The 218084-nt window shown below is 40.6% G+C and overlaps 1 protein-coding gene and 1 long non-coding RNA gene across 17 annotated transcripts; both read right to left on the bottom strand.

Annotated features, from left to right (window-relative positions):
- Positions 1 to 7230: 7230 nt before the first annotated feature.
- Positions 7231 to 9636, bottom strand: LOC138988974 (uncharacterized). Its single transcript, XR_011465235.1, has 3 exons — positions 9473 to 9636; positions 8336 to 8392; positions 7231 to 7538 (listed from the first exon to the last, which is right to left on the bottom strand). It is a non-coding gene; the product is annotated as an uncharacterized lncRNA (long non-coding RNA).
- A 29374-nt stretch (positions 9637 to 39010) lies between these two features.
- RNF38 (ring finger protein 38) lies at positions 39011 to 157774 on the bottom strand. 16 transcript variants are annotated; one of them, XM_070375640.1, is made up of 13 exons: positions 157429 to 157774; positions 104748 to 104818; positions 82591 to 82740; positions 70699 to 70892; positions 59679 to 59892; positions 54953 to 55120; positions 53561 to 53731; positions 51183 to 51344; positions 50754 to 50860; positions 49366 to 49450; positions 44268 to 44389; positions 40710 to 40809; positions 39011 to 39426 (listed from the first exon to the last, which is right to left on the bottom strand). In XM_070375640.1, exons 1-13 carry the CDS (start codon positions 157673 to 157675, stop codon positions 39364 to 39366), a joined length of 1854 nt encoding a protein of 617 aa, XP_070231741.1. In that variant the 5' UTR covers positions 157676 to 157774; the 3' UTR covers positions 39011 to 39363. The 16 variants fall into 16 exon arrangements, with proteins under 16 accessions (XP_070231741.1, XP_070231742.1, XP_070231743.1 ...); XM_070375641.1 differs by having other exon boundaries at positions 82678 to 82740; XM_070375642.1 differs by having other exon boundaries at positions 82693 to 82740.
- Between the last annotated feature and the right edge of the window lie 60310 nt (positions 157775 to 218084).

Below are 218084 nucleotides of genomic sequence, written 5' to 3'. Positions count from 1 at the left end.
GAGCTGACCTGGGAAATAGTTTCATGGCTAGTTTTCAGGCTGTGGCTCTGGGGGCCCCATGGCTCAGCTGTGAGCAGTGTCTCTGGGCAGGCAATTCATGCAACAGCTGCCCTTCGGTTGCTCATATTTGTTAAGCACGCATCAGGCCAAAGATGGGCCTGGCTGGTTGAAGAGTAAATATACAACAAGTTACTTTTAGGGTGCCAACTCCCTTGGTCCCTGTACAGACACCAAAAATGACAACACAGAGACAAAAAGGGCCCAGAGACTGCAATGTGGGATGTGGGACATCTTACTGCTGAAGCCTGCTCTAGGCTGCAGCAAGGAGTTTCACACTCTGAAGACCTATTTTGAGGGGACTGGGGCAGAAGCCCCTTCCTCCTCAGAACCTGGAAGGCCTGAGAAATCATACCATGATAATCTCCCAGGGAAGGTAGGGAAGTAGATGGGAGATGTCCTCAAAGTTTCCCATTCTCTCGCAGTAAGTTGTCTTTTAAACAGAAACACACACCAAACAAGGTTATATATCAATCAGTTGACAAAAATGTTGTGACCAGAGGCTTGCAGGAACCTAATCTTTTGCTTCTCTTAGATGCAATAAACAGTTTGTTATTCACTACCTTGGCCTTCACAGCAACCGTATAGACCCTAAGTACTGCAAAAAAAAAATGAGAATAATCTGTATTATGATGAACACAGAAATACATTTGGGCTTCACACACAGCTGTTTTCAGGGACTCCTCCTCCCTTACCAAGGGTCCTGAGACCACTTTGAGAACTGCTGCCCCAGTACCCAGCAGTTCAACAGGCTGACACTGGGAGTAGACTCCATTAGGAGCACCACAGCTATTTTGTTCATCTTTGTATTTCCAGAATCTGCACAGTGCCAAGCACATGAAAGTGAAAGTGAAAATGAAGTCGCTCAGTCATGTCCGACTCTTTGCGACCCCATGGACTATATAGTCCATGGAATTCTCCAGGCCAGAATACTGGAGTGGGTAGCCTTTCCCTTCAGGGGATCTTCCCAGCCCAAGGATCAAACCCAGGTCTCTTGCATTGCAGGTGGATTCTTTATCAGCTGAGCCGCAAGGGGAGCCCCAAGTACATAGCAGCACTCAATAAATATAGTAGCATTCAATGAATTGTGAATTAAATTAAAATGGGCTAGGATAAAGTATTCATGAGATGGCGAAAGAAAGCTGAGACAGACAGAATGGCCTTTTTGGAGCTGAAGTTCAGTTCAGTCTTTTTATTTGTTTTTGTGTTTTTGGCTGCACTGGGTGGCTTAGCTCTCTTAGATCAGGGATCTTAATTTAATTCCCTGATCAGGGGTTGAACCCAGGCACTTCGCAGTGAAAACACCGTGTCCTAACTACTGGCCGCCAGGGAATTTCCCAGTTCAGTCTTAATCTTCATGATTTATGTCTAGGGTAGATTATTTGAACTATTAAAAGTGATTCAACATGTTTTAGATTACTGAAAGTGAGAACAACTATACCAAAGATATGAAAGAGGATTTTTTAAAAGAAATTCAGATGTAGAGAAAGCATACTCGTACTCAAAGAATATGATACATTGACAAATAAATACAAATCTATACTGATGAAATATCTTGATTATTAAAGTGGCTTTTGCAATGTGATTTGTTTTTTAAGATGTAAGATTTAAAATCAGGCCTCTCCTCCTGTTTTTCTGGTGACCCTGTTAACACTTATGTAAATTTTAACTACTCTAGGTTGGGAAACATTACATCATTGTTTCTTATCTTTTCTTATACAAACATAGCTAAGCATTGTATTGATGAAATAACACACAGCTTTGATGAAATAACAATTTGTAACTCCAAATTTGTGTTAAATTTAGCCCCTGCCTTACTTCCGTTTGGCCTATGGCTTCTTCCATAGGAAAGATCAACAAATAACACTTCAAAGAGGGCCCACGATTAGATGCTGGTCCTAATATTCTGCACAGTGGGACCCTTGCCCCCAAAAAGTCAGAGGAGGAGCAGGTACAAAGCAGATTGCTAGAAAGGGTGGCCAGAGGCCATGTGTTCCAGGAGAGGAGGAGATGGGAAATTACTGAGCAGAGGGTAAATTACAGACGGCAGAGACTTTTAGGTGCCTCTAGAAATTTGAAGGAGGTCTGATTCCTAGATTACACACGACAAATGCTGCTGACCTGAGTGACGGTACCAGCAGGTGGGGCCAAGGCTGAGTAGAAGGATAAAGTACTCCAGTGAGACAATCAGAACCATGTCCTTGGGGACAGGCAGTCTGGGAGGAAGCAGGCACAGGGGATTGGGGTGCTGAGCAGGCAAGAGATGCCAGCTAGCAGTGGGGAAGCAGAACTGAGCTGTTTTGGCATAGTGCGGCCTGGGCAGGAGATGGAGAAGAGAGGCTAAGGGTCCTGTTACGGGACTGGGGGCCTGGAGTTGAAGTACCCAAAAAGAACAAGGAGTAGGGGAAGACTGCCTCTCGCCTTCCTTCTGTGTGTGCAAGTTTGAGGCTGAGGAACCACAGCACGCAAGCAAGGGAGAGGGGCACTCGCCGCTGCCCTGCTGAATTTGTTTTCCGAGGCAGTTGTAAGGAATCACTGCAGACTGGGTGTTTTCCAACTATATAAGTGTACCCCTCTGTCTAGAGGCTGTAAGTCCAAAATCTGGGGGCTGGCAGGGTTGCACCCCCTCCGCAGGCTCCAGGGGAGTAAACATTTTTAGTCTCTTCTTACTTCTAGGGGCTGACTGGACTGTAGTTTTGTCACTCCCGTCTCCTGTCTCCGTGTGGCCTCTTTCCCTCCTGTGCATTTCTCCTCTGTGTGTCTCCTGTAAGGACCCTTGTCATTGGATTAAAGGCTTGCCTGGATGGTCCAGGATCAAATACCTAGTTCCCAAAACTTTTTTCAGATAGGGTAATACCCACTGGTTCCAAGGGTTTGACGTGGATATACCTTTTTGGGGATGTGATGGGGGTGAATTTTATGTGTCAGTTTCTCTGGTCCATGGTGCCTAGATATGTGCTCAAACATCATTCAGGGATTGTCCTCCATGCTCCATGATTGGGCCTCACGCAATCAGTTGAACGCCTGAATAAAACAAAGGCTGACCTCCCCAGAGCAGGAGGGACACTTCTGCCAGCAGACAGCCTTTGGACTTCATCTGCAGTATTTGCTCTTCCTGAGTCTCCAGCCTAACTGCCTTTGGACTCAACTGCAATTCTTCCCTGAGTCTCTGCCTGGCACTTCCCCCATCAGATTCTAGACTTGCCAAGCCCCCACAATCACATTTTCCAATTCCTTAGAATAAACCTCTTTCTCTCTTTGTAAATCAATACATCCTATTGGCTCTCTTTCTCTGGAGAACCCTGACCAACACAGGGGACCACCATTCAACCTGCTACACGAGTACCTACTCCAGGAAAGGAGGGGACTTGTGAAAACTTGAGACTTCCCCCTGAATGTGGGGATAAGTGTAAAGGTATCTTGCAGAGAACAAATCCACAAGTATTAGTTCCTGACACGGGATGCCATGGGTGTTCCGCCCTTTCTAAGGTTCTTCCTTTCCCAGTTCTTTTATTTCTTTTCATTTTCTAGCAGTTAGGGTGTTTTCTTTTCAAATCCCCCACATGGCTCAGCAGATGGACCCATCACTGACTTCATGGAGAGAGAGAACCTTCCAAGGAAACTCCCTCCTTCTTCCTACCCTAGGCTGAACATTTGCTGTAGACTGACTCACTCTTCTTCGTGCCTGGAAGATAGTGACAGGAGTGGGGCTGTGAAGTCAGCTGGAGCCAAGCTTGAATTCTGCCTCTGTCATTTACAGTTGACTGATCTTGGACAAGTTATTTAACTTTTCTAAGGCTGACAGTACCTCTGAAGAGGTAACATTCAGAAGGCTGGTACCAAGTGGAAGGAGACACCAACGCAAAATGTACACGCAGCCCCTGACGCTCAGTGAGTTTCCTTGCTCTCTCCAGACCCAGACAGAATGATGACAAGGCCCTCATGAGTGGTGACCACAGTGGTGGAGACAGTGTATGTTGTCTGATGACTGCCTGTCCGATCTGCTTGTAATTATGCTGCTTTGTTTCTCCTGAAATCCACTTTAAATCAATTCTTTTTCTAAATGTAGCCTTGTCCTAGATAATATTTGTGAAACCATAGGTTTAACTTGCTAATTATATACATTTTCCAGTGCACAGTAAATACACTTTGTCACTCATTCAATGGTGCCTTTTATGATCTTAATAGGATTAACATGCTAATTATAGATCTTTTTTCTAATATGCATCAAAATGAATACATTCAGGCAGTCATTCATTCAGCAGGTATTAGAGTGTCTTTTTATTGGGTTGACCCAAAATTTCGTTCAGTTTTTCCATAACATCTAATGGAAAAACCTGAACAAACTTTTGGGCCAATCCAATATGTACAAACAGGCTGGCAGAGCTCTAAGCTCTGAGCACCAGGCAAGGCCGTGGATCCCAGACCCTACTCATTCCCAGGGCTGAGAGGATCAGTGGATGACCTGCTGCACTGGTTAGGAAGCTCTGTCGTGTGTTTACCAAGACACCTAGTCAGGGTGCACTAAAGTCCAGACTGGAGGCTTTCTTCTGCTCTGCCTTTGCCCCTGTGCAATGGGAGGCAGGTTAGAAAGGACAAGGGTCTATTTTAACCCTGGGTGTTTTCTTGCTTTCCATCTAATTCTTCCTTATAGGTGACTGAAAGAAAAATTCATGACTCATGCCTGCTCTGTGGGTTTGGCTGTCGTGTGTGTGTGTGTGTGTGTGTGTGTGTGTGACTCACCCTCTTCCTTCCCCTGAAGGGCCCACATTCTTCTCACAAGGCTGCCCTGCGGTTCAGGAGAGGCCCTGTTAAAATGGCGAGACTCAACTTTGGGGGACACTCAGCTTTGGGGAGAGCATAGGAGGTGCCACCTTGAGACTCTAAGCCAAGGGCCTTAGCGGGCCTTACCTGAGCCCGTCAGTCACACCTGTGCTTCCACAGGCTGCCTCCCTCCCACCTGCAGTGTGATCTGGGGACTGGGCTTTGTCAATATGTCCTTTGTAACACCTTTTCAGCCTGTCCCTTTCTCCAAGGGCTTCCTCTCTGAGTATCTGCATGTGTCTCTAGGGCAAAAACAAACACAACCAGTGCAAACCAGTTCTCCCTGTTAATGTCCCCTGCATGTCAGCGCCCCGCCTCTCCCTCCTCGTGAAAGCATATTGGGAGAATGGGGTACACTTAGGGTCTCCGCCTGCCAACCGCCCACTTGTTCCTGACTTTCCCCTTCTGTCTTCAGGCCCTGCCACACTCCTGAAACGGCTCTCCTAAGAGCCATCAGTGATCTTCCCAGGCCCCTCGTTGACCCCGGTAGCCTAGGACGTGTGGATCCTCCCCAGCCACCAGCACCAAACGGCCGCAAGCTACCCCATCTCAAGGTTTCCCGACCCATCTACCCCTGCCCGCAGGTCCAGGGCACCCAGAGTCCAGGGCCGTCTGGCCCTCCCGTTGCCCGCACTCATATTCTCCTGCAGCAGCCCCTCTGTGTCCCCCTTTCTGCCTGGCATTGGCCCTCGGCCTCAGTGAGAGAGAAAGGCTGCCCTCTCCTCCTTTCTCAGAGCCCAGAACTAAAAACAGAAATGCCCAAAGCCTCATGACCAGGCCTCTGGGAAGGCTGGCGGGAACAGCTCAGGGTTTCAGAAAATAAATGTGAGCCTGGGAGCAGGTGGCCCGAAGAATGAGGAGATTCATAAAGAACAGGGTGCGGCAGACCGGCCGCACTGCCTCTGTTGACAGGGAGCCAGCTGGGGAGCTGCCAGGGCCAAGTGCAGACTTGGGTGCCTAGGTCGGGGCTGGGGGAGGTGACAGTCCCAGCTTATCATCATAGACTATGGACGGGAAGGCAACCTGGGTGCCAGGTGAGAGTGAAGTCAAGCCTTCAGCTTAAGCACCCATGGAGGGAACACAGGGAGAAGACAGGGCTCCTGAGGCACCAGACTGTGTCAGGACGACCTGAGTGAGGCTCCCCCAGTAACAGTGACAGGGAGACAGAGGCCCCGGAAAGTGTCCCAGGAACAGCCCGTGGGCAGGGCCTTCTCCCCGCCGCTGCTTCAGGCTCCCCCAACCACCCACACTGTACCAGCTTGGAGGCCTTTACACACATGCTCCTTTTATCAAACAGTGGCAATACCTGCTTTAAACAGCAGCGGGTTCTGAATGCAACCAGTAGAAGTTTCTCCACTCTTCAGGAAACAGGCATCTTGGGGAGGAACAAAGGGTGCTTTCCCAGAGCTGTGTCCCAGTGCCACTGGAACAGGAGGCCCAAATTCCTCAAACACCTGAGCAGACGCCCTAGAATGTAATGAGGGAGTAGGAACAGGTGGCTCCCATCTACCTGATTACGGTGGCAGCTTCCAGAGGCAGAGGAGATGTGTCAGCGTCAGGCAAAATTCCCGCCCCAGGCTCTGTTTCTATCAAGAAATATATGTCAGTAAGTTGCAGAACCCCTAACACACTAGTCTGGGCTGTATGTATGTGTACGTGTCTTTGATGGGGGAACGTTCATGAGAATATAAAATAAAGCACGCAGGCACAGAGAGGAGGCATAGAAGACACGGACGGTAGGGTGGGTGACACCTGTAGGCAGGACTCGAGAGTCAGAGGAGGACATGAGGCCTGAAGAGACTCCTGGGGCCATCCCAGATCTTATGCTTGAAAGGTCTCCCGAAAGTTGTCCTGCGTTTTGAGGAGATGGTGTCCAAAAACAGGAGTGTTGATAAAGTAGAAGTAAAAAGCACTGTTGATCAGGAAGCCACACGGATGAGAAGAGCCTGGGGTCTGGCAGCAGCAGGGCAGTGATATGGTTCAGCTAATTAGGCACACCTGGACCCGTCCCTGCTTTCCCTCTGCCTCTGTCTCTGCTCTTAAGGGGTGGCTCAAAATCAAAACTGGACTTTCCTGGTGGCTCAGCTGGTAAAGAATCCACCTGCAATGTGGGAGACCTGGGTTCGATCCTTTGGTTGGGAAGATCTCCTGGAGAAGGGAAAGGCTACCGACTCCAGTATTCTGGCCTGGAGAATTCCATGGACTGTATAGTCCATGGGGTCAAAAAGAGTCAGACACAACTGAGCAACTTTCACTTCAAAATCAAAACTAATAAATTAAACCTTTTTCCGTCCAGATTTTCCTTTTTTACTTAATGATAAACTTATTTTGTATGAGATATGAGGCAAGTATAGAAGAATGCAACAACCCAGGTTTACAATTTTAGCATTATGCCATTTTGCATCAGATCTTGCAGTTGAGAGAGGAAATATCGCAGATGCAGTGGATCTGTGGATCCAGTCTTTCTAAGAAGCTGCTTCATCTCCATCAGCCACATGGTCAGTGGGGCTGCCTTGCGGGAGTGGACCACACAATCCCTTTGAGAGTGATGTAGGAAGGCAGGCATTGACGTGGTCCTAAGTTCCCTCTCTCTTGCTCAGGAAGGCCAGCAGACAGCAGAGGGTGGATGTGTGGGCAGGTCTGTCGTGAGGTGAGGTCTAAAGAAACAGGATATCTAAAGAAGCTTTCAAGCCGTACCCATGTATTTAAGAGCTCCCGCCCAAGCACTGCCACCAGTTTTTCTTGTTCAGGACTTTAGTCTTGCTGGTTGTCCTTTCACTCACATCTTTTATTGAATTTTATACCCTTATTTACCATGTACCCTTTTAACCACCGTGGTTTATGAACCATCACTGTAATTTTCCACTTATGTGATTTGATCTGCAGATAGGCGCTACAATACTTAATCAAATATTTCCTGTTTATTCACCTACAAAATTAGGACAATAATACCTAGTTCAAAGATTTCCCAAGGGTTACGATAATATATGTAAATCACCTAGTGCAGTAATTGGCAATATAATAGTAAATGTTTTTTCCTTTTTCTTTCTAAATTCTCATAAAGCATTTGTTTTAAAACTCCATTTAGAATTCTCAAAAAATTGCCAACAAGCATCTCAGAATTTCTGGAAACAACTTTTGGCTCACTAATGGAAACTGTGGCATTTCCTTTCTTCTGATTATCTTAGATGCTGGAAAACCTGCAGGAATTAGCAGTGTTAAAGCATGATTTTTAATCATTTTTTTAATGTAAAAATACAATGGTCCCACAGTAAAGATTAATTAGGGGGCATCTTACTGGTACCCAGAAATGAATGAAGGCACCAGAAAGATGTTAAGACTGTTTCAAAGGAGAATTTGAGGATGAGGCAATGAGGAAAGATAAAATGGTTCTATTAATACATGTAAAACTGGTTAATATCTTCATGCAATAAAATGTAATGTGTGGGGTTACCTTTTCTACAGAAGAGAAATCAGTTGTATCTTCACCAGACAAAATTCACTTGCATTGCTATAAACGAGAAACGTTTGCATTATTATAATTTTTTCTACAAATTTACTTCAACTCCTCCAGAGACAGAAAAATAGCCTGGCCAATAAGAAATCAAATTGCATAAACCTATAGAATCAGAAAATCACAGCGATTACAGCAGGCAGTAATAAGTGTTCCACTGAAAGGAAACCTAGTAATCTCCCCTGTCCATTTCCAAATCTTGGACAGTTTTCCCCAGTGATATGTGGATCATTAGACTGCAGTCTGGAAGAGAGGCTTTGGAATTTTCTCACTCTGAATCAAGGGAATCAATAGGCTCCTATTTCCAGCCAGTGCTTTCCTCCTAGCCTCTGATTACAGGGAGCTCTCCTCTCCCTAGGCCATGATGTGGATTAGGAATAAGGTGCTAGGGAGCCAGATCCAACATTAACCATTTTGTTCCTGTTTGGTAGCTCAAGGGCTAGCCGCTTATGTGGCACCATGAACTTCTCCAACTGGCTCCCCAGACTGCTCCCCTACTTTGCCCTTGCAAACCCTCAACCCAAGCCAGAGAGAGAACTAACAGACCCTGAAATTTGCCAAATTTCACAAAATGGTTTGTTGACCAATTCCTCATGTACTGCCTTGGAACACCTCCTGTCATATTTTTTAATGTGGTACAGTTTTTTGAAGTATTATTTCCTGCGCCTTCAATTAAGGTGTACTTCTTTGATAGCAGAAACAATTCCCCTCTACCAGCACTCAATATTAGGTGTTAAATTAACTGTTCAAACAGGTGTTTAATTAGATGTTAGTAAGTATTGATTGAAGGGATACATAGAAAGTGTTAGAATGGAGCCCTTCCCTGCTCAGAAAAACTCTGACTTCCTAACACCTTCAGAATAATATGAAACTTAGATCTCACCCTCCCCACCCACTCTGTCCGCCTAATCCTGCTAGCAACTGCTTACCCCCATTACAGTTTTTTTTTTGCATCTCTGTATCTCCCCTCTCAACCTGGAATGCTCTTTCCCTTCACCTTCAGGGCTTAACCCAAATACCACCTCTTCCACAAAGCCGTCCCCAATTCCTCTGGTTAGAAGCGACCTCAACACTTGCCTCATCTTCCCAACAGCTGGAGTGAGATGATGAAAGATCTCATCCAGCTCCATAGCCCTGGAGCCAGACGGTCTAAACCCATTTATTAGTTCTGTGATCTTCGGTGAGTGATGAAACCATTCTGCGCCTGAATTTTCTAAGGTAAACGTAGGGAGAAGGCTACTGCTCTCCTCAAAGGTTTTGTGAAGATTAAATAAATGAATACGTGTAAAGCACTTAGAAAATGCCTGGAACGTAATGAGTGCCCAGGAAGATTATTTGTTATTATTCATTTTGGATACTCTCCTAATTCTTTACTGGGGCCTCTTCCAATTCATTCCATCTCAAATAGCTTTTATTTACTGGTTACTCCCCTGTCTCTATGGCTGACGTAAGCTCCTTAAGGGATGTTTATGGAACTCTGCTGAATGAATGAACAAATTAAAGAATAAATGAATGGGTAGAGGCTGTCCTGACTTTGAGTAAATAACTCTTACTCAAAAAGCAGACTTTCTGGTTATGGTATGTGGAACTATTTTTTTTAACCACCAGACCTTTTGAGCGTCTTTTGTAATTCCGGGCCTCTGTTTGCTCAGTTCGCTCAAGTGCGATGTTTGCATGGCCCTGACACCTTCTAGGCCACCAGGATCTTTCCGGCATAGACTATCTTGGGCATATTTGTTTTCTGGGTGTAATTGAGAGTAGTAACTTGATAGTTAATTTGTCTTGCCTTCTGAAGTTCACATATATAGTTAATTTTTTCCTAATGCAAGTCAGGTTGGAAGGAAGGAATATTACTGCTGGCAAGTTATGTGACCTTGAGCGATTCGCTTCCACAAGCTGACGTTCTAGTTCTTCAGTTTTAAAAGGGGGGTGATTTCACTGTTTTTGAGGAGTGAATTATTTGAACCACACATCTAGGCCCCCCTCTACAACTTTTTTTTACATGGAAATTGTATTTTCACCTTATTTGGAAAATTGAAGAATCTGATGATTCTGTCCCTCTATTCCCTCTAAGAAATACTGGCTGAGGCTGAACAGAAGCTGTGAGCCAGATGGGCCCTCTCCAGACTGCCATGGTGCCCCCTCCAAACTGTTTCCATGATGCCCCTTCACTTCTTTGTATCATTCTCCAATTGCTGCTGCAAGGAATTACCACCAATTTAGTAGCTTAAAATAACACAAACTTATCATCTCAGGGTTCTGGAGGCTGGAAGTCCAAAATGGGTCCCACTGGGTTAGAAACAAGGTATCCAGTCCCACAACTTTTAAGACTCCCACCTGAGGGACAGGCCCCCAGAACACCCAGATCTGAAAGCCAATGGGGCGAGTGTCCACAAGACTCCCAAGACTATGGCAAAAGAAAAAACTTATGGGTCCCTTGGCACTCAGTTTATTTAGGCACTTGATGCTAAATAAATGGTTATACTCAGGGAGGAAGAGAGAAGGTGTGAGCTAACTGAAAAACAGGTTCAGATGTAAGAAATATTACAAAGAAGCACCTTCAGAACTTGGAGAGAAGACCTAGGCATGGCTGAATTAAATAACTTAGCAATGTTAAATGCATGCAAGGCAAAAATATCATAAAACTCATGTGACCATCTTCAAATAAAACGCATAGGCGGTTGGTGAGCCATCCAGAAAAAGGTCTAATGAACAGGTTTTTAAATTCCAGGCAAAGAGAACAGAAGCAGACGTGTGCCTTTGTGGTTCTGCCTTTGTTCAGCCTCAGAGTTCTGTGTGGGAGACAGAGACCTTTATTTCCTCTGTGTCCAGCCAAAGAGGCTTTCTGATGAATGCTTACAGGACACAGAGACGATAAACACAAGCAAGTCTGGCTTTGGGAGTGGGAGGTTTGGGGTTGGATCCTTTTTTTCAGTTTTGGTAGTGACCTTGAAGGGGAAGGCACTTTTAAATCTTTGCTAAGTGACATTTGGAAGCCCCCACTTGCTGGGGTGTGCCAGGCCAGAGCCCTTGAAAAGACAGGCAAGGCCAAGGGAGGGTCCTGCTGCCCGAAGGGCACTGGCAGCCTTGAAAATCCCACGATCGTAGGCCCAGCTCTTGGTTTAGATAAACACTTTCTAGAGCCAGAGGGAGGCAGGGACATCATTGCTCTCCTGGAGGAAAGAGCCCAGGCCTAGTGGGAAGAACATTATTTTGGACACTGACAAAATACTGTCCGACACTCACTACCTGTCCATGTTACAGGGGTCATCAGGTGAGTTATTATATATACAACTCCTGCCTCTTGCCAAGTAAATCTTAATCTGAAAATGTTAACCCTCAGCCCTGTGTGAATAGCACCCATGAGAGGCCAAAGGAGGGGAGAGAGAGAGTGGGAAATAAGAACAAAGTGGGGGTCAGGCTGTGAGACCCAGGCCAGCACAGCCAGGCAAGGAACCGCTACAGGCAAAAGCCTTGACCTGGCTACTCACAGAGACCCACAGAGAGAACTGAGAGGGTCTGTTTTTCCTTGTTGTTCAGTCACTAAGTCATGTCTGACTCTTTGTGACCCCATGGACTGTGGCACACCAGGCCTCCCTGTCCCTCACTATCTCCCAGAGTTTGTCCAAGTTCTTGTTAATTGAGTCATTGATGCTATCCAACCATCTCATCCTCTGCCGTCCTCTTCTCCTTCTGCCTTCAATCTTTCCCAGCATCAGTGTCTTTTCCAATGAGTTGTCTCTTCGCATCCGGTGGCCAAAATATTGGAGTTTCAGCTTCAGCATCAGTTCTTCCAATGAGTATTGATTTTCCTTTAGGATTGACTGGTTTGATCTCCTTGCTGTTCAAGGGACTCTCAAGAGTCTTCTCCAACACCACAGTTCAAAATCATCAATTCTTCTGCACTCAACCTTCTTTATTGTCTAACACTCACATCTATACATGACTACTAGAAAGACCATCAGTTCAGTTCAGTCACTTTTTCGACCCCATGGACTGCAGCATGCCAGGATTCCCTGTCCATCACCAACTCCCAGAGCTTTCTCAAACTCATGTCCATCGAGTCAGTGATGCCATCCAACCGTCTCATCCTCTATCATCCCCTTCTCCTCTTGCCCTCAATCTTTCCCAGCATCAGGGTCTTTTCTAATGAGGCAGTTCTTCACATCAGGTGGCCAAAGTAATGGAGTTTTAGCTTGAGCATCAGTCCTTCCAATGAATATTCAGGACTGATTACCTTTAGAATGGACTCTTTGGATCACCTTGCAGTCCAAGAGACTCTCAAGAGTCTTCTCCAACACCACAGTTCAAAAGCATCAATTCTTGGGTGCTCAGCTTTTTTTATAGTCCAACTCTCACATCCATACATGATTACTGGAAAAACCATAGCTTTGACTATACAGACCTTTGTCAGCAAAGTGATGTCTTTGCTTTTTAACATGCTGTCTAGGTTGGTCATAAATAGCATTCCTTCCAAGAAGCAAACGTCTTCTAATTTCATGGCTGCAGTCACCATCTGCAGTGATTTTGAAGCCCAAGAAGAGAAAATCTGTCACTGTTTCCACTTTTCCCTCTTCTATTTCCCATGAAATGATGGAACCGGATGCCATGATTTTAGTTTTTTGAATGTTGAGTTTTAAGCTAGATTTTTCATTCTCCTCTTTCACCCTTATTAAGAGGCTCTTTAGTCTTTAGTTCCTCTTCATTTTCTGCCATTAGAGTGGTATCATCTGCATATCTGAAGTTGTTGATATTTCTCCTGGCAATCTTGATATCAGCTTGTAACTCATCCAGCCTGGCATTTCGTATGATGTACTCTGCATATAAGTTAAATAAGCAGGGTGACAATATATAGCTTTGATGTACTCCTTTCCCGATTTGGAACCAGTATGTTGTTCCATGTCTGGTTCCAACTGTTGCTACTTGACTCATGTATGGGTTTCTCAGGAGACAGGTAAGATGGTCTGGTATTCCCATCTCTTTAAGAATTTTCCACACTTTGTTGTGATCCACATAGTCAAAGGCTTTGGCATAGTCAATAAAGCAGAAGTAGATGTTTTTCTAGAATTCCCTTGCTTTCTCTATAATCCAACAAATATTGGCAATTCGATTTCTGGTTCCTCTGCATTTTCTAAACTCAGCTTGTACATCTGGAAATTCTCGATTCAAGTACAGCTAAAAGTCTATCTCAAAGGATTTTGAGCATAACCTTACTAGCATGGGAAATGAATGCAATTGTCTAGTAGTCTGAACATTCTTTAGCACTGCCCTTTCTTTGGGATTGGGATGAAAGCTGACCTTTTCCAGTCCTGTGGCCACTGCTGAGTTTTCCAAATTTGCTGGCATATTGAGTGCAGCACTTTAATAGCAGCATCTTTTAGGGTTTGAATTGGCTAACTGGAATTCCATCACCTCCACTAGCTTTGTTTGTAGTAATGCTTCCTAAGGTCCACTTGACTTCATACTCCAGGACGTCTGGCTCTAGGTGAGTGATCACACCTTTGTAGTTATCCGCATCATTAAGACCTTTTTTGTACAGTTCTGTATATTCTTGCCACCTCTTCTTAATATCTTCTGCTTCTGTTAGGTCCATACTGTTTCTGTCCTTTATCATGCCCATCCTTTCATGAAATATTCCCTTGATATCTCCAATTTTCTTGAAGAAATCTCTACTCTTTCCTATTCTATTATTTTCCTCTATTTATTTGGACTGTTTATTAAGAATCTTGTTTTCTCTACTTGCTATTCTCTGGAACTCTGCATTCATATCTTTCCCTTTTCTCCCTTGCTTTTTGCTTCTCTTCTTTTCTCAGCTACTTGTAAAGCCTCCCCAGACAACCGGTTTGCCTTCTTGCATTTCTTTGCTTTGGGATGGTTTTGGTCACTGCCTCCTGTACCATTTTATGAACCTCTGTCCATTATTCTTCAGGTACTCTGTCTACCAGATCTAATCTCTTGAATCTATGCGTTACCTCCACTGTATAAGCAGTCATAAGGGACTTGATTTAGGTCATACTTGAATAGCCTAGTGGTTTTCCCTACTTTCTTCAATTTAAGCCTGAATTTTGCAACAAGGAGCTGATGATGTGAGCCACAGTCAGCTCCAGGTCTTTTTTTGCTCACTGTATACAGCTTCTCCATCTTTGGCTGGGAAGAATATAATCAATCTGATTTCGGTATTGACCATTAAGGGAAAAAATTACACTCTGACTTTCATTAACCTCTAATTGCAGTTTACATTTCCCTTCAGTTGAGCATGTAGGCAACAAACCAAATGCTTCAGAGAACCTATGACCTTGTCACAACTAACCATCACACTCTGGTCATCACAGAGACCCTCAAATATCATTTACATCCATCACTTCTTCAAAACCTCAGCCATAATTAGACTTATTGCTAGATCTTGTCATTTAATGCATTAGTAAACTAGCATTTTTTCCATATCACACATTTGTTTATATTTTAATAACTATATTCTAATATGCTTCGTTCCCTGTATTGTGCTTATTCTGCACTAGAATCAGCATTGTGAGACTCAGTCCATAGACTCACTGCTGCCAGAGGGGGTGAGTCAGGGCACACAGAAAGATTTAGAGCCGAGAACAGCAGCCAGAAAAGGGGAGGTTGTGAAAACACATGATATTTGGTTTGTTGAGTTCCGTATCAACATCCTTTTCAGAAAACACAAAGCCCTTTGTTGCTCATGTCTTTTGCCTCCAAAGTTGATCAAGGGCCAAATGAGAACAGGATGGAGATGGTGGGAGCGGAGTGGGTGGTAGGCCCAGGAGACACACAGAAAGCGAAGGTCACGGCTGACACTCCCCACCGCCACCCCCCAGCACACCGCACGGCCAAATCCAAGCTTGTAAGTCAGGGCTGAGGCAGCAGAGGCTCTGAGCCTACAGCCTTGGGCACGTCTCACCACACAGCAGCTGTGTGCTCAAAACTCCTGGGCTGCTCCTAACACCTGCCCTGCCTCCTGAAAACCCCCAGATCGCAACCATCTTTTCCTCAAGAAGGCTGAGATGTATTTAGAGTCTTTGTTTGATGAGACTACTGCTGTTTGATCACTGAGTGTATGAGCCAGAGCTCAGTAGTAAACACCCACTTGAACTTTACAGTTTCCCCATTTCGTTAAGAAGGCTGTTGTCTGGCCATGTGTCAGGGACACATTGACTCTGGGGCCACTGTATTTTTCTGAGTTGGTCCTCGAATGGGGGATGGAAGAGTGTGGCCACGAGGCAACAGGGAGGGATGTGGAGCAGAGGGGAGAGGCTCTGCTGGCAGTTAGTAGTCCTGGAGCTGGTGTGTACGGCTCTGGGGGTCAGGGGGCGACTCTTGGGGGATGCCAAGCTCTGGGTTGCAGAGCTCTTTCCTTGGGTTTACTGCACCAGGAATATTTCCCCAGTCACCCCAGCTAATGTGTGGATAAAGGAGGAGCAGGGGTGTAGGAAGATAATTGCTGTGTGACAGAGCTCTGGGCTTCTCGTCTGATGAAGCTGAGGTTTACACAGGGCAGATTAAGTAAAGAGTGTTCTCTTCATTTCCCCCAGGAATCCAGTGTTTAAAATAAAACCAAAACCCCAAACCCTGCCGAACCCATTTACTTGTTGAAGAAAAAATAAGTGTACTACTGGTTGAAGGAGAGGGAAGGAAGAAAAAGTTCTCTTGCTCCCACCACCTATGTGACAGCCACTCATGGAATGAACATGCTAGCAGCCACAAGGAGACCTGGATGCTAGCCCCACCCTGCCTATCACCCCTTGCTTGACCCTGGGTGACTCCCTTGTCCCAGGGTTCCTCGGTTTCTCTGTCAGAAAGTTAACCAAAGTTGAAGATAAGTGCACAAGAAAGAGGGAAGATGGGCAAGCGGGCAGGTGGGTGGGGGTCTGGGGGGCCAGGCTCACACAAGGAGAACCGAGGGAGCATTGAGGTCTGGGCAGGTGGTAGAGTCCCAGCCAGAGACAGATGGGACTCTCAAGGTACTTGTGTCCCTACGGTGACTGGTCCTGAACACCTGTTCCCAGGGCTGGCTGGAAGTGCCCTCCTCGGTGTGGGCAGCCAGAGAAAAGAGGAGTTCTCTGCGGCTAGCAGCTCTCCCAAGGCAGAGACTGGACTGACCAGCGGCTGTCCTACCAAGTAGTCAGAGTCCTGCATTCAACGAGAGAGAAGAGGGATGCCAAGCTGTTCTTTCTGGTCCAAGCTTTCATTCATCCAATCATTCAATGCTGTCTCTGGATATGTTTTCTGCTTCTAAAAATAAAATGCACTTATTATAAAATGACTCAATATAATGAAAATCTGAAATCACTAGAAATAATGTTTCCCAGTACTACCCCCAAGAGCAAGCAATTTATTATTATGTGTTCATTGCATGTCCTTTTTTAAAAATTTCTTTATTTTCTCCTTTTAAAAAAATTTATTGTATTTTTATATTTTATTTTGGCAGCACCTCTTGGCATGCAGGATCTTAGTTCCTTGACCAGGGATCAAACCTGTGCCCCTCTGCAGTGGAAGTGTGGAGCACTAACCACTGGACTGTCAAGTAAGCCCTAATCGTCTCCTTTTTTTGGTAATATACTAACATGTGTATTTGGAACATTATAGAAGAATTTGAATTGAAACATCAGTTTCTTTCCATTCCTTTATCCTTAATTCCAGTCTTGACTACAGAGAAAGTCACTGCTGAAGTTCTGGTGTCTGTCCTTCTAGACCTTCAAATGTAGGGAGTCTGCTCCCAGGCTTGCTGTTCAGCACCATCAGTGGGAAGGCAGCTTTTCAGGTCTGCAGCCCTGCCCAGCCTCTTCAGTTCAGTTCAGTTCAGTTGCTCAGTCATGTCCCACTCTTTGCGAATGCGTGAACCACAACACGCCAGGCCTCCCTGTCCATCGCCAACTCCTGGAGTCCACTCAAACCCATATCCATTGTGTCAGTGATGCCATCCAACCATCTCACCCTCTGTCATCCCCTTCTCCTCCTGCCCTCAATCCTTCCCAGCATCAGGGTCTTTTCAAATGAGTCAGCTCTCAGCCTCTTCACGCAACCCCTACACTTCCTCACATACCTTTAGGTGAGAAGGAAGCAGAAGGTGTGAGGGGGGTGCAGAGAGGAGAGGCCTCAGCACTCCAGTAACTCTCCAGCCCTTTGTCCCTTTGTGGGATGGATGGGGAGAGCATTAATGCCAGCAAGGATGGTTTTACGCTACCTTGGCATATCCTGTATGTGTGGTCTGGCTCCTCTCTTGGGATACAAGGAAATTAAGCCTCTATCATGTATTCTCAGCCTTTGGGGTCTCAGCTGAAACAAAGAAAGAATCTCCTGTTAATGTCCAGCCATATATACCATCATTTATTTAACCAGTTTTCACTGGTGGGCATTGGGTTGTTGCCAGGGTACGTGTGTGTATGTGTATATATGCTTACGAGCTACTGCAGACAGGCTTTTAATTTAGCTGCTGACTCATCTAAATGATTGTCATTTTAGCCTCCCCAGGCCATCTTGCCAGTCCTGAAACAGGTCCCCCTGCCCTGCTTCTCACCCTGGGAGAAGCTTAGCACTGGACATTCCCCATGTATGCCATGGGGTTTTTGAGAGCACCTCATATACGTAAAAGTTTTGGTGGAAGAGGTGATATAACATAATTATTCAGGATTTAATACAAAAGGGATAAATCAGGAGACATTAAAAACATTCCTACTTTGCAGTGAGCTGCTTAGGACTTTGATGCCAGACCTGAGGGGATGCAGTTATCCTCCTGTGCCCCTAGAGGTGTTCTCCTGTGCCTCAAGGGACGTCTTGAAATGTGCCGCCTCCAAGCAGGCCCCCTCTAATCCCTGCCTCCCAGTATGCACACCTTTAAGTAGTCCTCTCCCACACCGTGCCAGGGCTGCTCTGTGTAACCAATAGCATATGGCAAAAGAGATGGCATGCTATTTCTATGATTAGGTTATGAGGTTACCAGGTCATGAACTGTTTGAACTCTCTTTCTTGCATCACTTGCTTTAGGGGAAGCAAGCTACCATGTTAAGTGGCCCTGTGGAGAGGCTGTAAGTGAGGAACTGAGGGCTTCCATCAACCACAAAAATGAGCTTGGAGGCAGACCCTCCTGTCTCAGTCAAGTCTCCAGAGACTGCAGACCTAGCCAACAGCTCGATCATGTCTTCATTAGAGACCTGGTTCCAGTCAGAGCAGAACCAGTTAAGCCACTCCAGGATTCCTGACCCTCAGAAACCCTGTGATATAATATTGGGTTCGCCCAAAAACTCGTTCGGGTTTTTCCGTAAGGAGGAGGTCTCCGTATGGAAAGAACTGAACAAACTTTTTGGTCAACCCAATACATGTACACTATTTTACGCTTCTAAGTTTTGGAATAATTTGTTATGCAGGGGGAAAATAATGGCCTGCCATATAACACAGTTTTTTTTTTATATATATATATAAAAGAGCTTGACTATAGGTTGTCTCTCTTGATCTCTCCTACTTTATACTTAAGTAAATGTGGCAGCTGTGGGCCTCCATAATATCCAAATATTTCTATGTGGTTTCAACATAATGTCAGAAATTCAGGATTCCTGTTGCTGACAACTACAACCTGAAAGGGTTAACTTCTGGAAGGATGACCTGATCAATAGCCCAGGCCTTTCAAAGGTATCAACTCTCCAGCCTATTAACACGTGAGCACCTCTCTTTTTTCTCAGAGTTGCCTGAGGGATATCCAGTCTGAGATTTAGGAGCGATGCAGATCTATTCATTATTGACATATGTTGTTGTTTTTTAGTCGCTAAGTCCTGTTTGTCTTTTGTGACTCGATGGACTGTAGCCTTCCAGACTCTTCTATCTATAGGATTTCCCAGGCAAGAATACTGGAGTAGGTTGCCATTTACTTCTCCAGGGGATCTTCCTGACTCAGGGATCAAACCTGGGTCTCCTGCATTGCAGGCAGATTCTTTTACTGTTGAGCCACCAGCGATATTTGACACATGAGCAACAGCCAAATCTGTGTGATTAGAGGAATTGTCTTGGTGGAGAATTCCAGTGTTTGGGGAGAAATTTGAATAAATCATCTTTCATCTCAAATACCATTGCTGCTTCTGTTTAAACACTGACTCTGTTCATAGCATCTTTTTGAAATCATGAACCCCAGATGTCTGCGTGGTTCTTTCAGTTAGTATCCTATTTTGCCAGTTACAGAAAAGCCAAATTGAACAGGCACTTTGCTGGCTCATATGGCCAGAAGTCAGACCAACGTGAACTTTGGGCCCATTTCTTTCCAAATCTCCTTTGCCTTCACGGGGTCAGCTTCATCCTGCGGCTAATTCCTATAGGATGACTCTGGCTAGCTAGGAGGGACACATACATCCGTGTTTACATCCAGGGGACAGAGGGCATTTCTGAACCAACATTTCAAATAAGCTGGAAGTTCATCATAACTTGCCCCTCAAAGCCCTAACTGCCCAGGGAAATATATGTTCTCACTGGCTTTAACAACCCAGTGGTCACCCAGAGCCAGGATTCAAGTCCATTTCCTCCTGAGAATGTGTGGTGAGTGGGGAGGGTGGTGGGGACTTTAGGGAAGAAGAGGGAATGGTAGGAAATGACAAATATCTGTTAGACAAGCATCTAGATCTGCCACTGTAAGAACACAGCCAGAGAAGATGCTGCCTTTTCAGTTCAGAAGACACTCAGTGCTCTGGTCCTACTTTAGGGGGAGAAAGGATTAATCTTTTTATCCAATTCTGTGTTCCAACCAACCATCACCAGTATGTGCATGATCTGGAATCTTTTCTCCAGAACTTTACAGGGCCTGTGGTCTCTTAGAGAAGGAGTCAATGGGAAATCATCAGTCACGAACGAGCCTGCCATGTGGGTGGTACTGTCGTGAGCACTTTCCCTTGAGCTACATTTTTAAATTTAGCTCCTTTCACTCTGTGAAGAATCTTATTATCCTCAGTTGAAAGATGAGAAAATGATGCCCAAAGAGGTTAAGCTAATTACCCATGGGCACAGAGCTCATTTGGCACATTCCCAGGACTATTTAGGATTCTCAGTGAGTTGGAGTGGACTTAGCAGAGTCAAATCCCTGAAAGTTTGTTGTAAAGATCCACAGGCATCTCAAGGAGAGGGCTGAGACACAGCTGGGACAATAACCAGGGGCTGAAGAGCCATCAGGAATCTCTTCTCCCATCTCTGCTCATTTCTGTGTTTCTGCTTCATTCTCCTCTCCTCTGGAAGACACGTCCTCTGCTTCTCCAGGCCTTGAGGTAGGAGAGGTGGCCATTAAGTTACTGTCCTTTCCTTCCTCTGTAAATCCTGGAGAAGGCACACCCCTGACACAGGGAGTGAGTGACATTATAAGAAAGGGCCGCTCCCCTGGCCTCCTTCTGGATGGATGTCCGCTAAGCAAGGTCATGGTGAGGCCAGTGGATAACCTGGAAGCAGAATTTTCTCTGCAGACCAGCGACTAGGAGCATAACTTTTGGCTAGTGAGTTGCTGAGAAAGGGGCTTGGAGCTCACAGCTTCTGCTGGTTCCCTCCTTTCTCTCTGAGGGCATTTGGTCCAAGCAGCCCTGCGGCTGTTCATTGTGCAGTTCACAAAGTGGACCGAGAGACTGTGAACAGTCACTTGGGACCTCAGAGTTTCCTGCCACATTGCCTTGTGAAGAAATTCTGAGACCTTTCCTCCAGCATGGCCTCTGGTTCCAGGTTGTATGTAGGCGGGCTCCTGGGAAGGATCATAACACTCCAGCCCCAGGGCACAAGCCAGGCCCTCTCTGGAGAGTCAGCCTTGTTGGACCCTGCATGGTCAAAGAGCTGATGGCCTCTGTGTCTGGTGCCCAGGGCAGGGCGCGCTCCTGATCACAGTCTTCAAGCGAGTGAGGCAAGTACGAAGGTGTGGCTCCCCCTGCTGAGTTAATGGTGACCTGAGCCACTTCACTCCACACACAGATGCAGGAAGGGTAGCTCACTCTGAACTAGGAGAGTCTTGGGCAGCTGGAGCAGCCTTTCCCTGACACATTTCAGTAAAGGAGTGTTAGTGTGGGGGCCCCCCAGCCAGCCCCGAACAGACTCCCTCCTGAAGTCAGCCCCGTCTTCTTAGGGGACACAATTAAACACTTCCAACACCCAATGTCCCAGGCTTCTCCCGGGAGCTCCAGACCTGGTCATTGCATTGCCCACTGGACATTTCCCCCTGTGTGTGCACTTCACCAGGAATCTAAAGGCCAGGACCTTATCCTTCACACACACACTCTGCTCTCCATCCTCACTTGGCCAAAATCTGCTCCTCCTGCTGGTTCTTCCCTTGGGTGACTGTTCCCACCAGCCGCCCAGCTGTTCAAGCCAGGAGCCAGTCTCCATTCTTTCACCCAGGAAACATTCCTTGAACCTCTACTCTGCGCCATGTTCTGAGCAAGGTTCCAGAGGTAAAGACACACCTCAGTGCAGACTCCAGATACGACAGGCCAGTGGAAACCCCACATGAACAAGTGCTGACACACCCCGGGGGAGGGAAATGGTTCATCACAGGCTATTACAGAAGCAATTAGAGCATCTGATCTGACTCACAGGATAAGGAAAGATCTCCTGATGATACCTGATCTGAGTCATGAGAGAAGAGAGCAGGGGAGGAAGTGCCTTCCAGGCAGAGGAGTCTGCCTGAGAAAATGTAGAGAAAGGAAGCACACCATGTGTCTGGGAAACCTTTGGCAGACTGATGCTGTTAGAGGGTAAAATACAAGGGAAAGAGATCTGGAGCATTGAGGCTGGAATCGCAGTCGGCAGCAGACCAAATAGGGCTTTTCTTGGAGAGGGACTCATGCTGTAAGCTTGGACTTTGACCTGTAGTCAATGATAGCTGTTTAAGGGTCTGAGGCCATGGGTGGGGATGGGGGTGAAGGGTGTTAGACTGATATTTTGAATGAGTCATTTTGGAGGCTGTGGAGAGGTCTGAATATGAGTGGCGTGGGGTGCAAAGTTGGAAATGAGATCTTAAACAGGCTGGTGATGGAACCTGAACTAGGGGCTATGGAGGAAGGGGAGGAGACAAAGGGAAATTGATGAGATGTCATGGAGGCGGAAGACAGATGAGTCAGGGACAATGTCCCTGTTTCTGGCTGTGCCGTTTGGGTTGGTGGTGAGGTCAGCAGTGGAAATAAAGAGGATGCAGGAGGAGACACAAGTTTGAGGGAAATTGGATGAGATCATATTTGGATGTACTGAACTGGAGTGCCAACGGACTGTTTGGGGCAGGGGAGTTCAGGAGGAAGTGTCCAGCAGGCAGCTGGGAAAATGGTGTGTCTGGAAAACCGTAAGCAATTTTATTGCTGTTAGGGGTAAGCTACAAGGCAAGGGGGTCAAGCACTGAGGCCGGAACCAAGCGTAGGGGCAGAAGCTCTGGGGCGAAGTTGGGATCTGAAATGTGAGCCTCTGGATCAGGAGGACTGAGCAAACAGTTGGATCAGTAGGAGGATATGGTCACTCCAGAGAAAGGATGCAGAATGAGAAAACCAGAGGGTGAGGAACGCATTCTAGGGAGCCCCAATATTAAAGCAGCAGGCCAAAAAAAAAACAGAGAGACAGGGGAGAGAGGAAACTCAGAGAGAAACAGGAGGATGGAGCCAGAAGAGGACAGTAATAGACAACAGCACTTTAAGAAGCGAGGATACACAAGTGGTGTCAGGAACCACAGGGAAGCCCAGTGAGACTGGAAAGTATTCATTCGACTGGAGGTTTAGGAAACACTGGTAAGCTTGTGACTGGTAAGGGCAGCTCTGGCAGATAGTATAGCCCCTATCTCACTGTACCTGCATGGTTGTGGAAGCAGGACAGGAGTCAAGTTCACAGAAATCACACACAGAAATCAGTCTTGATCAACATCAAGAGCACTTAACTTGAAAGCTAAACAAAGCTACATTTTAGAATACAGCTTAAAAAAAAAGAAACAAAAACTAAAACAGCTTTAAGTTTAATATTAAAAAACCATTTAAACTTTCAGCTCTGTTTTTGCATGGAATAAACACAACACTGCTTAGGAAGAGAGGAGTATCTGGGATGTACTGATCCTGTATTATTCTGGGAAACAGGCTTTTTTTTTTTTAAATTATGCTCTCTGTAAATAGAAGCAACATTAAAGTACATTTGGATGCTTGTACGCACAGCAATGTTGACATGGCTTTTGTTTGGAACCTGGTTTTGTACAACAGTGCCCCCTGGTGTGGATGTTATGCTTCAACACTTTCCCATTATTAGCATGGAGGCAATATTCTGGAAATATCGTTGCTGCTGTCACACTTTAACTTGAAAACAAGTTTAAAACACAGAAGTTTTACATGGGGAAAGTGTTCAATCTGGAGAGCTTAAGTTTTATGTGATGCAACATTGGGAGTATTGATGTAGCTAGTATGGCTCATTTAAGATGATAAAAATTGGGAGTTCCCTGGCAGTCCAGGTGTTAGCTAGGCCCAGATTCAATCTCTGGATGGGGAACTAAAATCTTACAAGCTGCGTGGCCAAAAAAAAAAAAAAAAAAAACCCAATGATAAAAATTCATAGTGGGAAGCTGCTGTATAGCACAGGGAGCTCAGCTCTGTGCTCTGAAGACAAAGATGGGTGGATGGCGGGTAGGAGCAGTGGGAGGGAGGCTCCAGAGGGAGGGGATTTATGTATATACGTATATATATGTATATACAGCTGATTCACTTTGTTGTACAGCAGAAGCACAACATTGTAAAGCAATTATACTCCCAATAAAGAATTCATTTGCCCATGTGCACTGGATAGCTGTGCTGCTCTCAAAGGGTGAGAATGGGACTTACATTTATTTTAAAAATAAAGTTCATAAAATTATATATACAGAAAATTGAGTTAAATGTTGAAAATTGAAAATATGTTGATGTTTGGCAGAAACCAACACTATACTGTAAAGCAACTGTCCTTCAATTAAAAATAAATTAAAAAAAACTATTTCAAAAGGCAAAAGTCTAGAACAAAACATAAAAAAAAAAAAATCCTAAGTATAGATTACAATGAATTTATCAGATTGAACCACTGTGTAATGAAGCACATAGATTAACAAATAGAAAATTGCTCACAGCCCAGATGTCCCTCATACTCTCTGCTCCTTCTGGTTTCTACCAAGGCTGCCAAGAATAACCATGAAAATGACAGCTCACATTTTATTTTTGAACTTTCAATCATTGGAACAATCAGAAATATTCTCTTCTGTCTTATTCACTGTATTTGTTGAGATTCAGGCATGTTGCTCTGTGTATTTTCAGTTTATTCTCTCTGCTGTTTAAAATACCATTGTAAAAATCAACCATAATTTATCAATTCAGTAGCTGGTAAAAATTTGGGTTCTTTAGGTTTTGAGCTATTAAGACTCTGCTATGAACACCCCTTGTACATATATATTCTGTTGCGTATATACTTGGGAGAGAAATTCCTGGGTTACAGGGTATGCTTAGCTTTAGTAGATAGCTATCAGTTTCTAACTTGGTTGTCCCAATTATATTCTCATCAACAGTGTATGAGATTGTTTATTACAGTTTCGATTTCCATGCTTGTGATGGGTCTCTTAAGATTTTCTATTTCTTCCTGGTTCAGTTTTGAAAGGTTATACTTTTCTAAGAATTCATCCATTTCTTCCAAGTTGTCCGTTTTATTGGCATATAGTTGCTGATAGTAGTATCTTATGATCCTTTGTATTTCTGTATTGTCTGTTGTGATTTCTCCATATTCATTTCTAATTTTGTTGATTTGATTCTTCTCCCTTTTTTTTTTTGATGAGTCTGGCTAATGGTTTCTCTATTTTACTTATCTTCTCAAAGAACCAGCTTTTAGTCTTGTTGATTTTTGCTATAGTCGCCTTTGTTTCTTTTTCATTTATTGATGCTCTAATTTTAATGATTTCTTTCCTTCTACTCACCCTGGGGTTCTTCTTCTTTTTCTAGTTGCTTCTGGTGTAAAGTTAGGTTATTTATTTGATTTTTCTCTTGTTTCTTGAGGTAAGCTTGTACTGCTATGAACCTTCCCCTTGGCACTGCTTTTACTGAATCCCATAGGTTTGGGGTTGTCGTATTTTCATTTTTTTTCTTTGTATATTTTGATTTCTTCTGGGATTTGGTTATTCAAAACTGTGTTGTTTAGCCTCCATATATTTGTATTTTTAATAGTTTTTTTTTTTTCCTGTAGTTGACATCTAATCTTACCACTTTGTGATCAGAAAAGATGCTTGAAATTATTATTATTTTTTAATTTACCAAGGCTAGATTTATGGCCCATGATGTGAACCATCCTGGAGAATTTTCGGTGTGCACTTGAGAAAAAGGTGAAATTAATTATTTTTGGGTGAAATGTCCTATAGATATCAATTAGGTCTAATTGGTCCATTGTATCATTTAAAGTTTGTGTTTCCTTGCTAATTTTCTGTTTGATTGATCTATCCATAGATGTGAGTGGGGTATATTAAAGTATCCCACTATTATTGTGTTACCATTAATTTCCCCTTTCATACTTGTTAGCATTTGCCTTATGTATTGAGGTGCTCCTATGTTGGGTGCATATATATTTATAATTGTTATATCCTCGAATAGCCAAAGCAATCTTGAGAAAGAAGAACGGAAATGGAGGAATCAATCTGCCTGACTTCAGGCTATACTACAAAGCTACAGTCATCAAGACAGTATGGTACGGGCACAAAGGCAGAAATATAAATCAATGGAACAAAATAGAAAGCCTAGAGATAAATCCACGCACCTATGGACACCTTACCTTTGACAAAGGAGGCAAAAATATACAATGGTGAAAAGACAATCTCTTTAACAAGTGGTGCTGGGAAAACTGGTCAACCACTTGTAAAAGAATGAAACTAGAACACTTTCTAACACCATACACAAAAATAAACTCAAAATGAGTTAAAGATCTAAATGTAAGGCCAGAAACTATAAAACTCCTAGAGGAAAACATAGGCAAAACACTCTCTGATATAAATCATAGCAAGATCTTCTATGACCCACCTCCCAGAGTAATGGAAATAAAAGCAAAAATAAACAAATGGGACCTAATTAAACTTAGAAGCTTTTTCATAATGAAGGAAACTATAAACAAGGTGAAAAGACAGCCTTCAGAATGGGAGAAAATAATAGGAAATTAAACAACTGACAAAAATTAATCTCAAAAATATACAAGCAGCTCCTGCAGCTCAATACCAGAAAAATAAATGACCCAATCAAAAAATGGGCCAAAGAACTAAACAGATATTTCTCTAAAGAAGACATACAAATGGCTAACAAACATATGAAAAGATGCTCAACATCACTCATTATCAGAGAAATGCAAATCAAAACCACAATGAGGTACTGTCTCATGCTGGTCAGAATGGCTGCAATCAAAAGTCTACAAATAATAAATGCTGGAGAGGGTGTGGAGAAAAGGGAACCCTCTTACACTGTTGGTGGGAATGCAAACTAGTACAGCCACTATGGAGAACAGTGTGGAGATTACTTTAAAAACTGGAAATAGAACTGCCATACAACCCAGCAATCCCACTGCTGGGCATAGACACTGAGGAAACCAGAATTGAAAGAGACACGTGTACCCCAGTGTTCATCATAGCACTGTTTACAGTAGCTAGGACATGGAAGCAACCTAGATGTCCATTGGCAGACAAATGGATAAGAAAGCTGTGGTACATATACACAATGGAGTATTACTCAGCTATTAAAAAGAATGCATTTGAATCCGTTTTAATGAGGTGGATGAAACTGCAGCCTATTATACACAGTGAAGTAAGTAAAAAAGAAAAACACCAATACAGTATATTAACATATATTTATGAAATTTAGAAAGATGATAACAACAACCCTATACACGAGACAGCAAAAGAGACACAGATATAAAGAACAGACTTTTGGACTCTGTGGGAGAAGGTGAGGGTGGGACGATTTGAAAGAATAGCACTGAAACATGTGTATTACCATATGTGAAACAGATGATCAGTCCAAGTTCGATGTATGAAATAGCGCACTCAAAGTCGGTGCACTGGGACAACCCAGAGGGATGGGATGGGGAGGGGGGTTCGGGATGGGGGACACATGTACACCCATGACTGATTCATGTCAATGTATGGCAAAAACTACCATAATATTGTGAAGTAATTAGCCTCCAATTAAAATCAATAAATTAAAAAAACCAAACAAGTATATGAGAATTGTTTGTTTCATGTCCTCACTAACACATGGTATTGTTAATCTTTTTAATGATAGACATTCTGACAGGTATTATGTTGTGTTTTTAAAAAAACAGCTTTATTGAGATGTAATTCACATACCATAGAAGTCACCCATGGAAACTGTACAATTCAATGGCTTCCAATACATACACAGCATCCATCACAATTTCAGAATACTTTTATTACCCCTAAAAGAAACCCACACTCCTTGGTGGTCACTCCCAACCCTAAGTCAGCTGTAGTCAACCACTAATCTGCTTCTCTTATCTACAGATTTGCCTTTCACATTTCACATAGATGGAATCATACGATCAATTCAGTTCAGTTCAGTTGCTCAGTCGTGTCCGACTCTTTGCAGCCCCATGGACCACAGCACGCCAAGCCTGCCTGTCTATCACAAACTCCCGTAGTTTACCCGAACTCATGTCCATCGAGTGGATGATGCCATCCAACTATCTCATCCTCCTGCCTTCAATCTTTCCCAGCATCAGGTGGCCAAAGTACTGGAGTTTCAGCTTCAACATCAGTCTTTCCAATGAACACTCAGGACTGATCTCCTTTAGGATGCACTGGTTGGACTTCCTTGCCATCCAAGGGACTCTCAAGAGTCTTCTCCAACACCACAGTTCAAAAGCATCAATTCTTCAGCACTCAGCTTCTTTATAGTCCAACTCTCACATCCATACGACTCCTGGAAAAACCACAGCCTTGACTAGACAGACCTTTGTTGGCAAAGTAATGTCTCTGCTTTTGAATATGCTGTCTAGGTTGGTCATAACTTTGCTTCCAAGGAGTATGCATCTTTTAATTTCATGGCTGCAGTCACCATCTTCAGTGATTATGGAGCCAAAAAATAAAAAATAAAGTTAGCCACTGTTTCCCCATCTATTTGCCAGGAAGTGATGGGACTGGATGCCATGATCTTCGTTTTCTGAATGTTGAGCTTTAAGCCAACTTTTTCACTCTCCTCTCTCACTTTCATCAAGAGGCTCTTTAGTTCTTCACTTTCTGCCATAAGAGTGGTGTCATCTGCATATCTGAGGTTATTGATATTTCTCCTGGCAATCTTGTTTCCAGCTTGTGCTTCATCCAGCCCAGCGTTTCTCATGATGTACACTGCATAGAAGTTAAATAAGCAGGGTGACAATATACAGCCTCGACATACTCCTTTCCGATTTGGAATCAGTCTGTTGTTTTACATCCAGTTCTCACTGTTGCTTCCAGACCTGCATACTGATTTCTCAAGAGGCAGGTCAGGTGGTCTGGTATTCCCATCTCTTTCAGAATTTTCCACAGTTTGTGGTGATCCACACAGTCAAAGGCTTTGACATAGTCAATAAGGCAGAAATAGATGTCTTTCTGGAACTCTCTTGCTTTTTTGATGATCCAGCGGATGTTGGCAATTTGATCTCTGGTTCCTCTGCCTTTTCTAAGACCAACTTGAACATCTGGAAGTTCATGTATTGCTGAAGTCTGGCTTGGAGAATTTTGAGCATTACTTTGCTAACGTGTGAGATGAGTGCAATTGTGTGGTAGTTTGAGCATTCTTTGGCATTGCCTTTCTTTGGGATTGGAATGAAAACTGACCTTTTCCAGTCCTGTGGCCACTGCTGAGTTTTCCAAATTTGCTGGCGTATTGAATGCAGCACTTTCACAGCATCATCTTTTAGGATGTGAAATAGCTCAACTGGAATTCCATCACCTCCACTAGCTTTGTAGTGCTGCTTCCTAAGGCCCACTTGCACATTCCAGGATGTCTGGCTCTAGGTGAGTGATCACACCATCGTGATTATCTGGGTCATGAAGATCTTTTTTGTATAGTTCTGTGTATTCTTGCCACCTCTTCTTAATATCTTCTGCTTCTGTTAGGTCCATACCATTTCTGTCCTTTACTGAGTCCATCTTTGCATGAAATGTTCCCTTGGTATCTCTAATTATCTTGAAGAGATGTCTAGTCTTTCCCATTCTATTATTTTCCTCTATTTCTTTGCACTGATGACTCAAAGTGGCTTTCTTCTCCTTCTTATTCTTTGGAACCCTGCATTCAAGTGGATGTATCTTTCCTTCTCTCCTTTGCTTTTTGCTTCTCTTCTTTTCACAGCTATTTGTAAGGCCTCCCCAGACAGCCATTTTGCTTTTTTGCATTTCTTTTCCATGGGATGGTCTTGATCCCTGTCTCCTGTACAATGTCACAAACCTCCATCCATAGTTCATCAGGCACTCTATCAGATCTAGTCCTTTAAATCTATTTGTCACTTCCACTGTATAATCATAAGGGATTTGATTTAGGTCATACCTGAATAGTCTAGTGGTCTTCCCCACTTTCTTCAATTTAAGTCTGAATCTGGCAATAAGGAGTTCATGATCTGAGCCACAGTCAACTCCCGGTCCTGTTTTTGCAGACTGTATAGAGTTTCTCCATCTTTGGCTACAAAGAATATAATCAATCTGATTTCAGTGTTAGCCATCTGGTGTAGGGTTTTCTCTTGTGTTGTTGGAAGAGGGTGTTTGCTATGACCAGTGTGTTCTCTTGGCAAAACTTTATTAGCCTTTTTGCCCTGCTTCATTCCGTATTCCAAGGCCAAATTTGCCTGTTACTCCAGGTGTCTCTTGACTTCCTACTTTTGCATTCTAGTCCCCTATAATGAAAAGGACATCTTTTTTGGGTGTAAGTTCTAAAAGGTCTTGTAGGTCTTCATACAGCCATTCAACTTCAACTTCTTCAGCGTTACTGGTCAGGGCATAGACTTGGATTACCGTGATATTGAATGTTTGCCTTGGAAACAAACAGAGATCATTCTGTCGTTTTTGAGATTGCATCCAAGTACTGCATTTCGGACTCTTTTGTTGACTATGATGGCTACTCCATTTCTTCTAAGGGATTCTTGCCCACAGTAGTAGATATAATGGTCATCTGAGTTAAAGTCACCCACTCCAGTCCATTTTAGCTCACTGATTCCTAGAATGTTGACGTTAACTCTTGCCATCTCCTCTTCGACCACTTCCAATTTGCCTTGATTCATGGACCTAACATTCCAGATTCTTGTGCAATATTGCTTTTTACAGCATTGGACCTTGCTTTTATCACCAGTCCCATCAACAACTGGGTTTTGTTTTCACTTTGGCTCCATCCCTTCATTCTTTCTGGAGTTATTTCTCCACTGATCTCCAGTAGCATATTGGGCACGTACCGAGCCGGGGAGTTCATCTTTGTGTCCTTTTTGCCTTTTCATACTGTTCATGGGATTCTCAAGGCAAGAATATTGAAGTGGTTTCCCATTCCCTTCTCCAGTGGACCACATTGTGTCAGACCTCTCTACCATGACCTGACCATCTTGCTGCTGCTGCTGCTAAGTTGCTTCAGTCGTGGACTCTGTGCGACCCCATGGACTGCAGCCCACCAGGCTTCTCTGTCCATGGGATTCTCCAGGCAAGAACAATGGAGTGGGTTGCCATTTCCTTCTCCAATGCATGAAAGTGGAAAGTGAAAGTGAAGTTGCTCAGTCGTGTCCAACTCTTTGCGACCCCATGAATCGCAGCACGCCAGGCCTCCCTGTCCATCACCAACTCCCAGAGTTCACTCAGACTCACGTCAGGTCATTACAGAGCACCAAATAGAGTTCTCTGTGCTATACAGTAGGTTCTTATTAGTTATTCTTATATAAAAGTAGTGTGTGTGCATATGTCTGGCAATTCATATATACCACTGAAAAGCAGTAAAGTGCTTCCTTTAAGAGAAATGTGGTTGAAAGTTCTTGATTTTTAAAAGGCAGGAGGGATGGTTAAGAGTTTGGGATGGGCATATACACACTTCTGTATTTAAAATGGATAACCAACAAGGACCTACTGTACAGCACATGGAGCTCTGCTCAATGTTCTGTGACAGCCTGGATGGAAGGGGAGTTTGGAGGAGAATGGATGCTTGTATATGTATGGCTGAGTCCCTTCACTGTTTTATCACCTGCAACTATCACAACAGTGTTAATTGGCTATATTCTAATACAAAAGAAAAAGTTTTTTAAAAAGTAAATTTAAAATAAGGAAAGAAAAAATGATACACTGAGGTGGCTAAGATCTATAGTTAGGATGAATCTTCTAACCATGAAATTGGTAAGAAGGAAAAAGAAATTCACGCTAGTTTTGCTGTCACACCTCAAACTGCAAAAGTTGTGGTCATAGTGTGTGATAAATGCTTAGTAAAATTAGAAAAAGCACTAGGTTTTTACAGTTTTAGAGAGAGCAAGAGAGACCACATTCACATAAATTTTATTACAGTATACAGTTGACCTTTGAACAATACAGATTTGAACTGCATGGGTCGATTTATATGTGGGTTTTTAAAAATAAACACTATGCTGCTGCTGCTGCTAAGTCAGTTCAGTCGTGTCTGACTCTGTGCAACCCCATAGACGGCAGCCCACCAGGCTCCCTTGTCCCTGGTATTCTCCAGACAAGAACACGAGTGGGTTGCCATTTCCTTCTCCAATGCATGAAAGTGAAAAGTGAAAGTGAAGTTGCTCAGTCGTGTCCTACTCTTTGTGACCCCATGGACTGCAGCCTACCAGGCTCCTCCGTCCATGGAATTTTCCAGGCAAGAGTACGGGAATGGGGTGACGGTATGGCTCAGTTTCATTGAGTCTGTCAAGGCTGTGGTCCAGGTGATTAGATTGGCTAGTTTTCTGTGATTGTGGCTTCAGTGTCTGCCCTCTGATGCCTTCTCAGTGCCTACTGTCTTACTTGGGTTTCTCTTACCTTGGATGTGGGGTATCTCTTCACGGCTGCTCCAGCAAAGCACAGCCGCTGCTCCTTACCTCGGACGTGGGGTATCTCCTCACTGCCGCCGCTCCTGACCTTGGACATGGGTTATCTCCTCACGGCCATCACTCCTGACCTTGGACATGGAGTATCTTGATATGTGGCCTTTTATCCAGCTTCTTTCATTTACCAGGTTTTCAAGATTCATCAGATTTTGATTCAACAAAGGAGCCATCTTGGATCAAACCACACACCTGGGACGCAGGTTGCCAGGCTTGTTCCTATTACCCTTAAAAAAACAATTGCTAATTTGCTCACTTACCTGATGGTACATTTCACAGTTTACTTGTTTTTGTCATTTTGATAAGAAATTCTGGAATCTTGAGTTCATTCATTTAAACATTCAAACAATTTACTGAGACCGGACAAACCTGGCTTTCCTTAAAGCACCTCCATAGCTGGCTTCTATGCAGAGGAATGGGGACTTCCGTTCAGTTGAAGACACATAAGAGATGCAAGGGAGATGTGAAGACTCATGTGTAGACAGGCAGAGACTTAAGTTCTGTGTCTGCTGCTGCTGCTAAGTCGCTTCAGTCGTGTCCAGCTCTGTGCGACCCCATAGATGGCAGCCCACCAGGCTCCGCCGTCCCTGGGATTCTCCAGGCAAGAACACTGAAGTGGGTTGCCATTTCCTTCTCCAATGTAGGAAAGTGAAAAGTGAAAGTGAAGTTGATCAGTCGTGTCCCGACTCTTCGTGACCCCATGGACTGCAGCCTACCAGGCTCCTCTGTCCATGGGATTTTCCAGGCAAGAGTACTGGAGTGGGGTGCCATTGCCTTCTCCGAGCCAAAGAACTCCAAAGAGACAGAGGCATGGACGGTTCTCACCCAGAGTCTCCAACGAAAAGCAACAATGATTCTGAAATTCTGTTTCAGAAGTTGAGAGATTAAAATTGCTCTCAATCACTGAATTTGTGGTAATCTGTTGAGGCACTCAGAGGAAACAAATACATATAGTACTTGAACTCCTGATTCTGAAGGCTTCCTGGCCTACACATTTGTGCTGTGAACATTCCTTAGGAAGGACTTAGATCTCTCCTTATTTCATGGGAAACAAATTTACTGAACTTGAATTCAATTTTCCATTCTGATTTGCTTCCCTGACTAAAATTTAGCAACTTGGATTAGACAGAGGATCCAAGTTTCCTTTATATATTCTGGAATTAGAGTAAACGCAATCTATGCTCTTCCTTACTGAAATTAAAACATTCTAAGCCTGAATAGCCATAGACAGTGATCCATTTTCTCTTGGCAAGACTGGCCTTGTTTTGGTAATGGAGTTAAGGTTATAGTCTTCTAATTTAGCTGAAGTTCAGTATGAACATATACAAGAGTAAAAGGGGAGAAAAAGAACCAACTAAAACATGTGGATACCACATTGCTTACACTGACTACAGAAATGTCTATTATTACTACCAAAAAGGATGGATAACTTTTCTTCTCGAGGGGATCATCCCAACCCAGGGATCAAACCCAGGTCTCCCGCACGACAGACGCTTTACCGTCTGAGCCACCAGGGAAGTCCAATATAAAACTTACTCTCATCTAAACCTGAAGGTGCTAGGGTAGTGGGAAGAGGGAGCCTGCCTTAGGATCTCTTTACTATTACAGAAGAGTTGTGGGAAGGGGATTCTAACACTGAAAGGGAGGCAGCTGGTGACATTGTCGACTGTATACAATGCAGGGTGCTGGGTGTAGGCTGTAGGTCCTTTTGTTGACCAGCCACTAAACTTTGTTTCCACGTGTAGACCAAGAAATAGAGGTTTGAAGGGAACGTGGGTTCCTTCATCCCGAGTTAATTCTCCTCATCTTTGTAGTGAGGAAACATCTATACTGACCCTACAGCCCATTTCCAAACTGCAAGGTGACATTCAGTATCCCTGGCTGTCACTATGTTCTTTTTTCCCCCTTCAATCTTTCTCATTCCTATAGTTCCTGCCAGTTTGGGAGGCAGAAGAACCACATGAAAAAGGTTAAGAGCATGTGCACTTTAGAGCAATCTTTGTAGGAGTCTACCACACACACTCTGTATGGGTTCAAAGTTTGTTGCTCTTTTAGAATGCCCAATTCTCTGACTGGAAAGTTAATCTTTTAAATAGGTACAAATCTGGAAGGTGCTATAAACAAATGTTTAATTTGGGAATTTACTGACAAACAGGAAATTCTGTTCTTAAATGTTAGCCAGGGAAGCTATATATGATGTTCACAGAAACTAAGTCTGCTTTTTACATATTTATGTATTGATATAGAAATAAATTACATTCAACTATACAAACAGTAAAATATTTCTAATCATACTGTAGTATATTAAGGCATGCAATGAAAACATTGAGAAGTCTAGGGATATCAAAGGTAATGTTTCATTATCATTAACCTGAAGCACACAGAGACCTGAGATACTTGGTAATGACCTGAACAATTTTATCATGTGGTGCAAATCTGACCTTGCAAGTTAACTGTAGTCAGTGGTGTTTAACTGGTACACTTGAGGATTAGTATTAGCAAAGTGTAGTAAGAATAAGACTAAACAGACTTAAGTCTTTTGAAAGGGGGGAATAAATGGGCAAAGACAAAGTCCTGACAAAGAGTAGTCTAAGGACCTCAGTTTACTGTTAACACAAAACCCGTGGAATCCAGTGGCTCTTCAGGCAGTGACTCAGGATCCAGGGCTGCCATCACCACGGCAGAAGAGAGCGCTGCATGGCCTACCCTTATGGCCCCTTGGTCAGAACCAGCCGCATGGGACTCGCTGCCTACAGTAGTAAGTAGGGAGGTGGGAGAGAATGCACAGGTACTGACTGAGCAGCAAATGCCTCGGTAATATAAGACAACAAGTTTTGAGACATTCACAGTTCAAATGCAAACATTCTTTCAAGTATGTTGGAAAACTGAGGGACACAATCAGTGACCCTGATTGGTCACTTTTCTGAATGCTTCTGTCAAGAAGTACTGGAGCCAAAGGACTGCTTCCTGAAAGAGGGAGAATTGGGTTCTATTACTTAGCCTCATTTTTTTCATCCTATTTCCACTTTCAGCATGTAATAATATATAAGTAGATGGCTTTACTCTCTTCCTTTTTTAGTCAAAAGAAAGCAATTCAACAAACATGTATGGAAAATGAGCTCCTCTTTCCGTATTATGTGGACAAGTTAGACATAACATACTATATCTAACGTGAACCAATCTGCCCAACTATCTTTTGTATCTTATGGTTGACACAAATAGAAAGAACTCCAGGCACCCACTTAATGTAACTTTACTGTTCAATGAGCTCATACCATGTACATGTGCCTACACTCGAGCTATCTTCTTGGCCTTTTTGAAGATATAAGTATCTGCCACACGAGTTATAAAGCAAGTTGGTTTTATGTTTCTAAGTTGTTTACACAAACACAGAAACAAAATCTGAATTACTGCCTCAAAGTTAAGTTTGGCTGCTCGGAGCTCAAGAGCTCTATTTTCCTGCTGGAAGTCCCCTACATCCCTCCCTCCAAACACACATGACCCCTACCCTTCCCTACCTAACACAGTAACACCAAACACAACCCAATGTTTTAAGTGTACATCATACATTTATTACCAACAACCCTCTCAACTCCAAAATTGGGCACAGGGATTAAAAATAAAAATTCATTGCACTACTTAGTAAAGCATTACTAGTAACTTTCATAAAAAATGTACAAACTTTGTTAAAAATTTATCAAGCCTTCAAATGATTTGGTTACAGATATTTATAATACGTACATTTAAAACTATATGTTAACTGATACAATGGAGTATGATTTGAGGAAATGACTCAGCAAATGATTCCAAAATACACCCCTGTGAGCTTTCCATAATCTGAAACAAACAGCAAAATGAGGTAACCAAATGTACCAACAGGGGGAAAATAGCTTTCTAATAAAGGCCTAAAGATATCTGTGAAAAATATTCTCGTAAGTGAGTTGGTAGATCTCATTTAAAATATTATAAGAGGCCCAAATATAAGAATCTTAACAAATCACATTTCAGAGAGTGTATAAAATCTAAATAGGCTTTCACATTTTCTAGATTTTGCTTGAAAAAATTCAGGACAGAAAATCCTAATGAGATCTTGATACCTGGAGGCCTTGTTTTTTGTTTTTGTTTTTCTTTTTGGGGAAGAGGGGGTGCTAAAAACCAACAAAGGTGGTATTTCATGCAAAGGAAAACAAAAAAACACAGCAGAGTTAAGGTGGTAAAGCCAATATTGTTTTAGGAGGAAAGGGGAAGAAGGCAAGAAACCAACATCTGCCTGCTATCTGGTGCATCACCTAAGGAGTCAACAGCTGGGTACAAATCAACTGTTCTTTCTCTTCTGCTAGCCACACGGTTGCTAAATGTGGCTAGGTTGAGCTGGTTTGGAACACATGCATGTACGCTCCTAACATACACTAACTACTTAATAAGCAAATCTGCACACATCTCTAAGAGCCCCATGCGAAGAAAAGACATTCCCAAAGAGAGATCAGCCACAAGAGTGCAACAATTCTGGATTTTACCAAAATAGACCCTGCTGCCTCCTAAATTGCCAACGGCCTCTCAAAAATTTAATGGAAAAGGGGTAGTATGACAAGAATTCATCATCCCAGAGAGGGAAGAAAGAGCTACTTTTCCTAGTCATTAGTACAGTGTGCCTTGTTAATTAAGTATCTATATAAATTAGAAAAAGTGCTTTACTTGCATGCTTCAATAAAATGAATACTGAGTGTAGTAATGTTATGTTAGATCTGTACAGATATAAATTTTTTGCAGCTATATAAAAGAGTCTATGTATAAGATGGGCTTTTGCCATTTTAAACATGATTTTTTTAATTAAAAAAAATAAAGATTAAACTATACGTGATTTGTAATGTAGTTGATTATTACGCCAGTAATTTTGGTCTTTAACACACTTTATTCATTAGGAACAGGTAGGGAATACTCTAATGATTTAAAAGTAACATGTGCATTTCACCAGTTTAGATGTATTTCTGATGCACTGACAAATACAGGGGCAAACAAAGTATGCAAAATCCTACTTGTAGGACTAGATAGAGGCAACAGTGTCTGGAAAAGGGCAAAATTGTGCTTCTGTGTGAATTGACTTTACTGAACTCTAAGCTGTGATAAGCTTATAGTCTTCAAGGGAAGGCAAGTAGCATGGCAGTAACAAGTAGTTAACACTGTCTGAGTAGAAAACGGACACAGCCAAACGAAAGCTGAGGTTGGCAGCAAGTCATCACAGTCCTGACTGGAGAACTGCAGCTTGTGCCACTGCAACCAGAAGAAGGACAGCAACTGCACGAAGAGGCAGACAATGGTGAAGACACTAGAAGAATGAGAGGGGAATTCAAACACTGCTAGAAAAATGACTTGAAACGATCTGAATTATGCTCAAGGAACCTATTAAAAAAACAAAGAAATCCACACAGCTATGTATTCTTTTCAGAGCAACTAAATGCAGGTCAATTCCTGTTTTACAGCATTATTTTTTATACAAAAATCAAATCTTCATTTATACTGCAAGTATTCTGGACACCTGTTATATTAATTTTTTTCTCATTCAACAAAAAAGAAAAGTGATAAAACATCAAAGCACACCAGGTCTAAGGAACTCGAGCCGTCACAGCACTTGATCCTGGAAATGAGGATTTCAATGAGAAGCACGTTTACTGAGGGGAGAAGAACTAGACAACTTTCAAAATTGGAGCTTGGCAGAACAGAAACATAGTCTTCTTAAAACAATTTTGCTGCCTGTGGGAGCTTGAACAAATAACATATCAGAAGTCAAGCTGAGTTAACAGATTTTTTTCTGGTGGAATTAGAAGAGGTGAGACTTCATGGGACCAGTGGTATTCTTAGAAATATATTACTCAAATATCTTCAGAATAGACTACAAACCTAAACATTAAAAGAAAAAAAAAAAAAATCACAAGCACGTCTGGCTAAGAAGCTTACTGAAAATGTAAAGGAAAACCAAGAGAGTATCAACATTCAAATCACTGATTGAAATGCTAATATTGCTAACTGATGATGTATGATATTGCACCTTCTTTTTGGAAACAGCAAGTTGGAGATTTAAAAATTTCTTTTTCACGACAAAAATCAAAATTTCAGGTTCATGGAGTGAGAATCTATTACACTTTTTCCTTAAGTGACCCAGTTGGGACCACCAACGAAGAGAAGGTGACAGCTGCCTGAAGCAAAGGAAGAAGGCTTTTCTCATTCCATTCACTGGGAGGGAAGGGGATGGAGTATTCAATGCTTATCGTTGATGCACCCTTAGCAATCAGTGTGCAACAGCAAACACAAGGGGGAAACCAGTGTACAGTACTAGTGCTGTTTAAATAACACACCAGATTATACATTGCAGCATAATTAAAACTACACACACATTCTTGGTACATGCTGGTATATAGGATCTCATACACACGTTAGCTACCATGCCCTCACACGAGTAGTTTCACACATTCTCTCTCTCACACACACAGATACATTTACCATCAACAGTCATACGCTGCACTCATTGCCACTCACAGTTTCTGAAGGCTCTATATAAGGTAGATTGCTATATCATCTGGAGCTACCACTTTTAATGAAAGCACATGCTAAAAGATCACGTCCACTGTAATCTTGCAGCAACACTCGGAATGATCACACAAAAACCAGGGAATGTTAGTGCACACACAAAATTAAGCTAAAGAAAAAGTCTTTGGAGTTCCAATCACACGGTTAGTATAACAATCCCATAATTGTGAAGACTAATTGTAAGCTTTTATAGTTGATTAAGTCACACAGTGCAAAGAAAGGTCCATTGACCCTTTTGGTAAAGGGAGGGCTGGAAGCCACACAGATTAAGTTCAATGGATAGTCCGTATATACATGTGATGAGGAACACCCAAACTAAATTTGTGCTCTTAGGTTGGTCATTCTGAATCCCGATGCACTTCTGAAGCATCAGCTCGGCAGATTGGGCAAGTACGATTTGCCTAAAAACAAAAGAGAGAGCACTTGTCTGAATTTTGACTTACACTGTGAAACATATTAAAAGAAACAGAACTATTTTTACTTTCTACATAGTTTTTACATTCTCTGTTCCTTTAAGAAAGTATAATCATTTAATCTCTTAAAAATACTCCACAAACTTCTAAAACAATAGCCTATGAATAATTCTTTATTTGGTTTGTTTTAACATAGACAAGACTATCCATCACCACTTCAGCCAAATGTAATAACTGGCTTAAAATTAAAACTCCATCTCAACAAATGGCATTACCATTAGTTGTGCTGCTAAAATCAGAAACATAAGCAACACCTGCTCTCTTATGTTCTACAAAGCATTTTTTATCAAATGCTCTCATTTCTATATTATGATAGCTCTCGAGTCAAGTACTCTTTTCATCCAGCTTCTACTATTTGTTCTTCATCTTGCCCAGTACATCCTTATTTCATCAACCTCCTCTATTACCTTCTTCAAGGAGTGGCCGTGATCTTTCTAAAACATGCTTTCAGGATCCAGTCCAAACTCTCGCACACTTCACAGTGACTTCACAAAAAGCTGACTCCTGGTTTTACCTCTGAATCCCCTTCTTGCTACTCTCCCTCACACTCTAGCCATCAGCCACACAGAACACATGCTTTTCTGGTCATCCTGTTCTCACATGTCAGGGCTATGCATATATAATAAGTTCCGTTTTCTAAAAAGCTTAGATTCTTTACCTTTAGGATTCAGTTTGGACAAAACTGGGTACCCTTAATCTGTGCTCATATGGAAGACTGATTCTATTTTAACTTATCTGTCTTCCTCTCCAATTTTCAAGTTATCTAAGCCAGTATTATCATCCCCTACTCAGAATAATCTAAAACAAACCAACCCTAAAGTTAACTTAAATTATTTTACTGTATCACATTTTCATCCTACTATTAAAAAAAATTTGGGGGGCTACACCCCACAGCATGTGTTTAGCTCTCCAACCAGGGATTGATCCTGTGACCCCTGCACTGGAAGGCAGTCCTTAACCCTGGACTGCCAGTGAAGTCCCTTTATCCTACTATTAAAAAAGAAGAAGAAAATAAGAAGTCCCTGAAATAATTTCACCCTGGCATACTATCAGAATTTGTGTCTTTGGAATTTTCCCTCCCATATACACAAAGGAGAAAATGGTCAGAATTATGAAAGCTGTGTTTCAATTTAATCAACCTCCACCAAACCATGGACTATGGTCAGTAATAGAAAATTCAATGTCATTCTCTTCAGATGCCATCACTTTACCTTAAGCCATTTGTCGACACACTTGGCATGGAACTCATGGTTACAGGGTAAAACTCTAAGTAGCTGCCTTGACTCAAAATCACACATGCATACTACACACCTGAAATAAACCAGAAAGATTGTTTAACCATAAAACCAAGTAGTTTCTATTTTGTTACAACTATCGAAACCATAAAGCCATTTACTATCTCACTTATCAAAGTACCATGTAAATTTTAAAACTAAAATAATCTATCAAATACCCTTAAAAAAGCATGATGTTAAGACATTTAGTAAGAGTGCTTTGTTTTGCTTAGTGAGAGATCAACAAGAAAATTTCTGGTTTAACATCCAAGCCAGCCTTAATACTGAAGATGCTATTATATTCAACAGTGTTGAAACAGCTGGACATTCATATGCAAAAGAATGTAGTTGGACTCCTACCTCACACAATATATGAAATTAACTAAAAAATGAAAAACCTAAATATAAGAGCAAAAAACTATTAAACTCTTAAAGAAAATACAAGTGTAGATCTTCATGACCTTGGAATAGGCAGTTCAGTTCAGTTCAGTCAGTCGTGTCCAACTCTTTGTGACCTCATGGACTGCAGCATACCAGGTCTCCCTGTCCATCACCAACTCCCAGAGTTTACTCAAACTCATGCCCATTGAGTCGGTGATGCCATCCAACCATCTTATCTTCTGTGGACCCCTTCTCCTCCTGCCTTCAATCTTTCGCAGATCAGGGTCTTTTCAAATGAGTCAGTTCTTCACATCAGCTGGCTATAGTATTAGAGTTTCAGCTTCAGCATCAGTTCTTCCAATGAATATTCAGGACTGATTTCCTTTAGGATGGACTAGCTGGATCTCCTTGCTGTCCAAGGGACTCTAAAGAGTCTTCTCCAACACCACAGTTCAAAAGCATCACTTCTTCGGTGCTCAGCCTTCTTTATGGTCAACTTTGACACCCATACATGACTCCTGGAAAAACCATAGCCTTGACTAGACGGACCTTTGTTGGCAAAGTAATGTCTCTGCTTTTTAATAAGCTTTCTAGGTTGGTCATAACTTTTCTTCCAAGGAGCGAGCGTCTTTTAATTTCATGGCTGCAGTCACCATCTGCAGTGATTTTGGAGGCCCCCAAATAAAGTCCCTTACTGTTTCCACTGTTTACCCATCTATTTGCCATGAAATGATGGGACCAGATACCATGGTCTTCATTTTCTGAATGTTGAGCTTTAAGCCAACTTTTTCACTCTCCTCTTTCACTTTCATCAAGAGGCTTTTTAAGTTCTTCTTCACTTTCTGCCGTAAGGGTGGTGTCATCAGCATATCTGGGGTTATTGATATTTCTCCTGGCAATCTTGATTCCAGCTTGTGCTTCATCCAGCCCAGCGTTTCTCAAGATGTACTCTGCAGAGAAGTTAAATAAGCAGGGTGACAATATACAGCTTTGACATACTCCTTTCCTGATTTGGAATCAGTCTGTTGTTCCATGTCCAGTTCTAACTGCTGCTTCCTGACCTGCATACAGACTTATCAAGAGACAGGTCAGGTGGTCTGGTAGTCTCATCTCTTGAAGAATTTTCCACAGTTTGTTGTGATCCACACAGTCAAAGGCTTTCGTGTAGTCAATAAAGCAGAAGTAAATGGTTTTCTGGAACTCTCTTGCTTTTTTCAATGATCCAACGGATGTTGGCGATTTGATCTCTCGTTCCTCTGCCTTTTTTAAATCCAGCTTGAACATCTGGAAGTTCACGGTTCATGTACTGTTGAAGCCTGGCTTGGAGAATTTTGAGCATTACTTTACTAGCACGTGAGATGAATGCAATTGTGCGGTAGTTTGAGCATTCTTTGGCATTGCCTTTCTTTGGCATTGGAATGAAAACTGACCTTTTCCAGTCCTGTGGCCACTACTGAGTTTTCCAAATTTGTTGGCATATTGAGTGCAGCACTTTCACACCATCTTCTTTTAAGATTTGAAATAGCTCAATTGGAATTCCATCACCTCCACTAGCTTTGTTCGTAGCGATGCTTCCTAAGGCCCACTTGACTTCACATTCCAGGATGTCTGGCTCTAGGTCAGGGATCACACCACTGTGATTATCTGGGTCGTGAAGATCGTTTTTGTACAGCTCTTCTGTGTATTCTTGCCACCTCTTCTTAATATCTTCTGCTTCTGTTAGGTCCCTACCATTTCTGTCCTTTATTGAGCCCATCTTTGCATGAAATTTTCCCTTGGTATCTCTAATTTTCTTGACACGATCTCTAGTCTTCCCCATTCTATTGTTTTCCTCTATTTCTTTGCATTGGTCACTGAGGAAGGCTTTCTTATCTCTCCTTGCTATTCTTTGGAACTCTGCATTCAAATAGGCAATGGTTTCTTAAGCATGATATCAAAAGCGTAAGAAACAACAACCAAAAAAGGCAGATAAATTGAACTTTATCCTTTAAAATAAAGGGGGGTACTAAAGATGCTTTATAAATCTAAAGTGAAAAGACAACTAACTCATAGAATTAAAGATATTTTTGAAAATCATGTGTCTTACAAGGACCTATATATATAAAATATAAATAACTCCTACAACTCAATAAAAGCAACCCAATTAAAAAACAAAGAATGCGAATACACATTTCTCCAAAGAAGATACATAAATGGCCAGTAAGCATAGTAAGAGCTCAACATCACTAGCCCAGCTGGAAAATGAAATCCAAAACCTCAAGAGATAACACTTCATTCCCACTAGGGCTGCTAGAATCAAAAGACAGACAATAACAAGCACTGGTGAGGATGGGGAGAAAAGGAAACTTCTGTACACTGCTGGTGAGAATGTAAAATGGTGTGGCCCATTAGGAATGAAATGATACAAGCTACAATATGGTGGTCCTTGAGAACATTATGCTAAATCAAGGAAGCCAGACCCAAAAGACCCCATGTTATATTGGTTCCATTTACATGAAATGTCCAGAACAGGCCAATCTATGGAGATAAAAGTAAATTAGTGGGGGCCTGAGTCAGGGCTTTGGAGGGTTGGGGAGCAATGGGGAGTGGCTATTAATTGATAAGGTATTTCTACTGGGGGTGATGAAAATGATATTAATTTGACTGTGATGATGGTTGCAAAACTCTTATTAATATACTTAAAAACCACTGGATTGTACACTTTAAATGTGAACTATATCTCAGTAGAGTTGCTATTAAGAAAGATGCTATAATAAGCAGAATCTTTAGGTAAACCCCTCAAATTTTACAGGTATGAGACTTTTCGATTTAATATAAAACATTCTAGAGTTAAAAACCGTAAGATTTCTAGGCTCATAAAAATCCAGAACAGCACTGTCTAGAACCTTCTTAGGTGACAGAAATGCCATATACCTCTATCTTTTGATACAGCATCACTGGCTAGTGCAACTAAGAATTTTAACTTTAACAGCTATCTTATTGGACAGCACAAGCCTAGACTATGAAAACGGTCATTACTTACCTTCATCAAGTTATCTTTGACTTTCAAACTTTTATTTCATGAAGGTGGAAAAGTAAATTTAATACAGAAAGATGTCAGAAAAATGTACTTACAAAGTCTGTTCTGACTGGTGGTTGTTAGGATTGAACCGGTAAGAAGGAAGTTGTTCAATATCTGCTTTAGTCAGTCCTCGAGGCTTGGCCTCTCCCAGTCGCTCTGCTAGGTTTAACAGGGCCTATAGAGGGAAAGAAAGATGTATCTGCATATCCTTCTCTGAATTTTATATTCCAACATATATATTTTTTAAAATTAGCTTTATTATGGAAAAATTTTAAATATATACTAAAGTAGAAAAATAGTATAAAGAAATTACTTCCATATGCCCATTACCCATGCTGAACAGTTCATGGCTAATTTTATTTCATTTTTTCACTGTCCACTCCTACATCCACATTATTTTGAAAGAAACCTAAAACATGGTATTTCACTGGTAAGATAGTTCTGCTTTTCTGTTTAAGGCAGTCCGTCAGCCTCAGCATTTTGGACACTTGAGGCTTGGGTAAAGTTTTGTTGTAGGGGGTTGTCCTATGCACTGCACAATGTTTAGCAGTAACCCTGGTCTCTACAACATCTGCAATGGCTCAGCACTGAAGAATCTGCCTGCAATGCAGGAGCCGCAGATTCAAATCCCTGGATGTGGAAGATCCCCTGGAGAAGGGAATGGCAATCCACTCCAGTATTCTTGCCTGGAGAATCCCACGGACTGAGGAGCCTGGCAAGGAGGATCGAAAAGAGTCAGATATGACTGAAGCAACTTAGCCCATGTGCGTTGGTCTATACAAAAGTTATCTCCAGACTTTGCTAAATACCTTTTAAGGGATAAAACTATCCCCAGGTTGAGAACCACCAGCACTTTAAAAACTAAAAGATTATTTAAAATGTAACAACAGAACATTACACTCTCCAAACTAGTAATTCCTTAATGTTAAATATCTTTGATTGTTTCAATTATTTTCAATACTCTTTGAAATAGTTCGTTCAAATTAGGATCCAAATAAACCATGTTACCACTGCCTGATGTCTCAAGTATGTATTTTTACTCTTCTATTTGTTAAAGAAACCAAGTCAACCGCCTGTAGAAGTTCCCAGTCTGAATTTTGCTGACTGAACCTCCCCACACCGATTCCTGTGGTTTAATACATTCCCTGTCCCCTCTCAGTTCAGTTCAGTTCAGTCGCTCAGTCGTGTCCGACTCTTTGCGACCCCATGAATCACAGCATGCCAGGCCTCCCTGTCCATCACCAACTCCCGGAGTTCACTCAGACTCACGTCCATCGAATCAGTGATGCCATCCAGCCATCTCATCCTCTGTCGTCCCCTTCTTCTCCTGCCCCCAATCCCTCCCAGCATCAGAGTCTTTTCCAATGAGTCAACTCTTCGCATGAGGTGGCCAAAGTACTGGAGTTTCAGCTTTAGCATCATTCCTTCCAAAGAAATCCCAGGGCTGATCTCCCCCTTCAGAATGGACTGGTTGGATCTCCTTGCAGTCCAAGGGACTCTCAAGAGTTTCTCTAGCACCACAGTTCAAAAGCATCAATTCTTCGGCGCTCAGCCTTCTTCACAGTCCAACTCTCACATCCATACATGACCACAGGAAAAACCACAGCTTTGACTAGATGAACCTTTGTTGGCAAAGTAATGTCTCTGCTTTTGAATATGCTATCTAGGTTGGTCATAACCTTCCTTCCAAGGAGTAAGCATCTTTTAATTTCATGGCTGCAGTCATCATCTACAGTGATTTTGGAGTCCAAAAAAATAAAGTCTGACACTTTTCCACTGTTTCCCCATCTATTTCCCATGAAGTGATGGGACCAGACGCCATGATCTTCGTTTTCTGAATGTTGAGCTTTAAGCCAACTTTTTCATTCTCCACTTTCACTTTCATCAAGAGGCTTTTTAGTTCCTCTTCACTTTCTGCCGTAAGGGTGGTGTCATCTGCATATCTGAGGTTATTGATATTTCTCCCTGCAATCTTGATTCTAGCTTGTGTTTCTTCCAGTCCAGTGTTTCTCATGATGTACTCTGCATAGAAGTTAAATAAGCAGGGTGACAATATACAGCCTTGACGAACTCCTTTTCCTATTTGGAACCAGTCTGTTGTTCCATGTCCAGTTCTAACTGTTGCTTCCTGTCCTGCATATAGGTTTCTCAAGAGGCAGATCAAGTAGTCTCTACTTCCTATAATTTGGAAGGTTTTACTATTTCCATCATACTGCTCAGCATGTCTTGTTTTTATGTTAGCACTGATGGAACACTGCCTAGGATCCATTAATTCATTAAAAATTGTAATATTCTATTATTCTTTATTTATTAGATAAAATGCTTTTTATATTGATCAACTGCCTCATATCAAACTATACTTAGTTGCATAATTTATATGAAATTGGAAGGATAAGACCAACAAATTTATTTTCTATTGTTTTTTTTTTGAAGTATCACTCATGAACTCATGGATTTTAACTCAGGTGGTAAGTTTCAACACATTGTAGCTATTATATTTATTGATTTTACCCTGCTGCTGCTGCTGCTAAGTCGCTTCAGTCGTTTCCGACTCTGTGTGACCCCACAGACGGCAGCCCACCAGGCTCCACCATCCCTGGGATTCTCCAGGCAGGAACACTGGAGCAGGTTGCCACCAATGCATGAAGGTGAAAAGTGAAAGTGAAGTCGCTCAGTCCTGTCCGACTCTTCTCGACCCCATGGACTGCAGCCTACCAGGCTCCTCCGTCCATGGGATTTTCCAGGCAAGAGTACTGGAGTGGGGTGCCATTGCCTTCTCCGTGATTTTACCCTAGTCCCTCCATTTTCCTGGTTTTCCATAGTTCTAACTGTTCGTTTGCTTTCTACAATCAGGCAGCCATGTACAGGTCGCTTGCCCCCCACCCCCTTTTTTAAGGCTACCACTGGTTAAGAGAATAGGTAACAAAGAAACATTGATGGACAACGAGAGGAATAAGTTTAACTTTCCACAGACTCAATAATCAATGCTGTGGTAACTGTTGCTACTTCTGGTACAGCCTTACTTGGAGAAATGGGTCACCTAAAAGACTCTTTCCCCATTCCCCATGCATGCCCCCAGTGTCTCTAAATGCTAAATAGATGGTAACTTGTTAAATTTTATCAATGCTGACTATAATTAGCTATAAAATTTATGATACAGGTGATATATCTTTTATACCTCTATTTTATATTCTATAGGATACTTAGGTCAACTAATACAATTTATTGACTACTATATTAAGGCCTTATTGGATGGAGAGTAAAATGATATTGAGCCCTTAACAAATCTACATGATCAGAAGGCAAGACAACTGAAGGCAGGACATAATAATTATGCATAGTTGTATAACACCTATGAGGGCAAAAAGGAGAAAGACTCATACAGACCTGGGAATAGACCAGAACTGCCTTTCACAGAGGCAGCATTAGTTGGGTCTTGAAAGACAGCCATGTGTAAGAAGTGGGCAAAGTTCTTAAGAAGAACCAAGGGAAGTAAAGGCACTGAAGCAAGGATGTACAGGAGAGACTCAAAAAATGATGAGTACTCTGGAATAGGGAGTACTGGAGGCATGCACACTATGATAAAACCACAAATAGCAAATACTTTCTTGACTGGATTAAAGTACAATTTTGCAGAAGATTAAACATGTCAACCCCAAATATAATTTAGAAAGAGACTCTAACGCCAAACACAAAATATTTTTCTTTTACTGGGATGGTATCACTATTTTTACCACTGATATGTATATGATCTGTTTAACAGAGAGCTGTCTTGCTTTCAGCAATATGACTTATGATAATTTTAGTACAAAATGCCTAAAGGATAACCAACTCCTTTTCTTACTACTCTGTTCAAAACTAGCATAAACAGTGTAGAAACATAAAATTATTATAGCCCATTTCTCAAGAGATCTGAGACTGGAATCCAAAGGACACTGCAATATGACTGTACACACAGAAAGTAACATAACAGCATTTTAAAAATGACAAAAGAATACAGCATTTGGCCTGATTTCTTCCACATGCATTAAAAAGGGGGGAGGGATGCTGTAAGACTATGTGTGTCTTTCCTCTCTGTACCCAGATTCCATTTACCTAAAAACAAATAACAAAAAACCTGTTCCAATATTTATGTTGTATAGAGACTAAGTGAGGCTGGGGTAAGCAGCAGCCAGCCAGCAGTACCAAAACAAAGTCAGTCATTCACATTCAACATTTCCAAATCCAAATATGTCTCCCAACCCTTTAACTGTCCATTCTACTCCAAACCTCAAATAATACAGCAATGTCAACATCATCTAAATTAAGTGGTATTATCTATTTGCCCTGACATCTTGGAGGCAGCCCTCCTCACAAGCTATTGCAGTCCTTTTGCAGAGCATCTTCTCTTGGAACCCTCCCCACTCACAACCCTGACACTACCATAAACCATTCAATGATCAAATCCTATTGATTCTAGTTTTAAAATGTCTGTCAAAGTGTATTCTTTTCTACTTCAAGTTTTCATAGTTCAGAACTTGCGTGGTTTTATAATTTACTGTCTGGTAAAAATTGGTTACCCTGCCACCAACTCTGAACCACTTCATCTATTTCTTCATGCTACTAATTCTGACTCTTTAAGATAGCAATCTGATCGATAAACACCAAAATATTTAGTGGTTCGTTCCTCCCACAATATTCAAAATTATGTTCATTCTGTACCAGGGCAAGCACAGGGCACTCAAATACAACCAGTTGAGTTTTTCAATCAAATCTCCAGGTTCTCCTCTCAATTTAGCTAGATATTATGTTCTTCCTCAAGAATATCCAGCATTTCCCTGCCTCAATCTTAGGCATGAAAAAGCTTTCCCATCCCTCAGGAACTGACTCTTCACACTTCTGCGGCCACAAAATGTTTTCAGAATATCCGATCTTAATTCATCATTTTCTCATTTACATTCTCTCACAGGAAGTGTATGTAATTCTAATAGAGAACACCAGTCTATCTTGTTATCATAACTATGTGGCACATGTTGAAATAATTTTTGATATATCTGTATCTTGAAATATACAATGGATTTACCTAGTGTTTAATTAGATGAATGAGTTGAGTAGTACAGTATTTTTATGCATACAAAGTTCCCCAAATCAACTCACAGTTCATCTACTAACCTCGTAATTTTCTACTTCTCCATCTTCCACATCCAATTCAAAGCTGAAAGTTGGGCCCACTGCAGGTGGCACTGGAAGCATTGATCTGCAGTGAAAATAACCAACACAAGGATTGATACATTAATGCATTGTATCAGTGAACAGGATGAGAAGAACATGGCCAGTGCTACAGGGATAAAGAATGAATGTTGATCAGTGACAACCCTTTAAAGAAACTGATTTTACTAGCAATAAACAATTAAAAACTGACATTAAAAGAATATCATTTGCAACAGCATAAAAAAACATGAAATATTACAGATGAATTTAACAAAACATGTGCAAGACCTGTAAAATAAAAACTGTAAAAATACTGCTAGGATAAATTTGAAAAGGTAATAGACAGAGAAATATACCATATAAGTAGGTCAGAAGATTCAATATTGTTAAAGATGTCAATTCTTTTCCAAAACTCATCTATGGATTTCACATAATCCCTACCTCACGTAATCCCTACCAAATTCCAGCTTTTTTAAAGTAGAAACTGATTTGCTGATTTTAAAATTTATATGGACATGCAAAAGACTTTAAATAAAATCAGTTTAAGAACAAAATTAGGAGATTTATAGTATCTGATTTTAAGATAATAAAGCTACAATTTTTAAAATAGTATGATATAGGCACATAGCCGTCTGGTATAAAAACAACATTCCCTAGCCTTTCTAGAAGTACTTACAGACATGGGTCTAGATTCTAACCAACAGGAGTTATACATGTCGGCAGGAATCATACATGCAACTTCTAGTAATTATCCTTGAGAGGAAGCAGGTAGGCAGAGAGATTCAGTTTCATTTTTGCTAGCTAGAATGTGGATGTGACGGCCAGAGCCTGAGAAGTCATCTTATAACATGCAGAGGAAACCATAAAATTTTGAGGATGGTAGACCCATTCTTCAGAGTTATGGAGTTAACAGACCATGTCTGAATCACCTAATTCTAGACTTCACTGCACGAGAAAGATAAAAAGAACTATGATGTTTAACCTATGGGTGTTTCTGTTACAAATCTAATCCTAGCAGAGTATTTCTAAGGCACAGATATAACTTTTCTCTCTCGCTTCCCTTGAGAGAAGTGGCAGCATTAAATGCTAGATAACCATGGAAGGTGGCGAGTGACGCCTGCTGTGAAAGAGGCAACCCATTTAAGCTTCTCTACCTAACTTCTGGTGTACCCCTGCCCCACTTCTCCCCTGTCCTTGCTCTTCTCTTTCAGCCTTAAATGGTCCCCCACCCCAACCTCTTAACATCAAATAAAAACAAGTATCTAAGACATATAAAATTGTTCATAAAGGGAAGAGTATCTCAAGGGTGTCAAAATTCAGAACTCAATAAAGAATAAGACAGAACTTACAACACATATGGTAGTAAGCTGGGATGGTAAGGGGGTGGTGGTATGGGCTGCTGGGATCGGTATCTACTGCGTCCTGTGAGCCTCCGAGGCATAAATGGAGGATAAGGCTGTAGAGAAAAAATGTTAAGACAATTTAACATCATTCCACATCCACAACTTTTTAAGGTGTTAAATAAAGTCTCTTCTTTTTTAAAAACCTAGAAAGTTATTTATTGTTCAAGGGTATTTAGTATTTCTTAAATGTTAACAAAGGTGCAGCAACTAGTTTAAAACAAGAATACTCTTAGGTGTGCTTCTAAACACAATTTTCCAACTGACTGCAAGAATACATTTAAAATTCGAAACATGTAGAATTATACTGAAGCAGAACTCAAAACAAGTTAGTTACCAAAGCGAGCAATAAATTAATAACAACGAATGAAAACTTACTACTCCATACGAAACCTCCTGATGCAAAGGATCATGTGTTAGGAACTGCAAAGGAGCTGATGGAGGTAATGTCGGGGGATGGGCAGATGGAGGGTAAGTAAAACCTCCCACAGGAAGATGTTCTCCTAAGAGTTCCACTTCGTTTTCTATCCTTTGCAGAGGCTGAGGGGGGGAAAAAGCAAACTAATATACTTCCAGTGTTTAGACAGATAGACTGTGCTTTATAACAAAATTCAAAAAACCCAAAGATATCTTTTGGGTCATGCATTTCCTGATGTTCACATCAATCTAAATTCATACATGTGGACATACAGCCTACAGTAATACTGCCTTTAACTGAATTTCAATAAGAAGATCTCTCAAGCATGTTATTACACATTTCCACTATTCACTAAATGATACATATCTTTCACTATTTGAACTTTCCCTTAAAAATGATATAAAGAAAGACAAAAAGTCATGTAGTAAGCCAGTTACACCAAAGTTGAAGTTACTTAAGTCATGGCACACTGAACTACATCAATTTCAGACACAACCTTTTAACAGACGAAATCAAAGATGGTGTATACTGTAAATGAGAACTAGGGCTAAATAGTATAGAACACAGCAGGCAGTTATTTTATAGTAGAAAGCTTACGGGCTTTGGCATTAGACAAACTCTTGGTGCTGTAAATAATGAGCCCTGTGGTTCTTATAGAAATTACTTAATCTGAACCTTAATACTGTCATCTGTAGAACTGACATGTTCACAGCCTACTTCCGAAGTGTGATTTGAACACCAAGACAATGTTCAGAAAGCACACAGTGCTTTGCAAAGCACATAGCCTATGTTGCCCCCTCCCCAATCTTTTATAAAAAAATAGCTTGAGATAAAATTCACATACTATAAAATTCACCCTGCTAAGGGGTACAATTCAGTGGATTTTAGTATATTCACAAGAGTTGTACAATCATCACCACTGTCTAATTTCCCTCAGACATTCCCAAGTTCTAGACAACTGCTAATGTACTTTATATTTCTATACACTTATTTTGGACATCTCATATATATGGAATCACACAGGATGTGGCCCTTGTATCTGGCTTCTTTCACTTAGCATGGTTTCAAGGTTCATCCATCTTGTAGTCTGTATATTAGTACTTTGTTCTTTTTGGAGTTGAATAATCATCTACTGGATACATATACCATGCCTTGTTTATCCACTCATCAGTTAATGGACATCTGGAATGTTTCCACTTATGGCTATTAGGAATAATGTTGCTATGAACATCTGTGTACACATTCTGGGGCTGATGCTTTCAATCTGATCTCTTGGGAACAAATGTTAGTCTAACTTCTTCCCACAGTTAAGAGAACAGCAACACATTATTCAAATACAAGTAACTGCTAACAGTTACTGTGGAAAGTTATGTATGCTTGTATGATGGCTAAATTTAGTTTTAACCTTGAATTCCCAGGTACTGGAAGCTTCCTAAGGAACATCCTGGCATGAATCCTGTTCTGATTCTAATAAAAGATTTTCTTGTGGGAGTAGTTTCAACTTTTCAGATTAGCCAAACTTCTGTCATAATTGGCTTCTAATTTTCAGGAAAGCAGCCAGGTAAGCTCGTATCTCACCTCTTCCTGAGACTAAGCATGGTGTATAAATCCTAAGTAAAGCATGGTCAGGCTCTGTTAGGGTAAACCATCAAGCTCCATTCACAAGACCATTTCCACTCAAAGCATTTCCATATGTTCTTTCCCTTATTCTCCTTTAATCACGGTTCAGATGTTCAACTTGGCCTGTCTAGAAAACAATGGGGCCTTCTTCCTGTGTGTTTTCCCGCACTGATCCCTCCAGCCCCTGGAAATATTATGCCTCTCAGCTATATTCCAGCTCCAGGACAGAGTGAACTATGCTAACAGAGTATCCCATCTACTTTTCATCAGAACACAGCATAAAACCACCCTTTGGAAAAAAACAATTGAGGTTCAAAGGATTACTTACTTGCCTAAATGAATATAAATATTATTCTAACAAGTATAAACATTTTTATAATATTTTCATTTTCCCATTTTAGAAACGTATGAAAGGAAAAACTAGAACTGTGTTTTTTTTTTTCCAGATTCAATTTCCAAAGGATTGCAGATACAAAAGAATAAATTTGATTAGACAAGTTTCATATAAAATAACTAGAAAAACTTAATAAACCAAGTAACTGTAGGTACAATTATTGCTTATATATATTTCTATGTGTGGGGGTTCTTAGTTCTTTTAAGAACCAGGAAAGTGTCATAGTTACAATTTTTAAATGATAACAACTTAAACATCTACTAAATTAATCTGTCTTTTACGTCTAAACATTCTGTAAAAGTTAAAGACAGAAGAGATACCTACCGATCGTGACTGCTGTGTTTGGAAAGGGACAAACTGGCTTGGAGGTGGCAAATGAGGAGGATGATGGGGAGAAAGATGCGGAGGATGTAAAATAAACGGATCACTGGAAATAAGGGGTGGAAATGCAGCATACGGTACTGGTAAGTGCTGAACAGAACATGCTTGAAGCATCTGTAAGAGAAATCATTTTTTGTAGAGAGTATCAGAATATATTAATTAAAAAAAAAACTATACAATCAGATTGAAATGTTACTCCCAGAATCATAAAAATGTCTTAATAACCTATAGTAACAATGAGATACTTATGCATTTTTGCATTTATTAGTACAATAAATTGTAACTAGTAATTATTCTGGATTTTACATAGCTCTTATAAATCAGTCAAAACACCTATCTTTTACTTAAGCTTTTGTAATACCTATGAAAATGAAGGGAAAGTGCCACAGAGAAGGAATCTCTTCCCACTTGGCTTAAAATGTAGCAGACATTACTACTTTCCAAGAAGCTGTCCTTTTCAATCTTGTAATTTTTTTTATTTCTAAGAGCCCAATTCACAACTAAATGCTTTATGATCTCTCAATATTTTAGTTTGCTAATTTAGCACATTGGTTCTATAATCTATTAATGAGAAACCATGCATGGGTAAATTAATCTGTTAAATTGGTGTTAGTACTTGTATGTATGTGTTTGTTTTAATCTCAAATTCAGACAGGATTATTAGGATTTTAATAAGATTTAGCAAAGTGCTTTACTTTGAAGACTTTATTGACCTTAGACAAGTCATTTAAATTCTCTGGTTTTCAGCAACCTATTTTTCAAATAAGGGGGCTGAACTAGGGGCTGGTAAAGGACAAAGTATAAGAGGCAAAGGAGTATGAACTCCTGTTTTCGCATGCTAATTGCTTCTATGATATTAAGCACACCATTTTCAATTTCATCATTTAGAAAATGAGGGTACTATTTTCATCACAGGCTTCCTATAGTATGGAATAAGTGTCTAAGCAACTCAAAGTGCCTATTAAAAACCCAGCAAGTGTTGAGACTATTAATGTTGATCACCAAATTCTCTGAGACTTAATTACTAATCAGTTCAATATCCTAAGTTAAAACCTGAAGGACAATCTTTATTAAGGTTTAATTATAAACAGTGCAGACATGTGAAGGAACATGCTTTGACCTTCAAAGAATGTTAAAATATGTGTAATTTAATTAACGTAAAAACATATGAAGTTTTAAAGCTAATTCTACTTTACTGTTACTGTATAAGTGCAACTGAGATTTCTGTTGCAATAAAACTGCATTTTTTTACTTGAAAGTGAAAAGCTCCAAGTCTCTTGTGTTTTGTTTATATAACATATTTCGCCACTCTATAGAAGTACTGCACAGACTTACTGGAGGAGGCACACTACAGACAGGGAGGTGCTGTCCACTGAAAACCACAGAGCATCCTGGGACCTGTTGTGTACTGCAAGCAGGGATGTGCTGGCCTGTGCAGAGGGGAATCCCATGTGGTGCCACTGTTGTTACTGTGTAAGAAACAGGGACGGTGCCCTGATGGAGCTATTAGAAAAGAAACAGAACAGAAAGATGTGAGTGTGAGTTTGGATAAACTTTTAACAGTTTGGATAAAACATCAATTATTAAAAATTAAAATCTGGGCATTTATTGATTCTATTCTTAGCTGCAAAGATTGTTCACAATGTACTTCTGCAACAGTTTCAACCAAAATATTCTTGTTACTGTAGAGAAAAGCTGTTTCAAGAGCAATATTGATATCCATTGAACTGGGCCTGACTCTTCACTCAAAAAAACTTGTAAAGTCCAGGAGATAATGAACTGCTATATTAACTCTTCAAGCCTGCTCTACAGAGCAGAAAACTTTTCTAAGGAGGAAATCTAAAAAAAAGAAACATGTCTGCTAATAACCTGCTCACATTCAACAGGAGGGAAAAAACCATTTGTTTAATCCAACTAGTGAAACGGAGAAGGCAATGGCACCCCACTCCAGTACTCTTGCCTGGAAAATCTCATGGATGGAGGAGCCCAGTAGGCTGCAGTCCATGGGGTCGCTAAGAATTGGACACGACTGAGCGACTTCACTTTCACTTTTCACTTTCATGCATTGGAGAAGGAAATGGCAACCCACTCCAGTGTTCTTGCCTGGAGCATCCCAAGGACGGGGGAGTTTGTTGGGCTGCCGGTCTATGGGGTCGCAAAGAGTCAGACACAACTGAAGCGACTTAGCAGTAGCAGCAGCAGTGAAACGTTAAGTAGCATTTTTAAAAAAATAAATAATTCCCTTCTCTCCTGGTCAGTTTTATTCCCATCCTATCTATCTGGAAGCAAATGACATTTAAAAATATGTCCTCCTGTATCATTCTCCATGAGCATATAAACATATGCATGAACTATTGTCATGCTTGTTTTTGTTCTTAACAGAAATATTACCCTGCAACTTACTTTTTCCAATTAATATTGTAGATATCTCTTTAAAGAAATTAAAGCCAACTCATTCTTTTTGACACTAACAAGATATTTCAAATACAGTCATCACTTTAACACAATCCTATCATTCATATACTAAAGGACTTTAAGTTGTATCACCTTTTACCAATACAAATAACAGCCATAAAAACATCACTGAACATATATCCTTACACATTAGTTTCATTTATTTCACAGGGATTACTGGGTAAAGGGGTGAATGTATTTTAAACTTTAGCAAAAGTCTGGATGGATTAAATCACAATCCCAATGGTAGTAACAAGACTCTCAGCACCTCCACTCAAGGCAGATGTACAATATTTGCATAATAAGCATGCTTGCTTGTTATATACAAATACTACAATGGGGGAAGGGGGAAAAACCAGTATCTACCGGATTTACTTTAAATTTATATTTCTCAGATTAGAGAGGTTGAACATCTTTTAATATGCTTATTAATCATCTAGATTTCCTTTTATGTAAATAATCTATATCCTGTGTTCACTGCCCACTTTCTGTAAGGCTGTCCATTCATATTAACTTATAGTTTGGCTTTTTACTTAGAGATACATGTAATATTTTCTCAGTCTATGATTTCTCTTTTGATAAATCTTTTATTTAATGGTAAATCAACATTCCCCTTTCCTCTAAACTGAATTACCTCTTTCTATTCAGTAACTTCCCAAACATACCTAGATCTATTTTGTGCCAAATTTGTGTTGTCTCAATTATAGTCTCTTACTAGAAAAGTCAGTATCTAGTAAGACAAGTTCTTCTCATTATCAGACTTTCTTCTCATTTTATTTTTGGGCCATTTTTTATACATTTATTCTTATGTAAATAACCTCAAATAATTTTATTCAGTTTCAGAATCCACTGGAATCCTAATTTATATTAACTGTACTAAATGTTATTTTACAAAGAACAATTTTATATTCAGTCTTTTTGTCATGTCACTACATGATCACTACTATAGTACTATACCTCCAAGAAATTAGGTTTCTTCATAAATACTACTTACTGAATTTATTACTCAAAATTCTTTTGTAAGTTTGGAGGCTTTGTTATATTGCTGATAGGTTATTTTTGTCTATTTCCATACCAAATTTCTTAATTATTCTGGCAAAAATGCCTTCACACAGCTTTATAATTAGTCCTAATAATTAGAAGAGCTACTCTGCCCAACTTGCTCTACTTCAGAATTATACACCAAAAGTTCTCTTAATTGGCTTAAAACACATTGTTGGGTCCCACACCTGATAAATCTAGTGTATAGTTTTGAGAATCTGCATTTTTAATAAATGTCCAGGTGCTGCTGCTGCTGATTAGCTAATTCAAGACATACTTTGAGAACCACCTGGCCTCAGAGACCCGAGACCAAAGTGTCAGTTGGCCAGCTATTTCACTGAGGGCCAGAAAATTAAGTACTTTAAGTTTGTGGGCCATCCTGGTCCCTGCACAAAGCACCCACAAATGACAGATGAGCACACAAGCTTAGCTGTATTCCAACAGAACTCTACGAAAAACAGCCAGCAGTAGTTTGCTTTTCCCTGCTCTAGATAATCCCTGGTCCTTTAAAATGCTGTAGAAATCGCAGAATCAGTTTCTCAAGTTACACCAAAAACTTACGGGAAATTTACTTGGAATACACTAATTCTATGTATGTGAGTTCTGAAAGCAGACAGTTTTTACAGGTTTGGATCTTTCAAGCCAAGTATCTATTTAGACAGTTTTGTAATCAAAAAGGACTTGAACATCTTTTGTTAAGACCCTTAACTTCCTTCATGTTATTCTGATTTCAGTTGTACTTTCTTCTTTGCATATTCAATATGGAGAATTTCAAACATGCTCAATGTATTTTTTTTTTTTTTAATTATGCTGACTAGTATAAAGAAACACAACTGATTTGCTGTATTGTTGCTTTAATAATCTGGGATTTTCTACCTGTATGATTATCTCATCTGCAATTACTTATGACGCTATTTGCTCTTTTCTTATTCTTACCCTCTATCATCAGTCCTGGCCTGTTGTTGTTTAGTCAGGTCTGATTCTTTCACAACCCCATGGACTGTAGCCTGCCAGGCTCCTCTGTCCATGGGATTTCCCAGGCAAGAATACTGGAATGGGTTGCCATTCCCTTTCTCTAGGGCATCTTCCTGACCCAGGGATCGAACCCACGTCTTCTGCATTGCAGGTGGATTCTTTACCACCTGGGAAGCCCCCAGTTCTGGCTTAGATTCCAGGATACTGAATAGATGCAGTGATAGTCATCACCCTGGCTTAGTCCAGCTATCAGCAAGAAAGCACTCTTTAAGTTTTACCATTAATTATGTTGCTTGAAATGTTATGTGAACTCAGTGTGGATCTATTTCTATTGGTTTTCATTTACAGTCTTTCTTTCCTCATGTATTTGGTTAACTTTGTTTCCTGCTTACTGTCCTTGAAAATTTAGTTGAGGAAATTCTCTGAAAACTAGAATGAAGATTTCATCCTCCAAAGAGAATATGCATGTTTTCTAGGCCCCTGCAGTCCCAAATACTTTGAGTAACTTCACAGTTGATGTGAATTTGACTGCAAATTACATTTGGTGCCAGTTACTTTTATTCTGCTGAAGCTGAAGCTCCAACACTTTGGCCACCTGATGTGAAGACCCGACCCACTGGAAAAGACTGAAGGCAGGAGGAGAAGGAGAAGGAGGTAACAGAGGATGAGATGGTTGGATGGCATCATCAATTCAATGGACATGAAACTGAGCAAACTCTGGGAGTGGTTATCCTCAATCGGGGGAATGCTCTCAATAACCCTCACTGACAGCTCCAGAAAATAAAACTCCCCTTTTCCATTTTAAGATATTTTATTGGATATGATGGCAAAATTTTATATCTTTGCATCTATCAACAAAATAAAACATTTTCCCTTTATACTGAAGATTTCCTAGTGTTGAATTTATCCTGCACCATCAGGATAGACTATTTTACTATAACACTATCGTTTATTATTTAAACATCTGCATCTGTACTCAAGAGGGAAAGTAGTTGAAAGGTTTTGTTTGCTGTACTGTCTATGAGGTTTTATTATTAAGGAGCTTCACATAATATACTTGGAAAATTTCTATCTGTGGCTATGATTTTTGGTCTGGCAAACCCTCTTCTCAGCTAGTTCCTCAGTTCCTGGCAGGAACAAAGCGAAAGAAAGCTCGGTACTTGTCGTCTCAGTGGAGACCTAGGAAAACTTGAAAGCAAAGCTGCACCCAACTGTCTTGCCTACTGAATTACTCTAGAAGAAACTGGAAGGAAGCAGAAAACAGGAGTATATCCTCAAACCACCAGCTGACTGACTGGCGTTGTTATTAAATTCTCTATCAGTCATTTGAAATCAACTATTACAATGAAGTCATTCTGAGCTTTTATAACCCTGATCTAAATTTTTTAAAGTTCAACTTTCTTTTAAGGAAGCTGTGTAGAATTTAAATTTTAATCTTCAATGAAGAACGATGAACTTATCTCAAATAGATTCATTTTAGGTAAAACTATTTCCTTTTAGGTAAAAGTAATCTACAACAAAAAACAATCAAACTAAATACACTGCTACCAACTTTAAGCATCTGTATTTCCTGGATATTCTGTTACTATACCTGATCATGTATGTCAACCATTACTGCATTCTGCTGGGGTGGATGAGCAGCAGGGTGTAACAGACGGGGAGATACATTCGGAGGGTGGAAGGCTCGAGGTTCTTCTATTGCTTGCTGCTGTGCATAAGGGAGATGGTGATAATTTTCATCTTGACTAATGGAATTAAGTCGAGACTGACGATCCCTTCTTCCTCTCTGACGCCTGACAGGAGGACTGTAATATAGTAAAAATGTCAGAGGTCGTTATAATGTTTACTGCTGTGATCCATCAGGATTGTGTACTGTCTCTCTTTGTAATCCATTAGCAGTATAAGCTAAATAGGCTTGAGTATTAAAGAACTGCTGTGGTTCATCATCAGCTCTAAACACAAAATAGAATGCATGTTTTTTAAAAAAATAACAGAAGAAAACAAAATCGATAATTGATTCTGAGAGTATTTAGAAATCAATAGCCAATCATTGTCATTTTGGGGGTGGGGGTTTAATTGTATAAAATTGCCCTTTTTATAGACAAATATCTAGAAGTTCTTATGATTTAACCTACTATTTTGTCCCTTTTATTTTATAAACATTAACAACAAATTTTAATCTGCATATATCTTGGCAGTAATCCTATTATGCCTAACGGGCATTTTATATTTGTTTACTGGCTAAGGCATATAGAAAAGACATAGTTCCCACATGCCCAAAATGACAATTTTAAAAAATGAGTAATAACTAAAAAACATTTAATCTATTTACAATTGCAAATAACTGAGTAACAATAAATACTGAGAATGAAAATGACTGTGAGATAGTGTCAGCATAAATACTCTAGCGATACACAGAATTTTTAGGTAGAATTTGGCTACAGTGTCAGACTTTATTTTTTTGGGCTCCAAAATCACTGTAGATAGTGACTGCAGCCATGAAATTAAAAGATGCTTACTCCTTGGAAGGAAAGTTATGACCAACCTAGACAGCATATTCAAAAGCAGAGACATTACTTTGCCAACAAAGGTCAGTCTAGTCAAGGCTATGGTTTTTCCAGTGGTTTTTCTGTGAAGAAAGCTGAGCTCCGAAGAATTGATACTTTTGAACTGTGGTGTTGGAGAAGACTCTTTAGAGTCCTTTGGACTGCAAGGAGATCCAACCAGTCCATCCTAAAGGAGATCAGTCCTGGGTGTTCACTGGAAGGACTGATGCTGAAGCTGAAACTCCAATACTTTGGCCACCTCATGTGAAGAGCTGACTCACTGGAAAAGACCCCGATGCTGGGAGGGATTAGTGGCAGGAGAAGGGGACGACAGAGGATGAGATGGCTGGATGGCATCACAGACTCGATGGACATGAGTTTGTGTGAACTCTGGGAGTTGGTGATGGACAGCGAGGCCTGGCGTGCTGCAATTCATGGGGTCACAGAGAGTCGGACACGGCTGAGCGACAGAACTGGCTACTGAAAGAAACCACTTTTACTCTCTATGCACTTGTCATCTACATAGTTAAACACAAATAACAGTTGTTATCATAAGTAGACTTCTATTTTCCACATCCCTTAATTCCACAATTCAGCTCCACTGCTTTTTACAAGGGCTCAGCATGGGTAACAATTCGAACAGCAGGCCTCAATAAAAATGTACTCCATTTCAGGCACAAGAGGCGAAACAGCCCCTTTCTAGACACAGCTGCACATAGCCATCTCAGCAGTCTTTACTGAGGACAGGTCACCTTTCCCTTAATTGTTGCATTCTGCACCTCTAAATCTGTTTCTTCTTTCTCTCAATTGCCCAATCTTAAAAAGAACAAGGGACTTTCTTTTGTAATATTAATTTCTCCACAGTGCTCTTAATACTAACCCTCAAGGTTAATGCTCCATTCATTGCTTCCTCTATGTTCAGCATAACTTTTTGCATTTCTGCTTCAAAACCGACAAACTATATTTCATTGATTTTCAGGTGCCATCTACCTTAGAACTTACTTTAATGTTTTGAGATACTTTTCATATAGTCTTTGCATAACCCTTACCCAGCTTTCCCTCATGTTAATATCTTCCATTAGAAAAAAAAATTATCAAAATTAAGAAATGAACCTTGGTATCATACTATTAATTAAACAACAGAATGTATTTAGATTTCACCCAGTTTTTCTAACAATGTTCCCTCACTGTTTCAGAATCCAATACAGGATCCCATTATTGCAGAGTGGTCATGCTTCTTTAGTCTTCTCCAATCCATGAAAGCTCAGTCTTCCATGACCTTGATAGCTCTGAAGACATACTCTGCAGAATGTCCTTTTAACCCAGGTTTGTCTGATGTTTTTTCATGACTTGCATGGCATTACGTATTACTGGAAAGGCTATCACAGGGTTGATAGGCCCTTTTCAGTGCACTGTATAAAGGGCCCCACGACACTGATATGCATCACTCATGCTTACGTATGTATTACCAATCACTTGGCTAAACAGGTTTCTGCCAAGACCCTATTTTCTTACTGTCCATGGGGTTCTCCAGGAAAGAATACTGGAGTTGGTTGCCAGAAGAAATATCAACAACCTTAGATATGCAGATGATACCACTCTAATAGCAAAAAGTGAAAAGGAACTGAAAAGCCTCTTGATGAAGGTAAAAGAGGAGAGTGAAATGGCTGGCTTGAAACTCAACAATAAAAAAACTAAGATCATTGCATTCAGTCCCATCACTTCATGGCAAACAAACAGAAGGGGAAAATGGAAGCAGTGATAGATTTTATTTTCTTGGGGAGATACTCTGAATCATGCAAATATTCTGCTTTTGCTAAAAGTTTGCCAATAACTTTAGATTGCATGAATGGATCTTCAGCAATCACTCTATTCTGATATTCTAATGGTGATTTTCTACTCCCTTCATTTCTTCCATATATATCAACTGCAATTCTATAAAGAAGAGTTGCTCCTTCTCTCTCACTTAGTTATATATGAGTAGGGGCTAACGGATATTTATTTTATTCTTTAGGTGATAATCCACAGTCATTTTATTTTGTTGTTCAAATTATTTTAACTCTGTTCAATGGGAGCATTTTGGCTCCTGTGACCTTCTCCTGTTGTCTTTATCATTTTGAGCACTTCCTTAATATATGGACCACAATATGCCCTAGGCTCATCTAGTATTTTCCCTACACCGACTCTGGAATTAACCAGTTCTCCAAAAGAGACTCCAAAGAGTCCTGGTTCCTTAAACTGTAGAATGGTATTTAAAAGCTAAGTGTGCTGACTGCTACACAGTTTCTAGCCTAAGAGAAAAGAACAAGAAAATTTATCTATGTATATGCACATATCTGTATCTGTACAACTATTTTAAAGGACCGTTTAATATATCACTAAAAAGGAGAAAGCTGCCAATTAGACTATGCTACAGGCTTCCCTGGTGGCTCAGCTGGTAAAGAATTTCCCTGCAATGTGGGAGACGGGTTCAGTCCTTGAGTCAAGAAGATCCCCTGGAGAAGGGAATGGCAACCCACTCCAGTATTCTTGCCTGGAGAATTCCACGGACAGAGGAGCCTGGCAGGCCACCATCCATGGGGTTGAAAAGAGTCGGACACGACTGAGCGACTAACACTTCACTTCATACCATCAATATAGATATTATGATGTGAAAAAATGTGCACTTTAAAATCAAAACACACGCCCAGATCATCTCCCGAAAAACTCTCATTCTATTCAAAAACTTTAAGGGCCCCTTTTATTATCCCTTTTATTATTTGATTCCATTGTTGCTTCTTGCTCTTACTTCCCTACTCAAACATAATTTCAGAAACTCAAAACTCACACAAATTAAGACACAAGTCCTCGTGCTGAAATGTAAATTCCTCGACAATTTTGGTCCCTATCTTTCCTGAATTTCCTCTTATTAAACGTTATGTATATGACTTTGTGGTAGAACATTTAGAAACCATAATTATTTGAAAATCTAGAAATAAGAAACAGTGATAAAAGATGGACAAATATTTCTCAGTTGACTTTTATATCAGTGATAGATACTACTTTATCACTTTGTTTTAGACATATCATTTGTAAACAGCACAAGGCTATTCCCTCCTGGCTCACTTACGTACCCTTGCTGGATTGAGTTTTCTAGACTACATGCTGTTTATCTGTTTCATTGTGTGGAAGCTATATACACCAGTTTTATTCTTCCAGTGACTACACTTATATTTTTAAATACATACTTACATTTTTAAAAAAATATCTGGATTGCACATTTTTACTTCTCTCTGCTCTGTCCCTATTTTATGTTCAGATTTTTTTTTTTTTAATTTCAATCTTTTTTTAAAGAGACTTTTATTCAGACTTAGCAAACCAAATCATATTAAATCGTCCTTTCTGCATTTATTCTTCTACTTCCTAGATAGAATAGTTTTAATAATTCTTTCAAAAAGGTTTTCTGTTTTAATCAGAAGTATAGTTGCCCTACAATATTATATGTTAGAAATATACAACATAGTGACTCACAATTTTAAAAGGCTACATTCCCTTCACAATCATTATAAAATATTGGCTATGTTGCCCATGTTGTACAATATATTCTTGTAGCTTATTTTATACTGAATAGTTTGTACCTCTTAATCCCCTACTCCTGCACTGGAATTCCTGCATTCTTCACTTTTTTTCCCCTCTCCCTATTGGTTAACCATTAGCTTGTTTTATCTGTGAGTCTGTATTTTTGCTATACTCACTAGTTTGTTGTACTTTTTAGATTTCACATATAAGTGATACCATACAGTATTTGTCTTTCTCTTGACTTATTTCACTTAGCATAATGCCAAGTCCATCCATTCTGCTGCAAATGGTAGAACTTCAGTCTTTTTATGGCTGAGTAGTATTCTACTACGTATTCTTTATCCATCATCTGTTGTTAGACACTTAGGCTGTTTCCATACCTCGGCAATTGTAAACAGTGCTACTATGAACATCAAGGTGCATATCTTTCTGAATTATTTTTCTTTTTTAAAAATATGTACCCAGGAGTGGAACTAGTGGATCATATGGTAGTTCTATTTTTAGTTTCGTTGAGAAACATCTATACTATTTTCCACAGTGGGTGCACAAATTTACATTCCCAACAACAGTGTGCAAGTGTTCTCTTTCTTCCACAGCCTTGCTCACATTTACTTTTCATGTTCTTTTTGATAATAGCTGTTCTAACAGGGGTGAGGTGATATCTCACTGTGGTTTTAATTTGCATTAACCTGATGATTAGTGACACTGAGTATCTTTCCAGGTGCCTGTTGGCCATCACATTTCCTCTCTGGAAAAATGTCTATTCAGGTCTTCTGCCTATTTTTAAAATCAAATTGTTTTTCTGTTATGAGCTGTTTACATATATATGTATGACAGTTAACTCCTTATCAGTTCTATTATTTGCATATACCTTTTCCCATTCAGTATGTTGTCTTTTCATTTTGTTGATGATTTCCTCTGCTGTGCAAAAACTTTTAAAGTTCGATTAAGTCTCAATTCAGAGAAGGCAATGGCACCCAACTCCAGTACTCTTGCCTGGAAAATCCCATGGATGGAGGAGCCTGGTAGGCTCCAATCCATGGGGTTGCGAAGAGTCGGACACGACTGAGCGACTTCCCTTTCACTTTTCACTTTCCTGCATTGGAGAAGGAAATGGCAACCCACTCCAGTACTCTTGCCTGGAAAATCCCATAGACGGAGGAGCCTGGTGGGCTGCAGTCCATGGGGTTGCGAAGAGTCGGACATGACTGAGCGACTTCACTTTCACTTTTCACTTTCATGCATTGGAGAAGGAAATGGCAACCCACTCCAGTGTTCTTGCCTGGAGAATCCCAGGGACAGGGGAGCCTGGTGGGCTGCTGTCTATGGCGTCGCACAGAGTCGGACATGACTGAAGCGACTTAGCAGCAGCAGCAGCAAGTCTCGATTGCTTATTTTTGCTTTTATTTTCTTTGCTTTAGCAACCAGGTCCAAAAAATTACTGTTGCAATTTATGTCAAAGAGTTTGCCATGTTTTCCTCTAGGAGTTTTATAGTTATCTGGTCTTACTTTTAAGTCTTTAATCCATATTGAGTTTATTTCTTTATATGGTGTTTGGGAATGTTCTAATTTCATTTTTTCCCATGTACCTGTCCAATTTTTTCAATATCACTGAAGAGGCTCTCCACTGTATATTCTTGTCTTTGTCATAGATTGAACATTGTAGGTGGGTTTATTTCTGGGTTTTCTATCCTGCTCCAGTTATCTGTGTTTCTCTTTTTATGCCAGTACCATGCTTTTTTGATGCTTATAGCTTTGCAATATAGTCTGAAAGTTAGGGAGCAATTGATTCTTCCAGCTCTGTTGTTTCTTCTCAAGATTTTTTTTGGCTATTTAGGTATTTTGTGTTTGCATAGAAATTTTAAAATTATTTGTTCTAGTTCTATGAAAAATGTCATTGGTATTTCGATAGAGATTGCACTGAATCTGTGGAGAAGGCAATGGCAACCCACTCCAGTACTCTTGCCTGGAAAATCCCATGGACGGAGGGGCCTAGTGGCCTGCCGTCACACAGAGTCAGACACAACTGAAGCGACTTAGCAGCAGCAGCAGCATAGTGTTTATTTTTAAAAATCCACGTATAAATGGATCCATGCAGTTCAAATCCGTATTGTTCAAAGGTCAACTGTATACTGTAATAAAATTTATGTGAATGTGGTCTCTCTTGCTACCTTTCTATAAGGTTTTCTACCTCCTTAGGTAGGTTCATTCTTAAGATATTTTATTGTTTTTGATGCAATGGTAAGTTAGATTATTTCCTTAATTTCTCTTTCTGATAGTTTGTTGCTCATGTGTAGAAATGCAACAGATTTCAGTATATTAATTCTGTATCCTGCAAGTTTACTGAATTCATTGATGAGCTGTAGCAGTTTTCTGGTGGCATCTTTAGGATTTTCTATGTATAGTATTATATCACCTGCAAACAGTGATAAGTTTTATTTCTTCCTTTCCAATTTAGATTTTCATTTCTTTTTTCCATCTAACTGCTTTGGGTAGGATGTCCAAAATCATACTAAATAAAAGTGGCAAGAGTGGACATTTTTGTCTTATGCCTGATCTTGGAGGGAAGGTTTTCGGCTTTTCATTGTTGAGTATGACATTAGCTGTGGATTTGTCACATATGACCTTTATTATGTTGAGGTATGTTCCCTCTATGCCTACCTTCTGAAAAGTTTTAAAATCATAAATGGTGTCAAATTTTATCAAAAGCTGTCTCTATATCTACTGAGGTGATTATATGGTTTTTATTCTTCCATTTGCTAATGTAGTATATCAGACTAAATTGCAAATATTGAAAAATCCTTGCAACCCTGGGATAAATCCCTCTTGATCAAAGTGTAAGATTCAGGGAAGATCTCTTATTGCTCAACTTTCTTTCTCTCTGAATGTTTATGCACATTCTTGAATTTCACCAAGATCTTGCTCAACACCCATTCTTTAATTCTTGAAAATGATTTTTATACTATTTCTATAAAAACTGTTCCCTTCTATTATTTCCGTCTGGAAATATGATTAGATGTATTTAGAACTGATGACTGTCGATATATTTAAATTTCTTTCCCACACTTTCCATTTTTCCCTTTTCACATTACATTCTGGGAAAGCTCTTTACTTGATCTTCCAGGGACCAAGATGCTTTTTCTGCCTGTTCATTAATTTTACCAACCAAGATTTCCAGTTGATTTTTAGGGATACAATCTCTTGTACTTCTCTCATGTTACACTTTTTCGAAAATTATTCTTGTTTCTTAACTGTTTTATTAGTTATTTTATTAAGTGTTACTTCAAGTTCTTTCTTTGAGTTTCAGAGACTTTCTTTCACTTTGTTGGCTTTCTTCAAATGTTTGGTAACTTCCCAGTGTGCTCATCTTTGTATCTGAAATTGTATCAGATTGTTGCTGAATACTGCATCTGCTTATAAACCCTACTTCTGGCAGAAAAACTGGCAGTTAAACTTATAGCTAGCCTGTAAGTACTAAGGAGACGGAAAGGGCAACCCACTCCAATATTCTTGCCTGGAGAATCCTATGGACGGAGGAGCCTGGTGGCCTGCTGTCCATAGGGTTGCACAGAGTCGGACACGACTGAAGCGACTTAGCATGCATGCATATATTGGAGAAGGAAATGGTAACCCACTCCAGTGTTCTTGCCTGGAGAACCCCAGGGACGGAGGAGCCTGGTGGGCTGCCAGCTATGGGGTCATACAGAGTCAGACACGACTGATGCAACTTAGCAGCAGCAGCGTAAGTATAGTACTAAAGTGAGAAGGAAGTAACAAATAACACACAATGCTGGGGATAACAAATTTGTAGCTTGTTTTCTAGGTAAGTGCTCCCTATCTCTCCTTTGTGTTTGACAAACAGGGAGATTGATGCTTCTTTTCAACCTGAAAACTAGTTTCTGCCATCCAGCAACAGACACTGTCATGCCCTTTCTGGTCCAGAACACATTTTATGACCTACAGTTGTACTCCTAGGCTTTTATCTTAATGAAATGCTTGCACATGCACACTAGGAGTTGTCTACACAAAGGGTCCTAATAGAACTCTTTTTATTACCCAAACTGGGCATAACTATTATCCAACAGTAGGTGGGTACATAAATTACAGTACATTAATTCAATGGAAGATTATATCACAATAAATGAACTACTGCTACCCACATTAAAAAAGACTGCTTAATAAACAAAAAATACACTTACGTCAATTTAACAAAATGCAAAATTGTGTTTTTAGAATGTATTTACAGGTATTAAAAACATGTACCAAGGGAGTTAGAACAAATCACAGGAAAGGGTTGAACAAATCACAGGAAAGGATTTTGATGTTATATTTTAACCTAAATGTAGGGCACACTTGTGTGTTATCCTTTTTAAATGTACACTTGTTTTACAAGTTCTCCTGAACGTATGGCATAGTTCACCATAAAACAATAGGAAATATCACAGCAGGTACTCAGACGTTATTTCCTTATGTAGTTATATTTAACAGCTATGAAATATTTTACCTGGTTGGCATAACATTATTTTACTTAAACATTCCCATATAATTGGGTAATAATGCACCAGATAATGTGAAAGTTTAATGGTCTCAACAGAATATACCTCAGGAACAGGTTTATCTTGTCTGATTTGGAACAACGAATGATGGGTTTTAACATCCCTTCAGTATTAAGCTACCTGTCTGTTAGTCACTCAGTTGTGTCCGACTCTTTCAAGCCCATTGACTATAGCCCGTCAGACTCCTCTGTCCATGGAATTCTCCAAGCAAGAATACTGAAACGGGTAGCTATTCTCTACTCTAAGAGATCTTCACAATTCAGGGATCAAACCCCGGTCTCCTACATTACAGGCTTATTCTTCACCATCTGAGCCAAAATTAAGTGCCCTAAGGCTGCCCTAACAACATATCACAGACTGGCTTAAACAATAGAAATTTATTTTCTCAAGTTCGAGAGACTTAATGTCCAAGATCAAGGTGCCAGCATGCTCGATTTCTGGTGAAAGCTCTCTCCCTGGAGTCTTGTAAGGACACTAATCCTCTTGGATCAGGGACCTGTCCTGATGATTTCATTTAGCCTTAATTACTTCCTTAGAGGCCCCATCTCCAAATTCATCCACACTGTGGGTTAAGGCATCAGCCTATAGATACTCAGGAAACATATTCAGTTCGTTAACACCTTACTACTCCGAGATCATCAGTACTTCTTAGATTATCAACATCCTGGAAAGATAAACAGTTGTCTCACTTCAAGGATGTTCTATTTCCTTGGAAGAGGAAAGGTATGACCTCAGGCCACTACTAAACAGGAAGCAGCTCAGGAAACATATTCCCTGGAGAAGAAAAAACAAGAGCCAAGTCCCACATAGAAGAGAAGACTGAAAGCTGAACTAAACTTCAGTCACTCCTCATATCACAGGGTCCTCAATTTGAAAAGAAACTTAATGAAACTACAGCTGCCTTAGAGAATACAGAAGGAATATTTGTGGAGAGAGGTTATTCATTTGTAAGAATGGAATGGATAATAATGGAGTGAAGAAGAGACTGATCATTTCTAAGACTTCCATATTTCCACTGTTGTTGCTGTTCAGTTGCTCAAGTCGTGTCTGACTTTTTGCAACCCCATGGACTGCAGCACACCAGGCTTCCCTATCCTTCAACATCTCCTGGAACTTGCTCAAACTGTTGTCCATTGAGTCTGTGATAGCATCCAACCATCTTATTCTCTGTTGTCCCCTTCTCCTCCTGCTCAATCTTTCCCAGCATCAGCGTCTTTTCCAATGAGTTGGCTCTTTGCATCATGTGGTCAAAGTATCAGAGCTTCAGCTTCAGCATCAGTCCTTCCAATGAATATTCAGGACTCTTCTCCTTTAGGATTGACTGGTTTGATCTCCTTGTTGTCCAAGGGCCTCTCCTTAGTATTCTCCAGCACCACAGTTCAAAAGCATCAATTCTTCGGTGCTCAGCCTTCTTTATGGTCCAACTCTCACATCCATACATGACTACTGGAAAAACCATAGCTTTGACTATACAGACTTGTTGGCAAAATAATAATGTCTCTGCTTTTTAATACACTGTCTAGGTTTGTCATAGCTTTTCTTGCAAGGAGCAAGCATCTTTTAATTTCATGGCTGCAGTCATCATCTACAGGGATTTTGGAGTACCGTTGTAAATTATAAAATGCATTTTTCGGTAATATGGATTGAAGGTCAGCCCACAAAAAGTCTTAAACCTTGAGGTAGCTGAATTCATATATAAAGGTATGGATTGATTTTAAGTAAATCACTTTAGCCTCTTATTATACAATTTCTACATCTGTCAATCCCAAGCTAAATGAATTCTCATGATATTGTTTGGTAGTCCAAACAACTTGTAATGTTGTTTGTGTGTGAGTGTACAGAGACAAAGGTGTTGATATATTTATAAAATGCTTACAGAAAAAATGCTTTTGGATGTTTAAAAATACTCTACCAATGACCAAAAATTTAATAAGCAATAGAACCAACTAACCTTCTTCTGTTGCGTGCAGGTGTGTTGCATCGTTCCCCTGAGAAGTGATGTTGGCTTGGTCGAACTGAAGGGGGCTGCCTATTTGATGTCATCTCCCATGGTCGCATTGGTGGTGAGGGAGCTGGTGATGCTGATGTATAATCGAAGACTGAATGAGAGAGGCGCTGTCTCTTGGGACTTGGACTATCTTCACTCTGCCAATGCAACAAAATCAATCAACAGAATAAGAGTTTTAAAGGATTTTTGCATTACTATTTACACGCATAGATGTTTAAGTAGTTTACCTCCAAGTGTAAAGGGGGGAAAAGATACACTATTAACTTGAATTAAATATCCGTTTAAAAGATGTGAGGGGTGGGGTAGGAAAGAAAGATCAAATGAAAAATTAACTCTTTATTTGAATTCATCATGAAACTAATCAGGTAACAACATACATACATGATAGGGTAATAAACAATTTGGAAGGAAATGGCAACCCACTCCAGTATTCTTGCCTGGAGAATCCCATGGATGGAGGAGCCTGGTGGGCTACAGTCCACGGGGTCGCAAAGAGTCTGACACGACTGAGAGACTTCACTCACTATTGTACTTGACTGAGCATCCCAGGTGGCTCAGTGGTAAAGAAGCCACCTGCCAATGCAGGAGATGCAGGTTCGTTTCCTGGGTTGAGAAGATCCCCTGGGTCTAGAAGATCCTCTGGAGAAGGAGATGGCAACTCACCCCAGTATTCTTGCCTGGGAAATCTCATGGACAGAGGAACCTGGTGAGCTACAGTCCATGGGGTCGCAAAAGAGTTGGACAGAACCTAGTAACTAAACAACAACAAATGGTACCTGACCACCGCTATGAAACTCCAATTTTAACTGAAATTCTACTATGCCTTCCCATCAGTTACTAGTTACTCTTTTAGGCATTAATTTGCAGCTGAGAGATCCATTTAAGAGAGGGTATAATTTAAGTAGGCCTGTGATTTGATTCTAAATCACACTTGTCTACCTCCTTATTCCCATTGTTTAAGGTGATTACATTTACTCTTTAAAGCGATTATGTGGACAAAGTAAGATTTACTTAAAACATTAAAAAACAGTCAATCGATTTATTTCATCAGTTCTTAACTAAAATATCATAAAAGGATATCTTGGGGAAAGACATTTCAGGTAGATCATGGGAGTGATGGATAATTCAAAACTTATACCTGTCAATGTTGAAACAGTCTCAAGCTTTCTTGCTTACTAGCTACAAAATTGGTATGGATAACTTAATTGAATTATTAACTCTCCAGGATTCCTCACACAACTCAATCTTCCAATTGAGTCTCACCAAAACTGTCAAAATTGTAAGTTAACAAAGTCTGATGAGGGCCATGTGTTTTCTAATAAGAGCCTCTTCTGTCTCCAGTCTACTCCTGAAAATTCTATTTGGGTATCAGAGCACTTTGGGGCAGGGAACTGTGTGCCCTGAGGATGTGGGATCTTAGTTCCCTGACCAGGGATCAAAACCACACCCCCTGCATTGGAGGTGAAGGGGTTTAACCACTGGATCACCAGAGAAGTCCCTAGAGCACTTCTGATTGGCACCTGCTGCTAGAACAAAAACCATGTTAATATTAGCTAAAGAATACACGAGGCTACATACTACAACATTAGATTTTAAGATATAAAGCATATAAAACAATTCATTAAACTGACAGGAATGAAGCAAACTACTTTGGATCATTCTAAATTATTTAGCTGAGGTATTCACAAAATCATGCCATGTCCAATCTATATTAAGGAATACTATAATTCAAATTTGTCATTATAACAAAAATAGGAAGTAGTTTTCAGAACCATATACAAGTTTCTTGTAATTTTCCTCACCACACTAACCTTATTTCTTCCTATAGTTAAGTGAAAGTCGCTCAGTCATGTCCGACTCTTTGCGACCCCATGGCCTATATGGAATTCTCCAGGCCAAATACTGGGTCGGTAGCCTTTCCCTTCTCCAGAGGATCTTCCCAACTCAGGGATAGAACCCAGGTCTCCCGCATTGCAGGCAGACTCTTTACCAGCTGAGACACAAGGGAGCCCAAGAATACTGGAGTGGGTAGCCTATACCTTCTCCAGAGGATCTTCCCAACCCAGGAATCGAACCGGGGTCTCCTGCGTTGCAGGTGGATTCTTTACCAACTGAGCTATCAGGGAAACCCTATACTTAATGGTGCTATTAAAAATATACTTGTTTTAACCCCTGATTTTAGTATCAGTTATGTTTTGATAATCCTAAAAAAAAGTGAAAAATAACCGTTGAAATTTAGATATTCTGATTAAAACAAAACGACAGAGCAACTAAGACTTCACAAACTCAAACATGAACTGCACAGGTTAGAAGTGATGGCCAAATTTCGTAAAACAGACTTCATTAACGTTGACTTTTTAAGGTACAAAATACTAGTGATGTATCATCACTGGCTTTCATATGTATAAAAGGTGAAAGTCTCAGTTGTTCAGTTGTATTCAACTCTTTGCAACCCCATGGACCGTAGCCCCTGGGCTCCTCTATCCATGGACTTCTCCAGGCAAGAATACTGGAGTAGGTGGCCATTCCCTTCTCAAGGGGATCTTCCCAACCCAGGGATTGAACCTGGGTCTTCTGCACTGCAGGCAGATTCTTTACTATCTGATCCCTCCTATGTATAGCCTGTACCTCAAAGCTTAGCGTGAACTAAGACATGGAACTCTGAATTCTAAAAATCCACTGCCCAAATGGAGGAGAATGTTGTTGTTTGGTTGTGTTCGACTCTTTGTGACCTATGGACTGTTGCGTGTCAGGCTTCCCTATCCTTCACCATATCCCAGAACTTGCTCAAATTCATGTCCATTGAGTCGGTGATGCCATCTAACATCTCATCTTCTGTTATCCCCTTCTGCTCCTGCCTTCAATCTTTCCCAGCATCAGGGTTTTTCTAACAAGTTGGCTCTTTGCATCAGGTGGCCAAAGTACTGGAGTTTTAGCTTCCGCCAGCAGTCCTTCCAATGAATATTCAGGATTGATTTCCTTTAGGATTGACTGGTTTGATCTCCTTGTTCTCCAAGGGACTCCCAAGAGCCTTCTTCAACACCACAGTTCAGTTCAGTTGTTCAGTCGTGTCCAACTCTTTGCGACCCCATGGACTACAGCACACCAGGCCTCCCTGCCCATCACCAACTCCCAGAGTCCACCCAAACTCATGTCCATTGCATCAGTGATGCCATCCAACCATCTCATCCTCTGTGGTTCCCTCTCCCGCCTTCAATCTTTCCCAGCATCAGGGTCTTTTCAAATGAGTCAGCTCTTCCCATCAGGTGGCCAAAGTATTGGAGTTTCAGCTTCAGCATCAGTCCTTCCAATGAATATTCAGGACTGATATCCTTTAGGATGGACTGGTTGGATCTCCTTGCAGTCCAAGGAACTTCTCCAAAACCACAGTTCAAAAGCATCAATTCTTCAGCGCTCAGCTTTCTTTATAGTCCAACTCTCACATCCATATGTGACTACTGGAAAAACCATAGCTTTGACTAGACGGACCTTTGTTGGCAAAGTAATACCTCTGCTTTTTGATATGCTGTCTAGTTAGCATATCAGCAGTCGAGGTTAGTCATAGCTTTGCTTCCAAGGAGCAAAGTGTCTTTTAATTTCATGGCTGCAGTCACCATCTACGGTGATTTTGGAGCTCATGACAACAAAGTCTCTCACTGTTTTCATTGTTTCCCTATGTATTTACCATGAAGCGATGGGACTGGATGCCATGATCTTAGTTTTTTGAATGTTGAGTTTTAAGCCAGCCTTTTCACTCTCCTCTTTCACCTCCACCAAGAAGCTCTCTAGTTCCTCTTTGCTTTCTGCCCTAAGGGTGGTGTCATCTGCTTATCTGAGGTTATTGATACTGAGGAGAATACTACAGATTCACAAAAATAACCTTAAAAAACTTAGGCTATCATATTTTCAGTGATGTTCAAGTTGTGCGTTAGCATATTCTTATTTTACAACAAAGCTATTACTTTTACGAATGGAAATGACTGAGAAAATTTCCCATCCCTTCTCTTTCTGTTGTAAAAGGTTCTCAGTGTGAAAGAGACAAAGACTAGGAAATAACGTGGAAGTGAGCTCATTCACTATGGCAATAAGCCTTACTTTTTCAGTCAAAGTAACAGGAAACCACAAATTGATATCTAGGGACAGGGATTAAAGAGTTTATTACATGCAATGTTGTTTCATATTCCTTATCAATTTGAGTACTCTTTCAAACTCTAACTCAGTATTTAGCATCTAATAAAATGCGTAAAGGATTACATCTATCTAACCCCAAATCTCCATAACCAAACATTCTTATTAGAAGTGAAAAAACCCCATAAGAAAGTATTGCAGGGTTTTAAAAAAAAGCAAATCAGAAATTGTTAAATGCTGAATGCCATGGGGGAAAAAATACACAAAAACACATGTGCATATGTACATATATAAACACACATAAAATATAAATATATATTTATATATCTCAATCAGGAAGTTTTGGAAGATAATGGAAACCTTCAGCAAAGCAGAACCAGGTTCCAAGTTCCAGATTTAAAATGGTGATTGAAATGTGCCTCTGACTTCAGCAACCACTAGTGAGCCCTGAGGACTTCCTTCTCAAAGGAACAAGGGGGCAACTAGAATCAAGAGGTAAAATCTCCAGAAACCTGGTCCTCTCTCCATCTGGTCCTTAATCGGGACCACCATTCATCTCAGACTCACAAGTAAGTAAGTACAGTGTGATTTATGAGTTTCCAACCCTCTTTTAAACTTCCAGACTTTCTCTATTTGCCTTACATCTTGGACCAAAGACTAAATTTCTCATTCCACATGTGGTGCTAGTGGTAAAGAACCCACCTGCCAATGCTTGAAGACTCAAGAGATGCGGGTTAGATCCCTGGGTAGGGAAGATCCCTGGGAGAAGGGGCATGGCAACCCATTCCAGTATTCTTGCCTAGAGAATCCCATGGACAGATAAGACTGGTGGACTACTGTCCACAGGGTCACAAAAAGTCAGACAAAACTGAAGCGACTTAGCATGCAAGCATGCAGAAAAAACACTCACTGAATTCTATTAATTAAAAATAAAAGACATGACAAGAACCATCATTTAAAAGTCTATAAACAATAAATGCTGAAGAGGTTGTGGAGAAAGGGGAACCCTCTTGCACCATGGGTGGGAATGTAAGTTGATACAGCCACTATGGAGTATATAGTATGGAGGTTCCTTAAAAAACTAAGAGACGTGAAAGCAATTAGAAAACTGAAACACTCACTCTACATAAAGCAACTAATAAAGAATAAACACAAAGACAATTGCCTTTTTGTAAATAATAAGCAGGGGGAAAGCTGGAAATTAATAACTTTATATTTGAACCACACAATATAATTTACAAAATGATCTCTACATATTCTCTCACTTAATTCTCCACAAACCCAAGCCTTGACTTAAACTATATTCAAATTTATGTAAAATATGTTTCTATTAGTGAAGATGTACCACAGACAATTCCGTGAAATACTGCCTTTGAACTACACAAGGTATACAAAGTCCTGTCTGACATAATTCACACAGGACTTTATAATTTTCTAAGTAGTACAGCTTTGATAGTTCTCAGCTCAACATGTTTCAGAACAAAATCCAATTTCATAACCACTCTAAAAGTACATCCTCCTGGAATGTTATTTTACTTAAAGATATGGGGGAGGGGGAGGCTTTCACTGTTCTGTTTTCAAAAGTTACTGCAGCAGACATTAAAAAAAAAAAAAAAAAAATCAGGACTTTGCTTTTGATATGGCCCAGGTTTGTGGGTTTTTTTTAATAAAAGGCCAAAGAACAGAATGACTGTAAGTGCAATGAGTGCTTACAAAGGGACTCTAGTGGTATAACTAATGCAGTCCCACCATAATGAAGAGGATAAAATACTGTGTGAAAATATTAAAGTACTGCATCATTGGCCATAACTACTAGGCCAGCAGTGGCTTCCTGAGTTTAGGGAGGCCTGTGTGGCTAACTTCTGAATAATTATTAACAACCTAAGTCCTAGATTTTTCTTAATTTTTAATTACACAAAACACCACTGGTTCACAAACTGATTTATCTTGATGCTGTACATGTACTGTGTTCAAATGCTGTATTTACTTCCATAGAAGCTAAAAACAAGGATAAATAAAATAATCTGAAGCATAAATATGAAACCAACAAAAACAGAAAAGGTATTAAGAACAACCTGAAATCAAGGGATCTCTCTGAATTATCCACATGGAGTTGTGCAGACAACTGAAGCTCAAATAAAAATGTTAATTCAGGAGTTTCTGGTATACAGATAGCCGATATGTCAAAGAAGTTGCAGGCAGTGACAAAATTGCTCAAAATATCAATGATTTATACAGTGAAAAAGAGGTCCAATGCTAAACCCTAAGAAGCTCCAACATTTGATGTTGAGTAGCTGATGAAAGGAGCTACTTTAAGCCAGTGGAATGGAGTTTCAAGGAGTCAACTATTAGGTTGATGCAAAAGTAATTGCAGTTTTACAATGTTGCACTTTTCTGTTTGATATTGAGACACATTGTTAAATAAATGTGGTTATGTTATACATCTTTTTAATGTATATTTCTAAATATTTTGCTAATAACTTTTAACTTACTGTTTATATTTATTTCAGACTAGGGAAATGATGTTAGACAAAAAGCAAATTGGAGCGATTCTCTTATTCAAGTTCAAAATGGGTCTCAAAGCAGCAGAGACAATGCACAACATCAACACATTTGGCCCAGGAACTGCTAACGAACATACAGTGCAGTGGTGGTTCTTGTTCTGCAAAGGAGATGAGAGCCTTGACGATAATGAGCATAATGGAAGTTGGAAGTTGACAACGACCAATTCAGAGGATCATTGAAGCTGATTCTCTTACGACTACATGAGAAGTTGCCAAAGAACTCGACATCAACCATTCTACAGGTTTTGCAATTTGAAGCAAACTGGAAAGGTGAAAAGGCTTGGTAAGTGGGTGGTGCCTCATGAGCTGATCGAAAAATCAAAAATATCATTCTGAAGAGTCGTCTTCTCTTATTCTACACAACAACAACAAATCATTTCTCATCAGACTGTGATGTGTGACAGAAAGTGGATTTTATACGACCAAGAAGCTCCAAAGCACTTCCCAAAGCCAAACTTGCACCAAAAAAAGATCATGGTCAACGTTTGGTGGTCTGCTGCTGCTCTGATCCACATCTTTCTGAATCCTAGTGAAACTGTTACATTTGAGAAGTATGCTCAGCAAATCAGTGAGATGCACTGAAAACTGCAATGCCCGCAGCCAACACTGGTCAACAGAACGGGCCCAACTCTTCTCCACGACAACATCTGATCGCACATCTTACAAGTGATGCTTCAAAAGTTGAATGAATTGGGACTACGAAGCTTTGCCTCATCCACCATATTCACCTGACTTCTCGTCAACTGACTGCCACGTTCTTCAAGCATCTCAACATCTTTTTGCAGGGAAAATGCTCCCACAACCAGGAGGAAGTAGAAAATGCTTTCCAAGAGTCAGTCGAATCCCAAGGCACATATTTTTATGCTATGGGAATAAACAAACATTTTTTGTTGGCAAAAATCTGTTGATTGTAATGATTTCTATTTTCATCAATAAAGATGTGTTTGAGCCTAGTTACAATGATTTAAACTGACGGTCTGAAACCTCAAATACTTTTTCACCAACCTAATTAAGAGGTCATGTAGAATGAGGGCTGAAAAACAGCCACTGTATTTAAACAACATGGAACTCAATAACATGGAACTATTTTTGTACAATATGATTTAGTATCATTATGGCATATTTCCCTTTATGACAATTTTGGGAAAAGTTCCTGTGTTTCCTTTGTTAATTTTCCTTATGAATTTAAGGGTAACTGTAAAGTTCTAAAATAAAAATTTTCTTTTATTATTTTGGCTGAAATTTTTATTATGTCTATGAACTTGTTAAGAGAATAGACATTTTTACAATAATTAGTCTTCTCTTTCATAAACAATGTATTTATTTGTATAAATCAACAGATTTCAATCACCTAACTTCAGTAAATTTACAGATTAAAGTTGTTATCTAGTTGTATTAAAATGCACACCTGAGGAGAAAAGGGAACCTCTTACAGTATTGGTGGGACTCTAAGTTGGTATAGCCACTATAGAAAACAGTATTGAGTTTCCTCAGAAAACTAAAATTACCATACAATCCAGCAACTCTACTCTGAGGCATATATCCAGACAAAATTCTTAATTCAAAATGATACATTCACCCCTATGTTCATAGGAACACTGCAGACAATAGCTAAGATATGGAAACAACTTAAATGTCCACTGACAGATGAATGAATCAGGAAGATTTTATTTATTTATATATATATATATATATATAAAAATATTTAAATAAAATGGAATACTACTCAGATTAATAATAATAATGCCATATGCAGTAACATGGGTGCTACTAGAGATTACCATAATAAGTAAAGTCAGAGAAAGACAAATACCATATGATACCACTTATACGTGGAATCTAAAGTACGACACAAATGAACCTATCTACAAAACAGAAATAGATCCACGGGCACAGAGAACAGACTTGTGGTTGCCAAGGGGGAGAGGGCTGGAGGATGAAATGGGAGGCTGGGGTGAGCTGGTGTAAGTTTTTATATACAGAATGGATAAACAAGCTCCTACTATATAGCACAAAGGACTATATTCACTATCCTATGATAAACCATAATGGAAAAGGATATTAAAAATAACATATATATGTTAAATACACATACATACACACACACACATTTCTGAAATCAAGGGCTGTGCCACATCTGAAATTCAAGTTCTCCACAATGCACCTGACTTTTTAATAAAAGCATACAATCTTCACTCCCTCACTGAATTGGTTGGTAGTACAGTAACTGCTCATTTTACTTTTGTTGGATTTACTATGTCACTATGTTATTACTGCTTTACTATGTTAATTTCTGCTGTACAACAAAGTGAATCAGCTATATGTATACATATATCCCCTCCTTCTTGAACCTTCCTCCCACCCCGCCTCATCCCACCTCACAGAGCACAGAGTCAAGCTCCCTGTGCTATATGAAACTGCTAATTTTAAAACTGTAGGGGGTTGATGGCAAACAGATGTGATGGAATTTGGGGGGGGGGGTGGTACTGAAACTATCGTACCTTTATTGTATCAGTTCCACATCTGTATGCTTTTGTCAAAACTCACAGAGCTGTACGCAAAAAAGGTGAATTCCACTGTAATTATGCCTTAATTTTAATTTAAAAAATTACAAGAAACACCTTGATGCTAATTTTAAATATAGGCTTATTTTTATAGACATGTAAATGTGCTTCTTAAACCATTTTTGTAAAAAAAAAAAAAAAAAAATCAAAGCAAGAAAAACAAAACCATCATTTTTATAGAAATGTTCCAAAATATTGGTAATAGTTGATTTCTTAAGCTGGATGGTAGATTTTTAAAAATTATACATACATCTTCATACTTTACAACATGCATATGTGAAATATTTCATAATTTTAAAAATTAAAAAGCACGCAAAACTTGAAATATTTTGACTAGAAAAATGAGCAAAAAAAGAGCAGAGTATAAAGTAATAAACAAGGATAGTGATACAAACTCGGTTAAGTAGTGAAGATAAAGGACAAAAAAGATCAAAAATAGGATGAACTTTTTGTTCAAAGACTGATGGTTAAAAGCAAGGATCCAGGAGAGTGTCAACACTTGCCTTCACCTCTGTGACCATCCTACTTACTCGTCACATATCCAATTCCACGCTTGAAGCAAGAAAAGCCAATCATTTCTTTACTCCTAGAGAAGGCTATAGGAGAAATGAGTCCTCACAAAAGAGAATAGTTTCAGCTAAAATATGAAGTAGAGGGGGTGTTTTAGGGAAAAAAATGGAAAAGGTAAGGTGATTGTTTGGAATGGATGGAGTAAAAAGGGAAAGGAAAAGTAGAAAGAGTTGGGAGGGAAACAACTTGGAGCAAAGCTTCGAGCAAACAATGCATTAAGGCAGTGACTTTGAGGACAGGATACGGCTGCACAGGTTCTCCTTTTCATATGGCTACTAGGTTTTATAATGATGAGAACCATAACCGGAACTAGGAAATCACACTCAATTTTGGTGTCAGAATTAGTTGAAAGTACCTGACAGTATCTCAAAGGGGATGTGAGAAGGATTTACTTTACTTCATGTGGAACAGTGGTAGGGGTAATAACTGGACAAAGAAAATCTCTAGTCTCTCGTGGGAGCAAAGTACATTGAAGGCCTGATTTTTAAGTTAGAGCAAAGTAAAGTTTAAGTTAAATTAGGACTATAAATAAAAAAAAAATACCTTTCACTTTTCTGCTAACACTCAAGTGGAACTGGCTAACTTTTTGGTTTTATTTTCAAAACACGGGTTTTAATCTACTGCATTTGGCAGCTATTCTTTGAGTTAATGTTACCTTAATGCTTAAAGACTCAGAGGAAGTACAGAGAACACAGAAAGTGTCAAATAACTGTTTACTGGTGGCAGTAGTGAAGGTATGAAGTCAATTTCCTCATTAGTTACTACTAAAGATCAAGTTCTTGCCGCTAATGCTGTATTCAAAACAGCAGTCAATATGCCACGCAATTCAATAAACGATGTCTTTTAACATACAGTGAACTGTGTTTACAGAAATACCCATAAGGTGGTATGATAGAGATAAGAAATAGCTGAAGTTGGATTTGAGTCTCTATTCTGTCAATAAGTAGGTATGTAAATTGGGCATCTCAATGAGATTCTCTGAGGCTATTTCTTCATCTAGAAAACCATCCAGATGAACTTTATTACGATGGCTAAAAACAAAAGGAGACCACACATGCAAAGCAGAGAACTTGACACACAGTGTCAACAAGGAATAAAAGACTCAAGAGCCCCAGGTCACCTATACACCTTTCCTCACCTATATCAGCTTCTAAATCCTACCTCTCCAGTGTGTCATAAACACCTCTCTTTCGGGAGCAGTCTCCAGTCCCAACCTACCACTCCCACATGAACAGAAAATAAGCTGGCTCTATCCAGAAGTCCTAGCTTTGATTAGCAATTCTCACTACCTCAACATGGACAATTACATGTCTTGGCCCACAACCCTAGTATCCAGAAGCAATTCTGTAACTTAGTTTCCTTTCTGGTAATGATGACTTCTGTTACTGAATCTCGGAGAGTAATGGGTTTTACATACAGTAGTCAATGATTTCTGTGAGTACATCCTAGTAATCTTGTTAATAACTTAATGATAGTTTAAATCCATTTATACCTTAATTTGTTTTCATTTCATATGTAATGAAATTTTAAACACATTTACCCACAAATATCAAAAGTCACAGAAGGCAAGTTACCATATTTTCTCTCTGAAATGTGCATTACTATCGAAGTCTGTAGTGTGCATTACTATCAAAGCAGTGATGGCTTTAAAAAACATCTTACATGCTTCTATTTTTCTTTCTCTATACAATTTCACATATTCTGTAATGTCTTCTACTTTCCTACAGAACTTGACCTATTAGGACACATGATTAAGACCAAAAGATTAAAAAACAAGAATATTAAGTGGTCAAATAGTAACAGCAGCTCAAGAGAAGACAAACATTCTTCAGAAAAGCTGGCTGAGTAAGTTAAAGATGTCCTCTAAGAAGAATACTTATTTCCACAAACAACAGAAAATGAGAAGTAGGAAGATACTAAGAATGTTGGTTCAAGCCTTCCTAGAGACAACCTAGTACGTATCTTGTGACTTTCAGCCCTACGAAGGCAAAGGGTAAATATATAAGAACCTGGAAGAAAGCTTTGAAGTGAGCATCCTCTTGAACGGTAGTGTTCTGATCACTTGGGAGGAGAGGGAACAGGCTCTGAAGTCTCACCCTTTCACAAATCACCTTGTTAGGATGGCCAGGTAGAGGTGCTGAATTGGCCCCGGGAGATATCTGGGAAAAAGAGGGAGAAGAAAAGGATAGTTCATGGCTAGCTGCACCAATGTGGAGAATCATGCCTATGAAGGACAGTCTGGATTTTCTAGGTATTTGATGATTTTGTTAGCAGAGCACAAGAAATAAAAAATTAATCTTAAACATCGAAACAAACATAAGGAAGACAAAGACTGCCTCTGGCAATGGATCTCTCATAAAAACTTTCTTTAAAGGCAAAACAGCACTGCTCAAGAATGCAAAGTCCTTCCAATGTTTCCCATGTAGTACCTATCTATATCTTTCTTGCTGGCATTAATTCTGAAATCTTAAATGACAGATAAGATTTCATGTCAAGAAAACTGGAAGTAAAAATCACTTAAGTACAGAAAGATTAGTCTCCACCTGGCTATGATTAATTTTTCATTCTGTTTTTCAGTTCACCTTCCAAATTATCAGGCAAGGGAAGAGAGATTTTAGAACATCTATGGCCAAATTTCTATAGTGATCACAGGTATAAAAAACAAGATTTATATTTTGGAGACCTCAGCTCTATTCAACACAAACCTAGGAATCTACTTAATAAAGGACAAGATCATAAGACTCAAAGTAAATGCCTGCATGTTTTAAATGCTTGACTAGACTGTGAGTTAATGCCCTAAACTCATATGTAAATATACTTGATCTGTAGCATTTTTGATCAGACATGAGTATCACCATTCCACGGTGCTGTGCAGTGAATTGCCCTTTGGGATTAAGGTCTGTGGACCTGCTTGCCCCTAAAGGACCAGGTGCTTTAAGGCTGTCTTGTTTTTTCGTTTCATTGCTGCAGTCATTCCCTTACACATAAATGTCTATCCTGTAACAGGCACTAAACAAAAACACAGTCATGATTTTCTACCTTCAAGAAGTATATGCAATAAAAAGAAAAGCAAATCACCATACAGTATAAAAAAGTACCTTTCTGTAGTAATGGTCCATACTGGTGCTATGGAGAGGTAATTGGTAAGAAACAATGTTGTCAAGAAACTACAAAATGATCAGCATAACTGGTCAGTAAGGAAGTAGCCAGAGAGAGACAGATCATAAAGTGGCAGGCTAATTATACGAATAATGCTGCTATAATAAACTTTGTTAGCCCCTTTAGAAATTTTTCTTTCTGGCTTGATATGAGCCTGATCAACAGATAACTAGGCCTGTTAAGAAAATAACTACTTCCAAAGACCTTCCTAGAACTGAAGGCAATAATTTTAGAATTTATTAGTACTGCTCCACAAAATGCTCTGGACATGAACTAAAGCTCACCTCTGTACTATAAACATGCATGTGTTAATGTCCTTTACCATTGTGATGAAGCAGGAATGACTGAATCAAGGAATATCTACTGACTGCCTCCTATAAGCAAAGATTTATGTTAGAAAAGAAAACAAGAATTCCACCCTCAAGGAGCTTATTCTTGTTTAAAAAAAAAAAAAATAGAGGTAGGAGCCATGGGTATATCTGAGGGCAGGAGTAAGAAAATATTTCATAGGAACAAGTATTTTTCACATTCCTGACTCCATTTAATCTAAGGAGTGCTTTTACCACTTTAAAGTAATTCTCTCTCAAAATGGCCTGTTCCTTTATGCAGGCTTCATGTTCTTTCTACAAGTTTATAATGTGCACAATAAGTACATCTGAAGAGTGTTTTAATAAGGTGACATAAAATCAACTATCACACTTAAGCAGTCTTACAAACTTAAAAAGTGTGAGCAGCACTCTTACAAACTGCTAGTACAAAAGCTGGCTGGGAAAACAAATTTCAGTAATACATAAAAAGCTGACAAACCCTGGTCCTTGCAGACATAGGGGAGAGGGGTAAGGGGAGAGAAAAGGAGACAGAAGGGAAGAGGGAATTCTAAGATGGCCTCCAAGATTCCCACCTCTGGTGCGTACCTCCAACCCTGCGTGGTATGTGGGGAGGACTGTAAACATAGTGAATTTCATTCCCCTGTATAATATATACAGGGGAACGCGTATAATTGCGTTCAATTATATGACCTAAATTATACAAACCCCTTCACAGAGGTGAAAGGATTTTCGGATGTAATTAAGATTTCTTATGAATTTTAAGTTAATCAAAGGGGAGGTTATCCTGGGTAGGCCTGAGTTAATCCGAGAAAGCTCTCAAAAGAGAAGTTGAGCACTTCCTAAAGAGATTCTCCTGCAAACCCTACAGACGAAGTTGCTATGTTCTGAGAAGGCATGTGAATGGTAGAGACCTGAGGGCAGCTAGAATCTAAAAGTGGTTATCAGTTGATAGCTAAGATCAAGATCCCCTCAAATAAAACGGGGCCCTCAGTCCTATAATCACAAGAACCACATTATAACAACAATGAGCTTGGAAGAGGACATTAAGTCCCTAATAAAATCAGAGCCCAGCCAAAAAAGACCCTGACAGAGGCTCTAGAGCTAACCCATACCAGGACTTTGATCCACAGAAACTGTAAGGTAACAAGATTTGCTTTATGCTACTAAACTTGTGGCAATTTGTTACACACAATAGAAAACTAGCACAACAAACATGTACATAACTGACTGAAAACTCGGTACCATACTCAAGCAAAGTTTCTTCTCCAGAATTCTAGAGAAAAATTCTGTATTAATTTGACTATGAAAGACATAAACTAAAACTTAAAAAAAAAAAAAAAAAAACCTAAGCAATACAGCAGTTTTTAAAACCTCAATTCGGTAATAGTAAACTTCATGCCAGGAATCAAACTTGGCTTTCTCATCTTTACATGGTACAAGTTAGGGTTAACCAACTTGCTTGCTTAAAGTCAAACATAAATACCAAAGCCATAATTTGAAGCCAAGTGTATCCGGTTCTAAGACTCAGACTCAACCCACTAAACCACCCACTAAATAGAATTTTTAAAGTAACATTCTTCTTTGTAATCTATCTAGTTGGATTAATAACTAGCAACTATTCCACAATGCCTATTTACTTAAAGCTATTTTAAGTACTTAAAAATTAATGTTTCCTTGGAAATTGTTTCTGACTTCTACTACTTCCCTAACTCTCCCTCAGTTAAAATTAGTCAGGTTACACAGTATCTGAAAATCAATACAGTTCTATTTTCCCCTAACATACCAACTAACTGCCAAGCATTACAAAGACACGGTAACTTCAGCCTTCTCTCAGGATGCAACTGTATTTTAGAAGTCCTGCCATGAAACATCCCTGAGATGGGACTGAGCCTGTAACTCCACACACTTTGCATTTTTAATGTTACATATAACAATATGACTAGTTCATCCAGCATAACTGTTTCCTGTTTTAAAAGACTGAAATTTCAAAAAACACTTTAACCTTTTAAGCAACAACACATTACTATTTTAAGGTCATCTTCTATTTAATGTGGCCTTTCCCCGGCCTGGTAGCCATACTACCAACAACTTAACCTCAGTGTTAAGAGAGTGTACTATTATTATCATCACTGTGGTAAATTGCAGTAGTTATTGTATTAAAAATAACACAGGACTTAGGTCTACATAATCCCAGAATCAGCTTCCTCCAAAATCACTTACAAAAAAAAAAAGCTACCATGGATGTTTATGTTGGTTGATTACTGTGCTAGAAGCTTACTAAGTATGACTCCTTTAAAACTAACAAAATCCCGTATGGTATTTTTTTTTTTAATTGGAAGATAACTGCTTTACAATATTGTGTTGGCTTCTGCCCATACAACAATGTGAATCAGCCATAGGCAAAAATCACTTCTGGTGACAACTTCCTTCTTCATTTACATCTTTCTCATAAAAGTAGAGAACATACAAGTGTATGATGACCTCTAGGCCAGTATAAAATAATGTGTACTTTCCACAAAATAAATTGCTCAAAAGGCCAAACCTTCTCCAAAATGGTAACAATACGCTCCAGAAAAAAAAAACAAAAACACTGTTCACTGTTACAAATTGCATACCAACTGCTCAAAGGCAGTAAAATCATAGGCTAACAGGAAAAAGGAAAGAACAAAACATGATGAGTTAGGTGCTTGGTTGTTGACTCCAACAAGTCCCTTACTCCTTTTGGTCAAAGTCTGGGTACCTAAAAAATGAAGAGGTCAAATCCAAATTACACAAAAATCCAAATATTCTCACTGCTTCCACGATGGCAAATGTTAATCTCCTGGAAAGTAATCAGGGAGATTTTGTTAACAGTTCAAATCATTGATCTTTCATCTGATAAATTCTCAGGTTATATTCCAAATACGAGAAAAGTCATATGCATAAATATGTTCATCACATCAAAGCAACAATTTCAAAGGGAACTAGAAGTAACCTAAACATTTAACAAGTAAGTATTTGTTAAGTCAGTTTATGGTATGTGTTATTATACAGTTGTCAAACCATTTAAGAATTGGTACTACTTACCTGAGAAGGATCATTACTTTCCAGCACTGGGATACTTTCAAAAAAAAAAATAAATTATTATTTCCATTCTTGAGTTAGGGCAACGACAAATTGGATCCATGTCTTTGGGGGAGCAGAGCAAAATCAGGGTTGGTGAAATAGCTGAAAGGCTCCACCCTTCTTTCTCACCCCTCAGTCACACAAATCAATGGGGAGGGGTGAAGAAGGTGCAGCTAAGGCAGTCTCTAACCACTGCATGTACTGAACCCGTGAACATGAACGCTAGGAAGAGTAAGAGTTATGCATTCTACTAGTAAGTATTTCTTTCGTTCACTTTCACAATCCAGGATTTGCCAGCACAAGGATTATTCTCCCCTTAAGCAAGTGTTTCTAAACCATTTTACTTAAGCTGGTAACCTCAAAGTTGTTGTTGATTTGTAAATTGTTCTAAACCATCTCTTCAAGATTTATTTCTAAGAATTATATGGATTTGGAAAATACCTAAACCAGGAACAGTCCAAATCAGTAAAAACTTACACACATAAACATTTGAAAAGATGAAGTGTGACTGAGCTCTTCATAAATCTTACTAAATAAAAGTAATAATTCAAATATTTATTGCATATCTATCATATGCTAGGTACTATGAAAACAAAAAGATTCTTGCCCTCAAAGAGATTCAGTCTAGTGAGGGGCAAATTCAACAGACATAAACGAGGGTAATAGGGTCCCCTAACTTGGAAGAAGGAAAAGTGTTCAGATACTTTAAAAAGGAACATGAAATGACATTAGAGCTGGGGGAAAGACAAGGCTGTGTATAGGGCCCCTCTTTGTCTACTTGCTCCAATTTCTTACTTGATTATTATTATAGAGTTCAAGCATTTGCCTGATCTCCAGATAGACAATGTGATGGTAAGAATTTCACATTTGTTGAACAAATGAACTAGACTACAACTACAGAGTTCAAATGTGTGTTTACAATCTATATACTCTGTCCAGAGAATAAGCAAGCTATGATTTAACCAAGACAACATGAAAATGGATGTCTGATATATGTGGTTAGTAGAAAAACAACTAGAAACTAGTCAGTAGACCTAGACACTACACAACAATCACAGGCCTAATTAAGAGCTATCTTACCAGCAAAATGAATTACAAAATGGTGGTGGCTTAAACAAAACTGGGGCAGCATAGAGAGAAAGAGATGGAATACACTGGAAGTAGAAGGCAAAGATCAATCATCTTCCCATACAGATCAATTATTTCAGAGACTTTTATCTGAAGATTTCTCACTCATACTTCTCACTCTCAGCCTTGCAAGGAAACATAAAAAAATGAGCACAAATAAAAACAGGCTAGTGATGTAACTAAGCCTCATCCAAAGCAGTTGGCAGAGACACAATAGGCCTACACTTCACATTATGATGCTAACATATTCAAGTATATCTAACTGTGTCACCCTCTGTCCATCCACTCTTCCTCAAAAATCAGGTTACTTCAGTATAGAAAATCCTCAATATTTATTCAAATTAATAACTTCCAACTTAGTTTAACTATAAAAATAGAATGAGTATATGAAATTCAACAAGTACAGGAACACTACCTTTCAGAGTCACAGAAGGTATCAGAAGTGGAAGGACCACAGAGATCATTTAAATCCAACTCATATTTTACAGATAAGAACCTGAGGCCCACACGGCTAATTTGCGGCAAAATTTATTCAACTACAGCTTCTAAAGGCCACCAAGTCTTTTAAAAACAAGCCTTAAAAGAAAATTATAGATATCAACTTAAAACTGAACCCCTATAATTAACAGATTCAAGGCTCAATAGGTCTTCAAAAAGTCAAATATATTACACGAATACTTTTACGAGCGAGCAAGAGCTGGATACAATTTCTACTTAAAAATCCACTTAATCTTTTTATTACAAGTACATGCCTGCTGCAATGCCAATGATCTGATCCCTATATTTGGTCTTGTATTGTTACTTCTGTAGGAAGCCCCAGATTTCTTCCTAATGGAAGACAGAAACAATTTTAATTTGATCCCAACTGTCTCTGCTGCTGCTGCTAAGTCGCTTTGATTTCTTAAAAATTGAGAGAATGGATTAAAAAAAAAATTTAAGCCCAGTTACCAAGGCTGGGAGCTATTTAAAGGAAATCTGAGATAATTGTGTTAACAGTACCTGCAATCAAGGCCAAACAGGATCCAAAAAGTCTTGCAATTTTAAGGTAATAAACCATTGTGAATGAGCTGCATACACTTAAATCTTCGTGTGTTAAGTGCGCCTCGTAAGAAATCAGAAAAGGCAATTAAAGATTACATTTTGTTTCTATTTACGGTGGAAGATTAACACACCCAACTTAATACATCATTTTTGCAGCACAAATAAAAAGCAAGGTCTTACAAGTCCTACACACGCAAATGAAAACTTTATTCTCTTTATCCCTCAACAATTTCAAAAACTCTAGGCTCAAAACCAACCTCTTTCATTCCTCAGCCCTGAAAGGAGAACTTCCATCCCCTAGAACAAAACGCAGCCTGTTCAGAAACCCGCGGCTGCAGAAGGACGCGAGAGAGGACCCTTCAGACCGGGTTCTGCGTTCTCCTAAGTGACATCATTTCACCTGCGCCTGGGCAAACAGGGAGGGAGTAAAAGAGCTAGGCCATCACCAGACAGCGGTGGGCTGGCGCTCCCTCGGGCTGTGCCCGCACCTCCTCGTCGCTGCCCGGGGAACAAAGAGCGCCGGGCGGCCCGGCCGCGCCCCGCTGAACACCAAGCAACCACATCTCTAGCACGGCCCCGCAGGCTTCTAACCGCCCGAGGCTCGGTCAGTCCCGCCCTCGTGCGGGAATCAACGGCTGCGGCAGCCAGTACCTGCGAGGGGAGGCTCCGCCCTGCGGGGCTACTCCCGCGGCTCCTCGCTGGGCCGCCGCCTCCTATTGTGACCGCTCGCCCAGCCAGCGGCCAGCTCGCCAGATCTTCCGTTCCCGGGCCTTCTCAACCCCGGAACCCGAACTCCGACCCAGGCGCTATCACGGCGCTTCCTTCCTCCCGGCACCATCACACGGGCCGCGCCAGAAAACTACGGCTGCACGCCAGAGCTGACAGAGTCGGCTAACGCCTCGGGGGCTCCATCCTCTCCGCCCCCGCGCCCTAACCGCCCGGGCCGCCGCACGGCCCCGCACCGCTGCACGAGGGGCCCCGCCCCACCGCGCCCCGCCCCGGTGCTCGAAGACAGGACTCGCCACGCGCCGGCGCAATACGCTCCGCTGCGCGCGCAGGCGACGCCCCCCGACTCCAGGCCGCAAGATGGGCGAGCACGCGGCCCTCCTACTCTCGGCTCTCGATCGCCCACCTGCCCACTCCGACCCCTCCCAGGAACGAACCTAGCGAGCCCAGGGTGCGAGACCGCCAGACGCTCCGCCCCTCTCCCCCTCGGCTGGTCTCTGCGCGCGGAGACTCTTTTGTTTCCACCCTCGGGGAGGGGGCGGGGCGGGCTGCGCGCGTCCCGGCGCGCGACTCGGACTAGTTCCGGCAACAGAGCCGTCGCGCAGCGCCCCTGCGCAGCCCCGCCCCGTCCCGCCCCCCGCGCACAGAAAGGCCGCCGCTACGCTGGGCAGCCGGCGGGCCGAGCCTCCCAATTCGTGCACATCTCTCCCAGAATGTTGTTGCAAGTGCGTGCCTAGCGCCTCCAAAACTTAGCCATCAAATAGTACCTGACTTCATTCAGATTCCAAATACAGTGTATGTATCCATGTGGCCTAAATGTTAGGAATTTTTATTGATGTAGAGGCAGGTGATCTGTCCGGGTGTCTTTGTCCAATGTATCTCTGGAGAGGCAGTCAACCCTAATTTGTCCTACTGTAAGGCTCAATTAAACCTGACATTGTGCTGAGAACAGGAAATGAGACAGGTACGGAGACAGAAGCTGGCATGGTGCCTGTCCTGATACTCACATTCAAGATCTAAAAGAGGATGTAATATCTTCTATAAAGCGCAGTAAATACAAGGACAAAATAGTTTAAGTGATATCGAAGTAAAGAGGGAGGTCAAGGGGACATCATCAAAGAAGCGGGTTTTAAGTAGATAGGAATTATATGTCTTCAAGGATGGAGACCATATTTCAGGCCAATCATCAAAAAAAAACCCCAAGTTCTAGTTCTTTTGGCATTACTCAAACCAGTCTCCAGCCTGCTCTGGGCCAAAGCTGCTTCCGATAGAAAATTAGGGAACCAGACTAAAATGATGTTCCAGGATCCTCTGAACCTCTATGTATGAATAACACAAAATGGTAATTATTTGAATACATTTGTCTCCCGTGTCAGACTCAGCGATCAGACTGTTCTGACTATAACCCTGAAGTCCAAACCTACAGCATGTAACACAGCAGCAGGTGCTTAGCAACTGCTGAACTCAAAGTTCCAGCAATCACATCACAGGCTTTTACAACTCCTAACAAAGAGAAGCTAGAATGAGATAATAGGCCCCCATGAACGTCCCCTCCCGTAGCCCCACACCCCTATTATGTAGCCCTGTTATCTAGCCACTCTTCCCCCTCAAAGCCCTCTCTGCCAGTCTTCCAAAGCAAGCAACTTTGGAGATGTTTACATCAAAACTTTTAAGGTCCCCGCCTCTCATTTCATAATACAGACGCATAAATTCCAACCACACCTTTAGGTGCATCCAATGTAATCCACTTCTAACCCCTGTCTCCTGCTGTGGATTCACCTGGCATTACAGATCTTCCAATAGAATCTGTCATACAAGCTTCCTTACATAATACAGACCACCCCGAAACAGCTTTTCTTGTTTAACTGTATACAGGTATGCAAGGAGAGGGGGAAGTACAGGAAGAAAAAAAAAAGGAGGGGGGGAACAGGGAGGGAAATTACCATCTGGAAGTTGCCCAATTGTAAGGTAAGAGTCAGGTTCCTCAAGTGTTGAATCTCGGTGGCAAAAACCTATTACAGTCCTCCAGGGTTCCTAATCCTTAAATTTATATGCATTTCCCCTGGCCTTCAGCCAATCCTTTGTCAGGCAAACTCTTGAAAACCCTTCTTAAATGGTTGAGATCTTACTTAACTGGAGTGTGAGGACTTGATCTAAGAAGTCTGTCCACTGGTAAACAATGCTCCCACACCTCAAGGTTGAATAGTTTGAAATTTATACTGCAATTTTTTTTCTAACTGATTTTCTAAACCAGAAAACACCCAATGAGTGGGTTAAGTTTTAAGGTGGGCCACTGACCACCTAGTGTGGTGGGGAGTAAATTATACTGGAGCAGTTGCTCATCCCTAGTCCACCTAAAATTTTTCTTGGAGTCTGCACAAAAAGGTCGGGAACCTTGTTGGAGAGGTGTCCAATGGATTTTTCTGCAATGATAGAAATGTTCAACATCTGCAGCAGCATCCAAAAGGTAGCCATTATCTACATATACATGGCTACTGAATGAAGACTTGAAATGGGGCTAGTGCAACTAATGAATTAATTCTCATTCTAGCTTCCCAGGATTGTATAAACAGCCGCATGTGGCTGGGGAACAGTAGAGCACTTGCAGGAAAAGTAGTTGCTTGTAGTAATTAAGCGCTTTTTGAGAATTCTGACTCCAAGACTGCCCTTTAAAATTGGTTTTTAAAAAAACTGGTTTTCACGACAGAAGTGAAAACCGTAAATAACTACTAAAAACTTCTTCCTGGGTTATCTAGGTCATTTAAATCCCCTCAACTTCTAAAACAAAAAATATACCAATATATGTTGCTTACCAAAGAGGAAAATACTGCAGTTACTTCAAATGTGTGTGGTCATTGGTCTACCCTGGTGTCCTACCATTCTAGTACATGGAAATAACTGCTGAGAATTTTTTATTGGGCTTTCCCTTGTGGCTCAGCTGGTAAAGAATCCACCTGCCATGCAGAGATCGCTCTGGGTTGGGAAGATCCCCTGGAAAAGAGAAAGGCTACCCACTCCAATATTCTGGCCTGGAGAATTCCATGGATTGTATAGTCCATGGGGTCACAAAGAGTAGGACACGACTGAGCAATTTTCACTTTCACATTGATCTCGAGATGAATCAGGTGGTATTGACATCTTTATAATATTAAATCTTCAAACTGTAAGTAAGATGCATCATTTATTTACCTGCTGCCGCTAAGTCACTTCAGTCGTGTCCGACTCTGTGCAACCCCATAGACGGCAGCCCACCAGGCTCCCCCGTCCCTGGGATTCTCCAGGCAAGAACACTGGAGTGGGTTGCCATTTCCTTCTCCAGAGTTGTTAATTTTTTCAATAATGCTTCACAGTTTTCTGGAAAGATCTTGCACATTTGTTCTTGGGTTTATTCTAAGTTTTATACATAATTATTAATTCTAACAGTTTTCTTAATTTTTTTGTGTTTCCTACACATATACTCCCATTGGCACAAAATAACCATTCAATTTCTATCTTTCCAACGCGTTTTCCTCTTATCCTGTCTCACTGCACTGGCTAGGACTCCCAGTACAATGCTAAATAGATACAGTGAGAGCATGCATTGTTGTCTTATTCCAAAACTGGAAAGCTTCCAACATTTCACCTTTAGGTATGATGTTGGCAGTAGGTTTTTGGTAGATCCCTTTAGCAAATCAAGGGAGGTTTATTTTATTTTAAATTTGTTAAAAGTTTACCATAAAATGGATATTTAATTTTATGAAAATTTTCTGTATCTATTAGATAATCACAGAATTTCTGTTGCTGGGTGAATTACATTGCTTTTTGGAGGTTAAACCAATTTTACATTCCTATGAAACCATCATCATATTGTGCTACTCTTTTTCTACACTGTTGGATTTGGTTTGCTAATATTTTGCTTACAATCTTTACATCTGTTTTCTTAAGTGAGATTAGCTGTTACTTTTCGTCTTTGTAACATCTTTATCAAGTCTTGTCACAGATATTATGCTGGCCTCGGAAAATGAATCCTGGAGTATTCTTTTTCTGTTCTCTACAAGAGTTTCTGTAAGATTGGTGATGTGCCTTCTTTAAATGTTTGGTAGAATATGCTTGTTAGCCAATTGAACTTGGAAATTATATTTCTTTAGTAATTATGAATTTCTCATCAGATTTTCTGCCTTTTCCTTAATTCTTTTGTTGTTTGTTTTTTAGCCACCCTGCAGCATTCAGGATCTTAGTTCTTCAACCAGGGATCCAATCCATGATTCCTGGATTGGAAATGTGGAATCTTAACCACTGGACGACCAGAAGTCCCTTTTCCTTATTCCAACAAAAGAAAACCACTATAATCTTAGAATATATATAAGGAAGATCTCATTCTGAAACTCATAGGCAACAAGAGAAAAAAACATAAATTTGGATTACTTCAAAATAAAAACATCAGTGCAACAAGAGTGAAAAGGGAACCTATGGAATAGGAGAAAATATTTTCAAGTCATATCTGATAACAGATTAATATCCAGAATATATAAAGAACTATAGGTAGCGCTAGTGGTAAAGAACCTGCTGCCAGTGCAGGAGACATAACAGAGGTAGGTTTGATCCCTGGGTTGGGAAGATCCCGTGGAGGAGGGCATGGCAACCCACTCCAGAGTTCTCGCCTGGAGAATCCCATGGACAGAGGAGCCTGGCAGGCTACAGTCCATAGGGTTGCAGAGTTGGACAAGACTGAAGCGATTTAACACACAAGCATACACACATAAAGAACTACAACCAAGCAAAAACCAAAACCTGATTATAAAATTGGCAAAGGATTGAAATAGACATTTTTTCAAAGATGTTCAAATGTCCAATAAGCACTAGAAAATATGTTCAACATCACTAGTCAGGAGAAAAATGCAAATCAAAACCACAGTGAGATACTACCTCACACTCATTAGGAGGCTACCATTAAACAAAAAAACAAAAATAGAAAAAAAAAGTGTTGACAAGGATGTCAACAAACAGGAATCCTTGTACACTCTTGGTGGGAACGTAAAATGGTGCACTCCCTTCAGGAAACAGAATAGTGGTTCGCCAAAACATTAAAAATGGGAGAAAAGATCCAACAATTCCACTCTAGGCATATACCTCCAAGAGCTGAAAACAGAGTCTAAAAGAGGTTTCTGAAAACCTAGGGTCCTAGCAGCATTATTCACAATAGCCAAAACGTGGAAGTAACCCAAGAAACCATCCATGGATGAATAAAAAAAATGCTATACACATACAGTGGAATATTATTCAGCCTTTAAAAGGAAGGAAGTTCTGAAGCTACAGCATGGATGAACGTTGGCAACATTATGCTGAGTCAGTCACAAAAAGACTACTACTATATGACTTCACCTGTATTAGGTACATAGAGCACTCAGATTAAGAGACAAAGTAGAAGAGTGATTGCCAGAGCTTGGGAGAAGAGTAAGGTATTGTGTAATGAATAGAGTTTTCATTTTGCAATGTAAAAGAGTTCTAGGGATTGGCTGCACAATGTGAATGTACTTAACACTGCTGAGCTGTACACCTAAATGAATGGTTAAGAAGGTAAATTTTGTGTTGCAGATTTTACAATTTTTAAAAATTCTTATCACAGCAGCAAAAGGGATACTGTAAAAGAATATATAATGTCACTCCTTCGCTTAAAACCTTCCAAAGGCTTCCCATATAGGCAGAATAAAATCTAAACTTCTTTCCCTGGCTTACCAAGATCCACTCAATTTCGTCTATACCTACCCCTTCAACCTCATCTCAACCACTTGTACCCTCATGCACCTTGCTGGAGCACATCAGCTCTCCTTCTGTTTGTTTCTATCAGGGCTTTTACACTAGCTGTTTCCTCTCCTTAGAATGTTCTATGGCCAAGTTTTTCTCGATTTGTTCTTTTCCATCTGTCAGATCTTAGCCTAAGGGTCACCTTCTTAAAGGCCTTCCCTAATTAAAAGACGCTTACTCCTTGGAAGGAAAGTTATGACCAACCTAGATAGCATATTCAAAAGCAGAGAAACATGCCATATGCCATTCAAAAGCTTTTGAATGGCATATGGCATGTCAATGTATGCCAACAAAGGTCCGTCTAGTCAAGGCTATGGTTTTTCCTGTGGTCATGTATGGATGTGAGAGTTGGATTGTGAAGAAGGCTGAGCACCAAAGAATTGATGCTTTTAAACTGTGGTGTTGCAGAAGACTCTTGAGAGTCCCTTGGACTGCAAGGAGATCCAACCAGTCCATTCTGAAGGAGATCAGCCCTGGGATTTCTTTGGAAGGAATGATGCTGAAGCTGAAACTCCAGTATTTTGGCCACCTCATGCGAAGAGTTGACTCATTGGAAAAGACTCTAATGCTGGGAGAGATTGGGGGCAGGAGGAGAAGGGGATGACAGAGGATGACATGGCTGGATGGCATCACTGACTCGATGGATGTGAGTCTGAGTGAACTCCGGGAGTTGGTGATGGACAGGGAGGCCTGGCGTGCTGCGATTCACGGGGTCGCAAAGAGTCGGACACGACTGAGCGACTGAACTGAACTGAATACCTAACTAAGAGTAGCCAACTGCTCAACTAATTGCACAGTACTTTAGAGTATCTGATTATTTACTTGTTTACATATACGGTTCATTTTCTGCTCCTTCCACAAAGAGCACCCTATGAAGAAGGACCTTCTTTGTCAGTCTTTTCACCATGATACTCTGTTGATGCAGGTATGCCTGGCATAGAGTAGGCACTTATAAATGTTTGCTAAATGAATAAACAGAGTTCTCCCAAAAGAACGCACTGGTCATAGCAAACACCTTCTTCCAACAACACAAGGGAAGACTCTACACATGGACATCACCAGATGGTCAACACCGAAATCAGACTGATTATATTCTTTGTAGCCAAAGATGGAGAAGCTCTATACAGTCAGCAAATACAAGACTGGGAGCTGACTGTGGCTCAGATCATCAACTCCTTATTGCCAAATTCAGACTTAAATTGAAGAAAGTGGGGAAAACCACTAGACCATTCAGCTATGACCTAAATCAAATCCCTTATAACTATACAGTGGAAGTGAAAAATAGATTTAAGGGACTAGATCTGATAGAGTGCCTGATGAACTATGGACAGAGGTTCATGACATTGTACAGGAGACAGGGAATAAGACCATCCCCAAGAAAAAGAAATGCAAAAAGGCAAAATGGCTGTCTGAGGAGCCCTTACCAATAGCTGTGAAAAGGAGAGAGGCGAAAGGCAAAGGAGAAAAGGAAAGATAGACCCATTTGAATGCAGAGTTCCAAAGAATAGCAAAGAGAGATAAGAAAGCCTTCTTCAGCAATCAATGCAAAGAAATAGAGGAAAACAATAGAATGGGAAAGACTACAGATCTCTTCAAAAAAACTAGAGATACCAAGGGAACATTTCATGCAAAGATGGGCCCAATAAAGGACAGAAATGGTATGGACCTAACAAGCAGAAGATATTAAGAAGATGTGGCGAGAATACACAGAAAAACTGTACAAAAAAGATCTTCACGACCCAGATAATCACGAACGTGTGATCACTCACACTCACCTAGAGCTGGACATCCTGGAATGTGAAGTCAGGTGGGCCTTAGGAAGCATCACTATAAACAAAACTAGTGGAGGTGATGGAATTCCAATTGAGCTGCTTCAAATCCTGAAAGATGATGCTGTGAAAGTGCTGCACTCAATATGCCAGCAAACTTGGAAAACTCAGCAGTGGCCACAGGACTGGAAAAGGTCAGTTTTCATTCCAATCCCAAAGAAAGGCAATGCCAAAGAATGCTCAAACTACCGCACAATTGCACTCATCTCACATGCTAGTAAAGTAATACTCAAAATTCTCCAAGCCAGGCTTCAGCAATACGTGAACTTCCAGATGTTCAAGCTGGTTTTAGAAAAGGCAGAGGAACCAGAGATCAAATTACCAAAATCTGCTGGATCATCGAAAAAACAAGAGAGTTCCAGAAAAACATCTATTTCTGCTTTATTGACTATGCCAAAGCCTTTGACTGTGTGGATCACAATAAACTGGAAAATTCTGAAAGAGATGGGAATACCAGACCACCTGACCTGCCTCTTGAGAAACCTGTATGCAGGTCAGGAAGCAACAGTTAGAACTGGAAGTGGAACAACACATTGGTTCCAAATAGGAAAAGGAGTACGTCAAGGCTGTATATTGTCACCCTGCTTATTTAACTTATATGCAGAGTACATCATGAGAAATGCTGGGCTGGAGGAAGCACAAGCTGGAATCAAGATTGATGGGAGAAATATCAATAACCTCAGATATGCAGATGATACCACCCTTATGGCAGAAAGTGAAGAAGAACTAAAGAGAGCCTCCTGATGAAAGTCAAAGAGAAGAGTGAAAAAGTTGGCTTAAAACTCAACATTCAGAAAACTAAGATCATGGCATCTAGTCCCATCACTTCATGGGAAATAGATGGGGAAACAGTGGAAACAGTGTCAGACTTTATCTTTCTGGGCTCCAAAATCACTGCGGATGGTGATTTTAGCCATGAAATTAAAAGACACTTGCTCCTTGGAAGGAAAGTTATGACCAACCTAGACAGCACATTACTTTGCCAACAAAGGTCCGTCTAGTCAAGACTATGGTTTTTCCAGCAGTCAGGTATGGATGTGAGAGTTGGACTGTAAAGAAAGCTGAGCACCAAAGAAGTGATGCTTTTGAACTGTGGTGTTGGAGAAGACTCTTGAGAGTCCCTTGGACTGCAAGGAGATCCAACCAGTACATCCTAAAGGAGATCAGTCCTGGATGTTCATTGGAGGGACTGATGTTGAAGCTGAAACTCTGATACTTTGGCCACCTGATGCGGAGAGCTGACTCATTTGAAAAGACCCTGATGCTGGGAAAGATTGAGGGCTGGAGGAGAAGGGGATGACAGAGGATGAGATGGTTGGATGGCATCACCGACACAATGGACATGGGTTTGGGCAGACTCCGGGAGTTGGTGATGGACAGGGAGGCCTGGCGTGCTGTGGTTCATAGGGTCGCAAGGAGTCGGACACAACTCAGCGACTGAACTAAACTGAATAAATGCACAATTTTTAAAAAATGACCTAAAGCTCCACAGTTAAAGACAAGTTAAATAAATTACCATGTATCCTTATAGTGCAACATTATGCAGCTAACTGATGTTTCATGTGTATATAATGTGCAGATTATACTTTTCAAGAGGACCATAAGTTCTCCCATCCTTCATTCTCTCATTATGTAGACATTCTTCCCCAGTGGTGGGATTGATGCTCCCTCCTTTTAAATTTGGGCAGGCCTGTGACTATGGTGGAAGCGAAGCTTTATGACTTCTGAAGTTAGGCATAAGGGGCCATATAGCACCTGCCTGTTTCTATTGGTCACTCCTGGAATCAAGCTGCCATACTGTGAGGAAGCCCATGCTACCTACAGGTGCTCATGCTGAGGACCCCAGCTTAAGTCCCACCTAACAATCAGCATCAACCATCAGACATGTGAGTGAAGACACTGAGATGACTCCAGCCTTAGCCACCATCTGACAGCAAATGCATGAGAAATTCCGAGCAAGAGCCACCTAGCTGAGCACAGAAAACCCAAGAACCATGGAAGAAACTAAGAGATATGCTTTGCACCACTAAGTTTTCGGGTAATTAATTACACAACCATAGATAATCAGTGCAATTTAGTTTTACTGTAACTGTGCAAAGAATGCAAAGAAAAATTTAAAGGAAAAAAAAGCATGTTAAGAGTGTTATCTACTGAAAGATGGTGTATCTACTTATAACAATCTATTTCTATTTCCCTAATAAACACGTGTAACTATATAATACGGGGCACAGGGAGATTTGGTTTTGTTTTTCTCTCTTTTGTTTTAAAGCACAAGGGGCAAGAACAATAAAAAGACTTTTAACTGACGTTTTTTAACTGACCAGAGAAGATTTAAGAATGGCCAATAAACATATAAAAAGATGCTCAGCATACTTAGTCACTAGAGAAATGAAAATTAAAACCACAATGAGATGGTACTTCATACTCACTACAGTGGCTGTAGTTTAAAAGACAATCAGGAAAAAGAAGTATCGGCAAGTATGTGGAGAAACTGGAACCCTCAGGCATTTGTTGGAATGCAAAATGGTACAGCTACTTTGGAAGAGTTTGACAGCTCCTCAAAATGTTAAAATCATGTAAAAACAAAAACATACTTACAGGCAAATGTTCATAAAAGTGGTATTCATAATAACCAAAACATAGAAACAAATATCCACTAACTAGGGAACTGACAGACAAAATGTGCTAGCTCCACACAACGGAATATTACTTACCCATAAAAAGGAATGAAGTACTGATTCATGCTACAACACAGACAAACCATGAAATCACCATGCTAAGTAAAAGAAGCCAGACACAAAAGGCCACATTTTTTTGTAATTCTATTGATATGGAATGTGCAGAACAGGCAAATCCAGAGACAGAAAGATTAGTGGTTGCCAGGAGCTGAGGGGAAGGAATAATGGGGAGTGACTGCTAAAGGGTATGGGTTTCTTGGGGGGTGATGATGATAAGTGTTCTAAAATTAGATGGTGGAGATAGAGGAACAACTCTTTGAATATACTAAAAAACCACTGTTTGCAAAGATGAAAAATACTCTATACAAATATTACTTTAAAAAATCCTGTTAATACTAAAATTCCAATTGCTGTAAACTTCTGGGGAGAGGGATTGAACGTAGTGCTGCGTATATTTTTTTTAATCACTATGTAGTTAAAAAAAAAAACTGAATATTTAAAAGATAAAAGGAAGTGTACAGTCATGGAAGAAAAACCAACAGCACATCTCCCACCTTTCTGAAAGCGGTGTGTGTAGGATGACCATACACAAATCGGATTGGTGCCTTCTTCCGTGACCAAAGGACTGAAGGCCAGCACAAGGAAGCTTTGTCCAGAAAGGACTTCTGCTCTGACCAGCCATTTACATACATGCAGTTTTGAAAGAACTCTCCCATTTCCTTCTCTCAAATGGCCAGCTTTCCCAGACATATTGCCAGGCCACTCAGGAAGAGTATACCATTGAGGCTACAAATTAATTCCTCTCACCTGAAGTCTCCTCTTATCAGACTATTCAATGTTTTACCTCATCCTCAGGACAGACCTATTCCCCCATGCCGGTCTTGTTCTCACTGTGAAGATGACTACTTAATTCCAAGTATCTCAAGTACATTAGCTGAGTTAGGTTAATTTCAATACCTAAGTGAAACATAAATATGCTATCTCAATCACATATTTCCCCTATTCTTTATACTTTTAAAGTACTTTGTCATAACTATCACATTTGACCAGTGCAATACAGCAACACACAATGTGAGGTTTCTTACAAAGAAGCACAGGTTTCTGAGTATGAAGCAGGGCTGTCAGGTTAGAGAGGCCTGGAGTAACAAACAGTCAGGAATCCTTTTGGATGTCAAAAGAGCTGGACAAGAAAAAACCGACAGGCCAAAACTGCCTGCCGACTGACTTAGTGCACTGTGGTTCTCCAGGGCCTTCACTAGAAGATACGTTTTTCTCTGAGCCTGTCAGAGTTGAGTATGTAAAGCAACATTAGGAATAGATTTCTTCAGTTGGTCAAATACAGACTCTGGAATTAAGGAGCTTGGGTTTGAATCCCTGTTTACTACTTACTAACTGGGTAATCTTGGGCAAATTAGTTAATCCGTCTCACATTCCTCACCTACAAATGGGAATAAAACAATCCCTATTTCAAAGAGTGTTTGGAAGGCAATCTTCTCCCAATACACACCTATATCCCTTATCTGATTTATTATTCTTCATAACACAAATGAACTAACAGTACCTTTAATTATGTTTTGCCATCTTCCTAACCATTTACAAAGAAAGTAAGCTCCTTAAAAGTAAGGATTCCTGTCTGTTTTGTTCACTATACTTGTCTCCAATGCCTAAAACAATGCTTAAATTTATAGTAGGTACTCAAATATATAATTGATGTTTGCTACTTGGAAATTATGGGATATGACATTATAAATGAATATAAAAATATTCCTAAAGGGCTTTGTGTGAATTGCTATGCCCAATATAAACTGAACATGAAAGTATGTAACTCACAGTATTCAACAGTAAACCTCAGAGCTGCAATCAGCTCCTGCCAGCACTGCCAAGCTGATGTACAGCAGCAGAGAAACTTAAGCTGGAAAACAAGCTCAATCATGGAATTCAAGGGCTTGCCACTTGCGAGGCTATAGAAGGGATATACAACAAATGGCCCTTTTACTCCTTGGTTTCACCTCCATCACACATCCGTTAGTTAAAATTCAGACAACTTTTAAAAACATCAACTTTTGTTCCCAAATCTGAGAAATGAACCATGCCTGAAAGTTAAGTGAGAATAGTAAGCATCAGTGTGTTTTGAAAATGTGTTCAGAAATAACCAATTATTTTACATGGCTTGTATCAGGGATAGAAGAACTGATCTAGCCCCAACACTCCAGGGTAACTCCCTGGAATGGAGTCTTTTCTCCACTGGGATCACAGCTTCCAAGTTTATTTTAAAAACAGGGTTGAGTTAGCTGTGCTCTATAATCCTGTCAATTTTCAGAGAGAGAGAGAAAAGAACATATAATCCAGGTGGCATGTATCAGGGAGCAGGTTTCACTGCTGCTTTACAAAACCAATACCCATTTATTATAGAAAGAAAGAAGTCAGAAACTGCTACAAACATAGTGATCTGATTCTTATCCTATCTACCACTCTCCTTCCCAGAATGATGTCTAATGATCCTATTCAAAGCTGCAATCCGTACCATCCAATTCTGGGTGGTCCTCATCCCACTTATTCTGCTGTACATTTTCTTCAATCCACTGTGCTTACTGTAACATACTGTACAACATATTACGTTTATTTTGTCTGCCCCTCCCCACTCAGACTGCACATTCACGAAAAAACAGCAATCTTTATTTGTTTTGTATCCTGATGTATTCCCTAAGTGCCTAGAAACATAGCTGCCAATCAACAAATATTATTTGCTGACTGAATCAGTTGAATAAATTATAAATATATTCAAGAGACCCTAATCCATTCTCTCCATTTCCCTCTGGGAGACAACCATAAATATACACGTGGTAGGCAGGAAAGAGAGGAGAGCAAAGCAGTTTCTGACAGTTCTTTGATAGGCTGATCAAGTGACAAAATCCCTCAAATTTCTCTTCCCTTTCCCCATGTATTTCAGGAGAGACCTCTCATCCTAAAAGCACAAAATCAGTCATACAAAGGTTCAGAAATTAGGAAGAAAATCATTTTAAAGTAGATAAAAAATATGTGGCAGAGGTGGACAGAAATCTCATCTCTAGACTCTAAAGCTGGCTTCTCCACTATAAGGGAAAATGGATAGAGGCATATTATACTGAGTAGGCGAAAGAAAATTTAACCCCCACACATCTTTACAATTATGTAACACAACAGCTCGTAGTATTACTGACCTAAAGTGATTTTGCCTTTTGTCTCTATCATTGGTCTTATTTCCAGATGCTTATTTCTAAAATCTGCAGTATACTACATTTTAGGGAGCTAACTATATAGTCTAGAAGTCTCTTTCAGTGGCTTGCTTCTGAAAGAAGTTAAAAGTTAAGCCCATGCCTCTGGATTACTATCATAAGAGAGAATCTGGAATACTAAAAGTGTACCACTCTCTCCATAAACAGACCAAAATCTGACTGAGCAAAGCTCATAGAGAGATCAACACACAGAACAAAGGCCATTTGGAAAATCCCAATGTTCAACCAACTTCTTGATCAAGCTCCAACAGGATGAGGGAGGAGGATCTTGATTAAAACAGCAGAGAAAAACATCACTTGGATTGGTCTGCCTGGGAAACTACCAAGGGAGCGATACATTCCTGTACACAAGACACAGGAAATGGGAGGGAAACCACTGGAAACTGATGATGGAAAAGACTGAATTTAAGCCCTTCCAATATCAGCAGCCAGAGGTTCCAAACACCAAGCCCACGTTAGTATTCACTTCAAGGCCTGGGCCGTCACGGGTGCTCGTGAGTACTGAAAAGCGCCCAAAGATCAGTTTCTTTAGAGATAAAAGAACAGAAGCAAAATACCAAAAGACTGGACCTGATTTAAAAAACAAAACAAGCCTAAAGAAGGTTTTTTTGGCATGAATCAGACAGGTTCCATTCTCAATCCTCAACATTTAAATTGGGCTTTGGAAATGGAGTGAAAAAAAAAAAAGTAAGTATAAGAAGAAGCCATAATATAGTCAACTACAAAACAGACCAAACTGGAATGTCGAAGATATTTCAAAGTGGAAACACACACAAACTGCTGAGATAGTTATCAGTTTTGGAAACACCTGTTCGGATATTAAGATAATCCATCCAGGCTGTTCAGGAAAAGAGGAAGTGCAGTGACAGAGACAGGAATGGGGGTAAGGAAATGGAAGGGTTATCAGGAGTCCAGCCCCACTCCTGGAATTACCTGCAAGTTTTCTGGAGCAGTCTAACAACCCAGCAACAAACCAGAAAGGCCCTCTGTATCTCAACACTGTGCCTCCCAAGTCACACTCTCCTGCCGCTACATCCCGAGTTATGCAAGTGAGTTCAGTGATACAGGGCAGCATGCATTTTCACCATTGTAGACATCAACACGGACCTCACCTTGTCACTGTCATCATGACAAATGTGGTCGTGATGGATGGACTGGCACTGAAAAGAAGCACCAACACTACCTACAAGAGAAAGGGAGGAAAAGTTAAGATGCAATAATTCCTTACATTTAACCTGCTTTACCAATTACATGTGCCTTTATATCCATCATCCCATCTAATTCTCAACAATACTCGGAAATAGGCAGGATAGGGATTGTTATTCGTGCAGTTTGAGCAAAACAAAACACAGACAGGCTGACTTGCACAAAGGAGCAGTCAGTGAAATAGCAGGTCTGAAACCAGAACCCCATTATTCAAACTCTTAATTCACTACTTTCCACTACATTGAGTGGTTAGTTTTCTGAGTAAGGCCACCTAAATAAGCACAACAGCCTTCAATAAAGCAAACTTCTGTTTAGAAAAAAGAATACTGCTTTTTAGACTACATATACTTGCTTTAAGGAAAAAACCGACACTATAAATTCTCAGCATACAAGTAACACAATCTAATACACAATCACGCGATTATAAGTAGGTTTTTATTACTTTAAAATATATATATTTTTAATATACCCAACCATTTGTTAATTTGAAGAACTATCTCCTAGTAACTACTCTATGACAACAGTGACGTTTCTAACCGATAGGAAAACAAATGACCATGCAATAAATGACTGGAACAACTGATAAGCCATCTGAAAAAAGTTTTAGTTTCTACCTCACCATACAGAAAATGATGGCTCAAGATCTATGTAAAATCAATTTTAAAAGAAAATGCCGATTTAAAAAATAATCTTGGAGTAAGAAAAGCCTTCTGAAAGATGATACTGTATAAAATAAGAAGGCATTAAGTGAAAAAATCAGCAAGCATGACTGTGGACCAAAATGAGCAAAACCCCTTCTCCTTATATGTAAGAATTTAACCTTGGGTTAATCCTTGTGAACCTGATTAAGACAGCACGCCACCTATGTTATCTGGCAACACAGAAACTACCAAATTAGTAAACTGCATCTGGAGTGGAAGCAGACAGAGTGTAGGAAGCCATGTTCTTGAATTTCTGAGCGTGGTGATATGTAATTAATCAGGCATGTATGTCCCTGGCAAAAGACCCTAGAAACCATGCCCACGGAGTTCCCTGCACCACCCAACGTGGATCTTATCTCTTGGAGCCTTAGCTGTGAGAAGAGCACTTCAGAAAGAATGAACTGCTGCAAGGACTCCCACTGCCTTACAGTTTATCTAACAGACAAGTTACAGTTTCTGTCCTATATCCTTCTGAATAGTGTTGCCAAGTGAGACCTATGGTGGCTTTTCTGAATGTGCAAGTGTTTAGTTGAACCTAAGAAGATATCCCACCACCATTCCTGTGGACGTTACACTGATAGATACCATATTTTATAAAATTGACAATGTCATCATTTCAGATGTCCTAGTATTCCACATCCTTGAGAAAGAATGCTACCAACTAAACTCTGACACATTTTCTTAATACTAAAAATTTTTATTTTACACTTACTGAAATAACTCTTTAGACTTTAAAGATATCATAAAAGAAAATGAGAATGTAATTGGCAATAACAGAGAAAATTATTAAAACCTACAAAGGATAAAAAGTCTTAAGGGAATTCCCTCATGGCACAGTGGTTAGGACTCAGCACTTTCACTGCCAGGGGCCCAGGCTCAATCCCTTGTTGGGGATCTAAGATCCCACAAGCCCAGTATGGCCAAAAAAGTCCTCACTAGATAAATGGAACATAATTTCTTCAAATGTACAGATTCAATAATCCCAGTAATAGTGACATTCCTAACTTCCTAATATAAACCATTGCCTCCCATTTTATATGATACTGATTATAAAATACAAAGAGGATTAAAATAAGAAAACAAATTAACCTCAAACACAAGAATTAAAATTCTAAACATAGTTAAGCATATATATTAGAGCACACTGACTGCATATGTGATATAGTATGTCACCATGATCTACTCGCTTGTCTTAAGAAAAGCCTGATTCCTTAACTAATTTAACAAAATTTATCAACAAAGTATTAGCATAAGAACCAATCTTTAAAAGTTTGACCATATCAAAAGATGCTGAAAAAGCATTTGCAAATATTTATTATCAATTTCTGTTTTTCAGAAATAAACTTATTGGGGGTACGAGGGAGTCTCAAGAGGGAGGGGATATATATAGAGAGAGTTATGACTGATTTGCAATGTTGTACAGCAGACACCAACACAACATTGTAAAGAAATTATTCTCCAACTTAAAAAAAAGAAAGAAAGAAACATTAATAAGCTTAACAAGTTTTTGCCACTGGATGACAATTCTGGGAAGGATAAGGTGGAGAAGGTGCAGTTGCCAAAAAGGTACAATTATGGATAAGAATAATATAAACCATAGAGTTCCCACGGATACTAATAATAACAGTTAACATATTTAACATAGTCAACAACCATGATTTGGAAGGAAGAATATATATACACACAACAATATCCCCAAATACTAAAATCTCCTGGGAGAATGCTGCTCCTGCTGCTAAGTCACGTCAGTCGTGTCCGACTCTGTGTGACCCCATAGACGGTACCCAACAGGCTCCTCTGTCCCTGGGATCCTCCAGGCAAGAATACTAGAGTGGGTTGCCATTTCCTTCTCCAATGCATGAAAGTGAAGTTGCTCAGTCATGTCCGACTCTTAGCGACCCCATGGACTGCAGCCTACCATGCTCCTCCATCCATGAGATTCTCCAGGCAAGAGTACTGGAGTGGGTTGCCATTGCCTTCTCTGGGGAGAATACAGAATGACAAATTTAGTCACAACAAACTATTCTGTCAAAGATTTGGTAAATGTGTCTCCACAAGTTGGTAACAATTATACTTTCTGTCTCCTATTATTCTAATACCATGTAATACTAAAATTAGACTGGTGAAAAGAATCCTAAGAACTGATGAAATATAAGCATACATTAGATACCTTTCAATGAGGTACCAAAACAGACATTTATCTTATCCTTATGCAAAACCCTTGTATTTAAGGTATAATGTTATGTGTGTTTCTGCTGGACACAATCTAAGAAGAATTAAACTGTGCTGGAAATAGTTCACATAATACCATCTAACAACTGTTGGGGAGACCACCATTTGGGACCATTGTCAAAAAGTTGGACTCCACGAACCTGGAAAAATGAAGGTTGAGATACCTAATTTAGCAACTTAAAAACCTCCTCGAAAAGAGAGCATTAAAAGTAAATGAACAGACATCCACATACCAAAGGGAAAAAAAAAGAACCTAGACACTGACCATATTTTTCACAAAATGGATCACAGACCTAAATGTAAAACACAAAAAGTCTAAGACTTCTAGAAGGTTAACAGCTGACCCTACTCTTTCGTGAAACCCTTTCTTCACTTGGCCTCAGGAAAGCTTCCTACATCACTGACTGTGTTCCCTTTGCTCAATTCTCATCTCCCCAATTTATAAAGGTTGGAATGTCCCAAGGGTAAATCCTCAGACTTCTCTTTTCTATCTATATTCACTCCTTTAGTGATCCCAACTAGTCCCATGGCTGATGACACCAAAATTTTAATTTCCAAGCCCCAGCTCTCCCACCTCCCACCCCAAGGAAATCCAGATTTCTATATCCTGCTACCTACTTGATATCACTTAGATATCTAAGCATCATCTCAAACATAACATGTCCAAAATTGAGCTCTTGATCTTGTCCTCTAAACCTACCTCCAGTTTCAGTACACAGCATAACTATTCACCAGCATCTCTGGTCAAAACCCCGGGCATCTTCCTCAACTCCTCTCTTTAATTCACATCCCACATTTGATGATCTGGCAAATCCTGTTGGTCCCATTTCAAAAATATGCCTGAAATATAACTACTCGGCATCATTCACTGCTGCTACCTAAGCCAATACCTGGACTAATGTGATAGTTTCCTAACTAGTCTCCTTAGTTCTACTTTTCCCCATGAACTTTCCCTACTGCCTCCCAAGTCTGTTCTCCATGTTGTAGCATGAATGATGCTTTTCAAGGTTCAGATGGATTATGTCACTCCTCCTCTGAAACCCTTGGTTACTTCTCCCACTTAAAATAAAATCCAAAGTCCTTACTCCTTGGTCTACAAGGTCTCACATGACCTGGGTACCCTAGACCTTTCTGATCATATCTCCTACTGCTTTTTCTTTCCTAAAAGGGAGCTAAAAACACAATAAACACCTGCAGCAAATTATCATGCTAGTATGCTATATACTTGAAACACTGTCAATCAACACCACTATATACTTAAAACATTGTCAAACAAGACCATTAACAGTTCTTTATATGCAGTAATATTGTCTCCTAATGCCAGGCTCATCTAGAACTCACATCTCCTTTGCTGTCATGTAGCATGGTTTTCCAAATGTCATCTTCTCTCAAGGATAGTTGGAATGTAACTGAAACTCTTCAGCACATTGCTTTGAAGAGAAAAATGTTGTATTAAGTTTGTGAAACAAACATATAATCTTCTTAAATAAACATCAGCAGAAAAAACATTGAGATACATGCAAATTCCTTGAAATCTGAGTATAAAAAAAGAAGAGGCATTAAACCACAAAACTGAACTGCAGAGGCCTGGGCAAAATGTGCACAACTCTTTAAAAATGTTTAGGAATCTTTAAGCTGTCATGAGAATGCTGCATTTTGAACACTGTTAGAATTATTCCTCAATGCACTGTAGTGGTAGTGTGTTAATCTAGCAGTATGAAGTGGGCCTCTCTTAAGCATTTCCTGGACTCAATAGCTAGCAGTTGTCACCTTATAAACAAAGATTTCTGTGTTTTTGTTTGTTTCCCATACTGCACAGCTTGCAGGATCCTGGTTCCCTGACCAGGGATTAAACCTGGGCCGTTGGCGGTAAGAGCGCAGAATCCTAACCACTGGATCGCCAAGGAATTTCCAAAGATTTAGGGGTTTAAAAGTGAAGCTTTTGAGCTACAAAAGTGGACAATGGCAAGGGCAACAGCACCAACCAAAGCACCACCTGGTTTCTGAGTCCTGTCCTACAGGACCAAAAGCAGCAGCTCCCACTGGCCAAAGTTTTATCAGTTTAAGTATTGAAAAAAAACCACAAAAATAGAAAAGACTGTAACTAACCCAAACACTTCATATTCATGAAAATCTAGGAGTTCCTGAATAGTAACTTTTTAAAAAGCATGCATTTATCCCACCTTTTAGAGTAAATGAACAGCCCTAGTTCTATATTATAGAAGAGTACCAGCACATAAAGAAGGAATTTCAGAATTAGAAAACATCATTTTGCACAAAACGGTTGATTCAGGCAAGGGTCACCAAGGGCTAAAATCGTTATGTGAATGGCTGATGGGAGTCTGTAAACTGCCAAAGAAACACTATCTGTCATTGCAGGGAGAACCTAAGGACATCATAAAGAGATAAAACCCTATCATCTTAATCCAACTGCCCATCTTAGCATCATTAACAGTGGGCCAACCAGATGTGACTTCTGATGTGATACACTGTGAAATTCAGACATCACCTCTGCTTGGTAATCAAGCAAAAAATACTTTCCTTGGCTCCATCAAACTATTGGATGTGATTGCCAGTTTACAGGAAACACAGGGGATAGACATCACAGGAAGCAATCAGCTCATCCAAAAGTTGGTTCTGCAGGAGTTCTCAGTAAGTCAGTGTTATTATTATTCTAAAAGGAAAAAGAAAAGATAGGAACTGTGCTAGATTAAAAGAAATGAAAGGAAATAATCAGATACACTATGCATACCAGACTGCACATTAGTTTAAATAAACCAGTTAAAAACGTATTTTGGAGATAATTGGAAAAATCTGAATATAGTAAAATTAGATGAGATGAAAATTTACTGAAATAAAAATGTTTAAAACAAGCAGAGTAAAGAAGAATATGAATAGTATGATTTCATGGTGGTTAAACAAATACATGCATACACAGATATGTGAAGGAAACATTCAGAAGAATATACACTATGATATAACAGTGATAATCCTTGGGTGACAGGAGGAAATTTTTCTTATCTTTGTTCATCCATATATTCTGATTTTCCATGATATGTTAAAAAGGGGGGCCTAGCATCAAGTATCCCTAAGAATATTAGGCCAAATAGAACAAGCAAACTCAAAAAAAAAAAAAAGATGGAATTCTCTGGCGGTCAGTGGTTAGGACTCTGCACTTCCACTTCAGGAGACACAGGTTGGATCCCTGGTTGGGAAGCTAAGCTCCCACAAGCCACACAGTGCAGCCACACGGTATAGGGGGCTCCAACAGCACCCCATGACTATAAGCAGGATTCTTGAGTTGAACTATCCTTTACCTTCTCTCTCCTTTGAGACCCTGTCTACAAAATGATCTTGGTGGCAACTGGTGCATCTCTCCTAAGATGCAACTGTTAGTCTACGTGTAGGCAGGGATATTTTTACTCTACTCATTTTGTTATTAAGCTCTAGTCCAAATCCATAATGACTTCTGACAAAAGTACCTTTGAGAAAGCAGCTGAGACCAACCTACAAGCACCTGCCTGCCTCATTCATAAAACTCCTCAAAGGTGATGTCTCTCTAACATACCAAAAACTAGGAGTACAGACATAGAATCAATGACCTGGCCTGGCTTGAGGCCAACAGTGGGCAGGTAAGGACTGAACCTCATGTTTCAGTGATCTAACCAGGGCTTTTTATACAACATTTAAGTACACAAAGGCTTCCCTGGTGGCTCAGCTGGTAAAGAATCCGCCCGCAATGCGGGAGACCTGGGTTCAACCCCTGGAGAAGGAAAAGGCTACCCACTCCAGTATTCTGACCTGGAGAACTCCATGGACTATACAGTCCATGGGGTCACAAAAAGTCGGACACGACTAACTTTCACTTCATTTAAGTACACAAGGTGATGATCAAGGCTTGGAACAGTTATTTCCTATATATCCCAAGGATGTCAAGTGATTAACTTAGGTCAGAAGTGGGCTATGATGGAAGTCATGTCCTGACACAATCTCCTTGATAATTCTTAGACAGGATAGCAAGGCAGAATTCATTCTTTGATTGTGGCAGATGGATTTGTAAGTTCTCACAAGGAGGCAGTAAAATTTAGATAAAAGATGAAAGGTCTTACATAGCTTCTATATTCTTTAGGACACTGGTACAGGCCCTTCACATAGTTGGTATTCTGTACAAGTTAATTATTCTGAAACTTGGTCCTGTTTTCTGAGGTATTAACAACCCTTCCAAATCAGTCTTTTGAAAACTTAATTAGCCTACCAACCACCACAATCCAAATAATGGGCATAGATTACTAAAAAGCATTTGAACTCAATAAAAACAAAAAACAACACCTTAAGCTACGTCTTGTTCACTCTATATACTGAGAGAGACAGGTAGACTTTATAAAAGCCAGCCCCAGCACCTTGCCTGTACTTACTGTCACTGTAATTACTGTCTAAAAGATACTCTCAGCACTTGAGTCTGATTTTTTGGGTCTGCTCCCATACACTGTTTTTTTAGGGCTCTTTTCCTTTGACTCTGGCAGAAGAGTAAAAGTGACTGATTTTATAGTAGGACAGGAAAACATATTGAGCCGTATCCAGTCCTTGGCCTGGAGACTGCTACACTCTAGAGCATGGTCTTGCTGGGTTTTAGTCATATCACTTGCAGTAGCCTTCACAACTGGTACTGGGAAACCAGAGTCTATAGCACAGCTGCAAAGAAAAGTGTCACAAAGGTTCCAGGTTTTAACAACCAACTAATAACTTTCAAAAGATATCTGCTCCAAAGATTTAGTATCACCCAGTTGTTAAAATCCAACTTTACTTACTCATCTATCCTTAATGTTTCAAGTTTTCTCCAAATGAACTTGGAGAACAGACTGCACTATTTTTAGGAAACTTATTTAAAACTTACTAGACAGGGCTTCTCTGGTGACTCAGTGGTAAAGAATTCACTTGCCAATGCAGGAGATATGGGTTCAATCCCTGACCCAGGAAGATCCCACATGCCACACAGAGCAGTTAAGCCCCGGCACCACAACTATCAAGCCTGTGCTCTAGCACCCAGGAACCGCAACTACTGAAGCCTGCGTGCCCTAGAGCCTGTGCTCTACAGCAAGAGAAGCCACTGCAATGAGAAGCCCATGCACTGAAACCAGAGAACAGCCCTCACTCACTGAACTAGAGAATAAGCCTGAGCAGCAACGAAGACTCAGCACAGTCAAAAAGAAATACAAAAATAAAAAAGAACAAAAGACCACCAAAACAGAAAAAAAAACTGATTAGGCAAACTCTATTAATTAATACACTTTTAAGACATTATTAATGTAAATTGTGTGCTTGCTAAGTGGCTTCAGTCATGTCTGATTCTTTGCAACCCTATGGACTGTAGCCCGCCAGGCTCCTCTGTCCATGGGACTCTCCAGGCAAGAAAACTGGAGTGGGTTGCCATGCCTTCCTCCAGGGAATCTTCCCTACCTAGGGATGGGACCCACATCTCTTACGTCTCCTGCACTGGCAGGCAGGCTCTTTACCACTCGTGTCATCTGGGAAGCCCAGGTAATGTAAGGTAAATTTTGATAAGTAACATGTGAGGAAAAAGCCAGTTTTACTCTTTAAGTGACTCACTCAGTTGCTTAATTACTTTTACAATAAGATCTTAATGATACTTCTAGCTACCAAGAGCAGAAAACTCAATTTCAGAGTTCCAGGATATTTTGTTTTGAACAATTTTGTTGAGATATAATTTACATACCATACAATTAATCTATTTAAAGTGTAAAGTTGGTTGTTTTTTTTTTTTTTTGGCTGTACCACATGACATGCAGGATCTTTTTTATAAAAACACTTATTTGACTGTGTCAGATTTTAGTTGCAGCATGCAGGTCTTTTGTTGTAGTGCCTGGATTCTCTAGTTGTGGCCGGAGGGTTCATTTGCTCCACTGCATGTGGGATCTTAGTTCTTTGACCAGGGTTCGAACCCACTTACCCTGCATTTCAAGGCAACTTCTTAACCACTGAACCCATCTTAGTTTCCAACCAGGGATCGAACCGCAGGCCCCTACAGTGGAAGTCCCAAAGGTTGTGTTTTTTTAAGTATATTCACAAAGTTGTACAACCATCATCACAATCAATTTTAGAACATTTTCATTACTGTAAAAAGAAACCTAAGGCCATTACACCTCATTTTTCCCTTCCATGAGCCCCTGACAATCACCAGTCTAACTTGTGTATGTGCCTATTCTGGATACTTCATATAAATGAAATCATAAAATGTGGCTTTTGTACAATAACTGACTTCTTTCACTTAGCTTACTGTTCCTTTGCAAGGTTCACCCATGTTATAACATGTATCAATTCATTTCCTTTTTATGACAAAATAATACTCCAGTGTGTGGATAACCATTCATCAACTGATGGACATTTGGGTTGTTTGCACTTCAGTACCTTTGTCAATAGTGCTGTTATGACATTCCTTTTTGCATTGGCGTTTGTTTTACTTCTCTTGAGTGGAACTGTTGGGTCACACGGACCTCTTCTCAGCCTTTTAAGGAACTGTTTTCCAAAGTGGCTACATCATTATACGTTTCTATTGAATAGAATGAACTTTGGGGTCAGACCTAGATAGTTTAGTCATCTACTGAATACGTGATCTAAGGCAAGTCATTCAACATTTTACATGCCTTCCTCAGCTCTAAAGTGGGAATAGTTATATCTACTTACATCTACTTCCGAGTTGTTCTGAGGATTATTATTAAGCTTAAATATATGAAAATGCTCACAGCACAGTGCCTGGCACATAGTAATTCAAGAAACGGTGCTATGAATAACACTTCTCTTCAAACCAAGGCTGCTGATGTGCCTGTCAAACACTGCCTAACTCCTTAATTTTTCACTAGAACTCTTCGATTGCACTGATCATACTGTCATTTTTTGGTTACATGTCTCTCCAACCAGACCATAAGATCCTCAATTTATCTTTTCGTATTCTAGCATGGAGCACAATTCCTGGCTCATGGCAAGCACTAAGTAAACCCAGAAACAAAGTTAGGTAGAAATGAAATAAAAGAGTGAAAGACAGGGTGGTAAGAATAGACGGGGAGAGAAAGGAAAGGAAGCCTTCCTGAATCATCATCCTTTCTCCCACACAAGCTGCTCAGGCCTCATAATACATTTTGTATGTAACAGTTAAATGCATATAAATTCAATTTCTCTTCTGGATTATATTTTCTTTGGAGTCAAGAGACTGAGACTTATTCATCTTTATAACCTCTGTAGAACCTAATGCCAAGTTTTGGTCATAGAAAGCCCTACTATAAAAGTTTACTGAATACAAAGACTTTGCACAATTGATTAGCTCTGATTTTATCCCTAACAAAGGATCCATCAAGTGAGGGAAGGAGTATGCTTCAATTGAATAGATGCAACAAGATACAAGCTGAAGGATGTACCCTTACTTCTAGCCCTCAAAGGCTGTAATTCTTGAATAATCCATTTTAAAGCGAGCCCTGAGCATCTGCTGAGTGCCTACTCGGTAGCAGACACCCATGTGTTAAGACACAGCAAAAAACTCCCTTGCTCTATGGAGTTTACAGCTCAGCAGACAGCATTTGCCTTCTATCCTGAAGGTTCTAATCTCATTCATACTCCAGAAGTTTCATTTCTGCAATTGCTTTATTCATTCAATAAATATTTATCAAACCCCACTGTGTCAGGTCTATTCTAGGTACTAGTGACATGTCCCTGGTGGCTCAGACGGTAAAGCGTCTGTCTACAATCTGGGAGACCCGGGTTCGATCCTTGGGTAGAGAAGATCCCCTGGAGAAGGAAATGGCAATCCACTCCAGTAGTACTGTCTGGAAAATCCCATGGACAGAGGAGCCTGGTAGGCTACAGTCCATGGGGTCGCAAAGAGTTGGACACAACTGAGCCACTTCACTTCACTTCACTTTACTTCAGTGACATGGTATATATAAAAAAAGGTCTCTCTCTGCCTTTCATTTATCTTATATTTTAACGAATTCTATAAAGGCACATTTCCCAGTCAATTCTGTGAAATGTCATCTTGTAAATGTAAGCTTAGTCATGTATTTAAGTTTAAAAAATAAAAAAAGAATGAAGTGGTTTATGATGAAAATAGAACTCTACTACCAACCCCACCCAGTCTCTAGTCTCCCTTCCCAGAGGCAAGCGTGATCAAATCTCTTAGGCATTCCTTCCAGTACTGACCTCAATTTTCCTACATAATATGCATATATGACTATTGCTTAGCTATCAAATTTTATGTTATTTATAGGGCTTCCTTGTCGGACACGACTGAGCGATTGAACTGAACTGGTGGCTCAGACAGTAAAGAATATGCCTGCAGTGTAGGAGACCTGGGTTCAATCATAGGGTCAGGAAGAGGCCCTGTGGAAGGAAATGGCAACCCACTCCAGTATACTTGTCTGGACAGTTCCATGGACAGGGGAGCCGAGAGGACTACAGTCCATGGGGTCATAAAGAGCTGGACACAACTGAGCAACGAACACTTTCACTATTCAATTTCGGTCATACTACTATCAGACAACTAAACTCTTCCATTCCTCCTGTTCCACTCCCTATCTCATCCAGTCCTCCAACACAATTATGTCACATTTTGTGTTTGGATCAAAATGATAAGTCATAGAAATTTCAGAAATAAGTAAGCTCTCCTAAGGAGAGTAGAGTTTTCTAGGCAACAAATATAACCTAGTTTCTTGCTAGGTTTCTGTTTTCTCTTACATACTGGGGCTTATAGGTTTTTAGTTCTTAAAAAATACCACGTGTTTCAGAAATAGACTCACAGACACAGAGAACAGACATGCCAAGGTGGAAAGGGGTGGGAAAGGGATGAGCTAGGAGTTTGGGGTTAGTAGATGCGAACTTTAATACAGAGAATGGACAAACAACAAGGGCCTACTGTTAAGCACAGAGAACTATATCCAATCTCCCGGGACAAACCATAATGGAAAAGAATATACAAAAGAATGTATATATGTGTATAAGTGAGTCACTTTGCTATACAGTAGAAATTAGCCCAACATTGTAAATCAACTAAAATTTTAAAAACTTCTCTGAATTGCCTTTAAAAAAAAAAAAAACTGTTTCAAATCACAAACCAACTCATTTAAATATTAAGCTTCCCATATAATGCTGTCAGCTCCTAATGCAAAAGACAGCCTTCTGTGTGTATATTCATAATTGTATAATAACATTTTACAGATGAATCTTTCACTAAAATTAGTCTCCCTTTTATTGCTCCCGAGTGAGTGGTAGCAGGGTGTTCTGTTTTTATGAGGAAGGTACCAAAATGTTAAGAGTGAGTAGAAAAGTAAAAACCTGGGTTAAGTTCATTGTAAAGTATCTGGGGATGCACCAAACGATCTCCATGGGAAGGCTGACATTAAACTGGTAATCCAAATGAAAAGAGTGCTCAATTCAGTTTGGAAAGAGTTAAACCACTCAGCAACTTTTCTAAAAGATGACTGCCCATTATTAAAATAGTAATGATAGATAAAAAATCATCTTAGATTCATTTACATCCATTTTTTTTCTTCTATAATGTGTGGGAAATATTCTAATTTACAGAAGCATAATCAATAGCAGGAAAAGACACAGTAAGATTAGCACTAAAGAATGGGAACATAAGAATAAATATTATAAAAATGAATAGCCATCCATCTTTCAGCCTTGCCATGGCAACCTGGGTCACTAATCTTTGAAGTTTGTTTCCTGACTTGCTAGTTGTGAGAGAAAGCAGTTTCTACCACCAGAGGAGCAAAAAGTCAGGCTCTTCCTCTTCCCTTTTTGCTGCCCCTACACAGATGAACATTGAAGGAGCAAATAGGATAGGAGTGGCTACTTCAAAGGCCACTCAGGCTGCAGTGGCACGTGCGCAGCCCTTCCCTCCCTCTCCTGGCATTTCAGCTGAGTAAGGCAAGAAGAATGAGAGAATTCACCTGTCAATCCTACTATCCAAGATGCCATTTCTCACCCAGTATCAGATGGGTCATATATGTTACTGAGACCAAATATAAATGCCAGTACATAAAACCAACTCAGAGGAAAATCTACCTAAACTTGGGTCAGTTACTGTTGTTATCACTCCTAAAATTATTCACACATCCTTGGTTATAAAATGTTTATCTTCCATCTGGGTAACTAAACTTTTCCACTCGAATTCAAAGCTTTCTAAGGGCAACAACCTAAAAAATAGTGTCCACTTTTTAATTAATGCTGTCAGACTGAGCTTGGTGCTGGAAGGAGGGTAAAAGCAGCAAAAACATGGGTCCTATCTTCAGTCAACTTTCAACCTACGAAGGGAAAACAAAGCCTAAAATAGCTTGACAAGATGGTTAACTTCAGACCTTAAGTGCAAAGGCAATCCAGTGAGTGTTTTTTTTAAAAACAGATGTTCAAAGTAGTCCAGGATTCTCAATTAGATTCACTGCTCTAAACCAAGTATTCAAGATTCCTCTCGCCATACTTCACCCCAACACACTTACAAGCAGGAAGAGTTTCAAGACAGTCAATACAGTACAGTACAGTCCAGAGCTTTCATTCGGCTAGGGCAAAGACCTAGGGAAAGCACGATCATTCCCGGATACATTTACTTCCACAAAGTCAGAGGTAGGGAGGTGGGGAAACTGTCAATGCCATTCCTAACTGGAAGGAAAAAAGTTCTCTCTATTCAACTGGCTAGGTATGAGGCCTGACATCTTCCCCTGCTTGGGGAGAGATGCCCTCTCTTGCTCTCTTAGTATGATAATTATTAGAGCAACAGTAATTAGCAATGTTGAGCATCTCTGGGGAAGGGCAAAGCAATACACAAGGTAAAAGGTTTCATAATGCAGAAATCAGAAGCTTAAGAATTATTATTAGGTGCATGGGTCTTTTAGAATTTTTAAATTATAGTTTTGTCTGGATATATGCTCAGGAGTGGAACTGCTGGATCACATGGTAATTCTATTTTTAGTTTTCTGAGGAACCTCCATACTGTTTTCCTGAGTGGCTGCACCAACTTACATTCCCACTAACAGGAGGGGGAACTGTGGGGTCCCCTTTTCTCCACATCCTCTCCAGCATTTGTTATTTATAGACTTTAATGATGGCCATTCTGACTGGTGTGAGGTGGCACCTCATTCTGACCATATAGTTGTTATTTACTTATTTATTATTGAAGGATAACTGCTTTACAGAGTTTTGCTGTTTCTGTCAAACCTCAACATGAATCAGCCATAGGTATAGTAAGGACCCTGATGCTGGGAGAGATTGACGGCAGGAGGAGAAGGGGGGCGACAGAGGATGAGATGGTTGGATGGCATCATTAACTCATGATGGACATGAGTTTGAGCAAACTCCGGGAGATAGTGAAGGACACGAAAGCAAGGCGTGCTACAATCCATGGGGTCGCAAAGAGTCAGACATGACTGAGCGAATGAACAATAATTAGTGATGCTGAGCATCTTTTCATGTGCCTATCGGCCATGTGTCTTTCCTGTTTGGAGAAATGTCTACTTACGTCTTCTGCTCATCCCTTCATTCACAGCAGCACTATTCACAATAGCCAAGACATAGAAACAACTTAAATGTCCATCAACAGATGAATGGATACAGAAGATACGGTACATCTATACAATGAAATACTACTCAGCCATAATAAAAGAACAAAATAATGCCATTTGCAGCAACATGGATGCAACTACAGTTTATCAGACTAATAAGAAATATCTTATTTCTGAAATAAGTCAGAAAGAGAAAGACAAATACCATATGATATCTTACATGTGGAATCTAAGCTATGACACAAATGAACCTATCTATGAAACAGAAATGGAATCACAGACATGAAGACTCGTAGTTGCCAAGGGGGAGGGACTTGGGGAAGGGATGGAGTGGGAGGTTGAGGTTAGCAGATGTGAGCTTTTATGTCTAGAAAGAATCAACAATAAAGTCCTACTGTATAGCACAGAGAACTATATTCAATATTCTATCATAAACCATAATGGAAGAGAATTTCAAAAACAGAATGTATATATAACTGAATCACTTTGCTGTACAGTAGTAATTAACACAGCATTGTAAATCAACTATACTTGAATTAAAAAAAAATGATTACTACACATTTCTCTCAGTCTTGAATACTGCTACACAGTACACTGTTATTCTCTAACCCACAAAGTGAAAGAAACAGATATAATGAGTCACAAGGGTCACTTCATATTGCCATATTTCAAATCTATGCAGAATAGAGCCATGCATGAAAAGCAACAGAGAGGAAAACTACAAATAAACAAGAAATGAATTTTAAATTAGAACACAAAAATTACATTCAAGCTAATTCTAACATCAGCACTGGTGGAAAAAAACTTTTTTACTTGCTAATACAGTCTTAGAAATGAAAAGTGGAAAAGAAGCAAAGTTTTGTGATAGGACAGGCTTGGGTTTTAACCCCTGTTCTTCCATTCATGGACCATGAGACTTTGGCCAAGTGAGCTTTAATTTTTTTCCTTATCTGGAAATGGGTGTAACACCTGTGATATAGGTTATTGCAAAGTTTATATGATGTATGTAGAAAACTTCACATTGTCTGGCACTAAATAGTTAGTAAGTGGTTATTCTTAAAACATGTCAAAGAAGACCTCCAGAAACTGGCATAGCCTGTAACTGGGAAAATCTTGCCAGCATTCATCAATATGAAAGTGGTTAAATAAATCATTGCTATTCTTTCCTATGATCTACTTATTATACAGACCTCATGAAAGTTACTGACACAGAAAGACCACAAATATACATAAAGTGAAAAAAAGCAAGGTGCAAAATAATAAATATAAAAAGGTCCCATTTATCCAGGAATATATACTAACTGTTAACAGTAATTATTCATGAAAAGGATAATGGGACTGGGGGTATTTACATATTTTATATTGTCTGCATCTTCAAGCACTACTCGCATAACTGAAAACCAATAACAAAAGAGAAAAAAGTATTACCTGTATAATTAAAATAAAAAATTACTCACACAAAGCACCCCAGATACTGATTTAACCTTTCTATCCAAAACACTGTCTTCCTAAAGTAGCTCATGGTCTGACAGTCCTGAAAATCCCACAGACAGACTTATTTTAGGTTTCATCTGCCAGCCAATCTAATACAGCCAAGGCAAAGCTGGGCATGGCCCCTGTAACCACAACAGTGGCTAGGAAGTAGGGGAATGGGGTGCTGGAGTGGGTAGAGGAGAATGAGGTAGAAGAAATAATGAGAAACAAAAAGCTCAGTGGAAAAGGAGCACCCTTCTCTATTTCATACTGTACTGCTGAGGTTACAAAATGGTCTTTGCCCACACTGGTAGGCACCTATTGTGACCTCAGCCATCTATATATGCCATACAGCCAACCTCTCCGTGAATGTCAGCTGCTAAGTAAGGATGTAATTTATGTAATTTCATTTAGCAGGCTTTTTACCTGTTCAGGGTTACTCTGCCAAATCTTTCTTAATATTGAATTATATCACCTTGGACAGATTCCAAAACTATTTTTCTCATCTCATTTTATTTTGCCAGACACTACAAACAGTCCAACACACATTAATAAAAACATCCCTCAGTAAAAAAAAAAAAGTACACCTACTTCAAAAAGGCTTGCTTTGGGAAGTTAATTCTAACACTAAAAGATGACTCCAAATCCATCTAAATCAGCTTGTGAAGCAGCCTTCTGTTCAAAGAAATCACAGCTACTTAAGGAATGACTATCTTCAAGAAAGATTATTTCCCAGTATATTAAATCATTTGTGCTTCCAAAATGATTACAGTGAACATTACGTGTTACCACTGAATGTTAACCAGCTCTTAGATACTAATGATAATATATTCTTTTATGTATTATATTATATTGAAACATCAATTCAAAAAATTCTTTCCTAATGTGTCACTTTAACATTATCATTCCCCTACACAGGATCCATCAACTGCTTTCTGCTACTTATAAGATTAAAAAGTCAAATTTCTCAATCAGGCATTCAAAGTCCTATACAATCTGTCCTGGCCAATCATCATTACCAACATCTTCCAAAGCCTTTTGCTCTAGCCAGCTATCAACTTCCTGTTCTTTGAACTCACCTTTATCTCCCTGCATTTTCTCAAGTCAACACACTTCCAAAATCCTACCTGAGGGCTTCCCTAGTAGCTCAGTAGTAAAGAATGTGCCTGCCAATACAGGAGACATGGGTTTGATCCCTGATACAGGAAGATCCCACATGCTGCGGGACAACTAAGCCCGTGCACCGCAACTATTGAGCCTGTGCTCTAGAGCCCAGGAACCGCAACTACGGAAGGCCCTGTGCTCTAGAGCCCATGCTCCACAAGAGAAGCCACCTACTGAGAAGCCCGCACACCACCACTAGAGAGTAGCCCTCGCTCACTGCAACTCGAGAAGAGCCTGCACAGCCAAAAATAAATAAATAAAATGATAAAACAAAAACAACAAAACCCTACCTGAATTCTGCTATCTCCCAATACTCAACTCAAACCTCAAAAAAGCTAGAATCATGTTCCCTAAGAACATTTTAGCAATTGTTACCACAGTGGTTTAGGGGATCATTAAATAAAATCCCTTCCTCCCAGCTACCTATCCTACCCACTTCTGGAATAATTAAGAAATAAGACAGAAAAGCCAAACAGATGGAGATCAAACTGTCAGTTTTATTACAGGTAAAGCCCATGTTTTAAAATGTAACTTAAAGGCATAGCAACAATGTCTTCCTAAAACTTCACTACAGAATCGAACTAATTTACTGGCTCCATCACAGTCATAGTCAGAAAACCACAGGTTTCCCCACAGGGAGGTCTGTTTATGGAAAAGTTAGAGGAACAGGCTACTGGTGGCTGGCTATTCAGCAAAGGGAAGAAGAGAGAGAATGAGAGGTAGGCCTGACTAGTTCCTTGCCCACATTCTCTAATAAGATCAGCTACTCCTCCCCAGAAAAAGACACACCAAGGGAATTACATGGAGTGGTATACCTCTGCAGAGAAACATGAGTCTAGGCTGAAAGAGACTTCAACCCTTCAAAAAACTGCCTATATAACTTTATCAGCAATTTATCAAACAAAGACCTATGCCACTTCTTCTGTAGATGCCTTAAAATGTTATTTTTATGTAAGACTTTTACTGTGTTTACATACTATGTTTATCATCTCCAAGTAGATTTTAAGCTCCTAGAGGGCAGCATGTTAAATGGATTGTCCACAGGCATAGAGGCAGTAAGATTCAGAGTGAGGAGAGCAACACTGTGAGCCAGATGACAAAATCCCTCGTGAATTGAGGGGAGTGGGATGAGAGGAATGTCGGTGCCAGGAGTTTTAGTGGATTATCACAAAGAGGAGTAAAGGACAGTGTGGTATAAACCTCAAAGATAGGTTTTTACATGAAGGTGGTAGAGCAAAGGTATGAAAGTTACAAGAGTAAGAAAACGACAATGCTACTATATACATACATTAAAAAAGTAAAAGCAAAGCAGCTCAATTTTTGTATCATTTTTATGCATAGTAAAACATCCACCCAGTTGTTGGGACACAGAACTCTTGAATGGCAATTAGGAATCACTACAAGCAGATAAAAGGTTTCAATTAATATATAGAACTGGAAAATTATTTCAAGCTATCAAACCTTATAGACCTGAAAACAACAAAAATAACGTGATTAAAACGCAAAGAAGAAATGAACTCAAACACTGAAAAGCAGGCACAAACTGAATTGAACTGAAAAACCACAGACACGTGTACCCCAATGTTCATCGCAGCACTGTTTATAATAGCCAGGACATGGAAGCAACCTAGATGTGCATCAGCAGATGAATGGATAAGAAAGCTGTGGTACATATACACAATGGAGTATTACTCAGCCATTAAAAAGAATACATTTGAATCAGTTCTAATGAGGTGGATGAAACTGGAGCCTATTATACAGAGTGAAGTAAGCCAGAAGGAAAAACATAAATACAGTATACTAACGCATATATATGGAATTTAGAAAGATGGTAACAATAACCTGGTGTACAAGACAGCAAAAGAGACACTGATGTATAGAACAGTCTTATGGACTCTGTGGGAGAGGGTGGGAAGATTTGGGAGAGTGACATTGAAACATGTAGAATATCATGTAAGAAACGAGTTGCCAGTCCAGGTTCGATGCGCGATACTGGATGCTTGGGGCTGGTGCACTGGGACGACCCAGAGGGATGGTGTGGGGAGGGAGGAGGGTTCAGGATGGGGAACACATGTATGCCTGTGGCGGATTCATTTTGATATTTGGCAAAACTAATACAATTCTGTAAAGTTTAAAAATAAAATAAAATTTAAAAAAAAAAAATGAAAAACCATTTCTTAAGATGGCAAACAGACTCGTCCACCTGGCTTTTGCGGACGATGGAGGCAGAGGTGCCCAGGAGAGCACACGGAGAGAAGACAGGAGATTTCAGATGCCGTGGAAGACGAGTTGCAAATGCAAATGTACAGAGACTAGGCAAGGAGCAAGTGAGTGAAGTGCACTGCATGGAGCCACAGGCCCGGAGCAAACACACGCCCCTCCCAGTGATCTGAGAACACTGCCCCAAGGGAACGGCCACCCAGTGCAGCCAGCTCATTCCCCTGAAAAAAGCTACATTCAGATTCTTAATATAGAATATTACCCTTTTATTATTGGCAAGGACTATAAACATTTTCAAAACACTTTAAGGACTAAATAAAACATGTCAGCAAACCAGATTTGAACCACAGATTGCCAGTTTGCCATTGCTGATTTGAGGAATGAACAAAGAAAAAGCCACCAAAGCACCTAAAAAGAGAGACTGAATGATCAGGACAGAACAGTTCACTGAAGCAAAGGCAGAAGGATTTCAATAGTGATAAACAGGAATTTCAACTAAAAATCAAGGCTGAAAAGTATCCAAAGAATTCAATTCACTAGAAAGTTACTGACGAAATAAAGGCCTGGAAGAGACAATAAATGGCAGCTAGCTACTTTGCAGCAAAATACTTCAGTAAAATGTCATTTTTGAGAACCCACAGAATGGATAGTTCAGAAAATCTTGCTAATCTAACAAAATTTTCCACATATCCCTGATTAAAAATAAAATAGACCTTGGCTTTACAAATACTAAAACTAAATAGTTAAGCTTTTCTGAAGAAAAGAAAAGAATAAAATCTGAATAAACAAAGGAACACTCCCCTTCCTTCTCGCAAAATGCGGTCACTGCCCCTTATTAATCTGAAAACAGCATGATTTCATACTGTAGCATGAAGAACTATCCTCCTTTTTTCTCACAGCCACCTCTGGAGATCACTTACCAATATGTTCTGCTTAATGCAGTATCCCTTAGGCCTCAGCAGACTCTGCAGAGACCACAAAGCTCAAATCTCCTAAAGTGCACTGGTTGACTCAGCACACACGGGGCCTCACCAGGGTTCAGCACCTGACACAAGGGCGGACCATCTCACTCCTCCTTACCATGGGGCAGCACACTCTGATGACGCTCCAACCCTAGAATGACAGAGACCCACAAACGATGTGACTTAGGGACACTCAAAGACAACCTGACAACAAGAATCATTAAATAGAAGCAAAGAACAACAACGATAAATTCCAGGTGGGAAGAAATTAATCGTGAGATGCTCTCTGAGAAAATCTGAAAGTGGCAGAGAAATTGAACATGGTCAGCGAAAAAGACAATGGACATATTAAGACAAAGTTGATTTCATGGCCATGTCTCCAATTTCAAGAGAATATGATTTCATATAATTTTTGCTTTCTAATACCTGGTAACTTGTTAATTGTATAACTAAATGAACTTAATCATCATTTGTTCCATTCTCTTTCATATTAATGGTTTTATAAATTGAGAAATCCTTTGTCAGCCACGTACACAATTTGAGATTGGATAACTGGCTGCCGTATGTATCAAAGCAATGGAGGCTATAACACTGGTATAGAGACACTTACAAATAAATTATGGAGTTGGGATGAGAGAAGGTGTAAGCAAACAGTACATGCTAAGGCAGGAAGTCAAACCATAGACCAGAAACACCTGGGGAGGGTGAGAGAGACAGAACCAGGTGAGTGAAAGAGTCTCCTAAAGCACGGAGGCACGTGGCTGTCTGAAAGCCCAGCTACAACTCCTTAATCCAGGTTTTCAACTCAGTACTTCTGAGCATCAGCTGAACTCGAGGACTGTCACAAAACAACGAACACCAGCAGTGAACATGTTCCTCTACAAAAACAACTCACAGCTCTAACATGTCTCCTGAAGTGACAGCCTAGGAAAGGATGCATTGAAATCTTCCCTTTCAACTCTCATCTGGGCTCGAAACACATCACCTTGAAGCGGCACATGAGAGCCTGTCCTACATAGTGCATGGTTTACGACTTGCTGTGTCTAGTTCTCCTACACTCACTCTGCCTCTAATCTAGGCCTTGTTTTTCTTCTTCCCCTCTCCACAAAGTTTTGGCTCTTGCATAGGAAAGTCTACGATGCACTAAATACTCACACGCTGTACTGTGTGGTCCACATGCACAACTGGACCTCACTCATGTCGGGGAGTTTCTCAGTAAGCCAGCCCTGCAGAGCCCTAATTACACTAACAGCCTCCAGGCAGGACCTCTGGCCCTTCAAGCACAGGCTCTGGCAATGTTATGCTGATTTTTATCACATGAAGTGTTATTTTCTTTTCCTGGAGTTTGAGGGCAAGGAGTTAATATAAAGGGCTCATAAACACAGTGAGATTTTCCCAGCAATTTCTCAAGAGTTGAGAACAATGCGAGTCCAATATAACAGTTTATATGAAATACTTTTTTTTCCTTATGCTTCTTGTTAAGAAAATTTGGAACAAGGACATGGTTTGGAAACAACTGTATTTCTTTGCATTAAAATTAAAATGCAATCTAAAAATGATTAAGTTTAAATACATGGACATTAAACTGATTAAGCTCTCGTGACCATGTGTGGTTAAAAATTTTGACTCTAGAGTCTCATCATGGTGCCTGAACAGCATGATCTAGATACTCTTGTGCTGCACAGACCCCTGCATAACATGTCAAAACACATTACAACGTTTGCTTCTCCTTCTAGACCAAGAACTGCTTAAGAACAGAAGCCAACACTTAATGTTCTGCTACACTAAGCCCAACACAGTGCTGGGCACATATTAAATATTAAAGAAACACTTCTGAATGGAAAGACATGATACTCAATCTGAATTCAGAAGACAAATTCTGCTATCTCTGTGCTCAGTCACTCAGTCATAGGCAACTCTGCGACCCCATGGACTATAGCCCACCAGGCTCCTCTGTCCATGAAATTTTCCAGGCAAGAATACTGGAGTGGGTTGCCATTTCCTTCTCCAGGGGATCCTCCTGACCCAGGGATTAAACCCATGTCTCCTGTGTTTCTTGCATTGGCAGGGGGGTTCTTTACCACTGTGCCACCTGGGACACCAAGGAGAGATGTAAATCTCCCTCCCTTTGGCTACTCTCCAAAGGATTCCAAATTAGTAATAACTACTAAGTAAGTTCTTATTGTGATCAGTTGCTCAGTCATGTCCAACTTTATTACCCCACAGACTGTAGCCCACCAGGCTACTCTGTCCTTGGAATTCTCCAGGCAAGAATACTGAAGTGGGTAGACACTCCCTTCTCCAGTGGATCTTCCCAACCCAGGGATCAAACCCGAGTGTTCTGCACTGGAGGCAGATCCTTTACTATCTGAGCCACAGGCAATCATTATTAAGTAGTAATAACTACTAGTAATTAGCCCTAGATGTATGGGCATTTGGTAATGTGATAGAAGGCTGAGTAACCAATGACCTGTTAAAATAGATAACCGAGGAAAGGAATAAGCCCCTAGAGAAGCAAAGAAAATACAAGTACTTTATAGACTCTGAATTTTTGAGCCCTCTTAACATGCTTGAGACTTAAAACAACTACTGTATAAGGAACAGAAATGTCAACCCAGAAAGGAAATGGTCTTGCCAACTACCTTTTTTACTTTCTTTCAAACCCAATAACCTTAGGACCTCCACCAAGAAGAAGCCCGAGATTTCAACATTCAAAAAATTTAATAACTGTATTGAGCCCTAAACAAAAATTTATTCATGTTAACTTCAAAACTGGGTTTGTTTTCACTATGTGCATAATTACTGTCATGAGCAACCTAAAGTAGCTGCTTCTACCCTGTGAACTCTTTTTAACTAAAAGCGTGGAAGAGAGTGATTCTTCATTGCAATACTGAAGCCCACATTCAGCTTAACAGCTCTGAATGGCACTGCTGAAAGGAGCCTTTAAAGCTCATCAAATCTAGGAAATTCCCTGGTGGTCCAGTGGCTAAGAATCTGCGCTTCCACTGCAAGGATCATGGGTTTAATCCCTGGTTGGGGAACTAAGATCCTCCAAGCTGCATGATGTAACCAAAAAAAAAAAAAAATCCTCCTCTACCAGTTCCACTGAGCATCACTTGGCTTGAGGCATAAAGAGAGCTAACGCCAGAGCGAGGCCAGAACAGGTCTTAAAGCCAACTGAGGTCAATGATTCACTACCCCAAACCTTCTCTCTGCAGCTACCAAATGTGTGTTTATTGTGATAAATTGTATCAAAGTATCATGCAAATGCAAACTGAAATGATCAAATATAGTAAAACCTCCCCAAGCAGACTTCTCAGAAAAACTGCATATTCTAGTTGACTTAATTTTCTGGTTACCAAAAATTGGCTTTGATAACCAAACCTCTCAATTATTAGGAAAAAGAACACAAGAAAAGGGGAAAAGCAGAATGAACACTATCTTGCTCTTGACGTGCTATAAAGTAGTGATGGTAAACCACAAACAGCCCAGCCCTACCACTGACTGACTGGCTGTGAGGCAGTGTTCCAGCCAATCTCTCTGGAATTCATTTGCACATCTTTAAAAAGAGCCTCTAGAACACTAAACATGTTTTCTTATCATCTGCAATGTTCTCCAGAAAGCGCCTACATCCATACCTTCCTCCCATAAAAATTTTTAGTATATGATTATCCCAGGTTGAACTAGACCTAAACAGTAAACCGCTTAAAACATCGAATACCTGATCTCCTCTACAAATACTTTTAACTCTAATGAATAATGGTTTGGGTTCATAAAGGAACTATTCAGAGATCTGCCATGGTTTAAAACATTTTAGGCCATACAATGGGGTGGGAGTGGGGGAAGTTGTTCAACTAGATGGAAGAAGCTTTCCAGACCCCTCACTATATCCAAGGAGTTCGAATTTTGTGTGTTACTTATCATGGTTTTGCTGTTCAAATCTGGAAGCTCACTAGGTCTTTCTCCTCAAAAAGAAGACAGCATAACGAACACATATTAGTTCTTTTCACAAGAACCATACTACTGAATCCCTTTATGTATTTGCTATGTTGCTAAGTCACTTCAGTCGTGTCCGACTCTGTGTGACCCCATAGACGGCAGCCCACCAGGCTCCCCTGTCCCTGGGATTCTCCAGGCAAGAACACTGGAGTGGGCTGCCATTTCCTTCTCCAGCGCATGAAAGTGAAAAGGCAAAGTGAAGTCGCTCAGTCGTGTCCGACTCTTCGCAACCCCTTGGACTGCAGCCTACCAGGCTCCTCCGTCCGTGGGATTTTCCAGGCAAGAGTACTGGAGTGGGGTGCCATCGCCTTCTCCGTTTATGTATTTATATGCTACCAAATACAGTCATGAGGTTATCTCCCCCTTTTTTGTTTTTTCTGTATTATAGTGAAATATACATGATATAAAATTTACCATTTTAACCATTTTTTAGTGTAGAATTCAGTGGGAGAAGTTATATTCATACTGTGCAACCATCACCACTATCTACTTCCAAAACTTTTTCACTACCACAAACAGAAATCCTATAACCATTAAGCAATAGTTCCTCATTCTCCTATCCTTTGTTTTTTATAATTATAACCTCAAAAGCCTTAATAACTTTCAAACTATGGTATGCTGCCACCAGGTGGCAAGAGAGTATCATGGCTGCTCAAGATGGGGAATTGTTTCAAAATAATCCAAGTCAGGTTACAGAGGGAGTAAGCAGAAGTGTAGATGAAATAAAATTGTCAGTCTGGTAACTGTTGAAACCAGGTGTTGGTTATACAGGGATTTGTTATACTAGTCTCCAAATCTATACACATTTTAAATTTACTATAATAAATATAAAAAGTGTGCCTATAATATTACAAATATAAAGATTTCACACCTTTTTTAACCCTTGAAAACAAAATATACCTGTTACGTATATTTTTATACATATATATTTCCAAGGTATTTTTAAAACCTGGGAAAATATTTTATACCTAAGTATTGATTATGCATTAATATTAAATCTTATAGTTAAACAGATTTCCAAGGTTACATCTTTATACTAGTTAACAAAAACTTTGTGTTATACCCAACTAAGCCTCATTGCTACAAATGTGAAAAATCAAATGTATTAATATTCAACTTCTACATATATGCAGAAATAAATTCATGAGAAACTACAAATGCAATACTGGACTTTAATCTCAATTAAGAAGGTTTTGTTTCTTTAATAATAAGCACAAATTAAAAGGAGGCTCTTAATCATCTCCAGAGAAATGAAGCTAGGAGGCAAATAAGTCAATTTAAACTTGTACTCATTTTCCTTAATTCTTGCTTTCTTTCCAAAATTGCCAGTTGACCAGATCACAGAAAAGTCAACCCAGTAAATTTTAATTTTTCTAGCATCAGTATAGAGTAGAAGCTACACCTGGTTAAATTTTTTTGATATTTGGCTGATTTAAAATAATTTTTTACAACCATATTTACTGATATTTCAAAATATAATATGCATTCTTCTGCTTTGCAAAACATTAAAACTAATTTAAAAGTTTTCAGGATACACAAGCATCATTAACATCGATTTTCAACTTCTGACGTCTGCTGCTGTAGAATCAAAGAAGAATTAGACATTTCCTTTCCTGAATGCCAGGCTCTTGGGTTTTCCCTTCAATGACCATCCTAAGCTCTGACTTGCAAGGGAAACTGTCTTCCCTTCTGAGCTGAGAGTTTCTCTTGGCCTCTTCCAGTAATTCAGCTCCCTGCCTACTGAACTCGGTGAATCTAACAAATGCCCATTGCTTCTGCTCCTGGCTAGCTCAAATGCCCCACACCTCCATGGGTCCAGAACAGCTATATCCACATTGTGCCAGGTATGAAGACCAACAGACTGGGCTGTTTTGACCATTGTGTTGATCTATTTAATGATGGATGTATTTGAGTATTCTAAGATAAGGGAATCTTAGCAATAAGAGTTCAATCTTCCTGTTTTACAGATGAGTAAAGCCCAGGAAGATGGAGTGACCTAGCCAAGGTCACAGGATTATTTTGAGGCATAAAGACAGTCCAAGTGCTTTCTGCACTACTTACATGAATATTCACATTCTCCAAGATTATCATATGATAAGGTACAAGCTGACAAAACCATTGAGAGGGACAAATTTTACCCAAATTCTTTAAATTCCTTCTAGGAATAAGATAACAAAATCCTAAAACCTGACTTCTGCTGGGGGAACTTGTATTAAGATAAGACCAGCTTGATTACAGGTATTTGCTTTCTCCCAGAACATGGAGGCAATGTACAAACCAAAGAGGAAACTCCTCAGTGGTCTAGTGCTTTAGGATTTGGCATTTTCACTGTCATGGCCCAAAAATAAAACCTCTTTGTCAAACATCGGGAATGGAATACTGTCCTCATTTGGTATTTTGAATACTTAGTATTATGAGAATAAATCTATTATCATGGTTTTATTAAGTTGTGATCACAAACCCTCTTAAGAGTTTCCCAAGAATAAAGAATTATTTTATATTTAACACCTTGGATGCATATGAGAGAGGGATATGTGTGTGTATTAGAGAGTATGTATACATACTCCATCACATACAGATCACATAAAACATTAACTCTTAAATACTCCATGCTGCTTACACAGAAACCCTTTCCTTCCACTACCACTAAGTAAAAATTGTTCACTTTAGAGGTTTGTGAATTTTCGAAATTTTTATTTTCATATTCATCTTCAACTACCATGTAAAATGCGAAGAATGAGTTTTAACTGATTTCAAAGTTCTTTCAAAAGGAAACAGAGAATTATTCAGTCAGGAAATCTGTAAACACAAGATTCTCCAGTGATTGGTAATGTCAGCACAAGTACTCTTTTACACCTGTGTGTTTTAGGCTACTACTATCCAACACTTTAGAGAAAAAATTTTTATCTTCATGCAAAAAAATTTTTTTAAACTTACAAGGAAGAGAAATTCCATTCATTCACTGAAATTGTGTCTCTTAATACATGAAAACTATATTCAAGGCCAAAACCAACGCTTTCAATTAAAGATCACACATGTAATTAAAAAACCATTTTTCTTGTGGTTTCTTAAGATCATGATCAACTGCCTACAAAATGACATTGAAAATTAAACATTGTAATGATGAATAAATACATTAGAAATATCAATTATCCTACGTAAAGACATAGCATAACTATTTGATATAAGCACACACCATTAATTATCTGTACACCTTCTCCACAACTCCATACAGGTGTCTGACAAGCAGAGAAGGGAGTGGAGAGTATTAAACACAGTTTGTTCTTGGCGATTAGCAGAGGGGAAGGAGTGGGATGAAGGGTGAAATGGACAAAGGGTATCCAACTGTATGATGATGGATGGAAACTAAATTTTGGTGCTGAGTATGCTGTAGTATATACATTAGTAGAAATATAATGCTATACACATGAAACTCACATGACATTACAAACCAAAATAAATAAGAGATGACACCTCTAAATAAATAAATAAGGAGGGAAGAAAGGAAGAACAGGTTGTATTAGTTGTAAACCTCATAGTTTACTTCTCCAGCATAAGTGACCACAAGTAGGAAGAAACTAACTTAACTCAAAGCTTAAGGAACCAAACAGAAAATTCAGAGGCAGGAATAAAAAGAACTTTCTTCCATCTCTACTGGTTTAGTCAAATTATCAAGTATAGACACATACTGGAGTACAATTAAATAGAGTAGCAAAAAAGTATGGGGGTCCAAGTGCCTGTCCCACACTACCCACGACGACAAGAACTGGGTTGATTCAGACAGTGAAGTAAATTAAAATGCAGTGGTGGGTGGGTATGTGTGGGTGTGTGTTAGTTGCTTAGTCGTGTCCGACTCTTTGCAACCCCATAGACTGTAGCCCACCAGGTCCCTCGGTCCATGGGATTCTCCAGGCAAGAACATTGGAGTGGGTTGCCATTTCCTTCTCCAAAATGAACTATAGAAAGAAAGAAAGTGAAGTCGCTCAATTGTGTCCAACTCGTTGCGACCCCACGGACTGTAGCCTACCTACCAGGCTTCTCCATCCATGGAATTTTCCAGGCAAGAGTACTGGAGTGGGTTGCCATTTCCTTCTCCAAAATGCAGTGGTAAGAAATAGGTTTTTCCTAGGCCCAGAACACTTAATGGACTGGGAGAGGAACTAACTTAATCAGTGACACGAGCACATATAAAGAAACAAAAGGCCAGCTGAAAGTGGCAATCAGCAATGAGAAACAGATTCTAAAACCACTCTTGTCATGTCCAGCTCTGCCCAGGAGAGACACAGGGAGGAGAGGACACGGACAAATATTCTGGATACCAGAGGCATTTACTGATAAAAGGAAGATTTTCCATCAAGCCTCCTATTACTTAGATGAAATTCTCACAAAAGGAGCTACCTGTTTTTGCTCTACTTCCATTCTGTGCATATTCTATACAGAGAATATGTGCCAATATGTGCTACTAAGTGCCAAGCACTACCTAAGCGCTGGGTACATCATGATGGTGAAAACAGGAGAGAGTAACTCCTCATGCTGCTTACAGCCTCGTAGGGAAAACAATTTCTAAAGGGGCTGGGGGGCAGGATAAGGGGACCTGATACCCTTCATTCCTTCCATTGTTCCCAATGCCAAACTGGTGATCAGCAGGAAGTACTCTGGGATAATATACCAAAGTTAAATCAGTAGAGATAGCCAAATAAGAGGGAGGTCTTGGTCTGTCCTATAAATGTTCATTTTTGAAGAACATGATGATCAAAACTAACTTATTGGATGGATCCAGGAACAAGACAACCCAGGCTTGAACACCAGCTGTCAAAGCTCTCCCCACTCTTGGGGATAGGGGAGAAGGTTATAGAAAGGAAGATCAGAGAATGGGCTTCTGGGAACTCACCTAAGACAAAGTGAAAAATTATTTGCAGCTTCTTCTGAATGCAACTACAATCAAGACCAAACTCTTCTGCTAAAGGACAAACTCACCTCTCCCACCAGACTTAGAGGGACAAGTATCTGGGCCACATAGGTAAACCCATGAACGAGTAATTGTAAATTGTGGTTAAGTGCTATAAAATAAAAAACAGTGTAATGAGAGAGCAGAGAAGCAGAACCTCCTTTGAACAGGGTAGCCAAGGAAGGCTTCAGAGGAAAGCTGAGTGCTAACAGATGAGGAGGAACCAAGCAAAGGGCAGAATGAGAAGTCTATGCGGAGAAAACAGCTTGTGAGAGGGAAAGGAAAAACTGGGTAAGTTCAAGTGCAACAGGAAGCCAATGAACTGTTTTAAGTAACCGTGCGGCCTATTCTTTTAAAAGCTCTCTGGCTGCTGTGCAGAGAAAACGGGAGGAAAGCCAGAGAAGTGTGAAGACCAAATGAAAGGAAAAAGGCGAGATGGACTCAATGGAGAGAAATAGAAAGGTACAAAAAACATTTTGGAGGTGAGTTGAAAAGGACTCAGTGAAGGATGGGGGTGGGGCGGGGGGAAACAAAGGTGCCTGAAATGACTCCTAGGTGCCCAGGTTAAGCAATTGGGTGTCATTATCTGAGAAGGAAAATGGGGGGTCAGGGGAAGATCAGTTCCTCTTCAGTTTTGGCTGGATAATAAGTTTAGATTTTGACATGTAAAATATGAGTTCCTTGTAAAATATAAATTTGGAAATTCTCAGCATATAAATGATATATAAAATCTTTGGGAACAAATGATATCATCAAGAGAGAACAGAAGAGATGAGGGTACAAAACCAAGCCTTAAGCAACTCAAACCTGCAGCGACTGAGGGGAAGGGGCTAACAAAAAATACACACAAAAGTGAGAGGAAAACCATGGCTATCCAAGAAGTCAAGAGATAATGATTCAAGAAAGAGGGAGAATTCTATGGAGAATTCTGATAAGACACACAGTGAGATATGACCTGAATGTCCACTGGTTTATCAACTCACTATCACTGATCTTGGCAAGAGCAGTTTCAGAAAGTAGGAAAAATAGTTACATAGACAAGGGATGACTTCCTAGCTATAACCAAGAAGCAGGCAAACCACCTCACCTCCTGCTCAACCAAAATAGTCTCTTAACTGCTTTTCCTCCTTCAATACTTACCCTCCCTACACTCCTCAACACAGCAGCCAGAAACACAGCTAAAACGAAGGTCAGATCATTCATCATTCCTCTGCTCAGTGATCTCATCTCAATCAGAACAAAAGTCAAAAAGAAAGTCTTTATAATGGCCTAGAAGATCACCATCCTACTTCCTGTCACCCTCCTTCTCTAGCCCCTCTGAATTCCCTTCTGCCCCTTGACAGCAAGCACTCCTCTGGCCTTCATTTGCCAATGCATTTAAACAGCACTCAATCCTTTCCTTCTTTAATCATCTTTCCTTATCCTACTCTATCTTCTTAGAACTTACCATTTCTATGACATATTATGTGTTTACTAATGTCTGTCTCACATTGTCAGAATGCAAGCTTCATTGTAAGAGCAGAGGTTTTAACTGTTTCTGTTCACTACTGTATACCCAGTAAGCAGGCCTGGTACACAGTAGAAACTCATATTTATCTGCTGCATTGTAGCTCAGTCAGTAAAGAATCTGCCTGCAATGCAGGAAACCTGGGTTCGATTCTTGGGTCGGGAAGATCCCCTGGAGAAGGAAATGACAAGCCACTCGGGTATTCTTGCCTGAGAATCCCATGGACAAAGGAGGCTGACAGGCCATACTCCATGAGGCTGCAAGCAGTCAGACACAATTTAGCGACTAAACCGTCACCACCTAGATGTTAAAAAGGCCCTTTCACTTTACAAAGTAATAAACTTGTGCTTTCAGTTTGGATATAAGCCTTTTGTTACTTGGACAGTGTAAGTCTGATCACCTGGAGACATGCCGGAAAAAGCCTCGTTTTTGAGCCCATAAAATTGAATACTAGTCCCTATGCCTTGGGAAACTCACTGTAATATCATCCTGTGGGCCATCCCGGATAGACTCTTCAAGGAGTATTTCCATTTAGATTTGAATATGAACTGTTCTCAATACGAACTTCTGGATAAGGCAAAATAACTGGATATAAACTATTTGTAATAACTCAGAAAAGGGGCCATAGAGGGAAGAGTGGTACTTATGAATGACACAAATATGGAGATACATACATATTATATTTGAACAAAGCCAAGCAGGTATGACGCTCTGGGATTAACTGATTCTTCCAAATAATGGAACCATGCTCTCCAGTCTGTCCATCTGGTTTCTCTATTCATCTCACTGATAACGAAGAAATAGACTATATCATTTTTCTCTGCAAACCTCCTATCTTAGGCTGTTCTCCTTGGAAGGGTAACTGACTAAAATATTACCTTGAAACTCCTGATGAATTAAGAACAAACAAAAAGCTCTGAGTTACAACAAGGAAATGCAAACCTTAAAGCAGAGACATTTCTTTGCCAACAAAGGTCCGTCTAGTCAAGGCTATGGTTTTTCCAGTAGTCATGTATGGATGTGAGAGTTGGACTATAAAGAAAGCTGAGTGCTGAAGAATTGATGCTTTTGAATTGTGGTGTTGGAGAAGACTCTTGAGAGTCCCTTACACTGCAAGGAGATCCAACCAGTCCATCCTAAAGGAAATCAGTCCTGAATATTCATTGGAAGGACCGATGCTGAAGCTGAAACTCCAATACTCTGGCCATCTGATGGGAAGAGCTGACTCATTTGAAAAGACCCTGATGCTGGGAAAGATTGAAGGCGGGAGGAAAAGGGGATGACAGAGAATAAGATGGTTGGATGGCATCACCGACTCAATGGGCATGAGTTTGGGTACACTCCAGGAGTTGTTGATGGACAAAGAGGCCTGGCATGCTGCAGTCCATGGGGGTCACAAAGAGTAGGACACAACTGAGCGACTGAACTGAACTGAACCATACCTTTAAAATGTTTAAATCAGTCATTAAGATCATCACTGCTTCACAGATCACATTCCTGTCATGGCGAAGGGGCTTGTGTAACTCACTGAAGCTATAAGCCATGCCATGCAGGGCCACCCAAGATGGACAGGTCTCAGTGGGGAGTTCTGACAAAACGTGATCCACCAAAGGAGGGAAAGGCAAACCACTCCAGTCTTCTTGTCATGAGAACCCCATAAAAACCATGATAAGGCAAAAAGATACGACAGTGGAAGATGAGCCACCCCCAGATCAGAAGGTGTCCAATATGTTACTGGGGATGAGCAGAAGGCAATTACTAACAGCTCCAGAAAGAATGAAGCAGCTGGGCCAAAGTGGAAACAATGCTCAGCTGTGGATGTGTCTGGTGGTAAAAGTAAAGTCCGATGCTGTAAAGAACAATATCACATAGGAACCTGGAATGTTAGGTCCATGAATGAAGGTAAATTCGATGTGGTCAAGTAGGAGATGGCTAGAGTGAACATCGACATCTTCGGAATCAGACAAAAATGGACCGGAATGGGGCAAATTTAATTCACATGACCCCTTATAGCTACTACTTTGGCAAGAATCCCTTAGAAGAAATGGAATAGCCCTTATAGTCAACAAAAGAGTTCAAAATGCAGTACTTGGATGCATTCTCAAAAATGACTGAATTATCTGGTTGTTTCCAAGGCAAACCATTCAACATCACAGTAATCGAAGTCTATGCCCCAATCACTGATGCCAAAGAAGCTGAAGTTGAACAGTTCTTTGAAGACCTATAAGACCTTCTAGAACTAACACCAAAAAAAGATGTCCTTTCCATCACAAGGGATTGGAATGCAAAATAGGAATTCAAGAGATACCTTGAACAGGCAAGTAACAGGCAAGTTTGGCCCTGGAGTACAAAATGAAGCAGGGCAAAGGTTAACAAAGTTTTGCCAAGAGAACACACTGGTCATAGCAAACATCCTTTTCCATCAACACAAGAAATAACTCTACACACAGACATCACCAAATGGTCAATACCAAAATCAGACTGATTATATTTTTTGCAGCAGAAGATGGAGAAGCTCTATATAGTCAGCAAAAACAAGACCTGGAGTTGACTGTGGCTCAGATCATCAGCTCCTTATTGCAAAATTCAGGCTTAAATCAAAGAAAGTAGAGAAAACCACTAGGCCATTCAGGTATAACCTAAATCAAATCCCTTATAATTGTACAGTGGAGATAACAAATAAATTCAAGGGATTAGAACTGGTAGACAGAATGCCTGAAGAACTATGGACAGAGGTCTGTAACATTCTACAGGAGGCAGTGACCAAAACCATCACAAAGCAAAAGAAATCCAAGAAGGCAAAGTGGTCGCCTGAGGAGGCTTTACACACAGCTGATGAAAGAAGAGGGCAAAAAGCAAGGGAGAAAGAGAAAGATATATCCAACTGAATGCAGAGTTCCACAGAATAGCAAGGCGAGATAAAGGCCTTCTTCAGTGAACAATGCAAAGAAGTAGAGGAAAACAATAGAATGGAAAGGACTAGCGATATATTCAAGAAAATTGGAGATATCAAGGGAACATTTCATGCCAGGATGGGCACAATAAAGGACAGAAACAGCAAGGATCTAACAGAATCAGAAGAGATTAAAAAGGGGTGGCAAGAATACACAGAAGAACTACACACACAAAAAAATCTTAATGACCCAGATAACCACGATGGTGTGGTCACTCACCTAGAGCTTGACATTCTGGAGTCTGAAGTCAAGTGGGCATTAGGAAGCATTACCACAAACAATACTAGTGGAGGTGATGGAATTCCAGCTGAGCCATTTCAAATACTAAAAGATGATGCAGTTAAAGTGCTGCACTTCGTATGTCAGCAAATTTGGAAAACTTAGCAGTGGCCGCAGGTCTGGAAAAGTTCAGTTTTTATTCTAGTCCCAAAGAAGGGCAGTGCCAAAGTATGTTCAAACCACCACACAACTATACTCATTTCACATGCTAATAAGGTTATGCTCAAAATCCTTCAAGCTAGGCTTCAGCAGTATGTGAATCGAGAACTTCCAGATGTACAAGCTGGGTTTTAGAAAAGGCAGAGGAACCAGAGGTCAAATTGCCCACATTTGTTGGATCTTAGAGAAAGAAAGGGAATTACAGAAAAACATCTTCTTCTGCTTCATTGACTACGCCAAGCCTTTGTCTGTGTGGGTCACAACAAACTATGAAAAATTCTTAAAGAGATGGGTTTACCAGACCATCTTACCTGTCTCCTGAGAAACCTGTATGCAGGTTAAGAAGCAACAGTTACAACCTTACAAGGAACAACAGACTAGCTCAAAATTGGGAAAGGAGTATGACAAGGCTGTATATTGCAACCCTGTTTAATTAACTTATATGTCGAGTACATCATGTGAAATGCCAGGCTGGATGAATCACAAGGTGGAATCAAGACTGCCAGGAGAAATATCAACAAACTCAGATATGCAGATGATACCACTCTAATGGCAGAAAAGTGAAGAAGAACTAAAGAGCCTCTTGATGAAAGTTAAAGAGGAGAGTGAAAAAGCTGGCTTAAAACTCAACATTCAGAAAACTAAGATCATAGCATCTGGTCCCATCACTTCATGACAAACAGATGGGGAAAAAATGGAAGTAGTGACAGATTTTATTTTCTTGGGCTCCAAAATCCCTGTGGACAGTGACTACAGCCACGAAATTACAAGACGCTTGCTTCTTGGAAGGAAAGCTATGACAAACCCAGACAGCATATTAAAAAGCAAAGATTAGTTTGCCAATAAGATAGTATAGTCAAAGCTATGGTTTTTCCAGTAGCCATGTACGGATGTTGAGAGTTGGACTATAAAGAAGACTAAGCGCCAAAGAATTGAATGCCTTTGAATTGTGGTGCTGAAGAAGACTCTTGAGAGAACTTTGAACTGCAAGGAGATCAAACCACTCAATCCTAAAGGAAATCAGTCCTGAATATTCATTGGAAGGACTGATGCTGAAGCTGAAGCTCCAATACTTTGGCCACCTGATGCGAAGAACTGACTCATTGGAAAAGACCCTGATGCTGGGAAAGACTGAAGGCAGGAGAAGGGGATGACACAGGATGAGATGGTTGGATGGCATCACCGACTCGATGGACAGGAGTTTGAGCAAACTCCAGGAGATGGTGAAGGACAGGGAAGCCTGGAGTGCTGTAGTCCATGGGGTCACAAAGAGTCAGACACAACTTAAGAGACTGAACAACAACAAAGGTCATCAATTCATGTAATCCTATACATAATCTATGAAAACATGGATCCTGGAAACTACAGTATTCATCCATCAACTGATTTACAGTTATTGTATAGCTAAGAAAGGAAAGCAACAGGAAAACAATTTAAAATTCTATTCTAAATCTGGCTATAATTACACTGAAACATTTAAAAAATCATTCTCAAAAGAAAATATGCGATATATACAAATAAATAAAACTATAGATTATAAAGAAACAGTAAAAGAGTAGAAAAATAAAGATGTACTGAAATGCTTGTATAAAAATTATGAGGACACTAAAGATACTACTAAGCTCTGCCTCTGACAGTTAGAAAAAGTTTAAAAGCTTTTTCTAAAATCTACATGGATCAACAATGTATGAAAAGATGCTCAATATTATTAACCACTAGGGAAATGCAAATCAAAACCATAATGAACTACCAATGCACCCCCAGTAGGATGATTATAATAAAAAAGACATAACAGATTTTGATGAGAGTATGAAGTAGTCAGGACTCTTATACATTGCTGGTAAATGAAATGGTACAACCACCTTGGAAAATAGTTGGCAATTCCTCAAAATGTTAAACATAGTTACAGTATGACCCAGTAATTTCACTCCTAGGTGTGTGTGTGTGTGTGTGTGTGTGTGTGTGTCTGTGTACCTAAAAGAAATGTAAACCATTACCTAGTAATGTAAACACAAAATCTAGTATGCAAATGTTCACAGCAGCATTACTCATAACAGTCCAAAAATGAATGCAACCCAAATGTCCATTAACTGACAAATGGATAAATAACATGTAGTACATACATACAGTGAATATTATTTGGTCATGAAAAGGAATGAAGCATTGATTTATGTTACAATATGGATGAACCTGGAAACACTATGCTAAGTGAAAGAAGCCAGTCATAAAAGACTATATATTGTACGATTCCACTATAAAAAGTCCAGAATAGGCAAATCTATAGAAAAAGAAGATAGCTGTTTCCTAGGCTTAAGGTGGGAGAAAATAAAGAGCAACTGCCAATGGGTACATGGTTTCTTTTTCAGGGAATGAGAAGATTCTAGAATCAGACAATGGTGATGGCTGCACAATTATGAATATACCAAAATATTAGAAGCCATTGAATTGTACAATTAGTATGGGTGAACTGCATGATATATGAGTTATATTTCAACAAGCCTGTTAAATTTTATGAACAATGAGATAGAGAGCCCAATGGAAGGTGCCTGGGGGGTCCCTGTAATAACATTATTTCATGATCTGACTATTGGTTACACAAGTGTATTCACACTGTGATGACTCACTAAGTGGTAAACTTACAAAATGTGCATGATTTATGCATATTATCACATGTCAAATAAAGCTTTTCACAAAAAATAACTAGACCTATAAATACTGACTTGGAAAGAGATCCAAGATATAAAGCAGAAACAAGTTTCAGAACAATATATATATATAGGATGGCCCCATTTTTAAATACATTTACACACATACACATATATGTATGTGCATAGTAAAAACACACACAACGATTATATACAACAAGCCATTCTCATTAATCCCTGAAGAATTCAAGTAAAGGGACTTTATTTTCTCTAATACATATTTCTGTAACATTTGAATTTTTTGCAATCTGCATCTTTATTATTAGAAGACAATACATGTATGGTGGTGGTTTAGTCTCTAAGTTGTATCCGACTCTGAGACCCCATGGATTATAGCCTGCCAGGTTCCTCTATCCATGGGATTTTCCAGGCTAAAATACTGAAGTGGTTGCTATTTCCTTCTCCAGGGGATCCTCCCCATCCTGGGATTGGACCCAGGTCTCCTGCACTGCAGGCAGATTCTTTATTGATTCAGCCACCAAGGAAGCCCATACATTTAAAAAAATATTTTAAGGTATACAAAAAGAATTTAATAAAGAACAGAAATTCCTCAATCAGTATACAAAAATATAGAATAGATCCAAGACTAAAAGTTAATCATTTTTTAAAAAAATAACAGCAACCATTATTTGATTGCTTAGTATATAGTTGGCACATACATCAGCCCATTTTCATTATACCTATATTACACCTATTTTACAGATGAGGAAATACGTCAGGAAATTTTAATCTAATCAAAATAGAACAAAATACAGCTCACAAAATCATTTACAGAGAAAATTTTAAAAAGTAAAAGAAAACAATGAATTCATTCATTCATACTTTTTTAAAGCTTGAAAAGAATTTTTCTTAAAAAACTTTTTATCAAAATTGACTGCCTTCCCACCACACACAGAATAAAACAAAACCCGAAAACTAAATGGAATAAGCTAAAAAAACAAGATAAAAATGGTTACTGCCTCTCCTCCTAAAAGGCTGGTTGTCCATGCTTCTAAACTCTTGATATCAAGGATGGTACAAGGAAGGAAATTTACAAGCCTTTTCTTCCTTGAATATATACCAAAGCCTTAAATATGAACAAGTCAATTGAGTGCTATGAGATCCATTACAGAAATTTACAGATAATGCCATACTAAAAATGGATTACAGAAAAACGAAAATAAAATAAAAATAAAAACGGATTAATGTAATTCAGTACATAAATAAATAAAAAGAAGACATAACCTCTAAAGGTAGATAACAGGTTTGGCAGGCATTTGACAAACTTATAATAAATAAAAATACTATTTCTTTAACTTGCTAGGTTTCAGACCCACAGTCAACCCCACAATGAACAGTGAAACACATCTGAGGCAGCCTCATTAGATAACAATCAAGTACATGACATTTTCTGGATGTTACAGTCTAGCCAGTTGAAATGACAAAGAAAAATAACAGAGGGAAGTATTGAAGAGGAGTCTAAATTAGCAAATTTGCCAATAACAGAGTTGTCCAACTGGAATGCCCAAGAAAAACCTATGAAAAATTATTAAAATGGCTAAAAGAGCTCAAGAAATTGGCAGGTTTTTAAATAAATACACAAAAGTTAACAGCTTTCCCTAATATCAGCAAATCTCAAAAAACATGATGAAAAACACCCCATTGTCAAAAGCAGGAAGAATGTACTATGGAAATGACGTGAATTAAACTACAAAACTCCACTAAGCAACATACTATGGCATTTGACAAACTTAAAAATACTTTTTTTTTAATTGTTGGAAACTTCCTTTCCAACCCCTCCCACAAAAAAGGGCGGGTCAGCATCACCGAGGTGGTGACCAGATAACACACTATCAACATTTGCAGGCGCATCCCTGGAGTAGGTTTGAAGAAGCATGCCCCTCAGGCACTCAAAAGAAATCCAGCAATTTTCCATGAAGGAGATGGGAACCCCAAATGCGTGCATGGATACTAGGCTCAACAAAGCTGTTTAGGTCAAAGGAAGAAAGAACGTCCCATACCCGATCCACGTGCAGTTGTCCAGAAAACGTAATGAAGATTCACCAAACAAGTCTACATGTCAGTACCTATGTGCCTGTTACCACTTTCAAAAATCTACAGACAATGTGGATGAGAACTAACTGCTGGTAGTTCAGTAAAGCTACAGAAGCATCAGAAAAAAAGCGGGGGTGGAAAATCACATTAATGGATGAAAAGGCACAACAGTGTGACAAGATCAATTATTTCCAACTTAATAAATTTAATGCTTTTCCAATGTGTACACCAGTGGAAATTTTGTAGTAACTCTGACAAAAACTTTTAAAAAATATACCTGGATGAGGGAAAAGCATGTAATGAAAGGCAAAGGTCTTTTTCCAAAATAAGAATACTACAAGGAGTTGCCCTACAAAGCCAATACCCATATAAAACCACAATAAGTAAAACATGCAATACTGGTGCCAGAATACTGACAGATCGATAGAAGAGAGTGAGAAACAGATTTAAGTATTAATGAAAATACAGTATACAATTTAAAATGTCACGTTAAATATATAAGGAACTGATTACATTGTGGTACGTCCATTATCAAGTACAACGGAGTACTGCACAGTTATTAAAAATGAGGTAGATGTAGAAAGATAATCACACTATAGTATGATGTTAAAAAAAAAACCCACCAATGTAAAGAACAGGAAGTATAATATGATCCCTTGTGTTTTATTTACTCATTTGTTTGAGAGCCACGCTGTGTATAGCAAATATCTGGAAAGAAACACACATCAAAATCGCACTGATACTACCTCTGGGATTATAGTAAGGAGAGGAATAACAAGGGAGAGTCCATCAGTAATTACCCCAACAGTGAAGAGATGGCAAACTCAAATTAGAATAATCTGAAGGGGGTTTGTTTATAAAAGGAATCATTATGAAGTTGGAAGGTCAGGCCTATAGAAAGCACAGGGAAGGAACAGGAACCTGAACTAGCAATAGCAGAACAATTATTGCTCCGGCCCCAAAACAGACAGGACACAGAGAGCACCAGAACCCAGGTAATACAAGACCAACTATTCTGAGAGGAGAGAGAATAAACATTCTGACCTCATTCTTCTCCTCCTTTTCAATCTCCTCTTAAGGCTGAACCCAACCAGAAACCAGAAGATCTGGGAACTCTCTCCGTGGCAAAGAGCCAGGTGGAAATGGGTGAAGGACAGGCCTGGAGAAGTAAATGCAAGGTATCTGACCCAGATTTATTTTACCTTTCTGTAAAATTAACTACATAAATAGAAGTACAATATCATCATTAACAAATGAAAACCTTACACAGAAAGTTAAAATCCCACCCTCTATTAATCTTGGATCCTTCTCCGAAAGTAATCATCTTTACTCTCATCATTTTGATGGGGTCTGTCACTGACTTTTTTCTAGACAGAGAGACACACACTCACCACAACAAAACATGTAGAATTGTTTTATGAAGCGTTATTTGCTTAACATGAACAGTATTAATTACTCTATTACTTTCTGCAACCTTTTTTCCTTCACCATTTTCAGTTCAGTATAAAATAATACTCAAGAAACCAAGAGGAACAGTTTGAGTCTCCTCAGGGTTATTTATACTCATCCTCAATGGCTCTCAAAATAACCACAAACCCGCTCCAACAGCTGCATTAGCATCACCTAGAAATTTGTTTAAAAGACCCTCCCTAGTTTCTGATTCCAGTGAATCAGGAAGTGGGGTCCAGTAATCTTCCTTTTAACCAGCCCTCCATATGACTACTATGCAGGCTAAAGTTTGAGTTCCACTACTCCACCACCTGTGCCCTTGCTAGGAACTGCTTTTTAACTAGATCCCAGCATGATGCATGGGAGAAGGCAATGGCACCCCACTCTAGTACTCTTGCCTGGAAAACCCCTTGGATGGAGGAGCCTGGTGGGCTGCAGTCATGGGGTTGCTAGGAGTCGGACACGACTGAGCGACTTCACTTTCCCTTTTCACTTTCATGCACTGGAGAAGGAAATGGCAACCCACTCCAGTGTTCTTGCCTGGAGAATCCCGGGGACGGGGGAGCCTGGTGGGCTGCCGTCTATGGGGTCGCACAGAGTCGGACACGACTGACGCGACTTAGCAGCAGCAGCGTGATGCATAAGTAAATTAAAGTGTCCTGAGCCATAAACCTAACCCTCATCCATATTACCTGCACCTATCCACCCACAAGGTATCTATGAGTGGTTTCTGGGGATGGGAAGCAGGGAGGTGAGCAGAAAGAGCAGTGGTTTTTAACCTCTGTGAATTTAAATCTACCACTCCTGTGGGAAAAACATCAGCACAGCATGCTCTAGTTAGGTAGAGCATGTTAATGTTAGCAGTGTCATCTCTGGTGCGTGATGGATAGCACATAACTACCATTAAACCACCCTGGAAATGTATTGCTCTTAAGAATCAATATTATATTGTTAAGTTCTCGTTTTTCTTTTAAAATAAGTGACTGTTAATGTTAATAACATTGTTAATAACATATTAATAATGTTAATAAGTTAATGTTAACCCATAATAAAATTATACGACTAGCTAACCTTTGTTTGTATCACTAATACTATAGTGGGAATCCATCCTTTTAAAACAAAGCACAGGGTGGGGGGATATACCTTTTCTGCTTTAACAAGGATAACGTCATCAACATTTACAAGTTTATCTACCCTCCATTCCATGCTGCAGCCTCCACCTCCACAGAGCTTGTAGGGAAGGAAAATGTCCCCAGAATTCCACCTTAAATTTCCTGCTGCCACCCTCAAACGTTCAGAAATTTTCTTGCAAAACCTGCACCCTAAAGCCCCTACTTCACTCAGCTTCTTCTTTGCTCTTCTCTCATTTTCCTCCATTGAGTCTCAGGTCTGTCCTGAGTCACAGGCAAACATGTTGACTCTCTCAGGAAATCTGCCAAAGTTACTACATATACATTTGTGCTTGAGAATCATTCTGTCTCACTGTTTATGGCAGCCAAACTCGGGCTAACACAATGATCTGCTTTTTTTAAGGCACTTCCAGTTTCACTTCTAGTTCCTACCAGGCTTACGCCCCGCCCCAACGTAGCTCAGTCCCCACCTCGCCAGACCTAGGAAGTCAATTCTGCGGGCTGCAACCCAATTTGACTGGCCTCTCCCTTCTTAAAGAAATCTCAGAATCAAAATTTCTAAAGCCCCTTTTCAATTTGATAACTCTTCGTCCATAGAAAGGAAGTTTCTTGAATTGAATTTGGGCCTTGGGTTTTTAATTACACAGGATCAGGAAAAATAATATAACTATTCCATCAAACAATTCTATTTTGAAAGGAAACATGCTTACATCTCAAAAGTGGTATAAAAAGGTTTTGGTAGGTAAAACTAGTTTGATTTCTACCCCCACCTCACACAGATGTTTGTTGATACCATTTATGTCAACTGAGAGAGAATTCTTTTTTTTTTAAAGACTTTGTTCTACCAAAAGCTAGACTCAAAGTATATACAATATTCTAGAGTCAAATTCTTACTTTAGTTTTAATTTCACGGACATTAATAACTTCATGAATTCCACACAGATTCACTTTAAGAAGGCATATCTTTTGACTTGTTGTCTTTGCTAGTTTTGGGTTTATTTGTTGGTGTTAGTTGCTGTTAAGCACACAATGGTAGCTTTTATTTAAAGTTAAAACTTAAAAATATCATGGAATAGTAATTTCTGTTTTCAACAATATATGCAGTTTTTAAAAGAAACATGGGATGATCAGATCTCAAGATTTCATGACTCATACTCTTCATATATAACAAAGACAGTCAACAATGTCTTTCATTAGAACCCCAAACATACTGTAGCTATGTTCTGACATGTTCTGATAAGTTCTGATGCTAAGTTTCTTAAAGAAACGCAAACCAGAAACAGGGTGGAAATTCCTCAATTATCTGGATTTAATCAGCTTTTATTCTGCCTTAAAATGGCAACCCACTCCAGTATTCTTGCCTAGAGAATTCCATGGCCAGAGGAGCCTGGTGGGCTACAGTCCATGGGGTCACAAAGAGTCAGTCAGACATGACTAAGTGACTTTCAACAACAGGAACACTATCTTACTCCTATGAATTTTCATACTGCTTAGTAATTTGAAAGGAGAATTCATTTTCCTTTCCAGGTATCCATAAATGAAGTAGAAGAAAAAGACTGAGTTGGCAGGGCTCAACTCAAAAACATGCCATGTTCCAAAACTCTGTAACTATCCTACCTGGTTGTGACCTCAGAATCCCACCTTCCCACAGAACATTTTCTAAATGGATGGCCCACCAGTGCCTATTAAGCCCACAATACAGATGAAATAATATTAAAAACACTGTAACTGCTTGAAAAAATTTAATCTCAGATTCCAAGTGTAGGCCACCTAAAGACAATTTTTAACAAGCATACCAACTAAGTTAAGTAGTTCATTTGGGAACCACTATCCTACATTAGGGCTTCCCTCATAGCTCAGTAGGTAAAATGCAGGAGACCAAGGTTCTATTCCTGGGTCCTGTTCCTGGGTCAGGAAGATCCTGTGGGGAAAAAAAAAAAAAGGAAGATCCTGTGGAGAAGGAAATGGCGACCCACTCCAATATTCTTGCCTGGAGAATCCCATGGACAGAGGAGCCTGGCAGGCTACAGTCCCTGGGGTTTCAAGAATTGGACAGGACTTAATCACACCGCACCATCCTACACTATCTTCCCCAAATAATCTATTATGTCAGACAGCATCAACACAGCACCAGGCTCTCCAGCTGACGCCTGAAATATTCATATTTTATACCACTGAATAAAGGGACATGTTTATGCTTTAGCTTGTGACAAATCAAAGTTTATTATGGAAATTAAGAAGGCTAAAAAGAAGTCTAACATCCATTCTTGTACTAATTTCAGAGAGGGAAAATCCCACAAAAAGGTGGGATTCTGAGTAGGGCCAAATTTCTCCATGAGAAGTTTTGTATCTGCTTAAGGGACCAAACAAGCACCAAGTTAAAACCAGTGTTCAGCATCACAGAACATGGGAGATTTTCTAAGAGCAATTTAAACATGCCTGATCTGAAGTAAACCCACTTCAATGCAGGTACTTCTACTCCATGTTATGTGGGAAAAGAAATTAATTATAATAAATAATCCCAACACAAAAATTTAGAACTTAAAAAGGGGGGAGGGGCACATTTCTCAGGAGGCGCAAAGGTAAAACTGGACGGCAAATTCCCTTTAGTGGCCAAGACAGTAATCACCTTTGCTTATATTCAATCTTGTTTCTTCATCTGCACAATAAGGATAATAAAAGCATCAATCTTAGAGGACTGTAGTGAAAATTAAATGAATTAATCCAGGTAAACCACTTAGAACAGAGCCTTGCACATAATAAGCACACAGTAAATGACCACTAGATATTAAAAAACTAGTATGATTTGGAAAAACTGGAGGAAGACAGGCATTCCAAGCTGAGGCAACAAAGGAATAGAGGTGAAAAAGTGATACACAAATATATGGACAACAGGGTATTATACTTCCCTGTAGAATATCCATGAAGAACAGTAGCAACTGGAATAATGAAGACCCAACTATGCTGGCCTCAAATGCCAAACCAAAAAATATTTCTTTTTCTTATAAGGCAGTCACTTAAGTTTGTGATCTGATTAGATCTGTGCTTTAGCAATATTATCATGATTATATCATATCACTATTATTTATGCAAATTTGATGTTCTCTGCCCTTTTATTAGGAGTTAGCAGATCCAAAAAATTTGTTTGGTCAGCTAACACACAGTCAGAGTCTATTGCTAAACTGTTTCATATGTGAATCAAATCTGAAATTCTCACTGTTGTCTGGTATATAGTAGGCATTCAATAAATGTTTTATCATTACTTTTACTGGCCACCAGAGAGCAGTGAAGTAAACCATCAGAGACTATTTGTATATATACTGTAAGAAATATGTATTATCAATGAAGCAAATGAAGTAACTGAGTAACAGTGGTAAAATATAAGTCACTGCTGAGCAATATATGTACCTAAGACAGGCGGGGGGTGGGGGTCGGAGGAAATCAACCTTACATTTCATTAAAAGCAGATAAAATGGAATCCTGTATATTTTCAAATCTCACAAAATTTAGCTGTTAAATGCGTACAGTGTTTTTAAGGATTATTTGGGCAATATCTTTGTATGGACTACCCAGTATTCTTAAGTGATGATAAATTTAAGGCAGAGTTCCTCAAGATGCCTGTACTGCCACGTTCATTGCAGCATTATTCACAATAGCTAAGATAAAGACCCCAAGTGTCTGATGAATGAATGAACAGATGAAGAAGTTGGGTAAATGGATACTATGGAATATTATTCGGCCATGAAGAAAGAAGGAAATCCTTCCATTTGCAAAAACATAGATATAACTGGAGGAAATAATGTAAAGTGAAATAAGCCAAACAGAGAAAGACAAATACTGTAAGATTTCACTTATATGCAGAATAAAAAAAAATTTTGTTTTTAAATTTAAAAAGTTGAACTGATAGAAACAAAGAGTAGAATGGTGGTTACCAGGGCCTTAGGAGTGGAGGAAATGAGATGCTGGCTGAAAGGCACAAGCTTTTAGTTATTAAGATAGGTAAGTTCAAAATAAAATAAGATAGGTAAGTTCTGAGGCTCTAATGTACGGCACGGTGACTACAGTTAATAGTACTATACTGTATGCCTGAAATTTGCTAAGAGAATAGATCTTAAGCATTCTCACCAAAAAAAAAAGGCAGCTATGTGAGGTAATGAATGTGTTAATTAACCTGATCATTGTAATCATTTCACCAGGTAGACAAATATCAAACCATCATGTTGAACAGTTTAAATATGCACAATTTTATTTGTCAATAAAAATGGGGAAGGAGAAGAGAAAGAGAGGAATGGAAGAGGAGAAAGAAAAAGTGTAAGAAACTAGTTAAAGTAATACACTAATAGCTAACATAGTAAAACAGGGTTCTCTAGAAGACTGATTGCCAACAGAGCTCAGAAGCATATCATGACAGGATGGTTGATGTAAGAGGTTACTAAGCACATTTTGTTGTTTAGTCACTTAAGTTGTGTCAGACTCTTTTGCGACCCCATGGACTGTAGCCCACCAGGCCCTCTGTCTGTGAAATTTCCAAGGCAAGAATACTGGAGTGGGTTGCCATCTCCTCCTCCAGGGGATCTTCCCAACAGAAATCGGACCCACATCTCCTGCACTGGCAGGCAATTCTTTACCACTAAGCCACAAAGGAAGACCTACTAAGCACATATCCCTATATTAATTGATTTTTTTTCTGGTGGTGGTAGGGGAAAATCAGCTTCCCAAAATGTCAGTCAGTGCTAACTTTTAAAACTTAAAAGCAAACAGATTAGCAAGAGTCCCCCTGGATAGTAACTAAGTTATCTATTAGGCTTTCCTGGGCAATCAATCATTCTGGCAACACAAACATAAAGCAAAGTAGGCCTGGATTTCTACATACCTTCTTCTAAAGTACTTTTCAGTTACAATTTTAGACTAAAGGGAAAAAAAGTTCTGGCTATCTTGTGCTTTTTAAAGCTTCAAGTATCTTGCAAGTATTAGAATTTAAAACCCTGAAAAGTATTCACTTAAACACATTCCCATCAGCATTACCAACAACGCTCCATTATCCATCATTTGGTACTGTCTCCAGATGATTTTTAACCCCCTCCTGACGTCTCCTTACCAACAAGTACTTGGACACCATCTTTACCCTGCATGTCCCCATTATTTGGTTGTGCTTAGGGAATTGTAATTACAGTGATCCTTCCTTTAAAACATCCTCCAAGCACAAAGCCTTTTTGTATGATTAGGGATGAGGGGGGCACCTTCCAGGCTCCACAACAAAGGGTGGGTGGTGGCAACATAAGAAGCAAGGAAAGAAGAGGAGCTGGGGCCATTCTGGTAGCCCTCGGGTCTGGTTCAATATTGTTTGAGGGATTTTACTCATGGGTGTCCAGCCCAAAGGTTCTGCAAAGCCTCTATACCCCTCCCATGAGGAGAGTAAAGGACAGGGCCTGTCCTGACAGACAGATCAACACCAAGCCCAGAAGGAAGCATGAAAAGCAGGAGAAAAGAAAGCTGTGGCTGAAATATCCTCTTCTGTGCTGTTCTCCGTACTTCAGGTAATGAAGTCTCTGACAGTGACACCATCATCCCATTAATCACTGGTGACCACCGAATAAGTGCTCATTCAAACATGTATTCAGGCATCAACAGAAATCTACACAAGAAGACAAATCTATTAAAATGAAAAAAAAAAAAAAAAAGGTAGCCCAAAAGCCAAACAATAATATTTTTGTTAATCATGAGTCCTATCTCCTAATTGCAAAAGTGATTATGAAATGATGCCCACCCTACTACTTCAGTCTAAGTCTTCAAAACCACTCACTTTCCAGCTCTGTAACAATAACACAGACTTTAACTGAAGATCAGTGAGCACCATCTGCAAACACTGAAATCAAAGGTGCTGAGGCAGAACAGATACTGACAGGTAACTTTCGACTCAAGGAACATCCCAGAAGCACTACAAAATATTCTATTACTTGACTGCTTGTAGCTCTCTCTTCCATGTATGTGTTTCTTCCTCTTTATCACTTCTTTCTTTCTATCAACAGGGTCAAATGGTCATATCAAAACTTATACACTCTCCCTCATTTGTATGCGTATTTTATCACAAAAGCAGACAATGCAGTGATAGCTTTCCATGACTGGAAGGAGCTGCTGTTAAAGGCTAACACAATAATCCCACCATTCTCCTCCATCTGCCCAACATCACTCTGGTTAACTGCCAAAGCAGTCCCTAGAATAGCACTAATATCCATTTAAAATAAAAACAGGGAAAAAAAAACCTGAAACTGCTTCGGGTAAGAATTGTTTATTCTCCTTGTATGGACAGAAGACTACTTTTGTTGAACATTTTCGGTTTTATTTGCATACATTTTAAAAAAAATTTTTTAAGACAGCAGCAAAAGCACAATGGTACCCTCTATCCATTACCCTCAATCACGTTTAAAAATAATAATAAAAACAGCAACAGAAACCATTTCAAATTGTACCTCTCGAGCCCGCAGAACAGCACTCTTCCATGACAACTGCTCTGAAAAACACACTGCCATTATTTGCAGAAGCAGTAGGAAGTCCAGTCTGGTCCTTGGTTCAGCACTCCCCCTTCCTCTCCAAGAAAAAATGAAACAGCAGGAAACGTAAACAACCACTTAATGGAAAATACAAATGGGTAAATATTTTCCAAACTGGCTAAAAAGCCTCAGGTCCTAAGAAATTCAGGAATGCTAGTGTAGAGAGAAATAGGAAGAGAAAAAAATAGCACTGAATTTCCCCCTCAAAATGAGCACTATATGAATGCAAGAGCAAATGTGGCACACAGCTACTTTCTCTCCTTCGCTTACCAGATGCTTCTGTCTTTTCAATGACTTCTCATTGTCTTTCCATAAATAGTGGTATTTTTCAAATTGTTCATTCTGTACACATTTCTCTACACCCATAACAAATTTTACAATTTTGAGCTGAACTCTTTGGTTCAACTGAGCTTGGTAATGAAAAGGCAGGGGTAAGTCCCTTCCCATGAGAAGTTCACAAGAAGAAAACTCGTGCGGAGCGCCAGGACCAACAGTGACCAGCCCTATCCGCAGAGCCTGTGATGAGTATAGACAGGAAACAGCTTGAACAGGAGTCCAAAGCCGCAGGGCCATGCTAGTTCAAAGAGCACCTTTATGAGGATTAGAAAAGGGTATCCAACTAAGGGGACATGGTTCCACACATGTGCATCTTGTAAGTGGAGCACAAAATGGGTTTGCACTCCCACTTGAGAAACAAAACAAGTGTCCTGAGCTGAGCATAAGTTATACAACCCTGTATCAGCAGCCCTACAAAAGTGCACCTGGGGCAAAACTGCACCTCTAAAATAGGTTTCCATAAAGAACTTCACCAATGGCAAACAGGCATTTCACATATTTCATCACCAGAAATCCTTACATGTTAATATAAATTCATTCACAAACATATTAGGACTAGAGGAAAAGGGTCTAGAAAGAAGGAAAAGTAGCAAATTTGGGAGAAAGGAAACTCTTCTGTCTAGAGCAATAATGAGTTGTTCCTAAAGCCCCTAATCTTTGACTACAGGTTCAAATAACTGAACTTCAAATGCACGTTCTAAGTTAAAACACTCAATCACTATCATCTACAGAGAAAGGCAAGATCACATACATTTACCTCTAGGGGCTTACTTTCTCCAATTTGCTAGTTTTCCTTCTCAGTCAGACACTATTTTGCCTCTACACTAACTATAAAACTATATATAGTGATACGTGTGGTTAAAGTTTGTAAAACCCGATAAAGAGCCCTAGTAGGTGGTGGACCTCTTGGATACCTGCATGAAAGTAAGAGGAATAGACAACCCAGATTATGAAGGGTTTAACATCCAATGGCTTCCAACCCTATCACTCTTTTATGCCCTGCAAAAGAGCTAAATATCTCATAGGTCCAAATTAGTCCCAGTCATGCAGGAGCAGCAACAGAAGGCAGTCCAGGGGACAGGCTGGGCAAAGCTGAGAACCACAGCCCAGAGTCAGAAGAAACCTAAGGCAGTGGTCTCAAACTCCAGTGTGCATCAGAATCTACAAGGGAACATGTTCAGAATCAGATTTCTGGGTCCCTCCCTACATCTGATGGATGAAAATGTCCTGGCACGCTCATATTTTGACAAAGCTCAAACTGCTGACCTAGGTCTACCAGAAAGTTTAGAAAGACTGGGAAATCCTCCACGTGCCTTATCAGCTGTTACGAAATAAAAGTCATCCATCACAAAACTAGGCTTTGCAGGTCAAAAAGGGGTGAGAAAAAGATCACCAGCCAGCATGTCTAACCGGCTGTGCAGGGCTGGAGCCTGCAGCCAGACTTTCATTATTATGGCACAAAACCCCTGTGCTATGTAAACAAGAAATTGTTTTGCATGTGAGAAATATTTCAAACATCTGAAAAAAATTTTAAATAACATAATGAATTTCCTTGTATCCTACATTAAAGATAAGCAAATCTTAATTTGCAATTGTCTGATTCAAATTTAATAACAGAATACTAGATATAATTAAAGCCCTCTGTGTGTCCCTGTGTGTACTGACCAATTCCATTCCTCATCCATTCTTACGAGATAACCACTTCTCTGAATTTGGTGTTGCTACCATGAATGTTTTTATACTATTACTACATATGTACACACATACAGGGGACTTCCCAGATGGCTCAGTGATAAAGAATCTGCTTGCCAACGCAAAAGACACGGGTTCAATTCTTGGTTCGGGAAGATCCCCTGTAGGAGGACATGGCCACTCACTCCAGTATTCCTCCCATGAACAGAGCAGCCCGGCAGGCTGCAGTCCATGGGGTCGCAGAGTTGGACACGACTGAGCACACACAGACACAGAAAATATTACTGTGTATGTTTTCAGATTTTATGCAAGTGGAAACATTCTCTAATAACTCTTCTGTTACTTGCTGACCCACCCCATATTATGTTAAGATTCAACCATTTTAATGCATGCAGCTACAGTTTATTTTTCACAGTGCTATAATACTCAATTGTGTGGGACTATCTAATAATTTATGTATTTCCCTGTTGGTGGACATTTAAGCAGCAATGAACATTCTTGTACTTATTTTCTTGGACAAGTGTGCAAAGATTTCTTAAAGTATATACCCAGAAATGGGCATTTTAGGTAAATAAGTTTGTCTGCCCTCCTTCAACCAGACATCATGTTACTCTCCATGATGGCTGTATTTATTTACATTCCCACTAGCAGTATATAGATGATTCCCTCACAATCTCACTAATACTTGATTATCATAGCATTTAATTTTTGCTAATCTGATAAGTGTGAAATGGCATCTCAATGATGTTTCAATTTACATTTCCCTGATTTTAAGTTTTTGACAAGTAAATTTTCATGCTTTTATGTGTATCTGTCAAATAGGTTTTTCTCAGTTTTCTAAAAAAAAATGTAACCATCTTTTCTGAACCAGGGGAGCTGTTCCCAAAGAACCTTGCCAACAGCCACCACAACTGGAAAGCTGAGGTGCAGGACGGCAGCAAGAAAACAGCTGACTTAAACTAGGAATCATCCTGGACAAAGGGCCCTAATTAATGCATTTGCTAATTAGTCTTTCCCTTCTCTCTTTTGTCAAGCCTTACTTCCAAGACAATACTATAGGCCTGCCTTAGAAGCCGACAGAGAATGGGGGTGGGGAGCAGAACAGCTAAAACATTTATGTAAAAGTACTTACAACAGTCTTTATTCAAAGCAAATGAAGTGATTGCCTACCAATACCTATTACTCAACCCTGTAAGACACCATCCTCCTCTAACAGACTCCTTTCAAGCTCTATACCTTTGGCTCCCTCTCTGAAACAGTCCAATCTTTTTCTCGACACTAGACACTGCCTCCCTCCCTTCAGCAACCCTTTTATCTCCCTTCCCCCACAATGACAAAATACCCTCTCCTTTCCCCCATTCCACAGCTTCTATTTTCTCGCTCCACGGGACCCTCCTCTATCTTTGTCACCTCTAGAACCCCAAGTTCCTTTCCAGGATGTATCTCCAATAAAAACAACCCACTCGAAAGAGAAACGGGAATCCCAAGGGGTACACGGCCCTGTTCCATACCAGGCAGGCGGGTGTGACTAGTCCCGACCCTCTCACTTCCTTCCCCCTTTCATGCCCAGGACAGCTGTTCTTTCTCTGAGGGTTACCCAAGTGTGACAGGTCCAGACCACCAGGGAAAACCTCACTTGGTTTTTCTGTAGCAGAAACGCCTTTACGAGGGTCATATATACACTCGTTTGGGGCATGAACGAAACTCGGGCCGTTTCATGGAAAAGACACCTTACGAGCCTCTCCACAAAAGCAAGCAGGCCTCCCTCCTATTAACTCCAGCTGGACTGGTTTACTCTGTGCAGTGGTGGGGAAGGTGGCCTGGCAGAGACCAAATGGTCCCCGCGATTAGAAGTTTCCGAAGCTCTGACCCACTCACTCAAGAAAGCCCTCTTCCCCGAGAGCACCACCTCACAGGAGTCTCTCCTCCTGCGGATCCCCAAATCGACTCCCCAGCACAACACCAAGCCCCCAAATCCGCCGCCGCTCCGCCGTCCCAGCCCGCAACAGATGCTTCCTCCTAAACTAGCCCCAAAACGCCGGGTGGGCGTGCCTGGGGACGGGCCTAGCGCCCCCTCCTCCGCGATCAATCTCAGTTCTTCGGAGCTGGGGGCTCTTCCTCCTTCCAGCGCCCCCTACTCGGGGCCCGGGCCAGCCCAGAGTGGCCCTGGGTCCCAGCCAGGCTACGACTCTCGCCGGCTATGTGACCTTGGGCAAGTCACTTCCCCCAGTAAGCCTCAGTTTCCTCCTCCGCCCAGCGGAGACCTGGAGAGGTCCTGCCCTGCCCACTCTTGGGGGGGCGGGGGGAGGAAGGGGGCGGTTAGCAACTGGGTGGGAAAACGCTTTGTGAGCCGCTCGGCACAGCGAGGACGCAAGACTCCCAGGGGCTCCGGGGCCGGACAAACCTGACCCGGACAACGCTCCACCCCCTCCGTGGGGCCGGGCGGCTGGACCGCACGCCTCTGCCCACCCCCATCCCCGGGATCAACCCACGCCCCTCCCCGCCTGGCCCGCTCCTGGACCCCGTACCTGCTCCCGGGGCTCGGCCGCAGGCGCCGCCACCCTGGGCGCCCGGCCGGAGAGGCCCGTGGCCCGGAGGGCTGAGGCGGCCGGCGGCAGGGGGCTCGAGCCGGGGCGGCGGGGCGCGCAGGCGGCGCGGGGGCCCGAGCTCGGCGGGGCCCGGCCTGGGAGACGACGACTGAGGCTGGAAGTGCGCGGCGGCCGCGGCTGCTGAGGCGGCGGCGGCGGCGACCGCGGCGGCGGCGCTTCCGCTCATGGCGGGGCCGCGGGCAGCGGCTCCGGCTGCGACTCGACTCCGGCGCGGCAGGCACTGGCTGGGCCCCGGCCGGCAGCGGCAGTGGCGGTGGCGGCGACAGAGGCGGCTCCCGGAGGGGGAGGAGGAGGAGCCGGGAAGCGGCAGCGGCGGCGGAGGGGGCGGGGACGCGGAGGGGGGCGGGGACGCAGCGCCGCAGCAGCCAATGGGCGGCGGGCTCCTCCGCAGACCGAGGCTCCGGGGCTGGGCGGGCGGCGCCGTGGGGCATCCTCTGCCGCTGCCGCTCGCTGAGGCGGGGAGGCTGAGGGCCGCCTGCCGGGAGAGCCCAGCTTCGGGGTCTGCTCCGCCCCGGTCCGCCTCCGAGGCGCGGCTGCGGGCCTCCGGGGCCTGGCCTCTAGCGACCCAGGCCCGGGTGCACCTGGGTTCCGTCGCGGCTGCCTCTGGCGCCGGCATTGGCTCCTGCGAGTTTGCCCGGGGCTTGGCCCGGGTAGCTGCTGCCCGCCAGCGCTCCCGCCCGCGGGCTCCCATTCCATGGGTTGTGCCGCCTTGGCCTCCTTCCTCCACCTCTTCCCACACTAGAGCACAGCCTCTTCTCCTCTCCCTCTCTTGGCTGTTTTCTCAAAGTTTTTCCTTTTCAGACACTTAGGACAGAAACTCTCCCTTCTCTTCTTGGGCTGTATCTCAGTGATGAATCAATCCCTGCGGACCCAGAGAGGGTAACAGACGCAGAAACGAAACGGCTGGAGGTGTGCTGCCTTCTTTGAATCTAGAGACCCATCTTGAATTATGAGCAGAAGCCAAAAATCTGGCTCAGCCCTGGCCCCTCGCCCCTTTTCTGACTTTCTCTTCCTCTTTCCTACTTTATACGCCCTTGTTGTTAAAAGACTTGCAGGAAGCTATCCAACTCGGCTGGGCCTAGTCTCAAAAGAAGGAGAGGCTGTGCGGTGCAGAAAGGCTTTTGAGTTGTGCTGAGAGCTTTTTTTATTAGAGAAGAATTCCGCAGATTCATGCCCCTTTGCTCCCTCCTCTTCTTGGATGTGATGTTAGTTACTGAACCCATTTTCCTTTCATGTTTCTCTGACTCTCATATCAAAGCCATAGGGGAGCAAAATAATCTCAGTCATGTACTAGGAGTGCCTCTAAGTACAGCCATGTGGGTGAGGGTGCAACTAAACTGCTGAATAGATCATTTCTGTATTGTCCTCGGCCTTTCCTCACATGCAGCCACCAACTGGGGACTGAGCAGGGAGAGAGAGAGCTGCAAGTTGACAAGGCACAGTGCTACAGTGGCGGCTGGCTGGGTGAAAGAAGTGCAGATGAATCTTTGGCAACAGGCATTTCGAATTCCACCCTAACACTTAATGAAGTGTGTGATCTTTTCATTTATACAATCATGACCAATGCTAAACTCTAAAGACCTAACGATAAAAATACAGTCCAGGCCTTTAAAGAGTCTACAGTCTCCTTGGAGGTTGATGAGACACATTCTTAGAAGTAAAGAATGTAAGGATGAGTAGGAGTTTACCAGGTGGAGCAGATTGGAGGAAAGTGGACTGGGAAGATGTTAAAGTTACAATTAGCTAAAGGACCTAGTATTATCTGAATCCCACCCTTAACTTTCTGGTCATAGAGGAGGCAGGTAACATATTACTAGCTGGGTTTGGTCCCAATGTCTACTGTAGAATGCCCGTAAGCTATTGCATTCTTATCTTTTTTTTTTTTTTAGTTTTTTTTTTTAATGTACTTATTTGGCTGCATCAGGTCTCAGTTATTGCACGTGGGATCTTTGGATCTTTCGTTGTGCCACATGGACTCTCTAGTTGTGAAGTGGGGGCTCAGTGATTGTGGCACCTGGGCTTAGTAGTTGCAAGGCACGTGGGATCTTAGTTACCCAGTCGGGGAACTGATTCTTAGCCAATGGACCTCCAGGGAAGGCCCTCTTATCACCTTTGATAGATCTCAAAGCCTTGCATGAAATTAGGCCTATTTCCACTACAAAGTCCAAGCTCCAGTTGCAACTCTTACAACTTCAGTTGGTCAAATGTTTTGTACACTACCCTAGAACAAAAAATGCAGGAAAGCAGTTTAACCCAGTAATCAAAGGCGCCAATTGAGGCTTCATTGCAGGCCAGGAAGAAACAAGGGAGAGGGCCAGGCTAGGTCCTGGGCCTCCTCATCTTGCCAGTTAAGGGATGCAAAAGAGAGAATGGATGACATCCATGTGTTCTGTGACCTTTATCTCTGAAAATTTCTGTCCTCCAGCAATGACCGGGAAAGGAGATGAGTATGATGTATTCAGGAAACCACAAGTTTAATAGGGCTGGAACACAGCCTGGGTGGAGAGTTGAGAGAGAGATCAGACAAGAGAATTAACAGGAGACCAGAAGACCATAAAAAATCTTGAGTGCATCTGAACTTAACCCAAGTAACTAAAGAGCACTATTGAAGGGTTTAGTGAGAGTGACATGGTCAGATTCAATTTTGGAAAGACTCTGGCTGCTGTGTAGAAAATAGGTTGGAAGGGAATAAGAAGAGAGGTGATAAAACCAACTAAAAAGTTATTGTATCAGACAAAAGATGAAAGTGACCCAAACTGAGGCAGAGATGATAGGAATAGAGAGATATTAAGGTGGTAACGGAGAAGGCAATGGCAACCCACTTCAGTACTCTTGCCTGGAAAATTCCATGGGCGAAGGAGCCTGGTAGGCTGCTGTCCATGGGGTCGCTAAGAGTCGGACACGACTGAGCGACTTCACTTTCACTTTTCACTTTCATGCATTGGAGAAGGCAATGGCAACCCACTCCAGTGTTCTTGCCTGGAGAATCCCAGGGACGGGGGAGCCTGGTGGGCTGCTGTCTATCGGGTCGCACAGAGTCGGACACGACTGAAGCAACTTAGCAATAGCAACAGCAAAGGTGGTAAATTCACCAAGACATAGATAGCTGTTGAAAAAAGTGAAAGACAATCAAAGATGACAGAGATTTTTGGCTTGGGCAACTGGGTGAGAGTGGTGCCATTCCTGAAGGTGGGGAATCCTGAATTGGGAACAGAGAACTATATCTTGGTTAAATCAGTTTATTTTTCTAACCCTCACTCTCCTATTCATATAAGGCAGAAGAGCTGAGGAAATTATCTAAACTCACTACTATTACTAAAGTCCTTCTAAGATTGGTACCCAGAGACTTACAAAGAGAGGCAAGATAGCAGAATTGCCCTTTTCACTTTTTATTTCCATTTTGGTTTATTATGGTAAAAAATATATATATATATGTAACTTTATCATTTTAATAATTTTCAGGTGTATAATTCAGTAGCATTAGCTACTATTAATATCTTAGTTTGAGCTGCCATTACAAAATACCACAGGCTCAGGGCTTCCGTGGTGATCCAGTGGTTAAGAATCCACTTGGAATATGAGGGACACCAGTTCGGTCCCTGGTCCAGGATCACACATGCCTCAGAGCAACTAAGTCCATGAGCCAAAAGTACTGGAGTCCGTGCACCTAGATCTCATGCTCTGCAACAAGAGAAGCCACCACAATGAGAAGCCCAAGCACCGCAACGAAGAGTAGCCCTACTGCCCGCAACTGGAGAAAGCCCAAATGCAGCAACGAAGATCCATCATGGCCAAGAACTAACTAAATAAATCCTCTTTAAAAATCCTTTAAAAATACCATAGACTGGTGGTTTAAACACAAGAAACTTATTTTCTCACAATTCTGGAGGCTAAACATCCATGATCAACATGCCATCATGGTCAGTTTCTGGTGAGAGCTCCCTTCCTAGCTTGTAGATGGCTGACTTCCCACTGTGTCTTTACATAGTGGGGAGAGAAAGAGAGCAAACTCCCTGTTGTCCCTTGTTGTTGTTGTTATTGGTCAGTCGCTCAGTCATGTCCAACTCTTTGCAACCCCATGGACTGTAGCCCACCAGGTCCCTCTGTCCGTGGGATTTCCCAGGCAAGAATACTGGAGTGGGTTGCCATTTCCTCCTCCAGGGGATCTTCCCAACCTAGGGATTGAACCTGCACCTCCTGCATTGGCAGGCGGATTCTTTTATTATTATTATTTTAATTGAAGGATAATTGCTTTACAGAATTTTGTTGTTTTCTGTCAAACATCAAGATGAATCAGCCAAAGGTGTACATATGTCTCCTCCTTCTTGAACCTCCCTCCCATCTCCCTCCCCATCCCACCCCTCTAGGTTGATACAAAGCCCCTGTTTGAGTTCCCTGAGTCACAAAGCAAATTCCCATTGGCTATTTCTTTTACATGTGGTAATATAAGTTTCCATGTTACTGTCTCCATACATCTCACCCTCTCCTCCACGCACCACCCCCTCCCAACCGCCTGACCCTGTGTCCATGAGTCTGTTCTCTGTGTCTATTTCTCCATTGCTGACAGGCAGACTCTTTACTGCTGAGCCACCAGGGAAGCCCCTGTATCCCTTTTTATAAGGGCATTAATCTCATCTTGAGGGTCCTACCTTCAAGACCTCAAAACCTAAAATCTCCCCAAGGCCCCATCTACAAATGCTATAACATTGGGAGGTTAAGGCTTCAATATATGAATGGGGGAATGCATAATTCAGTTCATAGCAACTACATTCACAATATTTTTCAAACATCACCACCATCCATTTCCAGAACTTTTCCATCATCCCAAACAGGATCTCTGCATCCATTAAACAGTAACTCTCCAATTCTCCCTTCCCCCAGTCCCTGCTACCTCTATTCTACTTTCTGTCTCTATGAATTTATCTATTCTAAATACCTCATACAATATTTGTCCTTTGGGGTCTGGTTTATTTCACTTAGTGTAATGTTTCACAGTTAAACCCTGCTATAGGATGTATCAGAATTTCATTTCTTTTTAAAGCTTAATAATACTGTATTGTATGTATACATCACATTTTCTTTATCCATTCATCCATTAGTGGATATTTATGTTGCTTTCACCTTTGGCTATTGTGAATAATATTGCTATGAACATTGATGTACAAGTATTTGCTTGAGTCCCTACTTTCCATTCTGTTGAATTCCACATTAGAGTGGAATTGCTGCATCATACGGTAATTCTATATTTAACTCTTTGAGGAACCACCAAACTGTTTTCTACAGTGGCTACAACATTTTACATTCCCATCAGCCATGCACAAAGTTTCCAATTTCTCTACATCCTCATCGACACTTGTTATTTTCCATTTTTTCTTTCTTATATTAGCCTAGCCATCCTAATGGATGTGAAGTGGTATCTCATTGTGGTTTTGATTTGAATTTCCCATTTCACTTTCAAGGCCACCATGTCTATTACTTGTATTTGTTTTCCAACTTGGTTTGCAAAAGTTTGGGGTGGGGATATCAACAGAGGAGGGAGATGGTAAGAAAATAATGAAAGAGTTATTTCCTGGAAATTATAGACTTCTAATAGTACGTAAAACAAAGAGAAGAGCAAGACAGCCTTGGCTACAATGCAGAATAACACCCTGCAGCCTTAGCAGCTGAAGGATTCCAGATGAATGACAGTGACAGTCATAACCACAGCCAGTAAAGGCAGTGGAAATAGCAATACCAAGTGGAAAGGGCTGGAGCATGAGATGATGAATTTAAACACGAATACCACATGACTATACATGTTCACAGACACATGACAAACACCTGCGAAACACCTCTGAGGTTGCCCTGAAGCACTGGGGATGTGTATTGCAAGGTATGGGCGAGGGCAAAAGAATACATGTCGAGTATTTTTCTCACTGTTATAACACTAATATGCGTTAGTTTCTATTTCCTTAGGCTAGATTTCTAAAAGTAGAATTGCTAGGTCAATGTTTTTAAAATTTTACTTTCCAGAATGATTGTAGTGGCAATTTGTCTATATAGTCTTTTATTTATTTTTACTTAAATGGAGGGGGTTGACTCAATCCTCTTCCTCACTTGCAAAGCCTCTCACATTGCTTTATTTAGTTATTATTCTCTTTTTTCCATATTTTCCAATCTCATCCCCCTTTCTCACCATAGGAAATCGTTCCAGTCTGTCTAGTGTACATCCTTTTGTCTGAAGATGTCTATTTGTAGTGTGTATCATTGTTTTAGACACATATGTTTTTTCCTTATATAAGTAATAGTGTAATTTTTTTCTTTTTTTTTTCTTCCTTGCAGTAACATGTTTTTATGATCTAGTCTACTGCTTATAATTACTGCATTATACTCCATCCACCACATTTTGCCCATAATTTCAGTTATGGGCATGCAAATTATCTCCCAACTCCCCACAACCAAAAACAATACTGCTATGAATATCTTCATATTTTCCTTCCATGCGTGCTCAGTCATGTCTGACTGTTTGTGACCCCATGGACTGTAGTCCACCAGGCTCCTCTGTCCATGGGATTCTCCAGGCAAGAATAATGGACTGGGTTGCCATTTCCTCCTCCAGGGGATCTTCCCGACCCAGGATTTGAACCCACGTCTCCTGCGTCTCCTGCATCTCCTGTGTCCACTGCACTGGCAGACTGATTCTTTACCACTGAGCCACCTGATACCTATATGAATATCGTTACGTGCCATTATTGGGACCTGTGAGAATTTGGGAGGTATTACATATTCAGTAGCAGAATTGAATATTTTATAGTTTTTTTCTCCTTTATATACCTTTGATTTTCATTTTTTGATTATTGATAAATTGTGCATGTGTGTGTGTGTTTTTAACCACTGTGTACTTCCAGGAGTTTTCTTACCACATCCTTAGCCCTACCCTCCATTGCTTCTTTGAAGGCTAATTTACTTTGTAATTGATTGTAACACATTGAATAAATGTGATACGTGAGTCCACACATGAATTCATAATGATACTCAAAGAGAGAAGGAGAGAAAAGAGAAAAACATTCATTTGCCACCAATGGAAATACTATAACACCAACTCCTTTGTCAGGAAATTGATAATTAAAGAGAAGGAATGAAGCATTTAATCTGCCTTTTTTTGGAAGAAATTAGGCTCAGTCCCAATTGATGAGGGAAAACTTCTTTATAGAACAATGTCAACTAATAAATGTAGGACTGATAAAATTAGAAAATCACCATTTTGCAATCTCCAATAAGATAATTGATTCGGGCAAGGATCATCAGTGAATGTGAAACTATTAGAAAAAGGAAAAAAGAAAAAAAACCAATCTACCTTTGCATCAATTTCCTTCCACTCACTTGCCCTAGAACACTTCCAATTTGCCTGCTGCTCCCACCATTCTGTTGAAACTGAAATGCTTGAAGGACAATGGTGACTTCTCAATTGCTAACCACAATGGTCTTTTCTCATCCTCCATGATCTCTTTATGGTATTTGACATTAGAAGCCACCTTTTTCTTGTAACTTTCTCCTTTCATCCACAAAAGCCTGGTTATCTGTTGCTATATAACAAACCCACTTTGTATTAAATGGTTTAAAATAGTAAATTATTATTTCTCATGGTTTTGTGGGTGGACTGGGTTCAGTTGGGTGTTTCTCCCTCGGGATCTCTTTTAAGGTTGCAGTCAGATTCTAGCTAGGGCTAGAGTCATCTGAAAGTTCAACTAGGGTAGATATCCAAGATGGCTTCCTTACTCATCTGGTCCCTAATCTAGATGGCTGAAACAGCTGGGGGTTACCACGGTGTCTCTCTTTCTCGGTGTGGCTTGTCTGGGCTTCCTATTAGCTAGATGGTCTCATGATAGATAGGCTTCTTACATAGTGCCTGACTCCCCCTAGAGTTAAAGTTCCAAGTGTCCCAGGTCAAAACTGCAAGGCTTCTTATGAGACAATTAATGGTTTCTTTCTCATCCGGTATGTATCATCCATTATGTCCAGCACTGGGCTCTTTAGAGGGAAAAGAACTAAAGGGCCTTCCAAAGTGGAGTGTAAAACTCATCCTTATTTTTATTGTTTCGTTTTTAACTATGTGTGTATCTATATCTAACTGCAAAGCAATTTTAAAATACTCACTTTATATCAAGTCTTTCCAAAGCATTTTATAAATTTGTTTTCATAGAACCAAGAAGTCTTTTCTTTAGCATTGTGCTTCTGCAGTTACTTAATAGTTAATTAAATAGCATAATTTCAGTAATAAATATAGTGAACATAAACAGTTTGGGGAACAAAGTACCAGAACAGTCTATTGGCTCTGAGTGTTCAATATACAAGGGCACAAATCAGTGTATTTTATGTAGGGAATGAGAAACATTGGTTAGTCTGGTCAATCAGTTAAAAGGGTTCCTAATTTATCTTTTATTGAACTTTTTGAATTGGAAGTAACAGACACCACTTTTAAGAAACATGTAGAATTTATTGGCTTGAGCTGGGGGCTCAGATGGTGTCACCAGCTCCCAGTATTTCTCCATCTCTCAGCTGTGCTTGCCACCATGTTCAGTTCAGTCAGTTCAGTCCCACAGTCATGTCTGACTATTTGCGACACCATGGACTGCAGCACGCCAGGCTTCCCTGTCCATCACCAACTTCTGGAGCTTGCTCAAACTCATGTCCTTCGAGTTGCTGATGCCGTCCAACCATCACATCCTCTGTCGAGAGCCACCAGTTGGCTTCATGCAAGATTCCATGTGGGGGCAAGATGGTAATGGTGGCTCCTAGTACAGAAGAGAAAACGTGTTTCTCTCAGCAATCCCACCAACACTCACTACTCGTCACTGGCTAAGATTGGGTATGTGCCCACCCCTGAACCAATTTGTGGCCAGGGCAATGTATTAAGGTGATTGCTTAGGTTCTCTAGAAACCCGACCTAACCCCGTGGAATAAGAAAAATTGCCTTCAGATGTTCCAGCATGCAACTATAGAAATCCATCCCTGCAGGAATGATTGAAGGAAGGACGATGTGTTGCTTGAGGGCAAGTATAGCTTCTTGTTCCTCCCTGTATTCCCTCCCAACTAACCAACACCTTGCCTGTTCTCCTGAATACAGCAGTCATTACTTATGGTGAACTAAAAATTGCATTCATCCTTCTCTTCATTTACTGTTCATCTTAAGGCAATTTACAGAAGACTTGCCCTTGGTGTGCAAAATGCCAATCCCCATTTGCCTGAATTTTGTTATCTTTTGATCTCTTATGCTGTCAAAAGGTCTCAAGCATAGGTTTGAACGGAGTTTGGATTGAAAGACCCACAGAACTGAGCTCCTTATAGAATGCTCTGAGTAAAGTCTTTCCTCTCCAGCTCAGGTCTTGCCTGTTGCTTTATAACGCTGGTGAGGCAGTTTTAATTTTACCTTCTGGATTTATACTAGAGCCACTTTTAGGGACTCTCCTTGGGTCTTTCCAGTAGTCCTCCTCTCTCCCTTCCCCCTTCCCTTGGTCCCTCCCTTCCCTGCAGCCACAGCTGCCTGGCTCCAGGGCACTCAGAAGGCACTGTTGCCTAGGCAACGCAGGAGGGGGCTTCAATCTCCTGTCTCCCCAGAGGGGCTGGGCTGGCCCTGAGCCAGAAAGAAGCAGGGGGCAGGGGACCCAACTGGCCCTGCACAGAGTGTGTTGGGAAGTAAACAGACCATTGGTGTGCTGCTACCAGAAGAGATGGGGAATGTCATGGGTGTGATTGTATTATACAAGCAAACCGCCGATGATGCTATGGCTGACTGAGAGAACAGGAATGCGACAGGAAAAAAGAAGGCCTGACACATCTTGGCCTGATGCAGTATCAGGGGGTAAAATGGCTGAGGCTTGCAATAGTTTACTGGAGCTGTGGTAAAAAGTATTACAAACAGAAAAGTATTGTCTCACTGTTCTGGAGGCTAGAAGTCCCAAATCAAGGTATTAGATGGACCACTCTCCCTGCAAAACCTGTAAGGGCACCCTTTCTTGTATTTTCCTAGTTCCTGATGTATGAGTGCATGCTAAGTTGCTTCAGTTTTGTCTGATTCTTTTCAACCCTACGGACTGTAACCTGCCAGGCTCCTCTGACCATGGGATTCTCCAGGCAAGAGTACTGGAGTGGGTTGCCATGCCTTCCTCCAGGGGATTTTCCCAACCTAGGTATCGAACCTGAATCTCTTGTGTCTCCTGCATTGGCAGGCAGGTTCTTTACATCTAGCGCCACCTTTCCTGGCAATCTTTGGCATTCCTTGGCTTGCAGCTCAATAACTCCAATGTCTGCCTTCGTGGTCATATGGGATTCTCCCTGACTGTCTCTTCATGTGGCCATCTTCTCACAGGGACATCAGTTATATTGAGCTAGGAGTCCACTCTACTTCTCTATGACTTCATCGCAACGAATTACATCTGCAACAATGCTATTCCCAAACAAAGTCACATTCTGAGGTTTGGGGGGTTACGATTACATACATTTTCTTAGGGGACACAATTTAACCTCTCATGACTTCCCCAGACAGGTATAAATGATGGGCTTAGAAGTTCCTGTCTTATAAAACAAAGGCCTAGAAAGGTTATTTGACTGAGCTAAGGAAGAGGTGGAACATCAGGCTGAGGAACTTGGCTTTTATTTGGCAGAGAGGAATCACGAAGGGTTTCAGAGCAAGTAGCAGTGTAAGCACCTGTGTGACTACCTATGAGACTCGAGATTTTGAGTCCTTAGTTCCTTTTTTTTTTAGTACCAGTGGAATGAGCCCCTTCTTTCTTCAGTGCATAGTCATATTCCCTGTCTAAGTCTCAACCTAATTACGTAGCTGAAGCATGGGTAAGCCTCCAAGGTGAATAGCACAGTTTGACATGTGCACTTTTGGTCTTCTTCCCTGGTGGCTCAGCCTGCAATGCAGGAGATTGGGGTTCGATCCCTGGGTTGGGAAGATCCCCTGGAGAAGGGTAAGGCTAAGCTACCCACTCCAGTATTCTGGCCTGAAGAATTCCATGGGCTTCCCTGGTGGCTCAGAGGTTAAAGCGTCTGCCTGCAATGCAGGAGACCTAAGTTCGATCCCTGGGTCGGGAAGATCCCCTGGAGAAGGAAATGGCAACCCACTCCAGTATTCTTGCCTGGAGAATCCCATGGACGGAGGAGCCTGGTGGGCTATAGTCCATGGGGTCGCAAAGGGTCGGACACGACTGAGCGACTTCACTTTCACTTTCACTATGCAGTACATGGGGTTACAGAGAGTCGGACATGACTGAGTGACTTTCACTCGGCACAATTCAGAAATAAGAGTGCAATTTGCCAACCATGCCAGCCTTGATTGTCTGATAGTCAAATGAAGATAATAAGAGTATCTATTTCATAACATATATCATGCGTGCGTGCACGCTGAGTTGCTTCATTCGTGTCTAACTCTATTCAACCCTATGGACTGTAGCCCGCTAAGATGCTCTGTCCATGGGATTTTCCAGGCAAGAGTACTGGAGTGGGTTGCCGTGCCCTGCTACAAGGGATTTCCCGGCCCAGGGATCAAATCTGAGTCTTCTGTGTCTCTTGCATTGTAGGTGGATTCTTTACCCAGTGAGCCACCTGCGAAGCCCAATATAGATATTTACATATATTTGTAATCATATCTTAGAAGAATGCCTGGCAAAGTAAGAACTCAATAAATGTTCACAATTATGCAAAAATGGACAGTTCATTTGGTGAAGAAAGGCAGGAAAACAGTTTTTAGTAGTGCTGGTTGTAGACTTTAGACCCTGCAACTACCATTCCTTCTCTCTTCTAGGAATAACAGTCTCCCATGTCTACACAGCACTTTTCAGTTCTCAAAGTACTCTGCATTCATTCTCCTCCTGTGTAATCTTTGTGACAATCTTGTGAGACAATCAGGGCTTTTGTTGTTGTCTCCATTTTGCAGATGAGAAACTGAGACCAAGATGGAATAAATCAACTGCTTTTAACTTTTTTTCTTCTGGGACATTTTGAGAGATGCTGCTTTCAGGTGCACACTTTCCACTGTAATTCTTGCCATATCTTTATCCCTTTCTTGCCTATTGTTACACAGCCTTAAAAGAAGGGTAATAAGAACTATATGCAATTCGTGTGGAACTATATCTTTGATACATTATTGATGAAAAAATCAGATTGCAAATATGGTACTTACTGTAATAGTCTATGTATGTTTACACGTGTATCAAGTTATCAGTGAGTCCATATAGGAGAGAGTTCACGGTGGTTAATTCTGTAATTGAGGAGTAAAATATGGGCAGAGTGGATGGAGGGAGCATTCACTTTTACTTTATATAATTTTTAAATAATTTTGTATTATTTTTATAATGAAAACATAATTTCATTTTGAAAATATTCAGTATGCAAAGCAACATTATTACACGGATACCTTGAAACTGCTCTAATTTTCTTCAAGGAAATCATTCATGAATATGCATAGGCTATCTCTGGAAGGGTATTTAAAAAACTGATGACAGTAGTTGTCTCTCAAGAGGAGGAATGAGGGACCAGTGTTTGGACTCAGGGATGAGAGGAAAATGGACTTTTTACTGTATACTCTTCTATAAAATTTAATTTGTTTTTTAACCAAATGCATGTATTATGAATTCAAATGAATTAAGAGAAAATTACTAAAAGCTTCAGTGATTTATAATTACCAATGAATAATTTGTAACTCACCTCAGGACCAATTACCACACACCAGTGCTTCCTCCTGGGTTAGATACTGAGCAGAGTGTTAAGATCCAAACTCAGGGCTCCTGACTGTCTATATACCAGGAGGAGAGGGGGACAACAGAGGATGAGATGGTTGGATGACATCACTGACTCAATGGACATGAGTTTGAGCAGTCTCCAGGAGTTGGTGATGGACAGGGAAGCCTGGTGTGCTACAGTCCATGGGTCGCAAAGACTCGGACACGACTGAGCGACTAAACTGAACTGGTTGCTTTAAGGGCTGCACCCTGTCATTCCTCAAACCCCTAAGGCCCAACCCCAGGCTCCAGAAACCATGGCAGTAACATCACAATTATCATGCAGAAGAGTCAGGACTGTGAAGTTAACTCCCCAACTAGTCTTTAACCAATCACAATTCTATATTGTTTCTTTTTTTCCCGATGAGAAATAACTCACATGGGATAAAATGTGCACGTATTAAATGTTCGTCTCAGTGAATTTTTAAATACGTTCAACTGTGTACCATCCCAGTTCAAAATAAACACCATACCACCTTTCTAGAAGGCGCCTCCTGCTCATACCACCCCCTAAATGTAACCCCTATTCTGGCTCCTAGCCACCATAGATTAATTTTGTCTGTTTTTGAACTTCACACAAATGGACTCATAAAATTTCTACTCTTTGGTGTCTAGCTTCTTTTGCTTAACACTGTTTTGTGAGACCTGTCCACATGGTGGGTAGCAGCTGTTTGTTCATTCCAGGAATGAAAGTCTGAACCACAGGATATACACACACCTAACTTTATATATACTGACAAACAGCTGTTTGGTGTTGTTGTACAGTTTATACTCCTACCAGTAATATGAGAATGTTTTAGGTGTTCCACATCCTCCCCAACACTTGATATCATCAGTTCTTTAAATATAAGCTATTTTGAAGGGGGTCACTGACTCTATCTTGATCTCGCCTCACCCTCCCAGCCTCAGTTCTCTGGTTCCCTTTCTGCTCAGTCACCTGGTCTAACCACCCCTCAGTGGACTTTTCTGACTCCTGATCAATGCGTCCAGGCCTTCTTTCCTGGAGAGAGCCCTCTCCTGCTATAACCCCTGCTATGGGTTGAATCACAGTGGTTACCACAAACAAATCTGATCTCTGCTAAAGGCTGAGACCTAATTCTGGTACAGACTGAGCCCTAAAGTTGATCACAGACAGGTCTCTTCCCTAATCACTGACTATACACATAGCCCAGCACAGACTGAGCCCTAATCACAACTACATGGTGAATCCTGATACCAATCACAGTCTGAGCCATGACCCCAGTAGCAGACCAACATCTAATGTCAGATGTAGCCTGAGCCCTGAACCTACTCAGACTAACCTGATCCAAACTCAGACTGATAAATAAAAATAGATCAAGCACAGCATTAGAACTTACAGTTGACATTTGAACAACAGAGGTTTGAGCTGCACAGATCTAACAGCATATTTTTTCTCAAATACTGTAGAATCCACTGTTTGTTGAATGCATGATTAGTTGAATCAGATTCACTGTTTGTTGAATGAGTGGTTAGTTGAATCAGTTGTGGAACCACAGATATGAAGTAATTGGGAGTATGAAGGAGCCCCTGGTATGAAGGAACCCCAGGTAAGGAGCACTGACTATAAATTATAGAGGGATTTTCAATTGTGGTGGTTGGGCAGTCCTAACTCCTGTGTTGTTCCCGGGTCAACTGTATTAGAGAAAGTGAAATTATAAGAAAAAAATGCATTGTGAAATGGGTTACAATTTCTATGGTCTCTTCTTGGTTCACCTCAAATTTTAACTGTAACTAAATTCTGCTAAGTTAGGGAAAAAGACTATAACCAACCTCACCCTGATGTGTTGTAACGAACAGGCTGGAGGCGGGGGAGTGTGGCTCAAGGAAGCCTAAAGCTGAGCTAGCCCTGCAGATGGTGGTGGAAAGACCGGCAACCTTCTTCCTGTCCTCACAAGATGGCAGGTTTATTTTAAGGCTGTTTTTAACAGCTTAAAAAAACGGATTCAAAGAACACTGGGGGAAGCCTCTGATTTTTGGGCTTCTGCCATGGTACCGTTTTTTTTTTTTTTTTTTTTTTTTAAACAATGGTATTTGACTCCTAGTGAGATTTGTTCCTTCATTGCATTCTGATCATATTGCTTTTCACATTCCCCTCCCTGCAGTGGCTGTTGGAAAGGAAAAAGGAACCAGAACTTTCAAGAATGAATGCTTAGAGGTTCTGTTTGCTGTTTGTCTGCTAAAAACAAGAAGCTAGGAACATAAGCAGCAGGCTAAGAACATAATTTTCACTTCTCATGCCCTTGAGAAAAATTTTGATTTCACCCTTAACACTAGGCGAAGTACCCTTAACGGACTGTGTTCTGTAAAGGATGGGTGATAAGTCTGCAAAGTGGACTTTCACAAATGTTTTTTCTCCTGGACAAAAATCCTAATTGGTTTGAGATTTATGATTTTTTACACATAAACTGGATAAGGAGTCTTGTGGTACTACAGACAGGCACTGGGCTGGGAGTCAGGAAACCTAAGCGGTTCCGCCACCATTGGTGACGTGGTGCAAATCCCTTTCTCTCCCTAAGCTTCCTCTTGCCATCAATAATAATAAAGTTTAAATGAAGCTGTTTGTAATATCTTTTATATACCTCATCGATTTAATCCTTACGACAATCTTATAGAGATGAGAACTCTCTACAGTTCCTCTCTATGTAAAATTATTCTCATTTTACAAATGAGGTAGCAGGGGTTTAACAGGAATTAAGACTTGCCCAATATAACACAGAAGTCAAGTAGTTTTATTATTTAGTCAGGCAGTTTGTTGTTATTTATCATTAATTTGCTCATTGACAAACATCTATTAAGCACCTTTATGTGCCAGATACTGTTTTAAACTCAAGGAAAGGGGGCATTTTCAGACCTAATATGAACTTGTTGGGTTTTCTATAAGGGTTAATATGTTAGCTAAAGGTGGGTATGAATAGAGAATTTACTTTCTCCTTCTCTTAGGACCAATTTGGGCTAACTTTATAGCTCTATCCCCCTGGAAATGTAATAAAGGTGAAATGTCAGCTATAGTATTAGGCAGCATTGATTATGGTAAAAATAACCCCTGGTTGGTAAAATGCATCTGGGCCAGCATATATAAGTACCTGATGCGAAGCCAAGGCTTTGGGCCTCCCTAAGCACAGTGACTCCTGTAACTAGGTTCATCTCCTACAGAGAACCTGAAGGTTATGCCTGTGGGACACAAGATATTGATTCCTATTTGGGACAGGGTATTTCTTTTTTAAAAAAAATAGATTATCTATTTATTTATTATTTTTGGCTGCACTGGGTCTTTTTGCTGCGCCTAGGCTTTCTCTAGTTGCAGCGAGCAGGGGCTACTCTTTACTTGTGTGTGTGTTTCTCATTGCAGTGGCTCCTCTTGTTGCAGAGCACGGGCTCTGGGGCATGTGGGCATCAGTAGTTGAGTCACCTGAGCTCAGCAGTTACATCTCTTGGGCTCCAGAGCACAGGTGCAGTAGTTGTGATGCATAGGCTTAGTTGCCTGCAGAATGTGGAATCTTCCCAGAGCCCTGCAATGGCAGGCAGACTCTTAACCACTGGATTACCAGGGAAGTCCAGGGGCAAGGGCCTTTCTAAGCTAAAGTTGTCACAACATTCACTGATGTGATTTTTATCTCCTTTGGCCTGGGGAGCTGGATTACTGGACAACTACAGCAACTCCTGAGGAAGAGAAGTACCAGGTGCTGCCTTATCAGCATGCTGTTTCTTATCCAGGCCCATTGTAAATTAATCTGATGCCAAGTGAGTGTAACTGAGTGAAGCTAAATTTCCAGTCGAGCCCAAAGAGCATCTGATGATGGGACATTTCAGGAACAAAACCAGGTCATGGAGATAGGAGTCCAGTCTTGTTTTTTTTCTGACTCTAGAGCCATGGTTCTCAATCTTGACCACGTTCTAGACTCAGAAAAAATTATTTATTTATTTATTTTTGGCTGTGCTGGATCTTTGTTGCTGTGTGGGCTTTTTTCTCGTTGTGGTGAGTGGGGGCTACTCTCTAGTGTGGGCTTCTCATTGTGGTGGCTTCTCTTGTTGCACAGCATGGGCTCTAGGGCAAGCAGACTTTAGTAATTGTGGCACGTGGGCTCACTAGTTGTGGCTCCTGGGCTCTAGAGCACAGGCTCAGCAGTTGTGGCACACAGGCTTAGTTGCTCTGCAGCATGTGGGATCTTCCCAGATCAGGGATCAAACCCATGTCTCCCGAATTGACAGGTGGATTCTTTACTACTGAGCCACCAGAGAAGCCTTAGATTCAAATTGAAATCTTTGAATCACTTGCCACAGTGGACACAGCAATGGAAAAGAGCAAAACAGTTACACACACGACACAGATGAATCTCTCTGACATAATGGTGAAGCAGAAAAGCACCTACAGGCTAATTCCACTGATCTGAAGTTCAAAAGCTGGCAAAACTACCCAGAATAGTGCCAATTGTTGAAGAGTGGGTATTGATTAGAAGAAAGTACAAAGGAGCCTATTTGTGCTCATGCTCAGCTGTGTCCAATTCTTTGTGTCCCTATGGACTGTAGCCTGCTAGTCTCCTCTGTCTGTGGGATTTCCCAGCAAGAATCCTGGAATGGGTTTCCATTTCCTCTTCCAGGGGATATTCCCCACCCAAGGGTCAAACCCTCATCTCCTATGTCTCCTGCATTGCAGGTGGATTCTTTACTGCTGAGCCACCAGGGAAGCCCACAGAGGAAACTTCTAGGGAACAATAAATATTCTATGTCTTGGTCTGTGGTGGTTACATGAGTGAGTGTATATATTCATAAAATATGTGAAGCAAAGTTAACCCAGGAATTATGAAGCAGAATGGTAAGCTGGACTCAAAGCTGGGTGGGATGTTTAATGGGAGATCAGGCAAATTTGAGGCCTTGAGGCTGTATCTTCTAGAAAAGCTCCCACTGATTCTGCAGGGTAGAGAATGCAAGCCCCATGATACAGTGTGTGAATAGTATTTTGATCAGAGAGACCCAAGGCTTTGAAGAGAGGAGAAATAGGGGTACATGACCTGGATGACCAACTCCCAGGGAAACAGGAAAGCAGCATCTGGGTCTGGAACCAAAAGGCAAACCTCCACCATGCCAGGCACTATTTGTAGAAAACACAGGGAGATAATAGCTTATGAATATCAAGTAACAGCTTTTGGGATGGTGTTTTACTTTTCATGTGTCTCTCTTTTTCCCCCATCTATTTTGTAAGAGTTTTAATTGCAAGGAAATTTAATAGCATAATTTATAAGGCCTCATGTCAGTCTGTTTGGAGCCTAGACAGTACCTGAAATTAAGTTCTGGCCATTGTTGTAATGGATTCATTCATTCCTGGCTTCAGGCTGGGACAAAACTGCCATAAAACCAAACTGAGGGACTTGCATAGTGGCCCATTTGTTGAGACTCTGAGCTCCCAATGCAGGGACCCAGATTCAATCCCTGATTAAGCCACAACTAAAGATCCCTCATGCTGCAACAAAGAAACCACATACCACACGCAATGAAGACCTAGAGCAGCCAAAAACAAACAAATAAAAATTCAAACAAAACAAAAAAGGTAAAGAATTGCTAAAAATTATATTTAAAAAAAATTAAAAGGGAGAATCCAGGAGTCATGTCTTATGAGAAATGGTCCTGGCAAAGTAAAGATATAGGGGAAGAGGACAGGACATGAGAAGTGTCTCCAGATATCTAAATGCTTGCCATGAAAGGAAAGGTCAACCTGCTCAGGATGACTCAGAGAGGAACCAGGACGAGTGAGTGGAAATTCTGAGAAATAGAGTGCAGTGAGGAGAACCTTCTGTGAAGAATTAGAGGCCTCACAATTTTCCCCAAGTGAAATTTATTCATGCACATTTTCATTTACTGTGCTAGGCTCTGGGATACAGGGAACATGACCCCCAAGGTCCCTTATCGAGTTTACTAAATGTGTCAGAGACTGAAGATTGCCTATCTAATATTTCCTCTCCTCTTCTCCCTTACTGACAAAATTCTAATTTTGTTATGGACTTTAATATGTCCACCCAAAATATTACATTGTCCAATCTCTCTTGTAGCTAGGGATGACCAGTGAGATGTGAATGGAAGTTGCAGGTGAACTTCTAGGATATCACCTTAAAAGAGGCTCAATTAGATAACAGGGCAATAACATCATCACCCTCTTCTTTTTTTTCTGCCTAGAAAATGGCTAAAGTTTGAACAGCCATATTGGGTCCTGAGTTCCCCTTCAGAATTGAATCCAGTAAGGACAGTTGAAGAGAAAGACATAAAGATCTTGGGTTTCTAATGACTGTGAAGTCTCCATATCAGCTCTGTATAGACTGTCTCTCTACTTCTCTTACAAACTTCTACCTTGTTTTTAAGTTATTTATTTAGGTTTTCTGTTGTATGCAGCCAGTTCTACTGATACACTAAGAAAAACTTTTTTAAAAACCAAAATTGTATAAAAGGATAACTGAGATCCCTTTTAGTTCAAACAGCTGTATATTATGACTTTTATTCTCTGAGGTCCCAATATGGTGTCACCTTTCTATATGAAACTTTTCCAGATTCTTTAAGAAGGTTAAATCTCTCCCTCTTTGGTTCTCCTGCAGCACTTTGTTTATTCTGCTAGGATAACACTTACCTAACTGAGTCTTATAGCAGGCCCCTGACACACACCTTTATGATTCCTGCTCGTTATTAACTGTATAAGGCAGAGTATGAGGAGAATGTTTAAATGGGGAGGGCATTTGTGTTGCTGTCCAAGGTCCTGAACCTTCGAGCACACTAGGACACGGTTGTTTTTTCCAGTCTCTGAGACACTAATTCTATCTGACCAACTCACTAAACAATTCTGATGAAGCAAGAAAGAAGCAACAGCAAGAAATGAAACAGGGCAAAAAGAGAAAGAAAGAAATGGACAGAGAACAGAGGTTGCTCAGAACATTGCTAATGAAAGAAAGCCAGAGACCAAACACAGAAAATTTTTTTTTCCTTTTGACAATTTCAAATAATGTTATCAGAGTTTACAAATATTGATAGTTAAGAAGAGTTATAAATATGTGTTCTAAGTGATGCAAAGTTGTGCAAGTATTGATATGAAGAACTATATTTATGCAGACAGGGAAGCAGAACTTCACCTAGGTGGAGATGGCAGGAGGGATGATCTTCACTATATTTACACCATGTGTTCATGCTTCTTCTTTTCAACCTTGATAAATACTTTGTGGTTTTTAAAGATAGTGCCACACAGGAAGTTGGACCATGACTTATGTTTTACAGTTCCTATGATTGATTAATATTTTTTTCATGGTCTACCATATTTTTATTGGTTATTAGCAATGTTATCTCTCACCCAAACTTGGAGAATGGGATATTCTGCCCAGATTCCCTCCTCCTTGCAACTCATCCCAGTTACTTACCCTCTGTTTGGCTTGGCTAGCCAACTGAGTCCCTCTTATACAATATTTTTACAGTGCTCTTGATTTAAATTCATCCTAGGTGTTTAAAAATGCATTATCTCAGATAATCCTTTCAACAGCCCATAATATCAGAATAATTATTCTCAATACTATTAAATTCATGTCATGGATCTTTGAGGCTGTTTGTGAATTGAATAGCTGAAACAAAGAATAGTAAATCACAAGTGTCAAGGGTCTGTTCTAATTTACCTGTCTCCCAAAATAGCCTATGAAACCTTTAAAGTTGTGAACCATTTCTTATTCATCATCATATTTTCAACAATATCTAGCATGGTTTCTGACACATAGTAGGGGTTCAAAAATATTTCTGTAATAGATGAAAGAATTAGTGGAAATATATAAGCATTAGCATTGCATTTAAATCATTTAAATAGGGTGCATTTATGAATAATAGCAGAGAAGGCAATGGAACCCCACTCCAGTACTCTTGCCTGGAAAATTCCATTGACAGAGGAGCCTGGTAGACTGCAGTCCATGGGGTCGCTAGGAGTCAGACACGACTGAGCGGCTTCACTTTCACGCACTGGAGAAGGAAATGGCAACCCATAAATAATAGGTCAAAGATATATTGGGGAAAAGAAAGATACGTAAGGTAAATCTCAAAATAGCCTTAACTATGGTGAAGTATTGGGAGAAGGCAATGGCATCCCACTCCAGTACTCTTGCCTGGAAAATCCCATGGATGGAGGAGCCTGGAAGGCTGCAGTCAAGGGGGTCGCTAAAAGTCGGACATGGCTGAGAGACTTCACTTTTACTTTTCACTTTCATGCATTGTAGAAGGAAATGGCAACCCACTCCAGTGTTCTTGCCTGGAGAATCCCAGGGACGGGGGAGCCTGGTGGGCTGCTGTCTATGGGGTCGCACAGAGTCAGACACAACTGAAGTGACTTAGCAGCAGCAGCAGCATGGTGAAGTATTAGAAAAACATCCTACATGATATTTCCACTGTATGAAACAATGCATCATTGAAAATTAAGACAGGAAACAGGAATAGTGAAAAAATTCCCTTCCCATCTAGGTGTCACTTCCCTATTGAACCAAAATGATTTAGAGAAATAAATCTGAGAAATAAAAGGGTATTCTGAGACTACTTTTTCTCAGAATATTCTGAGTAAGGGTATTTCTCTTATTCTGAGAAATAAAAGGGTAAGCCCTTCATCCCCATCTCCTTGCTTTCCCTCAAATTTCTCCCCTCTCTCCTTTCCCTTCTGTTCCCATATTCAAACATTTACTGAGATCCTGCCACATTAATGTACTGTGAGGATTCCAACCCTTGCCTTCAAAGAGTTTACTCTAGTCAAGAGGGGGAAAAGTTCACAACCATAGTGATAGTATCTGATTCTGAACAATAATGTCAAATCCACAGTTTTGCCTGGAGCTGCCCTCTTGCCCAACATGAACCCTATCTTGGAAGATTTACCTGATCTTACCTCCAGAGCAAAGGACAAAGAAAATTCTTTTCCTCAGTATCTATTAATAAGTACTCATTTGTATCTGAATGGATTACAATAATAGCAAGACTTTCCTTTGGGATTAAAAGCCACAGAATGATATCCAAAATGACTAGAACTACTCAAAAAAGGATCATAGTGACTAAAAGAGGATTTTATAGCTCTTCCAATTCAACCGTCTTATTTTTTATATCTGGAAGCTGTAGTCTGGAGAGGTGGGAGGATTGCCCACAGTCACACAGCAAATCAGTGGCAGTGTACAGCTGGAGCACAGGTTTACAGGCTCCCACCAAATACTCCCTTTATTTTCCACTATTTTTAAAGTTCCCATCATTTCATGGGAAATAGATGGGGAAACAGTGCAAACAGTGTCAGACTTTATTTTTCTGGGCTCCAAAATCACTATAGATGGTGACTGCAGCCATGAAATTAAAAGACGTTTACTCCTTGGAAGGAAAGTTATGACCAACCTAGATAGCATATTCAAAAGCAGAGACATTACTTTGCCAACAAAGGTACGTCTAGTCAAGGCTATGCTTTTTCCTGTGGTCATGTATGGATGTGAAAGTTGGACTGTGAAGAAAGCTGAGCACCAAAGAATTGATGCTTTTGAACTGTGGTGTTAGAGAAGACTCTTGAGAGTCCCTTGGGCTGCAAAGAGATCCAACCAGTCCATCCTAAAGGAGACCAGTCCTGGGTGTTCATTGGAAGGACTGATGCTGAGGCTGAAACTCCAATACTTTGGCCACCTCATTCGAAGAGTTGACTCATTGGAAAAGACACTGATGCTGGGAGGGATTGAGGGCAGGAGGAGAAGGGGATGACAGAGGATGAGATGGCTGGATGGCATCACCGACTCAATGCACATGAGTTTGGGTGGACTCCAGGTGTTGGTGATGGACAGGGAGGCTTGGTGTGCTGCGATTCATGGGGTTACAAAGAGTTGGACACGACTGAGTGACTGAACTGAACTGAACTGAAGGTTTACTCAGGGTTAATGTGTACAGCCACAGGCTGTGCCCTGAACAGCTCTGACATGACCATGATGCAAATGGCAACAGCCCTGTTTTCACCAATGTGCTCCTGAGATTATTTGAAGTAGTTCAAGACAAATATTTAAAGATACTAATAGTTATGCCTTTATTTTAATGTTTAGGAAACATAAAACGCACTTTGATTTTATGGATGGGGATATTATGTAGTAATCTAAAGCTTCCTTTAAAATTTAAGTTGAGGAATTTCCCTGGTGTTTCAGTGTCTGAGACTCTGGCTCCCAATGCAGGGGGCTCAGGTTTGATCCCTGGTCAGGGACCTAGACTCCATCAGTTCAGTTCAGTTCATTTCAGTTCAGTTGCTCAGTGGTGTCCGACTCTTTGTGATCCCATGAATCGCAGCACACCAGGCCTCCCTGTCCATCACCCTCTCCCGGAGTTCACTGAGACTCACGTCCATCGAGTCAGTGATGCCATCCAGCCATCTCATCCTCTGGCGTCCCCTTCTCCTCCTGCCCTCAATCCCTCCCAGCATCAGAGTCTTTTCCAATGAGTCAACTCTTTGCATGAGGTGGCCAAAATATTGGAGTTTCAGCTTTAGCATCATTCCTTCCAAAGAATACCGAGGACTGATCTCCTTTAGAATGGACTGGTTGGATCTCCTTGCAGTCCAAGGGACTCTCAAGAGTCTTCTCTAACACCCCATATGCCACAACTAAGAATTCTCATGCCACAATGAAGATTGAAGATCTCACATGCTGCAACTAAGAACTGGCACATCCAAATAAATAAAATAAATAAATATTAACAAACAAATATTAACAAAAAATTTAAGTTTAAAGGTGAACGAATTAAAATATTTTTTAAAAGATGTGCGACTGGTATAAGAATGTGATAAAAATCATGAAAGAAGTATACAAATTACCAACGTTTAGGAAACACTGTGTTTATTTTATCATGCTACATCCCTCCAAGATAAAATAAAGTACTTTTACAAATCTACCTCCTCAGGACATGGTGAGAAGTTGAGTTTTTGATGTGAAAGTGATGATGGAACGTTTGGACATATGTACCTTTAGTAGAAACAGGTTAAAAGCAGTTGGGAGAAGATATTCTATTCAAGAAGGTTAGAGGGCAACTAGAAAGGAGAGCTCAGTCTGAGTTTTGGTGTGTTTTGGAAACGATTATATTTTCAAATATAATGGATTAGCAAAGGGTTAGGTAGAAACCTTGTGACTTATTTCCTATAACTGAATATGAATATTTATCAGAGGAGATAGGTTCAAATACTACTTCTGTGACTTCCGAGCTTGTTCCCCTTGCTTAACCCCTTTGAGTTTATTAAAAAAAAATAGGGGGAAGGGGGGCTGTGTTGTGAGGAAGAACCATGAGAATATAAAAATGCCTTGAAAGGGAGATTGAGAGAAAGACTGAAAGAGACAGGAAGAAAAAGTAAATGATGAAAGAGAAGAAGCCAGGTTGGATGGACTGTCGGAAGAATGGGAGCTGGTGAAATTATCTCAGACTTTATGTGCTGAAATAGTCATTCTTGTCACAAGCTGCTAAATTTTTTTCTTATGAAAACATTTCTAAGGTGGCAGATGAATATATTTTTAAATTTTTTTCTTGAAACATAACACTCCAACAGGATGTGTTAGAGAAATGCCAAGAAAAGAAGACAGAAGGAGGTAAAGTCCTTGGATGAGAGGAAGATAAAATGATTTATGCATGGACCTATGGAGGCAGAAGTCTTACCTCCTCCTCGAGCCTTCCTGATCTCCTGGGCAGAACTATTTCCTCTTGGACTCCCACTAGACTTGCACACTTTCTACTAGGGTTGGTACAATGGTTTAGGAGGTTCTCTGTTTGTCTGTCATTCCCATTAGGTAATACAGGCATGGCTTATTTTATTGCACTTCACTTTATTGTGATTTGCAGATACTGAGGTTTTCTTTTTCTTTTTTTCTTTTTTTTTCTTACAAATTGAAGGCTTGTGGCAACTGTACATTGAGCAAATCTATTGGGGCCATTTTTCGAACAGCTAAGTTAGTATCTGTTTTGGTAATTCTTATAATACTTCAAAATTTTTCATTATTATTATACTTATTATGCCGACTTGTGATCAGTGATCTTTGATGTTACTGATGTAAATTTTCAGGGATGCTGCGAACTGGGTCCATATTTAAGCCACTTGAGTACTGGGACTACATCTTATTTACCTTCTGTATTCTAAGTTACTCTCACTCTTCTGTATTCTAAGTTACATTTCCATGGTGGCTCAGAAGTAAAGAATCCACCTGTCAATGCAAGAGGTACTAGATTGGTCCCTGGGTTGTGAAGATCCCCTGGAGAAGGAAATGGCAACCCACTCCAGTATTCTTGACTGGGAAATCCCATGGATATAGATACTGGTGGGCTATTAGTCCATGCAGTCGCAAAGAGTCTGGACATGACTTAGTGACTCAGAAACAGCAACAACCCACAGAATCTGGCACATGTGTATTGCTTGACTAATGTTTGTTGAATGAATAAGCCTAGGTCAAGGGACTTGACACCATGTGTGTTGAAAGACGAATGGCAGCCCAGAGGATATTTAACCTGGAGAAGAGATAACTCAGGGGATATACTCATTATTTTCCAATATTTGTAGCACTAACTTGGGGAAGAGTATTTGAAATAGGCTGTGTGGTCCTGATGGCACAGCTAGGACTAAGAAAGCAACCTCGACTCATTATAAGGAATTCTAGCCTTCAGAACTGACCAAAAATGCCATTGCTTATCTCACTGGAGCAAGGGCTCATTGCTACAGACTAGATATCTCTTTTCAATGTTTTAGATACTGGATTAGATATTCTCTGTAGTCTACCTGTCTTCTACTCTTTTTTTTCTTTTTTTTGCTTGTTAGCTTTCTTGCTGATTTAAAAACATCTTCCCACTGGGCACCTCTATCTAGCCTTGGAAATATAGACCTTAGAGTTTGAAGGAACCTCATAATTCATTTGATCTAATCCTTTCTTTGTACCATTCTACATATGAGAAAACCAAGACCAAGTCAAATGACTGGATTATGGTGGAAGATAGCCTTAGAACCCAATTCTGTTGGGTTTTCTTCATTCCTTACCAAAATATGGTGCCACTGTGTCTGAGCAGCAGGACTCTTTTCCCTTTCCTTGTAGTTTGTCAGTGGGTTGCTGTTGTTCAGTTGCTCAGTTGTGTCTGACTCTGTGACTCCATGGGCTGCAGCACGCTAGGTACTTATTTCCCATTCTCCCACTTCAGAATAAAAATTGGAAGATTGCATAATTAATGCACACTTATCCTGAAATAAGACAAAGACAAATGCTATATATGCACTTATATATGGAATTTAAAAAATACAGCAAACAAGTGAATATAACAAAAAAAGAAGAAGACTCACAGACATGGAGAACAAACTAGTGGTTAGCGTGGGGAGGGATGTGTGCTAAGTTGGTTTAGACGTGTCCAACTCTTTGCGACCCTATGGACCATATCCTGCCAGGCACCTCTGTCCATGGGATTTTCCAGGCAAGAATACTGGAGTGCGTTGCCATGCCCTCCTCCAGGGGATCTTCCCGACCCAGGGATGGAACTGAATCTCTTGCATTTCCTGTATTGGCAGATGGGTTCTTTACTACTAGCGCCACCTGGGAAGCCCATGGAGATGGGTAGAAAGGGGCAATGTAGGGGTAAGGGAGTGGGAGGTACAAAGTACTGAATGTAAAATAGGCTCAAGGATGTAACGTACAACACAGGGAATATAGCCAATATTTTGTAGTAGTTGTAAATAGAAAGTAAGCTTGCAAAGTTGTAAAAAAAACAAAAAAAGAAAAAAGAAAAAATACAGCCATCATAACGAAAATATCATCATTCTTTTCATAAACTATTAAGTGGTTAAGTGGACATGGGATTGAAACTTGAGGGTCAGAGAGACCTGGGTTCTATTGATAGTTACTCTACATTTCTAGTACTGTGACACCGGATAAGTTAATTAGCCCTCTGACCCCCAATTTCCTTATTTCTAATATGAGAATAACTATACCCCTCCCCAGGGGAGTGGTAATACTTAAGTAAAATGGCAATATAGAACTCTGAGCACAGAATCATAGTAAGTCTGGAAGATCCCCTGGAGGAGGGCGTGGCAACTCACTCTAGTATTCTTGCCTGGAGAACCGTGTGGAGAGAGGAGCCTGGTGGGTTATAGTCCATAGTGTTACCAAGAGTTGGACACAACTGAAGTGACTGAGCCTGAGCACACATATATACTTAAACACAGTCCTTGTCCTTTTCTTTCCAGTCTCTTACCAGACATAAAAAGAGATAATTGAATGAAACTTCCCAACATTCCAGCCTCTTCCCTTTCTATTGGTAATAATCTGGTTCAATCCCAACGTCTGTCTCTGTGAAAGCTGTCCCTGCACTTCACTGACATTGCATGGTCGCTTTATGAGCTTGTTCTTTCATCTATAAATGAAGGCAGAAGAGAATATCTTAATTTCACAATATAAAAAAAAAAGGATTTTTGAAAATTGGACTGGCCTGCTATCTAAGGTTCCTCCCTGCTCTGACAACATTTGAGCCTGAAAATCTACACCTCCCTCCCTTTCTCCCACTCCCATTCTTTTTCTCCATTCTTACTCTCTTCTCTAGCCTGAGGACACAGAACTCAGCTAGAGTGCACCATGCTGGTGGAAGGATTAAGAAATGGATTTCACCTCTGGACTACCAATAGGATCCAGTCCCAGAAATCACTGTAGTTGGAAGTGGAGAGAAGCCTAGAACAGATCTGATTGTCTCCCTTAGCTGGAGTACAGCCTATCTTTTAAATTTGAGTGCTCTGCTTCATGATTTCACTATATTATTCTTATCTAGATTCACAGTTCCTTTAGGGAAATCCAGGGTTCAGTTAGAAAAGTACAGACTTAAAGTACACAAACTGGGTAATAAAGAAACCAAGTTTCTACAGAAACTTTGCAACAAACCCTGTCCTCATTCTGGTCTCCATTTTTTCTCAAGAGCCAAGTGGCTTTAGCTTTTCTTATCAATGACACTAACTTTATTTTGTTCTTTGGCCTATTTTAATAGGGGACATAAGGTAGTTACCCTAAAGATTTATATTCAAATGTTTCAAAGAACACAAAATTTAAAAATCAGGAATATATAAAAGGCATTTCTAGCTTCTCTGGGAAAAATTACACAAAGTCCAGTAACAATGAGACCACATTTTCTCAGGATAAAATTGACCAAGACTAATCAGAAGTTCCCTCCTAGGGGCATAAAATCTCCATCTGATCAGTCTCTGTTCCTCCTTTAGATGACTTGACTCCCATGGTCAATGTCAATTTTATACTGTTAACCATGGCCCACTTCACTAGCACCTGATCCCCATAGACATGTGAGTTTATGACTCCAGGAACAGATTATAATGGCAATTCTCTATGTATGAATCAATAATCATATGAAATTATTTGAAGTCAATTAGAAAAAATTTAAATGCAGTGAATGAGTGATTCTCTGTGATCATTCTGCAGTGATTACAGAATGTCTGGACCTGGCATATTATAGGCATTCAATAAAGAGTAGTTGCGATTAGTATAATAATATCAAAAGTGTTATGAGACATCCCTGGTAGTTCAGAGGTTAGGACTTGGTGCTCACAGTGCTGTGACCTGGATTCAATCCCTCGTCAAGGAACTAAGATCCTGCAAGCAGTGTGGTGTCACCAAAAAAAGGAAAAAAAAAAGTATTATTACTTATAATAATTACTTATAATAATAATACTTACTTATAATAATTATAATTATACTTACTTATAATAATAATACTTATAATAATTATAATTACTTATTATTACTTATAATGTATCTTAAGTTTTGAGGACAAAATTAGGTTAGTGATGCATTAAAGAAATGCAACTTCTGAAAAGCATTGAAAAGTAGTATAAATCTCTGCAGAATATCCTTGAAAACAGAGAGGAGCTATATCACAAAACATACAGCTATTTTCTGAAAATCCTTCTTACAAAGCTCTGCTCCTACAGTTCCACTCTTTAGGGTGACAGTTCATTTGACAGTCTCCATCTCTTCACATCCTCAGCCTCTACTGATTTCCCTCCTCCTCCTTCCCTGCTCCCATTCTTTCTCCTGAAAAGCAGTCTAGTCTACTCTCAGCTTCTGTTACTCTCCTGGTGAGAGGGTAAAGAGAGAAGGCAGAAGCATTTGTAAATACTGACATTCAATATTCTCTTCTTTCATCCTCATCTCAATTATTAATGTTTATCAGATGGCTCCTGAGAAACTGCAGAAATCATTAATTCTTTATCAAATATCCCAGAAAAGAGTTCTTAAGATTTAGACAGAGGTGGGTTGTTAAGACGCATGATAGAAGCCTGTATAAAGTGCGTCACGAGTATAGAGAAGAGGGCATAAGTGATGTCAATTGGTGAACTCCAGACAATGCCCTCCTCCCTCCCACAACTCTGCTCCCCCAACACATCACTTCCCAACATTCATAATGAGCTCAGCAAAAAGGAGCGGGAATTTCAGGCTCAGAACATCATCCCAAGATGGCTTCCAAGAGGAGGGAGGGGCTCTAATGAACTACAGCTGAATTCTGCCATCCAGAAACTTCTTCAATACTTTCCCTTCCATTTCACAAGTCTTGCATCCCTCTCCCTTCACACTTGGTTTGTTGGGATTTCTTTGCAAATAGGCTGAAAGTGTTCTCAGCAAGAAAGAAACTACTTTTTACTTTATCTCTGCCTAGGAGTCTTTGGGGAGTGCAGGCTTGGGCTGAGTCTCAGGAGACAAGAGTCTTTTGAGAAGGACACTGGAGAGTCTTGTAACAATTCTCTGTTTGAAATACAAGGATTACTTCCTTTCCATGTGAATTTGTGCTCATTGCTCTCTTTCTCTGATTCTCAGCTTTCTCTTCAACAAAATGAAACTACAGTCCTATCTCTGAATGCCTCAGAAAACTGTTGGAAAAGTAAGCTATGAAGTGAGGCGTTAATAGGGTAGTTATTGTCTCCTTGCTCTAATCCTGCTTTGCCATGCACAGTTACCGAAAGTGACATTTCTTCTTGCAGTGATACTTGAAGACTCCTCCCCTCTGTCATTATTTGGGGTGGAGGTTGGTGGAGGTGGGCGGGGGCGGTGTTGGCAATCTTTCCAAGTGAAAGTAGTCTCTCCCTCGGATGTTGCTATTATGAGACCTAGGTCTGGTTTTTCAGAAAGACCCTTAGATGAAGTCTCTGCTTTTTGACTTAAGAACCCTGGGAATCTCCAGCATTCATTCATTTGGCTAGAAGGCAGTCATCATTCATCCAGCGCACTCTCTTTGAGCCTTTCATCTGTCTGCTGTGTTGGGACAGAGTTAAATGACCAAGTTCAAGGCTCAGGATTCTAGGAGCTCACAGCCCATCAGAGAGGCAGCTGAGTAACCAGACAGCCAGCAAAGCATGAGATAAGGTCAATGGTAATAGATTTTTTGTGAAATGGCAGTCAAGATGTTGGCCTGGAGGCTGGAGGCCTCATTTTTTAAAAATGTCTGACTAATTCCATGGCCAGATATTAACAAAGTCATTTGACCTCAAATATAAACTATATTCTCCAAGCTAGACTTTATTAATAATAAAAATGACATTTTAATCTCAATCAGCCAGTCCCTCTGTCTACATCTCAAATAGTTCTGAACTGCGCAGGGAAAAGGGGAGAGTCACTATTGACCTCCCAATAGTAGTGACATTTTCCTTGATTTTTGAAGACTGAATAGAAGATTGCCAAGTAAAGATGTGGGAGAGGGCATTACAGGTATTAATAGAAGAAGAAGCATAATCAAAATTATGGAAGCATTAAAGAACCTGGTGCACCAGGGAAGTGCATGGCAGGAAATTTAGGCTGAAATTTATGGCTGAAAAGTGTCAGGAAATGAGGCTGTTGAGCCATAGTATTGGGTCTAGATCAATGCTAAACATCTGTGTCTTGAAAGCAGGCCATCATCATATTCTCCATTGACTGTCTGCTGCCTAGAGCAGTGTCTGCTGAGGGAAGGAATACAGATTGTTTTCTCCTATGTTTAATGAATTTGCATATTTCCATAAGAAGTGGTGGGAAACATTCCCTGTGGATGATGTGCTGTGTGCTGTGCTAAGTAGTTTCAGTTGTGTCCTACTCTGTGACCCTATGGGCTACAGCCCAGCCAGGGTCCTCTGTCCATGGGATTCTCTAGGCAAGAATACTGGAGTGGGTAGCCATTCCCTTCTCCAGGAGATCTTCCCGAACCAGGGATCAAACCTGTGTCTCCTGCATTAGCAAATGGTTCTTTACCACTTAGCGCCACCTGGCCTGTGGATGATGGGTGCGTTCGGTTCTTCAGCCTTTCCTTTTCTGCTGTGAGCTAGCCCATATAATTTTTTCTTAAGTTATCCAGAACTGATTTCTGTTGTTGGCAACCAAAAAATCCTGCCTGGTTCAGCTCCCTCAACATCTCTTCCATGAAGTACATCAAGGATGTCCAAAGCACTTTCAATAGTGGGCCATAAGTTCAGAAATCCCTGGGCCTGTGCCAGTGGCATTTGAATTAATCAACATAGAGGATAAAGAGGGTCCATATGTGTGCTAGACGAAAGTTAAGTGTGTGTGTTTAAGTCAAGTGTGTGCAACATATGAATGAGCAGAAACATTAAACATAACCTTTAGGAAAAGACAACAGGCAAGTGCAAACAAAAAAGAAAGCAGAATATGCATAATTCATATTACAAAATAAATTCAAGGAAAGCAAAATCTATTTAGATATTTACCAAAGGGAGAGCACTACATAACAAAGCTTATGGGAATGGGCCCAATCTCTACTTACAGGAAGATTAACAATCTTAAATTTCCTTATTATAGGAATAAGAAGGAGATAGCTGAACTGAGCAATCAAGTTAAGAAACTCGACGAAGAGAAGGGAATAGACAGAATAAGAAAGGTGTTTGACTGCAGTCAGGTCCATGGTAAGGGGCAGGATAAGGAAGAAGGGCCTCTCAAATGCATAAATCATATAGCCAGAGGGGTTCAAGACAACCAAAAGAGCAGTGTCACAGAAGCAAGGGAAACGTAGTTTTAGTGAAGAAGCAATGAGTTGCAAGAAGGAGAGAAACCAGCAGCATCAAACGTGAAAAAGAGATCCAATAATAATATTACTTAAACTTCTACAGAATTTGGCAATTACCAGTAAGAGTTTGTGAGAGTTTCTTCTAGCTTCTCACAGAAATAAAAGACTTGAGGAATTTAAAAAGACATGAAGTTAGTGGTCATTCTTCACACTTGCCATCCAGCATTTTATTAGCCTTCTTACAGTAAGTGGACTCCAATTTTGTTACAGATGACACAGCCCTTCTTATTGGAGCCATGTGATTCGGATGAAGGTGGCATGTCTAGGACTGAAGTGGGTTGGATAAGCTAATATCACTCCCATCCCTCTTCTCCCTTACCTACCCCCTACCCTATACTCACTTCCCTGATTACTTTTACAGCAAGTAGTGGCAATGTGGTGTGAGACACAAAGGAGTCATAATGTCTAGTCAGACATGATGACTAGAGCTGGGGCATCTATCTTTTGAGAAAAAGTAGAAAGATCAAGCTCTACCAGCCCTGAATCATTACCCACTGGATGGACACAAGTAGCTGTATGACTCTAGGCTTTTTATTTTTAATCTTTGGGTCACGCCACATGGCTTACAGGATCTTAGTTCCCCAACCAAATATCGAACCCATGCCCCCTGCACTGGCAATACAGAGTCTTAGCCACTGGAGCACCAGGGAAGTCATGACTCTAGGGTTTTTATGACGTGAGAAATATAAACTCCTGATGTCTGAGAAGTAAAACCTCACTTTTCAGTGGGTGGTGTATCAGTGACATTGCAAGAGGAGAGTGTGCAATGAGATAAATAGATGGACGCAGCCCTCTTTGGAAAAAACAGTCTGCTGCAGACTCTATCAGTTTCATGTTACAAAAAACCCAAGATTAACTGGCTTAAACAAAGAAGAGATGTATTGACTCACATATGTGAAAACTCCAGGGGTAAGGATGATTTAATCTCTGTTGCAGAAGACGTGTGACTTTGGGTGATGCTGACCTTGCCCCTAGCTCCAGAGGTGGATGTGTGATTTAAGTCTGAGCTGGTTCATACAGAACATTTCCTTGACAACGGTAAATTGTTGAGGGATGGGCACAAGCCAAGTCCTTAGGACAATTAGAGCCAAAGAAACTCAATTTCCTGGGTATTTGTGTGAAATATCAGAAAAGCAGACTTTTCTTTTCCTGAAGTAGTTGAGCAAGAGAGGATATGTGGATGGAGGATATGTGGCAACATCTTGTCATTATGAGGGGGAGCTTCTGAGACAAAAGCTAGTACAGAAGATGCTAAGCCCAGAGATGAAGAAAGAGAAACCAGGTTCCGATGACAGCTTAAGATTTAGTCAAGCCTTATCTGGAGTCAGGCCCACCCCTGGAGTTTTCACATATGTGACTCAATAAATTTCTACATTGCTTAAGCCAGTTAGTCTTGGATTTTCTACAACACAAAAGCTAAAGAGTGTAGCAGATTGTTTTTCTCAAAGATGGCTGCATCATTGTATTTATATCCTATTGTACATTCTCTGAATGCAATGTGACTGTGTCTGTGTTCCTGTTCCTTGAGTCTGGGTGGGGCTTCTGACTGCCCTAACCAGTGGAGTTTGGCATGGTGATGTTGTGTGAAATCCTATGTTAAGGTATAAAAAGGAAATTCCCCTTCTCTTTCTCTGCCTCTGCAACTCACCCAACTATATTGTAAGAGAACCTAAGCCACTTGGAGAGGCCATGTGTAGATATTCTTGCCAACAATCCCAGCTAAGGTCTCAGCTGACAGTCAGATTGAATCACTAGACATGAGTGAATGTGCCTTCAACTGATTCCAGCCTCTAGTCTTCAAGTCTTCTAGCTGCAACTCAAGACATCAAAGGGCAGAGACAAGCCACTCTGGTGGTGCCCTGTCTGATATCCTGACCCACAAAAAACATGAAAGATAATAAATGATTATCATGGTTTTAACGAAACTGAGTTTGGGGTAATTTGTTCTACTGTGCTAGATAAACTATTACAGACTCCTAATTAATAGGGTTAGCATTCTATGAGAGTGGTTTAAGAATAGTGGAAAGAGAAATAAGATTGCTGAGTGTGAGGAATGAATTGGAGATGAGGAAAATGGAGTCAGAGTATAAGCTTCTCGGGAAAATTTCCATGAAAGCATCTCCCTGGTACTAAGAAAGGATTAGACAAGTCTGAATCCAAAGCAAACAGCAGCCTTCATGCTTTTGCTCATCATCAGGAGACTAAGGTTATGAGTTTGATAGAATCCAGGAGGAGGAACTTCAGCTAATAAGTTTCATGAATTCCTCTGAATTCAAAAAGGCATTAAGAAGAAATGAAAGGTGAATCAGTGAAAACTTCAAGAAGAAGACACTTATTTGAGAAGCTCTCTGCTCAAAATCTCCAGCAGACTCCATCATCTATGGTTAAGATCAAGTTCTTCAGCCTGGCATTCAATGGCCATTTCTGTTTCTCAGCCTCTCCTTTACACACCCCAACCTCCAGCAGAACTGCACAATGGCACTACTTGATATTCTCTGATTGCCCCTTCACTTTGCCACCTCTGGGTTCTTGCCCTTATGCTGAGGAAGATTTGGGACCCCAGCCTTGGCCAGAGTGTTGTTCAGAGCCTGTGCCCATCCTCACCTCAGCTAAGGTCTAGAAGCCTCCTGAAGAGAGGAATCAATGATATGTGGTCTTAGGGACTCCAGCCTTCTTCTTACATGATTTTTCACTTGAGGTACAATGAATATACAATAAAATGCATGTATCTCAAGTGTACAGTTCTATGAGTTTTAACAATTGTATTCACATGGTAACCACTAGTCCAATGAAGCTTTAGAATTTTTCTATCACTCCAAAAATTTCCCTCATTCTCCTGCCCCTTTCCAGTCAATCCTGTGCACCTCCCATCTCCCAGAAAACAACTGCTTTGGTTTCTATTACCACAGATTAGTTTTTCCTCTCTTTGAACCTCATGTAAATAGAATCACACAGTACACATTCTGTGTCATGCTTCTTTCACTCAACATAATGTTTCTGAGTTTCACCTGTGTTTTTCGTGCATTAATTTTTCATTCTTTCCTATTGCTGTGTAGTATTCCATTGTACAAATATAGCACAATTTGTTTATCCATTTTCCTGTTGGTGGATATCAGAGTTGCTTGCAGTTATGGACTATCATGAATAAAATTACCATGAACATTCTTGAATATTTCTAGTGAATATTTATTCTGGTTTCTTAGGAGTGAAATTGCTGGGTCATGGGATAAGTGAGGGTTTAAGTTTATAAGGAACTGCTAAGCAGTTTATCTAAGTAGTCGTGACATTTTATGCTCTCATCACCATTGTATGAGAGTTCCAGTTGCTCTGTCTTTGCCAATAATTAGCACTGTTAGTCTTTTGGTATTGTTAGTAGTTGTGAAATTATATCTCATTTTGGCTTTAAAATGTATTTCCCTGATGACTAAAAATGTTGGGAAACTTCTTACGTACTTATTCACATACCCTCTTTTGTGAAGTGTCTGTTCAAGTCTTCTGCTATTTTTTAAATTGATTTGTACATGCAGAATTCTTTGTTGCCAAGGTTACGCATAATCCAGAAGCCCGCCTGGAGTTCACCTGGAGCTGGCACACAGGTTCAAGGCCAGAAAGGTAAGTGTTTATAATCAAAGAATCTGAGTCTACTTAGGAGTTAGACTACACAGGATCATGTAAGCATTGTAACTTGTGTCTTTTGATATCAGACATGACACAGTGCATCTGGTAAAAGAGAAGAAATTCTGAATATTATGCTATAGTAATGGTTCCCAACATTGGATACAAATTCTCCAAAATTTGGAAGCGTCTTCATCCCAAGATTCTGGTTCAATGACGGTGGTGTAGCCATAGAATTTGGAGCTGTAAAAGTTTTCTAGGTGACTAAAATGCAACTAAGGTTGAGAATCGCTTTTCTAAAAGGAATGACATTCATTCACTATGGGACATCTTATATGTTACTTTGCTAAACCATCAAGCTCATTTAAACAGACTATTAGGTGTCTTTTGCACGTAGGTAAGTTATTCAGAGAAGCTGGAGATGTCTATTCATTTATCAATGTCGAGTATCAAACTGCAGATCATGGTCAGTTACTTTTCTTTCCTTGCTTCGTAATTCTCTCAAAAATGCATCTCATCTATAATAATCATGCTTGGAATAAAGTGAGGATTTAGCCCTCAGTTCTAGATGCATTCTCCACCCAACAGTTAAAGTGAAATGAAAGAGTCAGCTTTATTTCCTGTCCTAAACTGGTGAACGACAGGGAAACCTGGCGTGCTGCAGTCCACGGGGTCGCAAAGAGTTGGATACGACTGAGCAACTGACCAACAATAAAGCTGAAGTGGACACATCCTGTTCCTGAGTCCAAGCTCACTCTGCTCGTCGCACAACAGGCTGATGAATCCAGGAGATGAGTGTTGAGGCAAGGAATATGACTTTATTTGGAAAACTGGCGGACCAAGTAGATAGCAGACTAATGTCTCAGAGTAATTAACCATCTTGTCAGGGGCTGGATGCCAGGTTCTTTTATACAGTCAGAGAGAGAAAAGCAATGAAGAACTAAAGTCAAAAGGTAGAATAGAGAGGAAGGGGCAGTGGGGAAGTAAAGTGAAAGGGTCTTCAGTCTTCCAAAATTTCTCTGGGAATGGCCAGTCTTTGGAAGGGGGGTGTTAATCTCTTCTTTCTGTTGTAGCTGTTCACAGGTGGGCAGGGTCAGATTATCTCTCTGTGAGCTGAACCAAAACACTTTACAGTCAGGCAGAGGGGCAGGGTCCTCTGAAGCAGGCTATTATATATGATTATAATAACAAAAACAATGAAAAGCAAGTCAAAGAAACAATTTTGGACATGAAGTCAGAACTGGCTTCTTCTCTGCAACAATCCCATGTATTTGTAACTTACTATCAAGTTCAAGTTCCATCCCTAAAAAAACCAGATTTCAAATTTGGGAAACGTTGTACAGAAGTTATGATTTAAGGTTAGTGGTCAGCAAATTATGGCCAGTAGGCCAAGTTCTTCCCATGGCCTAAATCCAATCCAATGCCTGTTTTTGTAAAGTCTGTGAGCTAAGAATGATTTTTACAATTTTAAATTATAAAAATAACTCAAAATGAGACTACTAAGGAGACATGACTTTGATTTCTGATCCGGGAAGATCCCACATGCTGCAGAGCAACTAAGCCTGTGCACCACAGGTACTGAGCTTGTGCTCCAGAGCCCAGGAGCTGCAACTACTGAGCCCACGTGGTGCAGCAACTACCGAAGCTCGAGTACCCTAGAGCCCATGCTCCGCAACAAGAGGCCAGTGCAATGAGAAACCTGGGTAGTACAGCTAGAGCGTAGCCCCTGGTCTCGCAACTAGAGAAAAGCCTGTGCAGCAACGAAGACCCAGCGCAGCCAAAAATAAATAAAATTATATTAAAAGAGAATTAATCAAGTTCCATGGAGTTTTTTGAAATGTAAAATCACAACTGTTCATCTATGTAGTGTTAATGGCTGCTTTTGCGCTCCAATAGCAGAGTTGAGTAATTACAACAGAAACTGTGTAGCCCACAGAGCCTAAATATTTATTATCTGGCCTTTTACAGAAGAAATCTACTGATTCTTGGTCTAGATAAAGATTCTCTGGATGGGAGAGGAGGACAGCTGGAGAAGTGAGAAAAGTATAGACTTTTTGGGTCTTTCACAAAGAGTGACCCCAGTCTCCCTACCTCCCCGCTAGACCAAACCTGGGGAGGTAAGGAGTAAAGAGTAGCAAATAACAGACCTTTCAGTTTGGGTAATCTGAATGCAGAGGGTTGATCCCATTACTGGTTAGAGCCCCAGAAAGGGGTGAAACTAGAAAATAAGTCACCGCATAGTAAGTCCAGGCCCCTGGTTCTCAAAGCCTTATCTTCATACGGGTAGCATCAACATCCCCTGGAAGCTTGTTCAAATTGTAAATTCTTCAGCCTTACTCTAGACCCACTGACTCAGAAGCCCTTCTGGTGGTGCTAAAGCACCAAAGAATTTGAGAAGCTAGGTAGGCAGGGCTTCAGCCAGCAGCTCAAAGTCCCTGTGACTCTGCGTGGCTTTGAGATGCTGACTGATCCCCATTAACCTGAGAGGGGCACAGAGGTAGCTGAAGGAGAGCTGAGTTTAAAGTCACATGCTCGGGGTCAAAGGAAGATGTGATAACAAACATGGGACAAGGACTGAAGCTCAGCTGGGGAGAAACACATATCAGTGATGGCAACATTTAGAAAAGGAAAGATGCAGGATTCCCAGGTGACAGAGTGGCTTTTGCCAAACAACAGAAAAAAACAGAACTTAGGTCCAGAAAAAATAAATTCCTTTTTTTCTCTAAGCCTTATGGAGGTATAACTGACAAATAAAAATTATATATATTTAAGGTGTATAATGTGATAATTTGATTTATGTATTCATTGTTAAACAATTACCACAGTTAAGCTAATTAACCCATTCATCACCTCACATAGTTACCTTTTTTTGTTCTGGTAAGAACACTTAAGAGCTACTCAACAAACTTCAAATATACAATATAGTATTATAGTGCATGTGTGCGAGTGACTGCACTTTCACTTTTCACTTTCATGCATTGGAGAAGACAATGGCAACCCACTCCTGTATTCTTGCCTGGAGAATCCCAGGGACAGGGGAGCCTAGTGGGCTGCCGTCTATGGGGTCGCACAGAGTCAGACACGACTGAATCAATTTAGCAGCAGCAGCGTGCTAAGTTGCTTCAGTTGTGTCCAACTTTTCGTAACTCTATGAACTGTAGCCCACCAGGATTCTCCAGGCAAGAATAGTGGAGTTGGTTGCCAAGCCCTCCTCATAGTATTATAGTATTATTAGCTATAGTCACCATGTTATACAGTAGACTGCCATAACTTACTCATCTTACTCATCAGTTATGAAGGTTTGTACCCTTTGACCAATATCTTCCCTTTTTCTCTACCCCCAGCCCCTGGCAGCAGCCATTCAACTCTCTGCTTCTCTGAGTTGAACTTTTTAGATTTCAGTAGAAATGAGGTCATACAGTACTTGTCTTTCTGTGTCTGGCTTTTTTCACTAGGCATATGTCTTCCAGGTTCATCCATGTTGTCGCAAATGGCAGGATTTCTTTCTTTTTATGGATGAATAATACTTACTTTTATAGAGCTGACTTGAACAATGCAGATGTTAAGGACACCAACCCTCTTGTTGTTGAGAACATGCATATAGCTTTATAGTCAGCCCTCCTTGTGAGAGTCCATTCGGATTCAACCAACCACATATCAGGTAGTACTGTGATTGTAGTTGCTTAGTTGCTCAGTTGTGTCCAACTCCTTAGCAACCTCTTTAGTGACCCCATTGACCGTAGCCCACCAGGCTCCTCTGTCCTTGGAATTTCCCAGGCAAGAATAATAGAGTGTGTTGCCATTTCCTTCCCAACCCAGGGATTGAACCCATCTCTCCTGAATTGGCAGGTGGATTCTTTTACCACTGAGCCACCAGGAAAGTCCAGTACTATGGAACATATTTATTAAAAAAAAAGAATCTAAGTTTAAGGGTTAACTTATATGTATAAATAAACATAGGTATATGTATATATCTCACATTTTATTTATTCATTTGTCTGTTGACCTGTTTCTTTTTAAAAATCACCAAAGAAAAAGAATAAGAAAAATCCTAAATATTAAAACTGGTTCCATATCTTGCTTATTGTGAATAATGCTACAATGAACACAGGACTGTAGAAACCACTTTTAGATCCTGATTTCAATTTTTTGACTATATACTCAGAAGTGGGATTACTGGATCATATGGTAAAATTAATTAATTTTTTTGGCCATCACATACAGCTTGAAGGATCTTAGTTTCCGCTATTGATTGAACCTGGGCCCCTGCAGTGAAAGTGCGGAGTCCCAACCACTGGACTGCCAGAGAATTCTCAATTTTTAATGCTTTAAGGAACTTCCTAATGACTGTGCTAATTTACATTCCCACCAACGGTATACAAGTTTTCTCTTTTTTCCACACCCTCACTTCACTTTCAGTTCAGTCGCTCAGTCGTGTCTGACTCTTTGTGACCCCATGGACTGCAGCACGCCAGGCCTCCCTGTTGCCATCCTAACAGGGGTGAGGTGGTATCTCACTGAGGTTTTGACTTGCGTTTCCCTGACGATTAGTGAGATTGAGTACCTTTTCATTGACCTATTAGCCCTTTGTATGTCTTTGGAATAAAGTTTCATTTCTTGAAACGTAAATTTGAGAACTGAGGTTTCTACTTGCCATATCCTTAATAAACGTTGTTTGGTTGTTTAGGGGAAATGTGGGGATATGAGGACTACTCTGGGGGAAAGTTCAAGATCCTATGCAGTCAGCTGGTAGTGAACTGTTTTGGAACTTGGATCCCAGACTCTGAATTGAAAACAAGACCTTGCTATTTGTAGCACCTATACTGCGAGAAGGGAGGGAAGAAGGGAATGCTTACCAGACAGAGGTTAGGACTATGAAGTTTTAATTCCCTAACCCACTAAAATAGAGACTCCTCTTTTATCCAGCAGTAAAACCTCAGATTCTCTTCCAAAAAGCACCTTGTGATTGTAGTATCAAACTGCAGGAGGACCCTTGTGACATAAGCAGGGCATATGAGGCATTATGACTCTCTGTGGTGGACATATAGCCAAAAGTCAGCCAATTTCAAAAATTGTCATGTTAGCCATTTTCAAAAAGACGATTTGATTACAAACACTATAGATACTTGGTCCTATTTCTTATTAAAAATCACAAGAGAAAAATAATAAGAAAGATCCTATATATTAAAGAGATTTAAGAAACTTGCCACCAATTACAAAGCATAGATCTTTATACTTTGAATTCTGATTTGAACAAACTGGTAAAAATGAGACAATTGAGGGAATGCACACTCTGAATATTTGATTATATTAAGTAAGTTTTATAAACATTTTTACATGTAGAATAGCATTGTGGTTATGGTTTAAAAATAATTCTCATTTTTAGAGACATCTAAAATATTTATATGAAAAGATATAATATCCGGGCAAGGGTACTAGGCAGGCATACAGATGAAACCAGACTGACCATGAGGTGATAAGTGTTGTAGCTTGTTGATGAGTGTATGGGTTCATTATACTATTCTGGTCCATTGTTGCATATATTTCAAATTTTCCAATATAAATAGTCTAGCTTTGTTTTTTAAAAAGCATTTTTGAAAGAGTAGCAATAACATTAACTTGAAAGAAGTCACAGTCATTTGCCCCCCCCAAAAAAAAATATTTAGAATTTCTATAAAAGCATTACAGTATTTGTGCAGGTGAGTAAAACATTAGAGATATTTTTGACACTGGAGTTTTGCCAGCCTGATATTTTCCAATGTTTCATTAGGGAGGGGCTGCTTTCCCATCATTTTCTCCTCTCTTGGGACAGATCAATCCACAGATTCATATCTGTGCGTTCACTGGGCTGTGGGTGTGTCTTTCTAGGGATGACTGCTGTTCACCATCACTGTAAGATGGGGAAGGTGAGTGAGGGGGAAGGAAGACCTTCCACGTAGGCAGCAGCAAACTAACATCACAAGTGAGGTAAAGACTGCAAGGAATCCTGTAGGCAGGATTCTCTCTGAGGTTTCCCAGTTCACACAGCTAGTCCTCGAATTATTTATCTGCATATCCACACAATTCTCCAAGAACACTTCACAGTGGCTATTTCTTAGTTAGTTGTGGATGTCACTTCTCTTTCCAGGTGAAAGCTACTACAGAGCAGTGAAAACTGAGGAATTCCCTTTCTGGCTATCATAGTCCCGGACGGTACTGTGAGACTGGAGACTCCTGGAGAGGACTCAGGAGTACTTAGTTCTCAGAGCTTTTTGATGTGGCTTTGGCTTCTCAGCTCTTAGTACTTTTGATATGGCTGTGGCTTGTCTCCTCTCCAGGCAGGCTTGCAAAGAGATGTGCATATCCACATGGGTGGTCTGGTACAAAGGACAGTCATGGGAGTGGCCAAAAGAATTTCATAAGGTGGAACAAATCCCCTTGGCAGGTCTTTCTCAAGAATTCCAGTTGTGTACCTGGTTTCCCACTCTGGAATGAATCTATTGATATGGAGTCCAATCTTGACCTGGAAACCTCCCAATATATTATATGCCTCCTAATAATATATATATATTTTATTTTATAACATATAATATATTGTATGTTGGAAAATTTTTACCCGTACCTTTTTATTAAAGTAATAGTATTTGCTTTTCAGCAGGGGAGGCCTCAAGCCATTGAGAATAGCTATTTCTTGCTGCCTAACACCCCAAAACTCAATGATTAAAACAATAATATATTATTCTGAGGTCTGAGAACACAGTCCACCAGAGGATTAGCAATGACACTTTCCCACTCCTTTCCTCACCTTTACACTTTTAAATCTTCTCATCCCCACCTTGCTTTGTCCAGACTCCCTTTTCTAGCCTCAGCTGCTTTGAGCAGATGACTCTCAAAGACTGTTTTATTTGTCTACAAAATGGACACATTAATCCCTACCCATTTCATAGCGAAGGTCCAGGAGGATGAGGACATGCTCTGAATATCGCCAAGGGCTGGGCGAGGTGGCGTCGAGGTAGTGGAAGACACTATAGGGACCTGCTCAAGGCCACCTCAAGGTGGCGAGTGATCAGGTCTCCACCTCCCATCCCTGGGTTCTGGCCAGGAACTGTGAGTGAGTCAGTGTGAGTGTGTGAGGGTATGAGTGAGTGTAAGTGGAGATCTCCCTCCAAGGGACTCTTGGAGGGGAAGAAAACCCTCCTCTGCTTCCAATTGTAAGACTTCCAGTTTATTAAATTAAAAAGTAAAAAAAAAAAAAATTATTCTCATGAGTCTATGGGTCGGGAATTAAGTCCAGGCTTGGCTGGGTGGTGCTTCTGTTCTTCATGACAATAGCTGGGTCACTCAGGCACATTCAGCTGGCAGTTGGGCAGCTGAAGCAGCTTCAGTGTTCCTCCACACAGTCTTTCTCCAGGTTTCCTTGGGTTTCCTGTGAGAAAAGGTTTCTTCACAGGATGGTGGTCTCAGGTGAATCTCATTCTTACATGGTGGCTGGCTTATAAGAGGGCATCAAGCCAGTTCTGTTAAAGTATTGGCCCAGTGACACACTTCTGCCATATTCTTTTGGCCAAAGCAAGTCTGAAGGCCAGCCTAGATTCAAGGGGTGAGGAAGCAGAATTTACCTTTTGATAGAGGAATGGCATGCATGGACAGGGAGGAAAGGAATGAATGAAAGCCATGTTCAGAGAGCATCTACCAGTCACTCCTCTGACCACAACAATTCATATCTCTCCCACATGTAAAACAGACTCACACCCTCCCCGCAAAGTCTCATTCCATTAAGGCCTTGTTTTGAAGTCTAGGAGCTTATCCTTTAAATTAGGTCTAGCTGTGAGATGTGAAACACAGAGTGGTGAGGTGGGGATAAGAGGGATAAGATAACATTAGACCCCATCCTTCATAGAGCCAGGGATCACTACATAGCAGTTGCTGGTTCCCATCAATCCTGAAATTCAGCCAGGACACACATCTCCAGATTCCCCAGAACACAATCTCTCTCATTCTCTCTATATATACATACAGATAGAGAGATACAGCGGAGAAGGCAATGGCACCCCACTCCAGTACTCTTGCCTGGAAAATCCCATGGACGAAGGAGCCTGGTAGGCTTCGGTCTGTGGGGTCGCTAAGAGTCGGACACGACTGAGCAACTTCCCTTTCACTTTTCACTTCCATGCACTGGAGAAGGAAATGGCAACCCACTCCAGTGTTCTTGCCTGGAGAATCCCAGGGACAGGGGAGCCTGGTGGGCTGCCGTCTATGTGGTCACACAGAGTCGGACACGGCTGAAGTGACTTAGCAGCAGAGAGATACAGAAAGAAAAAAAAAATTATATATATATACATATATATAATGTATATGTATATGTAATGTATATATACATATATATGTGTATATATATATAATATGGAAAGAGAGTGATTTATTCTGAGGAATTGGCTCATGCAATTATGGTGGCTGAGAAGGCACATAATCTGCACTCTGCAAACTGGAGACCTAGGAAAGCCAGGGGTATAATTTAGTCAGAGTCCCAAAGCCTGAGAAGTGAGCTGATGGTGTAAATCCTAGTCCAGGGGTAGAAGATGAGATGAGACATCTCAGCAGTTCAAGCAGTGATGCAGGAAATAATGGGCAAATTCGTTTTCCCGCGGCCTTTGTTCTGTCTAGGCTTTCAGAGGATTGGATGGTGCCCACGCAAATCAGGGGAGTTGGGGGGGAGGGCTAATCTGCTTTGAGTCCACCAATTCAAATGCTAACTCATCCAGACACATCCAGAAATAACATTTAATCTGGGCACCCTGTGGCTCATCAAGTTGACACATAAAATTAGCCATCCCACATGGTATGGATGTACCACAGATTATTTAACCATTCATCTGTTGAAAGACACTTGGGCAGTTTCCAATTTAGGGCTATTGTGAATAAAGCTGCTATGAACATTTGAACATTCATGGACATGATTTTGTGTGAAAATAAATAATCGTTTCTCTGAGATAAATGCCTAAGAGTGAAATTGCTGGGTCACATGTTAAGTCCATTTTTGATTTTAAAAGACACTGTCCAACTATTTTTCAAAGCAGCTGCATCATTTCACATTCTCACCAGCAATGTATGAGTGAGTGATCCATTTTCTCTGTATCCTCACCATCACTTATTTTAAATTTTAGCCATTTTTAATATTTTGGCAGTCAAAATTTCTCCACAAATTTCTGAAATGTTTCTTAGGTAGCACTGCTTCCAATGAGAATAGCTAGGTCACTGGTTCTCAAACTAGACTGCCCACTGGGATTGTCTAGGGAACTTGTGCTTGGGTCCTTCCCTCAGAGACTAATTCCATCTGGAATTTTTAAAGTTCCCCAGGGGATTTCAACACACAGAAAAATTCATGAAACATTGATGTTATTCTCATAACTTAGTCATTTTAATCCTAAAATTTCAAGATTCTGTGAATGAGATAAATTTAAGGATTGAGGTAATTGTCTCTTGAATAAAGAAAGATTGAAAAGCCGGAGCTGCATTATATTCCCAGCAGAGTGTCAGGAGAAAGCAAGCATAGGGGGGAGTAAAAATAACTGTGGTCCAACAAGCCCTATTATAAGAAAAAAACTTCAAAAACAGACATATAAAAGACCAAAACCCAAATCAAATTATATAAAAACAAACTACAAAAGCCCGGGAAACATTTCAATTCCTAGAATTATGGTGTAGTGGTAGAAAGAGAAAGGGTTTTGGAGTTAGAAGTCCTGGTTTTTCCCACTTAGAACCTGTGAGATCTTGGATGAATCACTTGCTCTCTCTAAATTTTAACTCACCGCTGAAATCTATAGCAAAAAGGTTACTTTAGAGGTTTTTTGCAAAGGTTAAATATACTGATATGTGCTGTATTTTTAACCATAACACACTGAAATTGTGACATATTTATTTTTTATAAGAAAATTAGAAACATTTGTTATCTGAGCAGCATCTGGCTCACCCCAACAAATATTTAATGAGCATCTTTGATGTAATACTTGCTATACAGTACACATTTTCTTTTTATAATTTCTTAGTTTTTATATTTTTACCTGGAAATCTCAAACACATACAAGTAGAAAGAAGAATGTAATTTGATGCTTCTTAAGCATTAAGTGTCCCTATGGTTCACCTGGAGAGCTTGTTAAACTGCAATTCTGACTCAGCGATCTGGAGTGGGGCCTGAGACTCTGCATTTTACAAAGCTTCCCTGTGACTGACATGTTGCTGACCGCAACTACCGTATGTTTGCACTGCCCTAAGGAAACACCATAGACTGGGTGGCGTAAACAACAGACACTTATTTCTCATAGTTTTGGAGGCTAGTCTGTCAGATCAAGGCACCAGCATCGTCAGGCTCTGGTGAGGGCCCTCTTCCTGGTTTGCAGACGGCTGCCTTCTTTCTGTACCCTCACTAGAGGGAGATCTGGTGTTTCTTCCTGTTCTTGAAAGAGCACTAATGCCATCATAGGAGCTCCATCCTCATGATCCCCTAATACTTCTTCATTATTACATCATAAAGCTTAGGGCTTCAACATAAGAATATTGGGGAGACACAGATATACAGCCCATAACACAAGGATATAATGAACCCCCAGGTATTCTGCTTAACTTCAATAGCAATTAACTCATGTTCAATTTTGTTTTCACTTCCTCATCCATCTCTTCTTCCCCTTGCCCTCTACAGATTATTCTGAAGTATATACAGACATTCTATCATTACACCTATATTTCATTATGTATCTTCTAAAAAGATATTAAAATACTCCCTTTGAAAAAATATAACTACCAAATCAATACTCTCCCCCCCCAAAAAAATTAACAGTGATTACTTAATATCACCCGAAATCCACTCAGCATTCATATCTCCCTTAGTGCTTCTTTACTGTGACATGTTAAGTTTGTCTCTTCAGTCTCTTTTAATTGGAAGATTCCTCTTCCAGTCTTGCTCTTTCCTCACTTTTTTTTTCCTTTAAAGAAACCAAGGTGTTTGTCCCATAGAGATTTCCATACTCCAGTTTTGCTGCTCTGCATCCTCATGAGGTTGATTAACATGGCTCTTTCTTTCCTGTATTTTCTGTGAATTGGGAGTTGGATCTAGAGCCTGATTTGGACTCAGGTTTGCTTTTTTGGCAAGGCTGCTTCAGAGGTGGCGCTGTGCGCTTCATCAGGAGATCCATAATGTCTGGCTGTCCTTCTGTTCCAAACCTTTCAAAAGGAGTCGGCTCTTCAAATAATGAAACCATGATTGGGGCATGCTGCCACCAGGTGGTAGCAGCACGCATAGCCGCAGAACAAGAGACACTTTTAGGCAGAGATCCCAGAGGCAGGACATGATTTCCTCCTTTTGAACCTACATTAAATCACTGGGATTTTTAAACATGACACTTTTAAACATGATATTAATGCTTTATCTTTGTAGCATGTTTATAGCATGTCATAATAGCTACACTTCATTGAACCCAAGAACCTTACATCTACGATCTCATTTAATTTTCACAACGGCCAGGAAAGTCCATCATTGTGTCAGTAGCAAAACAGTGGTGAGGCTGGGATTTGATGTCTACACTGTTCTCTTTAACATTTATGTACCTTGCCACATTCTCTTTTGGTTTGTGCTGAAGTCACCTGTACTTGCTGTCCTCTCCCTTCCCCAACTTACAGCTCTGCTAATTCTTTTCCAGCTCCCCTCCCAACCTCTCCTCCATTCTCTCTCCACCCATCCCTGCCCCAGGAAGCTGGTTTCTGTGGATTTTATCCCCAGGCTGCCTTTCCTGCTGGGTTCCAATTGAATTCACCCCAATTTATACTTTGTGCTTCTCCCCCACCTCACGGTTTCCAAGGGCTGCTTCCCTCAACTACAACTTCTGCACCATGTGGCCCCTCTTCCATGGCTTTTCACCCAACTTCAGTTAATACAATCTTCTTCTCCTGCTCTTTAGGCTTCAGCTTCTCACTATTCTATTTGCTGGGTCTCAGCTTCCCCTTTAATATGCTTACTCCACCTACCTCAGTAAAGAGCATCTTCATTACAACCCCCCAGCTGGCGGGCCTGTGCTTCCTGCTGGGACTGTCTCATATTCATTGACATCCTCACCTTTCATTTTCTTCTCGGTTCCTTCAGTGAGGCAAGCTCCCTAGCGCTTCTCTGAAAGGTTACCACCATTTCCACCTTCCCTAAGGAAGGTTAACTCTCCATTCCCATCTTATTTTTATCTCCCAGCAGCTTTTGATGCACTCCTTGAAGCACTTCCTCCCCAGGCTTCCCAGTCACCATATGCTTGTCCTCGTACCTTCTCAGCCACTTCTTGTCTTTCTGACCACATCGTGGTGGCATGTCCTGGTGTGCAATCCACAAGCCTCTTCTCCATCTCCACTGTCTTCCTACTCATCTCATCTAGCTCTGGAGCTTAAATACCACCTCTGCACAATGACTCTCCAGCCTGTGTGTAGTCTCAACCTATCTCCCGAGCTCCAGAATCACGTATCTAGCTGCCTACTTGTCGTTCTAAAATTAACAAGCCTCAGATAGAATTCTTGATTCCAGACCTCCTCCCACCCCGCCCCTATATATAACCATCTCAGTTGATGGTATCACGATTCACCCAGTTGCTCAGCTCAAAAACCTTGGAGTTATCCTTGATTCTTCTTGTTTCCTCATTCTTCAAAAAGTTTCCTCTTTCAAAATATAGAAAGTGAAAGTGAAGTCACTCAGTCGTGTCTGACTCTTTGCGATCCCATGGACTATAGCCTACCAGGGTCCTCTGTCCATGGGATTTTCCAGGAATACTGGAGTGGGTTGCCATTTCCTTCTCCAGGAGATCTTCCCAACCCAGGGACTGAACCCGGGTCTCCCTCATTGTAGGCAGACACTTTATTGTCTGAGCCACCAGGGAAGTCCTTCAAAATATAGCCAGCGTCCCAAAATCAGAAGGCAGCTGTGCAGGCGATCAACTGGAAGGGGTAAGAGTTTAAGCAGTAAGACCTATCAAGAAAGACCACTACTGCTGTCCAAGTGGATGATAGTGGCTTGGATCTGAGCAACAGTAATGGATGGTGAAAAGCTTTTGGGACACTGGATATATTCAAAATATATCCAGTTGATTGCCTGCACAGCTGCCTTCTGATTTTTTAAAAATTGTAAATCAGGTCATATCACTCTCCAAGCATGACTTTACATCACACTTGCAGTGAAGTCTGAAGTACTTCACTGGACTTCAGGGCCTTATGCAATCTGGTGGCCCCACCTCACTACCTAATTGCCAGCTTCTCTGCTCTTGTTCTCTCTAGCCACACGGGCCTTTGAACATGCTGAGCTTGGTCCTGCTCGGAGCCTGTCTCTGTTGTTCCCCCTGTGTGGAATGTTCTTTCCCATCTTCATATGGCTCTATTTCTTCCCCTTCTCACCTCCACTCTCTTGTCATCTCCTCAGAGGGGACTTTCTGGATGGCCTTATCAAAAGCAGCAGCTCTCTGTTTTGCTACACACATTTGTCTCTTTTATTTTTTAGATTCCACATGTGATACCACACAGTGTTTCTCTGACTTATTTCACTAAGTATAATATTCTCTAGGTCTATCCACACTGCTGCAAATGGCAGAATTTCATTATTACTTTACAGCTAATATTCAATTGTATATGCATATAGCACATCTTTTTTTTTCGGCCACACTGTGAGGCATGTAGGATCTTAGTTCCCTGACCAGGGATCACACCTGCACCCCTAGTACTGGAAGCTAGGAATCTTAACCACTAGACCACCAGGTAAGTCCCCACCATATCTTCTTTATCCATTTGTCTGTTGATGGACGCTTGGGTTGCTTCCATTCCTTGGCTATAGCAAACAGTGCTGCTGTATATGGCAAAACAGAAACAGGTTCAAGATATAGAAAATAAACCAGTGACTACCAGTGGAGAGCAGGAAGGAGGGAGGGGCAAGATAGGGATGTGAGATGAAGAGACACAAACTACTATTACAAAACAGATGAGCAACAAGGATATTCTGTATAGCACAGGGAATTATAGCTGTTATCTTATAATAACTTTTAATGGAGTATAATCTGTGAAAATACTAAATCACTATGTTGAACACCTGAAACTAACATTGTAAATCAACTATATCTCAATAAAAACAAAAGAGCAATTCTCTCTTTGCATCACTTTCTATTCCCTCTCCCTACTTAGTCTTCTTAGTCAGCAAATGTCACAATCTGAAATGAAATCATTTATGTGTTCTCTGCAGTATTTGTTGAGTGTGTTAATGAGTGAGCAGTTTCACTTTCACCCCTGTCTCTGTACACAGCAAGCACTCGGCACACGCCTGGCCTACTGCAGAATCTTAGAGTCCAGGCCCTGATTCGGAAGGCTCCAGGCCTGGTGCAGCCCCTTCTGGACTTGGAGGTTGATGGTATGCGAGCTCACTAGGATCCCCTGACGGCTCTGCATGGCCTTCTCAAAGGCAGGGTGAGTATCATGACTACAGGATTGGAGGTTTAGAAAGACTGTCAATGAGCCTTCTTACTGCAGCCATGGACGTTTCTTAGTCACAGCCCTTCTCTCTGTCCTTCAGTTCAGATCTACATACATCCCAGAGGAGGCAGAGTGAAGGAAGCTCTGCTGTGATGAGCTCATGACAAGGAGGGGTCCACAATGACTGTTGCAGAGGACTGAGTGCACAATAGAGGCCAAGAAGACAGGCCAAAGTGCCTCAGCTGCAGCCCATCTGGTCCCAGTGTACTGACCCGAATCTTTCTGCCCTTGGATCTGCTGCCTCACCTGAACCTGGAAATATTCCTCAGAATGAACAGGTTGGGCTTTCCACACTACAGCCCAGTTTCAGGGATTCTGGGAATCTTGGCTGGCATGAATAGTTTCTGAGTGGAGAGTTAAAGCTATTTTGAGAAGGCTGCTCTGTGGGCTCTGGTTACTGAAGATGACCCTCCGGATGATCTGTTCTTCTGATGGCCATGATCGCAGGCACACATAGTGCTGCAGCTGAACTGGAGTTGGGAGACAATGCAAGATCACTCTTTCCTTGGTAGGTGTAGATGTTCATTCATTTACATGTCATTTAAAATGCACTGAGGTTTTTCAAAAAATTATTTTAAAAATTGAAGTACAGTTGTTTTACAATGTTAATTTCTATTGTACAGCAAAGTGACTTCAGGTATACACATGTATATATATTCTTTTTATATTCTCTTCCATTATGATTTATGTATTGAATTGTTACGAGCCAACTCTGCAGATGGTGACTACAGCCATGAAATTAAAAGATTCTTGCTCCTTGGAAGAAAAGCTATGGCCAACCTAGACAGCATATTAAAAAGCAGAGACATTACTTTACCAATAAAGGTCCATCTGGTCAAAGCTATGGTTTTTCCAGTAGTCATGTGTGGATGTGAGAGTTGTAGCACCGAAGAATTGATGCTTTTGAACTGTGGTGTTGGAGAAGACTCTTGAGAGTTCCTTGGACAGCAAGGAGATCCAACCAGTCAATCCTATAGGAAATCAGTCCTGAATATTCACTGCAAGGACTGATGCTGAAGCTGAAACTCCAATACTTTGGCTACCTGATGCAAAGAACCTACTCATTGAAAAGACCCTGATGCTGGGAAAGATCAGAGGTGGGAGGAGAAGGGGGTGACAGAGGATGAGATGGTTGGATGGCAACACCGATGCGATGGACATGAGTTTGAGTAAGCTCTGGGAGCTGGTGATAGACAGGGAAGCCTGGAATGCTGAAGTCCATGGGGTTGCAAAGAGTCGGACACAACTGAGCAACTGAACTGAACGTTTTTGTGATGTTTAACAATATTCCTTTCTCCATGTGGTTTACTATTCTCCCCTCAACTCATCCCCCCAACACCCTCCTTCACTCAAAGTGCTGCCCTTTTTTGTTGTTTATGTCTCTAGGGAAGGAATGTGATAGATATGAAGGAAAAATCAAAGGAGTCTCTTGCTTTTGTGTCCAAAAATGTGTGCCTTTCCATAAAGAAGACTTCAAGAATTGATAAAACCTCTGCAGGAGACAGCAGGGCTTTGCAAACCTCTCCCTCAAACAGAGACGAGGTTTCCCTAAGGCTGGAAGAAAGAAAAGACAAAGGGGAAGTCCTGATGACTCAGATCTTGGTGGCATTCCAAGAGACAAGACCTGCCTTCTGGACAGAGCCCCAAGAGGCAAAGCTGAAGTCTGGGAGGAGGGAGCAGCCTGATTCCCGTACTGTTAGATGGCACAAAGGGGAAAAGAGCTTCTGGGGTGAAGGTCCTGGCTCTCAGGAAGGAGAACAGTAGTGACAGTCACTTGGCATGGCTGTCACTATGATGACCAAGGCTGTCATGGCTGTCATAGTGACCAAAGGTCAGATGCTCACCTCCATCATCTTGATGGGATGGGGAGAAACTGAAGGGTGGATTCTAAAAGACTATGTTTCTGCTACTTTGGCAGAATGGAGATTTAAATTCAAAACTTAAAGTTATTAGAAAATATTAGCTATATTCCATGTTGCTATACAATATACCCTTGTAGCCAATTTTATACATAGTAGTTTGTACCTCTTAATCCCCTACCCCTATCTTCCATCTCCTCACTGGTAACCACTAGTTTGCTCTTTTTATCTGTGAGTTTGCTTCTTGTTATATCCACTGATTTTATTTTTTAGATTCCATATACAAGCGATGTCATACAGTATTTGCCCTTCTCTGTCTGACTTATTTCACTAAGTATAATACTCTCTAGGTCCATTATGTTGTTGCAAATGGCAACTTTTCATTCTTTTTTATGGCTCAGTAATATTCTACCATATATATATTATATATATCACATCTTTATCCATTCATCTGTTGATGGACATCTAGGTTGCTTCCATATATTGGCTATGGTAAATAATGCTGCTATGAACACTGGGGTTCATGTACCTTTTTGAAGTAATGTTTTAATTTGCTTTGGATATATACCCAGGAGTGGAAATGCTAGATCATATGTAGTTCTACTTTGAGTTTTTGAGGAGTCTCCATACTGTTTTCCACAATGGCTGCACCAAGTTACATTCCCACCAACAGTATACAAGGGTTTCCTTTTCTCTGCATCCTCACCAACATTTGCTATTTGTGGGTTTTTTGGCAGATAGCCATTCTGACAGGTGTGAGGTGATATCTCACTGTGGTTTTGATTTGCATTTCTCTGATGATTACCAATGTTGAACATTTTTTCACGTGCTTATTGACCATCTGTATGTCTTCTTTGAAAAAAATGTCTATTCAAGTGTTCTGCCTATGTTTTTAATCAGGTTGTTTTTTTGATACTGAGTTGTATGAGTAATTTATATATTTTGGATCTTAACCCTTTATTGATCATATCATTTACAAATATTTTCCCCCATTCAGTAAGCTGTCTTTTTGCTTTGTTGATAGATTTTTTTTTTTTTTTTTGCTGTGCAAAGATTTTAATTAAGTCTCATTCATTTATTTTTACTTTTGTTTCTCCTCTCCCACTTTTGTCACTGACTACTTACATTTCCTGGATTAGTGTTTCTCTGATCATTGTGACTGTCTTAGTTGGCTGGTTTCTGTTCTCCTGGTAAAGATTTGAGGAAATTATCTTTATTTTGTTGGCAACACACACAATTTAATGCCTTGAGTGGGCAAGATTTCTAAATTTTGGTGATTTTCATAAATCCTATTCATTCCAATCAGAGCAAGAGTTCCTGCCCAGGTTCCCAGGTTCTGGGAGTGCAGACTATTCAGAGAGGATAATCTAGCTCTGAAACCACTGTTCACATACAGGGATTTTTCTGTTATTTCATACAGAACATTATTCATAAACATTAAAAAAAATTTTTTTTAAACATGTACTAAGTCGCTTTAGTCATGACCCTATGGACTGTAGCCCACCAGGCTCCTCTGTCTGTGGGATTCTCTAGGCAAGAATACTGGAGTGCGTTGCCATGCCCTCCTCCAAGGGATCTTCCTGACCTAGGGACTGAACCATGTCTCTTACGTCTCCTGCCTTGGCATACAGGTTCTTTATCATTAGCACCACCTGGGAAGCCCCTATAATTTTTTTTTAAAATAAAATTATTTAAAAAATAATTTTCTTTATTTTTGGCTGTGCTGGGTCTTGTTGCTTCTCAGGCTTTTCTCTAGTTGTGGTCATCGGGGGTTACTGTGCAGTGCACAGACTTCTCATTGCAGTGGCTTCTCTTGTTGCAGATTATGGGCTCTAGGTGCACAGGCTTCAACAGTCATGGTGCATGGGCTTAGTTGTACTGTGGCATGTGGGATCTTCCTGGACCAAGGATCAAACCTGTATCTCCTACACTGGTAGGCAGATTCTTTACCACTGAACTACCAGGGAGCTAGTCTTTACCACTGAGCCACCAGGGAGCTACTCTTTACCACCGAGCCACCAGGGAGCTAATAGCCCCAAACTGTGATCATCCCAGATGTCCTTCAACAGGTGAATGGTTAAATAGATTGTGGCACATCCAATCATGGAATGTTACCTGGCAATAAAAAGGAATGTACCACTGATACATGTGACAGCTTGGATGAATTTGTTTTGCAAAATGTTACCACTGTGTGTGACATACCACTGTGCGTTACCAGTGTGTGTGGCAATGTGTGTGACATAATAAGAAATATATATTTGGTGTCTGCTTTCCTCACTTCCTCTTTTCCTGGCACACAGCTCTTAATAGCCTTGTAATCTCTGAAGTGGTAAGTGTATTTTTGTATGTTAATGAGATGACTTGTGGCTGGAGGCACCTAAAAAGCTCTTAAGGATGGGGGACTGGTTTCCTCTTGGAAAATCAACCACGTGATAAGAGGGTTGGGTTTGAACCCCACTCTCCTAACACCCAGGGAAGGGACAAGAAGCTGGAGGTTGGGCTAATCATTAGTGGTCAATAATTTAATAAATCATATCTACATAGAAAAGCCTCTATCAAAAACCCTAGCTGAAGCATTCACAGAAGCTGCTGAACACATCAAGGTGCCAGGAGGCTGATGGTCCTGGAGGGGCCATGGAAGCTCCGTGTCTCTTCCCACAGATTGTGCTCCATGTATCTCTTACCCTAATTCCATTTTTTGGAGAGAACATTAACACTATAACGTATAACTTTCCAGACATTTTTCTATACTTACACATTTCTCTAAATACAAACGGCACTGTACAATTTGTTTAAGTAAGCAGCTTATTTTGTTTACTTAAAAAACAGACATCATTTCATGGCACTTAGGGTTGCCAGATAGAGCAAATAAAAATACAAAATGCTCAGTTAAATTTGAATTCTGGATAAATAATGGATTTTTTAAAGTGTAAATATGTCTCCAGTAAGTTGCAATTTTATCTAGTGACCCTAATGGCAATATACTTACCGAATTCTTTTGAAAAACTGGTTACGTAGTATCCCACCAATACTTTGCCTATTGACGAAGGTGCTCTTTAGGTCAGAGTGTTCATTATCATTCTCAGTAATTCATAAAGTCTCTTGTATTTGTATGGCACCTGACGTTCAAACTTCTCTCAAATTTCATTCAGCAAAAATTAACTGAGAATTATAGCCGAAAAATCCTGGGCTTTGGATTCCTGACTCTTTCCTATCAGATATCTAAACTTCTTGAACCTTAGTGTCCTCATTTGTAAAATGGGAATAAGAATACCTATTCTGTAGGATTGGGCTTCCCTGGTGGCTCAGAGGGTAAAGCATCTGCCTATAATGCGGGACACCCAGGTTCGATCTCTAGGTCAGGAAGATCCCCTGGAGAAGGAAATGGCAACCCACTCTGGTACTCTTGCCTGGACAATCCCATGGTCTGAGAAGCCTGGTAGGCTACAGTCCATGGGGTTGCAAAGAGTCGGACACAACTGAGCAACTTCACTTCGTAACTTCACTTCATTCTGCAGGATTAGAAATAATGTATATACAACCTATAGTACACTGTCTAGCAGAGAATGGAATTCAAGAGCTAAAAAAATTGTAGGGACTTCCTTGGTAGTCCAGTGGTTAAGAATTCGCCTGCCAATGCAGGGGACACAAGTTCGATCCCCGGTCCAGGAAGATCCCACATGCCACAAAGCAACTAAGCCCATGCACCACAGCTACTAAAGCCTGTGCTCTAGAGCTCGGGTTCTACAAGAGAAGCCACCCCATTGAGAAGCTGGAGCACCACAAAGAAGAGTAACTCCTACTTGCCGCAACTAGAGAAAGCCTATGTGCAGCAATGGAGACCCAATGCAGCCAAATCAATCAATAAGTATGTACATTAAATCTTTTTTTAATATTAAAAGAAAGTGATAAAACATTTTTAATTACAGTAATTTTAAGACCCTGTGGTAAGTGCTAAGGGATGAACAGAATTAAGAAACATATTCCTGGGATTTCCCTGGTGGTCCAGTGCTAAGACCCTGTGCTGCCAATGCAGGGGGGGCCCAGGTTTGATCCTTGGTCAGGAAACTAGATCCTATACGCTGCAACTAAGAGTTTGCATGCTGTGACTAAAGATCCTGCATGCCAACTAAAAGATCCTGCATGAAAAAAAAAAATCCTGCATGTTGCAGATGAAGATTGAAGATCTGGAGTGCTGCAACTAGGACCTGGTGCAGCCAAATAAATAAATATATAATAAGAAAAAAAAGAAGCACTGTTGACATTTTGGGGTCACTTATAATTTTGAAATAATTTCAAAGTTATTAGAAAGTTGCAAGAATAGAACAGAGCAAGGAATTCCCATATACCCTTTCCCCAGATTCACTAATTCTACATTTTGTCCTGTCACCACCATCATCTTCCCACCATGCTTTCCTATGAACAAAGACATTCTCATATACACCCACAATTTATCAAAATTAGGAAATTTAACAAACTCCCAAAGTAGTTTTCACATTCAAATTCCTGAAGTATTTTTAATAGGTTTTTTGGAGCTATCTCCTCTTCCAGCAGAATGATGGCCCCAAACTGAATTTTGTGTGGTTTCCCATTTTCTCTTGGATTGGATATAAGAATCAAGGCATGATTTGTAGCCTGAGGTGTGCTAACCTCAACCACTTCAGAAGAGAAACAGCACTGTAATGAATGGACCTTTGCTTCCATTGAAGTCCCCACTGATGACTCAGCCACAAATGGTGCTGACAATCAGGCATTCATTCCACCACCAGGGAAGCACAGCTCTTGCCGTGCCTCCAGGCACGGATACTCTAATGTGGGCAGAGTGGCTGCCTGGGCTTTCTCTGAAATGTACAACTGCTCATCTCTCTTTCCTGGTTAGCACCCCTCCAGACTCAAGCACGGCACACAAGGCCGGCCCTTCACCAAGAGTTCCCTGATTACTGGCTCTTCCTCTCCTGCCACACCCGTTTCCTGTACTCCATCCAACATAACTTTCTTCCAGGAGACTTGTGTTTTCTTGCCTCTGTGCTTCTGCACACAGAATTCCCCACCTGGGGAATACTCTTCCCTCCTCAAAGTTTTCTATTTTTTCCCCCAAGACCTAACTCCAGTACAAAATATTTCAGTCCCTTGGTTAGAAATAATTGCTCCCCATTTTGAGTTTGAACCAGCATGAATGAGTGCACTTGTATTAATAGTTAGTGTTTCTATCTGGTCCTTTGTTAGAGGTGGTTGCTCTATGAATCTGGCAATTCTGTGTTTGAGCTTCCTTGTGCAGAAGCCATCTGTCTTTTCTTCTTTCCTCACGCATTGCCCTGAACAGGGTGAGGCATAGGGCAGACTCTGGTGACTGATTATAGAATGAACAGCATGAATTACCCCATGTGGGAGGGACAGGCATTTGGTTATAGAGATGATGCATATACATGCATATTAATCATTCAAAAAATTGTAGAGGGTTTTATTATTGCTGCTAATGGTATTATTATTGGTAGAGATGTTATACTCCAAATAGCCTGACCCACCCGTTTAGTGGCTCAAGAAACAGGGAGCAGCAAAATCATATCCAATCTCCTTACTGTCCATTTGAGGAAACAGGTTGACAGAGGGGCAGACACTTCTTTCAGGCCAGGTCCCACAGCTCAGGCCCTGCCTCCCTGCACCGAACCCTTTCCTCTTGCAGCATAATTACTCTCCTTAATTCAGCAACACTAAAATGCTTTTGAATATGCACACTCAATATGATTTTGAAAAACTTTTAAGTAGATATCTAATTTTTCACACCATACTTTTAATTATAACCTCCTTTACTTATGTAGAAATTTAAGTTAAAAATGGTTATTTTCCTTAGTACTCGTAACCATATGACGCAGACAGGTTAGACTATATTAACCCCATTTTACAGTTAAGAATGGGAACATTCTCATATTTAGTGTAAGATCCAGGATATAAACCCTGGACTTTCATGCTTGCAACTGCTCTTTTCCCATGACTTTTTGATACATCATTTTTAAAGTAACCTGATTTCACAATGCTTCACAGTATAAGAGTAACATCTATAACATGTAATCCTGGCAGGTTAACTCTTGGGCAACCAACATAATTACCTTATAATCAGACACATTTTAAGGCACTGTTAATACCTCCAACCTTTGTTTGCTGACCAGGCCCACCTGTGAACAACTAACACAGCCCCTCTGGAGGCTGATGGGAACCCAGAAATACTTGACTTTACTGCCTTGCCTATCAGTATAAAAGAAACCTGAATTCTAACTCAGGCAAGACAATTTTTGGGGGGTACAAGCTCACCATCTTCTTGGTTTATTGGCTTTCTGAATAAAGTCCCCATTCCTTGTCCCAGCAACTCATCTCTCCATTTATTGACCTGTCAGGTAGCTAGCAGTATGACTTTGTACTAAAACGTTTGAGGGCTCCATGAACCCAAACTGCAGCAGAGCTAATCTTAAAGGACCAGGGGACACAGTAGTTAAGCATGTTTTCAGCTCTTAAGCTTGGCCTGGCACACCCTCGCCACCTACTTAGATGGCAAGTTGAAGCAACTGAGTGACAGGAACAGAGGCAAGGCCCGTTTAGGGATGGACACCAATGACAAACACAAGCACGATCAGACCCCCTTTTTAGGTCTAACATCTCCACGAGTGTTGGTCGACCTGCAGGGTAGAGGGCAATACTTCTGGATTCTAGAATATACAAGAAAAGGGTCCAGTTGTGCTGCTTGTCTGGGGCCTGAAAGACCAACTGGTACTAATTTCATCCATGCCAAACCAAGAAAATGACTCACTCTTTCCTGTCTTGGGTTTTAAGAAACCATCAGGAAAACCAGAAAATTCCATCTTGAAGCCCAGCAGAACGAAATGGTGGGCATTTTCCTGAGTCATAGATGGCACAGGGACTCAGTAATCTACCATGGCATTCTTATAGGTTCAAGTACGCCCCCTGGGGTTGGTCCACTGCTGTCTTGTATTCATGCTTAGGTATTCATTCATTAACCCCAGGACAGAAGATGTGACAAAGCATCCCTCCTCCATGGCATGAGTCTTTGGCTGGTCTCAGAGGTGGAAAGTGACCAACTCAGAAAACACACAGGAATTTTTCCTTGGAACTGTGGTGCCAATATCACCATCTTTTCCCTGAACTTTCCCCTTCCAGATTCTGAAGATAGAGGAGAAAATAAACTCTGAAGATACTGGGTAACAATTTCAGAAAACAAAAACAAATGCTTCCAAATGCACTGTGCTTTCAGATATTCTGGGTTTAGTTCAGCTGCTGGTTCAGCTGACTGATGTGTTCACTTCCATAGATGAGTTTCCGAACAGACTTCAGATTTAGAAATCCCCAGGCCACATGAGGTTCCACAATAGGAAGTGTTTTTATGGTTTTATACTTTCACAAAGACATCACTGAAAATCTTACTCAGGCTGTCTTTCAATGGTCCACCGCACCAGTAAGCTCACCCCATTAATCCTCTAGATGACTACAACAAAGGCCAAAGAATGTTTACCTGGCACTTTCAGGCCAAGAGGTTTCACTTTCAGTTGTCTGTGGTCGGTGCACCCTGTCACACAGTTTTCGGCTAGGAATCATGCAGGAACCATTTTAGTCGCTAAAATTTGACCTCTTTCCCATTCCTCTGTTCCTTCTTTTGCAAAAGCTTTGCCTGGATGGCTCCGAGGACCTGATAAAACTTTCACTTTTTCAGGAGGTTTTCTAGAACCAAAGGGATCTTCTCTCTTAGCTCCTCCTCCGCCATCTTCCCAAGTCTGCGACTACTGCTCATGCGCAGGTGGGGAAGAGAGGAACCGCTCTATGTTTGCTGGACCATAGAAGTGTCTGTTCTGGCTCTTGGCTGGATGACCAGGACCCTCCGTGCCCTCTTAGCAGCGCTGAATCGCTGTGATCTTGCTAACCCTAATTCCTGGCGAAAGTTGCATAAAGCTGTCTTTACAAGGCTTCCAAACTTTTTAGAGCTGTGTCATCTTTAAAACCTAGCCCTTTAGGTTTCAACTGTATTGTCATAATGGCTGGGGCGAGGCTGTAAACACCGAAAAGCGCATGCTCTCCTCATGATTTTGCATAGTCCACAAAAATTTTAATTTTTGGATTAATTGTATTTATGTATTTTAGAACAACTGTTCACTATAAACCTCAGAAAGTGAAGCAGTAACTCCTTTGAAGATACCCAAGATTGGAAATACCAGATTATTTGATACATACTATTATTTTAAAAAATAAAATATATGATTTCTTTTTTAACTTGCTTATTTTCCCTCTTTTCCCTTTAACTCATGTTTCAGTTTCACACCTGTTATCTTAGTGTATTTTTTTTTTTTTTTGCTTGAAAATCCTTCACTGTAATATGCTGTGCTGTTAGTCGCTCCGTGTCCGACTCTTTGTGACCCTGTAGACTGCAGCCCACCAGGCTCCTCTGTCCATGGGATTTGGCCAAGCAAGAATACTGGAGTGGGTTGCCATACCCTGCTCCAGGGATCTTTCCAACCCAGGGATCGAACCCAGGTCTCCCGCATTGCAGACAGATTCTTTACCGTCTGAGCCACCAGGGAAACCCCTAAAAACATGTGTGTAAATTTACACTTAATACTTTTTCTTTCCTCTTGCTATAATTTTTTTTTAATGTCAGGATCGAGTTATCATTACAATTGTAAATCATACATCGGGTGAAAGTCACATAAATAATGACCAAACGGTAAAA

The sequence above is a fragment of the Bos mutus genome, chromosome 8 (genome assembly GCF_027580195.1).
Source record: "Bos mutus isolate GX-2022 chromosome 8, NWIPB_WYAK_1.1, whole genome shotgun sequence".
In the NCBI taxonomy this organism is placed as follows: Eukaryota; Metazoa; Chordata; class Mammalia; order Artiodactyla; family Bovidae; genus Bos; species Bos mutus.
This window is presented reverse-complemented; position numbering and strand designations above follow the sequence as displayed.

Coding starts and splice junctions, on each gene's coding strand:
- RNF38 (XM_070375640.1), bottom strand. CDS start 157,675: ATGAGCGGAAGCGCCGCCGCCGCGGTCGCCGCCGCCGCCGCCTCAGCA. Junction 70,893..82,590: donor ACTTCAAAGCTTTCTTCCAG/GTTCTTATATAT, acceptor TTGCATTGGCAG/AGTGAAGATAGTCCAAGTCC. Junction 51,345..53,560: donor AAACACAGCAGTCACGATCG/GTAGGTATCTCT, acceptor TCCCCCCCTCAG/CCTCTGCAAAGGATAGAAAA.